Here is a 204,570-nt window from a genome sequence, read left to right on the forward strand (position 1 = left end):
CTCGCGGATAACGCGATATATCGTGCGCTCTGCTCGAAATCCGCTGGCGATGAGATAGCATATAAGGTAACGCAGAAGTGCACGAGATCGTGTAAAGAACCAGGCTCGCGATTTCCTTCGCGCAATCTCCTCGTATCATCCGCGTGTGCGAGAAATCTGCTCCAAGCGCCGCCGCATCCGGTGAGTTTGCGCTCGCGAGGGAATCCGCAGGCTATCGAATCCGCGAGGCAACTTCGTCGCACACCGTCGTCGCACCCCGTCTCTTCCCGCCCCTCGCTCTCCCGCCGGATCTCGGCAACCACCCTCGACCTCTCTTGCCGCGTTATCTTCATTCTCGATCGTGGATGTTGGCGTTGGGGTGACGCGCGCGAGGGCAACCTTAACGGCACGCAGCGGTAACGTACACGACCGAAGCATGGCTCGTGCGCGAGGATTGCGCGCGCGCACACTCCCTGCAACCCCCTCGGAGGGGATGGCGGCGCTGCTCGACGTTCTTCATGGTGGCGGCGGCGGCGGTAGCGGCGACGGCGATCGGTGGAGTCGTCCAAGTCGGGGGGACGGGGAGTTGGAACCGTCGGGTCGTATATGGGTACGAAGGGGATGCGGTGGAGGCAGAGGAACTGTCGGTCGACCATCCGCGCGACCATGGTGGGGACCCGATGGTGAGGAGGTGGGGAGTTCGCACGTCGACCGGAACGGCCCCACCAAGTTTTATCCAACGATCCGGGAGGCTCGTCGAGGTAGTGGTCCGCGCCCCACAGCCGCGACAGCTCGAAGCGCGCGCCGAGCCGCTGCGCCTCGGAGTATCGGAGTTGTGCGAGAAAGAGGGACAGAGAAAGAGAGAGTGAGAGGGGAAAAGAGAGATAGAATGGTGCAGAGACAGTGACAGAAGAGAGGTGAGAGAGCTCGGAGAGAGCAGCGTGGTGCGGTGGTGTTGTACACGGCGAGAACGACAACGACGACGACGACGACGCGCGTACCCGGAGTCTCTCCCGAGGGCGCCACCCAGTGAAGGGGTCGTCGGCGCGACCGCGTTCCGCCGTTGTTGCACGTCGAGCGAGTTCCAGAGAGAGTGCCGGCGACAGCCGAGACAGTAGCGCGGGCGAGTAGTGCGGAGACCGTCGCGAGTTCCACTTCCGGGATAATCGTGTCGCTCCTGTGCACCCCTGCGCGCCGATCATTATTCGGGTCGTGCCGCCGGTGGATCCCCCGCGGAAGAGTCGTCGCGGAGGGACCTGCGGCTGAGGGAGATACAGAGAGAGAAAGAGAGTGCCAGAGGAAGCAAGTGCGGGGAGAGAACCTGTCTCGGGTTCACGGGATATCGTCCGCGCGCCGCGTAGTTCCATGGTTCCGGTTACCCCGATCGACCGGCGTATTCCGGTTCCGGTGACAGCGTGAGAGGTGAGAACGGTGGTGTAACTCGACTTGGTGCCAACGACTCGACTCGAATTTCGCGGTTCCGCTGGTTCCGGGTATCAGCCGGCCCGGCCCTGCCGAGCGAAGCGAGCGTTTTTCCTGCCGGGGTGATCTCGCAAGGGTGGTGGTTGTACACGATACGCGACCCGCGCGTACGCGGAACACAAACGCAAGCACGTACGTACGTACGTACGTGCGTACCGGGGAGTGTCGCAGGTGCGGAGGAAACCTCGGGGACATCGCGGGGAGAGGGTAACCACACAGCCGGGGAGGGTGTCCTCGCGCACTCCTGCGCAACGCCAGGGGAGAAAACACCGTCGGAGTCCTGGGGAGGAGCCGTTCCCTGTGCGCGCAACATTAGCACCTGGCTATCGACAGCGTATGTATCAGATCTCGCTCACCCCCTCACCTGAGGGGGGGAGAGAACCTCCAGCGCGCGGCGGCGGTGCCGCGCTATGGCCTCTCTCCTTAGGTTCTCTCCTACACCCCCTAAACAGGTTATTGATTTTGCCGAAGTAAGGAGGCGCGCGGATGTGGCCCGCACGCCCTGCGGCCTGCGACCTGCTCTCTTTCGCCCTTGTCCTCTTCCATAGTCTCTCTCTCTCTCTCTCTCTTTCCCTTCTCACACTCCCCGTCTCTCTTTCTCACTCCCTGCTTCCCAGTCCACCATCCCTTCGTCCGCCCGACTGTCCCTCGCTTCCTCGTTGCGCGACTTGTCCTTGATCCTCGCGCATTTCTGATGGCAGGTGGATTTACGTGATCCTTCCCATACATATATATATATATACATAGGCAACATACATACATACGCGCGTAGGATTATGGAAATGCGTATGGCGTTGTCATGTTGCATACTGCTGCGCCGCATGTCATGGACCGCTGCGGCTCACGTTAAATTCAGTTCTCGATGGAGATGCGACATAGTGCGAGGCATTTTAAGTGATACCGCGAGATCGACTGTGAAGACACGCGTGTGCGATTCTTACGCGATTCGCGCCGAATTCATTTATCATCGCGGTGCTGAACACACGATCGCTGCACTATTGCAGTCGATCAGCAATTGCGTGGATCGAAGCAAAGATGAACTCGCGCCGGCCGGTTCGTCGGTCATTTCAACCCTTCGGTGTAGTTCGTGTCACAGTTAACGTGATCGATGCCTATGCTAAAATGCATTGCTGAAGAAACCGCATTGTTCAGTGATGGAATTCTTGAGAATGGTTACTTTAATCCCAACGTGAGCGATTACCGTTTAAAATGTGCTTTAATGTATTTATAATGTCAATAATATAATATAATATCAATATCTTTTAAGTAAAGCCTTTGATTAAAATGTTGGACAAGCGGTCGACAATATTACGCGCTATTCTTTTACTTCATTTTTTTATTTTTATGCATTTTACGTTGCTTCGCGTACTCGGTCTTGGAACCATTTAATGTGAAAGCTCTTGCAAAGGCTCGAAACTCTTTGCTTTTCGTACCGTGACGGTGTCGATTGTTGTTCGTACTAAGATTGAAGATTAGCGTCAGGTGACGTGGTGCACTCTGAGATGGGCACACGTCATCAATCACGTCGATTGCAATTTCAGGAAGACGTTCAAGCTCGCATCGATAAGTGAACCTGTCGCGCATATATAGTCACTATTTCGCCCTTTCGAAAGTATTCAATCTCATTGACTGACGTTGGTCAACGCGAAAGCTTTTCCTTGTTCATATCGATAAAGTTTAAAGTCGACTTAGACTTTATACTCCCTTACGTGGCTCTACGAATACCGATGTGCCGGTATCTGAATTATTCTCGGTGCTCTTTCTCGCTTCAGGAGTGTGTACAGTGTACACAATTCGCCGTTTGATGTTGAAATTTGTCGCTGAGATTATTAAATATGTATTTACATTTCTTGGAAGAGAGATTCGCCATCATTGCGTAACCATAATTTACAACGCTCAGGCGCTTCTTTCATTGTTTGAATAATCCAGCAAGAGTTTTCATAGGACCTTATTACAGTTTTCACTTTTCACTTTTTCACTCTCATGAAAAACAAACGCGCGATTAAAATGTAAAAAGAGAATAAATCAAAAGAAATGAAATCTAGCAAAAATCGCTTTACTTAAAGCCATGCAAGTCTTCCACTTTGCAATGGGTACAGCTTAAGCTGTGTGTTTGATAGAATCATCCACCGGTGACCGGTCGTTCACCTATCGAAGCGCTGTTTAAATGGCATTATTGGAGAAAATATGCACGAGGGATGCTGAAAGAATGAAGCACGCTGTTTACTAAACCACGGTGATTTCCGCGTTATCTAACCATCAGAAAAACAAGATTAATCATTACGTACTTCAGGCAAATTATTCGAAAGAATAAAATAAAATATTAGAAAAGTTGCTTTTGTGCGATTTTCGAGATAAATTCATCGGATCCACATAGAGAACTTTCGCTTCGCAAAATTCTTTCGGGCACCGCGATCCACGTAAATCGCACATGCCTGGCGCAATGCCGTGTCAACGAACCTCCGTGGCACATTGTCGCAGTGGTAGCGTGACCGTATACCTCAGACAACGCGGTTACGAGCAGATTCCGACTGACACCGGATCGATCGACCTGGCAGGAACTTTTCGCGGCGGACAGTCGACGGCGGAGCCGGCGGTGTGGTCTTTTGCGAAACCGGGCAGGCCCCCGTGTAGTCGTGTAGTAAATCAATAGAAGCCACGTGAACCCGTGGTGGACGATCGTCCTGTCACACTCCGTCGTGGAAGCGGCCTCGTGCATTCAGCTCGCCGGCCAGATCGATAATAATTCGGCTGAGGCCGTCAAGAATTCGACTGCTCGGCTCGGACGAAAGATTCGGGCGAAACCGTTCGTGCGATCGAACCGTAAGAAGTAAAAATAGTCGCGACTGTGGATTCAAATAATTTATGTGCTTTGAGTAAACTGATTCAAATAATTTACATGCTTTGAGTAAACTGATAAAAGAGATTGGTTGGCTTTTAGAAATAGAATACGCGAAATCGATTTGCTGCTTTCACGCGACACATCACCTGGTTCTGCTTTGTTACTTGCAGCTAAACTCAAAACGGTTTGGACATCTCTTCGAGTGACGCGAATGATTTGAATAATTTTGGATTCCAGCATGAGATTTAAATTATTCAAATATCTTCAATTCTCAGTAGATTTGACCCTTGAACTTCCGATAATTTCAAGACTTGGCAGTCGCGCCTTATCGAGCTGCCCGATTACGTAATTTCTGCTAATACGCATAGAGTCTATATAACGTTCAGTAAGATTACTGTAAGCTTAGAAAGAACTTTATCTTGATACGTAATAATTGGCAAAAAAAAAAGAAAAGAAGGAAAGTACGGGACTTCAGGATAGTCTGATGAGAAAATAGTGTGGAAAGTTGCAGTTTTACGTTTTAATGCAACGATAAAACGCGATGCGTGACGAGAAACGCGCGATGCGGCGATGTAAAACGTTTTGCAAATTATACAATGAGTATGTGGAGTCACTTAATTCACGAAATCGTCGGATAAGCATAATAATGCCCATAGTGCTTCTTATGCAGATTTCACCGGTTATTCACAAAGGAGCTATTCAGGGATTAACATTAATCATGTTTGTCCGACGTGATGTTTGTAATTTATATCTGCGATTAAGCTGCTCTTAATTTCCAGTCAAGTTTGCGCCAAGCTCGCGCAACGTTAAAATAATGCGCGATTTATTTCGATAAAGACGAAACGGAAACATGTCAAGTGCACTTTGGGCGACCTGCGTCGTGACGAAATATGACAGAGCACGATTTTATTCTAGAAATGCAGATTTTATATAGAAAACATCAAAAATATCGAGATACGTATCGATATTAATATTGGTACTAGAAATGGAACTTTGTTCCGAATTTTATCACAGAAGTTTCGGACCCAGGTGACTTTTGAGTGCAAACATCAAACAACCTTCATCGGGGATTTCGCGTTCCAAGTACCGTCGTGCAATAAATACTCGATACGATAATATCGAAACGAAATACAACATGAGGTCGACGTATCTCTAGGCGAACCTCCGCGAATAAAGGTGGTTGTTGATGGAAATAGAAGCGGCAGGCGAGTGCATCTGGCGGGAATGTCGTGATTCTATTTCTGAAATTTTATTTGGTATGCCGCGATATATTAGCGTCTAGGACACCTCGTAACGTAGAAGCTGCACTCGCGGATCGCGAAAATAGCGTGCACTCGCGTCGACCCTACCATCGAGCATTCAGAGTCGTCTCGTGTTCGCGCGCAGTACTTCTTTTAAGGGGGGAGCCTGCTTTAGAACGTTGAAAATAAGGTATAATTTTACGAATGTTTTTGGAGAAACTATACAGCGGATCATTATAAAACTTTGATGCATTTATTAGTACATGTTTAAAGATAAAAAAATTATTTTTTTATTTGAATATATCGCCCGTAGAGGTCGTCCTGGAGGCATCTTAGTGCAGCCGGCATTGTAAATTGGTGAGCATTCTCCTGCCTCCAAATTTCATCCAAACTGAAAAATTGAAATATTTTCTCGTTATTTATGAATTCCCATCGTCGATGAACCTTTAATATTCATAAAAACATTAAGTTAAACAATTACTTTTGCATGAAAAAGTTCAACAACTTTGCCTAAAAATCGTACTTTTGTGTTTGGCACTTTTCAACTTTTTTCTTCTCTCTTTGGTTCATCGACGATGGGAATTCATAAATAACGAGAAGATATTTCAATTTTTCAGTTTAGACGAAATTTGGAGGCAGGAGAATGCTCACCAATTTGCAATGCCGGCGACGCGGCTGCACTAAGATTTCTCCAGGACGACCTCTACAAGCGATATATTCAAATCAAAAAATAATTTTTTTTATCTTTAAACATGTACTAATAAATGCATCAAAGTTTTATAATGATCCACTGTATAGTTTCTCCAAAAACAATTCGTAAAATATACCTTATTTTCAGCGTTCTAAAGCAGGCTCCCCCCTTAATGAAAGCACAGCTTATCAGGGAAATGTGGAAATGTCTCTCCTGTGACATCCTTGATATTACATCCCGTAACGTTATCCCATGCCGCGCAAGCACGGTGTGTTTGCCTTAACAGTGGCGTGAACGTAAACCTAGTGCGCACTCAGCCGTTAATCCCGAAATTCGGTGGGATTCGTACAATTTCCTCGCTTCCGGATGACCCGCGGAGTGGGATTTATTCGTGAACCTCTACGGGGGTGCCGTGCCCTACGACTGGGAGGGCACGGAGGGAGGAACGCTCAATAGTCTCGAGATATAGCGTCGCGACCGCGGCGCGGCTGCAACGGCTGCGCGATTTAATTGCTTTCGTGCGGCATCGCGTCGGCATCGCATCGGCTTCATCGTCTGCGCTTCCCGCGCTTCGTCTTTCCGTCATCCGATGCGGCCGATGCAATCTGGCCGATGCAATAGTCCGCAGGTATGGCGACGATGATGACCGCGTGGCGACCGATCTGCCGCCGTTTAATTGCTCTCTTCCCCGTCCCATCGCCGAATTCGCCGTCAGTTTTCCATCTCGCGCAAGTCGCTCGTGAAACGCGAGCGGATTTATCAGTATACGACGAAATATCTCGCCGAGATGCTATCGATAACCGATAGAATCGCGCGTGCTGCGGCGGTGATCGTTGCGCGACGCGCTCGGGAAATGGAAGCGGATCGCCTTCGGATGATATGGGAGGAACGAGATAGAATTTATGATACAGAAGGAGGTGCGTGTGGTTACACGCGCACATGAATGCTGAATTCGAATGCTGTTTGTATATATCGGTATCATTTATACTCGGTTTCCCGATTGTCCATCTTGTTCAGATTCATCGTGCAGATTGCCTCGTTCATCCTATTATTTTGCTCCAGCGTTTATCATTCTACTTTGCACTCATTTATCGTTGGATGTCACTCGGTTCACGTCTGAAATCCGGATTTTACTCTCCCTCTTTTATCTCGTACTCTCGTTGTACACGTTGCTGTGCATCTAACGCCCTTGCATCTCACAGTTCGTCGTTCACAACGGCGGAAATCGGACGAGATCGTCGTTTTCCTGCTTTCTCGAGCATCGCAGCATCGATACACAACTTCGAGCTGTCATCTCAAACAACAAAACGTCCAAGAGGCGAGAGGGAATCCAGAGAAGATGCCTCCCGGGCGTTTTCGCATGAGAAACTTCCAGACGGTTGTGTTATCCAGCTGCTCGAACTGCTTCAAAATAACCGTTCGACAACTTTCGAAGTAATCCCAGCACGGTCCAAACATCATCCAGTTGGTAACGAAGCTGCCTACGCCACGAAAATTGTCGGGACAATTTTAGGCGGCGCGAAGCGAAATTATTTCCGGATAATGTATCGCAGGGAAGACAGCGAGAATACAGATGTAACACGCGCGGACCGCAGCATCCGCGGCGCGTGCTAATTGCGTCCCTGTCGCATCAAAACAAAGTCGTCGTTGCTCCCGTTCCCCCCCGAGCGGTTTGCGAAACGAGGCCAATGACCAACCGAGCCGTGTAGCATAGCGTGGAACCCCGACGGTATCCCGAAATACGACGGAAGTGCTGTTCGCATGGGGACCGACGTTTTCCAGACCGGCCGTACACGTCGCATCGGCGAAGTTCCGGCCTTGCTCTGCGCAGGACGGGATGTGCCCATCGGGGACAACGGATTCGATCAGTATTCTTAGACGGATCTCACGAAGAGCATTTTTCAACCATCCCGGAAAACCCAAAGACAAATTTTCTTTTAGTTTTATGAGAAAATATGATGCGTCGCTGGGAGATAGAGAGCGTGCAGAAGAAGTTTTATAATTCATACACCCTCAGAAAGGATTTCTGATAACAAGACGAAAAATATTCTTGACTAATTTAATCGTATTACAAGTATAAAAAATATGAAAATAAAACAATTTTTAATTTAAATCAGTAATTTCTATTCTTCTTCTCTCTCGAATTAAATAAGATTGTCTTACTGTCTTGAGACAAGAGTAACATATACAAATTTATGCTTATATATTCTTGTATGTAGAATAATTTGATATTAGCGCCACTTTATAGTAGGCTTTGTCGATGTCGACGCATCATTTTCTCACAGTCGCTCGTCGACTCGGCGCTTCTGCGTCCTTTATTCGGATAAAACGACCAATATTTATGTGTTGCAATCGAAAATCGGGAAAGTGTTTCTGTGTTTCTGTTATTTACAATGAATAAGTGCAATACTCTACAAGAAATATTAAAAGATATGGAAATGTAAGTAAGTATATACAATAGAGACATTTCCATATCTTTTAATATTTCTTGTAGAGTATTGCACTTATTCATTGTAAATAACAGAAACACTTTCCCGATTTTCGATTGCAACACATAAATATTGGCCGTTTTGTGCAGATTCTACAAATTCTCTTAGAAGAATAGAATAAGATGTCTTTTAGATCTCACAATATTCTTAAATCAAGAATATTTTGAACCTGCTACAAATTTGTATCTAAATCCTTCTGAGAAAATGAATGAGATAGCAGCAAGATTATTTAAATCTAGATTTTCGAATTTTCTATTCAAGATTAAAATATGCTTCTTTTCAATAATAAATATGATTGTCGCTATAGCGATCTTATTTTATGATAGATTAAAGAGTAATAGCATTAAGTCCAGAAATCTTTTCTGTGGGTGTAATTTTTCTTGTTTCTTTTTGGATATATTAGCTTCTCAGACAGTTTGGATCTAAATTGTCCGAGTCGGGATACTGGAGTCTCTGTGATTTTCCAGTTAAGTATATCGGACATTGGAAAGTTCCAAAACGTTTGTGGTACTCGAATCTCGGTTTTTCATGCGTAAATGCATAATTTCTTATTAAAAAATGATTGTTATATAAGCATACGTGGCGTATAGATAAAAATGAATTTCTTTAATATAATTTCTTTAAGAAAATATCATTTCTTTATAAAATGACAGAAGTTGATCAAACTTTTATCTCTGCTTTCCGATCGCAAAGGAAAACGATAATTGTCTTTCTTTCGACGGATGTACGAAATTACGATCTTAACAAATTTATAATGTTATTCAGTCATCTTGAGTACGTAATGCCAAAAATGAGACGTAGTACGACGATGCATAAAATACATAAGCGTCGCTATATGCACTAAAGACGTCAGACGTGCTACGAAAATATTAATCCAGCCCTGATGCGATACAGATGCATCCAGCGCGCGCGCTCTCTTCTCTTCGCTAGTCTAAGGATTCCTCTCGTGAAAACCGTGATGATGGGTTAAAGCAGGAGGACTGGTGCGAGAGTACGGCGCGACGCCGAGCGTCGGCTGCGCGCGCGTCGCGTCGAGTCGCGTCGTTCTCCTCGTCGAACGCGTGGAATTCAGAGCGCGTTAAACTCCATGCACAATGTTCGCGGATGATAGCGACAGTTGCTGAATATTGAAATATCAGCCAGTTTGGTTAATTCCGAGTCAACGCGGACTCGGAATTTTTCGTTTGGCAAAGTGACATAAAAAGGAAAAGAGAAATATATGGAAAAATCTTGAAACATTTATGGTCCATCCTCTCTGATAGTTACTATGATCGTTTGAGAGCAGTTCGGCAAAAACTAGCAAGACGCGTACATTATTTAGTGGGAACCTTTTACCCTTTTTCATTAATTAAAAGAGCCAGAGAACCGAATCAATAAGCCGATCGCAAAATTATTTTTAAGGACGGAACAAATATGTTATGCAGGAGTAGCAATACGATAGCAAATATGCGCTCATTATACATAATAAAGAAAAAATTATATCGTAATAATTAATGCTTTATATTTGTTCGATTTTCACGACAAATCTCTTCGTCATGTATTAAGAAATCTTTAAGTAACGAATCAAAAGATAACATTTCGTGATATGACTAGAACAGATCAACTTGGAGAAGCCAAAAAATACGTTTTTGACAGTGCACTCGGCGTTCGTGCTGCACCTGTCTCTCAATAAATAATGAGACCAGCTATTCTTAACGCAGTCGTCGCTTATCGACCGCTCTCGGGACGACTTCGCCCCGCAAATCCCATGAAACCCTCTGTACCCCATCGAGGATCGTGGCTGTTAACTCATTACGTCGAAGCTCCGATCCCGAGGCGTTAATCCTCGCGGTCGGTCTTACATTTGTGCATGGCGCTTAAGGGTTGACTCCGTTCGTATTCCTTCCTTCTCTCTGCCATCATCGTCGTCGTCGTCGTCGTCATCATCATCGGCGTTGTACACGACTAAGACTCTTTAACATTTGCGTGTCGAGCGAGGTTTCTAAGTCGCGGCTTAGATCAAAGTTCACGTTCGACCGCGCGGGGGCTACGATCGCGGAGCAAAGAGGGTACGTGGGTACTCCTCGGCTACAATTACGGACGTAACGATCCGCCGAGCATTCACCGACCGCGATCGCACGGATCTAGAGACGGTCCCACGTATTCCTAGAAGACAAACGTGAAATTACGCTGCAAAAATTGTTCACTTCCGATTGACCGTAAAAATATGTCACGGTTGTGCACGAGAACGTCGATAGAGCCGCAACTCCGCGAAAAACCCCTCGCTGTCTATTCACAGCGCGCCTGAGGCATCGTGGAACGTGCGATCAAGCGATTCCTGCTTGAGCATACTCGAGAAAGTCATCGATGGCCAAAGTGCGTATGAAAAATTGATTAATGAGCAATTTATTGTTTTAATTGAACATATGATTTATTAAAATCGTGATTTATATAAATCACGTTTCACATGGATTATCCCGTTTACACACTAAAATATATTTCGAATATATTCAGTTTATATGTGGTTGTTTAATATTATTTTACGTTTTCTATATCATTATATAATGTTGCCACAATTATTTATAGGGAGAATATCTTTGTAGAAATTCATGACATGTATCTAGTATAATGTATAATGTACATATAATGAATTAATATTCGTAAGAAATATAAATTGCGGTTTAAAACTACTGTGCGATATTAATGAAAACTTTAATAAAATATTTGCGCGGAGGATAAAATCCGCTTGAGATTCTCAGGATGATGTGTGCACTTCGCTATTTGCTCTCGTTAACTGTTTGATCGGTCTGGGGAAATGGTATTACGTATGTGGCATCATGCGCCAGGCCAAGACCTCGTGAGACCAGTTAAGGGTTAATTAGAGTTGCCGCAATATAACGTCTCCAAGTTTAATTCTCCTCACGACACGTTAAGTATTCCGTCATGTGGAAACTCGCAACACCGTGAACGGCGTTGTTAAGTGTCTTCACAGTTTCTGCAAGTATTAATAGATATCTCACGAACATATTTTCATGCTCAAGTATCAGATAATTGGACGTATCCTGAGTATGAATTGCATTCGCACGCAAGCGTCCATGCATTTGAGTATATCATAATTTCGCAATAACGCAACGCTTTTCAGCGGAATGCTTTGTCATCGTTGCATTGTTACGGCATTGCCTTTAAAAATGTCCAACGCCATTGTACGTTGATCCCGCGGTGGTCGATAGTTTGTTCGTTCGAAGCTAGACGAACGATTGTAACAAACATAATAACCAACGAGGATAAAACGAGGATAAAATGAGGATAAAACAAGAATGAAACGAGGATGAAATGCATGCGCAGCATGTTTTCACGTTTTCACATACGCATACGAATCGCGCGGTGTCTCCTCACATCTCGACCAGCGTTCCACCCTCGTTCCTCGGGGATGCACTCCCCGCTCGCGCACGCGGCTCGCGCAGCTCGCAGAACGACACCACGAAGCGAGGACCAGCACGGGTGAGCGCTGATCTCCGTCACGACGCCCTGAAATACGACGTCTAACGTTCATCACTGTCGTCGTTGGATCAGCGTCGTTACCTTCGCTTTTCGCTTTCTCAGTCAAGTACCAGGGCGCGGATATTCAAAGTAACGGCGCCGCGAATTGGGAACGAGATTTACATAGTTCTCCCGAATGAATCCATCCTCCGTTTACCCCCACGTGCCCCTGTGTACCAGATCTCTCTCGCCCTTTTACCTCTCGCTAACGAGCCGTGGAGGAGCCTTTTTGAAAGGCCGGCAGCGTGTCGGACGCGCACACCTCCATCGGGGAAGCCCCAGTATGCATTCCTGCCCCCGCTGCATCCCTGCACCCTCGAGAACGGGATTCGGTTGCACGCGAACTTCGAGGGCCGTTACCACGAATGGGTGTTCCCGCGAAGCCGTAGTGCGATGTCTAATTAGGCTTCATTGTTATTTGCGCACGTACGGGACTTAAATTTCGTCGTACGCTTGCGGGAGGAACGCTTCCGCGCTCCGTTAGTCCGCTCGGTATCCTCGCTCGGTTTTCTCGGTTATCGCTTCTCTTCACGGGCGAACTTTCAAGCGCAACTTAGACGATCAGATATAGCACTGTAAGGGTCAAATGTACGCGCAACTTTGCGGTACTGAGCGCGCGCGAGTCTTTAGTTCACGATTATTCACGGAACATTAGAATCTGAGCAGAAAGGACGATTTACGATGGTCAATTTTTCTCTTCTTAAAAAGAACAGTATTTCTATATCACGCTATCTACTGTTCCGTTATTTTTGTATTTCTATAATTGCTTATACTCAGCTTGAGATTTATGGCACATTGTTTGAAAAATTAGTCTGAACCAATATCATTTATCCATATACCCGGTTTCCTTTCTACTGTACACGATATTTAAAAAATTTATCGTGCCGTCTTTAGTCAGTTTAAAAATATAAGAGAAGATAAATCACGTGAGCTCATCGTAAGAACTCGTTCTATTGTTCGTATTTAATCAGATCGGTTCTTCCAGGTCAAGAGAACGTGGGGCAATTTCTAAATCCGATTCTAGTGCAGCTTGTCGGGCTGAGTAAATTTTACAACTGTTCTCTCCGATGTTCCATCCGAGTTGCGTTATCCGAACGACACGGATAATGCCATTTACGGAGTTTCATTGTAGTAAGTCTGACATCAGTGCACCATTATGTAATATCGAAATTCGATTTTGTCGCCTTTCTTAGCGCGTATATATGTCGGACGGCAGGTCAATCGTACTCGTAATCTTTCGCATCAAACCCATAAAATAACTTCTAAAAATATTGTAGAAACGAGAAGTTTTCAATCATACGCTCCGTTTATAGCTCTCTCAATCGCCATTGGTTATATTGTAAATGCGAAAATGTGCTGTTACGATGTTTCTACGAGAAATGATGAAATATATTATTTATAAAATTGATTACTATTTGTTCGTTTTATTTCTTCGTATCATTACCTTTCTATCATTTCCTCGTTGAACTCTTCCGAGCGCGCGGGATAATAAATTGTCAATACTGTTAATAAACATTTTTGTCACTTTTTATTGTTGTCCTGTTCTTTACAGTTCAAGTTTGAGATTTAGCGATAAAACTTTATTGCTCGCGAATAAGACAAGTATAAATATTATCATATTATATTATACGAAAGACGATTTGCAATCGTATTTATGACAAATGAGTTACGTATGAGAGGTCGGTTTTAATAATAGCTTTTATTTCGTTGGTTACTTCTACTCTCTATCGTATATTATCTCCAGCTTTCTCTGCCAATCTGTGATACAAATTAAATTTTGCGCTAGCAAAAATATTTAAATAAAAAATAACATCGTGCTTTGATCCAGCAGGCATCAAGAGAGAGCATAATTCTCATGAAATCAGTGATGAGATAAGATGCGTGCAACGTTTGCGTAATCATGACGCAGACGCACGTTTTTACGTACGCCGTGTATTTTCCGTGTACTCTCCGCTTCTGTTTGATAAATCGGAGGCATTTCTGCTTGTAATGATTATTAATGAGAGTTATGAATCTTCGCGCGACTATTCGGTAAAACGTGGACGTAGGAATGCACAGGGGACGGACAAAACGGCCACCTCGCTCTCGCAACGAGAAGGGCAGCAAAAAGGGCACTCGTACGCGGAAACGTGTGCGATTTAACGAATTTTTCCGCGCGCATACATTGCGGATAAATTACTGCGATGTCCGCCACGTCTCATCTCATCATACGAGATTGTTGGTTCCCCTAATACAACTCTTCGTGAGACAACTAACGCAAGTAGAAGAATTTCACCTGGCTGCTTTTTCCGAATAAATTAATATCACACGCGAAATAAACGATAAATACGTTTTCCTTTCTCTTCCATTTCTATAATCGAAAAAGGCAGAAAAGGAATAGGGGACCGAACGTTTCCTTCCATCGTTCTTTTCGCACACCCCCCAGGCATCTCCATGCCTTCTCTCTCGACCTTGATCGAGTGCAAGCACCGCAGGACAACGTCACTAACGTTGAAGGGCCGCAACGGCCGCACGTCCATACTAATTAGGCGCACGTCCATACACAGGCCAATAACGGGGCCCAGGGGTGAGGGGATCGGGCGCGAGCGTCGAGGGAAATCTCTCAGCGTCACCGCGGGGTCCTCTCCTCGTGGGTCGGTGACACACAATGGGCAGGGGTGCAGTATCGAGGGGTGGGTAACACAATGACGGCAGAGGAATCGAAGCGGGAAAGGTCGACGACAGTTACGGGACCGGGCGCAATTTTGTAAATAGGGAATAAGCTCGGACGTCGGGAATCACTCTGGATGCTCGGATGATTCAATCGGACGATTTTATAGCCAGCAGCTGCGAACGCCGGTAATGGTGAGGATAGGAAGAAGCGGGCTGGACGGCGAAGCGGGGGCCGCGGGGACTTAACTGCTGATTAAGCATCGTCCGGGGATATCAACCACCGGCGTTATCTCGTGGACGATTTACGCGCGCGAATAACGTCCCGACGACGTAGCGCTTGTTTTATCAGCGTCCATTATCGCCGCCACTTACTCGCGATCGTTCGTTTAAAAAGATGACGATGGAAGCTGACGGTGTATAAATCGCGTATCGCGTCGATATTTTAATCGGGTCGATTTTGTCGAGTTAACGTCAGGTCGCGCAATTATCGATCGCTTAAGGAGTATTTATTCGTCGAACTGTGCGATCGAATGTCGCTCAGCGGTATGAATAAAAATGATTAATTAACTGTCTGGGAAAACCGGGTACTTTTTCGATGCAGTTTCGTATTAATGAAATGAATGAATTCATTCCATGAATCATGAGGACACTCTCCGGGTAAAAGGTATAAGAGCGACCATTCTGTTAGTAATTAAGAAAGAAATACAGTACTCTCCGAAGCATTAATTACTTAATTATCAATTAATTAAGTGAAGTACTAATTAATTAACCAATTAACTAATTAATTACTCATTAACGTAATAAATTAGAATTCCACATTAACAATAAAGAAAATCAGTGATTGAATAATTTTACAAATATATAACAGCGGTTGCTCCTTAGGTTTAAAGGAGAGAAATTATCATACATTATCATTATTTATTTAACATATAAGGAGATATGCAGGCGCAGATGCAGAGATTACGCAGGAAAATCGAACCATCAAACATTCCAATTTACGAAAGAGGAAGCTCTCCATCATTCCGATCGCTCGGAATCAGAAAAGTACTGGCAATCTCGCGTTTTTGTTGAGCGAACGAGACGATCCTCCCGCAGCAGGGAGGAAAAAGAATCCCGCTGAAAATTTAACGCCGGACAACGACATTGCGTCAACCATCTGCGCGTTATCGATCACGTCGTGGAAACGCGAGCGGATGGGCGCGCTCACGCGAGTGCGTCGCGAAATTCCGCCAGGAGATCGAGCCAAGAGGACCCGCTGGTCGAAACTCGTCATATTTTTTCGACGAGCCGGTGCCCGGCGGGCATCCAAGAGCGAGCGAATTGTCGACTTGCTGTGTGACTGCACGTCGCCGCCGGGTTTCACGTGCATCCGTCGAGCCTCAACGAACTTAGCCATATGGCGTCTGGATGGAGCGCAAAGGGTTCGCACTGGCCCTCGAGACTCTACAAGCCGCCCGCTCCTTCAGCACGGCGTCTCAGCCGACCTCCTCGAACCCTTTCTCGCAGGAAGATCCCGAAGGCAGGGCCCTTTTGTTCGTCGGTCATCGACACTCTTTTACATGCGTGTCGCCGCGCGACCGTTCGCGGTTTCTCTCGCGCGCGCGACGTCTGTCACGGCGCCATGCCGGGACCATTCATTCCGGAAGACACGCACGACTAATGTGACGGCTGGATGAATGCAAAGGGCGGAAGGTACCGGACCCGGGCACGGCAATTTTAACGAGCCAACGCGCGTAACGCCCGCGCGATTGTCGTTGTCCCCCTTCGGCGATATGCAACAATGGGTGACGACGGTGCAAGATGTCGCAAAAAATAGAACGTCATTGTAACTCGAAAGTGGTGAACGTTTGTCAGCCAAATATTCGAGCAGGGCATCGGCGTGCTATCTATCGCGCGGTGAGCGCGGTATCATCGTATACGAGAGCGACCCAGATAACGAAATTTTAAATAAAAGAGCTTGCAACTTTCAACCGCTTTCGGACAAAGAGGGATTTTGCATACTCGTATCTTCCCCGCCCTGCCAACTCCTCAAAGCGGCACGAAGCTTTTGAGTGTTAAAGCAAATTCCTTTTTTCTCAATGCAGAATCGAAAAAGACCTCCATCAGCTTGTTCTCTCTGTAACTTGTAACTTCTGTGTTTCCATGCAATTGGGAACGCGGCTTTCTGGAAAATGCATAAAGTCGCGGAACCGGGAAGATTAGGATGACCTCGCGATTCTATTCATCTATTTTTCATTTCGTGATCTGGAAAGAACATTGCACACGCGTTTAACCTTCCGACTTCCGCAAGAGCGCGGCTCGAAAGGGTTGAACGCTGCTTCTCGCCGGCGCGTCTTTACTGCAGCGATGTCCCGAAGGAATTATGGGGGTATTACGGTTTTTATGTCTCGCGTAGATTCTATACACCGCGTAAATCCTGTTACGTGTATACGTTTCTCGTCGAGCGACGGCTCATCCGGTTTACGCGACTTTCCGGGTAGGATGAAGAAAAAGAGGAAAAAAAAGAGATTTTGAAAACCGAGAGACACGCAAGTGGGTCACTGCGAGATGCCGGCTTGATCCACTTTACCCCTTAATGTCTCGTCAGAGATATCGCTGAAGGAGCAAGAACCGCGCGGCGGGAGAGCAAAGTGGATGCACCGTGTTTTGCAACGATACGTCCCGCCGATTTCGTCTATTTCTCTTCAGTGGCACAAAAAGTCACAGATGAAAGCGGTTTGCCTTCATCTGCGTGCCACTTTTCCATTTCCAGCATTAATCGGCCGGCTCATGTTTTTAAAATTTGAATAAATATCGTGAAACTCGAGCGTTTAAAGTTTACAGACGCGAAAAGGTTGACTATTTTTATGCGCAATAACTTTTATACGCTGTGCGAGATAATCTCGATAATGCAATATCGCTATAAGAGAGTTCGAGCTGCGTGATCAAAGTCTAGACTGCACGGTGTGGTCTTTTAATATATCAAACATTAATATAGAATATTTGTAGAATATTTGTGAATCGCTGCAGAAAACATCACAAAAGAGACAAAAACTCAGCGACCTCGTTTGAAAGAACTTATTTCAAGAAAAATATTGTTCTAAAGTTATCGTGAAACGAGGTCGATTCTCTCGAAGTGTCAATTCTCCTGCATGGAATATAATATGAAGCTTGCTTTATTTTTTCAGTTAATTTTTCACGGCTTTCGCGTTTCGGTCCGAACCGAATTGGATTTTACAAACGAAAGAAAAATTATACATGATATTTATACGTTCTTTCATGTGGTTTGGATTTTTTTTTCACGGAATAGTTATGCTCGCATTTCGAATATTATGTTTATACGCCTCCATCTCGCGCGTGTAATAAAATACGCGTGTGCAATGGGATCGTTGTGGTGGATTAAAGTATAAATAAAATGTTGCATGCAAAATTTTGCATATTAATATTTCCGCGCGCGCGGTACCTGTTTAATGCGATTACGAAATCGTTACCGTGCACAAGCCAAAGTGACAACACGTTTGCGTACACTGTTCTGCCGAGTCATTTATTCTGTTGCACGAAATATATATCGTTCGCCGTTTGAATTTCGTATATTCAAATGCGAACGCTTCCGCGCTCCGCTCTCTTTGGAATTCCGGCATATATTTATCCCCCGTCGGATGGAAATATTCCCGCGCGCATCGGGAAATCGCGGGCGCGACGCCGCGTACCGACTTCTCGACTGAGAATTTTAACATAAAACATATATTTGCGCCGCGAACAGAAGCTCTGCGATCATTCTTGCTTAGATCGCAGTTCGACATAAACGCGCATATCTCGTGCCAAAACTGGGACAACTAAGAATGATGGATAACGTGCGTACGTGCGCGTTCTCTCTCCCCTATATGTTTTGCATCGGAAATGATTTATACATCTGCATCTACTCTGTTTATCCACATTAGCTGCGAATACGTTCGCGATCAACTCGAAAGGGCTTACGTCTGCTCGCAATTTTTCTTTCGTCTTTAAGTCTACTCTCTCTCTTCAGGAAAACAGAATAAAAATATCGATACAGGTATCACTGTCGTGCAGTTAACGGTCGATATTAACGCAGATTAACTGAAATAGATTAGAGCCGTCAAGTGAATCAGATACAGGTAAATTACAGTGCGTGGGGTGGAAAGAGCCGTTGAAAAATGGCGGCGCCCGAGATCAAAGTGGCATCGATCACGATATCAAAGGAGTAACCGCGCGTGGGAGAAAGGCAGTATGGAGAACTCTCTTGATATATTTTTCCGTCTCTAATGATACGGCTCCGCCGAAACACCTGCTGGGTCCCAGCATGTCCATTGATTCGAAGGCCGAGTAGGCAGGTTGCTAGACCCATCACGGACATCCTTCCATCAACATTGAACAAGCGCGCGACAGCTACGACGACACCGTTTTGTAGCATAACAATGAGATGCGCATGGCACGCGCTAAATGCATCAATCCCTTTGGGATCGAGGGTAATTTCGAGAAATGAGCCAATATGGTAAACTGATGCTGCATCAGTGCGCTGCTTTGTCAACGTTTGCTTAACAAAACAATCAAATTCCGTAATTCGCAGAGTTGCGCGAAAGAGAAATATATTTTTCGCGCATGTATATCATTGTCGATAGTTGCTCTCGATGCATAAATTTGCATTTCGCAATGTTGCATGGATGCGATTTGAAACTTTCCAAATTTCAGTCTTTAGTGTTAATAGGGCAAATGTATAGGAGAGTTCCGATCAGAGGCAATTATTTTGGAAAATGCTCGGGAATTGTCTCTTGAATACCACAACATATTACGCGTATTATATTGTAATATTAGGGGTGTGATTTAGTGTTGAGGGTTTTTTTGCTCAAAAACGCATGTATTTAAATATGATAATGAATGAATACCTTAATCAAAATATTTTCCTTCGTTTTCTATAACTTTTTCCCATCTTTCTGGCAAGAGATGGATTCCACCACGATAAAATCACTCTTCTTTTCAGTTGATCCATTCGTCGACGAATTTTCGCACTTCTTCGAAATTATGAAAGTGTGTATCCTCTAAAGCGTGTTGCATCGACCGGAACAAATAATAATCGCATGCAGCAATGTCCGGAGAATACGCGGGGTGCGGTAAGACTTCCCATTCAAGCTCTAATAGTGTTTGTTTCACTGATAACGCAACGTGAGGTCGAGCGTTGTCACGAAGAAGAATCACTTTCCATCGTTTACTCGCAATTGGTGGTCGTTTTTCGTCCAATGCTTGCTTCAACTTGTACAATTGGTGTCGATAACGATCAGCCGTGACAGTCTCATGCGGATTTAACAGCTCATAGTACACTATCCCACCAAATACGGAGCATTACTTTTGAACCGTGAATATTGCGTCTCGGAGTGGATGTTGATGGTTCGCCTGGATCCACCCATGATTTTCTGCGTTTCGGATTATCAAAATAGATCCACTTTTCATCCCCAGTAACAATCCAAGACAAAAGACTCTTCTTTTTTTGCCCGGCGATCAACGAAATGCAAATGTTCAACCGGTTCGCAATGGCACTTTCCGATAATTGATGTCGAACCCATTTCCCTTCTTTCTGAATTTTTCCCATTTCATGTAAATGTTTGGTAACTGTTGTACGATCAACATTTAATGTTCTGGCAAGTTCTGAAGTGGATTGTGTTGGATTTTCGTCCAATAATGCTTGCAAATCTGCATTTTCAAGCTTTCTTGGTTGTTCCGAGCGTTCTTTGTCCTTCACATCAGTATCACCACTTTTAAAGCGTCTAAACCAGTATTCACACGTCTTAATTGATAAGGCAGAATCACCATAAGTTTCCACAAGAATTCTATAACCCTCAGCGGCAGTTTTGTTTTGATTAAAAAACAAAAGCAACGCATGTCGAAAATGCTAAAGAGCTTTCGGAAGTTGCATTTTTACGATGATATAAACACGACTGTTATTGCATCTATTGCTACAATGCTACTAAATGTCATGGATAATGTCAACACTGTAAGAAACAACAGTTATCGGAAACAGCTATTGGAACAAACTGACACTACAGCCATCTGTTGCAAAACCCTCAAAACTAAATCACACTCCTAATACATAATACAGAGACTTGAAAAATCAACAGAAAATAGAAGTAAATAATGACACTACTAGCCGTAGGTGGAAAAATTCATTCTCAAGCCCCCATTAGACCGTTATCAACGTGGCAATTATCATGATAAATTATGAAAATTAGCTCTGACTAATGTCATATTTGCTAAGCGAGTAGACTGACATCCGACGTTTTTCCGAGCAGCTCTTAATTACGAGATGTCGTGATCCTAGTGTTTATCACGAACTTGGTCATTATACGGCCGAGCGAAGTCACTACGTAATTTCTTTGGCTATCCAATTTCATTAAAAAAAAAGAAAAACCAGAGAGAATCGCGGATTGTCCAAATTATAACACGTAAACATGTCGCTGGTACGATTACATCATCGTTGCAAGTTGTTGCTCTTCTTCCGATCGATTTACTTTCGTGCTGAAGGAAGTTCACGCGATACGACAAACGTTATTGTTTTATCCGGGGAAGGAGCACCTCAACGGGGTAACACGCTATAGACTTGACCTGACCCGTTCCAGAAGGTGCGTTAAACCCGCACACTTGCGAATATAAAGACATTATCGTAACCGAGTTCTGTCACGGCGCAAACCACGCATCAAAGAGAATTGTCGTTTCACTCACATAGATAAGTGCAGTCAAAGACGTTCCTCGCAAACCCTACCAAAGTGGTCTCGCACACACGAGGACCCTTGATGGTGGTACGCGCGTGTCGTCTCGTCGAGGACCAAGTCCCGAAAGTTTTAAACGCCATTGCGAGACGGTAACGATGACGGTACGTTTCTGGGGAGAGCAGCTTTGGGCGAGGGGGCGAATCGCTGAGGGAACTTTGTAGATTAACTGCCTCCAGCAATGATATAGCGCGCTGCGCGCGAGAGAAAGCGAGGGAGGAAAAGAGACACGGAGAGAGAACGAGGGAGACAAGAAAGAGAGAACGCGCAGCGCCGGAGCGGCAACGAGAGGGTGGTTTCAGACGCATGCAACCGCTATCGATTGACAACCCTCGCCCCCACCAGCGGCGCTACGCCATCGCCACCACCACCATCACTTGTACTCTACTACTACCATCGCGGGCACCAGCACCATCTCAAGCCGCCAGCAGCGGCGACGACGGCCGCCGCCGTCGTCGTCTCCTGGCTTTTCTCTCAATCAATTCAAGTAACTTCCTATCCCTTCATATCCTCTTTCTCTGTTCATCTTTCTTTTGCCTTTCCTTATCGGCTCATTTCGACAGTTTATATTACACATCGCCGGAAGTCTCGATTCGGAATCGCGTGCGCGCGATTGCTTTGCAGAATTATCAGTCCGCGCCACTCTATATAATCCCGCAATCATTCTCGTCGGATTTAATAGCGACATGAAGCCTTACCGTCAGTTTCTCGCTACCGCGGAGAAAGACGGATTTCTCTGTCTCTTTCCTCTTGGCACTCTGCGCTCTTTATGATTCTATCGGATTGCACGCTGTATCATGACGAATAATATCCGATCGCTTTTGGGCGATTCAATTTCAGCGTAAAAGGGATTGTACCTCACTCTTTGTCTTCTCCCTCCGCCTTCTCTCTTTTCCCATCCCATCCCTCGCGTTCCAACGGATCTTCCTCTCCTGTTCGTCCCGCTTGCGTTCCTTTCCGGGAAGCGTACGCTCGCAGTCATGTCAGATTAAAAAACTCACACCCGCTCGTGTGATTTCTTATCGTTCACAGAGGATTTAATTCCGGAACGACGTAAATTTCCCTCGCTTCATCCCGCCCCGTCCCTCTCTTCGTGCCTGTTTTCGTCTCCTTTTTGCGCGCGTTTCAGCACACGATCCTACCCTTTTATCCACCTTGTACCGCTTCCTCTTTACAACATTCTCTCGAGCGTTGCTGCACGCGTGCTCCTTCGACCGAAGCGCGTTTGTCTCCCCTTTGGCTCCCTCTCGCGACCCAGTCGCCTGCGCCCTCCGACCCTCTTGGACTTCCTCTTTCTCGTCTCTCTGACGACCTCTCGTTCCTCCTTCTCCTTCACCCTCGTGCCCCATCTCGCCCGCACTTCCACTGCGTATACTGTTGTGTTCCCGAGTGCCTTCCCTGCTGAGTTTGTCGTCGTCGTCGTCGTTTCGGTCGAGACTCCCTGTGTCGCTGCGGGATTTCTGCGAACCCCTGCTCTAGCGCTCCCCTTATATCAAGAGACGCCGAGAGCGCAGCAGCCGAGACGGAAGGAGACAGATAGACCGCCAAGTTCCGACCCCTCTTCTCTCCGGCCTACGTTGGAGCGAGAGAAAGGGAGACGGAGGGTCAAAGACGTTGGAACGGGACGGGAAAAGAAAGAGGCGGATACAGGGTGCGACGAGGATAAACTAAGGGATATTAAACGAGACGGCGGAGAGGAAGATGGCTAGATTAAAGAGCGTAGAGCACGAAAAAGAGAAGAAGCGAGACAGGAAGGGAATGAGAAAACGAGGAAAAAAACAGGGGAGAAAAAGACAGAGAAAAAGCGGGCGACGCGGAGGAGCAGAGTAAAGGGCGGAAAGCGAGAGAGACGGATAGGGAGGGAAACGACAGTTCTCCACGACAGCAGCAGTGGCCAAAATATTTTACGGGCTAAACTGCGCCGGCGGCCTTTGCCCGCGAGAATCGATGCGCGAAGATCAGACGCCGCGCGGGGGTGGTTTCTGCCTCCGCTTCCGCCCCGACGCCGCCATCCGTCGCTCTCTCTTTCCTCTGGCTGTCTCACTTCTTGCTGCCGCCTCTCGCTCGATAGTCGATTAGAAGAGAAAGTGAGGCCTTCTTGACCACAGGGCAAAGAGGAATCTTTCGATTTCCGATCGTCTTCACGCGCGAAAGGTCGCGGCGTCACGGACGTGGTCGGACGAACCCGCGTTCGCCGGCCACCTCCTGGGGCCGGAAGCTGTAATTATTGGAGGAAATAAGGGGCTCGGTGGGGAGCGGGAGTCTGCTCGGGTGGAAAGTGGAAAATCTAGTTAACCGAATGCCAGCGGCGATCCGTTGGGAAAACTCTCCGCGGTATTGGCTACTTGCTGCCGCGTCGTTCGCAGAGTTCAGTCAGAAAAGTGTACAGCAAACTACATTGTTCTGATTTTGGTTCGCCACTGCTGTGAGTGACGGGAGCTGCTCTTTTCTGACGATTCGACGAAAGAGTAATCCCCCGTTACTATGTTACATGCGTGATAAGAAGCGATTGCAAATGGAAATTTACAAATAAGATAACTGTAAAATGTTAGTAAACTAGTAGTAGAGAAAAATTATTTTAAAAAATTTATGGCAATTTTTGAATAGTCGAGAAAACGAAATTGATATTCTTGACAATAAGATAGGATAGGAAAATGCATTTATCAGCTTGCAGATGATGAAAGAGGTTTACTATATCTTTGAGACCCAACTAAATTATATTAGCCGCACACGAGATTACATTAAACGTTAGTTTTTGAAGTTCATGTGGATCGTGTGGTTGACAGCGGGGAAGAGATGCATGGTTACACGCCGCACATAAATCGGAGTAAAGTTTGACCGTGGCTGCAGGAAGAAGTTACACGAGGTGTAACTTCTGAGTTACTGTGAGAGCAGTAACCGTAAATAGGACATGTGAGATACTGAAAAGGACTGAAAGAGAACATCTCGTAATGGCAAATGATATGTACTTTACATCACGGTGCATGTATTGCACTTGTGTTATCTTGGAGAGATCTCTATTGCGCAAATAATGTTATTAATCGGAAAAGTGGAACGATCAACTGATCTCAACTAATCTTAAGATTGAAAAATAATCAGGATTTTCGCATAAGATAGGTAAATATCCGAGATAGAATAGAACCAACTTTCTTTGGAATCGTAAAAAAAATTAATTGAATCAAATCGTGAATCTTAAAACTGGAGTTAATTAGCTGGTTGAGTTAATTCGAAAAATGTAATATTAATTTTTGGCAATGCGGTCCACGATCGATAAGCTGTCTCGCCCCCTCCCCCCTGAAAACCGCGTCAGCGAGATTCGTCGTGAGGCTGGTGTAAGCAGAATTCAATTCACGGGTGCAGAAAACGCCCGCCGAACTTCCGCGCTTCCACGTCGCGATAATACCACCGCGTACAAAATCTCATATACCCGCATTCCGCCATTTTCTTCCGTGATACCCACTTTATCGCCGCCGAGTTTCCCTTATCCGACACTATCAGGATTTGGCTTTTCGCGGTGAAACCCGTCGACGATGGAAAATCGGCCGCGTGCCAACACTCCCGACTGCAGGGAGAAGATTATCCAGAGAAGCTTCGCATTCTCAATCGATCGCGGGCTATCGCATATCTCAAAGGTGCCGTCGACCGTGCACACCGGAAGGTAAAATGTATCGATACCCAGACTAATAATAGAAGCGTTCGTTATTATTAAACGTTCGTTCTTGGTTTTCCCTGTTCGAAAGCAAATTCGGAGATTCGTTCTCAAGCAAAATCCTGCTTTGGGAAGTGAATGGAGCGCGGAGGATCTAGGACACCCTCTAAGAGGGTTCCCTACGTTTGTTGTTGCCACTTGCCGAAGAGACTTGGTTCACCAAGAGTTCATCGTTGATACCAAACTATCCCTAAGTGATCGTGAGACGTGCTGCTCGAAGTTCCTACAAACTAATGGTCTCCCTCGACTCACGAGAACGCGAGAGCGCGGGGCCTCGTTATGATATTTTAGTGGGATCTCTATACTGGTATCTCGCCCACGTTGTTAGCGGACGACGATCGTCCGGAAATATTCGAGATAAATGCGTCCGCCTCTCGGAACACACGGTACGGGTTAATCCCGGTGATTTTTCTAGCACCGCCCAGGGATCCCGCATTCATCTTCGACCGTGAAGAATGTAAAACAATCCGCGGAGTACAACAGAGATGGTCGGGACCACATCCAGCTCGTCCGGATACCTCGTGATGAATTTCGGGATGATCTGTTCTTACCGAGTTTACTGAGACGCTATTCGTTATCGGATTTCTTAGCGTCGAATGTCTTTATGACCCAGTCGTAAATTAGAACTCTGTTCGAGCAAAATCCGCTTAAATTTAATGGATACTCGCGTCTCTCCTCATTTTTAAGTGATAATCTGAAAGAAGTTTTGATGCACGTTTAGTTGCATATAATTTGAAGTGGATGGAATTATCCGGAAAGGTCAATTTCTCTTACTAAATTTGATGTTTTCTAATTTTATTTTGGTTTACGTGTATTTGAAACGATTGCTTAAATGAGGCCGCGCCATCGGGATTATATAATAATTTTATTTCAACGCTTGACGTTTCGCGATAATTAGCGACGTCGCCGAAGGAGAACTGCTTTTTCTCTGAGAACAATTATGAGTCACAGCGAGTCACGTATCGCATGCGACACGGTCCACTAACGTTACGGCTAATTAGAGTCAGGTGACGACCTGAACGGCTAATTTGCTTCTAACGTTATGAAATAACCGTGCATCTCAATGCACTAAATTTTAAAGAATAATATACAACAAAAAAGCATATAACTCTTGGTGCGCGTAAAATGCACGAAACATTATGACATTTTCATGGAATTTACATACTGATATCTCATCATTAACGGGCGACGAAAATATTCAGACAATAAATGCATCCGTAATGAGAAACGTATGTTATTTTCGATTTTGAAGCTGGAGAGACTGAAATATTACTGAGCGCAATGACAATTTTGTACAATACCACAATTGCAGAATAAAATTAGAATAAGACAATATATTATAAATAAAATGCATATATAAAGACAATATATAACATTCACAGACAGACTCGCAGTGACAGTCATCACGTCTCGCTTAAATCGCCTGATTAATCCAGTCGAGCAATTAAAACGTCAAAAGTAGAGCGAAAGCTCAGGCATAGTCGCGTTTCAGAAAGAGAAACGAGTCACGAGGGAATATCGCCAAGCGACCGATTAACGCGCCGGCTTCCGGAGTTTACGCAACGGATTACCGTCTCTGCGGGGGTGCAAAAAAAGAGATCGATCGGAAGTTTCTCTTTGGTGGCGGAGTTTATCTCCCCGCTGCGTTTGTCGACTTGTTCGTGACGTCGATATGCTCGTGACCCCTCATTAACCCCGTTCACCGTTGAACACGATTACGAGGCGCACGGTTCACCCCTCCGGTTCAACCACCATCAGTCTCTTTCTTTTACTCTCTCCCTCTCAGTCCCTTTCAGGCCACGTCCCTCCTTTGTTTGTTACGATGGACACGACGTCGTCGTCGGACAGACGGCCGCGTCACTTTCTCAGAAGGCATTACGCAGCTCGTTAGCATGTGCTCACTCGACAGTCTCTTAATTGGCTCAATGGATCCCTTCACGTTCATCGCTAATCGCTGACTCGAGCATGCTCTCCCATGATGCACGCCGAAACGGTCTCGTTCGCGTCTCATTCGAAATATTTCAAAGCCAACCGCGCGGGATGCTCCACCGGGAGAGCCCAGTGCTTCGAGAAGCGACGAAGAACCCTTTAGCGCGCTCCCGTTAACGCCAAATGTTCACGAGATCACGAGCATGTCAATTTTTAAATACCGCCGTCGATGTCGCAACGTACGTGACCTTTAACCTTAGACAATTATAGCACAGAAGGAGGAAAGAACGAAATATCAAACGGCGAGTTTTTCTAACTGGATCCGATTCGCCGTAACATTATCTTTTTTTTTGAAGGTTGTTTATTTAATACCATTATACTATTACAATTTGTTAATAAATAATAAACAAAATTTTTTCCTTATTATAAGTGATATATTACTGTAACATTATCCAATCAATTTTGCATGGACATATCAGAAGCCTAACGGGTGCACTTTTGCGGAACGATGAATGCGTATGATTCAGGACTCCGTCCTCTTCTAAACTCGTCGGTCAGCGGGCGAAAAGATTAAAAGGTCTCACTAATCCCTGAGGAGAGGATCATAGGGATACGCGCTAGGAAGTATCGCGCGCGGCCTTTAATAAAAGAGCGAATCCCTCCTAATAAGGATACTGCCCCCGCAAACAGCTCCCGCCGGCGGTCTTAAATTACCCCCTCGGACGTGCACGCGCAAAGTGTTTGCTAAACGACGCGTACGGCATATCAATTTTCATCGCCACGAAAATACATCCTGCACACGCTACTCGGGGTCTACGTTCCGCTGCTTGATCGCGCACGATGGTGTCCCATTATGCTTTGTAACGGAGAAACGCTTCGCTACCTCTGAAAACGAGCGCCTCTTTGAGAAGACGATTCAACGTGCGAGATGTCGGAGGCGTTTGTCACGTGCTGCATTACAATCCGATTTTGTATGACTGTGAAAATTTCGTCGCGTTGTGCTCGATCGCAATCTTTTCATCTCCATGCGATTTACATTGTTATTCGCGTTTGATGTTCTCACACAAAAATTGTCTCTATAATTATGAAGCATAGTTAGCATAATTAGGCGGATAAATTGTTGACGGTAGTTTTTCGCAAAGAAATTCCAGCAAAGTGACAATGTGACCGATAAAAATGTGTTAAGTACGGTTGACATAAAACAGTGTAATCTGCAACACCAGCGCAGCGAGCGATCATGTCCGCACGTATCATCGCGCACTTTGAAATAGTTCTGTCAATATTAAGCGGAGACTAGTCGATATTAGTCAGAAGTCACGCGAACCTACCCGAACGGAGGACCGAAATCGGAACTCCGATGGCCGAGCTTTTAATCCCCGGGTTCTTGACTCGCTGATTGGTTGATTAAAATCGTCGCGGCATCAGGGCAAACAGACCGCCGTCAGTCACGTTGGCTTTTTTTGCGGCAACGTTGCCCTACACAACCAGCCAGTTTACTTTAAAATTGATACTGACGTTAACTGACGGCTTGTCGATTCGGACTGCGCGGACCGCATCCCCCCGGCTGCTACAACTGCCTCATTTCATAAGCGACCAGCGCCATCGATGACCTGCCACCCCCTTGGCACACGTTCCCGCCACCCCCTCTTTCGTGTTCGCCAGCCCGCTTTCATGGCGGAACGGTGCATCGCGTCCGTGAATTTTTGGCTAAAATTTCTGATCCGCGTTCATGCACCGCGCAACGCAGAATTTCGGCGCGGAGACAAATATTCACTTGTTATCGACGTGCCCTGAATTATTTATCAAGCGTTCGTTTTCATTCTCGGATTTTTGCAGAGCCTCAAATTCTCGCGCGTCCGTTGAAGAAGCTCGTCGCTCGGGTTTTCGACGAGCTCTCGAGACCTCTCGTTTCTGTGCTGTCGTTATACTTGATTTTCAGCACGAAAAATGTGAAAACTTTCGCGCGCTTTGAGGTATCTCGCGTAATGGTCGAGGAAAGACCTGGCATACGTCCCGATTTCGGCGCGGTTTTACGGCAATTGATCGTTGACCCGATGGTTGATGGTGTCCACGCGTATCTATTTTACAATAATGATTAATAGCATCCACTTTGCGATAAAAGCTTTTGTGGACGGAATTTATTTTCGCGTTGGTGATACATTAACATTAATTATTTTCGTTAGGCGAATGAGAGTTTAGCGAAGAAGTCCAAATCGAATTTTCGATTAACCGTACCCGATACTTTATTCGATACTGAGGGTCTGATAACCGGTCAGGTAATTTCCGCCCGCACTACTCGTTGAATCAGACAACTTGCTCAGCGAAACAGTCACGTTGCTTTGATACACAGCGGCCATCAAACAGCGTGCGCGTTTGTTCTACGGCCGTGCATCGGATCGAACGGACCCGATGTCCGATTAAAATTCGTATTCCTAGCAATTAGCGTATATTTTTCCCGACAACGCCAACAGTTGCCTTTCAATCGCGCGGGACGCTAGACGTCCGCAATAAATGCAAGCGTGCTCGCATGTACACGCACACACGCTTCCGTGTGTTCCGAAACGACCGAATTTGTAGTGAATTAAACCCAACAATGCGATTAAAAGCAACTTTGTTTCGATCATCGGCTCGTCACTGCGCGCTCCCTCTTCTGTATCTCTCATTTTCATAATCGGAAAATTCTTGTTTATTAAGTGTCCCTTTTGTTGTTCCCTCGTCTTCGCATCCGCGTTATTCAAACGGACTTCAACACGCGGGTCGCTCGTAAGCTCATGAAATTTTATTTCCGATCCGCGATGACGACTGACGCAATGCAATTTCAAGTTGATCAAATTTTTAATTATTGGCAGTTGAAGTCCGTTACGCGTACACTGCCGGTTCCAGCGATGTGCAAACACGCACGTCATATAAACCATTTGTTATTCGCACAACGACAGACAGCGATAAATAAATGTAGTCGCTTACAATTCTGTGTTTTTTTCATCTCGGTACCCGCTCTCCCGATTTATTTCGACCGTTTATTGATTCAAGCAAATATGTACCTTGCTCACGTTTTTTGAAAACAACTATTAATTTGTAGCTTTTGCGCACAATTGAGATTATGAAAAATCGGAAAATTTCGTTTTTGTCTGGACAGAAAATTTCGATTGTCAAAGAAACAATGTCATGCAGTTGCTCGCGTTACAAAATTATGCGCGTCGCGTTCAATCGAACTCGCGCTCCACTCTACAGATACTTCCGCGCGATGGTAAGTACCCCTAATTGCGCGTGAGTGAAGCACGCATTATGTATTTTTAAAGAGTCTATTTGTATGCATAACGGTTCGTGCAATCACACAATGTATCCCACATATTTCAATGTATTTCACATATCTCGTATTCATCCAATTGCTTCGACATCAATAACATTAATTTCCGTGACAACTTAAAATTTCTTAAAGAGACTCGTGAGTGCATTAATATTTATCGAGAAAAATTAATAACTTCGCAAGATTGCTCAATGCAAATAATTGCATACTTTTTAAGAGAGAATTTGTCTGCATGTTCTATCGAGTGGAAAAATTAATTTGTTAAAGATTATTTTTTATGTCACTATGAGAGTACTTACACAAACGAATCGATCACGTCGCTAATTAATGAAATTACTTATGTTCCGCAATCGACTCAAGAAAACACGCAAACACGTGGCTGGGAGCTGAGAAATGTCTGATGCAAATTCCTCGCGCCTCGATGACGATCGCAATTTCAGAATTTACGACGGATAAAGCGCGCGCTGTGTTCCTTCACAGAAATCACAGGCGTAATGAACACTTCGCGATGCACAAAGCGACGGCTTTATGCTGCGAAGGGGTTTGTGGCAATATGCCCTTTACCGGATTTAAAAGCCCTTTCTTCCTGTTGTTCGCGTGTGCGTTGTAGAGATCGTACCTAGATCCACTGACAAGATTATAAACTGAGCTCTAGGAATTATGTTGGAGAACGAACAAAAAGAGAGAGAGAAAGAATGCGTTTGAGGCCCTTTGCAAAGCAAGGTGAATCGGAGCCGCTCGCAGCTTATTATGCCCCGAACGATTTCAACTGTAAGTAAGTCGCTCCGTAATGCCAGAGAAAAATAGTCCGAGTTAGTGAACTTTGCCTATCCCGCTCATTATATGGATCTTCCATTGTCGGAGTCAAATTCAGAAGCACTGAAATAAAATAACTCTAGATAAGCTATAAATACCAAACCAATTAAACCATATGTTAAAACATTCAATTTCAATCAGAAATGTTTGTGTATTGTGTCTGCATAAAATTGTAACTGCATGAAATTGTAAATAACGATCCAGATAACATTTTGACCTGCGAAAAACGGAAAAAGAAAACAAAAGGAAAATTAATGTTACCAATTCCGCGGCAGAGTGGTTTTCTAAATCAACGAAATAGGTTTTCATTCAGGTGGAAATTGAATCTGCCGCGAATTAATGCGCAATGGTTAATTTCTCGCTTTCATGATGGGTGGATGAAAATCGTAACAGCCGAAGCGTGGCGTCTAAAGGCTCTTGCAAGTCGGACAATCTAAAGAGCCCGAGTTTAAACCGTGACATAAGCCTATTAGCCTGGCAAGATTTATCCTTAACCGACGGTATGCACCCATGCGACTCCACGAAAGGTCGGAAGGCTGCTTCCGAGCTTCTTTATCCATTGCAGCGCGCACGTTTCGCTAGAACTTTACAACGAGCGAAGGGAAACAATCCGTATTTTATTTGCAGTTTTGTCTCCAATACCGTTCTTTGTCTCGTGTATCCTCTCAAAAATTCAAAATTCGCGTCTCCCAAGAGACTTCCAGCGAACAATGCGATACTGACAGTCGCTTGTCTTCATTTCTCTCACGTTCTCGCGCAGAATTCTGGAAAATTTCGAAATTGGATGCAACGACTGACTCGAGAAAAAGCGAAATAACCATAACCATCGAATATTCATGACGAAGAATATTATCAGCAAATATTTCAACGATCGGAATCGATAATTTATAGAAAAGCGTTTTTCTAAAGAAATTTATTTCTTTCAACGAGAAAGAAAAATGTTCCAAGGAACACGAAAAACATTATTCCTTGCACATTGATTGGAATGGAGCGTCAATACAGAAATAATGCAATACAAATAAAACAATTCAACGATATTCGATACTCTTTTGTGTCTCAGATTGCATGTTATTATTATTGATATGAGATGAAGATGCACCGAAATATTTTCATTATTATAATACAACAAAGTTTTCCCCTTGATTTCGTACATTTCTCTTGTCTCTATCTCTACAGACAAAGCAGAACTCGAAATAGGATAATATCAGAGAAGAGACGTACTGTACTTTGAGGCGACAACGTATTTAGGAAATGGAAAACGTATTTGTCCGAATTACGCGATTCTCGTACGATTGATATTTATGAAGCTCCACATTTGTAATAATTCGCAGCTTCGGAGGAACTTTAATCATTGTCTACGACAACGCGTACTTCTGATATCGCGTTTCTCTCCCAGAAATGGATCCTTCTCGGCTTCGTGAGTGCCTTCACTTGCAAATTCGTAGCGGCTTTCGTTAAATAGTATTACTCGATCTCACGAGATGTTGCAAGACGCGCCATTTCCATTTCACTTTGGAAGTATTTTAACTCGCGCGTTGTTGCATTTGCTTTGCAACGATCGCTATCGCGCGTGATTATTCGCATTTCACCGAGGACGATTTAATTACTGTTCTTCTTTCGATAAATTATGAGACTGCTACAGCCGGATGGATGACTATCAATTCTGTTGATTAAAGCGGTATTATTGGATCTACGCTCCTCGCAGTTAACGGTAATTGCGAACGCGCGTCTAGACACGACAGAAACGGGTGCTCATAAAGAACTATTGATTGGGATCCTTTTTCTCCTCGAGAATTGCCGTAATTAACACTTGCGTAACTCTTTCGTGTGAGAAAATGTGCCGGCTGCCATGTGTCACACACATGCATACATATACGGTATAAGTCAAGAGTTTTTACTCTACGATTCTTTCAGTTATATATTATTGCTAATTTGGTGTTTTATTACAACGAATAAAATTTCAAGATATTAATATGAGAGTTATATAACGTCTAACAAAAATTATAATATTTCGAAGATTTGTAATTGCAGGGAAGACTTAAATTGATTGAAATTGCAACATGACAATATGTAGATACGTTACACATGGGAATTGATAACATAGCTGATAAATTCGATAAACACAGTATTTCATAAATAGAATTGATGATTGTGACAAATAATTTTGTACAATATGTGCAATGTAGCGATAATTATTACTATATAAATTTGTTTTTAACACGATTAAATAATGATTATTCCAATGCCATTTGCTGTGTATTATTATATTCAATATAGGGCCACTTTGCTTCGATAATTTTTTCAAATAATGCTTTTCCAGCACATTAATAAATCGTTCAAGTTTATATTGTAAATTCTTAATTTCTGACAGTATGAACAAATATGATATACGTTTCTTTAGAGAAAATAGAAAATATTTAGAGAAATAAAGCGATTAATAATTGATATTTGGATTGTTATAGCAAAATACTGTTATGTTTGATACTCAATCAATAAATGAGGAATGCATGATACTGCAAATAACATTTCGCGAGATTGAACGTATAGCAAGCATTATTGATGTTTTAATAATTTAATCATTTTCTATATTTGCGCAAATATACACGACATCTATAGTTTACTTAATACGTTCGTGAATCCTAAAAAGTGCAACACGCTCTTCTGAAATATTTAACGTAAATCTGTTTCAATTTATTATGTTTACTTCCGCACCTATGCGCGCATATTTTTCCTAATAAAATATAGGATTCTCTTGCAAATCTTGCAACCATGCAGTTTCCAATAATAAATAAACGATTTATTCAACAGAGAAAAAAATATTCCTTATCCTCCTCTTTTCGCGTTTTTTTAAATTTATAATTTAAAAAACACAGCATTCTCGAAAAAATTAAGTGTACCTCGACGATATGCCCCATTTTCTCTGAGAAACTTTATTCAGATTGATTATTTTCGAAAGGAGAGGATATTCGGATTATGCGGGTGCATTACACCCAAGTTCGCAAGCGCACTATCGCGATTTCGCAAAGTCAGCGCGTCGGGATACAAGCCGGATTCAAAGGAACTCGAAAAATTGGGTCTGCCCGGAGGACACGCGTGCATATCGTTTTCCGTGGCCGAGGGTCCCTGGCCTCTGGCTGTCTCGCAGCTGAAGGCAGTCACTTAATACGTTTCGAGGAGGGATTAGGTGTCGTGTTTCGTCGGACTTGAGCGTATATGATGTAGGCTAGCGCCCGGCAGAGCATCTGCTCTCAGGGCCCTCGACTTTGGTCCCTCCGAGGGACCGAGGTCTCGGCTTCAGACAGCGAAGGCCGCTAGGGAGATGACTGAGAGATTGGAACAACTGAGAGAAAGCAAGAGAGAGAAGGAGAGAGCGGCTATGCACGACACATAAACGGATTTGCGAATGCGTGCGCGGGTACAGAGAGATACAGAGTTGATACGTTAGTGGGGATGACATAGCGGTGGATCGGTTTTAGTGCGTGTATCGTTGCCGGTAACGCGATTTAGTTGTCGAAGTCATTCAACGGATTCAAGTCAGTATCGAGATGGACGTTTCCCGATATCGAAATAGTTCACCAAAATATATTCAAACAAAAGCCATAAAAAAATGTTGATAACTTCTTGTAGGAAAAATAATCTTATTAGAAATTGAATTCAATTCGCGCTTGTTACTTCAATAAATATCTCACTGCATATTCTTCTTTTAAAAAATTTTAATATTTCTAATATTTATAATTAATATACATTTTCTCAGAATACATCCTCAATTGATGATATACATAAAAATCAGTTGCGAATTGATTTGATATGAATAATTATAATTATACGCAGCTATTATTTGTTGGAGATCCATGTGTGATTAACACGATGCATTCGGGTTCATCGCTACACTCGCTACACTCGCTGAGAGGAGCGACTTCGGGGTTCGCGAATTTCGAGCGAACCGGCCCTTCTCGGATCTGAATTGGTCTCTCGCAGACGGCGTACCGCGATATTGAGAGATCGCCGAGATATATATTCAAGAGATTACGAACTCTCACACGCTAGTTACGGTAGCTGGTAGCTGGAGGATGCGGGATCGGGGACACACGATGTTGGAAACAGTTGTTGCGCGCGGCGGATCGTAGTTCTTGAAAACATTTGCTACTGCATTGTCTCATTGCGAGCGCGCGGTTTGCGCACAAAGGCACTCTTGGCAGCAATCCCTTCTGCATTGCTGTGCGGGAAGGGACACGCGCAAACTTGTTAGGCAGCGTCGCGCGCAACAGCGGAAATTTCGTACGATATTAACGTGACAGTTGGTAGAGTAGCGGATGAATGCTCCCAGGAACACATTACAATATCTGTCTGTAATTGCGGAGTCCAAAATTACGGAGAGAGGAGAGTCAGTATAAACAATATTTTGTCACTCCGTCTAATTCAAGTATCACGAATACGTGTAAAATAAATGCGGTTTTACTTTGCCCGATTTAAATCAGCTGAAGTAGTTAAAGCAAAAATGTTCAAGCAGCAATTCCCCAAAGTAGGAGAAACCAAGAATACATTTGCTTGATCAAAATCTTATATTACGGCTGCTCGTATATTCGAAACTTTTTATCCGCCAGCTTTTTATTTGCATACATTTTCCCGCCGCAAACTCCGACAACTGCCAAAACCACGAATTTATGCTTCTTATTTCGCGTAATATTGCGGCACACTGAGCCAAGAGTGTAGCCTAATATTACGAGTCCTGCACCGACCGCGCTACATCATGAAGACAGTTATGTCCGCGCGTTTCTTTTTTTTTGTACGATCGTCAGAGCGGTTTCAAACTTAAACGAGCCGCGGCTGACCTCACATCCGGTCCTCTTGGGGCGTGAATAGAATCAAATGGAACGGAGGGTTACTAAATGACAATGGTCAACTCGTACGCGCCTGTTCTTATTTCCGGTACAACGTTGCGGACATTGTTCATCATATCCTGAGCGACATACAAACAGCTGAAGGCGCGCCGTATGTTTTTCTGACCAGTTCAGATACTTTTTATCTATAAAATATTTAATATTTTCGTATGACATATTTATCCGATATAATTTGTCCAAAAACTGTCATAAAGAATATAAAACGTTTACAATTAAATTGTTCACATTTTGTGTTAAAATATGAAATTTTATATATCATAAATATATTGTCATTTTCATGTATTTTTCACGTTTATTATTTCAAAAATTAATAATTATATTTTTGCATTGCTTTTTATACCATTTTCACATAATTCAATTGAGATATGCTATGGAGTATATGAGAACTCATAAAAATTGAAATTATTATTATGCCTTAAAAAATTTGCTTCAAGCGTTTCTATATACGTAGTATTACCATTCATAGAGGTCAATTTGCAATGTTTTACATAGAGCTTGTATCTTTATCTTTTTACGGAATTACGGCGTTTCCCCTTCTTTCGGATTATTATCATAATACCGAAACGGCTCATGCAATGCCAATTTTATGCGAATAATAACGGCAATTGAATAGAAACTACAAAATTACGATAGTTGCATTTCGGAAAGATTTATGGGATCGTGTTAAAGTTCATCAAAATTTAATTATTTATATCGCAACGTACGCGGAGAATAAGCTCGTGCGTAAACTTTAGAATAAAATGCATTTAGTACAATTTCAAAATGTAATCATGATACGAAGATTATGTAAATATTCGTAAAATTTGTAAAATACGCGCAGTCGACTTCATCAGATTTAGTAGTAATCCAATAAAGCTATTAGTCTAATTTTCTGATCAAGTTATTAAATTATGAAATATGTAATGCAATGAAATATGTATGCAATGTTGTAGCATCGTATTGTAAGTATTAATATTATAGTGTACCGTTGAAGCTCTTCTACGTTCACGTACTATTAAACTGAAAATGCAAATGATTTCATTTTCCCGATAACTTTCTTTACATTCCATCGGGTTTATCGTGAATGCGAAACATCCGATACACTTCGCAGCAGGTTATGACAGCGAGTCGTTATTAAATGCACGGTACGGTCGAGTACGGCGAGTGTTCGTTGGAAAATAAAATTAAGGTTAATTCACTGCGTCGCTTCCAATAGGTAACACGGTTCATGAGCTTTTACACGATGCATGTTAATAATGTTATATGAAGATTTTCTCACGTTACGGCGGACGCATAATTGCACGCGAATAAACGTCGTTGCAGTGCAAGTGCGCGCGCGCTTGCGAATTGTTCACGCATAATGAATTTACGACCCGGTTGTTCAGAAATTCCGAACGGGACGATTGAAATGCATGCAAAGTCACCGGAAATACGGAAGCGTTAGTCGTCACGGTCTCGTTATTACCTGGTATCAGTCTTCCATCTGTCTCGATAAATTCATATGCATCGTGTATCTGTCATCATGCGCGATGCAAGCGCGATAACATGACACCTACCTCTTGAACGCTATTAATCAAGAAGTTCACACATTTTCATCAAGTTAATTTGATAACATTTTTCTTGCTACTATTACATATGTAATATGTTATCAAGTTAATAGCGCTCTTGCCGCACATATAATAACCAAATAATTAAATTAATTAATTAATTCCATGATTCAGTTAAAAACAAGTTTACTTATTTTAAACAATCAATTGCCAAGCAAGATCCAAGCAAGAAATTTCTTAATTCAACAGAAAGAAATTCAGAAATTTGTATTTAAGTAACTTGCTAATTTAGCTTTTCTTCAGCATAGCTTCGCTTATGTTTCGTTTCCTCGACTAACAATTTTCTCTGTTACCTATTTTCAGTTGGCGTTAGCACTGATGCTCTAGTATCGGCGTGCTAAGAGAGCGAAAGCGAGAGCGAGACAGAGCGAGAGCGGGACAGAGACAGCGAGAACGAGTACCACAAGCAGAGCAAGATGTGGCGTGTGCAGGTCGTCGTCTTCCTACTGGCAGCCACTTCCGTCAGCCACGCCAAGGTGGCCGTGCTGCCACACGATGTCTATCCCGGTTACGAGGTGACGCAGTTTCGGAGCGACGCATGTCGCCCGTCCAACTTCCACCTGCTGGAGACCGGGTTCTCCAAGTTCTTCACCGTGCTGGGTAACGGCCTGGTGATGACGACGTCAGATCTCACACCGCTGGTGGATCGCGCGGTCCACCTGATCGTCCTGGAGGAGCTGGCGAACGGCACGCAGACTCATGACCTCCATCTCTACGTCATCAATCGCCGTAACATGCTGACCTTCTCGCACGACCGTCTAGGCGAGGGCGAGGTACTGGAGAACTCGCCAGTCGGCACGTGGATAGATGGGTTTCCGGTGCTGCGGGCACGTGGCAGCTTTCCGGTGCACTACAAGATCCTGCCGGACGATAACGGCGAGCGTCCGTTCGCCCTGCGCGAGGACGAGTCCAACGAGACCGGATTCAATCTCACGTTGAAGAGCCAGAAGCAGGGTGTCCGCGTGGTGACCGCGCGGCCGCTCGACCGCGAAGTCCGCAATCTCTATACTGTCGTGATACACGCGTCCGATGGTAACTTCATCAGCACGTCCAAGATCAGCGGTGTGGTCCACGTGCTGGACAAGAATGATAATAGTCCGGTATTTGAGCGCGAGCTGTATGTCTTCGAGATCAGACCGACCAATCTGGACACGCTGCACAAGGGTGGCATGCTGCCCGGCTGGAAGAGATTCTCCACCGTGGGCAAGGTTACGGCCAAGGACGCCGACGGGGACAAGGTCGCGTACAAGCTGGCCACACGCAGCAGTTTGCTGATCGTCGTGCCGCAGACCGGCGAGTTGCTGCTCGCCGGTGAACCGGAAGTCGGAGTGGAACAAGACAGCGAGTGCGAGCTGATAGTGGAAGCGCACGATTTACGCACGCCAAGTCGCAGCACCGAGAAGCCAGCCAAGGTGGTCGTGAGGTTCCTCACGTCGGAATCGGACGATGAGAACGAGAACCGCCCGGAAGCGCACCGGATACAGAAGCGCAGGGTCACCCGGGCAGTACGGCCGACGAAGAAGGTCGACTTCACAGAGGCGGACGGAAACGTCGAGGGCAAAATCGCGTTTTACCTTGAGAAGGAGAACGAGAAGGAGACCTACAAGATCAGGGACGAGAACAAGTGGGTAACTGTGGGCGCCAACGGCTCCGTGATGGTCAAGCAGAAGTGGGATTATGAAGAGTTAGGTCCGGAGAAGACCATCGATTTTTGGGTCACCATCACGAACACAGGTACGGAAAGAATCCTTTGCGAGTCCTTCCCAAGGGCTCTTTGGCAGATCTGACATCGATTTTGTTCTATTACTATACATTTCCGTGGCACGGATATTAATTTTGTGACAATTTGTTTGTCACGATTTTATACGTTATAACTGATGGTATTCGATAGTATTTCTCCCTCGATTTCTGTATTGTTTAATTGGTTTTTATTTGGTGTTCCACGTGTGAAGAGCCGTGTGCGCGATATCCACCCGGTGTCCCGTGCCCGTATTACGACGGTACAATTTAATTTCGATAAGTATTGCCTGAAATAGTTTCAACTGGCACATGACTCGTTCCCGTACACGCTTGTCTCTAATTCATGCTCTATTTCTCTGGGGTTCTGGGATCCGAAGGGTGCAGTATTTCTCGCTTTACAGGTCAATGAGAGCATTAATATCATACACAAAATTCGTAGTGGTGTAAGACATATATAAATATAAGCGCGGCAAGAAATATTAAAATTCATATTTATTCTCACAAGAATTTCATTGAGAAATAATATAATTATGATATAAAACGTATATAATGCATATACTTTTACACGTCTCTTTAATATTGTACAACAATATACTATTAACAAAATATTTCTTGCCGTATCTGTATCATCAGTAATATCTCTCTCACGTTTTCCTAATAATAATTACGAATCTTTTCTTTTCTCGCACCATTGGCTTCCACAGGATTTCAATGTAAGTAGCAATTCACGTCACATTAAATAAATACATCAAACTTTGGTCGACTTCGCGGAGATGAACAAAATACAAAATACTTGTACATTAAATAACTATATCAAACTTTAATACATTTTAATAATATTTTTCATGTTGCTTTTTCATTTCTCTTGCGCATACAAAAAATGTCTCTGTAAAAGCACATTTTTCTTGCTCACACGCTTCTCGTAGTCGCTTTGAGAGATTGCAAAATAAATTACAGTTTATCATTCAGCGCTGCCACGAATGCTACTCGCAAGCGAGACTAAAAATATATACATCTGCATAAAGGGATACGTCCAAAGGCAAATACCGCTGAATTCTAATTGGGTCTCTCATTTCGAAGATATAAAGAAACGCAGCATCTGTCCAATTAAATTTCTTCCAACAATATCGGCGCGCAAATTTTTACTCAACTCTCCTGGTAAAACAATAAACCGCAGTCATTTATATACCGTACGATTAATTATTATCACGCGTTAGATCCGTTTCTCGGAGTCACTAACCTTTGCGCACCATTTAACGATAGCATTAGCGTAACGATACGGCACGACAATTAAAATTCTGCAATACGCAACGAATAGCATACTGACAGCGCTGTCACCACTGCTCGCCGTTACGTACATACAATAATCGATGTGACGTTATAGATACCGACAATCAGCGCGTCATCATTAACATGAAGGATGTGAACGACGAGCCACCGTATTTCATTAATCGGCCGCTGCCGATGCAGACGGTCGTCCAGCTGAACGCACCGCCGAACACTCACGTGTTCACCCTCCAGGCCAGGGATCCCGACACCGACCACAACATCCATTACTTCATCGTGCGAGATCGAAGTACGTAATAACACGAGTAATCGAAATTCGATAGATACTTGGAGCATTAACGTCCGCGCTCTCCGCTAATGAAACGTAACGCAATAAGCAGCGAAATTAATCTAGGAAGGATGAAACGTGGACACGTGTATACGTGGGCGCGAAATACTTCATTCTTCTCGAAACTTGAAAACAGTTACATCGGTGGTATATTCAAGCCACTGGTCTACTCGCGCGAAATGTTTTTAATGTGTATTCCATTTGGAAAGCTCCGAGCGAAAAAGGAACTCTCTGCTCGTATAGCGTTCGTTATCGTAAAATTCGATATATGTTCGATTCAACGAATAATTGATGGTTCCTCAGCTTCCCCAAAGAAAAATACTGAACCGAATATATATGTAACAGTATATATCTAAAAATAACAAGTAACGAGAGCGACACGCTATAGTAAAGCTTTTTGATTGAAAACTTTATAATTGCTTACGTATTTAATTAATTTATCACTTAATTAAATTAATTACGCTTTAAATTAATTAATTAATTTTCATTTCAAGAAAAAACACGAGAGAGAGAGAAAGAGAATGAAAGATGTAAAAGATTTGAAAATTCCTTTGAGTGTGTTAAATTGCCGACGATTAAAATTGTCACTATTTGTGCAAGTAAAGTGTCGATTGCGAATTTCGTATTGAACCTTTCATTTATAAACCGGAAAATGTCCTGTCAGTTGAATAATAATCTTTCATTAACTGCAACAGAAATATGCGCCAATACTAATGTAACGTGCGTGGCGTACGAACACGCAAAACGGTCACGCGTGCGGCCTAATTATTAATCTACGGATGTAAAATTGTACATTGTTCTCATCGAAAATGCACCCGATGATTACAACGGCACGGCTCGATATCATATTTACGAGATATATTGTAATGACACCAGTATATGCCGAATGCTTTCCTGTAATAATCGTGTTTCGATATCATAAACAATTTTTATGGCGCGATATGATATGGGATGTTTCTGTGGTACCAACTGTGATGCAACATCGTTAATGTGACGTACGGTGCACTAAACTGACAGTATAATAATGGCCTATTATCGCAAACGTTTAAACTGAAATTTGTTGTTTGATCTTCGCGAATTCCCATGAATTGTCAGACATTTTCAGTTTCGATATCGTAAATAATTTCCGAAATTTCCATCGACATTTCCGATTTAAATCGCGATAGCAGCCCAAATTACGTAGCGCGTACAAAACATTTACTTTCTTTCTAAAAATAATATTTTATTATACAAGTTCATTATTACGAACGTAAGCTATCAAATCTATATTCATTAAAATGATCTCAAGATTCTTAAAAATTCGGAAAAAAACGAACAGTTGTTTAATCTCCTTATAGTGCATAATATGTAATAGGATTATCGCGTATTGCGTAATTAATGTAGAACCTAATGTCAAGCGAGACTCATTAGCGAGATCCGCAGAGAGTATCTCGATCGCTCACCTTAATCAATTAATTAATTAATTATCTGCTATGTGCATGCAGCTGGTGGCCGCTTTGAGGTTGACGAGAGGTCGGGAGTGGTGCGCACTCGAGGTACCGACCTCTTTCAGCTGGACATGGAGTATGTCCTTTACGTGAAAGCCGAGGATCAGAACGGCCGTATCGACGAGAGGCGTTTCCAGTCGACTCCTGAGGAGAGACTATCGATCGTCGGTGGAAAACGCGCGCCGCAGTTCTATATGACAGCGTACGAGGCTGAGATACCGGAGAACCAGAAGAAAGACTCCGAGTTAGTTCTCAAGTCAATTCCAACAGTCATTTAATCCTTCCGGGTTTTATTGCAAAGCTTGCGTTTATTAAAGACCGATCAAATTCTTACGGGAGATTCTTGTACGACAGCAAATTCGATTCGATAATTGTTTTATTATCAGTACCAGTTTTAATGCCGTATGCCATATTTGTTGCAGCTTGTTTACAAAAATTAGAAAAGTTTACGGAAGATTTCGTTTTTTCAAAATTAACGTTTACCAAGTCTTGATCTATCGTTCCTGCCACTTTCATAATTATTTTTTCACGTTCAATTTACTGACATGCTCGCACTCTTACTTTTTGCTACAAGATCACCCGCGTTTCAACATGGTAACTGTTTGAGTTCCGGTCGAGTTTGACTTCCCGAAGTTGTTTGTCTTCGGGCGATTCGGTTGACTCTACGAAGTCCAATTGGAAATCGAAACGTGTCGCTTTTGCGTGATATTAATCAAGATTTTTTGGAATCTATTGCCGCACTTCCGTTCATTTTTCGTGCTGTCAAGCTTGCGAAATGACATTCGTGCATGCACACGTGTCACGTGTCGGAACTTTTCCAGCATAATATCGGTGAAAGCCAAATCATTCGCCGATCGGGAGATACGGTATACGCTGAAGGCGCAAGGTCAAGGAGCCGCGGGAACCTTTAACATCGGTCCAACCTCTGGAATCGTGAAACTTGCGAAAGAACTGGATTTCGAGGATCTCCGGCAACCGCACATTTATTCCCTGATAGTGACAGCGACGGAGGACTCCGGTGGTTTCTCGACATCAGTCGAGGTAAGTGAATTTATATCCCGCAACTTCTGTCTTCTTTTACGCGAGGAATAATAATAATTTTCGTTGGGAAATACGATATATCGAAGATATCGAAGTTATTTTCACCTTTACTTGTTGAATGTAATGCATATTTTTTCTTCTTATTCGGTATCGAATGCTGGACAATAACGAGGCGTAATGTATATCGCTTAGCTCGCGTTTTGGCATTTATTATCCCACTGTCCCATTTTCAGCTGACGATCCGGGTGTCCGACGTGAATGATAACGCCCCCAAGTTCGAGCTGCCGGATTATCAGGCTCACAATGTCGACGAGGATATCCCACTGGGGACGAATATACTGAAAGTCAAGGCGACGGACGCTGATTCAGGAGCGAACGCGGAAATAGAGTACCTGGTATCCGACGATCATTTTAGCGTCGACTCCAACGGCATTATCGTCAACAACAAGCAGCTCGATGCAGACAACAATAACGCCTACTACGAATTCATCGTTACTGCTAAAGATAAGGGTAAGCCGTAACGACGCATTGCATAAAATTATCGAGGAACGTGCATATTAATAACATAAAGCGAAATTATCTTGACAGTAATCTTGACGTTCTTTCATCCCATTCGAATCTATTTCTAAGTTATAAAATTAAAAACTAAATTTAAAATGTGTTTTATCATTGATTAATTTATTGTGATATTGCTTTTATCACGTACGCGATCATCAACGTTTTCGATATCTGCTCTGCTTTAAGAAATTCGAACCGCTCTAAAATTGAAGGTGGTCGTCTTATCGAGTGAGATCTGGTCACAGAGAATTCGACCCTCTTTACCCTTAGCCCTAGTTCCGTCAGCAAGCCGAGAATCGGCTCCAGCAGCTAAATCTCACGGATTTGGTTTTCAAACAAGCTGCAAATCCCCGTCTCGCAGGATAAAGCTCACATCGGTAGACGGGAATTTGTGTTATTTGCGTACACGCACGGTGTGAACGCGCGGGGGTTGGTCCTCAAACAAGTCACAGCTTAATTGGAAATAAAGCGGGGCCGAATTGGCACGAATAACACACGCGCTTTTATTTACTGCACGTCCATACGCGCGATTTCCTATTGCGAGATTCGACGTGAAGCAATAAATATCGCTCGGTGCGTATATTACCTTGCATCTCGATTTCGATAATTTGAATCAGTGCTCGGAATTAGTTGCCCTTTTCGGGCCGATTTCAGAAGCGACGCCTATCATTCCCTCACTAACGCTCGACGCGTGACGGCCGAGCCGCCGAACGCTGTGTCTCAGGGGCGCCACTATATGAGATATACGCTGAGAGCATTATCCCAGCGCCCTTTCGTCCAGTCGTTAAAATTTTTCTAACTAAATAGGTTTTACTTTCACAATGAAAAATGAAGTACTAAATTTTCAATTATTAATGTAGTAGAGGAAAGTCCCCGATTATGAGATACCATATCGATTTTGCCGAATGTAAGGAAATCTATAGGCAGAATTTAAAAATGTAATACGTTCTCTTGAAGAGAATTTAATAAGCTTTAGTTTGGTGAAATGAAAAATCTAATTTAAATATTATTTTTTCGGAAAATTAAAAAAATTTGAAAAAAGAGCTTTACGCAAGATCGCGAAAGTGTGCTCCTAATATAAGATACCTTGAGAAATCGGTGTTCAAAGTGCAAAATACATCAGTATTGCAAGTAAAAAACTTTATTAGATATTTTTATAAAAATACTGCTGCCACAGCCTTCGCCAAATCTTCACGATTCCACTGTCAACGCTTCCTCGTTTCTCTAACCTCCATAGTCAGATTCTATAAAAATTAAATACACAAAAATTCGTAATATAAATTCGTATTAACTTTTCTTTAACCTTAACGTAGTATTTTCTTTCTTTTTATTACACTGCATAATCTTCATATTCGAGCAATAATTATCTCATATTAAGAGTACCCTGAATATCTCATTATACGAGCCACACGCCTAGCGGTTCCGCGATCATGAAATCTAACCTCTACAATTAAGCAATTCAACAAATCGCGTATTGTCCTGTTACTAGGATTCTACTCTATCATTGCATACTGAATTTATTGCCAACCATTTCTTTATTATGTAATAAACAAGGTTTAAAGACTTACCTTAAGTTCCTTTGACATGTTCACAATTTCACAAACCTTTTTTTGCAAAAGCTAAACGCAATAACGAACAATGAATTTTTCACTAAATACATTTTATACCAAGAGTAATAAGTTTATGGTGGAATTAACAGATGGTGCTCACTAGTTTAGCAGAAACTCCATTATCTCATATTAGGAGCATATCTCATAATAGGGGATTCTCCTCTATACACACACACACAGTAATAATTTTACATTACACATTAATAATAAGTTAATAATTGAAAATTTAGTACTTCACTTTTCATTGTGAAAGTAAAACCTATTTAGCTAGAAAAATTTTAACGACTGGACGAAAGGGCGCTGGGATAATGCTCTCAGCGTATATCTCATATAGTGGCGCCCCTGAGACACAGCGTTGGCGGCTCGGCCGTCACGCGTCGAGCGTTAGTGAGGGAATGATAGGCGTCGCTTCTGAAATCGGCCCGAAAAGGGCAACTAATTCCGAGCACTGATTTAAATCAATAGCACGATTTGTAACATTTAAATCGGTATTGTCATCGTTGCGTTCGAGAGTGGCGTTTTATTAATGAGACTGCGTTTCGCGTCATGTCACTATTGTTAATTTTCAAATTTCGGAAAAGGCTAACGTAATTTCATTTCGAGTCAAAGAAGTTACTTCAAATCATCCAACATTTTCAACAATAAATTCGTAATTTCGGCTGACTAACGAACTTCTCTTCCAGGTGAACCGTCAAAGACCGGCACGGCGACCGTGCGGATATACACGAAGAATAAAAACGACGAGGAGCCTAAGTTCTCGCAGCAGGTTTACACGCCGAACGTTGACGAGAACGCCGGTCCGAACACCCTGGTGACCACCGTGGTTGCATCCGACAAGGACGGCGACAACGTGCGATTCCGATTCGTCGGCGGAAATACTACGTCAGGCCAGTTCGTGATCGAAGAGATCACCGGTGTAATTCGTCTCCATGGCAAGGAGATATCCCTAGATCGCGACAAGTACGAGCTGAACGTTACCGCGCTGGACGACGGCGCGTGCTGTCCGAATGGTGACCAGACCATTCACACCAGCACTGCGGTTGTCGTGGTTTTCATCACCGACGTGAACGACAACAAGCCAGTCTTCAAGGATTGTGGCATGTATTATCCGAAGGTGGAGGAGGGTGCGCCCAACGGTAGCACGGTCATCAAGGTGCAAGCTACCGACGAAGACAAGGGTGTTAACGGTCAAGTCAAGTACTCGATCGTGCAGCAGCCTAATCAGAAGGGCACGAAATTCACCGTCGACGAGGAGACCGGTCAGGTCTTGACCAATAAGGTACTTCCATTAATGACTGTTCGCCTTTGATATTGTCTCACGCTGATAAAAATGTTTTAAAACATTCTTTGTATTTAGCGCACTATATCTTACGGTATTTTAAGATTTTACGTTTGCATGGTTACGCGAATTGTACAAATGTAGGTTTATTATGTATGAGGAAGTGATGTTTGCGTTGATATCGGCTTCGAGAAATAGCGCAAATCATGGTGGAGAGTGGATTAGGTATTCCGAACGCATTAAGAAATATCTAGCACTATAATTTCAGTTTCTCTACCACAATACTCTTCGATCTTCTGTACATATCGCAGGCTGAACGATAAACACGCAAGGCGCTTAATACCGTAATTATCGTTCGTGTCGCGGCTTCATAAAGATCTCCAACAATAAAATATTAGTGCTACATGTCTACTTCGTTATTTTTCGCATGTTCTACAGCTTTTCAGTTTTCCAAGTCCATTTCGCCACAGTAATCAGGCACGATCGATACGATACTCATTATCCTCATTATTAAATACAAGCGTAAAATTCTGTAATGAGCTTCTCTTAAACTCAAACAGGTCTTGCAACCATCACTGAATTTATATAAGACATAAGTTTTACTACATTATTGCATTATACACAGAGAGAATTATCTTTTCTCTAATCTCATAAATTTTGATGAAGAATTCTTCAAGTTTGACCGCGTTTAGTAATAATAATGTTATATTTTCAGGTTTTCGATCGCGAAGGCGACGATGGCAAATTTGTGTCCGTTACTGTCAAGGCGACGGATCAGGGCGAACCGTCGTTGGAGGGTGTTTGCTCATTTACCGTCGAGATAACGGACGTGAACGACAACCCGCCGTTGTTCGATCGTCAGGTGCGTATACTCGAGCAGACTTCAAAGCAAACGTTTACGAAACCAGTTGCGATAGAAACGCAAGCAGATGTCCGGAAGTAAGAACGGAGCATGGCGAGACCGCAACCATCAGTTGCCAATGCGTTATGCTCCGGTGCCTCGTACCGCGGAAGTGCTCGCAGGGTTCTATTACTCTGGACTAGTTTCGCCTGTTTACTCGATCAAGATGCATACATTGTCGCCTATCGATTCAGTACTCATAGACGAAGAGTGCGCGCGGCACAAGTGGTTCGGGTCCGTAATTTACAAAGACCGCGGCGTAACGCCGTATCTGAGGCGGATCTCATAAATAATGGACTTGACCCATTTTGCTTGAAGCCTGTCATATGGATATTATAATAAGCGAACAAGGGGTGTTTCGCGAAGTTCACATCAGACTTTGAGAGCATGCTTTCATGAGTTTGCTCCTGCAGTTTGCATCCTTTGAGAATTTCAATTGGCATATCGTATCCTGGTAATCGAGATGCCGAAATTTATGATCTCGTCAAACTAAAATTGCAGATTAACTATAAACTTTTGAGAAGTATTTTCTTTATTTAATTCTAAAACCATATTTTTCTTAATGCTTTTCCATAATCTTTTCGATATAATCAAATTTAGCGTCACGTAATTGTTTCACTCAGAATTCTCGCGACTGATCACGAAACATCTAAACGTCAGATTGACGAATGCCAAGAAGAATTTCTCGCTTCTCTCTTGCAGAGGTACGTGGAGAACGTGAAGCAGGACGCGAGCATTGGAACAAACATATTGAGAGTGTCGGCATCCGACGAGGATGCTGACAACAATGGCGCAATCGTGTACTCGCTGAGCTCGCCCAACAATGAACAGAATCTGGAGTACTTTGAGATTCAACCGGAGTCCGGTTGGATCGTATTAAAGAAGCCTCTAGACGTGAGTATCCTCATATTAAATCCGCTGATCTACATATCGTCTCTCTTTAGCAGTATGGACAGCATCGTTTTCCTGGAACACTCCCACTTTATCGTGGGCGAGGCTTGCATTTTTCTTTGCGGCTTGCTAGCTTCTTTTTGCTCTTGACGTCTTATACGATTACACTCGATTACTTGGAAAGTGTACTTATCACGGTACATTATGTATATGTGAATCACGCCGGTGCTCCGCCGAATTAACAACGCGGAGAATGATCATTGCTGATCCTTGCTGGTGATTATTGGCGATGTTCTCGGAGACGAGATGCCTCGAGAACCCATCCTCGTCCCGAATAAGTGTCGCGTGTCCCAGGAATGTGTAGGCTACGTAGTATATATTATATCTATTTATATATATATATACATATATATACGTATATATATATGATATCGTATAAATACAAGACTTAAGTGTACACCTTCTGCCGATATATTGTACGTTTGCGTTGACTTACGTTATATTTAACACGAATCCGTTTTGTTGCTGAGCGGATAAACTTGTATACTAATATACGTTTGGTCGGCAATTATTTCTCTCATCACTAATATGCAACGAAATGAGTTTCCTTTTTACGGCACATGTATAGAACTTTTTAATTCCCATTGATATGCACAATGTGTTCACTATGGTAAATACTTAGCTATGCCTGATTTCCTCAAACGCTTCATGTACCTGAATCGATCGACCGTTCGGGCTATTTTTGCAACAGAACACTCTCTCTCTGTCTCTTCTCATTCTCTCTATTGAGAACATACTCGCGGCGCGAGTACCTTTTTAAACGATTCCAAACGAAGCTTTGATACCTCTTGTCCAGTTTTCTCATTCACTTTTATGCCGAGAATTCGATCGTCGAATAATTACGTATAAGCGGTCGAAAAGCGCGCGCGTGTATTTTCTTTTTCGTTTTTCGTCCTTCTTTTTCTCTTCACTTAAGATTGCCTTTGTTCGTCGTTCGTTTTGCCGGGTTCCGATGTTGTGCCGCGACGCCAATCAATGATTTTCGATCGATTTGGCGAGTTGCAAATGCCGACGCGTGATTTTGCTGAAAAACAAGAGAAAAAAAAGAAAAAAAGGAAAGAAAAACGCGGAAACGCGCGCGGATCGGCGCGTACGTGCGTGTGCACGACCGACCGAACGCGAACGTGTGCACTTTTCATAAGTTTTCCACAAAACGTAGCCAAGAAAAAGATGTGTGTGATATTGTTTTTGTGCGTTTCACGCGGTTGGAGAAACGGGGAAAAAGTGGAAAAGGAAAGACGGTGATAAGACGGTGATCTGATAAGAGATATATGACAAAAGAAAGGGAAACGTTCGGAGCAAACTAATGATCTTTAATTATTCAACTAACATTATTAATTGTGAATGTTTTTCAAAAGGGAAGTGATGTTTTTTGAACTTCCAGGAGCAGGTGGGAACGACATTTTTTGAGCCCCACGTACGGTGTACTTCAACCTCTACGCATTTTGTGGTGCATCAGACATAAACAATTTTTGACAATGCTTGCATATTTTATATGAATGTGTTTTTGATTCCTTTACAGGAACGGATCTCGCTCTCGCTCCTACATCCATCCTTACTCTCTTTCTCTTTCTCTCTACTTCTATCTTTCTCTTTTCCTACGTCTATTTCTCATTTTTACGAGTCTTGAGTTTTCTTTTACATTAAAATATTTTCTATAGTTTTCGCGTGCGTTGCATTTTGTGTTTTCTTGTTATGTTGAGACTTATTTTTCCAAGTATGCTCGCTATTGATTTATACTGATTTATACTGTTGCCGTGTCGATTAACTTCGCGATAAGTTTGCTCGTTTATCTTTGCGTTGAATTTGTATGTTTGACAAAAAGCTTTCGTTACTTATTATCTTCTCACTATTTTCAAGTTACTTAATTTCATATTTTTCTGCGTTTTACTTACATCTCTTTTCTTTTTCTAACACACTCTTTCTCTCTGACGTTTCCCCAATTTTCATCCCGCTCTCCCGGTGTACCACGACGTGACTGACAAAGAAAAGGAAAAGAACACGCAAAGTATTTTTGATCGAGAGCGTTTGCCAACGTGTATAGACATGTGTATATATGCATATGTGTAGATCATAAGAGAACTGTTCGTGGTGTGACATTTTTTCTTCTGTGATTGGGGCGGCATACCACTGTCGTGACGAAACGGGAGGCAAGCGAATGAATGTGAACGGAAGTAATCACGGAATGAAAGGAAAAGTCGGAAACGTGTGCGGATTAACTAACACGACGTAATTCAGAGATAACGTCCATCGGTTTTTTGAGTGTCGCTAAAAAACGAGAACGAATCAGACGAGGGATCGTCATAATTTTTTTTTCTCTCCCGTCCTCAGCCCTCCTTCAACCCTACCGTCACCTCCTCTACCAATCTCCTTCCCTCTGTGGCTCCTCCCTCACGGTCCTCTTTCTTTTTCACCACTTTCCCGCCCCCGATCATTATCGTCTCTCCCGATGCCTCTTTATCGCATTCTTGCTTGCATGCAAATGCCTGCATTGGTTGATTTCGTAAAGGAACTAATTTGAACTTCTTATTGTTTATGTTTGTGTTCATTGCACCATTTACTTTCTTCGGATTTGATGATGACAAAAAAAAGGGCTGTTTTCCAGTAAGTAGGATCTATATTCTTGTGTTCCACACCTTGCATCGAGACACATTATGATGTGACAGCATTGTTATACCTGCGCCAAGAAAAAAAGAAAAAAAAGAAAGTAAAGTATCCACTGCAAATACTAAGCGCCTTTCCGTTCGATTATTCAACATTATATCGTTTCGATGATTTTTCGCCTCTGTTGTTGTTCTTGTCACTCGGAGACGTCACTCTCTCTTTCTCTTTTTCTCTACTTTGCTATGTTCTCTTTCTCTCTTGTCGCTCAATTTCTATATCTTTCTCTCTATATGATATAATCATTTCTTTTCTTTTTCGAGTACTTTTGTTCGAAATTTTCTGTCACGCGCGATGTATTTTTTATGTACATACACACGTGCTGCCACGCTGTGTCTATTTTCGCTCTTTCGTCCTGGTCTCGTACGTATCCGCAGGTGAAGGATGCCTTTTCTATGCCGATAATTTGCACTGCCGGTGACCTGTCAATCTCACGCGACGTTGGATATCCGACGGACAAAGTTATATAAGGAGAAGCCATTAAAAGTCTTCAATTTTTGGTAATTTATTCGGTTAAAGCTTTGCGCTATTGCAATTATTATGTGCAAAGATTTAAATTTTTTTATGAAAAGGGAAATTGTATATCAATATCTTAATCCAACTTGGAAAACGATTCGATAAATTGGTTCTTAATTGAAATAAATTTAGTGCTACCGTAAATTCCATGTGTTTATAATTTAATTTATGGCAATTGGATTAGATAAATGTTGAAACTTCAGGTAATATATCTTAATTTTTTATCTTTTATTAATTGTATGGCATTTTATAGCATCTTTTATAGTAATCCTGTAATATCGTTAATTTAATAATAAATAAAGTCGCTTGAGGAATGTCCGTTGGATATCGAATGCTGTACAGGGATCTGGTTCTACTACTGGAACAGCTTCAATAATTACTTTTAATGTTCCAGGAAGCCGGTAATACTCGTTACTAGAAATCTTATGAGATAGCAAGATCCCGATTATAGACAAACGTTCGCAAACGTATTCATTTGGATACGGAGGACACCGACTATAAAATTCGTTTTCCAAGCAGCTAACACGATACCAATGCTTTTATCAATATTAATCGCGAAAATATTTACTTTATATCATCAGCGAGTGAATAGGATAAAAAATTTTAACATACAGAAGTGAGAAAACAAATTTCGAAGTTAAACATTTACCCGATTAGTTGCCTAACTAAACTTATGCTTTTTCGTGCTTTCGTATTTTTCATAGTACCCTTTTAAGCATAATTTAGTTCAGTTTTAATCACTATTTACTCGCTGTATTTCGCTATACCAGATATTTCCGAAATATTTGTATTTTTTCAGATATGGATTCTTTGATATCTGCTGACACTTTAACAAAAATTTATGATATTTAATAGATATGTGATATCCGGTAACTCTGAATGCTGCGCAAAATTTTATTGTTTCGTTATTTTTACACAGAATTTATTCACAAACATAGCTGTAGAATTTATTATATTCCAATGTTTGAAAAGCGGAAAACCAACTGTGAATGGATCAAAGAATCTATAGATGAAAAACAACTCTAAAATATCTGGTATATCCTCCGCTTTCGTGTTATCTCGGATGAGCAAGGATAAGCACAGCATTCATTTAATGCAATCTAACATTTACTATGTATACGAAAAATCAGACTAACTTAAATAACGTGACGAGTGAGTATTACGAAGACGAAAAAATACTTGTACGCGTTTAGTCAGCTAATGCAATTAGTACAGCAATGAGCTCAAATATGCAGGTGTGTGTGTTCGCCAGGTAAGTGCATCATCGCGGCTACATCGTCTACATTTGTTCACAATGCAATCTATTTATGTGATTGCTAAAATTAATTAATGATTGTCTGTCGATATCATTATCGCTTTATTAACTAACAGACGTCGGTGATGTAGTTATCGTCATTATTATCATCCTTGTCATCATCATCATCATTATCATCATCATCAACATCATTATTGCCATCACCACAATCATCCTCATCATCATTATCGTCATCATCACGCCACGTATGTTGCAATTATTCACGAAAGGCCCATCTCACAGCATGTTTGAGTTCATTGCAGTAAATTTTGTGCTTGTAAACAATGCACCTCTATTATTTAAGTGGAGAACGGTTGTCAGATTGTCTGACCTGTCTGTTGGGGAGGCAGTGATCTGTCACCGAGGTAACACGCAACGGGCTCGTCCTGATGTCCACCGGGATACCTACGAGACTGCACGGTCCTTTCTCTCTGTTTTTTTTTTTCATTTTGTCTATATCTCTATGTTGTCTCTCTATGTTTGTCTTTCTCTCTTCTTCCGTTTCAACTTCGTTCGCGAATTGCAAATGACAATTAGCAAAAAAAGAAGAAAGACCAACGAGTACTTTCTCATGTGGACGCGCTCGACGCCGAGTGACGCTTTTAGCACTTTCGTAGACTTCAACAGAAAAGATGAAAGCGAAAAAAAGCAAAAGATCCAAAAATAAAAAAAGTAAAAAATGCGTGACGGAACGGAAAACAAAATCGCAAAAAAAAAAAAACAAAAAACCGCCAACTAAAAAAATCCCGAAAGAAATGTCCTGTAAGTTGACGGCCCAATGTTTTGCCACTAGCGTGACAGCTATCGCCTGCGAGTACGGGCCTCCGACAGAGGGATGCCAGTCTTGTCCGCAGACGTGGACGTTGAGTTAGACGTCGTAGACAGAAACAATAAACCACCTGTGTGGGATGCGAATGTATACGGCCCCATTCACATCAAAGAAAATGTCACAGTGGGTACTGTAGTGACGTCGGTGAAAGCCAGGTTTGTATGCCACGACATGACCGAGACAAGACACGTGACATGCCGTGCCGTGCCATGCAGTGCTCTGCGCTCTTTCGCATCCTCGCTGACCGTTCTAACGATTTATTTTTCCTCCTCCCGCTTTTTGTTTCTCGTATTCCTCCGTACAATCCCGCGTTTATTGCCCCATTTGCCTGTCCAGCGACTCCCTCTGTCTGCTTGGATCTATCTCTTGGTACACCAGATCCATTTTGTCTATCTTGGTCCTCATTGTCTTATTTCCCTGTCGCGATACCTGAACCCACGTTTTCTTGGTTCACACACGATGTATCTGTACATTTACGCTCTCTTTTTAGACACACAGACACAGGAGACACACATCACTTTATTTCTTTCTGGATGCGGGAGCACTTATGGTTAAGCGCGGCGCGGTAGATCGCTGATTGGCGGACACTCCTTCTCCTACTACTACTACAACATCTACTACTACTATTACTACTACTATTACTATTACTATTACTACTACCACTCTGTCTCTTCCCAACATGTACTGTAGCGAGCCGCGGCGATCGCTCATCGACGATATTTGGAGACAGCGAGCGTTCGATCGGGCGGAAATCATTCAGAAATGATCCAAGCCTCTTGACTTCCGAGTTGAGTAAGTCTTGATGTCGCGAATCAATCAGAGCGGTTAACTTTACCTTCATTTTACCATCACTATGCGCAAATTTGGTGATAGATAACAGAATCACTGTTTTAAATAATCCGGATGATTGATCAGATCAATTTACAGAGTACTCACAAGTACGTTAAGGGAGGAGCCTGCTTTAGAACGTTGAAAATAAGGTATAATTTTACGAATTTTTTTGGAGAAACTATACAGCGGATCATTATAAAATTTTGATGCATTTATTAGTACATGTTTAAAGATAAAAAAAATTATTTTTTGATTTGAATATATCGCCCGTAGAGGTCGTCCTGGAGGCATCTTAGTGCAGCCGGCATTGTAAATTGGTGAGCATTCTCCTGCCTCCAAATTTCATCCAAACTGAAAAATTGAAATATTTTCTCGTTATTTATGAATTCCCATCGTCGATGAACCTTTAATATTCATAAAAACATTAAGTTAAACAATTACTTTTGCATGAAAAAGTTCAACAACTTTGCCTAAAAATCGTACTTTTGTGTTTGGCACTTTTCAACTTTTTTCTTCTCTCTTTGGTTCATCGACGATGGGAATTCATAAATAACGAGAAGATATTTCAATTTTTCAGTTTAGACGAAATTTGGAGGCAGGAGAATGCTCACCAATTTGCAATGCCGGCGACGCGGCTGCACTAAGATTTCTCCAGGACGACCTCTACAAGCGATATATTCAAATCAAAAAATAATTTTTTTTATCTTTAAACATGTACTAATAAATGCATCAAAGTTTTATAATGATCCGCTGTATAGTTTCTCCAAAAACAATTCGTAAAATATACCTTATTTTCAGCGTTCTAAAGCAGGCTCCCCCCTTAAGCCTCGTGAGACATTACTTACTCCACTCGGAAGCCAAGCAGACTGTCGCGGGCCGAGACCGACAGGGAGAGGAACCATGCTCTCTCCAGAGACTCCAAAGACGCAGCGATCGTCGCGCGGATCATAGCGGACGATAATGCAATAACGACCAATAACTGTGCAAATGCGGGAAAGCGGAGCGGTGACCTACCGGCGCCTCTAAAAGCGTGACTCAATATCATAATAGGTGTTAGGCCGAGGACGTAGCGAGTGATCCAGGCGCATCTCTTTGCACGTTGTTAATCACGCGCAGAATACAGGTTGCGGAGCGTCCATCGTCACACACGCCGCTCGTCAACCAGACCTACCTACTACCCCGTACAGCTTCAGCCGCCCAAGCTGTTCTCGGGCATCCACGCATCTTCGAGCTTTCTTTCCCCGGCGAACGATTGTTCTGCGACCTTCTCTCTCTCCCTCGTTGTACGCAGGGTGCGTGCAACGTATTTTGACGCGAGCGCCCGCGCTCGCCAGGAAAAGCGTTCCAGGCGTTGGCGTTCGGCCACGGCGGAAGGCCGAGACAGGGTCAGTTGCGAGAGAGACTTACACTTGCCTAGCAGGACATGCAAGAGAGAGAGACTTTACGAGAATCTCCCCCTCTTCAATGAACGACGGGGAAGCAGCGACGTGTGCTCATAATCACTCCCTGCCACATTCTCTCTCACTCTCTCTCACTCTGTCTCTCTCTGTCTCTAAACTGTCTCTCTGACTCTCTCTTTCTCTGCCCACGAGCCATGGCGCCTTAACACTAACGCCGTTGTTTTTTTTGTTCCCGTTTGTTATACACGCGGTCTGGCCGTAGCGCGAGACGTACAAGCTGGAAGCGATGGCCCGAGACAGGGGCTACCCGCCCTTGTCGCGAACGGTGGAGGTACAGATTGACGTTGTGGACCGTGCGAATAATCCGCCCGTATGGGACCACGTAGTGTATGGCCCGATCTACATTAAAGAGAACATGGCCGTCGGGGCTAAAGTTGTGTCTATTAAAGCCAGGTCTGTCACACTGTCAATGCTCCGTGCGGCTCTCTGCACGAACCCGCCCTGCACGCAATCTCGTGGCAGTATTGTTCTTGTGCACGTTAATTGATATTGTGTACGAATCCACACGTTACACGCATTTCTCAACACTTATACGCATACACACACTCATACACGGACACGCAAGAGCATACATTACTCGCAGAGGCAGCGCGCTCGCTCGCTCGCATTCACACGTAGGCTCATTTGTTTGCGCATATAGGGTTAAATCGTGGGGAACATGATCGGAATGCACCGGGTATGCACTTTGGGGGTACGTCTACGCGACAACGTGGAGGATCCCGGGGGATCTTCGGCGCAACACGTAAGCAGCAGAGCGATGGTTCTTAATACGAACGATCTTGCTTCATAGAGTTACAGATGTATTATGAGGACATTCGATAACGTGAAGAAAATTATTTTATTACATTTTGAATGGATCAATCAAATCATTCAAGAGAAGCAGATATACATATCAGCAACGTGTAACTTTGGTGAGATCAAAATAATGGCAGAAATTAGCACAGTCCTCGCTCCTTTACGTAATTATAAATAGAGATTGCCGGAAGAAATCTGATTCCACACACAGTTCAATTACCTTTTGATTTCATAGCTTAAGAAACAATTACTAATATCCATTCATTTGCAAATTCTAGCTTTCCACGAGAAAGACGTCGCAAGAACCATCGCTTCGGCTCGCCTCCATTCTGACGTATCGTTCGGTTAAAGAGACGCTTTCGACGAGGATGCACGCGCAAAACGCATTCACGGTCCAGGACACATTCAACATTCATACACGCGCATTGATAGACGGAGCGCTCGTTTCCCGCGATGCACGCGGCCGTGTGCGAGGTGCCGGCCTCGTTAACGTTTCCTATTGTTGGCGTTTCGCCTCTCTCGACTTGAGCATGAACATACGAACAAGCAAGCGGCAAGCGGGTTAAATCCGCGCTTCACCGAATTGATTAGATCGTTTCGTTCGAAGCGTTTCGTTGCATCTCGATGTGCGGGCATTTTCAGCCGCTGCGTGCGAGAGCTTTAATCGATTGCCAGCTCGGTGAGATTTAATTCCTTTCTGTTGCGGTGACGGTGGCAAGAAGGCGCCTCTACACGCGTATATAACGTAGTAAATTGAATAAACGACGTGACCAAAGGCCGCCTCTCATCCGCGGATAGTGCCTCGTAATTCGCCGAGATATAAGAAACAGAATTGCGAGGAGCGAAGAAAGCCCGTCGACGGAATCGGCGAAGTTTCTGTCTCGGCGCATTTATCAGCGAAGTGCAATTTTCCGGACAAAGCGCGACTTCTCCATTGTTGCACGGTAATCGACACAGGTAGAGAGCCGTGTCGTCATTAACGAGTTAAACATTTATTGTTCGTAGTCCATTGTCGCGTTGAGGATCGGCGCGTTAATTCGCGTCAACGAGAGAAGCGGATACAACGCAGATGCAATCAAGATAAATACAGATACGTCGATTATATTAATTCTATGTTTAATTGTTAAAGATATGAATCGGTACGGTAACGAGTTGCTTTGCGGTAGCAAATGCATGGGGTCTTTTATCTACGATTTAACAAACATATATAGAGTTTGCGATATTTTATTTCATGATCAGATAAAATATTCCAACTTTAAATTAAAATCGCAAATAGAATGCGCGACTTTGTAAAAAATACTGCGGATGATTCACGCCGTGAACCGCGCGATAGCGAGCCGACGAAAAAATTACAGCTGACCGATGCAAGACCGCACGTCTTTTTGTAGCGGGCTCACCAAAAGCGCGTCGAGAAAAACGTTAGTAATGGGCACTTTGTGCATGACGTGCTGCTTTTAACGGCGGTTTCGCGGAGACACATGGACTTCCAACGAGAACGGATTGGCTAATTATATTACGTGCACGCTGCACAAGAGGTGCCAGATGCCACCGTCACGTGTGTGCGCGCTGTCGGTGCAAGATAGTACGTTTTACTGTAAATTCAATATACGACCCCTCTGTGCCGCGTCACGCAAATGTTCCACTGGCTTATCTGGTCGAAACACACGCCAATTCAATTCTTCGCGAGTACTTTAGCAGGAAACGGTGCGCGTACAATAGCGCGTAATTTACATTCGCGAACAAAACATAACCCGTCCCGAATTTGTTGAGAGAGCACGTGATGCGCGATAAAATTATATCTCTCGGATGACACGTCACTCTCGAATGGCATTTTCAGTTCTCGAGTGTCTCTTTTCACGTTTTCCTCCATAATCCCGTGACAATCAAATATATCCGTTATTGTTAAATGCATTATGCAATGGCTATATTAATTTGAAAAGATATATCAATTCCCTAAGGATTGATAATTAAAACACGCTCGAATTTTAAAGATACATATTTTATCGTATACTATCACGTGCAGTTTTCCTTTGCCTAGAATGCAATGAAATATCGTTACGTTTTATACATCGAGCCAAGCTTGATAAATGTTCTCTAGTGTTCAAACGAGATTGTCATCGGATGTCGGATTCCGCGAGCTGCTATTAACGCTAGTGACATTTCCGAGAATTAATTTTCGCAAGTGGAGAGTTCACTCGTTAGAACTCTGCTGTAATAGCAGCAGAAGAGGGATGCAACAAAACGTTTCATTATTCGTCGGTCCGCGAACTTTTCTCATCAACGTCGCGCGCGCCATGTATACCCAGCCGCCAGGTATACACGCACAGCTTCAACATCGCCGATGATCGCTTCTCTCGTCTCGGGAATCCGCGAGCAAGAAACGCCATTAACGTTGATTCGCGACAAACCGTCGACGAGCGATGGATGTCTCGAGTCACGCGTTCGTTTTCGCGCTGTGACTCGATCGTGCGATACCGAGTATCGATATCGGAAGTCGTCGCCAGTCATTTTGTACCCACGACAAACCCCCGCGCCGGATTTCAACTCGCAGAACTCTGTCCATCTGTCTACCTATCTGTCTATCTCTCATACATTTGTTGTGTGTGCCGTAAACATATTTTTGGGCATGTTTTACGAATAGATGCTTCCCTGGACTACGTTATCGATGATTTGACCACGAGCGTTGTGCCGTTTTTTCCTCATTTTCCTTGTCTCATGCGTTTTTTGTCACTCGTGTGCGTGCCTCGTTTATCTCCACCCTCGTTCTTTTTGGGTTACTGTGTTTTACACTTATTTTCTCTCACGCACCGGATTGGCTTTTTTCAAAATTTACTTTGGCCCCGTTTTTATGTTGTGCGTGCTCGAACCTGTCACCCAGTCACGGGTGGATAATCGAGCAGCTCTGGCCGCAAATGATCGAACAGTTATGTATGATTTCCGTTGATCTTCCCTCGTTGATGCCTGACCTCGCAGCCGCAATCGAGCATACCCGAGTATCTCGTATGTACATAAAGTTTCGTTTCGTTCCTTCCTTCATTGTTATCAGTTTTGTCCATATTCGCTGCGACTCATATCTTGGTTCGTCGCCATCATCGGGGACACGCATACTCATCAATTAGTATCAATCATCGACGTACATTTTCATGAATGCCGTAATTAATTTTTGGGCATGTTTCGTCAGAGTTGCTTACCATGCGTTAGGTGATCACGAACGTGCGATCACGTTTTTTCTGTTAACTCCCCTGTTCTTTCTCTTTTTTGTCTTTTCTTTCCCTTTTCTTCGAGAGCGTAGTGTGTTCTCGTAGTGTCTTTTTGTCGGTGAGATTCTCTTTTTTTGTTTTTTTTTCTTTTTGTGCGCCGTGCTGTAACGGCAAGTTCAGTAACGATTTTAGATTGGAGTTGATGACATAGTTAGAGAGCATCTTTGATTGCTGGAGTCACCGTCTCGTATGTCAGTACAGTCGGGCAGTATAGTAGTGTGCGATTACGTATACCTTTATTACCTCTGCAATTAAAATTGAACGAGCAAGAGCAATTGCTGATTGTCTTTTGCGCCGCTATGTGACGCCCGCGGATCGAAACGCTCGTATATCGAATGGAGCGAGGGACACGCTCTATCTCTTTGTCCGATCCCGTACGGAAAAAGAGGAACATTACAGGGGAACCATGAAACACTCGAAACGAGAACGATACTGGCGATTTCCCGCATCCTACTGGCGAGTGAGCTGACACTGAAATTAACTCTCTCCTATACAATTTTACCGATTGCATATCCTTTAATTTATAATTTATGACCGTCGCGGGAGAAAAAAACATAATTATGTGTATTATACGTTTACATAACACTATATATAATATTATAATGCGGTCTAATTTGCATAATCGTGTAAGTACAGAATTAACAAAATTAATTATATAGCCAAAAGATCTGTTTCGTGCAGGTAAAAGTGTACTGGAGCCGGTTAACGATATGCTCACGTGTACATGCATAATTACACACACGTACACAGACACGACTAACATCGCCACCGCGCACCAATGGTTCAGGGACTGGTTGTGCACCGACTGGGGGTTGTGAGGTCCACGTTCTAACTCTGCTCTACCTATCGTAATTTGATACACGTGCAACATTCTATGCGACAGTCTTATTACAAACTCGCTTCTTGCCCACACACATACACACACGATATTAACGAGTAGCTGTTAACGACACCGTACGTGCACACACTCACACACCCACACGCATACCTTCGGACTGAGGATCACGCTTATGAGCTGTAACTACTGTACTAACCGACACCGCCGATATATAGGTAATAACCGTATTCGCGGAAGGCGATATCATCCATTAGACGTCGTATAATGTCGTATAACGTGGCTAACGAGCAATTAAAATCGGCACCATTTGTCACGGGCATGAGACGCGGCCGTTGCTCTCCGAGAACTTCTCCCAAATTAACGTTCAATCACCATATCGATAACGAGTAAGAGGAATTAATCAGCGCGCCATGCGCGAGTTCATTTTGGACCTTCATCGTGAATTAATAAGCGCCGAATTAAATCCCGCGGCAAAACTGACGTTTCGTCTAGACGTGGAGCATGGCTGATCAGTAGCAGTGCGAGATCCTAAGGCTGCCAGGTGAGCTAATATTAATATTGTGCTCGTCGGATGTTTCTACGAAGCAAAGGTAAACCGACATATCTTGTAAAACTATGAGGCCACCTTCTTTTTGCGACGCGACGGTGTGTTTTTCTCGCGAAAAATTTCCTCAAAGTACGGAAAATATAAGGCATAGAATTTACAAGAGAAGATCAAATAAATAAGAAGCGACAAAAAAATATCGTAAATGGTTTAGATAAAACGGAGCTCTATATATTCGCATATTCGTTTATAAATTTTAGAAACGCGTTTATTAGTGCTTAATATTCTCAGAAAACTCTTCTGTGTTGAGTAATTGTTTGTATTAAATAATCGTTTGAGAATTAAACTCTCTGATTTTACATAAAATACAGAAACGAGAAAGCAAGATTAATACATCGGACTTGGTTGCTCACTTTGATCGGCGCAATCGGAAGTCAAAGGATTAACACATGCATTATATGTGTAGAGGTTCATAATAGTGCTGTTGGTTCATTCACCGAAGATGATGCAATATGATCGACGATCGTTAGAATCTTTTACGTGATGTCGATTTCATCGAGCCGCGTCGTTATACGCCAAGATATTAATTGCGCGTTTTAAAGCTGCTTCGATCTTGCTTCGATCTTGCTTCGGTATTAATGCTCGGTATATATTCTGCACGTTTTAAGCGAATTTTAAAACGGGTGCTTCCAGAACGGCCTCGATATTGCAAAAATTATCTTTCGATCGGAATAATCTCGCTACCCGATGGCGCCGCATGGCCCGATAGTGCGAACCGTTATTTATTGTCGCGATGTGCACGATGCCCCAGAATTCCCACCTTTCCTTTTAATGACGAATTCTTGGACGATATTGCAGTCGACTTCATTTTGATGGAAATGTAATTGGAGGCCATTATTTGCCGCCTATCCCTTTTTATAGTATTTAATATTAAATACCTTCGTAAAATTAAATCTTGAATGAAATTTTTTTAAAATGAATGTGACGTAGATTTGATTAAAATATGTAATTTCGCTTACTTGTAAGTTTAGTCTTGATGCATTTTATTTTTTATGTTAAATAAGTTCCGAAAAATTAAAACTCAGCTGAAGGTTTACATAATAACAGAATCGAGCAGTTTAAAAATGCTAAAGTTAAAAAAATAATGGACGCAAACACTCGTAAATATCTTCCATTTATTCTCCATTAGTTTACTGTTTTATAATCGCACATGTTGAATCGAACGCGTTGATTGTTTGCACTTAAGTTTCGCTAAAAATGCATTTTGAAATTAATTGTTGATCAGACTGGCAAACGGCACGAAAATGCGCGACAAGCGCGTATGCCAAATGATCGTCATTTTTTTCATATTTCTAAATTGTGACAAAATGTACCTTTTACAGGATTTTTAATGGTCGAATATATCCGTGTGTCAATATTACTATCCATTCGTGCAACGTATCGCGTTATTCCTCATCATCGCCGCCAATCGCAGAATTCGATGCACTCGATTCGACGCATGGCTCTTGCCATTCTCGTGGATATTTCCGCGGCAAACGTAAAGAAAAAAAAGATAAAATATATTTTCCATTTTCCGAATAACAGTAAACGAATTACTCGTGATAACCGTATTCGTGTTGATAATATTTATTTATCGCATATCGATATGACAAAAACCGCTGGGAATGCGCGCTGCACATACAAAGCTTGTTCAATATTAAAAGAAAATTCTCGTTTTTATTAGGCGTGTTACATAAGTAATTAACAAATTTTTCTTCATTTCTGATTGTGATTTTATATATCTCATGCAACTTTTCCTGCCTTTGCAATTATTTAAAAAAATATAAAATGTTGGAAACTGCAGAGTTATAATGAAATATAAAAATTCTCGTTAAACAAAGAATGAACCAATTTAATTCAATTTGCTAATGATCGCGAAAACAGCTGCTTTAATGTTAAACATATAACAGAAAAATGTTCATATAAATGTGATTCAACATTCAAGTTCCGCTGCTCGTCATTTCTCTCGCGCAACGGAATAGATAGTAATCGCCAGAGTTTTATGTTAGGCTAGAGAAATACGGCTGATGAAAAAAAATGCTATCAGGATTAATCGTAAAATACGACGGTGCCACGCCAGTTTTGCCATCTCCAGAAAAAAAAGGATGTCAACATTTTTCACGGAAAATCCCTTCACCCACACCGAGGAGTGGCATTTGCCCGCAATTCGGACGTTTTATCCCGCACGTTCGAATAAAGTCGCACGGGGACTGCGAAGCGTGTTCACGGGAATATTTCTTCCGCGTTTTTCAGCAGACGTGAGCCAAGATGCACCAGAGAGAGAGACGTAATTTCGTAAAAATCCGAAAATGTAAAATCGCTCGAAGAGACTTCTCGCTTTCCCGGGCGAACACGACTTAACATCTGAACGGCGTTTTTAAGAATCCCCTCGGAAAATGATATTTCAGCGCCGGGAACTCGCTTTTTCCGCTCGCTTCGCTCCTCATTACGCGTTAAAGCAAGAGCAGACTCTCGTTTTGTAGAGCGCATTTCTCGCGTACGATATCTCGGTACAGGCGAGCGTTGCGTTTAAAATGTAACGCGGTGCAGGCTTAAATAATCGAGCTCCATGTACGGAACATAAGCACTTAACGGATCCTTGCGTATTCACAAACGAGCCAGTTCCGCTAACGGCTCGTTCGCGAGGAGGCGAGGGTGGGCAATACCTGAAGATTGAATCTTTTAAAGAACTCGTTAAGCATGATGTACAGTGACTGAGAGGTTTGCTACGTTTAACTCCCAAAGTACGAAATTCATATCTTACATGGAGCTTAGGCGCATGCGAGCGCGTTTAACGGCGCGTTTGATTTAATTTTCAGTTAAATAACCATGTAATGCAGCCGCCGTGGAAGTATCCCCTTTGAGCGTCTCCGCACATCGAATGATGTACAAAGCAGTCTCAAAAATAGATTTCGATAATCAATCGCGAAAGATACGGTTAATCGCGATGAATCTTTAGTACTTATGTTGTATCTTTCTATTTCTCTCTCATAAGTAACTCTCTTTCTCTCTCATAGGTAACATAAGAGAATGATATATCATATAATTGATACAATTGTAACAAGACTCACCGAGATGACTTGATCAGTAAACGTCAGTTGCACGTCTGCATTCTAAAATAAATAAGAAAAGTATTAATAATAAAACATATTAGACTTATTTTAATGTTAATGAATAAAATGTGTAATTTAATGATTTATTTTAATTTTAATTTTTGAGAACAGTCATTGAATAATACGCTAACGATAGAATTTTATACAAATAGAATTCCATTAGGAAAACATGTGAGAACTGTCTTTATACAAGCACCTTGATAAGAATATATTCTCTAATATAAAGATCATTCTTCTTTAACTTGGTTTCTTAAACTTAATTAAAAATCTATTTAGCCAAGTTTCAACACTTCTACAGGATTAAGCTTTTAGAAGGCGAAAGGACGATAAAATTGAACCTCTCAATTAAATCTGAATTAATTCTCACTTTAATTCGATTTATTGTGAATTAGAAATGCAAATAGTGTGATACCTAAGATCGGAGATTAAAAAGTTACGGTAACAACAAACAAAACCGTGCTCAAAATGAAACTTTTACCGAGAATAGGTCTCGAGAAAGTCTTAGGTCCAAGAATTCGTTTTTCTTCCTGGTTCCTACCCACTCGAGAATATCTTACGTACAAGGTGTCCCCGAACCGACGGCAATTTTAATAATAGATTGCTTTACGAATTTGTAGCTGAGATGGGGTTCCCCGAAAACAGACTTTCGTGGGAAGTTGTTTGTCGCAGTCCTTCAACTAGTAACGAATTAAATTAAACTTCGGTAATTAAAACCTCAAATTAACAAACTGAGAACGAGAAGATCACGTTTCTCGACCGGACGATATTTCTTCATTTAATTTTCATCGGAGGCAAACGGACATGCCAGGTTTGATCGCAGGTTCAATTATCAAAATTATGGTCTGCGGTTCCGGGACACGTCCTGCGGAAGCGTCAACGTCGTGCCCGTGTTTGAATTGACAAACGGCGCTGTCAATTCGGGGGCGCGTACCCTTTGAACTGGGCAGGAATTCCTCTCTGGAGACAGCGGGATCCTTCCGGATCGATGGACATTTCGTGTGGACGTCTAACGGATGATACGGCGGCTGTGTACGGCCGTGTGTACACGCGGTACATCGTTCATACACGCGGGACAAGGGAACGCACGCACTGTACGCACATTACACGAACACACGCGCGTATACATGTACACATGTGCAAGATGCAATGCGTGCGCGTGCATACACGACAAGACGATCGAACGATCGAACGCGCATGTAATAGAGCCATGCGGTTCGTTCAATCGATGAGCTGAGCTTTGGACACGCGAATAATTATGTTGAATCAGACTGCTTCCAGGATTAATCAAAAGGGAGAACAATCTCACACGACACAATTGTTTTAATTAAAGTGAATTGAAAGCAACTCGTTATTGCTTGAAGACATTACTAACATCTAATCTATAAAATGGAAATTGATATAATACCTTTTGCGCATCGTAAGCTTTGCAACTGATTTGCCCAATCATGCAAAAATAAGCAAAATTAACGAAAAGCGGAAATTGATCAGCGCAAGTGGATGTCTAACTTTTTCGATATTGGGAATATTAAAGTTACTTCCTTACTTACTAGTAATTAATTCCACGAAAGGAAGTTCATTCTGGAATACTGTAATGAATCTTAAATGATTGAATCAAATTTAGCGTTGAAGAAATTTAATAAACTGAAAAATATTTACACCAATCCCCGAGTTTCGGATTGGAAATTCATAATTTTGGATTCCCAATGGATTCTGGTTAAATTCATTTAACTATTTCTGTGGTTGGTTTATGCGTTTTAGCAAGATAATCGATTTAATTTATTTGAATTAAATTAGTGCCTAAGTGATAATGCGCTATTGAAATAATTAATTTTGAACGAGATACCCGGCGAATCGCAAAATTAGTAAATGAAGGCTAATTGTAATTAATGAATTTTGCGCAACTTTCGTTAAACCAAAACGCGATAACCGTCCAGGCGAGATTTTAAAGGCGGAAGTTTACCTTGCGTCTTCTATCCGGTACTTAATTACGAAATTAATTTATATCTCGCGCGCTGCAGACTTACAGAAAGGATTTCAATAAAATTCAGGAAAATTTAACGCGACGAATATTCGGCTGCTAAACACATGTTGATTAATCGATTCTGCCAATTACTAACACATTTTATATAAAGCGAACCATCAAACCGGTTGATTAATTATTTAATAAATTATTAAAGCAATATTTACGTCTGACGATAAATTACAAGGACTTCCATTTTCATTCTGTGTATGTTTTCGATGACTGTATGCTAGTTAATTTTGTGTTAATTGAAGTTCGCAGTTTACAAAGCGTTTCACATATATGCACGCAAGTTTTAATTTAATCTCGTCAAAGCTACGTAATGCTGCTTTTCAATTTTACTCGACACGTTACAACATTGGTTCCCGTAATATACTTCATATTTTATTCCCAGCATATTTTTTATTATCATATTAGTTGCTGCAACGTTGGACTAATGAACGCAACAGCTGTAATAATGATAACGCGACATTTTCCGGATAACAATGCTGATATCTCATTCTATCAGAGCATCCGTTCGCAATGGAAATCCTTCTTTATCTTTTTCCGACAAACGTCCGATTTAATACTTTAAACCCCACGGGTAATGGAATTGCACTGTGGCATTTAAATAGCCAAGAACTTTGCGAATTTCACAAGTGAACTGGATACATTACCGACCTAAATCTTTCACCGATGGTCCATTTCTTCCAGTATTAGTAGTGCAATACGAATCTTTCATGTCACAGCAGCGTAACATTTCGGCTATTGCCGGATGTAAATGTCGGATCGCATAAAACTCGCAACGGTAACTTGCAATCAGCTACCTGATTAAATTCCGAATTCATTTTTATAATTCTTTTAACAAATTCACACAAAACATGATGCAAAAAATGAATATATTTCAAAGTAAAAAATTCTTTTTTTCAAGATACACCCATTTTCCATTTTTTTCAAATTGACAAACTCCGCGTTAATTGTAATTAGCTTTCAGATTCGCCGGTTAGGCAAATTTCGAATAAGCCACTATGGCGCACGGGAGTATAACGTTCCTACGTTGATTTCTCAATTGAATTCGGATCAATAAAATCTCCAGCGTTCATTAACGAACGACAATAACGCGCAGTCGAACAGCAGTCTGATCGACTAATCACTCATTCACGGAGCTCGACTCTGCGGCCGTAATAAAGCACGCGCACCCTACACACAGCACATACAACGGGGACGTAACACTTCTGCCACCGAATTAACAGCGGTAACAGTCGAGGATGGTAATTGGCCCTCGCGAGCGAAAGGGAATGTAGCTAGAATCAGCCAATTGTGTGCCTTTTGAGTGCGTGAACTTTGCCTAGGTTTACGACCGCCCTTCGTAAAGAGCTCACTGTGTTAACACGTATCGTATACACGTATATTTAACGTCCACATAATACGATTGTACACACGCGCGCAGAGATCTGTGTGTCGAGTGCACCGAGTAGGGAAACGGAAGAGGGAAAAAAAGGAAATCGACGGCCGGAAGCGAAAGACGTGCGGCGCGTTAGGTAAAGATCGCCACTGATCGCTATACACGTCGTAGAACCGTAATCGATATAACTTCAGCGCGTATTTCGATGTCGCGGACGCGGCTTAAGTGCATTCTGCATCAATCGATAGAAAAAAAACGCGGACATTGCGGCAGTGAAAAGATCGATCTCGCACGATCTGGACCACGCGCGTGGGAAATCGTGAGAGAGTTATGGAAAAATGCGTCAGCCCGGAGTTCAGTAGTGGTTTTCAGCGAGTCATTCAGTTTGAGATGCAGAGTTTCGCTGGTGTTTTGTAACTCTTTCTTTTTTCCAATTTTTTTTACTTCGCGGATTGACGCGTTTTTGCACAACACCGTCCGGGAAAGGGGGATTCGCGATCGAAATTATGCTGATTTTCTTTGATCATATCGCGTCGACAGAATGACGGGGAACGCAAGAAGACGCTGCGGTCCATGTCGCGTACTATGTATAGAGATCAGTGAGATTCTGTTGTACTAACACTCCTCGTATCACCTCAGATGTGTTGACACGTTCCAGCGAAGAAGTATCTTTCTCATAACGACGATATCAGACGTTTACTTGAACTCTTTCTCTCATTCTCTTTCTCTCTCTTTCTCTCTATCGCTATGCTCTTCTTCCTACTTCTCTCTCTCTCTCTCTCTCTCTCTCTCTCTCTCTTTTCTCTAGTCGCGTACATAAACGCGTATGCGACACTTTCTTTGTTTCGCATGATGATTTTTTGTTTCAAGATATTTTTTCTATCTCGTTATATTATATTGAAAGATTAATAGAATTATCCGTTTTCGAATGTATACATATACATACATATGCACAGGGTGATCGGCAGTGACAATCGCTATTCCTTGCTTCTTATCTTTGAATTTGATCAATAATCGATTTTCCATCTCGAGATCTTAAACTATCTTGATAATTAAAATTGAAATTTAAATAAAATTTATCATGACGCGTAGAAAAATGTGGAATAATACATTAATTGTCGTTGCGCTAAATATAACAGATGTATTTATTACGTGTATCAACTTGCGAGATATGTGTGTACCGTTACCTGACAAGACAAATGCTTGAAACTCAAATGATCGACATATCATAAATTATTCACATTGTTATTTACAATTTAAACTAGTGCTTGTACAGAGTAACTACCAATGCATCTCCAAATGCAGTTTTTTTATCGATTTTAGATTCGCATAAGTCAAGCTTAAAATTAATAAAACCATATGATTTTTGGCGCGTATCAATAAATGCGATCAGAAAAGGAAATTGGACTCTGCGTGCAATTACAACTCTTCTTAACGAACAAATACCGTGATATTCTGGATCACGAATCACGATATCGTCGAAAGGAAACGCGGTTAGCCTCAGGCACCCTGTACGCCCGTATCTTGGGGATTGGAATAACCAATATCTGTCTGCGACTCGAAAAGAGTAGGTCAAACGTTATGTAACCGAATAAAAGTAACAATTGTCCTTCGATTCCCGAGTCACGTAAAGATATCGCTTGTTCCATCTTCAATATATAGATATGTATATACGATCCTCTTTCTTTTCTCTTTCCTTCTTTTCTTTCTCTCTCTGTCTGTCTCTCTCTCTCTCGCTTTCTCTTTCTCTTCTATCTATCGCTCTCTCTTCTTACTTTAGAAAATTTCCGTTCTCGTTTCTGTTTTTCCGTTTTCCGTTTCCGTTTTGTTAAGTCGTTCTCGGCGCTCCGGGGCAGCCTGTGCGCGCTTTTGTAATATGTGCCTTTGTGTGTGTCGACAGCTCTGGAATCGACAATAATCCAACGGTCTTTTACCACTTAATGCCCGGTTCCACGGCGCAGACCAACAAGTTTCATACGTTTTACCTTCAGCAACGCGCCGAACAGTCGACGACTTGGGCCGACATTAAGGTCAACCATCCGTTGGACTATGAAAGCATAAAGGAGTACAATCTCACCATACGAGTGGAGGTATGACTCGTCTTTCGTATGCGTTTTCGCGCGGGAGACAACGCTCGCGCAATTAAATCGCTCTTTATGCAAGAAAATAGGAACGTCTCTTGCTGCGGCACCGCGGAGCAATCACGAACGTAAAATCATCGTAGCTTAACGACTGATAGCATTAAAATTCTCTGGTGTTTGCATAGTAATATGCTCTCTATATTGATGAGACAAGACGAGCTTCTATTAAACGTTAAATTAAATGTAAATCAGACGGTGAAATTGAACGATTATAGTTGACTTTAAAGGAATACTTTTTCTACACAAGTATAATAGAAAACTAGCAAGTGAACTGAATAAACATTATCGGATATAAAACTGTTTTTTATCGCAAAATATTTCGTTATTGAGAATTTGATTCTGTGTTAAAAAAATACATATGTTCCAATATGCAATAAATGCAAACACAAATATAACAAGCGCGTACTGCTGCACGGGAATGATAACGAAAATGCCAAGGTGCGCATGGTGCTTATGCCTTCATAAACGCGATCGACTTTATCTCCTTAGAATAACGGAGCCCAGCAGCTGGCTTCCGAGGCGACTGTGTACATCATGCTGGAGGATGTTAACGACGAGATACCGCTGTTCACCGAACGAGAACAGGAGACCGTACTCGAAGGCGAACCGGTGGGCAGCAAAGTCACCCAAGTGAACGCCATCGACAAGGATGGAACATTCCCCAATAATCAGGTAAATCGATGTTGGGAGTTACTCTAAACGTACTGACGTAAACGTACCCGGGACGTAAGGTGATAGCAATCAATTAATTGCAGCAATCACTTATGCGACAATGCATGCGCCATGACTACGATGTCTTAGATTCCATGTCTCAGATTCCGTACGCTTTCTTCCGCAATATACGTATTAATCATGAGAATAATCTTGATGAAAGCTAGATAATTCTCCCCTTTGAGTTCTTCACACAAATCTTCATACAAATCTTTCAAGTTATTTAAGTTAAATTATTATATTTATATTATAATATTATTCTAATATTATGTATATAATAATGTAATAAATCGCGATTTTTGCAAATTTATACTATACGGGAATAAATTTACACGCACAACAAAGTCTCTCTCATATTTTTCCGATAAAATTAATTTCACTTGCTTCAGCACTATCTATTTGATCTTCTAACCCGAAATACCAGTACCGGGATGCAATCAATTTATCTGGCATAAGCACAAAGGCGTGTACGTGCGTTCTTGTTATGCCGCGCATTATTATATATATAAAAAAGGATCAGCCGACAAAGAAACGTCGAGGAAATTAGCTCGATTAATGAAAGATCGCCGGGGATAGGCATCGCATTCGACATAGCGGTTCTTCCGTTTCCTTTCTTCGCTGCGGAGGAGATCCGATTTCGAGTGGATCAATTGCAGGGGGATTGCGTTCCGAAGCCGCACAAAAGAACCGGAGAACATACTCGTATCGCGCTGCGGCAGGGCGCTTGAGCAGGACTTAAGGGAGCTCGGTCGTCAAAGTCCTGATTGGGACGAGGCGGAGCAGGACGGCCGGGAATTGGGAAATAAGGGTGGATACATGGGATGCTTCAAGATGTACGGTATCGCTATACCTTAGAACGTCGCATCGGGGAAACTTTAATTTCATGTGCACACCCTGTAGAACCGCACACCGTTGCTGCCGTTGCTGGTGGAAGTGTTATAAACTCCGTAACGCACGCCAGACGATCACGTTTGGGTGGCGTTGAATTTATCGCGTGTGGTCGCATTAACGGATATGCAAGCACCGCGGCTATGGATACGTACATACCGGCGCCGATGTTTAATCGCGCGATTATCATTCGTATTTTGCGCTAGCACCGGGTTGCTACGTTACGAAACGCATAAAGCTTTGTGGCACGTTTTCACGCGATCGCGATCATGGTATTATATTGATATGCGCTGAATATTAAGGCGTAACTCACCAATTTTGGGGAAACAAGCCGGAGATTGGACATAGATTTAAATCGCGTCAATTCCTTCTCTCGATTTAAAACGGTGAATATATATATTATTACTTTCGTGTTTTAGGATTTGTAAAATTAAATATTCGATAGCGACACTCGCGAATTTTGCCTTTCGTAAGTTCGTCGTTCGTACAATTTCCTCGTACACGTCATTTAATCCGTGCTTATTTCACGAGACATTTAAAGCAACGGCTTTACCTGTCTTTCAAGAAAAATGAACAGCTGTTGGGCAGAAAAAGTCGGTATGCACTTTACTGCTACAAGGCAAATTCGTCTTTCCTTCGTTAAACGAAAATGAGATCCTTCTGTAGTGAACAGTCCTGCGAAAATGGTGCACGATGCAGCTGCTGAGAAGCAAAGAAAAAACACCCAGTCTTTCCCCTGCAGCGCGCAAACGGGAGCGAAGCGACCGTAAAGTATCGCAGAATTTCCGCTGGAGAATTCGCCGATTAGGTAGCGCGGAATGCGCGTCGCTGTAAATCTCTGCCGGTTACGCAATCCTTCGCGTGCGCGCGAAAGATCCGCCAAATATGCACGTACCATTTGCATGAGCTAGACGGATGCTGGATGAGTTACGGAACGGAAACATTGCGCGCAAAGACAAAAGGGACACGATAAGCGAAACTCGCTAGGAACGAACACCGGCATGTCGACCGTTGTAATCGTGTTCCTGCAAACTCGATAGTGTCTTCTTCTCGTCGCTCGTATTCATCCGCTTGTCCCGGCACGCACGCTGATATCGGCGATCGCCGAGCAAAGAGGGAAAGTTTTGCAAAAATCAGATGACGACAAGGAGAACAAAATTTAGCCATAAATGTATAACTTTTAGATTCCGCGGTAACGGAAAGTTCCACGAAGGTGTTCTAACAGATAAAATGCGATAATTTGATAATCGAATCGAGGATTTGTATATTATATAATGGCGTATACATGTCTGCATCAGTGTAATGCAAGATACAAAAAAAATAATGAAAGTGGATCCCACGAGAAGTACGCAGTGTGTTTCCGTTTTCGCTGAACGGACTACGTAACGAGAACATTTGTTAATGTCGACGTTAACATGAACGTTCGTTAATCAAGCTTTGTCACTGTTTAACGTCGCCTTCCTTAATTAGAGAGGTGCAAAGCAGTACGGAATGACCCAAAAGAAAATCAACCCGTCATTACGAGTTGCAGCAACATTGTTTACTACCTCGTCAAAGCGAGGAGACCCAAGTGGCAGACACAAAGTGCCGCATGTTCGGCAAACTCGGTTCGGAACAAAATCACGCCTTGAGAAATTCATTCTAGCGTCGCGATACCATTCCGAAAGTTTTGCACTCTCGACGTACGTATCGTACGCCGTATATGCATTTTTATATGCGTTTCGCGTGCTTTATACGTATGTGCACTTTAATATAGAACGGAGAATTTTTCGCGAATAAAAGTAAAGCACGTTGGATTGCGGAAGAGGTCGTACACTCGCGATATAGCGAACGAGGACTGAAGCTCGTCCCACATAATTCAGAGCGCCATACACGCGTGACGGATGCGCCTTTAACAAGATTAAAATGTGGTTTGCAATAAGATAATTAAAGTCAAAACGGCCTTTCACGAACATTACGAGAAACGTTGTCAAATAACGCATCAGCAGAATAAACACCCTATCGTAAACACCCTACAACGCCGTCATAAATTACAAAATGCTTTTCATATTTTACACTTTTTAATTTCCTGATTTCTCAAAAATACAAGCTGGTCGGCGAGTGCTGATAATTCGCGGCCGTGTACTTAGGCACGTCGAGATTATCCCATTAGAGCCACAGCGAACAAGCACATCTCGTTTTCTCGCTAATGCGCGATGTCTCGCGGACTTATGACATCCGCAGCTGGTTACTTGTGCATGCAAGACACTCGCGAGTGAAGGCAATAAAGCCCGCGTTGTTTATCTAGGTCACGTATTACGTGGTGGACAGCAACAGGAATGAGGGCAAGGATTACTTCGAGATCAACAGGGAGACCGGGGAGATCTTCACGAAAGTAATGTTCGATCGCGAGAAGCAGGGTGCCTACGCCCTCGAGGTGGAGGCTAGAGACGGAGCACCGTCTGCGCGACCCAACAGCAACGGCCAACCTAACTCAGGTAAGTGTTGCGGAAAATTTTATTTAAAAGATGCCTAAGGAAAAGAGAAAGAGAGAGCGTGCGCGCTCTCTCTCTCTCTCGCCCTGTAACAGACCGTATTACTGCCGTACTATAAATTTCGGTAAATAATAGATTGCGCGAGCGCGGTATATCTATATTCAGGTAGCCTGGATGGCCGCGTGGGCGTGCCAGTCGTACGAAATTACCGTACAAAATGGTGTTGCAACCGGGAAAAGAATCGCCCGGCATAAAATTACAACTTATAAACATGCCTGTGTAATTTATGTAACGAATGGTGTTTAAAGAGCTTGATTTAAGCGCGAACGCGACGCGCGTTCCACGGCGCCTTTCGCGATTCGCGACCGTCGCGCCATTTTTACGCGCCCCATTGTACAGGTATGTGCAGCTTTTAAAGCACGGCAGAAAATTATCTGTCGCGAAGGTAAGCTTAAGTCATCAAGGAAAGATTGAAGGTAACGCGTGGTGGCAGGTTTTGAATCGTGTAATCCGCTTCATCATAAAAGACGTGTAATGTACGTGCAGCGAAAATCTCTAAAGCGTATTTTAAGAAGTAACAAAGATGCATTTTATTCCGCGCAGGCGTTTTATAAATTCAAGTAAATAATGGGTCATAAGAGCAATATTTATATTCATGCATGAGCGGCGCGGTGGTGCGTGCAGCCCATACAAAGTCGCCATATGAAATTCGGATGGAACGCCCGCTTATCACACGCTGGCATGACTTGATGATAAAAAAAACAGAATGACATTCGGAATTTTGTGAAACAATGAATTCATTCGAGAACGGAACGTTTGGGAGATATAAAACAAATATCAGTCACGTAATTTTGTACATCTGTTACGCGCGCGCGCGGTGTTGCTTTAAAACGAGTAATACACACACTCTTCATTCTTTTACAGAAAATTTGCGATTATTTATTCGTGCATCTCGTAAAGTCCTTCAAAACTTACATGCAAGATTGTAAATTTGAAATCTGCTTTTCTCAGCATTATAAAGTTGCATATATATCTTCCTTAAAGTGGTGTTCTCGTAAATGAACTTGGCACATAGTGAAGTTTAGTCTCCATAGAAGACATAATTTATCTCTTGCGTATATTACATTAGACGAGAACACAACGCGCGTGTGCTGCGTGCATTCTATTTGTTGTTTCCGAAACTTGTGTAATATTAAAGAAAACTCATTATTAGATTAAAACCCATTATTAGATTAACACATATTTCTATCAGAATAATGAAATAACGCGATTAAAATCATTCGCGATTCACTCATGTTGCACTAAAAATAAATGCAAACAAGTGCAGACTGTTTTTCCTCTCTTTATTTTCGCGTTTTGCAAAGTAATGTTACTGGTCACAATGACAACTATAATAAATCACCCACGAATGTAATATTGTCCGAGAATCCTCGGGGAAATTTGTAAAGGCGACTACGTTTGGCGGCGCCAAACTTCAGAATTTTTTCCAAGCAGTATGATTTGCATTATCGGACTTTAATGGTGCGAACTTTTGCGCATTAACGTGATTACGATCGTCGCGTCCGTTCCTGAGGGAACTCGCATCTTGCATTAGTTGATTGCATGCCTGTACACTTAGTTGCAACTTTGAGGAGGCGGAATCGATTGGACAAGCTATGGCGTTGAATCAACTTCTCACACGTTTCCACATAAAAGAATTATGATCGATAACTCACGATATTCCACGCGATGTATTATTCCACAATGTCTATCTACATGTCGGTGTATTGTGACTGATGCATGACTCGTAATTAATAAATGAAGCTATAATCTAGTGATGTTAATCACAATCACGTAACGTGATTAACGATGTGTTTTGTCAAATTTTTACGCGAATGCTGAATTCGGACCAATTAGCGAGATGAAAGATTAATTCAGACCCTCTTGAAACGAATCGCGAATCACTTTGGATCAATCTATATAATTATCACGGGAGCGAGATCAACGGTGAATGCACGATAGTCGAATTGCTAGTTTAATTGCGCCGAGCATTAATCCCGACTGCTGTTTACGGCTCGTTGTAAGCCCGTAACGTTAATTCTCGCTTCCCTCGGCACTTCTTCGTTAGCTGAACAACTTCCTTTAACGCTTTTGCATACGAAATCCAAGGATAAAACGTGACGCTGCCTATTCAATCTAATTAAGCAATATTCGACGATCTGTTTGTCGCACATCCAGAAGATCAAACGAGAAAGAGGAATTTTAATTTTATATTTAATATTTTTAATATTAATATATTGATAAACTAAAACCAATAGTTCGTGTATTACACCGCGTTAGAAATTCACGAATAAATCGTGGGTTTCGTTATCTGACAGATTTTCCTCTCGCGGATGCATTTTGCATTAGATTGGCGCACTGTGCCTCCTCATGAAGATTTAAGTCCTGAATCTCCTTTATCTCTTCACCGATCGATCGGTATTAACGCGCTCGCAGCACTCGTGTCCCGTTTTCGCATACTGGCTCGTATTAAATACGTGTGCGGCTAATTAACGTGGCTCCAGTCGAGAGCGCGGAGCTTCTCCGAACACAATACGCATTTTCGCTAATTAAAAGCTAGATTCAAGAACGTCGGGCAGATAATTAGTCCTTAATGTCGTTACATTCGGCGCGGGCGTGCCATGTCGGATCGCATTAACGTTGCATTATAAGGAGAGTACGCTGCGTACGTATGGCATCGTTAAGTGAGATTGGTTTCGCCCGCACACGATATTTGTCTCCCTCCCGCTGATAGTCGCCAAGATAATCACATAAAGGAAGACGTGCACGACCGATCTAAAATGAACCGCGCGCATGTGATCAAACGTTGCGAGCGAGCGAGCGAAGGTTCCAAAAGTCCATGGTAATTTTTACAAGCGCGCAAAGGCGAAACGTAATTCCTTGTTTTACAGACTCCGGCTCGAATTCCCAAATTATTGGAAGACGAGCAAACCGCCGGAGTTCTCTACTGCTACGGCTTTCAGCTTTTGAAAGCTTAGCTTATCAAAAGCTGGCTTTAGAACATCCACCATCATGAATATCCTTCTCAGGCCTGAGGCAGTGTTCTTGATAAAAGCTACGCGAAAATTGTTTCAATATATGGTACACGTCGAGTCCGAGACATTATTAATGTACGATATAGAAATATTAACGGTCGTGCAAGGGGGCAACTTTTAACGAAACGTGAATTAATGAACGCATGCTCCGCGTGCAATTGTGCTGTCCCGCTGAATAATTTCGTCGATTAAATAACGACAACAGTTAACTCGCCTTGAACTATTCATGGCAAATGTATTCGTGTTTTAATGTTGATTATAAATTTATCATTTGCTTATCGTAAATAATATGTAACTGTTGAACAGGAAAATGCACATAAATTAATTGTGGTATTCGAGATAAACCGTTCGCTGGTGCCTGTAAAATTTTACGCGCCTGTATGTTATGTAAGCCGTTTCATTCAGGAAATCGTATAAATATATCTTTGAAATACTTGAAATATATTACTAATCTTGATGTAAGAGCATATTTAACATATTTCATGGATTTTAATATTTCAATATTTTTAAAGTTGGAAATGCATTGCTCTCAAAATAAATGCTTTATTCCTGATCTTCGATATTGATGAAAAAGATATAAAATCAGTTATAACATTGAACTTATAAAATTATGCTGATCCGCATAAACACGAAGAGCTGACGGAATTACAACTGTATTTCCAGCACGGATGTATGACTCATTTTTACGAGGATTATGTGGATTACATGTTTGAAAACCTGGTTCGATATTCGTACGCTTCCGAAAACTCGACCAAATAGTTCGATTTGCTCCGCATTCTCTCTCATGATTTTTACGAACATTCGGCGGAAAAATCGTGCACTTCATGAAGCTTTCGTCCGCGAAATCGTATATAAAGTCGAGATCTCTCACGTCGCTTGCGGAATTCTGTTTCTAATAAATTCATGACTGATTCTCTCATTGCGGCGCACCGTTCCGGCTGCAGCATCGATCCCTTTTGCAATCCTGTGTGACTGCGTCAAACGAATTCGCGTAGCTAGGAATAATAATAATAGCAGACTGTGCTTCTTGAATGAAACCTATTACGCACTGTTACAATTTAGTCTGAGATTATTAAAAGATAATTAATGTCGAATCTAGAAGCTTGACGATGCGTGCAGCAATCGCGTTTATAATGACATGGACATATTACGTTTCGTTTTAGGACATTATTGTTATTTATTGTTAAAATAAATGTGGCATTTTAAAAAATAATTTTAACATTTAGAATTCATCTTGATTTTAAAAATGTGTTCTTATTTCTTGATTCAGTAATAAGTTTAATAATAATCTGTGTGGTTTACTTATTGGTAATGCAGACAAGTAACATACAAATATTTTCGCAAGAATCAGCGTAAGAAAAAATTTCATTTTTCGCGTTTTTCATTTCACATTATTTTTATCCACTTAACTGTATGAAATCACCCAGCAGAACGCGCCCGAACGAAACTCTTTTGTGACTCCGGAAATCCGGTCATATCGTCGGAGAGTTGTGTCTGTCCGACCAACCCGAGTTCCATTTCGAGTATCCATTTTGAGAGAGAAGTGTCGACATCGCGGTTGTTGCTTACGTTTGATACCGTAAACATTGTATATAAGCCTTACTCTTGCAATACTACCGCACGATTTTCTGTGCAACGTATTTTCTGCTGTGAGAAATATAAAGTGAACCGCGTGCACTGCGGAAACTCGAAAATCCTCATGCGTTCTCAGAGATAACGTAACGCGAGCGCCGTATTGTGTAACAAAAGAAGTTCCCATATCTTGCTGCAGTTTTTACTGGCCATTTTCCGCGTAACAAACACATCCTGTGTGTTACGAATTTGCGTCATGAGAAAACTGATACGGAGAATTTTCAAAGTTGACTGCATTATTTTTTCCATCCCGCTCTTGTCTATTCTATTTTGAAGTCGAGGCCAATGTTTATTGACGTTGCATATTCGACTCGTGGATTAGCACGGAGAAATGTAAAAATGGTAATGTCGACTTGAGCACGGCACCCGTGCATCGCTATAGCGTAAACGAAAGAACGTAATGGGGAACATTAAATCGCAATTATGCTAAACTGCATTACGTCGTCGGATATTAAAGGGAAAACGGAATGGACAGCCGTGATTTCCAAGCACGAGTAGTCAGGCTTTAAGCTACCGGATTATACTCGCGCGCGCGTGCACAAAGCGAAAAGCTTCGCGTGAAACATTAACGTAAAAAAAAATTACAAGACAAAGAAACGCATATCGTAATATTAGATTTCAGTAATGCTAAAATTCATATGAGGATTAAGATCGCTGATCTTTTCAGACAACAGCATTCCCGATTCTAATCCTTCCTTAGAATTCTCGATATAAATTTCGTTCTCACGTGAAAAAAAATTCCAATGACATCGTAATTTTGGATTTAATTTGATTTAATTGAATTTCTTCTTTATCGATTTTGTCTAACTTTTACGTCTCTTGCCGAAAGGCTTCGTCTTTTTTTTTTCTTTCTCCGGCTGCAGTTTGTCTGTTCCGGATTATGCAATCACTCAGCGCGAATAACAAGTTGAATGCGCTATATATTGCGTGTCACGTTTATTTCAAACCGTGAAAATGATCATTGCGGTGACGTTAAATTTGAATTTAACGGCGTCGGAACAGCTTCGTAACGTCGCGACGAACGCGCGATCGGGGTTACTTCTTTGTATACGTTTTCACGCGACGCTTCGTGTATGGCGAGTGTTAAATTACAATTATGCTAAACTGCATAGAGGTCCCTGCGGCGGTTTTCGGGGCGTGAATGTGCATATGATGCCGTCGGTATACGCTCGTTAACAATACGGCGCACTGTTAACAATACGGCCGAACTGTTGTAAAACTTGTCGAGCACTCTCTCTGTCGCGGACAAGCGACCACTTGTACGATACAAGCATAGCATCTGTAATTAATCGCTTGGCAACATCAACGATAATTAACAGTCAAGATGGAGCATAAAAGTCGAATACGTGCATGTGAACTTCACGCGGAAACATCGAGAACATTGCGAGCGAGCGCTCGAGATTTTGCAAGTCTTGTGCCATAAAAATTACGTTTAATTAACTCTGCGCGTACCGCAGCCATAGATATCGTATGCCACGTTCGTACAGATTTCGGTAAAATAATAATTTCTGTTATTAAAAGATTTACATTTCACGTGCTCGAACGAATTCGTTAATGAATCTACAGCCGGTTGCAATGCCGTCGGCAAGAATTTTTTAAATTTAAATTTAAATTTTTAAAATGTTTAAACATGAAATTGGGATTTTTTGCCGATGGAGCCATAAGAAAAGAACGGTTCAACAGAAGTTTCAGATCTACCGTAGATATTAGTCAAAAATGATTTACTCTCATTAATTCCGAAATATTAATATCTACACCGTGACATAAAATCGAATACAACATTGTTAAAAATTCTCCCAGCGTTTCCGATCACGTGCAACAGCTGCAGCGAAACCAGAGAGGTCTCTGTAATCTCGATCAAAGGGGTCCGTGGTCTGCCTTCTCGGTCAGTCCTGACAAACGTCAAAGACCGCCGCAAGAGAGGCAAGATTGTTCTCCGAAAAGATAAACACGCGCCGCGAGCAGGTTGGTCGAGATGTCTCGCGATTCTTACTCGTTCTCGCGATAATTATGTTCGGGTCGTGGCACGGCCACGTAGCCGGGTATTTTTCCCGGGTTTTAAATGGTGGTCTTTGGCTCGGCAGCCGACGTGTGCGCTCGCACGCGAGGCAGAAAAACTGATAGCGTTTCACGCTCGTTGCGCCCACAGTCCGCAGTTTTCTCGGACGGTGTTCTTGGTTCTTGGTGGCTGAGGGATTCGAGGCCCGTCCGGTACATGCACATACATACATGCACACCGAGTTACGTCGCAAGTTCGGCCGCCACAGTTGCTAGCCCGGCCGTTTCTATGTTTTTCTTCGGATACGCTTCAAACGGGCGGGTTAAATTGCATTCGCAGTTTTGGCTGCGGTACCAGCCACCAGCCGCGCTCCAGCTCGGTTGAATGAATGCGGGACGTTCATCTCTTTTCGGGGTTGATGCGAGAGAGAGAGAGGGGTTTCTTGCTCTTCGACGTGCAACGCGGAATGCACTCGGCGTATGAGTGCAATCAATAATGCCCGGAGTACTCTTTGAGCTTTCGTAATATTCTCAGTGCGTACTCTATTTGGTGCACGATTACGATCAAGAGTCAAGTGGTTCGCGGTTTTTTCCTTTCGCCTGGTTCCTGTGACGAATTAATTAAAGATATTTGTTTGCTAGAAAAATGTTGATTCCAAACTTATTGATAGCACAAATGATATATACTTCTGTCATTCATCAAGATTCGTTTCAGATCTAGTATATCAAAGAATAATTTCAAAGATAATAAATATATGATTCTTGCATTTCTGTTAAGAAAATTTCTTTTAACGGATTTAGATTTAATCCATAAAAAAGCATCAACTTAATTTTTCAATCGCTATTTAATTTTCAAAGCCGTGAGAAATACCCTCCAATAAGCACAAGAACAATCTATCATGTTCGGGCAGGCAGGGATGATTCCAGAATTCCGCGAGCAAAATTCCCCAATAAATATTTTCCACGCGCTCGCTCGCGAAAAATTCGCTTCACTCCGCGAAATAATTCGCATCTCGACTGTCAGGCGGCAGAAAGCATTCGAATTGAAAATGCCTGATGCATATGAAGGACAGACAGCGACAAGCGGCGGGCGCGTCACGCTACGCGACCAGAATCTTACTTAGGACGAGCGAAATGTCGATACGCAAATTGTTACTTTGACGGGATATTGGCACGCGCTGCCTGCAGATAACGCGACACAGGCTATAATTTTCTGGGAGAGTGCTTTCGCGAGTTCGGCGACGTGTCGCCCGTCTGCGATCTCTCGGGCTCTCGCGAACGGACATTGTGCATGCGCGAGAGACGCGCAAAACTCGCAAGTTGGAATCGGTGACGCTTCAAGATAGGGCCTCCACCCCCGCGCTTCATGGGCAAGATCCAATTGTAGTTCGTCGGTCCATTAAACCCACGGCAAATCTCATTTCGCGCGTGAGATCGCGAGCAGGAATACGGCGTGCGATGACTCGCAATCGGCGTCGGTGTTCCGTTTTCCGAGTAAGATTTTTTCACGCGTACAGCATCGGCGAAACGAGCTTAGAAGATCACAACGACGAGCGATCGAACATCGTTAATTTATTTCCGAGCTTTGGCTGTTGAAATAATGGTTGCGCGTGCTGCATTTGAATTATCTAGACCAACAGTGCACGCCTCGTTGCTATAATTAATAATTATTATCCAATACCGTATCAATAATTAGTTACCCGGCTAATACATGATTTCAATGCAGTTCGCGCGATTCTATTTCTCACTTGTTGTACTCGTCGTGAGTTACACCTGCGAAGTGCAGCAAACAATTCGTTAAAAATTCTTAACAGTGGGTTCACTTGTAATATATTATATTTATTTCGTAGACGCAAATGCATACGTAAACATAGTGCAGACCGTAACTCAGGACTTCGTCATTTCCGCAAAAAGGAACTTTTCACGTGGGAATTGCAGGTCTCGGCGAACGCGGTACAGAGCAGAGAAATATGATTCAATATGCAGGAAATTCAATTTTCCGAATTCTTAAGTTGCGCTCGTTGCCGAGCACTTTTTAAAGGTTAAAAGACGAAAAAGGGGAGATGCACATTTTATTCCTCTTTCTTCTTCCTTCATTCACTTTTATTCTATTTTTCTCAACTATTCTGAACGTTAAAGATACTGGTGGACGTTAAAGCTTTGTAACTTGTACCTTGTAAGATAAGATGAATTCCACTTTTCGTCTAAGTTTACTTTAGGCGCTTCACATATACACAACTCGCCGAGAAACTCGTCATCATGGTAGCAATAGGAACGGTGACTCGTAATATTTGTCGTTGCAACATTTATTGTATCGCAGAGATAAAATTATCTTAAGCGAAAAATTACGTGCGTCATTGTGTTAGAATAAAATCAAACACAAGCTGGGGAAAACTGCGAAATAAATTTTAAATGTTTGATCTAGTGTTTGACCAACGGGGGACGAAGGAGTTGCTCGTTTCAATCTTCTAAAGACGGCATCAGAAATGGAAAAGCACGTTAAGCAAACGTTTTAAGTTAACACTTTAAGCCACTCGCTCGTGCAATTTGAATTCGCTTGCAATGCAGTGGGATTCTCACAAAACTTTCAAGACATCGCCTATTTTTTAACTTTTCTCTATTTCCATCTTTTTCAGGTAGAACAAGTAAATTATCCATGTAAATTTTTACGCCTGCATTTTTATCACGGTTCCCATGGAAAATTCCATTGCTGAGCCTCCATTCGAAACAATGCATTTGCAATTACTCGTGGTGCACCAGAGCGGTGTGCGCTCGCGGACACAATGGGCAGAATGCGGCGGATTGTTACGGACGTGGAGAATGTTGAGAGACGAAACAAATGATACGTTCATAATTTTCAACGGACCGAGTCGCGCCGCGGTCGTCGCATAGTCGATTTACCGAAAAGACAATCGACGGCCGCGGTTTTTTAAATTTGCACGAGCAAGCATTGAGCGCGCGGATGCTCAAGTTATTTATTTACTTTCTTCCTAGTCGCAAATACGGCAAAATGCGCCGGCAATGGCCGGTCAGATTGAATGGAAAATAAAAGCTGACCGAGATAGATATGAAACGTCCGAGGGGAAGCCCGCCACGTCTGTTGCGGTATCCAGCTTCGACGTTGTGGCGCCTTGCTCTTTTTTTTATGTGTACCACTCCGAAATTGTCTCCGAGTGCATGCTTTTTATTCTGAAACGTGCGAGCGTAAAAACGCTCGCTCGTCCGCTATGAATAATTAGTGAACAGCGAGATCGTCGAAGAGAGAGAGAGAGAGAGAGAGAGAGAGAGAGAGAGAAAGCGCGCGCGATGAATTATCCATTGCCGGATGCAGGGGTGGGTCACGCGAGTTCGAGCTCAGATGCAGCCCTCTCGCCCTCCAGCTGACCCTCTCGCTGCGATAATTACAGTCCTGTTTAATTATCCGGAAACTTCATCAGCGAAAAATGCTCTCGTTAAATATGGTACTTCACAGATACTTGATGTATCTAATTCCACAATAAAAAAAAGATATCTTCGTGGTGATTAAAACGGCAGAATTTTGGTGAGCGGTGTTTGTACAGTGCCGGATTTTGATATTAAAGACTATTATTTTTGTCGGTATTTCGTAGATATCTTGCGCACCATTCCTATTTGTGATAATTAAAACGTATTTTGTTCTACAAAGCGTAGGAATGTAAAATAAAAACGTTACGTTATCCAGCCGGATTTATTTCGGTTGCATTAATTATTCTTTTATATTCGATTACAACGTGAAAAATATTTCAGAACTACAATTCCGAGCAATATTTCAAAAAAGACAATTATTAAAAAAATATGTTGAAAAGTTATAGACAGTGAGTTAGTATTACGTAATGTTTGTTACAATTTTATACAATATTATCCTGTTTCTCGGAAACATAAAAGTTTCATTTTTCCACCATGTTTCATATTATATATCCCATATGTTGCTACACAACGATATTTATGGAAAATTGTAGTTTTGATGGAGAAACACAGGTCATCGTGCGAGATTGCCATTTATACGATTCCGTTTGGCACAATCGAACGCGTGCAATTGAACCGGCTCGTAATAGACGTACTACAGCGCGCGTACTGTACTAACGTTATTTTGTAGTTTCCATTCATGGTTTTTATGAATGAAGGGAGCTCAGTACCGGAAACTACAGAGGATATCTTAACCTCGCGAAAAATCACCGTAGAGATGTAAAACAAAATCCAATCTCAGCCAGCACTCGTGTATCCGTATCCGTATCTATATCCGTATCCGTATCCGTATGTCGTGCCATAAAATATGGAGTCATCATGGACAGAAAACTCAGAACCATCAAGGAAGATATGAAGCATGAAATATCCACGATTTGTAGCGGAAGAACATTTTTTTCCTACGTGCCTTCAAAAACAGAATATTAGATGCGAAATACTTGGCGAAGCAAGTGTCAAGAATTAGTGTGAAGCTTATTTAATGCATCTGAGAAAATAGTCATGCAATTCTTAATGTACAAAGTAACGAAAAATTTTTTCTTGATTTTTCTTTTAATACAGCAAACATTTATGTTATAAAGAAACAGTGTTCTAAAATTAGTAATTAAGACAGTTTTGCCAAGATTTATGTAGACGTGTGATATTTATTCATCAATAAAGTAACCATGGTGTGTGTTAATTGCACATCTAGAGTACGAGTTTGCGATTGTTGCGTGATATAATTAACAAATACCTTAAACTCATGTGGAGAACTTGGGAAATGTTACTTCAAGAGTGCGATAATTTACGGTAGCACGAAATACACATAATATGATTTTAGACACTTCAAAATGCAGATAAAAAATAAACTAAACTTCCTTAATTGGCTCGATTATACAAAGTTCATCGATGTTCTTCTCGCAAATTCTACGGCAACTTCGACGGTGATTCTCTCAGGAGAACAGATATTCCGATTGAAGTATATTTATGCAGTCTGTTTCCAATTAATAACGACCGATTGAACGAAATTGAAAAATTACTGACAGAAAGTGGAATGCTACGAGCATTTAGCTGATGGCGCGCAAATATACTTTATGGAAATATTAAACTCCGATACGATTGTCAGTCAAACTTCGTTCCGCTTGCTTTCGCGTTTTATTCACTTTGCGAATTCTTAAAACAGTTTTAAAGCTTTATGGAAGCTAGATTACAAAATAGTTTCATTAGCATGCCAGCACCGTGATGCAGTTACATTCGTTCCAGCTATGTTTGCGTGGTCATGTAAAACGACGCAAAAGAACTTCTATTACCTTTCATGTCTATTTGCTCGCGCTTGCGGCGTAACATAGCACGTGACATGCGGGAATTTCCGTGAAAATGCTATATTCATCTTTCTCGGGGAAAATTTCGTCGAGCGATTTAAATTCTCATTAAAGAGCGCGACATTACGATGGAAAACTCGTGCTTTCGTGCGCGAACGTATTTTGCACATGGATATACCTCAATCGCGCGGTCTGACTTTCGTATCGCCGATACTACTAGTATCTTCTCATCGAATATTGTCATCGCAATTACGCGCATAAGCTAATTACAGCGTGAAATATCTCGTTGTGTCAACAGTAGAAACATTGTCTCGGTTCTGGTGCGCTTTAAGAGTGCTTCAATGGGAAAATATATTCATAAAATTATTTCTATGGAATTAAACGCATTAGTGCATAATAATATACATATATGTGTGGGAAGCTATATATAATAAATATATATATGTATGTATGTGTAGAATCTGTTTGCGAAACCAACTTTACGGTAAAATAGATCGCGGTTTTACCCGCCCTTTTATTATTCACGATTCTATATAAAAGCACAATCTTCGCTTGCGCGCACATTTCCTGAATGTGAAATATTTTAACACGTATCGGCTGCGAATAGTTCTCCTGATTGACACGTATACAACATGCGGGAACAAGTATTGTACATTCGTATCAAAGGGGACATTTACACTCGCCGGTAGAGATAATTGATCACACCCAGCACATCCAAACTGTTGAAAAAATAGCGTAGTGGTTCATGTAAAATTGGAAATGTTTGATGTAGATCAAATAACATGTCGTTATTTGAAAGATATGTCACACAAAATCCTGAATTATTTACATCAAATTTTGGCACTTTTTTAAATAAAAGAATTTTTTTTTAAAAAGAAACTCTTTTCGAATAAAACAGTCACATCGAAAAGTCTTTTTTTATTTTGTTAGAGATATCATTCTTTCATTATTTTTCATAAAATTATAATGTAAATTGTCGCAGAGTTTTAAATTAAAACTTGACGTTATTCAGATATTCAGTATTAAAAACTGAAAAGTTACAATGGAAATTAAGGTCACGAACTTATTAAGGAAGATGACATTTAAGTTTTTTAATACAAAATTTTATATTCATCAAATGTTATAATTCGTATTTAAAAGAGGATATAGTAACTTTTGAATATTATATGCAAATGATAAAGGCTTTTCATGATTCTATACGAGTTGCTACATGATAACGAACAGCAATTTCAATAACATCTAATTTGCCGGGGCGGAGATTATCTTGCGGCGATATTATTTTGGATTATGGCGGACTCAGTATGAGTTTCTCGCATTGTGCCAGCAAGTAGCCAGATTCAGATCGTAGCTTAAGACCACGTAAAATCCGAGGAAAGATTTCATCTGCATTGCAAAGCGAAACCGATTTGGATGATTAAGCGTCAGCCGGAGCTAATTTGCAATGGAATTTCGAAACGAGTTAAGACCGAGTTGGAACTTGATCGATATTAGGTTTTAGGTCTTTCAGACTTCGATTTGGTGTCGGTTTAGAGTTGCGCGACGAATGAATTGAGTCTCGGCCAAGATTTGGTTAGGATCGAACTGAAAACCAGTTGCTGCCGTAACAAACTTACGGTACATCTGACCTAATTCAGAAAGTACTAATTAATCAGATTTGTGCGAAGCAGACTGTAGTATAACACGCAAAAATAATCAATTATACTCGTGATATTTCCAAGTAATTCGTTTCTCAGAATACTCTAATACTTTAAATATTTGTTCCAAAAAAGTTGCTAATTTGCTCTGCACATGATCTTATAGTGTTTAATTATCGTTAAATTTTTCTTACCAAAGTATCTATTTTGTCTATCTATCATCTATAGTTATTTTTATAAATAGTGTGTCTTTAAAGCGTGATACTATGATAACGTATGATTACATGTGTTTTGAATTATTCTGCAAGATGCATCGTATTTCAAACTTTGAGAAATTGATTGAGAAATCAAAAACAACGACAAAAGTTTTCACAAATATGATATGTTAAAAATGCTTCCTTTCTGAATTGTCACGTTCTATATGTTGTGTTGCTATGCTGAGCGCATATTGCTCTAAATTCCTCTGATTTAAAAATACCTTTGAGAAATTCGCATTCTCGCGATAAACTGTTCACTAGAAACAACTGCGAAGCGGAAGCGTCTCTCATTCCGCGTTGACGGGAACTTTTGTTATTGTAATAGTTTCCCAAACATGTCTCTGAAGTTTGTCAAAGGAATTTTAACTCATCTGCTATACAATTCCTCCCGAATTACGTCCAGATTGCCGCGTTCCTTTATAAGTTATGTTGAAATTAGGTAGCTGCAACGAGTTCAAATTATGTCGAACAATGAGATCGCAATTTAATTAAGACGAAGATAATCGCAATCGGCTTACTTTAGCAAGTATGGTATCTAGGTATCCTAAGATGTAATTTTATAATTTAAACGCAATTATGTTACATCTATTTATATTATCCACACAAATAGAAACACCCCAATTATTTATTGATATTAAACATCTCTTCTCAGATTCCGGTATACTAAATGCTAACGCCATAATGCTATTACAAAAAAGACTGTCTTTCCGATCAGGGAGAAAGCTTTCGCTTCGGTCACGTAACGTTTCCCGAAATTAAGATACACCATAATTCGGATCACTTTTCGAGGTAAGCTGTTCAATTGGAACCACTCCAGCGGTCTCGCAGCGCTTCCGCCAGGATATCGATTCTGTCGGACGCAATCTCTGGACGCGGAGAGACCACCAGCACCACTACCACCCTCAGCACAACTACCACCATCGCCGCGCCGCCGCCACCAGCGCGCGGATGTGGCTCGCTCGCTCCCCTGGTTCGCCGACCCCGGCTAGCGAACTTACCCGGGAAAGTTTCAAAGCGGGTGCACACGATCTCTCGTGTTTATCTGCGCGCAATGTGGCGACAGAGAGAGAGCGGACCCGAGGGGTGCGAGGGGACGAGGCGGAAGGGTGACTTTAAGAGCCGGCCGGGTCGTCGGGCCGGTCGCCAAAGGGAACGATCGCTGAATTCTGATTGCCGGCGCCACTTGTGTCGCTTCTCTCGACTTTCCTGACGCGCGATACGGCACTGTTATCGCACGATGGTGGTGCGGCTCGCTCTGCGGTCGTGCTGCGAGCGGAACCATGGTGGTTACCGCTGGGGCGGATTACACCCCGTGCTAAGGGCGATCACGCGATAGCTCGGGCTTCCGGCGGCGCGGATTATTTAGACGATCGTGGAGATAGCTCGTATACACATCGGCCGGGTTTTCCGACCGATTGGAAGTGAAATGAAACGACGAGACGCGAAAGAAGCTTCCGTCGAAAGCGGATCGCTTACCTCGAAAATGATGCGAAAACTTTTTACTCGTTGGATGCTTCACAACTGATGCGATGGGGTATCGGGTCTCTTTCAGCTTTCTGATTGTCAGAATCTTCTTTTTTATCGAGCGCTAATCGTATTCTCATACGCAGGAAAATTAATTAATTCGCTTTGTGACGTATTGTAGGAAAATAATATAAAATAAAAAGAAGGGTTTCATAATTTATCGAGTTTTTTAGCGTTATGATTCGATATAGCGTTTCCACCGGCATTGCGGCATTACGAGAATCCAAATGTACGAACACGTACTTTCGCAATATTCTTTTCAGATAATGCGACAGTTTTTTTCGTTCGCCAACATTCTTTACCAGAGAATATCAGCTCTGTTACTGTGACGCAGCTCGCGGTAGAATAAAATTTTAAGAGCACGGTCCATTCGCTGCGGAAGTTCCGGATCGATGGACGTGAGTTTGATTTTGTTCAATACTGCTATTGGCGGCACCAGCGAGGGAACGACATTCGCGCACGATGGTGACCGTTTCTGAATTTCGATTGCTGCACTTTCGTTCATCGCGAGTGTTGCGAGTGCGGCGTGATATTGCTTAACGTGTTTCCTGCAATATATACGTGTGTACGTGTGTGCACGCGTGTGTATTGCATGGAATCACGCAAGCGTGGAATTTCGCCCGCGGAGTTTCCAAGGATGATTTCACGTGCCAATAAATTGCCAATGACGGACGATATCGAAATAACGCGGGTTGAAACAATTCCCGAGAATATGCGAAACTTTCATCTCGGCTCTCGTACTTTTACAACGCGAGCGCGAGCGCAATATTGACAAGAGAGAAAATGTTGTGATACGAGTGCAGTTCAGCGTTGTAGAGTCTAAGCGATGCCACAGTTTTGCAGAATTTGTAGAACTCACGGATTTTGATTAACTGTAATTACGCGCAAGTACTTGAAATGTTCCAAGCGTTTATGCCAAACATTTAATCCGTGTTTTAATTCGTGGTTTGATTCGCTCGTAGAATGCAATTATTAGCTGAGAAAAACAACGAACAATTCAAGTTCCGAATTTCTGTCTGCGGTGGGCGTTAAACAAGATCAAAGAGCGATTTTGCGTGATGCGCGATAGAAATACCGTTCACTTTATGTTATTTTGAGACAATATATATATTGCTTTCGCGTTGAGATATTTCAACGTGAGCTGATACTGATGTAGGATTACGCGAAAGCTAACTCACACTGATCGGCTTACCATCGAAAAGAATTGATATTACACGGATAGAGGATTTCAGCTCCAACACGCGGAGTTCTTTAACCGCGATATATCGCGGTTTAAATCGGAAAGTTTCGTGCTAGTAGTTTCCTTATTTCCGCGCGAATATCACCGCTCGCTGAAAAATTCCACGTTTTCCGGAGGAATTCGCAATGCAACTTACTCCAACGACTGTCAAGAATTTTCTCCATTTACTGAGAAAGTGCATTTGTTAATACCGTCGCGGATATGCGTTATTCAGGCAGGATCGTTTATTACGTCAAACTTGCAGCTTCCACTGCATGTTGATCAAAAAAACGAGCGCTTACCGTTACGGAATATTACGTTCGTTTTTCATTTATCGTAGAATTGCTTCGTTTCACGTTTTGTTTTTTTGTTGGACACAAACGATATTATTTCCAGCATTAAATCTCGTCGTCGTTTACTAGACACTCGATGCTATTTTTTTTATTGATGTATGACATATGTGACAGACAGATAAAGTGACGATTATATGTGAGGGACTTCGACAAAACTCATCGACGCACGCTGCTCGATTCGATTAAAAAGTAATTACAGGCGGAAGGGAATTTGTTCGGGATTTGCACGTGCGTTTTGCCGCGTTTCTATAATTTTGTTATTTCCTATGAAATATTGTGATTGCGGTAAATTACAATCTCGCGATATTATCTATCCCTAATCGATCGAGGGGCTGGTTTATTACGCACGAACATTAGCGAAATTATATATTCGATCAAATGGTTCGTGATGGACGGCGATGAAACCCCGAGAAAATGTTCAACGTAATTAACCTTTTAGGAAAACAAATTAATACCATGACGTAATTATGCAGCAGTCAATCTCATAAATCGATAAGCAAGCTTTGAAAACGGTCGCTTAAACTATAAATGGTCGCTTCAGTCATAAACGTGTACTTTTGACAAAACAAACTATCATTTTTATTATGTCGGCATTGTTTTATTCAATTTTGCGAATACTATTCATTATTAATATTCTTTTACAATATTAACTCTTTTAACATGAAGTTCCCGCTTCCATATTTCATATAATGAGCAAATTACATTTTATATTTTAAATGTATTTCTACAGAAATATTTTCATTAAACCCTGAAAATTTCTGAGAAATCAGCGATTATCTTCACTGTTTCCATGTCTAATAGCCTGTGTATGTTTAATAAAATTGTCAGTTTTTAATCGACGATCTTTTCTCATTTAACAACACAAGACATAGAAATTTTATTGAACACGTATTCTCTCACATAAATACGAGTAAGAAACGCGACACTTGGAAATGTCACGAGCTTTAAATGGAGATCCTAATCACGCAGTTTCTGGCTGCAGTTGGACATACGTATTGTACATAGCACTTCGCCAATGGCCCACGAAATAATGCCGGGACACAGAGGCAAGTCCTTAGTGAACATGCAGGTCCTAACTTTTATTGGGCGCGATAACGTCCATGCGGGCTATGTACTTCTCCATAAAACCGAGCACCAACCACGACATAAAATAAAGTGTATACGAGCACCGGCTTTGCTGTACTCATCAATTCGTGCGTTTTATGCTAGAATTCCCCGGGAAGCGTAACGTACGCCTGCGACTAATTACATTCCACAATGTTCGCCCTTACAAGGCAGGTTTTAACGCGGAAGCTTCGAACTACGGAATAATTTATCTATCAAGCTCATACGCGAAACGGATTTACGAAAATTTCCAGACGTGATATGCTCTCCTGCATGGTAATCGTCTTTCTTCCATTAATGAATTATTGCGCTTCTCGCCTAAAAGAAGCCTTTAAAACGTTAAACGAAACTTTTAAAGAAACCTTTGAAACGTTAGACGAAACTTTTACAGAGGCGACGAATAAGCGGAAAATCTAGGTACTTTTCTTCAAATCTAAATGTAACATTAAATTGACGTTTAGTAGAAGTTAAATCACATCACGACATAAAGGAAAACTTAACACCGGAAATGCAACATTGTAAAATGACAGCGAATTGTTTCCGCCTGTAAAGTCTCGGGGTTTTATCGAGGAGAACGACGAAGGATCTAATTCCGATTTCAGTTAAGCATCCAACTTCGTTGACATTAATAGACGTGATCGCTACCTCGCTCGCATCAACGTAATATTAACGTAATAAATTCTATATAAATCCATAAGAGATGCGAGATACACCATATCGTGCATCATACTTTAATCAATTTTTCTGTAATTCTTCGTCGCGTAACTCTTCATCCTATAACGTCGGATTTGCAATCGGATTTTCGATTTCAATCAAAATTACAAGACACTACTCGGAATCGTTTCGCGATCGGAGTTATCCGGAGTTGCGTTATGCAATTGGCGAAACGGGGACGCGAAGTGGTAACGAACGGTTTGATAGTCGAACAGTGTGCTTAAAAAGGGACGGACCGTCAAAATTTCTGCGACAATACGTCTTGCGTATATGAGCGCGAGATCCAGCTAGCGATCCCTATAATCTGCCGGATGGATGTGCAAAATGTAGTCGTGATACTCTGACGCCTCTTTGTCTCGCTCGCAATACGCGATGCGTGTGGTCACAATGGAGGATCGAGTATCCGGAGGGAGATACTCACAGTTTGCACAGTTTCCATGTGGGGTGTTTCACCCCGCAGCTCACGTGTATTACAACATCGTGAATCGCAGATGCCTGGCTGTGTATACAGTTTGTTTTGCGCTATCAGAATCGGAGAACTGTTGAGCCTTCCTTTATCGAACCGTCATGATGCATATCGTGGTACGGTTTATAATATATGCGCGTCCGCGTTTAATTGACGCTTGCAAGCAGCATGCTTTCGAGATAAAAGATAATATAACGCTTGCGAGGATGCATAAAGAATCGATTCTTTTGAACATCGCAAGATTATCTGTTCAATTTAACATTCGATATTGATATAACAAGCATTGATAAAATGAGACTCATGATTGATATAATACATACATGTTTTTATTAAAATTTAATTATTAAAATGTAATTAATTATTAATTTATTAAAATGTAATTAAATGCTTGAATTTTAGAAAAAATATGCCGTGAATGTATTTTTCTGAAGCAATTGGGTTAATGTAAATCTGATTAACAATTTAGCACGATTTCAACGCTTGGTATAATGCAGGAGAGCTGATTTTTTGAGACCATCAGGGGAAAATGTTTGCATTAATTTATCCGGAAATCCATTATTTTCCTACGCTTGCGATGTATCAGAAATGACGTCTCAATCCTGCTGGAAGCTCTGAATTTAATCAATTTTATGAACTTCACTAAAATGAGATTCCGGTCTTTATTACAATATCGATCGGAGCATCCCAGATCAGGCCGATGATCATAAAACTTTGCGTCTAATGCACGATTTGTATGTAGCGTCGGTTTTAATAAAGATAAAACGCACAGGTACCTTGTCAACATTCCCGCGATTCGGTTCTCCATGTCAGCGAAAAATGAATTTTTCATAAGCTCGCGGAGACGAAACGTTTTCTCGCTGATTTATCGTTCAATTTCAGATGGAGCAATAACATTATTGAAAATGTTTTCAATGCTTCTCAAACAAATGTTTTCCCGAGTTCGACGATAATGAATTGTAAGAACGGCAAAGTACCGTGCTATTGTTATGCCGTTTACCATTTGATTGTTCGGCTTTTGATTGCAAATGTGCGGCAGACGTTTTGAAAACTTTAATTAATTACATTTACGAGGTAAATGTAATTAATTAAATAAATGTTCCGCGAAAATCGTATATCCAGGTATCCCAATAAAACGTTAAATGCCACGACACGAAAAGTAAATTGGCAGTAACGTGCAGCAAGTAAACGTTTATTCCAGAAGTAATGAAAAATGAATATATTCATCAACGCGGAATGACACACGAGTATTGATATCGTATCATTTATTGTGCAATGATCGCGTAATTCCTCATATGACAGCGAAATATACACGTTCGAAAACACATCGGCGTTGCTCACACAGCAACGGCTGAATTTCGTTAGCCCTGAGTTAAGCTCCTTCAGCATTTCATTAATAATATCAGTAACTACTTGCTATATCCGAGTATTATTGAATTTCAACGCTAACTTGCTGACGGCTTCGCAACACGACGTGTTACCTTAGTTGCAACTTATTCGTGTAATTACCGTAATAACGTGAATGAATCAAGACTCGACGTCAATTGAAGGAATTCCGTTAGAGCAAAAGTACAACATTTCTGGAAATGCTTCAAATCAAACTAATGTAGCAACACAAGATTGTAGCAATAAAATTATGCATATAGTTTTAATCTTATTTTTTTATATTACTTTGTTGATAATGTATATAACTGCTTAAGTGATAACGATATTAAAATTATCTTACATTAATTTTTTAGAAAACAAGAGAAAGAGAGAGGATTAGGATAAAAGCTCTTAAAATTTCGGAAATTTAAAGTTCTCCCTAATTCAGTTATGTTTTTCTCAAAACGAGATTTATACGAGATTACGTTATGAGATTTATACGAGATGCAAGAATATTTCATCCTATGTATGAAAGTAAAATACAGGCGCGTCACCGAGCAGTTTTAGATGAAAACTAGTTTGCGCTAGATGAAACTCCGCACGATTAACTATGTCTCACGGTCACTCTGCGAAATTTCCCCGCTAGTCGCGTCAACAGGAATTCTCGCTAATATTCCATGACGTATCTAGGACCATTCTGATAATCCAATCTTTATAAAAAAAAAAACATTATGTTTCTACGGGCCTCGACACTTTTATTTACACGCGTTACACCATGTTAGAAAAATCGCGCGTATGCTACGTAATGCATATTAAGTTACCCCGTTATCCCGCGCCATGGGATTTACTTGTGCTACATGTACACGGATTTGGCTACATATGAGATTCATTTGGCCACCAAAACTACGCGTACAAATGAATGTTTAAATTAATGTAAAATGAATGTTTGTTTCGCGTAACTAGCATTATGAATAACAATAATTTAAAAGCTTCGTCGAGCTCACCGAAAATGATAAAATCTCCAAGCGAGGTTACATTTGACAATTAATCGATCACGGATCTTTCTTGCGCTCCGTGACGAGTTTATAATTCGGAACCTTATCATGGTGATAATTAATATCGAAAGAACCATCGAGAATAGGGAGAAAGAAAGAAGGAAGAGGGTCGGAGTAAATCGCTCAATTACTCGCTTTCATTAATAAACCTCAGTATTGAATGCATCCTTATATCGCCGCGGCGTATTTCCTCCACTCGCGCGCTTTTCCGCGAGGTCAGGCGGATTATTTTCGCGATCGACATAACATGGAAACGCAATTTTCTAAACCATCGGCGAGTGCTCTCTCGCCAATAAGCAGACCGAGTTACCATCGGCCCGTGAATAGCAGGCACCGCGAACGCAGTCAGACGGTAATAGCAACCGTTGTACGCACGTTGTATGCGGTATATATCACAATGACAATTAATAACGGTAATTGGACGAGCACCATTAAGTCGCTGCATCGCGAACCGCGCTCTATGCGTGGCAAAATGCATTTGGCGGCAAAGAGAGAGAACGGCGGGAAGGGAAGAGGAAAATAAAGGAAGAGAGAGAGAGAGGAGAGAGAATCACTGCAGCGTTTCGTTTCGCGCGGCTTCTGCACATCTCTCGCATTTGATACCGGCTCCGTACGCACGTTGGTACTTTCAGCGTCTGAAGTGCATCCCGCAATAAATGCAGTCAGCCTTTTCCGGGCAGATCGGGGGAGGAACGCAATCGATATCGGCTGCTCGCTTATCCGACTTAATGGCGCTCGAGTTCTCCGGCATTTTTTTGCGTTTTTCCTTGCTGTTTCTCTCTCTCTCTCCTTTCGTCTCGGTATATGTCTCTTTCTTTCTCTTCCTTCTGTGTTCTGCTCTGTATCCACGCTACATGGCGTTCGATTAAACGACACGCGCGCAAATTTCCCGGGTCGCCCGGCATAGAGCGGCAGCCGCGCGACAGAAGCATGCTTTCCTCGGTTTTCTCCTCCTGCCGAGATAAACGAGAGGGACGCGACGATTAGCGCTACCGCTGATAATTCGCGGCGCATTCGTTTGCTCGACGGGAACTTAAAAAAAAATAAGAGAACAGAAAGAAAAGCAACCGATGGAGAATCTGCGGCCGACGAGCGGAGAAATCATGAAACGCTCGGGAACGCGTCGCGTGTCTGACCTCGTGATGCTTCGGCTTTGACGAAATCCCGTCGCGGGTTCCATTTAATAAATTGCATTATTCTTCGCTGCGCCGCGCTTGCTCCGTGTCGCTGATTAAATCGCGCCGGAAAAAATGTCGCTGACAATGAGCCACATTCGCGACCGTGGGGAGATATTAGCGAAACCTGATCCTCCGTGTCCACTATCCGCCTTCGCTCTGACCGCCATGTTATAGGAAGCTGTGAATACGCTATCTTTATTGCTGCCGCACGGATTACGATTCACCGCCAGATTAGCGGAAACAAACGCCAACAATCCGCGGTTACAGAATACGTGGATATTAAATTATCAAATGACACACATGCGCTTTCATTAATAATGTGCGGATGGTTTCTGCAGCAAATTAAATGCGTCTAATTCGAATAGTTTCAAACTCGAAAGTATTGTATTTTTAACAATTTCATCGATAGGTATCTATTTTTTATTTATATTCTCTTTGAATATACTGTAGGTATATAGAATATAACCTTTCAATAGCCGTAAGTTCCTTTGATGAAATTTTTACTCACTCACATGAAAAATTTGTTTGAAAATTAAGGTTTCTGGAATTTTTTGCGTAAATTTGAAAGTTTTAGAAATAAATAACAATTATGCTCCCTGTATCCTCATTATTATATCTAATGATTTAATTTAGTAATAACAGAATTATCTTATTTCTGATACAACATCAAATTTATGATTATTAAACATTTTTCATAAACATGCAGCTACTAGTTGCGCAAACTGATGTCGCACTTTGCGTTACACGTTAAACGCTAGTGTGGTCCTCTGTTTGCAAGTTTTATTTGTCCAATTAACGAGTGTCGCTCGTGTTTCGGACGAGACATGTTAATTTACAAATTAGATTTTCCTACCCTCTTTCCACTTATAAAATTATGAAAAACAGGAAAACGTACATTTCTTGATTTAAAATCGTTCACATTTTCAAATTAAAAGTCTACATTATCGTAGACATACATCGTACGAAAAAATACATATTATTTTTAAAAAGATATATTTTATTTTTAATCCAACCATCACAGTTATATTTTCGAAATGTCTTCCGAATATTTCAACCGTATCAAATAACATCCTTCAGAATTTGCTTAAATGTTTTCACAGGGAAGCGTTAGTCTCTAATTACAATTCGGATCTGTCATCACGTTTGTTAATTAATTTCAAGTTGCAGGAAAGCGTGGCGACACGCATCCGTTTATTTCACGGGTTATCGCTCGACCGCGTGTTCCACGAAAATTGAAGCTGCGTCGGGAGCGTTATAGATCTCTGGCATCAACGAAACATCCGATACACGGTCAACTCCACCATGTTGTAAATATCGCGACTGCTTAAACATGTTAACCGTTCCAACTTATCTCGAGTTTATAATGGCCCTATGAGGTAAAGGAAGCAGCTTCTGCCGTGCGCAAATTACGTAATTCTGTGCCACGCTCCGTTTTCTCGCTAAGCAGATTTGTAACGTCGTTCACAGGACGATGACGAGATGCACGGGAACGGTAAAACGGCATCGTACAAAAGCGCGACGGAAAGCAGGCGGTCTTTTCCGGATGACGTGAAGCTATTAACTTCCACAAAGTCGTGTCTGTATCGCGAAATTGACGTGAGATAAATATCAATTATTTTTGATAAATTACGCAAGTAGAATGATGAGCCGTAACGTTTCATTACGCGCGTGTTTATACACATATTTCTTGTTATTTAATATATTATTATTGGAACAATTAGCCAGAAATGAGGTAAAGTCAACAGCATCTCATATTACTTATTATCATATCGTTTATTGTAATGAAAATTTATTTACCATATATATAAATATATTAAACACAAATTCCCGTAAATTTATAACAATCGTAACATGATTATTATAAATTTACAACTTCCCACTGTGTTTAATCTTTCAAAAAGAAGCCAAATTTTAGAAAATGTTTGATCAGAAACGTTCGTTCGTTAGGATTTCCCTCAGTGCGTTTATTTTATCTTTTTAAATGCACTTTATACAAAAGGGCTCGTTAGTTTACTCATTTATTCATTAATCCTATCAATCTATCATCAACGTTCAACGTTGCCTATATGCATTTGAATCGTAAATTAACACTGCGCGTCAGAGATCGACGTTTCGACTTGTAGGTTAACCAGCAGCGCGGAGCGCGATGGCTCGTTCCATTATCACGAGCCGGATAAAAAACGAACGGTTAATCATGCAAATACAACAATTCAGTTTACTCACCAGCTGGATCGTTGCCGCCGCCTTCTCGTCAGCCACCCCTCCTCCTCCTCCTCCTCCTCCCCCCCCCCTTCCGCCTCACTAAAGAGATGCTCACTCGCACTGATTATCGAATTCATCGAAAAAAAAAAACACTCATTCCGATCGCACGCACTTTATACGGCACTCCCGGCATTCCCGAACACTCCCGAACACTCATGCACATAATGCGTCTCGCAGCGCGTAATTCGATTTTAAAAATTCGTAACGCGTAACGCTTAACGCACGACCGTTCTCCATTGCTCCTTTCGAGCGCCCGCGCCGTGAGGTTAGCCGCGTAACGTGCACGCCGTAACGCCAACTTCAGGTCATCAAACTTCGCGCGGGCCGCTACGCAACGTAGTGTCCGCCATCTTTGCCGCGAATCCGATTCCGGGAATGCGAACGACTCAAGGCGGCTAACCATTATTGCCATCGGTAATTACGCAGGGAATTAACGCCGTTCGAACATATATACTCTCGATACTTCCGATGCTCAATCGCGCGCTACGTGACTCGAACAGGCGCGTAATGTCCGAAAATACGCGTCTCAGTGTTGCGACACTCGGCTCGAAACGAAACGACACGGGCCGATCGCGAATATCGCGACAGTGCCATTAACTACGCTTACCAACGTCAATTACGCTTCATGATAATCGCCCGTCGCTCATTGCGGTACTTGCGATACTCGTTTTACACCATAGACATAGTAAGAATAGACCGAGCGTGTTCTCAACTTGGCAGTGAATCACAGGTAGAAAAAGAGAGAAAGCAGGCGAAGGATTGCTTTCTCTCTCTAAGGAAAGAAGAGTGGGGAAGACGCGAACAGAGAGAGAAAGAGATCCTCCACCTACTTTCCGTCCTTTTCTAGCTGTGCTTCACGTTTTGCGCTTCACGCTCGGTCTATTCTTATTATGTCTATGTTTTACACGAGCGATGCGCGTGCGATGGAGAAACGATGCGACAAGCACGGAGCGCTCGTCCCGCGACGTGATCCGAGCCGGGCGCGAAGCACTCTGAAGGTAGTGGAAGGTGAAACGAAGTTACGCGCGTAAACGGCAAACGAGACGAACGAAGAAACGCGCGTATCTATACCCGATTTTTAAGTGTTCTTGGGAATTTTCAGAAATATCTTATCTTATTCTCGCGCACATTGATTAACGTAGTAGCGCGGACCGCTGCGTAGGTCCGCCATCTTTGCCGCGAATCTGATTCCGAGAATGCGAACGACTCAAGGCGGCTAACCATTATTGCCATCGGTAATTACGCAGGGCAATTAACGCCGTTCGAACATATATACTCTCGATACTTCCGATGCTCAATCGCGCGCTACGTGACTCGAACAGGCGCGTAATGTCCGCAAATGTTGCGATACTCGACTCGAAGCGGAACGATACGGATCGATCGCGAATATCGCGACCATTAATTACGCTCGCCAACGTCAATTATTATAATCGCCGTCGCTCATGCTACTTTCGACACTCGTTACACGAGGATGCGACAGCGGGGCGTGCGACGGATCGGCGGGCGCGGCACTGAAGGTGGGGTGACGAGTACGCGGTACGGCACGAACGAAGAAACGCGCGTATGTATACCCGATTTTTAAGTGTTCTTGGGAATTTTCAGAAATATCTTATCTTATTCTCGCGCACATTGATTAACGTAGTAGCGCGGACCGCTGCGTAGTGTCCGCCATCTTTGCCGCGAATCTGATTCCGAGAATGCGAACGACTCAAGGCGGCTAACCATTATTGCCATCGGTAATTACGCAGGGCAATTAACGCCGTTCGAACATATATACTCTCGATACTTCCGATGCTCAATCGCGCGCTACGTGACTCGAACAGGCGCGTAATGTCCGCAAATGTTGCGATACTCGACTCGAAGCGGAACGATACGGATCGATCGCGAATATCGCGACCATTAATTACGCTCGCCAACGTCAATTAACGCTTCATGATAATCGCCCGTCGCTCATTGCGGTACTTTCGACACTCGTTTTACACGAGCGATGCGCGTGCGATGGAGAAACGATGCGAAAAGAATGGAGCGCTCGTCCCGCGACGTGATCCGAGCCGGGCGCGAAGCAGTGTGAAGGTAGCGGAAGGTGAGACGAAGTCACGCGCGTACAACATGGCGAACGAGACACACGAACGAAGGAACATGCGTACGGTTTTTGTGTTTCTTGACGCTTCCCTTTAAATATCTTATTATTCTCGCGCACATTTCGACGTAGTAGCGCAGATGGCAGCGAATTATAATCACCGCGTGCTCCAATGCATGAGTAATATTTCAATCGCATTAATACTTTAACAATATATCGTAATGCGATAATTACATATTATTAATACGGCGCCGCGTTATTACGTATTATTAATAATGCGATTTGATTTGTGCGCAGTGCTCGATTATACGCACAAACGGCAAAAATATTAATTACGTTCCGCGTGATAAGTGGTGCAGAGTGCAAAAGTTCTAAGTGCCTTCGGATATAATAATAATAATAACAATTCTCGGAGGGAGTTGAGATCACCGATGGAATTTCCGTGAAAATCAGGAAACCTCAAGAACGTCGTAGCTGCACAACGAGTGAGTACTCGCAACAAATACTGCATATTTTTAACGCGAGTTACATTTTTAAAGAATTATTTGTCCACATGTAAAACACTTTCTTCATTAACCGTACCGTACCACCTCTGGGGCGAGATTTTTCTCCGCGCAATTTAAAGCAGATACACCGAGTCGCGTGTTAGTAACAGTTGTTCTCATTAAATCATAAGGTTCCATTCCGTCCATTCCGCCGATATTTGCATTCTAATGCGACGACCGCATTACAAAAAATCGAACGATTCTTACACCGCCAGTGTGAGGGATGGAACTGAGTATTCTCTCTCTCTCTCTCTCTCTCTCCCCCTCTTCCCCTCTCCTTCCCTCCCTCCCCCTCTTTCTCTCTCTGTCTGTCTTTGTCTCTGTCTCTCAGTGTGTCTCTCCTGAGATTTCCTGCTTCATAAATATTCACGAGGATCGGGACGGCCGTCCGTTTGAGAAATTCCCGAGACGTGACAGTTTTTCGTCGAGCTCGTCGAGTGAACGGCGTGACGGCGGAATCGCCGAATCCAATTTACATTATGCACCTATACGTATATGTACCGAGGACGCAATTTAATTCGCGCTACTGATGCACATCCCACGCCGCGTGTGAGATAGGCAGAGGATTCACTTGACGAATAATTTACGCTCCGCCGCGCCAGCAAACACAAGGGACGCTCCCGAAATTCCGGGTATCTTCCGCTTGTACGTACGGACCTCGTTTTCTCACCTACTCGAGCTGGCCTTATCGCATTCCGTAAATCTCCGTTAAAGAGGAGCATTTTTTAACGTATCCTAAAAGGATCCAGTTAGCCGTCGAGCACTGCTTCAACGCTCTTGAAAATAAGAACCGAGCACTTTGGAGTTGCCATTCCATTATTTTCTGACCGAAAGCACATTCGTGTGCGTCAGTGGTGAAGATATTGATGTATAATACGCGCGCGAAATTTATTACAGCATATTATGTCATTTTATTATTTAGCAATTGTTTTATAATGGAAAGTATTCAAGGAGAACATACACTATCCATCATAAATTATCAAATATAATTTAAAAAGTATATATTATATTCGCGATACATTTTATATGTAAAAGAATAATTACTATTTATAAATTATTATTTCATTTTAAGTTTTAATCACGTTTATAATAAGAGCGTTTTTATAAATTGTATACATTGTATTATAAATCTAGTTACATATCGCGACCAAACGAATTAGCAATTAAAATACAGAACCATTTTTAATCGAGAGCCCGTAAAAACCGGCGACATTTATGAAAATTTCATTAAGGAAAAACGGCTAATAAATTGCGCAAACGGTTCAGAAACGAGAGAATCACGGCGGCTAATCCGAAACGAGACGTGGCAAAATAAAAGCGCGCCTCTCTTTATCCCACGGTAATCTATTGCCCGTCAGTTTAGGATATTGATTGGCAGGCAACCGCTGATAGTAATTCGATATTGTCGAACGGTGCTACGGCGCATTATTATCAATTAACGTCAGACTCAGAGACCATCGAAAGGCGACTTTAATGGATAGTTTACAAAATAAAATATACTACCTAGGACTCGCCGCTCGATGTTGAGCCAACAGTAATGGACGTGATCGGGTGACGCGACGATAAACGCGCGCGTTTTAATGGGATCACTTAGTGCAACAGAGTATCCATCCAAAAGTACATAATGCGCAACGGCACGAGCGCATCGATCCACCTCGCATGTTCCCTTCGTGTGCAATAGCTTCTGAATTTATGAAAATGCAGTCCCGAGCCCGTAGATCCGGCTGTCGCGCAGCCTGTAACACGTTCTCGTTACGCGCGCAATTGCTGTGAGATTTTTCGAGTTCAGGCATTAAGCGTTAACCGGCGAGAAAATGGGGAGAGTAACAGTTTACAGCGATTTGGTACATTTTGCATCCGTGTTCCGTAAAATTACAGGGACGTGATGCGTTGATGCGACACAGCGATAACGTTTTCGCTATGACAGTGTTGGATGTATAGTGATTATGGAACACGGAAATGTAGACCGTTAATGTTATACGCAGTTTAGCAATCAGAATCATTTTACTCCACTTTTTAATATCATTATGTTAAAGATATAACTTTCTTAAAGCTTAAAATAAAGTGTGAATTTACATAGGAAGAATATTTACTTTAACTTATATTTAGTCTACATCTATAGGATATTTTACGAATGACGACTGTAATATTCACAGATTATTTTACGGATGACCATTATAGTTCGCATTAAGAGAGAAAATGTTAAAAAAGATATATCCGTTCCATTCCAGCGATTCGAATTTTGTTATTTAAATAATGGCTGATAAAGTATCACGTTAAAATCTGATTTGCTTCGATTTACATGTACAGACCTGGTTAACAATAATCGTCAAATAGGTTTAATGAGTAACGTTATATAAAGATCGATTAAACAACGTGCGCATACAGCACGCGTAGTTGGATTTATCGATCAGCGACGAGAGTATCCGATGCAATTTATATCGTCCATGTACTTGGATATTGCGAACATCGCAAATGCATTTTGCATTGCATTACGCGGTAGTTGGATACAAGTATACCAGATGCAACGTAGCGTCAGGCGAGGAACAACTCGCACTTTTCATTAACAGGCTGCAAAAAATAGCGAATTTATCGAAAGATGAAAATAAAATGAAATGTATAATGAAATAAATAAATTCTTTCTCTCTTTCTCTCTCTCTCTCTTTCTTTTCATCAATTTTATTAAACAGATATTCTATTTTTATTGTGGTAAAAGTTACATAATATTCGATTTTATTGTCTTGTTCGATTGATACTTTATCCAGAGAATGTCGAAAAGTGTGAATGACCGTATTTCATACGATGAATGTCTTTATGCAATCGGGAAAATAAAGATGCAGTCAATTGCTCCCAGATTTCTCTACGTGACGAGTATACCACGAGCGACTTGTCTCGAGGTATGATCTAACTAGACTTCGCTCCAACTCTAACAAGATTACCCTATACAGCGTACACACCGTCCCAGATTAACTTTGGACGATCCGGTTTGACCCAGCTGGGGCAACTTCAGTTGGAATAATCCCATGCTGGACACGAATTTGCATTAGAAATTATATCGTCAACGTTAAATACGATGTTCCGATAAAAATGCTACGGACAAGCGAGGAACCAGTTAACCAGTACAAATTTAGCTGACGAGCTTCTCTCTTGACAATTTCCAAGGTACGAAACTGCCGACCTTGCATCTGCCGTTCCCGGATGTAAGATCGACCCCTTTCAGCGAGAAATGTCGCGCGGTTTAGCGCGGTCGAGCAAAGGATGGGTTTACTCGAGTGTCTTCTCGCGAAACCGGTCACGTATCACGAACATAGATTTTCGCGGGCGTGCTCGCACCACGTTAAAAGGTTCACCGACACGAGCGGACAAGCGATTAGTCTCCGGCGACTAACTGCACTTACGAAGTAAGTGCATCATCGTCGTACCGTGACGCGGCAGTAAAAACTTCCTAACATCGCGAATTTCCCCGTCGCGTAAACAAACCGTCGGCGTCGCCCAGGAAAGCACGCCGACATAACGCGAACGACAGCGAGTATGAGGGGTGGAGATGACGCGCCCTCGCTTCGTTGCATCCCGGTAACGAACGAGCGCAATAATGCACTTGCGTGCCTCCGCTGTATCCCGATCTCGGCTGTAGATCGATTTTGAAGCAGAGGCGAGGCCGTGATGCGACTATGAGCTTGCTCAAGATACCTCGAGATACCTCAAGATGCTTCGAATAAAGCGTGGATATCTGATCTTAACGATTGGAAATGAGTATCTGCTCGTTGTAAATTTAATTGTAAATTTTAGCTCATGGATGTAACTCGAATCTCTTATATATCAGATGCTTCAAAATTATTTTCCAACTGTGGATTCCAACTTAAAGTCGATATTCTTGTAACAGAAGACCGTCAGACTATGGCAAGTCTTGGCTTTGCTAATGTTAAACATCTAGACAAATAAAATTTACGTTAAGCTCCCGCCGCTGAGCCGAAGTTTAAGTGGATTCCTATCGATCTATTTACTTCACTTCGTCATTGGAACAACTTCTTTCAGTTTTTCTTGAAAAATCTATTATTAAAAGGACCGGGTTCCCCAGTCGTTACGAAATGCATCCTCTCTCTCTCTCTCTCTCTTTTTCTTGTTTTATTTTACTACAAAGCCGAAGTTGCAAATATCGCTGGGAATACAGCAAATATTGATACAAATTGGCCTTCCTAGGCGCAGCCCGATCTTTCTCAAACATATTCGAACGTATTTCTTATTGCATATTATGCGCGGGGGGGAAAAAAGTGGGAATTGCAGCCGCAGCGATACGAGAGGGCTACGAGAGGGATGCACCCGTGTAATCCCATGTCAATACAGGCGAGTGCGTGTTTCATCGCGCGCAACGGCTAAATAATCCGCGCAGGCGAATGCAGGCGGAATCACACGCAGGTGGTCGGTCGTTCGATATCGAAAAGCCATAAAAGCCCTCCGGCCCCGCTCTCCTCCCGCTGCAACGAGCTGGGATTAATTTCGTAGCGAGACGCGACACCTTCCCTCGTGTGCATCAATCGAATATTTGAAGGACCGATCACTAACTTGCACACACACGCGCGCGCAAACGTAGAGATTGAGTCGCTCACCTGGACGAGAGAACTGACAGCGAGGAGAAATACTGTTCCGGCGTATCCGGAATTTTTAATCCACACAGTTTACATCGGCTCTCCGCCGTGATTTATGCGAAATACGATGAACATTTTTTTCCCCTCTTTTTTGACAGCATAATAGAATGATAAATGGCTTTGCTGTCGCGTGACTGTTCATCATTTGCATCGAATGTTTCAAAGATATGATACATGTTACAGAACGACGGATTTGCAAACAATGAAAAGCTGTTATTAAATAAATATGGAAATTCGAAACTTCGTTTATTGAATATTCAAACTGGGAAGACATTAATACAACGCAACGCGGCGTGTTTTTTGAAATTTGATATTCTAGAAGCTAAAACCTTTATTTAACATCTGGATAAAAATTGGATTTTCTGTTATTTTTTCATTTTTGTCTGGCTTTATATCGATGTAATCTTTTCTTTCTGATTATTTGGATTCTTGGATGAAAATATATATGTAATACGTAATAAATAATTGATTTATTACGTATAACTCAAATAATTTGGAGGATAATTAATACTAACGTAATAAATTACGATTCAGAATTTAAAAATAATTTGCAAAACGATCGTGATCGAGTTTCATCAATATCTTTCCATCCGTTCTCGTTGAAGATTGACGTACTCGCTGACACCGACAGTATCAGGTGACCGTGCGCTGTAGATTTATTTTCCTCCGGGGGAATAATATGAGCACATGTACCAACTCGAAACTGAAAGAATCATGGGTGGGAAACTAACTGCAACATCGACATAAAATTCTCCAGGGCTTCGAGCTGGCGCGTGACTGCTCCTCCGTGCAGGAAAGTAACTTGTTACACTTCTGGATGCAAAATGTTACCGATATGTGCCACCATGCGAGTTACACATAAATTCGAGCTTCATATAGATATGCAACATATAATAACAATTTTAAACGCCTGTAAAAGGTTTAAATTATTCTTTTACTTTTGAAATTGCACGTGTCCAATATACGTGTATAGTAAATAACATAAAGTTTATATTCAAAAGTGACCATTTAACGAAAAAGTCTGTGAAAGATATTTTAAACGTTAATGTATAAAGTAACGTTTACTAACAATAATAACCACAAAGTACGATTGACGATTTTTTAAAATTTATCTACTGCTATCAAGTAAAACAGTTTATGGAAATTAAATAATACGCAACGGTTAAAATGTTTAAATACTTGGCCACGTTTAACCGCATCTGTTAAATGAAAATATTTTAGCGAAAATTCCATAAATTCCATAATGAATATTTTACAGATTAAAATAATATCAGGAAATTTATATTCTGCCCTTTCTGCTTTTGCGGCGAAACCGCGGAAACAAAGTGAATAGACAGATTAAACTGTATGAAATCATTTGCAAAACACGCCGAATGAAACAGCACTAATGCGCGACGGGGAGCGAATAAATACGCAATTGCTTTTGAGAGTTTTACGTGACCGGTGCCTTTTCATTTCGTTCACGCAAACGATACTCCGCGCGAGCGAGCGGGAAATCGAGATCGACACGAAACTACATTTGGCGACTTCGCGAACTCGATGGAAGAGTTGTTATCCCTTTTACGCCCTTTTTCTCCGTCTCCGGCTTTATTTTTCTCACGATTCAATTCCCATCACGTCGACGAAGTCGGAAATTATTCCGCTTGCGGCGCCTAGGAACAGAATCCATATTCCACGTGATTTCCGCGATTGCTGGAAACTTCAAGCTTCCAACGCGCCAGCGACCTCCCCCGCGCGCACTCTTATGCACAAACCAAAATCAATATCTCATTTTAAATATAAAGAAACAGTCCCAGTCTCGCCGGTAACAAGATTTCATCGCGAGATCCCGCCTCGCTGTGGGACTGCGAATTCCATTAGTCGTTTTAATAATAGTCTAAGCTGATTGACTCGAGATATAAATCAGGAGCAGAAATAATATCTCGACTTCTTGCGCTAGATGCTAGAGGAAAGAAGAAAAAAATGAACGAAAATAGTACGTTGTGTCATTAAGCACGATAATGTGCACCATAAATATTTGCTCCTTGCTGCGCTTCGAATGCAAATATTTCAGTATCGGATACAATGTACGAGCTACACAGCGCAATCTTCGCATCGTCTCGCAGTTACAGAGACTTTGACGTACCCCCGATCGATTTTCCCTGTTGAATATTTGCTCACGACCTGTAATCTCCTGCATCTCTTTTTTCGTTAAAAGATATTAAATATCTTTATTTTTAAACTTTATAATTAAGCTCCGCGGCGGATGTATATTTGTCATCACGAGCTTTTCAAATTTTATCGATTAAAATCCTGAAATGAAAATTTCCTCCGAAGATATTCGAAGAAAGTTGCACTCGCGGAATTAAATTACAATAACATTTCTGCACGTGAACATTTGAAAACATTTCCATCGCATCGTCCGTTTATTCTTCATAGAAAAATATTCCGTCAACTCACCAATTGCAGTGCTGATGTTCCGATGATATTCCGAACAGAGTTCGGTGGTCCTTTTCGTAATTAAGCGGAGCTAGCCGTATTAATATGAATCAATGTGGTTTACTCACCGTCGTTATATCACAAGAACCATAAAATATACGGGAACGGTCATGGCTCATGCGGATTACGTTCCCGTGGGAGTTTCCGCGGGGGCGGCGCCGGCAGAACGGCGTTATTAATCATTCGCAGCTTAAAGTTTTCCGCGATTTCTCGTAAATTTCATCTAACTCGCATCCAACGGAGTTAGTGCAACTTGATACTGGGTCAACGATATGTAAGGCGCGAGTACAAAGTGCTGGCTGCGTCTCGTAGTTTACGTTCCCGGGCGCATTCTGTGAGATTTCGAGTTTCGCTACGAAAGCTAGCATACAGAACAAGTCCTCGTAATTAACAATAAGTCGATTCCGTCCATTCACGTTAGCTTCAATAATTTATTTCGAAATGCATTCTACCGTGCAGCGAGTGCTACTACTAAACTTTAATCCAGACAACGCTTCCGCTCATAGCTTTACAAGTCTTAACCGGATCTTTCACTTTTTTCATCCGATCTTGGACGATGATATATGCAGAACGCTTAAACAATTTTAACAATAGTTTGATGTTTGAAATGTGCTTTACTCTATTGTTACTTTGATACAATATTACTTTGATTGCTACTTCTAAGTATCAAAAATATTGTTCTGAATCCAATTTATGAGAGCGAGAAAAAAAGAAAATCTCGAAACTACGTTTTACGTGATATTTCGAATGACCGATTTATTCGAGCGTTCGTCCCATTTGAATTCCATTCAAATTCGAATTTCTCGACGCTGCATCGACGTAACGATGACGCACGAATATTCCAGTGTATCCGGAATTTGAGATTCGTCTCGCACCAGGATCCAGCTTTCAGCTGCGTCCAATATCGTCGACGTCCACCATTCGGGACGCTCGACATCGCGAAGGAGACGACGACTCGCTTGGCGGAGCGACTTCCAGACGAGTTCTCGCATTTCGCGCAGCCCTCGACCGATGATTTTCGCCACGTCTGCAAATTCGGGGAGGGTTCATTTGCGTGACGATTATCGATTCCGTCACGATACCAGCCGTGATCCCGTCCGCGAATCCAGGGCGCAGCCACCGCCACCAACTATTCCCTTTATTGCGCGTACTTCCTGTCCGGGCGTACTGACCTGGAAACCCATATATTCCAACGACAATATCGACGCTGGGCCCCAAGTATCATGGATGCGACTCCAGATAATGCTTGGATCGTGGTGCTATCGAGTGTAAGATTTAAACGCGATCTTCCCCCCGAAATACCCTCGCTTTCATCATGCGAACGTTGCACGAAGGATTTTGCGCCTCGGCTATCACCACTTTGCGTGTCCAAAGGATTGTCCCGATCAATTGAACGGAAATACGATGATGTTGATTCTTGTTGCGGAGACTTTGGTAAACTGACAGACGATTATAGAGTTCTGGTGGATGATTGTTCGCCAGAATTCTACTAGTTTGTGAAAGACATGAGAATTATGAAGAGTTTATGAAAGTTTTCACAGAATTTTTTGATAAATGTGACGTCGAAGTTCTCGTGACGGGAACTTTAAAAGAGCCTTAACTCCCGTGATGTATTTATGGAAGTATTTTATGCCGGTAATTAAAAAATTTATAGCGTATAAATAAGAAGAGATTTTCTCAGGTTGCTGCTTAAATTCTGATCTTGCATAATCGATAATAAGAACAGCTCCGCGTATACCTCCCAGTTAGATCCCCATTAAAAAAAAGCTTGTAAAAAGGCCGCGCGCACAGCCGGAGGGGCATGAAATTGATTATAATAATATTTTACGTGGTAAATGAACACATTAAGGGAAATCCCGTAAAAAAAGTTAGCCAAAGTAATTATGTGCATCGAAAATCCATAACTTCGTTGACCTCGCCAGGATGGGTGGGGCTTTTAAGGCGCTTACGTTCCAATCATCCAGAACATCGAGGAAGAGTAATAGTCCTGCTTTCGTTATTTTTATGGCTGTCGATAATATTTGTCCTGGTCTAAGCACTTTTGTAATTCTGCACTTTTGTAATTCCGGTCAAGCCGAGGCGAGCGCGATGTCGCTTTCATGCGAGTGATACATCCCGAAATATTTTGCTAAAATCGCGCGGATTTTTCGCCGGATATATCCCACTCGACGTTTCGCGCGGGATTCCACCAAATCGCGACAACACTTCTGTTTGATGGGCAAACTTCGCTCTCTCGCTGCCAAGCTTCGAGCTTCACAAACAATTAATCCGAGGGATATCGAGGGTTGACTCGTGTTCGTCGAAAGGTTGTGCTAGTCAACGTCATTTTTCCCGCGATTCTGCTAGCGATTGCGGTCATACAAGATGTACATGACGCACGAGGGAAATGGAAAAAAATCATGTCTCGCGAAAAAGAGGAAAGCAGCTTATAGCATTCAGCGTGTCCGTATTCAACACGTACGTAACACGGTAATGGCTCGTGTATTAATAATTTATACGTAGATGGTGAAAATTTTTTAATGAATCAAACACCGCGTCCTGTTTTGGTTCTATCTATTTATCATTCGACGTAAATGAAATCAGGGGGACGTAAATCGTAGAAAGCGACTGTTGCATCAAATAGCAAGCATTATAATTTTCATGAATGGAATTAATAAATAAGACGAACAGAAGGATGGGAAATAAGTTGAGAACGACAGGATCACGCATTCACAGCGCAAGCGGGACGTGTATAATTCGTGTGTTTGTCCAACTTCGATTTTCTCTTTACGCGCGAGTGTATTTTCGGAGCAAGCTTTTTCTGCGATGCGTTTGGTACACATTTTTGTTACGAATAAAATGTCCAAACGCTCCGCTCCGTTTTCAGGAGCGAGCGTTTACACAGCGCTTTATTATATCGCGACGTAACGTAGCGGCATGCAATCCGCCCCCTGTATTTTGAAAACGTTCTGTACGCTTGCACACCCTATATTGTAGGGTCCTATATTGTAGAGCAAGTGTTTCGAGGGGCCGAGGGCAACGAGCTCGGGCCATCGAGTCGCGATTCAAGTCAATGCTTTTGAATTTCTCGTGTACGTACACGGCGGAGACAAAACGCGGCTCTTTGGAGAACAATAACCACGGCAAGAATGGCAGGCCACTTCTGTATCGAACCCTGACTTGGTCGTCGTGATGGCGATTTGTATTTAACCCTATACATAAGAACGGTAAATCCGTAAGGGTGAGGCTTAAAGATCACCGGTTTCTTTTATTTTGGACCAAAGAATAATGTATGTAGATACTTTAGAAATTTGCAGTCTTTGTTCCGATGAAATATCGACTGTAAGGAGTCTACGCAAATTTGTAGGCTGAAAAAAAGACGACGACTCACATTTGCGCGACGCGAAAGAACGGTTCACTTGTCAATGCCGAAGTACATATAATGGGAATATAAGAACCTGATGTCACATATGTAGAATAAGAGGCTAAGGTACGAAGCGAGACACCCATTGTGTTCTTGCCCATCATGTTTTTGTCCATTATGTCGTAAAAACGAACGTATACTTTTATAGACCGCATCCATTATGTGCGTTTACGCTTCGCGCGTTACGTACGTTCCTATGCAGATTATGCGGATGATCGCGTGCTCAGGATGTTCACACTTCCGCGAAGAAGATACTCAAAAGCGTACGTACAGTGTATCCAATTTTCGTTCCTTCTCGCGTGCTGCTGCTCTCTTTTATTTCTTTCCTGCGTACTTTTCCTAAGGAAGGTTTAACAGATCGCTTTTTATCGTAAGGGCGCTTGGTAGCGTTCCAGATTTTGACACTTCATTGAGATGCATCCAGGTCGTCACTAAAATGACCATTCTCATGTCGTTCGGTTAAATTGAGAGAACCAGAATTATGATGCGATTCGTCTTTACGAAGACCCCTTAATTGCGGGGATATAAGACAAATCCCCTTATCCCCGACCGCTCGCAAAGCCGATGATACTTTCAACCCTGTTTCTAGTGATCCTGATTAGATTGTAATGAAAATTGTAGATGACGTCGCTAGATTTAGCTCTTCTTTATAAATACTCGTATAAATTTGAAGAAAGTGGAGTGCAGTTTGCAGTTCTCTCACTTCGGGGGTTTTTGCCATCTTGATTAGATTTATTTCTCGAACGTCGAGCAGCATGATAATTAAATTGCACCTCAGCAATCTAAGCGTAAGTACGAAACGAAAGCCCTTATATCATTCGGGTCAACTTTTGCAACTTCCCTCCCTCTTCGCGCCGGTCATCGCGCATAATTCATGTGCCGGATGGGATTCCCTCCGTACGATAAAAACAGAAGACGGTTTTTCGCCCAGCGAGATATTTTAATTTGCTCCTATTTCACGACTTTATGAGCGCCCACCGCTTCCCTTCTTGCTCCTCGAAGCTTTTGGGAGACCGCAAGTACCAACTGCTTTAGCAATCGACTGTATTAAAAATTGCAAGGCCAGGAAAGCAGCATCGTTTTCCGGAATATCGATCCGGGCGATTGTCCTTTTTTCTCAGCGTTCGTTTTTGTTTTCGACGCGCAGTGCGAGCATTATAATTGATGGCACGACATTGCCGTAACTTTCGGCGCGATTCTCGCGCTTCGTTACGTTCCCGCATCGTCGCGCGCGACGCGGATACACGCGGGATCCACTCGTGTATGTATTACATCTGACATTTTCGCATTTGCGCGTTACGGGCGGGTTACTCTCCTCCGCTTACCTTCCCCCTCGCTTCGCCGTTCGCGCTTTGTTGCATAATAAAGTAACGATGACGGAGAGGTCCTGATGCACAGGTGCAGCGAGCAACACGACGTCAATCTTCCATGCGCGTCCGATGTAGCCGACATCTCATGCTCGGATTATCGCTCCTTACGATACGCGGATCGCGTCGTGTCTGAATATTTAAGGAACCAATCAGAGGGAATGAATAAATATCGATGAAACGCCGAGAAATCAAGTCGAAGAATTGCGAGTAATTGTTCGCAAAGGACGTATTGTTAGATGATTACGTTGAATTGTTGGGTTGACCGGGAAATCCGTGTGGAGTTTTTCAGCAAAATTCAGACGCGCGCGCGAAACTTTGTATTAAGAATTATTTTTTAACTAAACTTTATTATAAAGTTTGGATTTTGTTAAAATAAATTTGCGCAAAGTTTCCGGCAACACAGAACTTTGTATTAAACATTAATACGAAGTTTATTAAGAATATAAAATTTTGCGTTTGAATGTTTAAGTTTAAAAAGATTTACACGAACTTTTCGATCAACCGATCAATATTCATAAAGAATGATCTTACTGATTTACGTAATTCTTCAGTTGTACGAAATCGTAATTTCAAACAGAGGAGACATTTTCTAAGCGCCATTCTCATTACAAATCGTTTTGTCTGTTTCAATGCACTATAAGTCTCCTCGCAAGGATTATGATCCTGAAACCAAGTTGCCGGCATTCCCATGTAAAATTCATACGACGATGGGGGCTTAACCGTGCCCCAATGGAGATAACGTATCCTGTGTTTCGCGCGAGGGTGGCACTTTTACGAAGTCTCGCACCAACCCAATTTGCGACGTTACCGCGTGCAGAAAGATTCATCAAAATTTCATACTTGCTCGTTTAAACACGAGGTGAGAGAGCGCACCCCGTAATTATCAAGCTGACCGCGTAATAACGGGCGATGCAACGCGGTTACTGTCTTTTTACGCCTTGCGCGCGTCTCACTCTCTCTCGCTCTCTCTCTCTCTCTTTTCCTCTCTGCCTTTTTTTTGTTAAACTGCTAACGAAGTTAACTACTAAATAGATTAACGTGTTCCATGCAAACCTTCCCTCACCTCTGTGTAAATGCACCCACCCAGCCGGCGGCGTTCTGCTGTTACGTGAACCGCGAGTTTTGTTTCAACGTCCGATTTCGTTGAACCACACTAAATTTCCTTTGTCGTTAATATTACATCGGAAGCAATAAAAGGAACCAACTTTATCACAACAATACGCATTTGTAGCAATTTTTTGCGACTTTATTATGTGAAATAAGCATGCGCAACAAAAGCAGAAATTAACATTAACGATCACATTACGCGAATTACACTGCAAATCAAATGCTCCCTTTTATTTCAACATGGTCGGTGCATCTATGTGTGTGTGTGTGTGTGTGTGTGTGTGTGTGTGTGTGTGTGTGTGTGTGTGTGTGTGTGTGTGTGTGTGTGTGTGTGTGTGTGCTGGAGAGATTGCACATGTTAGTAATATTACGTAATTATTTTATTCGTACGATAATTTGCGTGGTACCTTTATATGAACAATGATCTTTCGACGTAACGACGCAACAGTCACGTACAATAATTACGCGAATTGATTTCACGTGATCAATAGCGTTCGAGAATGAAGATAAATATAAAGAACGCAATGTAAAAATTAATGCTGATTCAATTGATATCAAACTTTATTATTCGTACGCTTTAATTGCTTTAATTACGTCATCTAGGAGCTTAGTTAGTAAGATGCAGAGCATTTATTATGAATATCTCATATTTCAGTATCGTTAAATAGTGGAGAACTTTCGTAATCTTCTGTAAACTACCAGCTAACAGCTTCTATCTCTATTTTTGTTATTTCATCCTCGATCAACTCGCAACCGATTTTTCCACAACGGCTGTTACAGTTCGTACCGTTTTTGCCGTCGCGTATTGTACCAATCCAACTTTTGTTAAAACGGGAACTCGATTCGCGGAACTGTCCAAGCTTTTTTCTCATTCGCAATTTGTAACTCTATTACAGAATTATAATTTTTGAAGCTAAATAATTCCGTAATTAGGTCAGAAAACCATTCACGACTGTTCTACTGAGAACAAATTAACCTAAAATCCGCCGTCAAAGAAAAATTAACCCGAAATAACTTTATCGTAATTAAAATGAAAGCTACGGCACACACGTCGAGCACGGAGTTTTCCGCGTACTCGTCGTGTAGAAAAGCGCCAAATTTTTGTGAGAAATTTAATACCCTTTACTACAGGATTGTCGTTAGCATGCTGTTTGCATGGGATCTCTGCAAAAAAACAGTTCTGACAAAAAAAACAAGAAAAAAAATAACAAGCGCCATGGAAAACGCGTTCGCACTTTTCGGCGAGCTTCCTGTTCTCGAGTTCGCGTACGCGGCCGTTATTAACTTCGGTCAGGAATTCGATATTTCGCGAATTTGCCGTATTTTGCCGGCCAAAATCCAACTGCGATTAATGTCAGACACGGAGGGAGAAGGGAAGAGAAAGAGAGACATTCACGTGCGAGCACAGCCGAAAGCGGGCCGGATGTCGACGCACTCCTTGACAGATGACATTTCTCGCGCACCGGACGTTCACATTGTATATTGTTCGCGTTTTTCCGATGCCCATCATTTCGCTGATCCATCTTGACGTTCCCGATCAGTCACGGTGTCAATAAAATGTAGATTTCGGCTGCAAATTCGTCCGCGGGCTTATATTATAAATAATTCCACGTGATACGCCGAGCGCACACGAAGAAACAATATCGTGGATGCGTTAATAAACTGCAATCTGCCGAAACCGTCGCGCCGCGCCGGTCTGAAAAAACTATCCGCGGTATAAAGCAAACACAAATCTAGAAGCGTTTTTGACATGCAGCCTTCGATTGCGCTGTTTTCATTGGATGCAGATTGATATCGGCGAATAGAACAAATAGTTGCGCTTGTCGCTAGCTGTCCCTTTCTAGAGAACATGGGATGCGATTCGAGTTTACTATTACTAGATTAACAAAATCGATGACGGAGCAACGGAGTCTCCGTGCCACATTCGTAACGCTGAGAATCGAATATTACGAATAGAGAGAGTGAGAGGGTTGGGATCCGAAACTTGATAACTTCAATCAAACCAATTTCCATAAGTACGAGTGCGCCTTACATCGACAGATCAATTTCCACGATAAATTATTATTGAATCAAGATCAAACGAAAGCGGCTCCTACGTAGATATTGATAGTATTAATAAAATTTAAAATTGATATGATATAATCCAGTTCGAATTGCTCGCAATAGTCAAGACTTTTAGCGGGATAAAATTTGAATAAAAAAGATAAATGAATTAGGGTAGGATCATTTGAGTCTTCCTCAACATCTGCGCGTTCGCTTATGCTTCTGTTGCGGCGAGATTCTCAAGACTAATAGCAGCGAAGACGGGGGAGCCGACGACACTCGTTTCTCCTCTCGCGGACTGTCACGAGGTCGAAGTTAGTCACCAGACAAGCCGTAAAGTGGGGAGTGTTTTCGGATATTTGTTCGCGTTCGCTCGTTTCACTTAGCCCGGATACGGCTGAGCTTATCCGGTGAGTTATGCCGCGAAACTTGGCTTGGCGATTTTTATGTCGACCCGATCCGTCGCCCGTGTTTCTCACGGCCGAGTTGTCGGTTACGTAAGTTAGATCGTAAGAACTCCGATTTCCGGCCAACTGACTCGCCGGCCGGTGGATTCCGCGAGATACCGCGATCCGTGTTTTATGTCCACGTCTTGTTGGTCCTCGAGCGACTCCCGACAGAATTGAGTGCACCGATTTTTCGAACTGCCGAGTTTTCTCGGTGATAAATATAAGCACGAGAGCAATCAACGGAAATACGGACAGATTGGAATTACGACACCAAATAACACACCGAAATGGAGCTTACTCTCGATTAATTCGGAGATAAATTTGTTTTCTCCAACAAGACAAATTTTGAGGAAATCCATTATTTCTAAAGCGTAACTATTAGGTTGTTCATTAAGTTCTGCGGTTTTCTTGATAGATAGCGTTTGTCCATTGAAAAAGATAGCATGCATCGCCTGAACCGCGGATTGCCGCATACTCCGTGACAGGTTAGACAATGCTTGACATTTCGCCAGAGTCTTTGTTGTGTTTTGACGTGCTGTGTGTACGCGCTATTCATTGAAAATGGAGGATCAAAAGGTGCATTTTCGGCACATTTTGCTATTTTTCTTCCGCAAAGGAGTAAAAGCGACGGACGCACAACGTGAGATATGTGGCGTGTACGGGGATTCGGCCATAAGCGCTGACACTTGTCAGCGTTGGTTTGCGCGCTTTCGTTCCGGAGATGTGAACGTCTCCGATGCTGCTCGCTCCGGTCGTCCATCCACCACTGACGACGACCAAATCGTGGCCGCAATCAAAGCAGACCGACACCTGACGACGCGAGAGATCGCGGAGCGCTTCGACATCGCCCATACAACGGTTGCGCAGCGATTAAAACGGCTTGGGATGTCGAAAAAAGCAGATGTTTGGGTCCCTCACGAGCTCACCGAAAAGAACATTTTGGATCGCGTCATGATCTGTGAATCCCTGCTGAAATGGAACTCGCTGGAGGTCTTTCTCAAACGGGTGGTCACGGGAGATGAAAAATGGGTGGTATGTAACAACATTCGACGCGAGCGGTCATGGTGCGGTCCGGGTGAGTCGTCACAATCGGTTGCCAAAGCGGATTTGCATCCGAAGAAAGTGATGCTGAGCGTGTGGTGGGATTGGCGAGGCGTCCTGTACTTCGAGCTGCTTCCGCGCGGTCAGACCATCGACGCCGAGAAGCATTGCGCTCAGTTAGAAAAATTGAAGCAGGCAGTGGCGGAGAAGCGGCCGGAATTGGCGAACAGGAAGGGCGTTGTCTTCCACCACGACAACGCCAAACCACACACTGCTTTGGTGACCAAGAAGAAGTTGAAGTGCTTCGGCTGGGAAGTCATGCAGCACCCACCGTACTCCCCAGATCTTGCGCCGTCGGATTACCATTTGTTCCGGTCACTCCAAAACAATCTCGACGGGCAGCGCTTTAATTCAGTGGACTATATTCAAACGTACTTGAAGGACTTTTTCGCGCAGAAGTCGCGCGACTTCTACAAACGCGGCATTATGTCCCTTCCAGAACGTTGGCAGAAGGTGGTCGATCAAGATGGACAATACATTCTAGATTGAATAAATGTGTAAGTACAATAGATTTATGTTTTAATTTAGGGCAAAAAAACCGCAGAACTTAATGAACAACCTAATATTACTACTGTTGTGCTGCGTTAAACATCTCGTTCGCAAAACAGAAATTTTGGAAGCTACGGGCAAAAATTTCACTCAAAACAGAAACCTCAATATTCATTGAAATAATTCAAAAAATCCATGTTCTCGTAAAAAACCAGCGACGTTAGCTATCCGATCACGTTTATAACTAATTACGGAGTCGAGACACGAGGCGGGCCAATATGACGGAATTAATTCTAACGTAATCTGAATCGGGAGATGAAAGGATTACGTTTCGAGAGCTGGAAGTGAGTACTGATTGAACAGAGACGAAATGTGGAATACAACGTTGTGCTCATGCCGTTGTCATAGCATTTAATCCTTCTCGTTTGCATAGCATCACTTGCAGGTGCTCGTTACCGGAAGTTTAAAATGTGCGCGGGCGGAGCGAATAATGCGGCATCGTAGACGAGACTACCAGCGATTATTATATCGCTTGCAGTCAGGTTCCTGCGGTCGGTTGTCCGGTGTTTTCCCGGCGATCCCACCGCGTTGCGCGGCCATCTCAATGCTGATCGAGCGATTAACTTCCGTAATACGTTTTGCATATATGTGTACGTCGCCAGAGCGCGCGTTGGATATAACGAAATTTCCGGCATTCGCGCCAGATTATTAGCCGAATTCCGAGCGCCAACCGCAGCAGCCTCGCCGCCGGCTCTTTTCCCGTTTATACACGAGCGGAAAGTAAACGCATTGAGGGAAGGCTTTCACGTGGAAGTTCCACAGAACTGTTTGTTATTATATTTTAGAGCTGCGCGTGTACACCGCTGAAATCCGCATGCTGTGAGGCAGCTTACGCACTCCTTTTCCGTCGTCGTCATGAGAATCGCAACGCGATATACAGGCAATTAGCGATCGATACGCATTCGATTGCCAGGATCACAGCGATCGTGATCAAACATGATACTCGTGCATTCATGATACATGATAATTTTTCGTATTTTTAATTCGTTGATAGGAATGATAGCTAAAGAATTGAAGAAATAAATGATTATTAAGAAAATAAATATTATTTTGGGATTCATTTTAGAGATCTGTTTTAATTCATGTTAATTAAGATAATTATTCGCGATATAAATTATACGCGGCGCGTTTATTGAGTTTATTAAGTCTTGCTCCACAAATGTTGAGCAATATTGGCGTATCGAAAGATAAATTCACTGAAATTCCCATCACCATCGCAATCGAGGCCAAATGAGAATTTGAGCGACGCATCTGGACCTCCATCTAATCTTCGAGACAGACCCTTACATGGATATCTCGCGCGTGTCTGATAGGACGAACCGCAATGCAAATGACAATCGCCAAGTAACCGTCACATCATTAACTGATGCATGAAACGCGATAGCAAAGCCGCTGAGAACGATAAAGCGCGATGCACCATCGACTTAAGATCACTGAATCAGTTATTCTGCGTTAGTTTGCAACGTACGATATCTGCTTCAGCTTTCTGCTGGAGCAGCGAAGATTTCGGAGACAATTCTTTTGTAATTAAAGTAACTGTTGGAAATTGGTGGCGCAATTTCGCGAACCTTTAATCATCCAGGCATCACTTTGCATTTCCTCGACTGCGCTTTATCAGCGTAGCACATCGAATCGTATTCGACTTGTCCGGTCAGAGTGAAAAATGCACGAGAACGCGAGTCTCGCTGGAGATGGGAAAGTTGAGCGCAACGGGGAAGAAGCGAGCAGAAATGTCGAAAGAGCCCGCGGGAAAACTTTCTTCCTCCCGAGTAGAATTCCCGAAAGAATTCCCGAGTAACAAATGTCCCGAGTTCCGCTTCAATTACCGCGTATTTCTTCACTTTGCATGAGCGTTCTCGCGCGGAAAGCGCACCGCGCTCGCGGGAGCGCGCCCATTCTCTCTGCATCCTCGAGATCCCGATTCCGATCCCAGTCGTATTGACAATCGGCTCGATCAATCATTATCCTTCGGGATTGTACCGGAACTATGCGCGAGAAATTGGGAATCAATGAGAGCTGCGTCGCGACGCGCTCGTGTCGACTCGGTCCCACCCTCGATCGCATCCCAACAATTCCCGGCATTTGTCGAGGCAAATGGGATGCGCTCGCATTTAAGAGGGGAGCCTGCTTTAGAACGTTGAAAATAAGGTATAATTTTACGAATTTTTTTGGAGAAACTATACAGCGGATCATTATAAAACTTTGATGCATTTATTAGTACATGTTTAAAGATAACAAAAATTATTTTTTGATTTGAATATATCGCCTGTAGAGGTCGTCCTGGAGGCATCTTAGTGCAGCCGGCATTGCAAATTGGTGAGCATTCTCCTGCCTCCAAATTTCATCCAAACTGAAAAATTGAAATATTTTCTCGTTATTTATGAATTCCCATCGTCGATGAACCTTTAATATTCATAAAAACATTAAGTTAAACAATTATTTTTGCATGAAAAAGTTCAAAAACTTTGCCTAAAAATCGTACTTTTGTGTTCTAAGCTCCACCATTTTGACACTTTTCAACTTTTTTCTTCTCTCTTTGGTTCATCGACGATGGGAATTCATAAATAACGAGAAGATATTTCAATTTTTCAGTTTAGACGAAATTTGGAGGCAGGAGAATGCTCACCAATTTGCAATGCCGGCGACGCGGCCGCACTAAGATTTCTCCAGGACGACCTCTACAAGCGATATATTCAAATCAAAAAATAATTTTTTTTATCTTTAAACATGTACTAATAAATGCATCAAAGTTTTATAATGATCCGCTGTATAGTTTCTCCAAAAACAATTCGTAAAATATACCTTATTTTCAGCGTTCTAAAGCAGGCTCCCCCCTTAAGGTAGGCGCGTTACCGTCATCGCGATCGATGCAAACCGTTGCGCAACCCTCCTTGAATTAATTGCGAGTTATTCGGCCGTTTCATATGCTACATAACGTTTCCCATCGCGATGTTTAAAACGGCCGCGTGCTCGATGTTAATTGGCACAATAGCGCATTAAGGTAAACAGCTCTCGTTTCAACACGCGCAAACGCGTCATTAATTTCTGTCAGTCACTCAACAATACTCTCCGCTTAATTGGCATCGTTTTTCGCATCGAGGAGGGAAAATTTTGCACATCCCCGATGTTTAACCGCGCGACTAAACGATCGTCGCGCGTGGATCGCGCTCGGCTCCTTGCGATATAATGATTAACAATTAATTATCTTGCAAATTAAATCCGCGCTGCCTGAAACTTGGGCGAGATTATCCCTTGGACAGACGAGGTGGAGCGTTGAGAAGTATCGTCGCTCAAGGGTGGACTTTTCGCCGTTTAACGCCTCTGCCGCCTTTATCATCCTATAAATCCGTTTCTTACGGGATTAATCCGAAGAAACACCCTTTCGCCTGAAATCATCTCTCTGTGAAATTAATTCCAACTAAGTCGCAACTCCTGGCGAAACTTTCGACATTGAAGTATCTCACTTTTTCTTTCCACTTCGTAACGGCCGGGGAAAGGGTTCAAACAGTATTCCATTGCACAACTCCATCACTTAAAAATGCCTCCATCCAACCGGCACGCTATTGTTACTTTTAAAACGGTCCGTCTTTTTTCAGCGGTTGATCTCCAGTGGAACACCTCAGAGTTAATATTTGGAAAAGTAAAAATCGAAAAAGGAACCTCGCGATAATAGTTTATTTTTATACGCTCAACGATATCAGAAAGTATTCAATATTATTTCACATAGTTGATAGCTATGTTGTTAAAAGGATGAATTAATGCGAGCGGTTTCAAATCAAGAAGCAAGAATTAAAAAGATCCATATCATGTCGAGCTCGGGAACATCAAATATCGAAGAGATAGGTCAGAGATTTCAATCGGGTAGACGAAGCCGCGTGAGTTTGCATGAATTTGCCGAAAGAATAGAATTTTCGATCAGCTGCAGCACGGCCTTCGTGGGTGCCTGTCAGCGATTCGTCGTGGTTGTCGTATGGATCTTCCAAGCAGATCGCGCTTGTCAGCGGCTGCACATTCTGTGCACGATCGCCTGCCACATCATTCCTGCAACGACGGCGAGCTATAGCACGCCAGGCACGTCAAGAAAAACACTTTTGATATTTCGCTGATACCATCGCTTTCCTCTTATTCAAAAAATATCCGTGTCGGAAGGGGGAGGGAGGGAGAATTTTTGGAGCGGCGAACACGAGTGAGCGAACATTTTATGCCACATTCATGATGAAGCGTTTAACCGTGAAACTGATTTTAACTCGGCCGAGTTACACAAAAGACTGCTGTGCATTTTTCTGCATCAATTGTAACGTGTATGTCAGGATATTATCGAGAATATTGTCGGTGAAAAATTAAACTTTTAGCCTTCATTATATTTGACATATTATTGTATTAGACTTTTGTGAGACAAAAGTTCAGAGTAGTGCATTTATGTTATGATTTCTCCATCCTATTATATACTGACCATAAAATAATTTATGCGGTCGCGAAATTAATAATACTTATGCACATAGACGCGTTAAGTTTGATCGTTTCGTATTAAATAGCCGCTATTTGTAAAGCTCAACGAGCTCCGCGAAGCTCGGTATGGACACGTTCGTGTAATAATTGCGATATAATTGGTCTCTGCGTACAGCTAGGAGTAAATTTTGAATATCGTTCGTAGTAGTATTCGCAGGCCACAATGTTGTTTCCTGAAGCTGCTAAAATTCGTCGCTCGCGTTTCCCTGCAAAGAATTTCGCAAACAATACCGTTATTAGCGAAAGCTTGATGGCATGTAGAAAATATCACTTCGCTCGATTAAATGGCACAGCATTTGCGCCCGTGGTGTTATTAATACCGATTTCTTTGTCTACTTCAACCGAACCGACAAGCCACCGGTCGCAAAATGCACGGACGCGCGACGAATATGGTCAATTAGCAAATGGAAATCGGTCGGGCGGAGACACCGACTAAGCGCGATTGAAGTGTTCGATCGTGTCTGACTTGGATGAGAGATGCCCGCTGAAGGAGGACCGTGATTAATGGATGATGATTGGTGTAGGTGTAGGTGCTTGGTCGCCGCGTGCAAACAACTTCTCGTCGCCACTCGGCAAGCAGGACGCTCCTGCGGTACTCCTGCGTCCTCGGCCGAATCAGTCATTTGTAAAAGTACGCGAATCACACAAAACGCTCCTTTTTGAGAGAGTTTTGCGGGAACTCCCGGCGAAAGAAACGTGATTTATGTTGGCCCTCCATGTAATTTTTACGCGGAGACCGTAAATAAGTCGCTTTTTGTGCGCGACTGCCTTGCGCGTGTGAATGTGGGTCCGCGTACGTTATTCCAATTATTCATTGCGCTTTATTTCAACGCTGGCTGTACATGTAATTAACTAATGTGGTTGTCTAATTGCTGATTCCACATTTATTTTACATTTCGAAAAGCATCGGCTGCATTACGGTGTAAAACCAAATTACCAAATTAGTTGGATGGTAACAACACGCCAGAACAAATCTGAAAAGATGGGAGGCTTATCGGTTACGTATGTAAAAAGCTCTGCACCATACGCAGAGATCGTAAGAAATGTTATATATAAAAAGCATAATGGAATTCCGCTAGTACTCCTTAAAGTATGGATTATCGCGGTATTACGAAAAAGTATCGTCCGTAATCGTGTACCCCGCGTTGAACTAACGTTAAGTCATGCTGGAGGATTGGTACCGTCGCGGCAAATCCGTAATATAGTGTCGGGATCTGGCTTTTCGCGAGAGTCCGCGGTGGCTCCAAAAACGATCGATTTAATCTGAAAATCAGTAGCCGACGTCATAGTCGTCGGTCGGTAGGAAATTGTTTGTGCCCTGTACGACGCTGTAAGCCGCGTTCCGCGTGCGTGTAATCGAGTAGTTGGAAAGTCTCGAAATTGTCTCGAGAATACTTAATGGAATTTCCTGTCAGTCACACCGCATCGTGTTATCGACGTCGCCTTCGTCAGTATCGCGCTACGTCGTACATCGTACGTTGCTCGTTATATGTCGCGTGTTCGGGAGACTACCCCAAAAGTTCCGCGCGTGATGGAGATGTGCAGCGACGCGACTTCCGGCAAATCTCGTTCGTGTATTATTTATCGGGTAACTCACACGGTCGCACGCTCTTCGCCGGAAATAGATTCTGATACTTTAGCTCGCGAGAGCTTCCCGTAACGAGAAATATTCAGGAGCTCTTCTCTGTCGACTTTGACGGATCTCGGTGGGCTTTCAGAATGAATGGGGATCATCCCGAGGAATTTCTTCTGTTTCTGCATTAGCAGATATTCAAACTCGGGGATCGGAAATACCCTGTGTAACTGCCAATGCTGTACCGAGAAATGGGAAAATCTCATTCGCGTGATTTTTAACACTTTTATGCAAGTTTGATTTCAAAATGGAAAAGAAAGTAATTTCCGGTGATTTCTGATGTTTTATTTTCACTGGTGTAGTTTGATTTTAATCCCAGAATTTAATCGTTAGAGAGGAAGACAGTATATGGTGAAATCACATGCGTTCATTTGCTCTACAAATGTACCGGGTTCCATCAGAATCGGAGCGAGGCAGTTTGCGGAAGTGACTTGTAAGTAAAAGCGCCACCGCGCGGTCCCGTCTGTCGTGTTCGGGAATAGATTAGCGCATGTCGGAGCCGAATGCGAAATGCTCTCTGAAGATTCAATGAAGGATGATAGATCCGGCAGATCGCGGTAATGCCCCGACAGCCGCTTCAAAGTGATTGCTCCGACAGATGCGCGACTTCTCTCAAATTCCCTCCGTGACTATGCAAGATTTAAGAATTCCAAGGTTCCCCGAAAGTGCCTCTCAACCCCTCCGAGTTTAGTGTAAAGTCAGGCGTGAAGTAGGACAAACGCGATGGCAGTTTTCGCTGATTGATCGATCGGATCGATGACGATGAATCCAACTCGACATTCGGAGATGATTGATTCTCGGATGAAAGCAGTTTCGAACAAAGAAGAGAAAAAGAGAACACGGAGGCAAACTAACGTGGTTCAGCGTACTTTAACGTATAAAACTATGTGGTCTACTTCCGTTAAAAGTAACGGAACTACCTTGACACACTTCGACGGCGATTGCGGTCTAACTTAGTTTGAAGCCAAAGCGGCGCAGAACTTTTTTGACGCACCTATCTTATAAGACGTATCACGTTGAGATAGCTTCGTGATTTCCGCTGTCGTGAAGTCTGCTCACGAGTCCTCGAAAAAGCGCGGCATTCCGCCGCGACCGTTTTCCCGCATGTGCTACGTCCACGATGCTACGACCGATCTTATTGACACGCTAATTAAATCCATCTGACGACCGAGAAGGATTTACGAGGATTTTTACGAGTCTCGTAAAGGAAACGATTACGGGGCGATCAGAGTCGTGCGTTGAGAATTGCTGCGCCAGCAGCGGACTCCTAGGCGAAGCTGATCTGTTTCGTCATTTCCATAATACCGTCTGGAAGTCCCGCTCGATCGCGCAATCGTAGATCGATCCGCATCACGACCAAGACGGATTGCAATCCCGCCCCGCACTCGCTCAATTAGCCGCTACCGCAATATCATCGCTACGACGCGTAGACTAACCCGGGGCGGTTCTCCGCTCGGTTTATGTTTTGCCGCTGCTGTTTACAACCGTGTGCATGCACGTACGTCGTCGCAGAAGCGTCACGGATTCGTGCACATTCCGCGGATTCCGGGTCGAGCTGCACCGAGAACGGAGATTTAACACGGCGCTTTGATCCAAAGCAAATGTAACTAGATATTTAAACGGCCACTTGCCATTGGCCACTCGAATAATCTATTGACGAGTGCTATTAACTATCCACATACTCACGCGTCCCCGTACACGCTCCGCCACGGGGTAACTCGCAGCTCGCACAGAGCCGTGGGATCTCACTCTCGAGCCGAGATCTCCCGCGGGATATCTTCGGTGCGATGGATCGCTTGATGGCGAAAGTTCGACACAATTTTTTCGCGGCCGTAAATAAGTAACGAAATTTTTGTGCCAACTTGGCGCGGCGCGATTCCGGGACGGCGGAACTTAATAGGGAGTTAACTTTTGTGATATTTAACTTGGAAGTGCGCTGTAAGTTCGACGTATCCGCTTCTCGCCCGCGCGAATTTTCAACTTTTCCTCGAGTACCATGCTGTACATCCCCTTACGCTTCATCCCTTTTTGCGAGATGCGTCAATAGCGTGGAGTTATCGACAACTTATTCGCGATGAATCGAGCCCGCGGGCAGACTCGTAGCTCATAGGAGATGCGTCGCGAGAAGAACCGCTCGGTGTCGCATTCGACGACGCGCTATATGAAAGACATATTACGAATCGCGCGTTCTATTTGCGTTTCGCCAGCCCTTCCGGCGAAAAGCGAGACGCGCGTCCTTGTCTGTGCGAATTTAGCGGTACGAGAACGCAACGCAACTGCAGAGGGGCGGTGCAGCGTGTACTGAACAAGTGTTGGGTTCCAAGTTCCTAAATTCAGCCGAGCGTACCCGACCCTCGAGCACGTGCACGATTCTCTGTCGACCGGAGTAAAGTGCGAAACTATTCGGTATCGCGCACCGAGTAATCGAAAATCCGAGAACGAGAACTAGGTGGAAGACAAAAGTCCCGGAACATTCACGAAATGCCACGCATATCCGTTCGCCAATTACGTAACAGAAAAAATAGCTCTATCCTGGAGAACGTTAGGTGCCTGTGCTAGCATGAAGAATAATGAAATTCCGGAAATCTTTTTTTGACACATCTTAATTTTGACATCAGTTAATAAACAGTAATACTATGTAAGAAAATAAATGTATTTATTCAACAATGAAACACAAGAAGAGCTCTTTAGTAATTATAAAGTAAGTTTTGCAAATTTCTATTATTCCCGCATCTAGTTATAGAGAGTATTCCTATTTAGATCATTCATTGAAACTTCATTGCCTAAGTCTCAGGTATCTAATTGAATAATGGAAATGCAGTTTCCATTGGCAGTCAAATGTGCAGTAATTATATTGCAACATTGCGTTCTACTCCCACCCTTTAATTAATGAGCTAAATAACTCAGGCTACGGCTTCACTCGATGTAATATTAACGAAACATCAATTCGCGAACGAAATATCGTATCATCTAACAAAACATGATCAATATCCATTTAATAGAACATCAGTTTCGCAAGAGCGCACACGTCGCGTTCTCCGAAATAAATACATAAAATTCTCGAACAAAACGCAAAGCAGCAGCCTTTTCCGTGCTTGACATATCCGCCTTCGCATGTTTCGCTCGCTTATCTGTCACAGCGAATCAGGACATATCATACTATCGCACCCACACTGTTGCCCGTCAACGTCCGCGACTCTTGTGGGGGTGTTCCACCCCCTCCTCTTGCAGGTATACCCACCGGTGGACCGCATTCCGGCGATTCCGCGTTACGCGGTGATACAGTATATTGACTGAGGGTGGATTGTGCACCCGCTCCCACCCCCTTCCTCCCGCATTCTACCCCCGGTCGACTGATTTGGCGCGGCTGCGCGAATCTGGGTCCGTCCGTGTCCACCGGCCGCTCCACGAACGAGCGATACCCGCTTCGTTCTCCCCTGCGTAACGCTGTCGCACGAAGTCGTCTACCGCGCGAGTCGTACCCTCGTCGTGCTCACCCCACGTAGGAGTCCCACCGGCGCCGCCGCCGTCGACGCCGACGCCGTCGTCGGGCTCTCTGCATCCCTACCGTCCACTACCCTCTCGCTACTCTCTCTCGCGTCGCTTCTCCCGCGTTCTCACTCTCCGACTCGCGGTTCTCCGTTCTCGTCTTTCCCTCTCGCGCCTGATCGCTCTTTCTGTTACCGTATCCCGCATCCGTTGCGCCGAAACAACCCTTGTAGTACCGAGACACACACATACACCTACGTGTCACACACACGTGTACACTTTGACGGACGTGTAAGGTATCGTGCATCGCGATAAAAACATGTCGATGACAGGCGCCGCGCGGGACGTACTGATACGCCGAGGGTGCCGGCCCGCCGTCGGGTAGATAACCGCGCGCGGGTAATGCGCGGGTGTGCGCGGGACCGGCGCGCGATCGCGACCGCGACGAGCACCACACCATCAGAAGCGAACGGGAGCGCGAGGGTGACGCGAGGCTGAGCGCATATCTCGCTGCGAAGATAGAGAGTAACGTTAGCTCGGAGCTCGCGCGCGTTCTCCGCGGCGACGGAATCGGCAGTTTCTGCTGCGAGAAACCGGAAGAAGACGTCACATCGTGCTGAGATCTCGCAGCGACGCGTGCATCTGTGTCAGTGTGTGCGAAGTCGAGTGGTCGGTCGGTGGCCGTTCGGTTGGTGCGGAAATAAACGTCCGCGTGTGAGAGTGTGAGTGCGTGTCCACCGGCGGGACAGCAACCGGAAACGGAAGCTGGGTGATACCGCTGGCGGGTACCGGTAGTGGTGGTGGTCTGGGTCCGTCGGACCGGCTCGTTTATGTGATGAACGTGCTTTAATGGTTGATCCGCTAAAACTCTTCTGGGTTATTACCAACAGCACCTACCTAGGTACGTGCGAGCTTGTTCCCGCTGCGAGAGAACGTTGAGAGAATGATTACGCATCCCTCGCGTTTGTTTACGCGACGAGGGTGGTCGGCGTATTCTTGATGGCAATCCGCAGCGCGATAAAACCACCACTTGAGTGTAATTCTGACGCGGCCGTGAGGATTTCATTTTCCGCGCGTAATTGTAGATTTGGTTTTTTTCACCTGATTTTTCTAACGTCATACATTAGCGTGTTGCCACTAATAAGTGGCAACACGCTAATGTATGACGTTAGAATATTTAAATCTAAATAATTCGTAATTCGTGGTATTCTGAGGATGTACGGTCGAAAAGAACAAAGGGGGAATTCGTTGTATTTTCAGGATGTGCAGCTGAAAGGGAGGAAACTCGTCGTTGGGGAGGAACACGTTCTTCCATATCGCATTTCATGCTTGATCATTCCGCGGAAAATTGAAATAGGAATACCGTCGGAATATCGGTGACGGTAGAGTCACTTTCGATTACGGGCACGTATTCGCTGATCAGGTTCCTGTCAATTATCATATCAATGGTCCCTGTGATCACCGAGAATACATCCGACAATTGTTAATTACTGAAACATTAATCGCCCTGGGCGCTTAATATGTCACCGGCGTGATCACACGGTTGTGTGCACAATAACCGTTCTAAATCACACTATCAGTTACTGTACCAATCCATTATTAAATAATTTTTGAACATCTTCTCAGTTTCGTTAGCTTGTCGCTAATATTATGCCGATAATTGAAACGATCCTGCGAAGATTCCAATTAGAAAAGATCAGACAGCAGATCTCTCATCTAAGAATTATTTATCTCTCACCGAAGGAATATTATCATTGGAAAAAAGATTATCGCAGTGAAAAGAATACGCGCGCATAAGTGTGTGAGTGTGCAACAACGACCGATACAGATCTCGTTTGAGGCTGATCGCGTGTTGCAACCCTAGTTCCCAATTTTGCGTTACATCGCATTTCCGTAACACGATCGGGGATCGAACGGGCAACGGATAGTTTTGTAACATGTTCGACGAAAAAAACGACCTCGTGGCACCTCGCAAAACGTTGCGCAGTGCGATCGACGGAAGCTGGCGGCAGTCAAACTACCCCTTTGTGAAACGCTACCGTGCATCGTCGGTCTCGTTTTTGCCGAGCCGAAACAGTGCGGCATCGAGTGGAAGGGACGAGGAACGCGAGAGAGCGCGAGATTCTACGTGAGGACGAAGTCTCGTCGAACTCGCGAACGAGAACCGACCGCGTTTCGAGAGCGAACCGACGATCGAGTTAGGCACTTCTTCGCGGGCGTGTCGCACGCGCGACGCTGCGAAACTTCATTGCGGCGCGGAACAACGACGCGACGATGCGCATTTTGATGACGGCGAAGACGAGAGAACGTGACGCTCCGATCCGCCACCACACGCGTTGTGTGCATACGTGCACTCACCCCCGAGCAAATTGTTCGCACACGGTTCAACGGATTGCTCAACGTCCCCGGAGATAAAATCGTGTTTGATTCGAAAACGCCGCGAGTCTGTTCTACGCGTTTTTGTCGTCTCGAGGTCTACGCTTCTACAATGTCGGAATCACGCTGTGCGCTTCGCCCGTTCAACCGTTTCACGGCTACCACGAGTTTTGTCAGATACATCCCGGCAACTACGAGGACGAATGTGGGCAGCTACTAAATGGCGGTCCATTTGCCCCAATTTCGCTACGATGTTTCCAACTGCGACCAGAACGAGGAAAGTTACCGCGTTCGCATAGTTCCGTGCGATACACGCCGTTGTCGCCGCCATCGTTGTCGTCGTCATCCCGGCGAATGCAACGTAATGCAATGCACACCGTGAGATTGCATTCCCGCACATTCGTCCAGATATCCGTCCCGTATCGCACGTCCCATCGACTCGGATCTTGAATTTACCCTTTGTCGTCCGTTGTAACAGAGTAATCACAACGGATTAGCAAATTCCGACGATTATCAGGAAACGTGTCGCCTGAGCGTCTCTCGACGAGAGATGTCACGGCGCTTCCGGTTTCACAATGACTCCCTCTCTCGAGCTCGACGCGGTTCACGAACGGAAGTTCTCTGCGTCCTCTCACGAGCGGTGTTCTCTCTGGTGCAGGTGCATGAGAAACGCGCGTTTCGCGAAACAGCTAAACCTTCGCGTACGACGCGTATGTATTTCATTCCACGCTTCTCTTGTTTTCTCGGCCGGTGAGAAAACAGATCGACGTGGAATCCCCATGTCGGATTGCCAACAGGTGATCAACGGGTTAATGAGCGAGGGAGTGGTTGAACTTCAGACGGCAGCCAGGCATTTCGCCAGCCTGCGCCTTTCACATAGTCGTGCCGCGAAAATTGGCGAGCTCGCCTCGAACTTTTTCCTCGTTTCTCGTTCGGCGAGTCGTTATCGAATGTACGCGAGTTGTACTGGTTCGACCGATCGAGAGAGTTACCGCAGGGCTGCGCACATTTTCACCGGAAATTCATCTCATTCCTTCTCCCGCTCTTGCCTCTTCCCTCATTTTGCGCGACCAACGTTACCCATCTTGCTTCGAGATTCAGTGGAAGCGACGAAAGTACCATCGCATTTCGGCACATCTGAACGCGCATCTCGCGTCTGATCGTTATTTAGACACGGGGCTTTTTTGTGCAGCAGGGGGATGAGAGTTAAAATCTCGCCTTCTATTTAAAATCCGATCGATAATCGACACGCGCTAAGCCATCCTAAATTATAAGCGCAGCCGGCGGTTCAGCCTCATTTCACAGAGAATATCTGAGAGATGAAGAGCCACGTTGCTCACCGTACCACGATTACTGAAATTCATCATATTTTTGCTGGGAGAACGCCATTTTTGCGATAGGGGTGTGCTCATAACGAGCAACATTAGCCGAGCACCGCGAGATTGCTTTGGTTCCAGGTATTTCCAAGAAACGAGTACGGACTTCCGAGAATACGATCACGTGAAATTTTCCTCATTTGATCCGGCGAGTCATCAAGCGAACTTTTCCCGCGAGGCTAATTTGGGCCGCTCGAAATTTTCGCTCGTGCCGAAACGAGCCATCCGAAGCACCGATTCCGTTCGATTCTGCGCTTTCGTTATGGCCGTCCTTCTTTAATTTGTAAAACGCGGTCGGTCGGTCGGTCGGTCGGTCGATTGGGTTCGGATTCGTGAACTCGCCAACGTAAAGCACCGTCGAGATTACGAGTATCGCGGTGCAGCACCGCAGCTGCATTACCCCGGATCAATAGCACGAATAATAGCGATCGAGCACAATACGCTTTTCCCCGGTAGATCCGCGAGCGTCCTCGCGACTCCGAGAGGCAATTTCAGAAAAATTACGTGCGCAACGGCGAACGTTTATTATCGTCGCAGATCACGGATTTAACGTTACGAAGCTTTAATCTTCGCGGGCGGCGAAGGGATGGACGCGCGTGTTACCCGCGCGGGTTTTACACAATTCATTACTGATCGTCAATGCCGTAATTACATTTCATTTGTCGCTGCCCGGCTTCGCAGCTTTCTACGCGCGAAATTACGTTGATAGACAATCGGTCCCGGGATTCATCGAAAATCCTATTCAACCCTGCCGATCCCATTCATCCCATTCGCTGGTACATACGGTCCTCGTTTTTTTCCCAGCGAGCTTGTCCCTTCGCCGAGCTGTTAAAACGAGCTGGGGAAAAATCGCTACCGGGGTGTCGTTATCCGCGAGGAGCGTCGCGGCGACGGAAATTCAATGCCCGTCTCTCGCCCGTTTCTCTCAACGCCCGGCGGGAATTTCCTTCACGTTCTTCGCGAAAGAGCGATTCTTTTCACGGGACGCGATACAAAGTGGGCCACAGTTTCGTCGTGCGGCCAATCGGAGCTACCCGTGCTGCTTTCAAAGGGCTCTCGATAAGCGCGTTCGCTCTTGTCCGGCCGCATGTACGATCTGTAAGCGAGCGATGGAACCATCTCGTTCCATTGAACGGCCAGAAAATCAATCCGGTATGGTGGTAATTACATCGTGCATGAGGCATTTACAGGCCATCTCTCTCCTTTCCCCCTTCTCTTCCTCCTCCTCGTCGCGCGAGGTATTCCACCGAATCGCGGATTTATATTGAGACCAAGCGGGATCGAGCGCATCGACGGGTATCGCGTGTGCGCGCGTGTAACGCCTCGGATTTATGTCGGCGGGTTATAGTTCGGCCGGGGGATGAATAAGCCCTCCGTCGTCGGCAATCCGAGCGAATCACGAGCATGCCGCGGATGACACGCATAGCGGTAAATCCCGGACATTTCGCAGCGCCCGGACATCGGTTACCGGTAACGTGGCTCGTCAAAGCTGTCATTGTTCACGGTGAATCGTTCCTTGCCGGACAAGACGCTGACGCGATAGCGCCGTGAAACCGCCCTCTCTTTGTGTTTCCGACGGGATTGAAGCGCGACAAAGTGCAGATGCAATCGCGGACATCTCGCGCGAGGACCGCACTCTCTCCATTTTCACGTCGCTTCATCTGCGCGAAGATCGTTTGATATTCCGCGGAGGAACCGACAGCTTCCGAGTTACGAGTGCGATCGAGAAACTTCGCGCGTGCTGCAATTCCAGGGTACGATTATAATTGGAAGCTGCAGCTGCTCGCTGAAATTCCGGCAATTTTCACGGTTTCAGGACTCCAACTTGATTCTTCATCTAAAACGATGAATTTCGGAGTCAGATAAATTTTTATAAAATAAGTTGGACACGAGTATTGTTATCGAAATTGAGAGTTCCCAGAACTGCGCGCAGTCAGATAACTTTAATCATCGTTAACGGAAAATATAAAAATATATCCTCCAGTCCCAAAGCGAAAAATGACGCTGAACGTGCTTAAATCCGACGAGGGGAAGCGGCGGACACTTCCCGAGAGAGTACGTGACGAGCAGAAAATACGCGAAACAACGGATGAGCCGTCCACCGTTTATCAGCGACGCAACGTAGCGTTCATTAAATTCACAAGCAACGTCGCGATATCTGCTGCAACGCCCGCGTCGTCGTCCGTGCTGTCGGTTCAATCATCGCTTTTCCACGATCGGAAGGAAGCCTCGGCACCTCGACGTCATTAAGCGGAGCAAACAACCTCTCCTCGAGCGTCTTCGTTTTCTCCTCGCCGTCGTCGTTGCCGCTTAATAAACTTCAAGACTCTTCGCCGTGAGCTCGCATTCACCCTGTTCGATCACGCGTCGTCTTCCCCGGACGTTCAAATCCGCTCGCTCGCTCGCTCGCTCGTTTGCCACTCGCACACAGCTGATCGCTCTTTCTTCCCCCTGTCCCGCCACCTACTTATTCATCGCGTGACGTTCGCGATACGAAAGCAAAGTGGGATTTAATTTCGCTACTGTGCAATTTTGCGTGTGTAAACTAGGGCTCTGATTTTATTTTGTTTATCGAATATACGTGTAAACGTTAAACGTTTATCCGTTTACACTTATTTCCAGAAAAACGTTTAAACATTTATTATACGATTATTATACGTTTATTATACGAATTAAGGATCGAAGCTTCGAAGATGTGAAGTAGTCTTCGAAGGTCAATAACTTGAAATTATGCGGTAATCGACTACATGCAACCAATTTCAGCTTGTGTTATCCTCGTGGTGTAACGTCGTCGTCGTCGAGGTGGTGCAACATCGTCGTCGTCGACTTGGTGTAACGTCAATGACAAGCCAATGACGAGCCAATGAAATTAAAAATAAGAGGTGGAGAAAAATGTTTACTTGTAGAAAAATGTTTATACGTAAGGCGCGATTATAAACAGATAAACGTTTAATATACGTGTAAACGTTTTCCGTTTATACGTATAATACCTTAAAACACGTATATTCGGGAAAACGTTTCTAATGAACGGATATGCTAATTATACGTGTAAACGTGTTTCCGTTTAAACGTATAATAGCGAGCCCTAGTGTAAACGCGAGTTCCAGTCTTACCACCCCATTTTCCGTCGTTCCGCGATCCCAATCATCGAACACCCGTGTTTGTCCGAATAGCGAGAAATTGTTCTGTCTTTCTTCTCTTCTTTTTCTCACTCTCTCCGTCGCCTTTTGTCTCCACATAGAGTCTCCTCTCATTTGCTCCAATTCCGTCGTGCCTCGTCGTCTTTCAGATCAGGGATTCGCCCATAAATCTTAAAATAATCCTCTCATTTCTGACGACGCCGGCGTGGGCACCTTTGTCCGCCTAAGGAATCAAGTTCACTTCTTGCGAAGGTCCACTCGATAGATTAAAACTTTGCTTTGTTAAGAGCTCTCGTTTAACTGACGGCCCGCTATTCCAGCGCGACATTTATTAGAGTATCCAGCGGCGCACGGGCGCCTCTTTGCTGATCATAATTGACTTGTCAGTTACTTTGTGACCGCCGCCCCTCTCTGTTCCCTTCGCAACTGAACTTTTCTTCGCAATCATGTCGCTTTTACGTCGTCCACCCTTTATGGAGACGAAATTGTCGTTCGATTCGAGGTACCAGTAAGCCGACAAAATTACGGGGTAGTTAATGACGTTCTCAGTTTATGAATGTTGGTTCGATTTCTACTTCAACCGTCGCGTGTTCTCCACTTTGGCAACGTATTTTGCAGTACAAAGCACTCGCTTCGAAAATTGACGTAATAGCGTCGATTACTTCGCCTTGATCATTTTTCTTTTTTAATTTAACGTAGTTCGTTAATCGTTCCGCGACAATTTTCGCAATAAAGCAAGAGGTGTGAAACGTCAGCGGCACGTTAAATATTAATTTCTCGCGACTAAGCACACGCGAAACTCGTCAAGCGGCCACGGTTCGTAACTTTTGCGCCGCAATTACCGCGAGAGAACCGGTTCTTAATTTAGAGATGCGTGCGTATATTGCATCTCGCTGTCCGAGGAATGACGTGCACATGGCTGCATGCTGCAGCTTGATATTTCTTTTTTTCTGGAAATACACGGCTGTTCTAATTTGATTACACACGCGCGCGCATGAGCGAGACGACGGACGCGGGTTCTTGCTGCAAATAAGAACGTAATGCAATTATACACGCGGATATAAAACACGTACAACTCTGACTTTTAATAAATAACTGTATATGGGACAATGTGGAAATCCCGCTGCGCCTTTTGCAAAAACCCCTGTCATATCACGAGAAATATCGATGGCCGCGATATTGCATCCACAATTCTCAAATATCACCTGATATTGAGTAGCGGAACTCATCATTCGGAAACGCAGTTATTCGCAATTAAGCTCAGATTCCACAGGAACTTAAAACTAGTCAAATATTCAACGCTGAAAATCACCAGAAAAGCCAGCAGATGAACAACTTTCCTGATCTCTGTAAAACATGCGAAAATCTTTCTGATCTCTGCAATCAGCCTGAAAGCTTCAGCATGAAAATTTTATAGGAAAGATCCCCTTTGAAGGGAACAATTCGGTAGATATCCCGCACGCGTACGCGCGCGCCGGAGCATAATCGCGAAGCGTATCGGTTCGTGCATACACATCATGCATGCGGATCCGTCTGTATTTTCGCAGGATTGACCTGCCCGGTGTAATCAGCAAATTCGAAATTTATGAACATGTGCAAAATACTACAAACGGTCAGGTGAACGCGCATAAACATTAACGTCGACGGCGCGGAACGACGGAAAGCAACGTCGCGCGCGTTGGTATGGCACGTTATTGCAGATACGATGGCGACAGAGAGGCAGCGACAGGTCCATTCGCGCATTTTCCCATGTATGTATATGCGGTGGGACGTGCGAGTTCTGTCCGCGTCAATAGAACGTATTTGCGCGCGTCCACCCGCGAGCACACACGGCTACATGACGAATATGAAGTCGTGTACTTGATCCCCGGGGATTACGTACTTCGCGTGGCGTGCATTCACTCTATCTGAATAAATCCTGATTCCCCGGGAACATCTTACGGGGGTCTAGTCGTTGATTTTTATCGCGGAGAGGAACGCATTCGACGCTGCGCGATTTATTGTGAAGATAGTCATCGAAGGGAGCAAGGCGACCTGCCGAACGATGCACGAAGGAGATTGAATATTCGAGCGATCTATCTCTTTCTCTGGGGGCATGTAGATATGGAGTAACAATTAATGTATGAGCTTTACTAAATTTTAAATTAAAGAGTCACTGCATACAGCAGAGTTGCAAATTCCATATGTTTTATGTGCGTCTCGTCGCATTATTTAAATTACATACAAGTATATAGCACAAATTTTTGCTCGCACGTGTAACGCGCAATGTGATGCAATTATCGCGATGCGACCATTCTTTGAAGAAAAATAATTTTCCAGTTTTTCAAGAAAATAATTTTCGACGCCTTTCCGCACTACATTCCGAGACGTTCAATCGGAATCGCCAAGTGCCTCTGAGAGACTCGTTTAAACTCACCGGCGATGCGCATAAAGGCGACAAATCGTCCAGGAGATTTGAGGTCTTTGCATCCGGAGCATGTCGAGAGCAAACTGAACGTTTTTACTCCGAGAAAGCCGATTTCGCGTGTATCTGTGGCGGAATCGTGCAATACCGTCGCGCACACGCGGTCTTTCGGTCAGCGTGGATATGAAAATATTATCTCAATCCGTCTCTACGAAACGTCGATGGTGTGTTGCATAATGCATCGCTTACCCGAAAAGGGATACATCGGCGAGTACATCGAATGTCCGATCAAACGACGGCCACTGGGCGGACTGGGAAATATCCTTTTACTTTGGGAATCTTATATTTATCCGCACGTTACAGAGTACGCACGTTCGTCCATTGCGTGCGCCGATGATAATAAATTCTATTTGTTACAATGCACGGTTCTCTCTCTTTTTTTCGAGTGGGCGAGATTGCGCTGAAAATCGTTTTTCAACGACGAAACTGAAAACGAAGTGTCGCGTGTTCCGCACGCGCAAAATAGCCGACAATTCGCACGACGGGGCTGTCGATCAGGATGTAATGTGATTTACGGTTAATTCGGGTATTCCGATGGAGCTGGCTATCATTGGCAAACGAAATCACCCGCCGATTGCGCGTTTGCGTGCCTCGCATCTTAAATAGTTTGAAAAAGCCGAACCGAGAATTCTAGAAAATTTTACCTACATGTATTCCGGCAAGCTTTCGTGATTTCTTTTACATGCTTTTATAGCACTGACTGAAGAGACCAAACGCATAAAAACGCTATTATACTGTTCGTACTGGAAATGCTCTATACGAAATATGAATATCGAGTGTAAGCGTAATTCTTTCCACGTGCATTACGTGGCTGCCACGCGAGCGCCAGTTAATGAACCGCGGTTGGAAAACTTTATATGAAAATATACACGAGAGGTTCCAAAAAATTTCACGAAAACATTTCTTAATTAGAGAAGTTGCGCGAAAACATTTCTTAATTAGCAGTTTTAATTAGAGTTGGCTTTCTACTTTATGACGGCGTTCTTTCGCCACTGTTTGAGCTTGTTTACGAGCTAACCCACCCACCAGCTATTCTCACAGCTTTGGATTAAATTTTCCACGTTTGAGAGAGCTTTTCCCACATCTCACGGCAACGTCGGTCGTCGAAGAGCTTTCTGATTCGTTCCACCTTATTGCGCCACGGGGATTTCATCCCCCGGTCACGCGGGGAAACCTGCCACGCGGGGAAACCTGCCACGCGCCATTTGTCGCCGAGAGAGCGATCGCCTTCACCTATTTATCGAGAGATCCGCCCTCGCCATTCGGAATCACCGTCGAGGGTCTCATGCCTGACGAGATTTCGAAAAAACGAGTCGTGTTCCCGGAATATACCGCGGTAAATTGACAATTAGCGAAACGCCATTTGTCTCGCGCGTCGAAGCGAGGAACGCGACGAGCGAATCTTGTTCCGGAGCGCGTCGGCGGAAGCGATTACTGTAGGGCACATGGCTGGGTTTTCTTTCTCGCGGAAAATATGAATGGGCTGAAATCGCGATGCTGTAACCGCGCGCGCGCGATAGCCGGCACACGCCAGTGCACCTTTTATCACCCGTGATTTATGACGGCCGACGCGGAAAACGGACATCGCTCAATCCGACTCACCCACGCGCGAACATTCGCCATATATTCACCAAGATTACCCAAGATCGCGCACTTCGTGGCACTCCACGAGGCGAGTGCCTTTGAAGGAAAGAACCCCTTTTTATTCCCCATCACGGTGAATCGATACCACCCTCTTTCGAGGAGCTCGCTTCTTTCGGCTTTTAGAGGCTGACTATACTCGAAGTGACTCGCGAGAAATGTACAATCGATCATACATATTCCATAACTCAATCTCGCGAATTGACAGCAGCAATCGGCAGGATTTTAAAGTCACGCGAAGAGAGAGAGAGAGAGAGAGAGAGAGAGAGAGAGAAGCGTGATTATACAGGGTGTCCCGGGTTTTAACCGACAAACTGCGGGAGCATATTCTACTAGTGGAAATAAGAAAAAATTCTTATATCGAGTTTGCTTAGAAATGCTTTATTACAAAGTTATAAACCAATATTGAAAAGAAATATGAGATAAGTAACAACGGAACATAGTGTAGAATTTGGAAGGTCGAAGATGTTTATGTTATGTGTATTCATGTTCACTAGCAATTACTATCAGAATGCCAAAAGTGTTTTCAAATGAGGAATACACTGATATTCATTTCGTGTACGGATTCTCTGACGGAAATGCACGAGCTGCCGTACGAGAGTACCAACGTAGATTTCCTAACAGGAGAGTACCAGATAGATTTAAAGCAACGAATTACTAATTCAGTTACTGAGATGCAACAAAATTTTCAGGAATGTCGTACTGTAACAAATTCTGTACTACGTCGATGTCTAGCTTGTATCGATGTGCAAGGACAACATTTTGAAATGCGTCACTAAATCATTGCGTAGATAATTTTTATTTTTGTGAAAAAATCCGTTGTTACTTATCTCATATTTCTTTTCAATATTGGTTTATAACTTTGTAATAAAGCATTTCTAAGCAAACTCGATATAAGAATTTTTTCTTATTTCCACTAGTAGAATATGCTCCCGCAGTTTGTCGGTTAAAACCCGGGACACCCTGTATAAGCTTTCATATAATAATAATAATCATCATCATCATACCTCTCTCATGATCGTACAACTCGCATGTATGCGATATAAGTATAAGTAAAAATACAGTGTACACGCGATGTACACTGTATTTATCCACCTTTTCTTTCCGCATTCAAATACGCTCGCGGAATCCAGGAAAGCTGGAGCACTTGGACGTTATTCCGCTTGGTATGCTCGGTAACTTGGGTTCTCGCAAAGATTTACACTCGTGGTTTTTCACAACGAGCGAACGACACGATTAACAAGCTCGTTTTGTCTACGCCTGTGGTGCACCCGCGTCGACGATAAAACATCGTTCTTCTTGCAGGAATGCAATTACCCGGCTGCGTTCTGACGAAGGAACCGGACGCGGGTAAGGAGGTTGCTTTGTAACCCCCGCGGAAAATTTCATTTACGAGCGCGAGGCAAAACGTGGACGTGGAATTAAGGACCGCGGGATTAACGTTAAGTATCCGCGGGGCATAAACAGATGCAAGCATGGAGAATGAGAGAGAAGGAAAGAAAAAGAAACGTTCGCCGCGACAAGCGAAAAATTCCGCGGCCAGGCGCCGCGACGCTCCTCGCCGCGCGCCGGGACGAAACCGAGACGGATACAAATCGTACGTATCGCGCGTCGTCTTCCGCGCTCGTAATCCGCTCTAGTGTGCTTGTACAGGTGCATAAAATATGCCACCGTAAAACCGCAAATCCTATTTACGTAGCGCATTTCCGTCGCGCGGATTTACGAAGACACGTCACAAGATTAATAGACATGAGCTCGGCGGGGAAGGAGAGGGTGTCTAATATGCGAAATATATGACTGATCGTGAATATCGTATTCTTCCTCAATTTTAGCATTTTTATTCCTTTTTTCATAAACATTACTTCACAGCCTCACGTAGCGTTTATTTTGGATTAAATGACCAATTGTGAACGCTCGCTGTATTTTTATCGAATTTATCCTCAGATTGATGAAATAATATTGTCGCTGGTCACGCACGCGCTCCAATTAAAGCGATTTTTCATACATCACTTTTTATTAATCACGCGCCAATTTTAAATCGTTCATTTATATTATTATCGCCAGACAAATGCGTCTTTTAATAATAATTATCATTGTATTTGTTGAAGATAATTATTGTTAATGTCTCGCATTTGAGAACTGGGTTTGTTCGTGCCGCGTTATTATTATTATTATTATTATTATTATTCAATATTTCAATATCAATTTCCCAATGTTAATATCGCTTAATATTATCAGTAATATCAACATCTAAAATGAAAAGTCCGTTATTTCTGGATCGCTGTACCGCGCCGGTATTAGACCCGTGTATTTTAAGCTTGATGTACATAATTATCGAATTTTTCTGCAGTTCAAACATATTAAACGGACCAGTATCACGGCCTGAAATCTCTCGTCGTATCGATACCCGTCTGCGGTCCCCATTTTTTACGACGAGATTAATTGCGACCGCAAATCAGATATAACCGGAGCGTCGTGTAATTACGCGCACACGCTATGCCAGAAAATGCCGTTTATTGACGACGCGATATCCGTGAAACTGCCGAACGACCCATTTATCCGTCACATGATGATCGAAATATTTTATAAACCCGGACGTGTTGTCAGGCCGATGAGTTGTGGTTAAACCCGTCGCGACCGATTTGTGCAACCGCGAATTGGCGGGCCATGGCTCACTTTTTTTCCATTCACGATAGAGGCGGAAATGCGCTTGCTCGCAAACCGTCCGTTATCGCGGCCGTACCAATTAATAGTGCACCTGTAATCAGTTTGTTATTTCCGTGGATATGCGCGCGATGTTGCAAACGTCGAAGATTTCGCAGTTTTCGAAAAGCCTTTGTGCTTGAAATAAAGCTACTCGTTATATCCGCAGCTCGGTTTAATGAGAGCAACCGTAATGACTGTTTTCTCTCTTGTTTTCTTTCTTTCTCGTTTTCCGCCGCGCATCGAGAAACGAAAATCCCGAACGTATTTACTCCGATGCAGTCTAGTCTACCGGGCAATTCAGTTGTCGCGTGCATCGCGTTCACATCTGCTAATTTTGTCATTACCGTCACGCTTACATAAATTTCCAATGTCGGCACGTTGACGCGATAACGAAAATTTACATCCATCGCGAGCATTATTGTTATTTTTAACCCGCTAACGGGGTACAGTCGCGTTCGTCAGGAAGCCGTTCGCATGTTCTGCTCGTTCTGCTTTTCGAATTCGCGCATTTTAAACCGTTGCTTGAAATTTCCATTAAGTTCTCGGACAAGAGGATCACTCTTAGGCGATCTGAACTTTCACGTTCTCCCACATTTCCCGCGAGAAATGATAATGTCGTCTGTGCGAATCGTCCGCGCGACTCGTCCGCGATATGTGACCACCCCTCGGTATGCCGAGACGCAGACAGAGGACCGCAGTTTTTTCCGGGAGTTTATCCGAGAGCTCGGTTTCGCGAAAATGGTAACCGTGAACACGGTGGCCAGTTACACGTGCAGGCTCGTTTACGTAATGAGCGCGTTTCATTATTTAATCCACTTTAAATTCCTGCAGATTATAGCGCACTCGCGTCCGGTAAGATTCCGTCCCCACACCACGCGCCGTCTACCCCATTGAGCGTCGCCGACACTAATTAGCATCCCCTATGTTGCCTCATCGCGTGCCCTCCCAGCGTGCCCGGTGTTTCCGAGGTTTTTCCGGCTGCGAAAAAACGGCGAGATCCGGTTTGCGCGCGAAAGGAGAAGCTCGTTCTTGCGAGTTCCCGCGCGCGGTTTCATGGTAATCCCGACGCGAGGAGGGAAACAGGTGGAAGCCGAAGGTGGTGCAACGCGCGTAATTGGTTCCGTCGACTTAAATACGATGAGAACCGTACCGGCGAACAGGGAAGCGAGCGCGATTTCATTAGAACACGCGCCGCGGAAAATGAAACGCGAATCGCGTGGAATTTCCGCGCATTTTCGGTCTAATAATGATCGAATCGATTTTCGCGGCGGTGCAGTGTTGCGCGAATTTCAGCGCTCGGCTATGCTAACGAAGCACGATGTCCGTTTTATTTCTGATTCGTACAAGGGAGCGTATCGTGTCTCGCATTATAAGCTATTAAAGCACCACGAGAACTACATTTGATGTGAAAGAAGAGATTATGGTCCGGCAAAGGCTCATTATATTACATTTCTGCGGAATTGCACGTTATTGCACGGCATCGTCCGTCATTAACGATCATTTTGCTATTTCCGTGTAATTTGCGACGAGAGGTATTTTCTCCAAACAGAGAAGGGAAATTAGACTTTGCCTGAATACACGCTCGGGGCATTATTACCAATAAGAACCGGCGAAAAGTTACGCAACAGCTTAATAGCCGTATTAATTAATGGCAAATGAAACTCGCTCGTGCAAAGTGTGCAGAAAAGCGGGGAAAGTTGAACGGGCCGACGCCACAGTTTCAATCGTGTCGTCCGGAAATCGCGCTAACGCCGAAACAGATGGCGTCAAAACTGCCAGAAAACTTTTCCTTATGTGCACCTGCGCGTGTCTCCATTACGGATGAAAATTCATTCCGCGGCTCTCTAGGCCGCACGCCGGGGCGACGATAATGACGTCACGTAATGAATACGCGACGTTGGTAATTATACACCAGTGCAATTATATTTTGCAATCTCGCGCGGCATTCCGTTTGGCGAAATGCTTGTAGGATGCATTCGACAAAGGCTTTATTGCGAACAAGCAGATTGCGTTCGATTTTGCCGGTGGCATATTATTTGGCAAATTAGGAGTCGCTGTTTTCGCGTGGAAATATCGGAGCATCAACGTATCTTGATAAAAATCTTGAGAAAAAAGAAGAAAAAATGGAAAACCATTCGTAAATCGGCCTTACGAGCGCGAATTGCATAGGAAAAACGATATTCCTCTTTTATTTTCGAAAGAGAGCGGTATTCGGATTCCACGAGATCCTAAATAACGACAGACAGAAGAGAGACGGGAAAGATCGGATCGCCGATATTAATTTCTGCCTCCAGTCATTCGAATCGCCATCGGACGTCGCTCGAAAGCCCGAGCTCGTCAAAGGGATGAGGAAAACACGATCGCGCGGAGTATAGGCTCGTTATTGAAGTCGCTCATCCGAGAATTCTCGTCTCGGCGAGGAGCCGCGAGGTCCGCGCGCGTCCGCTCGCCGCATATTAAAATCGCGCGGAAACACCTCGTCGCGGCGTGTCTGCGAGAGGTCTCTCTCCCTCCCCTGGTCTCTGGTGGAGTGAATGACCTAAATTTCTAAAAAATTGCTGTCCTTATCCGGGCGCATCTAGTTTCACGCGCGCGTTTCGTGCATCAGGCCGTCCCTGGATATAAAAAGGCAAAAAAAGGAAAGAGGAAAAAAGAAAATGAGAAATGAGGATATAAATGGTGCATGTCGCGACATTTAATTATCTTCTATGGATATGCATAAGCCATCGTGGTCCTCGCCACATCCCATTCAACCCTCTCGCTTTCTCGCGAACACGCGCGCGAATTCATCGCGACGCACTGATGCGCCGATAGAAGCGAATCGCGACTCCTCCAACACTGACATCCTGATCTTGCCAAGCCGATTAAATCCGTGTACAGAATGCTTCAGAGGGTTGCATTCCCCGAATTCGTTTCGGAAGACAAAACCAGGCTCCACCAGCCGCGGCGAAGCCTGAATGGTTATAACGTGTACCTAACCCTAGGAGGGATTTTAATAAAGAGATACGGATTATATACAGCGCTAGCTTCATGAATATATTCTTAACAGTTTTTGCAATTATTACGGATTTCTAGGTATGCGTACGTGTATGTGAATTTATTTGAAATTAAATTATCTTTATTGTTTCCCATGTTTTGTTACAAACAGCCTTTGATTATTGAATATTGAAAGCGCGCGCAGTACAGGGGGAAAATATTTTATCCGCAAGATCGCATTGAATTATAAGAAATATTGTTCCCCGTTGTAAAGAGAAGAGAAGATATCTTTATACGAGATTGAAGATTAAACGGATTATTGAATCGGCGCACGATTGAATTGGATCCGAGTCCGAAGCGATTTTGTCTGTAAAAAGGGGATGTTATTACTGTCATCCTGATGGGCTTTCTCTGCGTGAATCGTGTTTCCATGTGTACGCTGTATGAACGGTGTAACAGTGGCGCGTGGAGCGCGAGAGTGCACGCACTTGTGCCGGTGATATATGGACGCGCCATATTTCATTCGCAGTGCGTGCACTCCGTTGTTCCCACGTACTAATGCGCGCGATGGGACAAAGATTTGTGCGTTGCACCGAAAGAGAAGACCGCGCGCTGCTGCTATTCTGCAGCAGCCGCCAAATTGCGGCGCGCGCATTTGTCAAACGTTCGACAAATGCGACCGCGTTTGCATCCACGTAACGAGCGACGTTTCGATGCGCTATCGCGTGCGCAAAAGTTGAAAAAATAAAATATTACTCCACGCTGTAGGCTGATTCGCCTCTCGGTTCTTGAAAAAAGCGTGCAAACCGAGAAAAATCGCCGCGGATACAAATATTCGCGAAAGTAAATACGCAACGTAACGTAAAAAAATTCGTAATGAAACGGAGAAAAAAATGTATTCACTCGGCGCACTCGGCCGCGAGGGAAGAATCTAGACGCCGATTTTACGCGGTCGGACTTCTCGACCGGGGTTGCAGTTTGCCCTCGCGGTTAGTATCGACACGTTGAAATCACCGGAACAGCGTGGAGAATGCATCGATGCTTGCGTGAAATGTGTAATACTTTGTGTTTCCGGGTTGGAAGGAGAGAAGGGAGAAAAAGTATCGCCCGCTCTATAAAATTCTCGCCTCGGAGCACGTACCCTTCGGCATCAACGACAATGCAAAATGGATTATCGCCTCTCCCGTCATACGTGACGGCGTCGATGCGCCGTTGAAAATTCGCGCAAACAATGCGCCGCGATGCTCGACAATCAATTCAGAACGCAAAAAGCAAATAACACGCGACGTGCATCCGCAGGCGAGACAACGGTTAAACGCATTTATTTGTGTCAAAAGAGTACGCACGCGAGGATGAAACGGATGGGAAGCCACACCTCGTGTCTTCGTCGGGAATCGAATCTTCTTTATTAAACATCAAGCTTCGAATGAACGGCTTTGCAATATTCATGCGTAAACGGTTGTGTTAACATTTTAATGACGGGCTCTATTAATTTTTAGTCGCGCATAATGTTCGATTTCTACGGTGTATTTCCCATTATTACCTGTCGCATTCCTCGAGCTCCAAGCCCCGACCAGCGTTTATTCGAGATACTCGTTACGCACGCGTACCTCGGCGATATTGCAAGCGCGAAAGCAGCGTTGCGGTTTTGTATCCCGTTGAGACTCCGAGATTTAACAAGTACTCGGCCACTTTACGCGGGGTATCCATTCGGGGCTTACGAAGAAGATACCCCATGCACCATCGTGATAAAAATATGTGAATATCGGAGCGGGAGAAAGAGAGGGAAAATCTGGCGCAAAATTAGATCCGCAATCTTTGAAATCAGGGATTTGTTCGAAATTTTCGTGGAGCGCAGAGCAGAAAATATGATTTCCCTTTCGTGTTTTTTGCGTGATTTCGCGCGTTTAACTTCCGTTGAACGCTTGTCGTGCTTAAATATCATTGCCAGCACGAAGAAGAACGTCCGATGAAAGCGGCTGGGCGATGAAGATAAAGCGACTGCGTTTCAAAACGCTTGACGAGCTTCGGGAAGTTAACGTCATGCTAGGATGATAATATAATGCGCGAATATTAATGAGCGAATCATTAATTTCCTCAATGAAGAGCCGTCTCCCTCGCAATAACAGTATTTTTAATAATTATTCGCCGCAATGGCGTCGCGCACGGAACTGGAGACAGTTGTTATTCAATCTTTCAAGCAACACGGCAGGCAGCGAGTGACGTTTATAGCGTTATTCTCCTTTTTCTCTTCCTTTCCGAAAGAAATTCTTACTTAAAGAAATTTTCATCTCTCGCCTCTGCAATTCACATTTATTATTTTTTTAACCAGCTTTCCACGATGTTTCGTCTCTAAACGTCGCGCGCGCCTGCAACTTTCATATGCACGCGTAACGTTCCATTTAGGATACCAAGCGCGCGGTAAAAAAGGAATATGCGGGTTCCACTCCTTTCATCACAGATTCCACAACGTGTGCGGTCGCAAATGGCTCTCCCAGCTACCACTCCGTGCCGATAACGTTTCCGCGTCAGGAGCGATGCGTGTCGCGGGAAAATATCCGCTATCCCGCCGCGCGATCTCGTCGGGCATTGCGATACGAAAACGAGACTTTAAGAGCCTCCCGACGCATTCGCGTTAACGAAGCGCGCGAGCCATTTCTGGAATCGACCGTGCAGTAAATCCTCCTGATACCGTTTATCGCAAGGCAATAAAAAAAAGAAAGGAAAAAGAAAAGCAACAGGATGAAGGAAAAGGGCGGGTGGATGTTAAGAATCGCACCTCGAATCTCACTCTTATATATTGATGATTTAGCGGGTACTTCTGCGAGCGGATAAGGGGCTTCCGCTTCGCGTTATGACTTTCGGCTTTGCCTCGGTTCGCGCCCCGTATCCATTTACGTTATCGAGCGCCTTTACGATACCGTAAAGGCGAGTTTGCCTGCGGTATTCGGCCCCGGATCAACCCGGTTAAAGTGAAAACCTCGAATGACCAAACTCATCGTTTAGCAGAACCGTAAAGCGATTGATTATTTTGCAAGTTACAAACGGCGCATCGCGCGGATCGCGAGTTTATGTCAAATTTGTAAACTCACGAGCGTTTGCGCAAATAACTTTCAGTAAATTCCTTCCTCAAAGAATTCCTGGTTTCATTTCACCGATAAATTCCATCGATTGTTCCAACAATCTCTATTTGTTGTGAAAAAATTATTAGAATATTGCGGATGTCTCGATATCCAATGTACCTTTATGCCCAATAATGCCTTCCGATCTTATTCAAATTCAGCTTGTCCTCGGTCACATTAACTCGATTTCACGAGCGCGGATGCAGACGCATACGCGCGTATCTTTCGTAATGAAAACGTGCCGCTAGTTTCGCGTTTTACGTTCCGCGAACAACGAAAGATAAACTTTCTTACGACTTCGCTCGCGGCGCATCTACTTTTACACCATCCCGAAGGTGCATCCCGATGTATCCTGGGGATTGCCGGGACCTCGCGTCAGGAACGGATGCACTCTGGAAACGGAGATTTGAGATGTGCATTGGATTCGTCACGGCATATCACTCGCGCAGTCTGCTCGCACGATGAAGATTCGATTAAAGGCCATTTAAAGGAATTTAAAGGAATTTACTCGAATGGTATTTTATATTTTATCAGACGCAACGACCATGTGATCGATTAACAATTACATTTCTCAGATGTGCAGAGATCTCACAGATACAAATCGGTTACTGGTGGAATTCAACTGTAAAAAAATACGATTAATTTAATTGGACTAAATTCGAAATTTCGTAAAATTTCCTCAACTCGATTTGTGAAAGCTTCAGATTGTTTACAATGTCGTTCACTTATGACGTTGTCCTGGCTTGAAAATATAGTGCGAAAATGCAAACTCAGGTAAGCGGCGGGAACATTTTTCACCCGAGGATAATCCAGCGAGCATCTATACGCGCATAAAAGACGTCGCGTGAGAAAATTTCTACGTGGCGAGATACTTCCTGAGATCCATCCTTTTCGTGAAAATATTAATATTAGTGATGGGTCATTAAACTTTTCACGTATTTATTCGTCGTTCTCGTTCCTCATCCGAGGTCTCATCAAGTAAATAAATAAATTCCCGGGAAACTTGCAGTTGAACTTTCAATCGGTTATTTAACTTTGCGTAAACATTAAATCGCGAGCCGACGCTTGCGTTACGCTTTTGCGAAATTTTTCGAACTTTTCGCATGCCCGCCTCCATTTCCGATGTATTTGATCTGAAGCAATCGAATGGATGGAAATAGAAAAAATTGCGAAGGATAGCGAGGAAGAAATTCATATTAATTTATTTTAATCCTGCGCTCTTATATTTTTCTATTTAATATCGATTAAAAAGCGAATGGATGGAACGAAAGAAAGAGAGATGAAAATCGGAAATATGACGGTCGCGAAGGCAAATCCTTGTTCTCTGTTCCCGTTAAAGGAATTAAGAATTCATAAATTCACTCTGAATTCCCATCAAGAATTTTTAATTCATTTGTTTTCACGGAGATTGCGCGTTAAATATAATTGTTCCTGGATTTACATCATCAAATATATAAGCGTCTTTTCTGAACGCGTTAAGCATGCCTAAAGATCTCTCCTTGCGAAATCGTGACAAAATTTGAATGGCCTCGTTTCGTCTTCCGAAATTATTCAACGGGGAACTTCGCATAGGAGATTTGGTTAAGTTGCAAAGCGCGTGGGCCGTTCTTCCTTCTCTCTCTTCCCCTCGCAATATTACGCTAAATGTAACCGATGTAACCCTGGATTAAGGTTGATTCAGTTTTATTCAACCCGCTAACGCACACACGCGGACGCACCAGCATCACCACTCATCCCTATTTGGCGGTACGCGCACCGCGCGGTAAATCGCACACTGCGGGCACGTATTTTCTCATGCGGAAATCGCTCGTTTCCGACCTTTTCGGAATTTCTATCATTTGCATCCGATTACCTGATCCAGCGTTACACGGAAATCCGATTTATCGTTGCAGAACTTGACGACACGACCGTCGATTCTGCCGGCAGCGCATTGCCGGCTCGTGTTGTGACAACTACTCCGGAAAATCCGCCGTAGAATATGGAATTCGGAAATGTCCGGAAAAAAGGGACAATCCATTGCGATTCATTTGAGATTCGCGTTTTCATTTCCTGAGCGAAGCGATCGACGATGGTTACCTGGGCAACTGATTTTCGTTTGGTCGGAAAAGTCGTATTTTAATTCTCACTTGATACGATTATTCACAAACTTGAGTACGCGCGAACGTTAAACATCCGAGATCCACGGAAACGTATCTCGCAGTTTAACGTGTAACTCTATCTTTTCGCGAGCCTCGGCCGGATTTCACGTCCAACGTTATGACAGTCGGTGTTACGCAATACCGCACCGATATTTTAAGAGATTAGTATATACACCTGTGGATTTTATGCCGATAAATCCGTATCCCTGTGTTCGCAGGGAAAGAACGGCGGACGAGAACAGGAACAATAGCCAGAACTAACTTGGTTGAAACTAAATCACTCTTGAATTAAATACTAAGCGATGGAAAAACTGTGACTGAAACAACTATGTATCAAATGCAAAGTACAAAAATTTTATAATTATATTTCTCTCCGTACGTGCAAAATGTTTTAATCTATTCGATGGTAGAGGCGTGCACGCATATATTTTTGGTAAAAACACATTCGCTGCCGAAATTAGCAATTGAATTGCAACATTTCCCGAAACGTTCTTTGTTTAAATTTATAATGCTTCACCGCGGTAAGAACTCACGTTCACCGCTGATAACAAAGGAGAAGCGAGGTTTAATCTTATTGGGAATTATTGGGAACTCTTGAGAGTTTATCGATAGGTTTTCGGTGCAGCCCGTACTCTTACTCACAGACCAACGGAGTTGCTCAGGCTTTTCCTTTTTGTCAGCCAATGAACGTCAAGTTTCCACGACAATCTGCCGAGGGAACGCTACCTCGGAGAACACACATCCCATGATTAATCGGAAGGCTTCAAGCGGAGTTAGCGATGTTCCTCGAACTTCCGTCGTTTCAATGAGATTCCGCGTGTCTGACGGAAACCGTTTTTACGTGTGCCTGTGTAAGAGATAGAGATAGAGATAGAGATAGAGATAGAGATAGAAAGAGAGAGAGAGAGAGAGAGTCGCATAATGTCTTTGCTATGATATTTCCATGCTAACTAAGGATGCTCTTCGTTCACGGCGGACGCCTGCTTCGCAAGTCGTAAATCGAAAACGACGCAGAACTTAATAGTCCTTATAAAATCGTGAAAGCCGGGTAATTTTCGCATCGTATTAAACCTTAATGCCCGCTTTTCCTTCGTCGTGCTGTGCGTCGATGTATTTTTAGCGGAAACTAGAAGAGCCGAGAGCGAGAGCCGGCGAAACGCGAATCACGTAATTGTAATAAATCCGTTTCGAATGTATCGATTCCTTTATGATTGTTATAATCCTAGCTAAATTGCTACGTTTTGTGAATTATTGGAAATATGAATATGTTACGTACACACACGCGCATCCGTGCGTGTATTTGGTGCGTGAATGCACATTTAAAGCCATACATCTCGTAATTTTGGATTTGTATAAATCCAATTTAAATTCGCCATTTTGTATTCTCGCAGATTTAAATTTGAATTTAAATGGATCGTACATCTGCATTTATATGTTAATTAAATATATTAATCTCAGTTTTCATCAGGAATATAAGAGTATACAATTTGCGAGAATGTCTAGCACACCAGTGTGCAAATATTGAAAAAATGTCCTCTCTTGAAATTTCAATTTCCTTTAGAAGAATTTCCTTTGTACCTTTAAAGCAACAACTTTCAATTTACAGATTTATAACGCTCGCAATGCAAAATTTTATTATAATTATAATCTTGGTTTTCATTTATATTCTATATCGCGTGCGGAATATGTATCCATTATGTTGTTAATAACGTAATAATTAATTTACGGAGTACTATGAAATTAAACACATCTCATCGACGAGAGCGGCAGCGCACAATAGACGTAACGACAATATACAGCCATTTAATAAATGAACTTATTTAATTTAATTTAAAATGTTTTGCACGAGTCAAATATCATGCGGTTATCTTCAACAACGATAACGAAAAGAACTCGGTTATGTAAAACGTTTCGCCTTCAACCTACGAAGAACCGAATTATGTAAAGTTGTCTTTTATGCACCGAACAAAGTTTCATTATCGGAAACTTCTTTGAATATACGCTATCTGAATATCTCCATGCCCGTTTGCCGGCAGGCTTGCTCCGACATAAAACGCGCACATGTTCTGAATAATGTTGATTAAAATATCATCTTATCGCTGACCGGTAATATTCATCGCACGAATCTCTCACGTTTAAATCTCGCAAAGCCATTCCTGAAGAAACATAAATCGAAGGAAACACCCTCGGAATGATTTTAAAACACTGTTGCTGAAATTCTCAGATCCGTTCCGCTCATGAAATTGAAAGGAAGAACTCCAACGCGAGAATAAAAATCTCGCAGCCTCTAAATAAATTCGTGAGATCATTCATTCACGTTCAATTAAAAGTTTCACGGCAATTACCTTTGTGACACACTCAACGGATCCCCTCAAACGTGCTCGACAATTATGACGGGGGAGTAGAAATAAAAAATGAGACTCGGCATCTGGGGAAATTAAGAGAATTAATGATTTTTTCCTCCTAAGAATCCCTTTTTCGCGACATTCAGACGTCTCTTTCGCTCTTTCTCCCTCTCGTCTCCGTCATTGTCGCTTTCGCGGAGCAAATCCCCGAAGCCCGTCATTCAACGACCGACGTATTGTGCGGAAATCTTCTTTTCCCTCGGGCGAAAGCAATTTCAAAGGACAACGCCCCGGGGGTGACGAAATGGAATTTACGAAATCGCAGCGTCGTGACGGCGGGCACAATCGGAATCATTACCGGCCGGCGAAACAATCCAGTCGCGCAGCACAGGTGCGTGTGCATTTTATTAACGGTCCGTGAAATATTCCTGCTAACGGACGTACGTAGTCGACTAACGGGAAACCCGAGGGTGCAATTGCAAGCCGTCTCGCCCAGCAAATAACTTACTGGGACTTGCGTCGTAATTTTTTCGTGACGGTGGCCCATTCGCGAAATAAACGCGTTCGATTATCTGGCGAACAGAAGCACGATTATTCGTTGTGGCCGCGCGACCGTTCGACGGTTTTCCGTTACTTTTCCGAACGTTTCGCACGTGCTTGCACGTGAGAACATTGCTCCCCTGGTTTCTTCTATGCTTTCACGTTTGCGCGAACTTTACTGCCGAACGCTTGGACATTTAGCGGCCGTTGCCGTTAGTCTGAAAGAGCGATTGTTTCTATCGTTTCTCTTTAGAGAAATGCACTGGCAGAAAGGAACGCTCCGTGAAAGCGAATGTTTTAATTAAAATCGTGCCGCTATCCGCTTCACTGCGAGCGCTTCGAGTCTTAATGTACGACGGTGACGTTGACAAACTATTAATCGTTCTAAAGTTAAAACAAATCTAAATTATCATCTATTTATTTGCGCATATATTATATATAATTTTTACGTGCTTCTCAAATTTATTAAAAAATTTCTCTCGTTAATGCAGGATTTATATGCAACAGTCTAATTTTGTCAGAGGCAATCTCCATATTCTGCCGCATTTTGCGGACAACATCTCGCTTTGTTCACATGTACGGTTATTGATACCTATCGGTCTCATCGATTGTTGCGAAACAAATCGAAGAAGAAAATTATCACGAGCTTGACATGTTGACAGGCTTAAATCAATTTTCGAGAACAAAACTTGACGCGGGACCAAACCGCGGTAGATTCATTCCACTCACGCGAGATTCAGAATCGCGGCATCCGCTGATCACCGTTTAATTAACGGTGTATTTTCGCTTAACATGAAACAGCAGCTCTCAAATTTCGCGATAAACGCGCACGATGGCCGCTCATCAATAATGCAATCATCAAGCGCGCCGGAGTCGCAATTTTTCTCATGCCTCTCGCGATTTATGCGTCGACGCGAAATTAACGTGCCGCCGGCAATTTGGCCGTTCTCGCGGAAAATGCATCGGTTAGCTGCGAGCTAAAAGTAACATTATGGTTGTGCAACTATCTGATAGTTTGAGGTGCCCGCTCGCTCGCTCGCGCGAGTTTCGCGTGCCTCATCTTTCCGTTCATCTTTCCGCTTAATTTGCGGCTGCAACCGTTGTCGGCAAACATTGCGGTTCCGTGTAACGTTGCCGGAATCAATCGCGCCCTCGCTCTCGAAGCAAATATTTTCGCGCACGTTTGAATACCGCCGCCAAGTTGCTGGCAGAGTCCACGTGCACCACGTATGCAACGTGTAATTGCAGGGCGGCGCGAAACTAAATACACTCGCGGTCACTCCGAGCTCGCGAAGCGATGACTCGTGAAGCGGACTCGCGCGGATCATTTTACGTAAATGACCTGCGAGCTGATTCCGATGCGAATAGATGCGATGCGATGCATCATCGCCGGAGATTTCAGCTATGTACAGTGGGCCAGAAAGCATGCAAAAGCGGACAAAATTCAAGATTTCTTTAGACTTTTCTGAAATTCGAGGTACTTGAGGTTTTGAGGTTGCTGATAACGAATCTGACATGGAAAATTCAATATTCAAATTAGTGGATCCAATATGGCGGTCAATATCTATTAATTTTGATCGGATTTGTATGGAACTTGATATTTAATGGTTTTCAAGGTTGCTGATAACGAATCTGACATCAAAAATTCCTACTCCCTACTCGGAGCGTACAAGCGCCGCGAGAGACAGTGCCGGCACGGTAGAGCGGCCTATCAGCAGATGGGGCACCGTTGCGTAGGACAAAATATTTTCTATTTGTTACATTTAGAACAATGAGAAATAAACTAGTGAGATAAATTGTCGAACTTAAAACTTTGGTGTCTATCCGTCAAACTAGCTTTATATCGTGAAAAAATGCATTCTATATATTAATATATATATATTAATATTATATATATACCTATATATTATACATATATATAATATTAATATATATATTAACATTAATAAATATATTACTATTAATAAATATTCGCTATCACGTGAATTAATGCACCTTATTGTACGTATCTAGTCGCGTAATCGTAGCAAATCTGGGCGATTTAAAACTCATGTACACATAGCAAATTACAGTATTCGCAAAATATCGCCGAATAAGTTTAAAGTAGGCATTATAATGAAGATCCTGACACCTTCAATTTTTGATTAGAAAGTGGAGTCTCGGGGAGCAGGAAAACAATAACCTGTACAAAAGCGAAATGAATAAAATTGATTTCACAAGAAGTCATGATACTCAAATCAGGTTAACGTCCACAGATCTTTACTAGCTTTTTCAAATTCAAATACCCGTAATACTGATATTACATAAAAGAAAAACCTTTAAAAGTGATAAGTAAATTTTTCATATGAGAAAAAGAAATTATAAATACGTTAGGAAACAAATAACATTTTTCTTGTTCATGATGCCCCTATATGAACAAATATTGAATAACCTGTAAAAACATTTCGCTACGGCCACTTCAACTACTCTATTTTAAGATATCGTGATAATTGAGTAAAAATTTGAGTGTTGGTTTTTTGCCACTTTTGTGAGTTTTCTGGCCCACTGTGCTATGTGGCGAATACACTTTTGCGCAACGCACCAGTGTAGATTAATAATAATCGGTATTTAGGTCGGTTCTTTATGTGATGATACCGTTCCGCGGATGGTCCCGCGGATGCACGGCGACGCACTCTTGTATTCATTGATATTCCCGCTATCAATTCCTCTCGCAATATGCATGATGAGCGCTTTGCGCGTGACATGAAAAATTGACGAAAAAATATCAGCTGCCGCTGCAAACATTGATGTGTTTGTCAGTATATTTTTTCCGCTAAAATAATACGTTGTGTACGTCACGACCGGATCCATTGTTCGACAGCAGTCGCGTGCATATTTTCTCCACAAAGCAATTTCAACTCGTTCGTGAATCGCCGTAAATACATCCGAAATTTACTAATATTGATACACGGCGCCCGTATGAAATAACCCGGTGGATATTTCCCGATACACGGCGGAAGTTCCGTGGAACGTTACGCCCCGCATGTTAATTTAACAGAGTTAATTACGATTGCATTAAGACCACTGTGAAAATGCTACGCTTTCATGAAACCACCTGCCGCGCGAGTGCTTAACAATCGACACGAAACCGTTAATTAACAACCAAATCACACCGTCGTTTCGCTGGTAAAAGCGATCCTCACTTGAAATCACGACTGAAGAAATTCCGCTGCATATTTACGTTCTCCGTGGTACAGTTGAGTCTACCCTTCCTACAGTTCATCCCTTTGCTGGTACCTATCATTCCGGAATCGAGTCCGCCGGTTAATTTTCGCCAAGACAAGTTCAAGAGAATCCTTACTCCGCGAGGATTCGCAAGGATCTTCAAACAAGGGTTCGCGATCGATAGAGGTCTACTCGCGTTGCGTCGCTCGCGCTTAATTTGCTCTTACGCGCAACCTCCGAATTGCTCGCGAATTTCCGCGCTTTAGACAACCCCACGTTCCGAACAACGCAACCGAGAAAAGCCGAGACAGGACGGGTTATCAGGGTGCACCTACGTCTCGGTGGCGGAATGAATTAGCCGAACCGGCAAATAACGTGGACCGCACGCTGCCGCAGCTTCGCCGCGATCAAAGGCGCGGCGTTTCTGCGGCCGCTGGCCGCTTTTGCGCTTAATTCGCAGGAAATTCGTCGGGGCGAAGTTACAGGTCGATTTTCGTCGAGTTTACTCGGATCGTTCTCTATCCTGCTTGTCGCTGACGTGATTCACTGGCCGATGTGGAACGCATTCGCGAAAATGGTTAATACAATGAACCATAATACGATTCTTTCGACGAACTTGCTGTTTGCTATTATTTATATTATCGAGACAGCGTAAAGAACAGTTCGCTTTCACGATCGATTGAAACTCCTGGCGTCGTTGAACTGAAAAGCAAACGCGCATTTAATTCCGCGTACACTTAGAGAACATAATTCAAGTTTTAAGCACGCAGCTTGAGATGTTTATAACATCGAAAGTTTAAAGCAAGCAAAAAGAGAGAAGAATGATGAGGCCAGTCGTCAAACTTGAGCCAGGGATTAACTTGAGGAAAAGAATAACTGCAAATCAAGTGGAAATTGACTTCAAGTTGGGAAGAGAGTTTTACTGTCTCTTTTTCTCTCTCTTTCTATTTCTCGTTTTCATCTTGTTAAACAATATACTTTCACGACTTCCAAGAATTGTGCCGAAAATAAAAGTCATTCTATTTGACCGACGCGGAGGTCCAAGCTCGTGCAATGCTACCTTGCACCTAAGAAAGAGGCTGAGAGAGTGTCCTGACGGTGGTCAGAAGAAGGAACGAGCGAAAGCCAACGATCCAGAGAATGAAAGGAGGAAAAAAGTGACAAAGGAGAATAAGACAGACGGAAAGAGAGAGAGAATGAGAGGGAGGGAGAGAGAGGAGCAGTAGAAAGAGCAAGTACGTGGTTCGACGGGCGGAGAACGCGTTTATCGCATTAGCTCTAATGGCGAGCCGCCATCCGGAGCCTGTCCGTTCCTCACGTCTTACTATCTGTCATGTTTATCATCCCTCACGATGGCCAATTGGATTTAGCGCCGGCGGTTGTGGTGCGCGGGGACGCGCTTAATCAAAAGCGACAAGCTAATTGCATCGACGAATTTCGCGGCGTGGGAGCAATTGAATTGTCTGACGATACTATGCTAAGCGATGCGCCCGACTAATGGCGAACAAGGCGATCGCGATGTAGGCAATCGCGTTAAGCTTGCTGGAGCTTTCCGATTTAATTCGGGACATTACTCCGAGAAGGTGGGAAACGCGAGCACGACTAAGAATTTTATGTACTTAATGTATTTGACGATTGCAAATGTTTTAGTTATCTTCTCGCGCAGAAAGGCGATTTGTGTGTATCTTTAGACAGGCAATTGCAAATTTGTTACATTTGATATTTATTTGACGAGCAATCGTTCTGAATTTCGGTAGCCATTATTTTTACAGGATCACGTGAGCATCAGAAAAAATTGCTTATTTTTTCACGATTAATCGTACAGGTAGGCAACAATTAAACGCGAAGGAAGAAAAAAGAAGAGGACGTACCGCGAGGGAATTGCAGAGATATGAATTAGTTAAACAGATCGTAATTACAATCGGGCGGGCGTTTCTTGTTCAAGCTGGATATTTGCAGGGGATAGACGACTAACTGATCACATCTGCGATCTCATTTATAATCCCTCGCGGTGGTCCAATTCGGAGCTTGACGCTGGGCGGAAGCGCGGCTCTGATTACTTCGTCCATTCTCGCAATAGGAGGCAGCTGGTCCGCCCTTCATTCTCGATCAATATGTCCTTTCACAGGGAGAGTTCTTATCGGGATCCTTCGTCTAGGATCATAGCCGGAGATTTTCACCAGCAATCCCGTATCTTCGACGCGATAATGAGCGAGTTCAGTCGACCGAACCATATCGATTCAAGTATAATTATTGTCTGGTATAGGAATATAATGTTGCGCGACAGTCTCTCGTTAAAATTCGTTGCAGCGCAAATTTGTTCACCGCGAGATTGCCCCGAAATCGGAACCTGTATCCTCATGTTCGAGTTTCCTCTTCTGACACATTGAATGAACCGTATTTCGATATATGATAATAATATGTTCAAACGATATTTTTCAGAATATCAGAATATTCAGAATATTTTTATCAGATATTAATGTTTTTAATGAATTATTCGATCGAACTTTGCTGCTCATCGGTGTTTTAAATTTCGAAAATTAATTTTATACCTCACGAATACGATATCTTTACCAGAGAAACCAAGAGATTCGTTATCCGTGCACAGCTTGCAATTTAAAAAGTCTCACGGACTACGAAAAGGACTGAAGTAAAATCTTGGTCTCTCTCAAGGAGCACACTCAAAAGTCTCATCTTACGGAACCAAGTCGCAGACGGGGCCGTAAATGTCGCTCTAACTTACACGCCGGACATTTTAATAACTCAGACCGGTTATAAAACACGCATGTGGAATCATCTTCGCGCGCGAATCACGTCGGAAATTTTCATATTGTCCGTATCACCTCGTAAAAAAGACTAATAAAGTTGCGGCCGTCTAATCAAGTTCGCAGCGCTTTAAACAGCACTGTCATCGCTCGTTAAAAGTTCCGTTAACAAAACTCGATGAGAATTTAACATACGCGAAAGATATCTTCATCGACTGCTTTTACGAGAACGCGTAAAAATCGCCACTTTCGCGCTTGATAATTAACGACGCGATTAAAAATTTGTAATCTCGCCATCTAATTTTCAGCGTACTATTACCTCGCGGCGGTTTTGCGCCGCAAAAAGGCGTGCTCTTGCGAAAAGAATTGTCTTTCCTTCTCTTTTTTCATCTTTTGCAAAAAATAAAAGCGTTGAAAGTCGGATCCGGTCGCTAAAATTTACAGCCAGCCGTAAATTAATTCGCGCTCCACGGAAATTAATTCGTCCCGTTGTCCTCTCATTCCTCGTCATTCTTCATTTGCGCTCGGTCATTTTCACTCGGTCATTGTCAGCATAATGCTCTGCGAGCGCGCGTATTTTCGGTGCCTTAATCGTAACCGGCAGATCGTTGCATTAATATCGCGGGTTACACCATTTGCATTTGCCAAATTTTGCTGCACCGCGTAATAAAACAAAGACGAAATATTCTCAATTTATGATTTTCCTGATATTGTCGACGAAGAGTGGAATTTCACCGTTGTTTAAGCGATGTAATGGAATACCGCAAATAATTTCCTTTGTAATGTATTATAATTTCATTCCGCAGCCTTGTATATATATTGGGATAAATAGGCAATTAACAAATTTTGTAGTTATAACATAGTATAAAATGACTGCACTGCAATTGCACTTTCCACCAAACCCGGTTAATTTTTCTTAGGAAACACGCGTTGAGCTTAATATTTTTAAAATTGTTCGTGCAGAATATCCGTCTTTCTGCGAAGAGTTTTTTATTGAATCTTTGTAGCAGTCTTGCAACATCAGCTTTTTCTTACACGATGTATTTCCATTATTTTCCGACACAAATTGCACTTATTATTGTAGCATCTGAAAATTTTAGATTATGACCGATAATGTAATTTATATTTCATATACATTATAAACAAAGTTTCTGTGTATTGTTGATTTGTATTATCGATGACGTTAATACTTGTAAAAGAATAATATGATCGAACTGTTTGTTATCGATTGCAAAAATCGATTTTTCTCTCGTTTGTGGAAGAACACTATAAGATTCGAGTCGAGGAATAAGTTTGCGTAGTTTCTCTTGTGGCACTTTATTTTGATCTGATCTTAATCACTATCCCTCTATCATTAAATACATATAATATATTCAAAGTAAAGAAAAGAGAAATCTTTTCATTTGCTTTGCTCTATCCTCACATTATTATTCCTTGCACGGAACGAAATGTATGCCAGCACAATCTCTTCCATAAAGTCAAAAGAAATTATGCACATGAAACGAGAAAGCACAGCTAAACGTTTTCACGAATACCTTTATGTTCCAAAACGATGGAGATGTATAATAATTTACGTAGAGCACAGTTCCGAACGAATGGATCGTTGCGTAGCACAATCCGACACAATCGAACGTTACAATACCGTAGCATATCAGCGGCATAATACATCACGGCGTTCGGCGCAATTCGCTGCTTCGGAGTTTCGACAATCCTTCATACAAGTGAACTCATTTCACCGGAATAAAAGGTACCCCCTTGTGTGCGCGCGTTTGCTACCACCTCCGTTACGATGAGGAAGAGATCGCGGGTATTTGAAATTGCTTCCGAAAGTAACTCCTCACGAGCGAGCCGTAACGCTTGCGGTAGTCAGACGCAACGCAACGAATTTCCACCGACCTCATCCACCTTTCGCGCATTCCGCTCGTTGCGCGGGTTCCTGCAACAAACGCGGCAAGCCAAACTGTCTGTCTGCGAGTTCTACGATCCTCGTAGTTTATATTCTTATTCCCGCGCGCGCTCTCCACGAGATGCACCACAGAGAAGTCGGGAATTCCTTCTCGTGTGTGAAATACGAGGAACCTTCCGCATCCGCTTCGTTTTGTGAGCGGACGGATTGGCGAGGAAGCGGGTCCTTTTAACGAGGACGATAATACGACTTCATCAACGGTTCTTGCCCTGACACAGCTGGAATTTCGCACAGTTCGGCCGCATTCCTCCGGCAAGTTCGCCGTCGCCTTTCTCACCGCAGACTACGATTTGGACGACGATGACGACGACGATGAAGACGATGGTCGGGAACGCGCCGACGAGGAGTTTTCTGGAACTTGTTCTGCCAAGTTTACGGCATCGTAAGAAGGACCTGTAAATTACGACCGACCGATTTTGATGAGTTGACGCAGTAATCACGGTGAATTTAAAGAAATCACGGATGATCGTTTAATCTTTCTGCTTTCTACGAGAATTCGTTAAAACGTTCAACAAGCCATTAAATGTGAAAATACAAATTTTTAATTATAGCATCAAAAACCTTTCTTTATGACAAAGAAATATGAATTAAATATCTAAATTAAAATTAAATTAAAATTAAAATTATAATGTTAAAAAACTTTTAATATTCAGATCTTGTCTAAGCGCCGAGAAGATTCAACAACATTGTTGAACAATTTAATCTCGCTAAACAAACAAATTTTCGGCGCATGCAGACGCCTTAGAAATATCTTATTTTATAAATAAATAAAAATTTGGATCATTAAACAGTATTGGCCATCAAATTAATGAGAAAGAGACATTAAGGCAATGATGAAGACGACGAAAACTATTCGCTGAGGAAGGAGATCGTGATCTGGTTTCGCGCTGGGAAGCAAGCACAAATTAATTTCCATCCGCGCATGTATACACCATCGCGTTATACATCCGCACCCCGAACCCGATTAAGTGCAATTCGTGAAATTACAACCTCATCGGAGTACGGAATGCTTCTGCGACCTGTTTGTATCCGAGCGTTACGTTACTGATACAGGTATTACGCTAATACGATGTTTTGCAACGACGAGCTTTGGACGAACGAGCTGCCAACGTCGGCAACGACCGATCGATCTTTCACGCTGCATTTTGCTTTCTCTCACGTAAGTTTACGTGTAATTAGCTCTCGGCACGTACACATGCAAGCTTGTATCGCGTTGCCACAAACAATATAATCTGTCCAACGAATATTCGTGGCCAGGAACTGCATACAATACAAAGAAAAAACCCTAAACATATTAAAGATCGGTTTGCGACCGAGAAAACGGAATGGAACGTAAGGGGATTAACCTCTCCCATAAAACAAATCGCTTTTTCCCTTCGAATCAATTATCGGATTAAAGCAGCAAACTGGGGATCATCGGAGCAGATGATGCTCGCTGAATCGCAGCTGATTTTTCACGTCGCGATTCAATCGCGTCGTCATAAATCAATATACCGATCGGCGTGCGTTCGCATGGCCCAAAAATCTCGCTACGCTTTTCAGAGGGAATTATTTATCGGAGGGAATGGTGGCGACGAGATGGAGCGGTAGCACGTGTAGCCTGTATCGCAGCAGCCCAGCAACCGCTGCGGGAGAAAAAGGGAATTTTTAATCTACGAATGCCACACTGCGGCTGTCGTACGCGAATCGAGACCGATTCGCTATAAAGGAAGGGCGCTAATATAAAGCAAGGGATCCGACCATCTCCGGAGGTATATCCTCGATCACACGCGCGTTTCAGCTTCCGGTCTCTCTCCCGAAATTATTTTGGCAGCCGTTCAAGCGCGTGCTACGCTCGGAATTGCGGAAGAATCCGCGAACATCCGCCGTGGGATTTTCATTATCAACGGCAACGATGGTGCGGAAAGGGGATCACCACCTTGCTTCTTCGAGTAAAGCCTGATTTATAACGCGCATCCGTGACCCCGACACTAGCGTACCACTTGCGGAGCAGACGGTGTACAAGGCGAGCGACTAGTGAAATTTCTTCCTTTTTCTCGAATGATACTCCGTTTTTTCACGAAATTTCATGAAACTAGGTTAAAATTGTGAAAAATCTTTGACCGATCTCTCTGACCGAGATATTAATAAATTAAGAAATTAATAGTTTATAATAATTACACAACTATAAGCAAATTGATAATTATCAAGAATCAAGTCTAAAGAAAAAATCCAACTCGTATATATCTCATCTTAATTGGAATTCTTGTCGGAAGGACAGGCAAATTTAGTTAATATTACGTTCAGAATGATATTGTGCTATCTATCTCCGTAACAATAACTTATGGTTAACAGGGAAAATCTCTCTTAAATAAATCCGTGAAATTTCTGCGAGGATATTTCCACTGGAATCAGGGATAATTATAGAAATTGCTTCCCGCTAACTGTGCATGCCATGTAATCTTGATGTCGGTGGTCACGTGTCCATATGCATCAAAGGGATATTGTAGCATGTAGGATTTTGCTGTGTGTTTGGGGAAAGCTTGGAATACTACAGTATACTCGCTTTAAGCCAGCATGCGTGCCCGGGGAAACGGCGAGTAATGGGTAACCCGTTGCCAACAAGTAACTTCACTTCCGACGAACAGCTCGTAAATTAGTATAGCATTGTTCGCCTGGTCCTATATTTGCATAAAGAGGAATTTATAATAACTCGTCCGTGCGCGGACGCTGCGCCGGCCAGATCGCCAGAAAGCGGAAAAGCTTTACTTTAGCGAAAATGCAACCGTCACGTATGCATATCACTTGCATCTCTTCATATTTCGGGCTTTAATAACACATTGTTTATTATTATTAATATACTAACAATTAAGCAGACTCAGTGCAGCGTGGACCTTAATAAATATTTTAACAAGCAATTACAGAATAATTTTATAACAATTAGAGAATAATATAATAATATGATGATATGCTATTGCAATTTTCCGGTTGTCGACATTTACTGATACTAAAACGCAATCTAATGAATATACAAAAAAAATTACAAATAATTTTTAACGAGTGTTGGAATATAGAGTGAAGGCTGTACTCCATATTTTAATCTTAATACATCATTATAGAAATCTTATTCGATCCCATCGCTCTTAGTTCATCAATTTATTTAATTAAAATCTTTCAAGCACGTCCCATGCACGTCGGTCCAGAAATAATCCGGTGCTCAGGAGAGCCCCGTAAGAGAGCGACGAGCGTTCGTTAACGGCGGGGGATGATGGCGGATAAGATTCTGCAATTTATCACGGTCGATGAATAGATCCTGAAGGTATCGCGAGATACCTGATTATCCCGGCTTCATTATATAACGCCGCGTAAATTGCCAGGCCCGCGCGTCGTACGCGCGATTGTAATTTCGTGAAAAGTGATTATCCTCCACATAATTATCCCAGGCAAATGCCGTGAGAAATGGGGCATATCACGCTTACATCGACGGCGGCGTGGCAGTCTGCGCGATTAAACAATGCGCGGGATGAACGGTAATAAAGCGTGCCATTTGCGGCCTTCACGTTCTAGTGCTTCTCCTCGCTTCCACCCCCTCGTCGTATCGTCCGAATTGTTCGTCCGAATGTTCCGCGGCGGACCACGTCAGTCGTATTTGTTTAATTAAAACTGAACCGAAAGAGAAACTAGTTATACAACGCCGGAGGAAAACATCGATGGTACACGATGGAACTGCTCGTATTTGCAAAAAAATTGCATTGTTTGCTTTTATTTCATGGTGTATTTATTTTAATTTCACTCAAATTAAGATGCACGCGCGTACACGTCAGCGAAAACAAAACATCGGCTGATCTAACGAAAAAAACGTACACGTTCGATAAATTAACGCAGTTGTATTATCCGAGAATTATTCGATGCTTCTCATTGTAAAACAAATTAACGACTGATTCATGCAAGACCGTTTCACGTGGCGCACATAAACGCGCTCCAATCCTCGTGGAAATCAACGCAATCAGCTTGGCAGAGAAATGCACGCCAGAAACGCGCATCACGATGTTACGGAGATTTCTTTACGACGGCATACATTTCGCGATTTTTTTCCGGTTACGTTGCTGGTTACCATTCATGAATAAATCCGGTTACTCCTTTCTTATTATTCTAATGCAAACGCGCGTCGGGCTTCAACTGAGAAATTCGCGTTTATACTGAATAAATTCGATGTCGAGTGGCTCGTTGAAATTTTTACGTCAAGCGTAAAGCTTCCAGAGAATCGGTCCCAAGAGCGTCTAAAGCTCCACGGGATATCTCCTTCTTCTTTTTTTCTTTCTTCTTTTTTCATTATATGTATATATTGGCCACAAGACGAGAAGAAATCGCGGACATGAAAAAAATTCTGCGGAAACTCCGGAGCTCGGGCACTTTACCTCGAGATGATATCTCGTCGCCACTTCGGAAGCGGAAGCCTCTGCTTAATTTTTCCTGCGCTCGACACGCGAATTTCTTTCCTGTATTGAGCACTCGACGACGACAATGACGACGACAACACAATATCCCATCTAGGAAATTCCGCCAGCGGCTCCGCTTTTCCGGTTGTGTTCTCTCGTATTTGTACGCTTTTCGAGACCGTAGGGCCACTCTCGCACTTTTCTATCGACATCGTCTCGCGAAAAACGCTGGTCGAGGTGAGATATTCTAAACAGAAATGTTTTGGATTGCAAATAGTTGCACGAGAGTCTGATATCGGAATACAAATATCAATATTGACCGAATGTAGGCGGCGGATGTAGCATCGGATGTAAACTGCAGCGATATCAACTGTCAACGACAAATTCTGCGACAAACTCGAAATTTTCTATCTCCCCAGTTTTTTCGTTAAATCTCAGCTACGATTTGTGGCGGTTAACTCTCCGCACTGTGCATCTTAATTGCTAGGCCTTGCATTAAATCTTTTAGCAAGGAAATTTATACATCCGTTAGTTACATAAATAATAAAGTATATCGTTATTGACTTGATTTTCTTTTAATTACTACTGGATTCTTGAAATTTGGTTTACGTTAGTAGAATTTTTAATGTTGAATATCTGCGTTAATATAAATGATAGAACATATATAAATATTCTATATACAATCATAACTTATATACATACATTATTGTTTATTACATTTATCGCAATGATACATTATTGGTGAGAGATCGTGCTGCTATTTATTGCCATCATAATTTAAATACATTAATTGCATTATAAATCTATCATTACCTACCATAGAATACTTTTCACTATTTCCACGTTTTGCGAAGTCTATCGCACTTTCCAACGCATTGAGGGGGACACCGACGTGAAATACGGTGCGACTTAGGAAAGAATTAATGACAGTCAGCGGGGAACTTAGTTTGTCCACCTTTCTTTGGTCGCTCTCTCTTCTCTCGCACTCTCACAAATTTCCAGCCCGATACAAACATTTCTTTGCGCGCTGCGGAAACATTCTCCCCGACTTTGCGTGCTTCTAATCGTGGATCAACGTCACCCGTTACAGCATCCCGTTTGGCAACATTATTCTACTTTGACCCACAAAGAAAGTTCTCCTCCCATCGAGTGGCGTCGATAAATCGTTACGCAAGCAAGACGAGAAAGTTGCGCAAATATACAAGTAGAGTATCCCGCTTGATAAACACGTGGACAAGAACGAGGGGCGCGTTTTGCAACGTAATGCCCTGATCATTTTGCATATCGAGTAACAAAAGGCGACCAAACTTTCGCGAAAGATAGATCAACTCGTCGAGCATTGGCAGTGATTGAACAGAGGCTGAAGCACTCTGTGTAGCCAACGGCAAGGCAACGTGCAAGGAAGCGCTTTTAAAACGTGCTATATAATTTATAATGGAGCAATTAATTTGCAGAGATAATTTAATCTTTATGAAAGCATCTCGCACTTCGTCTCTCAATTTTCCTCGTCGAATGCTTCACTGGATTACGGACAAAATTTTCAATGAAGTTGAAAAACAGTTCAGAACAGAGGTGTTCGGTTTCATGTAATATCATATAACAACGGAAAATTTCTATTTCTTCGATACGAAACGCGATATACAGTATAAGTGTACAGTGGTTTACCAAGGGACTCGCGAATCGTTTCGTTCGGTGTACGAGCGTATCTCCGCTCGTTTACTTTCATGAACCACTCTATACCTCGAGAGGACAAATATAAAATAATCCTCGCGATTTCTCCTTGAAATTCCTGTCGTAACCGAAAATGATCCTCCGCACTTTTCAGTCTAACCAGACATGTTTGCCTTCGGTTTACAGTTAACGCGTTAGCCATTAGTGAAATTTCAACAACGAGCAAATCGATACATCAATCACACCGCACTCTTGCGAGTGTAATCGAAATCCAACGTGATTAAAAGCTCAATATTTTAAAATATTCGAATAAAAGTTTTAATCCTGTCGCCAAAATAATTACAACAATGAGGAATATTAAATTTATTTTACCAATTGCGAAACAGAATATCGCAGGATGATTAATGTAGGAGTAAAATGTCCAAATCGACTTCCTGCTACTGTATTGTACGCGCGGAATAAGCCATTCTGTCGAAGTTCGTCTCACACTTCGTCTAATACGTGGTAACTACTTAGCGTCTTACCTCACTAGGCGGTAACTATTCGTAGCGTTAGCAGGAGATTAAATAAATTCGCTAACTCCCCAACTCTAACTCCCTGCTCTCCCGTTTCTACATCGCAGCACCGGCTGGTAATCTTGGAAAACGCTTACACAAGCGTTAAGTAAAAGGATGCGGGCATCCTCCCCGTTACTTAACCGGACTGAGCATTGCAACATTGCAATCGCTGGTTCGCGAAATCAATCAGGCCCGCGAGAACAACGTGGATGGGGCGCGAGAAAATATGATCCGCGCGGGATTCACGGACCATTCGTGATCGCGATGATTTGGCGGTTCAACTCGCATGAATTGACTTTGCCGCCCCAAGTGATCCTCGCTTCGGTCGGGCTTAACGTACCCCCGATAAGCAAAATATATCGTCGTGGCCAGCATTTGACGTCGCCCGGTGCCACGAGATATATGGCTCTCACCAGCACCCCGAGAGTTACCAAAGTCGGCGGTAAATTTTCACTGCATCTCTCTCCCTCTCTCTTTCTCTCTCTCTCTCTCTCTTCCCCGCGAGAGCGCATTTCTCTCGATCCGCCCCGTATTCCGGCTACCCGGGTAAAAATATCGAATATTTTCGACGGAAGTAGAGCAGCTCTTGCTGGAGCAAGAACGAACGAGAAATTTCGGAGTCCGGCGTCGGGGCTGTAAATCTCTTCCCCGTCGCCGGGACGATGACGACGAAGACGACGAAGACGACGACGGTCTGTTCTACTCGGAATCGCTTGAAATTCAGCATCGGTCGCGTTGAAAAGTTCGCCGAGCGCAGCAGCCGCGACGTTCCCGTCAATTTTCCGGAGTCTTTACGAGCGCCATTACACGCGTCCGCACGTGGTCTCGCAACAATTTCCCGTCGCCGCCGCTACGTAAGCGCTTTAACCCCCTTCGCAGCGAAAGTATTTCCTTCTCCTTTTTATCGTTAGCGCGCAAGCATATCTAAAGTACGAAAAATTTGTTATAAAGTTCAGAACTTCGATATCGAATATGTATCGAATATATTGACAGCTTGTTCATTGTCAAAAAAGAAGAAACGTTTTGAGAGTAACAAAAAGATTGGTGTCATTAAACGTAGAAGATGATACTACCTTGAATAAATTTCTTTCGTCTTTTTAACTAAATTTGCGATATATTAGGGCATCGTGACACTCTAGTGAAGATAGACGAGCCCGCGATTGGCCAAAGAGGCTCATCAAAATTACGCGGTCAGAAAATCCAAAATCCCGACATGATGTACTATCTGCTAAACAGATCGATTCTCCAAGAAAAATGTACGGGGTGCAGAGAAAGCGAAAGAGAGAGAGGGAGGGAGGAAGAGGGTGAAGATACAGAGGGACAGGCAATGTATATCGCTCCCGCGATTTATGTCCCAAGGAGCAAAACGGCGACGAGTGATGGCACAGCGGTACAGCTCACGGAGACTGACAGGTGAAATACGGAACAGATCCGGGCGTTTTGTTCAAGTCGCGCACGCGGACGGAGGTGGAGCGAACGAGCGGGCGAATTATGGGCGATGCAGGTTCAGCGCACGCTTCTCCCTTTCTCTCTCTCTCTCTCCACGAGGATCCGATTCTGCAGCCCATCCTCTTCCTCTTCCGCTTCCTCCCGCCGTGTTTCCTCTCTTTGCATCCCTCCATCTCTCTTCCTCTTTCGCAGGATCTCGCGGCGAAACGTGAATCACGGCTACCACGGGATTCCGGGCAAATTCCGCGCGCGAACGCGCGAGCACGTGTACACGCGTATTGCACGTACGCACACGCGGAGAATAAGAGGATACAGACGCATGATAACGCCCAGATACATACGCGCCGAGCGTGCGATAAAGCCCGGCGGGGGACCACCTTTTTCGCGCGCGGACCGCTCGAAGCGCCCGCTGCCCGTGATGCGACACCATTTTTTCTCGCGCGTGCATGCGGCGATATATCGCCGGGTATTTATCTCGCCGGGGATTCATCCCGCCGATCGAGCCACGCGAGGGGGTAATTAAGTTGGACGCGCCATCCTTTTTTTCTCCCCTTTCCGCCGCGCACGTATTTAGCCGCGCGAGCAATGGGATTCCTCCCCGTTCAACGTGGCGCGCGTGCCACGCGTTCCTTTTTAATTTTCAGTCGATTTTCAGTCGAGATTTGCGCGATGGAAATCCGTGATACGTTCAGGCTAAAAGACAGCTTTTTGTTTTTAAGTTCAAGTTTTTTAGAGAACCGCATTTTCTTCTTGCAATTTTGCGCTAATTAAATCGGACACGAATTATCGCAGCTGCGACAACAGCTGCCAGCTGAATAATCTGGTGCGAGTATAAGTAGCTCCGGCGCCAGTATCAAAAGATTACGCAAGTTCGCGTTACGTAAACTAATCATCTTTATCATTTTTATTTCCGTTTCTATTATCCATTTTTATTCATTCACAAATATTTTATAGTATTTTATATAATCGGAGGCAATTGTTTACTTCTCGACCGAAGCGCAGCACAGAATAAAACTTGGAAGAGTCGCGTGACAAGTGTCGACTACTCGCTAATTACCGCGTTCGAGATTGTGCGAGAAAGAAATCACGTCTGTTAAGTTAGCACCCCCACCAGAAAAAATCGGACATTCGTCCGAGAATCGCGTGTATGTTATCCACGATGAGGATCCGTGAGAGCCGAAGGAGACGGGATTCCTACGTGTCTGCCTTTCAATCCGCCAAATCCTCACGAGGAGGAAACGTGGTAACGGGAGACGGTTGAAGTGCGGCGGATTACCTCGTTCCGATAGGTCGATTTTTCACGGAGACATGACGAAAGAGAGATGTCGGATGACGTTGCGGTGAATCTCGGGGAATCAATCTCTGTCTCGTTACGCGAACGCCCGTCCGCCGGGCTTCATGAAGTCGTACCCTCGATATTTTGTCAGAATTGATCGTTCACCGCCACGTCCAGCTCTTCGCCCGAGCAAGCCTTCGACGAGGATTAATAATTGTCGATCTCGCTAATATCGAGGGCGATCGTGAACACTTCGCAGAGGTCGGTCCACATGGATTACAACAAATTATTGCCAATTAATAATAGGATATCGATGGATCATATCCGATAAATTCGAGAAAGAAGACGATGATGTCTGTAATGAAGAAATATTAACAATAAACGATAAATGCATGCAGATACGGTAAACGAAATTGCAATGAATTGTAAAGTAAAATTTCTCACTAAAAACTTATGTGAGTGTTAATAGAAAGTACTACAGTTTTTCTTAAATATTAGGGGTGTGATTTAGTTTTGAGGGTTTGTTTTGCTCAAAAACGCATGTATTTAAATATGATAATGAATGAATGCCTTAATCAAAATATTTTCCTTCGTTTTCTATAACTTTTTCCCATCTTTCTGGCAAGAGATGGATTCCACCACGATAAAATCACTCTTCTTTTCGGTTGATCCATTCGTCGACGAATTTTCGCACTTCTTCGAAATTATGAAAGTGTGTATCCTCTAAAGCGTGTTGCATCGACCGGAACAAATAATAATCGCATGGAGCAATGTCCGGAGAATACGCGGGGTGCGGTAAGACTTCCCATTCAAGCTCTAATAGTGTTTGTTTCACTGATAACGCAACGTGAGGTCGAGCGTTGTCACGAAGAAGAATCACTTTCCGTCGTTTACTCGCAATTGGTGGTCGTTTTTGGTCCAATGCTTGCTTCAACTTGTACAATTGGTGTCGATAACGATCAGCCGTGACAGTCTCATGCGGATTTAACAGCTCATAGTACACTATCCCACCAAATACAGAGCATTACTTTTGAACCGTGAATATTGCATCTCGGAGTGGATGTTGATGGTTCGCCTGGATCCACCCATGATTTTCTGCGTTTCGGATTATCAAAATAGATCCACTTTTCATCCCCAGTAACAATCCAAGACAAAAGACTCTTCTTTTTTTGCCCGGCAATCAACGAAATGCAAATGTTCAACCGGTTCGCAATGGCACTTTCCGATAATTGATGTCGAACCCATTTCCCTTCTTTCTGAATTTTTCCCATTTCATGTAAATGTTTGGTAACTGTTGTACGATCAACATTTAATGCTCTGGCAAGTTCTGAAGTGGATTGTGTTGGATTTTCGTCCAATAATGCTTGCAAATCTGCATTTTCAAGCTTTCTTGGTTGTCCCGAGCGTTCTTTGTCCTTCACATCAGTATCACCACTTTTAAAGCGTCTAAACCAGTATTCACACGTCTTAATTGATGAGGCAGAATCACCATAAGTTTCCACAAGAATTCTATAACCCTCAGCGGCAGTTTTCTTTTGATTAAAAAACAAAAGCAACGCATGTCGAAAATGCTAAAGAGCTTTCGGAAGTTGCATTTTTACGATGATATAAACACGACTGTTATTGCATCTATTGCTATAATGCTACTAAATGTCATGGATAATGTCAAGACTGTAAGAAACAACAGTTATCGGAAACAGCTATTGGAACAAACTGACACTACAGCCATCTGTTGCGAAACCCTCAAAACTAAATCACACTCCTAATAATACAATTTTATTGCAAGACTGTCCTTGACGATCGCACGGACCGAAAATTGGCAACGAAACACGCCGATGTAATCAAGTCTGATCGTAATTGTTCAACCCGACGATGATAGTCATGTGGATCGCGCAGGGACAGTCGGTTTATCGGTAATTGAACAGCGCTTCATCGATTACATTCGTTTCCGAAATAGCTGCCTCTTGCGTCTTGATTATGCTCTAATAAACATGGCTGTAAAAATAATGCGCGCGTGTAACGCTCACTCGCTACGGATTGGCCGTAACTCGGTTAAGCGTCACCGACGAAACGGTCGATGTATCCCAATTACACTAACGAGCAGAACGAAGTTTCGAACCGATTTTTTCTGGTTTCTTTTTCTCTTTTTTATTTCCGTATACTCCTTTCCGTCTCGCTCCCCGAACCGCGAAAACCGGCATAAACTTTGCGTGATGCGGGAGTTGATCATTCGGATAATTAATTCGCGTCGCGCGCGATATCGCCATAAATTTGCGGCGGAACTCCGCGGCGATACATACACCGTGCATTCGCTTTAATCGATTAATTGGCCGCTCTCCAAATAGCGTCGGTCCGCCCGGCGTTTTAGCCGAGCGACGAGCTCACCCGCTCCGAAAGATACGAGGGCAAAATCCTCTCGGGAAACGCGTTGGGAAAGAGAGAAATATTTATAGCGATCAGCTTTGCCGCGTGTCGTCCTGCACTGAGAGAAAATTGAATTAGCGAGAATTAGCGCTAATCGACGTTGCTTGCGAGCACGCCTCAGAGTGCCGATAATCGTTAAAGCGTGATTAAATTCAGCACAATTAGAGAGCGCAGCGTCAGGAGGCTATAAAAGTATAGGTTTTATATTCTTCGAGAATTAAGGTGTCAAGTTAAATTGCTTATAATGTAAATTTAAACATCGTATGCTCGACGTATATCTTCACTTTATCGCATTGCGGTATTTTTTTGCAATCGTGGAGATCCCCAAATGCATACAACTTTATAAAATAACACGGGCAATAAGTCTCTTCGTTCGAATTCTTTAAGTTCTAATACCTCGGGTACTTTATTGGCGACTTTGTAATTTCGCCGTTCAATTTTAAGTAGCACGTTTCGCATGCAAGATTGAGCGAGGAGTCGTTTAAAAAATTCAAGCTTTAATTAACGTAACTGCATGAAAGAAAGATGGCAGAGAAGTGACGTGTTTCCGTGTATAAACGGACAATTTTGAGAAGAGAGTAAAAATCCAGCAGTGTCTCCTGTCTTGCTCATTCATTAAGCGTTTGTGTAGTTTATTCCACGTAGAATTATATTTATGTACTTCCACATAACGCGACAGAAAGTTGAGCAGTAATGAAACTCTACGAGGTAAGGCGCGATAAACCACTCCGCTTGGCATAAAACTGTCCACGCGTTCGCTTCATTATGCCGAATGGCGTGGTACCAGGTGTGCCTTTATGGATCATAAAACGATCAGAAAGCGAGCATGCAAAAATGCGTCGTGGGTCATATCGAATACCAAGGGACAACTCGAACCAACCGTAAAGATATTTTACGGATAGATCCTTTGAGAGAATTTCCCGTCGATCTTTACCGAACGAAAATGCCAAAGCACAGTTGTTACGTTACTGCAAATTACCTCAACACTACTATCTCCTTTGTAATCAAAGTTACACATTAATTAACGCGATCGATCGAACAATACGATGTACGAGTATAACACAAATGTACGAGTACCTTGCGATCGCACGTTCGCAGATTGCCGGGATATCGTCAAACGCGAGCGCGGTAATCGTCTGTTTGACGATTAAATATCGAGATCATTAACAAATACGACTATCCGGAATGAGCGAACAGCGACATCGGGATCACGTTTGCCAGGAGACTCTCTCATATCTCAGTTTGTCAAGATATCACGGTTCCGCCTGGGGTGTAGAACAAAATTTCGAAATTAATCGGGGCGCGAGCGCAAAATACCAGGCTATGCTACCAAGTGCGACACCGAGCACAAGGTCGGCCCTTAATTTACCGGCATGCAACTCCACTCGGAGCTCGACTCCGTGTGACCCTCGAGGGGTGACCGCCTCGGCGTTAACGAGCTCACCCTCCTCTCGACGGGCCCCGAGAGTGGCGAAAGACCTCGAGGGTACTCGTATTTTAGGAACCAATCGAGCGTCACGGGGTGCGGCTAAGAAGCGAATGCTCCCTCGGCGCCGTTGGAGCGACTCTCGAGCGGCGCTACGTACAGAGGGTGGTGGACGAACGCGGAGGTGGTGTGAAAGAGAGGGGTGGGGGCTTCATCGATTTCTTACCTCCGTGGCCCAGTAACGCGTTTCGTGGGACCGTCGCGTGTCGTCATTGGGTGTGCAGTTCTCTCTCTAGCTCTATCTTTCCTTCAACCCGGCGAGAGAGGGTTCTTGACGCGCCGCGGGATGCAGCAAGAAGCTCAAGATCGCCGATCATTTTCTCTCCTCGTTCCCCCGTTCTCGAGCGTTCGCATTGGCGTTTTTGTCGCAGCAAAACTTAATCCCCTCGTTAGTATGCGGAATTTGGTTTTCAACGTGACTCCGGGGTGAATCCGCCACAGAAAATTGGAAATGTTTCGCGCTCTTTATAACCGTCGCGTACCAGTTCAATCGGCAAGCACGATCCTCTAACGACAAGTCTTTGATACGCCTCATTAAAAAATCAGCAACACAAGTACATAAAAATACCGATAACGACAAGAGAAACTGAATGGTATTTCTGTGATAGCTGTTATAAAAAATATCAGAAGATGGAAGATTAGAGAGAAGACTCGTTTATTTCTTTCTCTTGTCAAACAAAGGTAGTTACTTGGCGCTTGATCGTGCAACCGCAGCATCACCGACTTTTTCCAGGGATAAATTCCGCAGCTACGTGACTTCGCGCTCGCGCGGGACGCGCGATCTATCTCGATTAGGGTAATCCAGCACCCCATTACCGCGCGCGCGCGCGCGCGCGGAGTACGATTCGCGGCGTTGTGCAAACGCATCTTGTGTATCGCATCGCATAACGCTGATGCGATCTATTAAAAGGAAAACTGACGCAGCCCGTTAACAATGATGTACAACCCACGGCGCGCAACATTTACGATAAGCGCAATGATGAATTATCATTACGTAAATTTCACCTATCGCGATCCCTCCTCTCCTTTGCTCTCCTCTCTCCTTCCCCCGCAGAAGGTATTGTATATGCATGCGCATCATCCAGCAACGTAACTTTATCCCGCTTGCATCGAGCGGAAGCGGCGAGCTCACGAATCAATCATGCTCCTCGCCGTTCGCCATTATCGCGCGATTCACCGCACAAAAGTGCCCGTCGGTTTATTTTCCAGGAAGTTTACTTTACGAGGTGACGATAAATTCATCGCGCAACGGTTTAATAACGATCATCCCGGATTTAACGGCGCGCGATAACGAATCCTCCGCGCGACGTAATCGTGCGACACGATGCGCAGCGTCTTTGCGAGTTTATTCCGCGTTGTGCAAAAGTTAGATGAGTGTAGAATGGTTCGCTCTAGTTTCGCGAACAGTTAATGTCAGAACCGTGTTACACATTTGTGTAATTCGCGATTATGCTGCTCGATAGCTCGTTGTTTGGAATCGCATTAGTCGAGCGGAGAGAAAAGCGTTCAAACGCGAAAATGAGAAATTTACAAAGACGCACACATCGTTTGTCATGAAAACTTACAGAACGTTCCTCATTGAAATCTAGTTACCTATATGCTACTAAAAACATGTAATGGCATATAATAAGTCTTCAAATACAGTATGTACAAATATTTAAACATTTATATAATAATGTAACGCTCAATATAATGGTAATATAATGATAAAGACAACTTTCCCTTGCTACGAGAAGATCATCTCTCCGGACAACGGAAATTCTCTGATAACGATCGGTTACCGTGCACACTTGAGAGTAAAACCATCGCGCGATGATGATAGCGAGCCATTATAACGCGCTTCTGTTCGCGCGTGGAATATCCACGGGACTTAATTCCTGCGAAGAACGTATAATTGCGCGGCGGGACATCCGCCAAGACATAATCATCTGCTAATTAGATCGAGCCCTTAATTGAATTAAACATACCTTCGTCGACACGCCGGGGTTCGCGCGTACTTTCTAAGCACTTCGCGTGATGAAAGCGAGGGAAGAGCCGCGCACGGCCGGATTAACTTAATCAACCGAGTATTTGTCGAGCGAAGGAAACGACCGAGCGGGTTGGAGGGTTCTTGGTGAAGTGCTCGAGGGGGCAAATTGGCCGCGGCGATATCGCGCGGGGTTGGCGCCGAAATGACGCGGAAATACATCCCTGTATGATGTGCGTTCGCTGGGGAATTTTGTGAGTCAAACGTATGTCCAATTTTGCGGAGCGGACACTTTTAAGCTGCGAAATGGCCACGACAATGGCGATAAAGCCGCTTTCGTGGATTTAACTCGGCGGATTAATTGAAACAAGTTCGTCGCTCGTTAATCGCGTCGCGCGAGCATTGCGCGTCGCCGCGTCTGAATTCTGATAACGCGCGCGATTAATTCGAACGTTTAAATCTTGCCGGTAATGGACCACGGTAAAATGATGAGCGGTGCATTACGTCGCGGATTATGCGAAATTTATGCGGAATTTATCGATGTTTACCGCTGCTTCGCGCCACCGTCGTAAAACGCGGTTAAAAGCTTAATGCACCGATCTGGAAAAAGCTCCCGCAATTATATATTTTTTCTCCTTCTTAACGAGGCCGACCTGGTTCCATCAATAAATGTCTCCTTCTGGAATGAAGTGCCGTTATCTGGAACTACTTAAGCTTCTTGCCCTGGCAACGGTAATTGCCCATCTTAAATTTCCGTAGCGCGGGCGAAAAAATGATTAACGGCCCGGAATTCTTTATCGTCCAAGTTCCGAGCTTTACCGTAGGGTGCATTAAGACCGAAACCGCGGAATGTATAACGTGCAAGAAATAGAGACAACTTTCTCAGCCCGGAAATTCTTTTTTATGTCATTCGACACGGTCCTCTTTTTTCTGATATTCGCGTTATTTCTACAAATAAAATATATGTACTGTTAATTAATTGATCGTTAATACACGACTGTTTATTAACGTAATTCTCATACGAGCTACAAGAATGCCATCAATTGTTCGTGTAATTACGATTCTTGCTAGATAAAAGTTTTGATACACTTGAAATATGTCAAATATTTAATTATATGTATATAATATTTTATATCTGTAGCAAGTATGAAGAACTTTAATTTGGAAATACTCCATCGCTCTTTACAAAATCGCGCAGGGAAGCTTTCCCTCGTGTCTCATAACGAATTTCACCTAACACCATTGAAATCCCGAGATTCCTCTTTTCTTCTCTGCGGAGATCTTGATGCAAAATTGATTATGTGTAATATATTCTGTGCGAGTTCCTTGAGAAGGGCGAAGACGCGACGCGTCTGCGTCGCGATCCTTGCAAAGGGCGAACACGGAATTTTATCGATGGTTTGTCCGTCCTACAATCTTTTATCGTGTAAATCTCTTTGTTGTGTTGCAGTAACGAAATTCATTCGCATCGGGATAGCCGACAAGAACGATAATCCCCCATATTTCGACAAGGGCCTCTACGAGGCTGAGGTAGACGAGAATGAGGACATTCAGCACACGGTGCTCACCGTCACCGCCAAAGATCACGACGAGTGTAAGTACCCGCCTTTTTATTATCACTAGCTTATTAATGTCTACCTCATTAACGTCTCAATAGTTGCCAAGTCACTTTCGCTCGTTTTCATTTTTGCACCGCAGCCGAAGCGAATAATCCACAATGTGCAAATGTTTTTGCGTTAAATATGTTTATATCTGTAGATAGTCGTTAATATTAAATACATGGTTAATTGTAAACGCGTAAATATCCAGCAGGATTAACACGCACAGAGAATACGGGATTGTGATGCATTTGTCACGGAACTGTGAGTTCAATGAAATATAAATTCGCGCGCGATACTAACTCGCTTCCGGCTATCCTACAGAAGGAATCAGCATCTCTGAAAATACGAGTCATTTCCTGCTTCGAATTTACGGTCAAGAACTGATAATTACACACGTGTTATGAAAGAATTCACCCTTATAATCGGCGATGCGTGCAGTTAAACTCGCTAATAAAATGTGAATTTGCGTGCAGAAGGCGTACATCATGGTACGAGTGCAATCAAACGGAGCCTCTTTGCATTTAATTTACCTCGATATTTTTATCTTTCTGAGTAATGAGATTAAACGTACCGTTATGCGATTTTCCGCGAATCCGGAGTTGAAAATGTTTAATTTACCGTTCGACAAACATCGATGACGCACGTGAAATTGATATCTACATTTGATCGTGCAATACGCGTACACATGGAGACGCACAAATTTAATCCTGACTGCTTTTTTTTTAATTGATTACACAGCCGATATGGCGTAAACAGATTATTGTTGCGGCAGTACGTGACGAATAATACAACGCCAAACGATTACAATCGGATAAACGAGCAAATAAACACACGATGATCTCTACGTAATCATTTTTTCTCGTAATTAGTGCATTAAAGAGTCACAGTGACGCTATGAATACAAGTTGCATACTAAGACAATGGTTTATTAAAAATAATTTTGGCTTTCTTAATAAATAACTAATCAAAAATCTTTCTATTTCTAGATATTGTCTTAAAAATTATATATTTTTATGATGATATATATATTTTTTTATATGCACATATCTTAAAAATGTATTAGTGATGCAAAAGAATCCACATATATAATATATCCATAAGACAGAGTGCCAGGGGAAGAAGGGAGACCATTATTAAAACGGATAAGGTCCAAATCAAATTTTAGCGTTGCGGTGCTATCGTCTGACCCGATCTAAAATCGAATTTACCGGATAACATTTTTGTAAAGTAACTTTTACTGGTATTTCATATGTACATCACCATAAAACGCGAATTATCGCGAGATGGATCGTGAGAGGAACTTTAAATAGCGATCGGTTCGAGGAGGATCTCCACGCAGCAGCAGCATCCCTTCTTCTCCACGAACTTTCTCATTCGATAAAACTAGCTCGCAGCGAGGAAACTTTTATCTTGAGATTCACTCAATTACGAGCGTCGCAAGGAAGAAGTCGCGTCTTACGCTTTTATTAAGAGCCTTATCATCCCACTTTCTGTCGCAGCCTCGCGTATTCGATACGAGATCACGAGCGGGAACATAGGCGGTGCATTCGCCGTGAAGAACATGACCGGCGCCATTTACGTCGCCGGTGCGTTGGACTATGAGACGAGGAAGAGGGTTGGTATATCGTCATAAATGTCAGTCAAGCGTGCGTCACTTGAAGGCCTTACACCACACTTTGTAGCTCATTTAGCGGCCTTACTCATTCGGAAATTACAGCAAACGATGTCTTCCTTGTCAAGGAAAAAAGTTACAATTATAAATTCTTCTCGCCTTTTATCTTTTCTCTCAAGAATAATCGAGCAATTAATTATTCCTTAATTATTCAGTTAATAATATCATAGGAAGTTTCTTTTAAATTATGAGCGAGCAATAGCAATCGACAGTTGAAGTCTAAAGAGAAATAATTTAATCATAATATAGATAGTTGATTAAAATTTTTTGCATTTTCAAATGCGATAAATATCGGAATCGGAATATTCAACGATGATGTAATTCGCTCTGGTCTCTTGCAGTACGAGCTTCGGCTTACCGCCTCAGACAACCTGAAGGAGAATTACACGACGGTTGTAATTCACGTGAAGGACGTAAACGACAACCCGCCCGTCTTCGAGCGGCCAAATTACAGAACACAAATTACCGAGGAGGACGACAGGACCCTGCCGAAACGTGTCCTCGGGGTAATTGCTCCTCTTCTGTGATCGTTACATTCAACTTCCGAATCATAGATATCGACTGGCTAGAAATGTTCGCCTCGCAACGAAAGGATTACATTATTCATCAATTCGCAATTAATATTTGATTCACAGGTCACTGCGACTGACGGAGACAAAGACAGGCCGCAAAATATCGTCTATTTCCTGACCGGCCAGGGTATCGATCCTGATAACCCTGCGAACAGCAAATTTGACATTAACCGCACGACCGGAGAGATCTTCGTGCTAAAGGTCTGTATCTGAATCCGCCATGTCGTAATGGGAAATTGGGTCGACGTTGTTAACGTTATCGCGAACAATTAATTCTCCCGCACTGTCCTAGTAGCGTAATAATTTCCGTTTAATATAATTTAACATCATTTGTTACATTCGTATATTATCGCGTGTAGAAAATTTAATTTTCCAGCGAAATATAATACATCTTTATATAAATTGCGGTATAAATATTGTTACATACGCTTTTCGATTATTAACGCTTGAGATTGGATTAGAAGAAATGGTCGCGTTTCCATTAATACAATTATAGACATGATAGAATAAACTAAACGAATTTTTTTCCAAATTGTTCTCATAAGTTCCACTTTTAAAAGCACAAAAAACATTTTTATTTTTCAAATTCATTGAGAGTTGGCACAACAACGTCATTCAATTATCATGCGGCAGTCGCCTGGATCGATATTTAAACGCACGGCATAATTTAGCACCTGGTTGCCGCGGATATATCAATTCTTCAGAACTGCAGAACGCACATATTTGCGCACGTGGCGGCGAACGCAATATCGCAACGGCCACGGTGGAATAATTCAAATATCGGCGCCGCGAGACGCGATATTGAGTTTCGAGAGAAGACCGTGTCAATACACGACGTCCAACGTCGAACTCTACGTTCGACTGGCCGCTCAAAGGGTTCCCGTGTGACCTCTCTCCCCTTTTTCTGCCGGTAGCCGCTGGACAGAGATCAACCGAATGGCCGGCCGCAGTGGCGGTTCACCGTGTTTGCCCAGGACGAGGGCGGGGAGGGTCTCGTGGGTTACGCTGACGTCCAAGTCAACCTCAAGGACATCAATGACAACGCCCCGATATTCCCGCAGGGGGTCTACTTCGGCAACGTCACCGAGAACGGCACCGCAGGTTCGTGGGAAGGCCGGTGGGCCGGATCCGCAATGCGGTCGCATTCATGTACCCGGTTACAATCACGCCGATATTACATTCTCGCGCCATTCAAGGGACCTCAGACATCGAATATACTGACTTAGCTCTTCAGAGATGCGATGATGAAAATGTTTCTTGATCAACAACTATGTCGCCGTTGAAAATTCCGCGATGAATTCTTGCTAATGAATAAAACGGAAATAGAGATTTGTTTAACGGTCTTAAACTTGCGATTGAAACTTGTAGAAATAAAGTTTTCATTAAAGAATTAAATTCTAATCTTCATAAATTCTAATCTTTTCCGCCAGGAATGGTAGTAATGACGATGACAGCTGTAGACTACGATGATCCGAGCGAAGGCACGAACGCAAGGCTCATCTATTCCATCGAGAAGAACGTTATCGAGGAGGAAACTGGTTCGCCCATCTTCGAGATTGAATCGGAAACTGGCGTGATCAAGACTGCTGTGTGCTGCTTGGACAGGGAACGCACCCCGGATTATTCTATACAAGTCGTCGCGATGGATGGAGGGGGGTTAAAAGGTGAGATTCCTCCAAACCCTAATTTTCAATCGCATAATCGAATAAATATGGTCACACATTTTTTATTTATAATTTTCAGTATCATCGTGATTATATTTTTGTGTTAAATGATATCTGGAATGCATGAGAATTTATTAACAACGGTGACAATATCTAAATGAATGCTAATGAAAGATTCACGATTACTTGATTGTTGTGTAAAGTTTATTAATGCAACACTCATCGAAAACGGAAGAATGCCTTTTATATTTTTTCCTTACTTTATATGCACTTTCAAGAAAATATGACTAGCTGTCGAGTGCTGTCCTTTGTCAACCACATTTCTTTTCAAATATTCATTTGCAATGTGCACAAAAGTTGGTATTCCATGCCGCCAAGTGGATAAAACAACCACGAGCGTTTTCGGATCCGCGATCGCAGTATCGTTTTGCATATTTTAAACGTTCTCCCAGATGGTTGATATTCCGTTCGATGCGAAGCATGTTATGGCACGTATGCGTTTCTTCTTTCCAGGGACCGGGACAGCATCGATACGGGTCAAAGATATAAACGATATGCCACCGCAATTCACAAAGGAAGAGTGGTTCACCGAGGTGGACGAGACGGAAGGACCGGACCTGCCGGAAATGCCGATACTCACCGTCACTGTCCACGATGAGGACGAGACCAATAAATTCCAATACAAGGTATCTCGCGCGTGTTCGCAATGCGACATTTTAAAACGGTTTTTCAAGTAGGATGTATTAAATTTATCATATGGATGATCATCCATATGATCCTTTTTTCCTCTGGGTTCCATCTCGGAAGTATTTTGCGACTGGAACTTGTCATGAAAAATAAGTGTCCATTCGCATTCATCGGAATAAAATTTAACAAGATTGAAATTAAATTTTAATTTAATTTCATAGTTGCAATGTATTACAAATGCAGTTAAATTAGATAGGTAGATTAAAATTAAAAAAGAGAAGTGAAAGCAAATTTACAAAGTATCTCATTGCGCCAATTGTTCTCTTAAAAAATTGAAATATGTTTTAAAAATAAAAGTTTAATTACTGCGAATAAAAAATGTAATTACTATATTCTTCTTTCTATTTAGAAGATAATAATTTTTACGATGATTTTCAGGTAATCGAGAGCAGCGGTTACGGTGCCGACAAATTTACTATGGTACGAAACAATGACGGCACGGGATCGTTGAAAATTGTACAATCGCTAGACTATGAGGACCAACTGCAGAGTAATGGCTTTAGGTTTAGGATACAAGTGAACGATAAGGTGAGCAACAAAAATATTATATAAGACATGTCAAATTTTAGAGAGTTTGATATATAAGTAAAAATAGCATTCTCTATCAAAAAATATGTCAATCAAAAACTTATTTTGCGCGAGAGATGATTTCACTATTATGAACTTACGAAACTACTGAATACAATTTTCCGAATTTGTCATTGAACCGGAACAATCATTCTATTTAGGGCGAGGATAATGACAACGATAAATACCACGTTGCCTATTCTTGGGTGGTCGTGAAATTGCGAGACATCAACGACAATCAACCGCAGTTTGAAAAAGCCAATATCGAGACCACCGTGCCAGAGAACGCTAGAATAGGCAGCAGCCTAGAAACATTCAAGGCTACTGATCCGGATCAAGGTGGAAAAAGCAAGGTCTCCTACTCCATTGACAGAAGCTCCGATCGAAAGAGGCAGTTCTTCATCAACGAGAACGGCACCGTATCAATACAGAGAAGTCTTGACCGTGAAGAAACTCCTCGGCATCAGGTAAAAATTAATTGATTACGATATCAATTTAAATTTAAAAAAAGTATTTTGTTATTTAATTCTGAATAAATAAATAATAGTGAAAGTGGAACATTTCTTACAGAAAAATTATAAAACTAAACTAATTCTAGTTAGATATTTTATTATGTAATAATTAATATAACGTATTTTTAAAACATATTTTTTTATGTAACATAAAAGTTATTAAAATATGAAAGTTACTAAAATGTAATTGTCTGTCGCCCTAGGTTAAAATCTTGGCGATCGACGATGGAATACCACCGAAAACAGCAACAGCCACTCTGACAGTCGTCGTGCAAGACATCAATGATAATCCACCCAGATTCCTGAAGGACTATCGTCCAGTTTTGCCGGAATACGCGCAGACCAAGAAAGTCGTCGAGATTCTCGCTACCGATGACGATGACCGATCCAGAAGCAATGGACCTCCGTTTACCTTCAGAATGGACCCTAACGCGAACGACGTTATCAGAGCCAGCTTCAAAGTCGAAAGCGATAACAGTAAGTGCGGTTAATCTTGACTTTTACGAATTATATTTTCAAGTTTCCCGAGAAAAGAATCTTAAATTCTTTCTCGACGTTTTTCTGCTTTTATCTTTTGCGAGATTTATCGTTCGTATTCTCTTCAATGTTTAATGTTTAAATTAAAAAAGCTCGATTAACGGTTTAAATCAGTGTGCATCGCATCAGTACATAAAATCGTGAAGTGTAGAGCTCATTCTCGTTCTCTGTTCATTTTGCAGAGGGGGCGAACGGAGACGGAATGGCCGTGGTGTCATCCCTGCGATCGTTCGACAGGGAACAGCAAAAGGAATTCCTGATTCCCATCGTCATCAAGGATTCCGGGAATCCTTCCATGTCCGGGACCAGTACCTTGACGGTTATCATAGGCGACGTTAACGATAATAAAATGCAGCCAGGATCCAAGGAGATCTTTGTATATAACTACGCTGTACGTGTCCAGATTACGTTGCATTATGCAAGCGGTCGTATTATGTAAATCGTACTGTATCATTCAAGTTTCTCGTCTCTCATGCGGTCGGTTGCCGAAACACAGCTTCAATTTCATTTACCGCTCTCTCTTTCTCTTTCGAGAGAGCTTCATCCGTCGCTGCAGCCATAATCCGCAATCTGTAACCGTATTCCAGGGGCAATCGCCGGATACCGAGATAGGCAGGGTGTACGTGTACGATTTGGACGACTGGGATTTACCGGACAAGAAGTTCTATTGGGAGGGACTCGAGCATGCACAATTCAGGCTCGACGAGGATACGGGGATGATCTACATGAAATCCGGCACGCACGACGGCAAGTATCATCTGCGATTTAAGGTTTACGATCGGAAGCACACGCAGACGGACGTGCCCGCGAATGTCACCGTCACTGTCAAGAGTATACCACACGAGGCAGTGCTGAATTCCGGCTCGGTACGGATATCCGGGATAACGGACGAGGACTTCATTCGCATCTGGAATTACCAGGTGAGCTGATTCTAGTAAAATTTTACGAAATATATCCGCAAAAGAATCTATTTTATTTAGATTAATTTTAGATATTATATTATTCATGCAGTTCAATTTCAATTATAATGCACATAATAATAATGCAGATTTATTTTTATTTTAATTTCTTCTTCAGTTTTAAACAAATCGCGTAAATTGTGATGCATGTATAGAAGCTAATAAAATAAGAAGAATTAATACGAGATTTATTTCAATTTCAGAATCAAACACTATCTCGGAGCAAGGCAGATTTGTTCAGGGATAAGCTATCGCATCTGCTGAACATTGACAGAGACAACGTGGACGTATTTAGCGTTCAATTAAGGAGAATGCACCCACCATTAACAGACGTCAGATTCGCCGCGCACGGTTCACTGTACTATAAACCGGTTAGGCTTAACGGCATCGTGCTGATGCATCGAGAAGAGGTGATGATCATTACGCTTGCTTACTCGAAAATTTTCTTAAATTATATTAAACAAAAGCTCACCATATTTAAACGAATTCTCCGAAATGATTGATAAATCGCACGTGAAATTAACAGATCGAGAAAGACGTGGGCATCAACATTACCATGGTCGGCATCGACGAGTGTTACTACGAGAACGAGATGTGCGAGGGCAGTTGCACGAACACTCTCGACATCAGCAATCTGCCATACATGGTGAACGCGAACAGGACCGCCCTGGTCGGTGTGCGTGTGGACGTAATAGCAGAGTGCACTTGCGGGGCGCGGAATTTCAGCAAGGGCGAGTCATGCAGGAACAGCCCTTGCTATAACGGTGGACGCTGTGTGGAAGACCGATTTGGATTGTCGTAAGTGAAAAGCAATCAAGCTTCACGTTAACGTGTTACATCGCATGTATTAACGCGAATCGTTGCTTTCTCATATTTTTCTTAGTTCTCTACAAGAAACTCTCGTTAAATAACACAGAAATTATTTTATCTTGGATCATTTTCCTTCTTTCGCTCGCGAATTATTGTTACAACTTTTTATGTATTTTGCTATCTTAGATGTCAATGTCCATCTGGCTACAACGGCCCGAGGTGTCAGCAAACGGCCAGGAGTTTCCGCGGCAACGGTTGGGCATGGTATCCCGCTTTGGAGATGTGCGACAACAGCCATTTGAGCTTCGAGTTTATCACGAGAAAGTCGGATGGATTGTTACTGTACAACGGTCCGATCGTCCCTCCCGAAGCCGACGAAATAATGGTTTCCGGTAAGATCAAAATTCTTTTGCGCGGAATAATCGTAATTAGATGCACAGCTAATTAAAAAAATTTAATTAAATTTCTCATCAACAATTAAACGCGTGAACAGATTTCATCTCAGTCGAGTTGGAACGCGGTATACCGCGGCTGCTGATCGATTTTGGATCGGGTACGCTGGAATTGAAAGTGAAGCCGAAGAAAACCTTAGATGACGGCGAGTGGCATCGACTTGACGTTTTCTGGAATACGGAGGTAAGATCAACGATATTGCCGAGAAATATTATTCTGACGTTTGCACCACTTAAGAAAATATTAATGGATTCGTAAAGAATCTATAATATTTTGAAAATATCCGTACGAGCTTACAAAACGTTTCAGCCAACATTGCGTTATGAAACAAAATTATACAGAATTATTCTGCATTATACTACATTACACTAAATAAAAGAATATAAAATTATTGTAAAAAGATGCTTATACTACCATTATTACTTTAAAAATTGTTTATATTATTTTAATATTAAGTAGAAAAAAATGAGTTTTCAATTTTCTAAATCTAAAAAGTACGATCCTAAACCCGAAATTTAATTCATCTTGCAGACCGTCAAGCTCATCATCGACTACTGCAAATCCGCGGAGATATCCGAGCTGGAGGACGGTACTCCGCCCGAATTCAACGACACGAGTTGTCAAGCTACGGGCACAGTGCCGCCGTTTAACGAGTACCTGAACGTAAACGCACCATTACAAATCGGCGGTCTGTACGTCGAGCAATTCGATCCGACGCACTACAAGTGGAAGCACATGCCGGTAGGCAAGGGCTTCGACGGCTGCATCAAGAACCTCTTCCACAACAGCAAGCTGTACGACCTCGCGCATCCGGGTCTGTCGCGGAACAGCGTCGCCGGCTGCACACAGACCGAGGAGATCTGCAACAACCAGGAGTCGACATTCCGCTGCTGGGAACACGGCACTTGCGTGGGCAGCTTCACCGAGGCGAGATGCCAGTGCAATCCCGGCTGGACCGGTCCCGGATGCATGACGCCGACAATCCCGACCACCTTCAAGCCCCAAAGTTACGTCAAGTACGCGTTGTCCTTCGAGCCGGACAAGTACTCCACTCAGGTGCAACTGAGATTCCGCACGCGGGAGATTCACGGCGAACTGTTCAGAGTGAGCGATCAGCACAACAGGGAATACGCCATTCTGGAGGTGAGTGCGTTTTTAAAATCATCATTCCAATCGTCGCGGAATCATTTTTGATTCGCGCTATGAATGTTTTATCGATTTTTATAAAATTCGATTCATCACGTGTATTTTTAATCACTTACGCCATCAATTCGTTTTAACGTGACAGGGAGAAGTGCGATTGCATCATGTGATGGTCTGATTACTTTTCCGGTGTAAACCGATTTAGAAAAAAAACATTTTAAATGGAATATTGTACGTAAAATAAAATATTTATATATAAAATGGTACAAAATGTATCCGTTACAACAAAGCTCTTTTTAAAACAGCTTCTTCAAAATCATCGATAATTTTAGATTAAGAAGGCTCATCAAAGAAGAAAAATTTTGAGATTTTTCGTTTAATACACTGTCTGAAATTTCTATTTGCTATGATTTCAGATCAAAGACAGCAGACTGCACTTCAGATATAATCTGAACAGCCTTCGGACGGAAGAGCGCGATATCTGGCTTTCGGCAATAGCTGTCGATGATGGACAATGGCACACGGTCAGAGTGTCGAGATACGGATCCGCGGCGACCTTAGAGTTGGATGGCGGCGAAGGACGAAGATTCAACGAGACCTTCTCCTTTGAAGGCCATCAGTGGCTCTTGGTGGACAAGCAGGAAGGTGTCTACGCGGGTGGCAAGGCGGAGTACACTGGCGTTCGCACGTTTGAAGTTTACGCAGATTATCAGAAAGGTAACGTGAATGAATTTATAGGGAGAAATAATTATACGTGTGCTTCTATTATTAGATATTCAATATTTAATTAATTTTTTACGATAATTATTCACCAGTATGCACATATAATAATTCTCTCATTTTGCTTATTTCATTTAACGATTTCCTGTAGTTAATGCAATTGTAATGTAATTTAAAACATATAGATATTTCTATATTTTGGTAAATAATAATACAACATAAAGTACGAAAATGTTTTAATACTTTTATATTATTAAATCTTAATAATCTTAAATCTAAATCTTAAATTTAGAAAATATCTGTAAAAAGAAATCGAGTTAATTATAGTTATTATTATTTCAAGAAGATTTTCATAATTTCTATCGCGAATTGTTACGTAATGAACCAAATTCATTAACGCAATCGTGTGTAACTCCTAACAAAATTCTCAGGTTGTTTGGACGACATAAGATTAGAAGGGAAGCACCTCCCGCTGCCGCCCGCCATGAACGGAACGCAATGGGGTCAAGCAACCATGGCGCGAAATCTCGAGAGAAACTGCCCCTCGAACAAGCCATGCGCCAACGTTATCTGCCAGGATCCGTTCGAGTGCATTGATCTTTGGAACGAGTACGACTGCACGTGAGTATTATTTCTATTGTATTTTCATATTCACGGTTTTAGAGCGATCAATACGTGACGATATTTCGATCGCAGCTGCGGAGAGGGGCGGATTCCGTCGCCGGATAACAAGGGCTGCATGGACAAGAACGAGTGCATCGACTATCCCTGCCTAAATGGCGGCAGGTGCATCAATCAGGATCCGCGATTCCGATACCGTTGCATTTGCCCGGACGGTTTCTGGGGTGAGAACTGCGAACTGGTGCAGGAGGGTCAGACGCTGAAACTTAGCATGGGCGCGTTGGCGGCTATTCTCGTCTGTCTTTTGATCATTCTTGGTGAGTACGTCCAAAACGCTTTGATCACCGTCGAAAATTCTATTGTACTAGTTAGTACTGTATTTGATGCACGTCTTTTATTTTTATTATATTTTAAATACTAGATTTACAACACGTAATACTTTATTTTATTGTTTTTTATTTGAGCACATTTCTTTATTCCATGTTTCAGTATTCACTTTCGTGGTAACCCGCTGATTGATTGGAAAATAAAGCGTTTTATCACAAAAGCTTGCGTCTCTTTCTTTTCTTATTCCTGTGTTTTGCACTACTTTGTTCTTTGCACTTGCTTGACTCTCTAATCAAAATCTGCATATGAGCGCCGCACGAAAGAATTCTCGAAGCTTTCGTCTTGGAGATGATGTTCCAACTCACAAGACTGACACTATTCGCTTTGCACAGTGGATCCTCTTATATCCTGCACTTTCTTGAACTATCAGTAGAGAAGTATTATTTCGGTATTAGCAATGATCAAACTTTCTGGATTGCAACAATCATCTCATCGATATTGCAGTTCTCGTGCTGGTGTTCGTGGTTTACAACCGAAGGCGGGAGGCGCACATAAAGTATCCTGGTCCGGACGATGACGTGAGAGAGAACATCATCAACTACGACGACGAGGGCGGCGGAGAGGACGACATGACAGCGTTTGACATCACGCCTCTGCAAATCCCGATCGGCGGCCCGATTCCGGAAATGGGCGGCAAGCTGCCCCCATGTAAAGTAGCCTGTACGTCACATTTCTCTCAATATTTGGACTCATGAAGAAGGATAATTTATGAGAATTGAATAAGTGACAAGAGTGCTGTTCTCAGATCCACTTGGACCGGAGCCGAACGTTGGCATCTTCATTGAGGATCACAAGAAGAGGGCCGACAGCGACCCGAACGCACCGCCCTTCGACGATTTACGGAATTATGCGTATGAGGGTGGCGGAAGCACCGCAGGTTCTCTCGAATCATTAGCCTCTGGTATGTGAAAGAGAAAATTCTTGAATATTTCAAATTTGATACATTTTACAAAAATTAATGTTACTTAATTTTTCTTCTGTTTTAAAGCGAAGATTTTTAAGATCTTTTAATAGATCTTTTGACATTCTATTTGAGAGTTTCTTTTAATTCTAATTATTTATCATATTCGACTTGGAATTTTCATTATTTATCATATTTGGCGAGTAATATAAGATTAATGAAATTTGTGTTAATAATCGACAATACTACTTCGAATTGCAGGCACAGACGACGAGCAGCACGAGTACGAGTACTTAGGCGCCTGGGGACCGAGATTCGACAAGCTGGCCGACATGTACGGGCCCACGGAGGAGAGCGAGGAGGAGGAATAATCAGCCCCGAGTACAGCCAAGTCTTTGCACCAAGTCGCACCAATTCGAATCATCGCTGGATCCACATCATCCGAATGAGTGCTCGTGCGACCTGATGTGATCCGGTTCACTCATCGCATCGCGGATCCAGGAATCTATCACGAACACTCGACGTGGATCCCGCGGGAGAGGAGGGACGCGTCTTCCTCGCCAGGATAATGATGGATTCTCAACGAAGAGTGCAGCCTCCTCGTTGTTGTGCGGCTGATGAAAGTACTATGATACGTGATGTCATCCGGGGTGCGTGCACGCAGCAGACAGACAGACAGGCAGGCAGACAGGCACACGCATACACACGCACACACATGTCCACACGCATACTCATTCACACTCGGGATCGAAGGTGCAAAATAAACGTTGCAATAATGCGATGGTATACGTAGAGATGGTAACGATAGGCGTAGGAGAGGAGAAAAAGGAAAGGAAAAATAGAGAGAGAATCGCATACCTATCTGTATAGTATGTTATACGTAATGCGTAGTGAGAGAGAGGAAGAGAGAGATCCAGAGGGACACGCGACGAGACTTTTTTTCTACCGGATTTTCCTCCGGCAGACTTCCCTGTCCCTCCATCGCATATATATATGCACACATATATACGTGTAGATATATATCGCGTCGTTGTCGTCAGTGTCGAATCGTAGAGGGATCGGCGTGTCGTCCCTCGCGCGGAGAGCCGAGAAAGAGGGAGATAGAGATAAAGAGAGATCCTTTATTTAATCATTATATTTATCGTCGCGCGCGATAATTAATGGACGAACGACGCGCGTTAGATGTGTTGTAACGGCGTTTAATCATGGGCATTTACACACGCGCATACATACACACACTCACACGGAACGTACGTACACGTGCATACATACATCCATGAGAGAAATCGCGTTGAGACATCGCGAACGATTCGAGAGTTCTTCGTTCGTCCGCAGGAGGACCTCGTTTCCTTCGACGAGCGCATTTCGTTCATATCCTGAACGCGGAGGAGTCCTGGATGCAGCGCGCCCTCGTTCGCGATGGACGATCCTACCGTAGATAGTCTGCCATAATAGGAATTAAAGTTAAGATGTATCCTTAGTTGTCACAGCATCGGTTCATCGTCGTCATCGTCATCGCCATCCTCACTAGTAATAGCACATTATACTATTAAATATTTATGATATATATATTATAAATATGGATTTATATGGGGGCGCAGAGGGAAAGAGAGAGAGAGAGAGAGAGAGAGAGAGAGAAAGGAATCGGTAGACATAGAGTGATTAACGAGAAAGTCCGAGAAATGAGGAGAGGAGAGGGAACTCGCGGTGGAGAAGAGAGTGCACGAGTTACCGCGCGCGTAATGTAATTATTACAATTATAATATAGCGGACGTGAGAAGTCTAACTATAAATACAAATATAAATATATATAAATATATAAATATATATAAAAATGCAAATATATATATATATTATACGTATACATATACGACAGAGAACACGTACGAACATACAGACAACACGAGAGAAATGAGATGCGCATTCGCTAAACTATGCTCACCGTTGATATATATATATATTATATATATATATATCTCGATATAGTTTTAATATTTATTTTACGTCATCGAAGGAGAGAAGAGGATTCGGAGCGCAAAGAACGTGACAACGGGTTTGTATGTGAAGTGCACGTGCACGAGGTACCGAGAAAAGAGAAGAAGAAAATCCGACAGTTCTAGTCATTCCGAACGGTTCGGCGGTGCACCGTTACGAATTTCGTGATTTGAAAAAATCATCTACAAGTTATCTAAATTTCATAATTAGCATATCTAGAGGTGTGATTTGCAGAAAGATAAAAATTCGCTGTAAAGCGTTAAGTCATTAATGATGCCAGTATAATGTTTTCACATCGAGTGTCTTACAAAAAATTCTTACATCAGGTGTTTTACCTCAAATATGAATTAATTGATCAATTAAAAAATAGAGGACACATGAAATGTTTCATCTGAACAAAACTTGGAGAGTCAGTGTTACAATTAGTTAATCATCAAGAATTCTAGAGAAAAATTAACGGTTCAATCAGAAACGAGGCCTCGACGAGCCCTTCGACGTCACTCGTCCTCGTGCACGCACTGATTATGGCAACGTCGTCGCGCCCTTTGCGGAAAGAACTCTTTCCACGCGCCGAGCCCCGACTGAACCTCTGTGTAAAATTCTCAACGGGAATATTAATAGTCAATTTACCAGTTAGAGGGCGAAAGAGAGAAAGAGAGAGAGAGAAAAAGGGAGAACGAGTGAGAATGAATGTATGTGGCCGAAAATAGGGAGTTAGAAATAATACATCGTAAGCACTTGTACGAATATTGTAATTAACGTGACATGTGTATGAGTGTGCTGGCGCGCGCGCGGCGTCACCCTACGCGTCATCGCTGTATAATTGTCCTACCAATGATCGTGTTTGCGTATGGGTTTCTCAACGAATTTGTGATATTAAGTTGCGTATATTTACTGCCCACACGTACAGATACACAGACACACGCACACATACACACACGTACAGATGCACACCTGTATCCCGCGTGTCAATCGTTGTTCCTGAAGACTGCGAGCACCGAGCGCGCGACTGAGTTGCCCAACGAGAAAGCGAGATGCTTTAAGCCACATCCCTGAAGAATATCTAAAAAAGATATTTTTCTAGGCGTTTGCACTGTTTGAATAACGATGGCTTCTTTTCGTAATGCACTACGTGCGCGAGAGACATGTTGAATCAGATCGTGCGAAGATCATGCTTGTTGATGGAATTTTCAAGCGAAACTATACATTTTTGCGAACTACAACGAACTGCCGGCGTAACTGTATCACCGCGTTGCAGACAGCAATAATCTTCTAGACTTCGAGCAATAAGTTGAATAGCAATAGGTACGGTTTTGTTTCGATGTTTTCTATTTCCATGGTCAGATTTCGTGTGGAAGCATCGCGTGTGACAGAACAGAAAAATCTCCTCCAGATCGTTAAGGAATTTTTTAATCTTTTTCGATTATTCCATGAGTTTTTGAGAGATCTTCCGAAGCGTTTTCATGCTCTATCGATATCGATCGTACATTTCGCGCTGATCATCCGGGGAGGAACGACAATCTCTCGGTGCCCGCACGTCCACTCATCGAAACCCCGCCGTTCATCTCTAGACGCCCTTAGTTTTTTCCAGACATTCCCGTCATCGAGACTCGATCCCGTCAAGTAGATTCTAAGCAGAGACAGTATTCGAATGAGGATTATTGGAGGACGAAAGAGAATTATCGTTGAGTAACTGTGTATCGAGTAGCGCGCGAGCGCGAGTCGCGTGTGTGCAGTGGCAAAGGAAACGGCAGCTTGATTGATTGTGCGAGTGATACACGTCTGCGAGACGCGACCGATCGTTCGAATGAGGCTCGAGGATCCGGGAGAGGACGATTGAAAAATCACCACTCTCTTAATTTAGATATGATTCGAACGTAATTCAAACGTAGTGCGAATGGCAATCAGTTTGATTATAAAGGAAACTCTTCGATCGTCAAACGATCGGACTTGCCAGCAACTCGACTTGGACGATTTCAAATCGACTGATTGCAATTGAATCCGTGGGCGAACTTAATTGTAAGATCTGATTGTAATTGGAAGATGATTATCTGAAGATCCGAGATAGCGGTCGGTCGCGTGTCCGCGCGACGACGATGCTCGAAGTCTCCTCCGTTAGCTCGACCCGTGCACCTCGATTGCTCTATATGAAAATTTTGCGAGAAAATACGCAGATGCAATTCGATGAATCGAATCGCGGAATCTAAAATTCCGAACGTACGTGAAAGAACGCTGGGATTGAAGTCGGTACTCCTGCACAGAGGAAAATACATGAAAATCCGCGGGACATTACTAAAGGTACTTTGAAAAACGCGTGTTCCGAGAAATCAGCTGATTCGCTCACAACTTTACGACATTTTCGAGTGCTTCTGTTATTTCGATGCAATCGCGATGGATCCGAATTTGCGATGCGGACGTGCGGTTGACGCACGCTGAAATAAGTTCCATCACAGGCTCGAAGTCGTCGAAGTTACATCGCGTTTCAAATTCTGCGCGAGACTCGAGAAACCCGATGGGCAAGTGAGAAAAGAGGATCCGATTAAGATTGTCGCTCAAGAAAACCGCTCGACTTCATTTGCGACCGACTGACTTAAATCGTACTTACTTTCGACAAGTGATGTTGAGAAATCATTGAAACGCAACAATTGGCGAAGATTAAACGCGATCAAGCGATGATCGATCGAAAAGAGAAACACGCGTGAGGAAGGGTGATCGGAGCAACGACACGTTCCTTGAGTCCATTCCAAACAATTAGTCGCGGTTAATATAATTAGAAAATTCGGCTCAAGCCTAAAAAGTTATTTATTATCGTTAGATTTAGTCTGTCCATGCTTGTCGTATTCTCGTGTCCGGAAAATTTTCCCCGGAAAAATTGGCATCGCACATGTACTCAAATTCGAAACTATGGCGAATTAGTTTGAGCGTAATTCGTAATAACGGGAACTTTGCCGTCTCTGTGTACTTACGTGAAATTTTTTACGATCTCATTTTGCATTTTGTATTTTACCGAGACCGGTGTTGCTTTTCGACACTTCCAGCCGCGAGACGAAACACAACTATAAAAGAGGAAGAGATTTATGCTCACTTTACATATCCTCATGGTTTTTCTGAGCACTGCCTAATCGTGCACAAAGATAATCTTCGTAAACGGGGTACTACAGGGCCGAGCGCGAGCGAACTCGCACGTAATTAACGTAACCGAATTTTTCGTTTAGTTTAACGGAGAATAAGAAATGAAAGAGAGATGAGAAAGGACCTGAGATGATGGTTAGAGATAGAAAATGGCACTTTTCCTCCACATCGCATCTTATAAAGAACAATAAGGAACACCTCTCGTTTTCAATAATAATCTTTTCGTGTCAATTCTAAAATTTCTTTTTCTCAGAAAGTGTTTTTATTAAAATCAGATCATTGAATAAATAATAAAATTATAATAACCAGATTTTTATTTGAAAGAATATTACAGTATATAGAAATTTATTTTTTTCTTTGTCTTTTTCTATACACGTTGTACGAAAAAAAAAGAGTAGAGTGTAGCGTCAATTCATACCCGAAAAAGATGTATTTTATAGTACGAAAAAGTCAAAAAAGGAAGGAAAAAATTTGTTTTTTAAAAAGTGACACTCTCTACAGTATTGAAATACAAGAAACACGAAATTATTTTAACATCCACGAGAGATGTCCCTTCATCGCGGATTAGTGTCCTTTCAATCAACGTGAGGGTGAAACATGATCGTAAACCGAAAGAGAAAAAGAACGGAGAGAGAACTTTATCCGTCGGTCGACGAAATAAAAGAAATCACTGTAAGATATACATATTATTACATAATGTAACGCTGCCACTGAACACATCCCGTTAGTACAATTACCGTATATTATATATAATAATAATAATAATATTAAAATAATATCCGCAGTATACTGGGACACACCGTATTATTAATTGAATTAATATTTATTAACGATTATAATTATTACATTATTACCACTATATATTATCTATACCATTTGTACTTTACACTTCAGTTCGAACGAAATAAATGCCTTCTTTTTCATAAAACCCTCGATGACATGACAACGTTGGAAGGCGGATGTTTCATTGGATTTAATTGTATTCCGTCCCTTCGCTCCTACATCCCACAGAATGTCCAAAAATATATAGCTTTTCTTTTTTGCAAATATTTGCGCGAATTTGAAGGATTTTCAAGAAAGTTCGATTTTCCCTTTGGCTGCATTGCGAATACTTGATCGTCAAAGTTACTATCTGTTGCTTACACGATCCTTATTACGGCGTTTTCTGCGGATGTCGCAACGGCATTCATTCTTTTTGTTTTCCTTAATTTCCGGAAGTTCGCTTCGTATACGTTGCCACAGTTTCGTTCTTAAGTGCGACAGGAAATGCATTACACCGTTGTCCCTGAATTTCCGATCGATTTACGTTACATGAATTGTACATGAAATGTATATTGTATAAATTCTATCGCGGCGTTGACTTTGGCGAGAAAACCAAAGCTTTCGGTGCAAGCAAATATCTTTATTGGCGGCAGAACATAATTCTGCAAACTCACATCAGCTCTTTGAAATCGACGGCTCTCGTAACATAAAGAGTGAGTATAAGAATCATTGTTGCTAGTCCATTCGTGATTATTATCATACACGGTTTGATCTTGTTCATTAAGATGTCGGCTGCATCTCTCAATTCCAATTGATAAAGTATCTGTATTCGAATTAGACTTTAAGCGTAAACTTTGACACGAATTAACTAATTATACAATTGTGCATACGAATGCATGATTAAGAATTATTATTATGTTACATAGATAAGATTCGTGGGCAAGGTATTTAAGATGTGTATGTCTATCGGCGTCCACAAACAGGCGATTGCAAATTCCAAGAAAAACGCCGTTGCCAGAAACTGCGAGGAAAAAAGATAAGAGTGTAAAGTCGCAAGAAAATCCGATGAAAATTCATTTACTAACTTTTAATTAGCTATTAAAAATATTAACCTCGTACAAACACATGAAAACAGGAATCGGCTTTCGAAACGATTGTGGAAATAACGTGGAATTGACGATTATAACGTAGACACTCGTTGCAAATAAAAACGTGGTGATCGGTGGACTTGTTGTGAGCGGTCTACCATAATCATCTTCCAAATCGATGGCGAAACACGTCCGAAAAATCGACAATCTTAAACTGTTGAGCATTAATGCCCATATCGTCCATAATAACCGCGCCATGTTGCAGAACAATGTTAGATAACCGCAATTTGATCATTTAGATTTAATTTTCAGAAGACGGAATCACGAAACGTTCACTTGATCATTTGTCATTCGATCGTGTGAAGTCAGCTTCGTAATTTTCAGACAAATCCGTCAAATTTGTCCAATATTAAATTCACCAATTAGAAAATAATTTTTCCGCAAGTAAAACGCGTTTAATCATTAGAGATATATATTTACGTTGGGAAAAGCACATTACCAAATATTATAAAATTTTTATGAATTCGTGTGCAAAATAAAATAATTATGTGAAATAATTATCTTTCCATAGATTGCAATAATAATTACGCTTTATAACACTGTATTTTATGATATTATACAAGAAAATATTTATTAAACATAAGAACATAAAAACAATAACAATGTAGCAAATTAGAAGAAGTTTCCTTGATTTTTCGCAAACGGATTCATTTGACAGAGTCTGTAAAAGAACGACTGCGTCACTTCAGGATCGCTGAAGGTAATCCGCCTGCCTTTACGACTGCGTTGAATTGCAACATTCACATCCATGACCTGTAAACGTCTTCCAAGAGGCAAAAGGAACCGTGTTAGTCGATTTAGATATTCATATGAGCGAGTAAGAATTCTATCTTTGATATTCCTTTTTTTTAATTTCGCGGCGACATTCCCTTTCATGAAGAAGAAGTATATTGTATTGGCAAAATCGATAATTCGAGAAGTTGCAAATCGTGATCTCATTACATGTCGGACAATTTTGCGGATAAGATTTGGAGTTGGCGGAGATCACTACTTGGTCCACGTATCCAGCATCATTTCCAGCGACTCGGTGGCATCCAGCATCCACACGAACGACAATAGTGACATGCAAAGCGCCATGTACGTGGCTGCATATTCTGCGGCCATGTGTTCCGCGAACGTCATTAAAAGCGAGTCATCCAGATTCAAAGTGGCATTCAACCAAAGTAACTAAAACGAAACGAGTCTGTCTCAAATCTTGGAAGTTCAATATATAATAGTTCCAGAACATGATGAAAATTTCATGTAATTCAGGTAGTGTTTGTGAGTGATGATCATTTTTACAGAAAGATGATGGTATTTTTAAATAAAGTAAAAATTGATTTATATGGATTACAAAAGGATGATGCCACTTTCGATGTAGAGGCATTACGAACCCATCTACTAGATTCTTGAGTCAGGCAGTGGATCGTGTGCATCATTGGTATCCATATTATATTGATTGCTAAATTGGTGCTCAATGCAGCTAGTAACATCTGTGCAATGAAACCAACTGGCAATTAGTTTCAGTTTTTAATCGCTATCGCGAAGGATCGATATAATTTGATTCGCGTCAATCATACACATAGATAAATTTCTTGCAATTATTTTACCGTCCTTATTTCGATCACTCTTTCTGTCTGTCTTATTTCTGTTGTATTAATAATTATATTTTTCTTTTACAAAAAGAAAGCATTGCGTGAGAAGATACTTCTCTCATTTAGCGCGACTCTAAGGAAATTTCAAGTAATAATTTTCTCGGACTCACTTCGTAAATATACAACACCTGAATCGGTGGCTCTTTCAGAGTTACAGGCCACAATCTGTACTCCGCCAGCAGACATAAAACCGAGAATACGAAGAGTACCGACGCGTACGACTGATCGAAAGGCAGCTTGGTGTCATTTTCAAAGCACAGGCCGATTATGCAGATTTGTCGGAGATGCGTGTACAATCCAGTTGCCACCACGGCGACCCAGTGAGGATTTACGAAATTCACGTAATATTTCACCGTTTCCATTCTGCGACGTCTTTTTGGTATTGAGAAAACAGACGTTCTCATTAGAGAATGTATTAACGTACACTTCTTATGTCGCGGTGATCTCACTACGAGTTCAGATTAAAGTACAGATCAGTTAGACCTGAAAGGAAAACGCGTTTCAGCGAAACATCTATTTGCAATTATAACTCATTTCCACGCAAAACTAATTTTTCTGCTCTATCTAGATTTTCATCACTTTTTCTATTTATTTTTATTATTAAAAAAATTACTAAAATATATATATATATAATTAGAATGATTAGAAATTCGAAAGAAAAGTAAGCTGCACGAGTATGAAATTGTCGGAAACGATAATTAACACACCTCGCATTGTGAAAGAGAACGATGCTTTTGTAACACGTGCAGTTCCTCAAGCAATTCTTTCATAAAATCAAATACGCGGAGAGTTTCCTCGTAATTAATATCTCATCGTTAACAGTTAACGATGGATACCAAGTAAACGCTTTGAGCCTTCTGTTCTAACTGAATTTTTTATCAGTATCGAACGTTGACGTAGATGATTGTAGCTTGCTCCAACTGTTAATTTATTATCGCACCGCTACCGTCTTGATGCACGCGTGCTTGTCGGTTACTCAGGTTATATAAAACTGTCAATAATCCCTCGCATCTGTTTTATCCGCGAGCGTTTTTCACATACGACCATTCGCAGGAGATCATTATTAATACGTTCTAATCGGACCAATCTCATTCATCAAGAAATTAGACTTAAAAAATGTTTTATTTATTTGTCTATATTATTCTATATATATATATATATATATATATCTTTTTCCATTTATAGTTACCAATCTAATTTTCTCTAATTATCGACGTAGATAGTTGCCGGACGTCGCGTTAATTCGTTTTTCGCAAGAGCGAAGGTGAACGAATTCAATCGAGCATTGAACGTCGCGCCAGGCAATTAGCTGATCGAGAGAGGATTAAACGAGGAGAGATTTGCTACAAGCACGATTAGGAGGAATCCTTTAATTTTCGCAAACTCCCTGTTTGAATCGAGGAACATGCACTTCGATGTGACCCAGACTCCGCGTTGCCGGTTAATGGAATACTCTTGTCCGCGTCCTCTTTCTTTCCAGCTACTCCATTGATTTACTCTCGGCTAATCCCCTTTATTCTTGATTCCTCTTTATTCGTCATTCAAGGTGTAAGCTGTTAATTTCCTTTGAATAAGTTATACGCGTATTTTTTCTTTCGCTACATTTTGGAGAGAATCGGATGATTAATCGCGGAGATAATAGGGAGAAGACTGCGAGCGTAGCAAGAATGAACGTTTACAGAGAAAAATGTACGCTTGCATGTCCGATACATATGTATAGCGATATTTCCGCCGTTACTGATCTGCAGTTTAACGCTGTGATAAAAAGAAACAGTCGTTTTTTCTCAGTAATGACCGGCACTCCACTCTGATGGCCGGATTTATACTTTCTGAAACAACGGACCATGCTCGTATCTCGCTTTCATGCATAATGCATTGCATTTGGTGATAGCTTTCCTGTAGTTGCCGCGAAAACGAATGGTGTTGTATAATAAGGTCGACTTGTAAACTGCAATTCCGATTCGTGAACATTGATATCGCCTAGAAGATAGAACATAAAAAACGCAATCTTTGACTCATGCTGATCATATTAATATTTATGCTTTATTGTAAAAATAAGTCACATGTAAATGAATCTGAAGAATCGTGATCGTCCTTGCTTTGTGATATTTAAACTACTTATCAAGCTACTTTCAATCACGACAAATCGAAAAAAATTCCGTATGTATGAAGGGAACATTTTTTTTATCGTTCTTCTACAAATTCTATATATTCTATAAGACTTTTTAACATAGATTACGCGATAGTCTAAAATAAAAATAAAGTTTAGAACTAGAAGAGCACGAATGAACTTTATTACTTTATTAACTTTTTTAATTATTTTATTACATAATAATTCTTTTCATCTTGCATCTTGATCGCGTATAAAAAGGAATATTCAAAGAATATTGAATAGAAGATGCAAATGCTGGGGCTAATTAAATGAGTAGCAAAGTAGCGATATTACGAATCTCACAGTAGCTGAAGATTCAATGTCGAAGCTCGTCGCTTGCACGGACACGGCACGGTTGAACAACTTCGGACAGAGATGGCACTCAGCCATCCTGGAGAGCACCAGGAAATTGCCATCTCGTCAGAACGTTCCCTTTGTCTGCTCTTTATGCGGTTGACAATTTCTCTACGTAAACGCTGATTACAGACTAACGAGATTATCAGAGAAATGATAAGCACAATTTCTTACACTGAGAAACCTCCAATTATCTTTCAATTTTGAGATTTCTAGTATTATTTCTTCTTGTATTCTGTAATTTGTTCTATCCGTAATTTCGCTAATTCCAAAAGATTAACAAACAAATCATATATCGCGATAAAAAAGTAATCTACAAAATAATGTAAAATATTAATTAGAAAACGTAACATTTCGCTGCAAATCTGCTTTCGCTATATTTTATTCCAAATATTCTGTCTTCCGTTGAAAATTTTATTTAGTACGTTTTATCATAATTCATCATAATGTAATGCCCAAACGGGACTACCTGGTTGCGAGACGTCAGCGCGTAAAAACCGAATTATCCTTTCAGGGAAACGATCGCCTGAAGAGAACTCGCTACCTTTTCTTTCCTTAATCAACGCCGCGCGCGATTCCTGACGTCAGAGATACAGTTTCGCAGAGAAGACCGAGAGAGTGGCCCAATATGACGCGCGACACACACCCGGAAAGTCCCAGTGATTACTCTAGTCCAGCTTGACTGGTAGCCATGACGACGGCACAGTGCATCGAGGAAAAGTACATTCGTTTCCATTCGACTTCTCCTTCGATGCGTGAGAAGCGCGGCAATAAAAAAGAGAAAAAAACGAAGGATGAAAGAGGCGGTGACGAAGACGCACGGCGTAAAAGAGGAAAATCCGACCGAACGCGCGAGACTCGACTTAAGAGAACCGACCACTCAACGCCACTTCATCCCCATTTTCCGCTCACGGGGGTTGGAGGGAAATGGCCTTCCTCGTGCGCGCACACCGAGATCGTTCGTACTTTCTTCGCATTATTATGGCGGAGACCTACTCCAGAACAGGGATCGGCAAAATATTAATAATAAATTAATATTACTTGAGTATTTAATTATTTATTTAACAGGAAAAAATAATTCCCGATTAGTTGATTAATCAGTAATCAAGATAAGCAATTTTTCAATTGCTCGGTTAATCAGTAATCAAAAAGAACAATTTCTCAATTACTCGATTAATCAGTAATCAAAATAAACAATTTTTCAATTACTCCAGTAATCAGTAATTGAAGTGAAAAATTTTTTAATTATTCGATTAATCAGTAATTATAGTATAAAATATTTTTGTTACTTGATTAATCAGTAATCAGACCGAAAACTTTTTCAATTATTTCATCACTCAGTAATCAGTGTCAGATGTTCCTTGATTATTTAGTTGATTTTTTCTGGATTATTTTCTTGATTATTTAAGTCATCAGCATACAGCAGCAATTATATACAGAAAAAAATTAATTCAACGCAATATTTTTCTAATAAATTTAGTTGAAGTAGGATTTTTTATGACTGATAAAAAAATAATTTAAATAGTGAAATATTGCGTTAATTTTATTTTTTTTCTGTATGGAATTGGTGCTGTACGCTGATAACTACTTAAATAATCAAGAAAATAATCCAGAAAAAAATCAACTAAATAATCAAGGAACATCTGACACTGATTACTGAGTGATGAAATAATTGAAAAATTTTTCGGTCTGATTACTGATTAATCAAGTAATTAAAATTATTACGTTCTGATTGCTGATTAATCAAGTAACAAAAATATTTTATACTATAATTACTGATTAATCGAATAATTAAAAAATTGTTCTTTTTGATTACTGATTAACCGAGCAATTGAAAAATTGCTTATCTTGATTACAGATTAATCGAGTAATTAAGAAATTGTTCATTTTGATTACTGATTAACCGAGCAATTAAAAAATTGTTGATCTTGATTACTGATTAACCGAGCAATTAAAAAATTGTTGATCTTGATTACTGATTATCAAAATAATTGTTAATCAAAGCTGAAAATATTACTGAAAATATCGTTGATGCCGATCCCTGCTCCAGAATTATTGTCGACCTCCTATTCCCCGTTCCGCCTCCCGAGTACTAGGCGAATTAACATTTCCCGAGAGATTCAA

General features: G+C 42.8%; 3 protein-coding genes across 6 annotated transcripts; 2 read left to right on the forward strand and 1 right to left on the reverse strand.

Moving 5' to 3' along the window:
* The first annotated feature begins 620 nt into the window (after positions 1–620).
* LOC109611346 (neural-cadherin-like) lies at positions 621–68,746 on the forward strand. 2 transcript variants are annotated; one of them, XM_020033593.2, is made up of 11 exons: positions 621–1,795; positions 38,205–39,635; positions 39,854–39,901; positions 41,026–41,217; positions 42,741–42,987; positions 43,565–43,784; positions 44,018–44,294; positions 46,636–47,231; positions 47,947–48,093; positions 48,835–49,026; positions 56,877–68,746. In XM_020033593.2, exons 2-11 carry the CDS (start codon positions 38,318–38,320, stop codon positions 57,159–57,161), a joined length of 3,522 nt encoding a protein of 1,173 aa, XP_019889152.1. In that variant the 5' UTR covers positions 621–1,795; positions 38,205–38,317; the 3' UTR covers positions 57,162–68,746. The 2 variants fall into 2 exon arrangements, with proteins under 2 accessions (XP_019889152.1, XP_019889153.1); XM_020033594.2 differs by lacking the exon at positions 56,877–68,746 and adding an exon at positions 50,468–51,769 and having other exon boundaries at positions 624–1,795.
* LOC105285306 (neural-cadherin) lies at positions 49,175–197,361 on the forward strand. 3 transcript variants are annotated; one of them, XM_020033591.2, is made up of 27 exons: positions 49,175–54,538; positions 70,568–70,757; positions 71,298–71,480; positions 74,695–74,884; positions 178,854–178,997; positions 180,504–180,619; positions 181,018–181,182; positions 181,312–181,449; positions 182,163–182,349; positions 182,679–182,912; positions 183,426–183,598; positions 184,038–184,187; positions 184,388–184,693; positions 184,942–185,215; positions 185,458–185,666; positions 185,863–186,195; positions 186,438–186,644; positions 186,761–187,032; positions 187,231–187,436; positions 187,538–187,680; positions 188,029–188,640; positions 189,057–189,357; positions 189,792–189,981; positions 190,057–190,298; positions 190,813–191,028; positions 191,114–191,269; positions 191,531–197,361. In XM_020033591.2, the coding sequence occupies exons 1-27, from the start codon at positions 54,390–54,392 to the stop codon at positions 191,638–191,640; spliced, it is 5,796 nt and encodes a 1,931-aa protein (XP_019889150.1). In that variant the 5' UTR covers positions 49,175–54,389; the 3' UTR covers positions 191,641–197,361. The 3 variants fall into 3 exon arrangements, with proteins under 3 accessions (XP_019889150.1, XP_026829428.1, XP_019889151.1); XM_026973627.1 differs by lacking the exons at positions 49,175–54,538; positions 70,568–70,757; positions 71,298–71,480; positions 74,695–74,884 and adding an exon at positions 102,068–102,560; XM_020033592.2 differs by lacking the exons at positions 49,175–54,538; positions 70,568–70,757; positions 71,298–71,480; positions 74,695–74,884 and adding an exon at positions 129,863–130,298.
* Positions 197,362–199,162: 1,801 nt separating this feature from the next.
* LOC113562931 lies at positions 199,163–200,436 on the reverse strand. The gene is made up of 3 exons (XM_026973731.1): positions 200,051–200,436; positions 199,680–199,778; positions 199,163–199,473 (listed from the first exon to the last, which is right to left on the reverse strand). Exons 1-3 carry the CDS (start codon positions 200,342–200,344, stop codon positions 199,294–199,296), a joined length of 573 nt encoding a protein of 190 aa, XP_026829532.1. The 5' UTR covers positions 200,345–200,436; the 3' UTR covers positions 199,163–199,293.
* Positions 200,437–204,570: the final 4,134 nt, after the last annotated feature.

This window comes from Ooceraea biroi, chromosome 11, assembly GCF_003672135.1.
Source record: "Ooceraea biroi isolate clonal line C1 chromosome 11, Obir_v5.4, whole genome shotgun sequence".
Lineage (NCBI taxonomy): Eukaryota > Metazoa > Arthropoda > Insecta > Hymenoptera > Formicidae > Ooceraea > Ooceraea biroi.

Coding starts and splice junctions, on each gene's coding strand:
- LOC113562931 (XM_026973731.1), bottom strand. CDS start 200,344: ATGAGAACGTCTGTTTTCTCAATACCAAAAAGACGTCGCAGAATGGAA. Junction 199,779..200,050: donor AGGTGTTGTATATTTACGAA/GTGAGTCCGAGA, acceptor TTCATTGCACAG/ATGTTACTAGCTGCATTGAG. Junction 199,474..199,679: donor CTCAAGAATCTAGTAGATGG/GTTCGTAATGCC, acceptor GTTTCGTTTTAG/TTACTTTGGTTGAATGCCAC.
- LOC109611346 (XM_020033593.2), top strand. CDS start 38,318: ATGTGGCGTGTGCAGGTCGTCGTCTTCCTACTGGCAGCCACTTCCGTC. Junction 48,094..48,834: donor CGCCGTTGTTCGATCGTCAG/GTGCGTATACTC, acceptor TCTCTCTTGCAG/AGGTACGTGGAGAACGTGAA. Junction 49,027..56,876: donor TATTAAAGAAGCCTCTAGAC/GTGAGTATCCTC, acceptor GTCTGGCCGTAG/CGCGAGACGTACAAGCTGGA.
- LOC105285306 (XM_020033591.2), top strand. CDS start 54,390: ATGCCAGTCTTGTCCGCAGACGTGGACGTTGAGTTAGACGTCGTAGAC. Junction 187,033..187,230: donor GAAGACCGATTTGGATTGTC/GTAAGTGAAAAG, acceptor TTGCTATCTTAG/ATGTCAATGTCCATCTGGCT. Junction 189,982..190,056: donor TGGAACGAGTACGACTGCAC/GTGAGTATTATT, acceptor TTTCGATCGCAG/CTGCGGAGAGGGGCGGATTC.